Source organism: Strigops habroptila, chromosome 8 (genome assembly GCF_004027225.2).
Source record: "Strigops habroptila isolate Jane chromosome 8, bStrHab1.2.pri, whole genome shotgun sequence".
NCBI classification, from domain to species: domain Eukaryota; kingdom Metazoa; phylum Chordata; class Aves; order Psittaciformes; family Psittacidae; genus Strigops; species Strigops habroptila.
In genome coordinates, this window is record NC_044284.2 from 26,835,728 (window position 1) to 27,124,085 (window position 288,358).

Here is a 288,358-nt window from a genome sequence, read left to right on the forward strand (position 1 = left end):
AATTCTGAAATATAAAAATCAATAAATCGCTTTTTCCCAATTGTCCCTCTATCTCTAGGTGATATAATCAAGAATGACATTTGTTTTAGAAAACTTCTAGCTTTTCCATTATTGGTTATTTATTACTTTGACTGTTCTGAAGTGAATAACGCAACTGAAAACAATACAACTTTATCAAGCCAAATTGGCTTCCTTAGGACACCATGCTGTAATGCAGATGAAATTTGCCCCTTTTTAGAGCAGCAGCAAACAGCTAAGTCCTGCTTGGGCTCTCTTGTGCTCACCAAGCAGAATTTCGCATCTTCTTCTGCAGTGATTTTCATCATTTATATACCCTCAGCTTTCAGCTTTTTAAGCGAACTAGTGGAAACCTGGTTCCATGGGTGTGCTCGCAGGTCTTGGTGGGCTCTTTTGTAACCACATGCAGTCAGCTGCAGGGTTGGTACCTTATAGGAAATGCCAAAATCCAGCATGCCACAAGCTTCCAATGCAGGGGAAAAAAAGGAGCAAACCAGGAGAGAAAGGTTTAGTCTCCTGTACACAGGACTCCATGAGTCCAGCTGGATTATGCACAGTCCATGAAGGGCAGCACATGCACATGCCTTTGCCAGGACTTGGCCGCAGTCGTCAGGGATTTAACAGTCTGCAGTGCCTATTTTCTCCATTTTTTCCTTCCATGGTGGTTGTAACTCTTTCCAAAGTATTTTTGACCTTGCCTTTGTTTCTAGATATATCAACCCTATATATAATCAACCCTAGAATCTTCTTTTCAATTGATTGTATCAATATTAATTCACAAAGTAAAACAGAACTTATGCTCTCTGTGGTTATTAAATAGTTGGCCTTGGGTTTTTTATTGTAAATTCTTACTTCTATGGGTGAGCAAGATAGAAGCACAGCTGGCTGATCTAATCCCGATAGTTATCAATATAAATCAGCCAATAATTGAAATGGGGTAAAATCATGCCATGTATCTATTTTGCACTTACACAGAACTTTATATGTTCTATTTTCAACAGAAATGAATATGCAGATTGGTTAATTTATATGGAAAACCACTGATTAACATCTGGAATGAAAGCAGGATGAGTTATGAGAGCTTTGGAAAAAAAGATGAACAATGGAGTTCTTCACTGACCATTCATTGCAGATGTGTCAACCCCCAAAAAACATAATTCCTGGAAGAGTAATCATTTGCAATGGTTTATTTGTCGGAGGCTTGCATGCTCCAATCACTTAATGAAAGCTCAGAGAGAAGTAGTCTCCCAGTTTATTTTCATTTTTAAGCAGCAGTATCATCACTGTGTGAGTGCTTTTCTTCATGATCCATCACGAGGCAGACTACACCCATTTCCAAGTATTTTCCATTTTTCCACACCTCAACATTTTATTTAAGGTTTAAAGTGGGAAAGCTGCAGCAGATACGAGCTCCTTGCAAATGGGCATTAGCTCCTCAATACCTCTTTTTAGCCAGGAAGACAGCACAGATTATCATAGAATCCTAGAATGGTTTGGGTTGGAAGGGACCTTAAAAATCATCTAGTTCCAACCCCCCTGCCGCAGGCAGGGGCACCTTCCACTAGACCAGGTTGCTCCAAGCCCCGTCCAACCTGGCCTTGAACACTGCCAGGGATGGGGCAGCCGCAGCTTCTCTGGACAACCTGTGCCAGGGCCTCACCACCCTCACAGTAAAGAATTTCTTCCTGATGTCTAATGTAAATCTCCCCTCTGTCAGTTTAGAACCATTTCCCCTTGTCCTGTCAGTACATGCCCGTGTAAAAAGTACCTCTCCGGGTTTCTTGTCAGCCTCTTTAGGCACTGGGAGGCTGCTCTAAGGTCTCCCTGGAGCCTTCTCTTGTCCAGACTGAATAACCTCAGCTCTCTCAGCCTGTTTCTATAGGAGAGGTGCTCCAGCACTTCGATCATCTTCATAGCCTCCTCTGGACTCACTTCAATGGGGCCACATCCCTCTTGTGTTGGGGGCCCCAGAGTGGGATGCAGTACAACAGGGGAGGTCTCACGAGAGTGCAGTAGAGGGGCAGAATCACCTCCCTCGACCTGCTGGTCATGCAGCTTTTGATGCAGCCTAGAAGAATCTTCTTATGTGGGAGAATCTTTAATGGCATATCTGTGAGTCGCTTGTGTCATGGTTAAGCTGCTTGATTAATCCTGTAGCCTTCAAAAACTTGTAGCTGCAGGAAGGGCATGGTTCTGCCAAAACTTGAGATTAACATCTTGCCAAAATGATGCCTTCTGTTTTATAAATGATGAAAATCCCCCAGTTATTTTTTTCTTACAAGCTAAACTGTAAAGGAATTTATCATTTCGGTCAAGGGGCCCAAACCATACACAGTGGGCTTACATTACTTTCTGAGCAGATTTACCAGATATGCCTGAAAAATCACATCAAGGCTGGCAGTGGGCCAGCATAAGACAGCTCTCAAATTGCCTTACTACTTGAAAAGGAGTGTATTTCACAGCTTCAAGGCATTTTCCATTGCTAAGAATCACTTTGTCAGTGTAACACCAACTTTTTGGTTCCTATTTTGCTTCTTTTGGAAGCAGAAGTACTGATGCATCATAATCCAATGGATAGCACTTCTTTCTCTCCCCTCTCCCCCCCGCTTTTGCCGTCAGTATTTCCATTAATTACTCAACAGAATATAATATTTTCTGAAAAAATAGCAAAGACTAAGTCTCAGAGGATTGCAGGACATTCTTTGTTATCTACAGTAGTGAATTTTACCTTTTAATGGAATGCAGGCAGATGGGCTTGGATGAAATCCCAGTGCTGCTTGAGGCAGACCCCGTGAAGCTTCCTGCCTTTGCTGCACACACAGCTCCGTGTGAAACCTCCCTCAAATGGCATCTGTGTGCGCAATTTCTGTTAAATTCAATGAGAGCTGCACTGCTAAATCTTGTAGTCTGCTTTACAGGCTGATTCCTTAGCATTCAACTGCCTTCACCAACTACCCCAGTTTCTAGCAGGGTCTGCATCACCAGCAGTGTGACCAGCAGGTCCAGGGAGGTGACTCTGCCCCTCTACTCCACTCTCGTGACACCTGCCCTGGAGTACTATGTCCAGCTCTATGGCCCCCAACATAAGAAGGATGTGGCCCCATTGAAGCGAGTCCAGAGGAGGCCTGGCGCTGGAGCACCTCTCCTATGGAGACAGGCTGAGAGAGCTGGGGTTATTCAGTCTGGACAGGAGAAGGCTCCAGGGAGACCTTAGAGCAGCCTCCCAGAGCCTAAAGGGGCTGACAAGAAAGCTGGAGAGGGATTTTTCACATGGGCATGTAGGGACAGGACAAGGGGGAATGGTTTTAAATTGACAGAGGGGAGATTTACATTAGACATCAGGAAGAAATTCTTTACTGTGAGGGTGATGAGGCACTGGCACAGGTTGTCCAGAGAAGCTGCGGCTGCCCCATCCCTGGCAGTGTTCAAGGCCAGGTTGGACGGGGCTTGGAGCAACCTGGTCTAGTGGAAGGTGCCCCTGCCTGCGGCAGGGGGGTTGGAATTAGATGATCTTTAAGGTCCCTTCCAACCCAAACCATTCTATGATGATGATGATGAGGATGGTCTCCTTACAGCTGCCGGGCTCAGCTGAAGAGGTGGCTTGGTCCTGTTGCCAGCTTGCACAGGTGTGCAGGATGGCTATGGGATGCCTCATCTGTCAATAAGGGAATAACACCACTGGGCATCTTCATCAAGCGCCATGACATTTATTAATGCTTATTGGTTTGGGGTTTGAAAACCTTTAGAGTTATGATTCACCAGCCTTTCCCCTGTCTGACTGCATTACGTGCATTAACTTCTCAGAATCCAAAACCAAACTCTGCAACATTGCTAAATACATTACTCCCATCTGCAGATGGAAGAAGCGAGGCAGTGAGAGCCCACAGCAAAGCCAGTCAAAGCCTGGCACTTGTAACTCCCAGACCTCTTAACTGCTGTTACCTCTTGTCTACCTCAGACAAAGATGCTTCTATGACACCACTTCTGTCCTCTTGTACAAATAGGATATACCCAGAGTTATCTTACGCATAGAATCTTTTCAAGATGAACAATTATTTTCCTGCAGTAGAAAATGGTTCTACATATACTGCAAAATTAAGTTTTCATGTCAGGTAATTCAAAACTTCATAGTGTTCCAAAGGATAAAATCCCACAGACAAATAAAGACCTCAAAGTCTTATTGCCTTCAATACCAAAACACAAAAAATATTTTTCCTTCCTCCTCTGAACTATCAAAAAAATGCAAACCATAAAATAATTAAGCTAGAGGTAAAAATGAAGACTGTTTCTTTAACCAATTGCATTACCTGGAATAGTTGCAAACCACGGTTAAACCATGGTGTAAAGCAAGATTAAAACAGTAATTTCAATTTTTTGTAAAAATGGGTGTCCTCCAATGCAGGGAAGGGTACTGCCTTACCTTAATGGATTATTTTTGTCCGCCATTACATGTCTAGAACTGAGGGGTGGTGGAGGAATCTGCGTATTTTTACATCATTTCCAAGCCCATGTGCAAGGAAAGCTAAGTGCAATGTTTGCAAAGTTTAAGACAGAAATGCTACCTAATGCACACAACTTTTTTTTTCAGTATATTGCTTTCCTAATTAATTAATGGCTTTTAAACACTCAACTTTTACCTCACTTAAAGATACACCTTTCACATTCCCATGTAAATCTCCCTTCTTAAAACCAGAGAGGATCTACTGCGGTCAAGGTCAAACGAAACACATGAACTACAACACCCATCCTGTTATGGTAAATCTGAATATATTTGAAAAAATGATCCATCACAACAGCACCTAAACCAATTACATTTCAATCATACTAATCCCTTCTTAGATTGGTTTTGAATTAAACAGTCAATAAATAAATAAGGCATTATCTATTTTTAAAATAGGTACTCTTAAATCATTGAAGAATCCGTATTCTTCCACTGGACAATAATGCAAGCAGCATTGAGCAGCCATTTCATTTACGGCTCTGGAAGGTTTTAAATCAGGGTTTGGAAAAGGCGTCAATATGATACAGACATAGTAAGTAGGGTAAAAGTAGTTTTGTCTTACTTTGTGCTTACTAATATGCCGATCTTATCTGAAGACATCAAAAATGGCCCACTGAAGCAGATACACAGGCTTTTTGCAGCTTGTCATAAATGTATCCTTCAGGTATTTTTACATAATAGATGACATTGAACAAACTATTGAAAATGCCTGAAAACAGGTACAGACAAATGCAATGCAGAAATTTAAACCCCCCAGACAAACCAGCACAAAATTAGCTTGGACTGGACAGATGGCACTTTTCTTGGAATGGCAAGTGTGGTATGTAAAAATGCTGCAACAATCGCAAGTAAGCCACATAAGAACGTTATCTTCTGAGAATATTCTAAAATTTAGATTTCATGCCCAAGGTTGGAACTGTGCCAAGTCACCTGCATATTAGAATCTGGTGAAAGAAAGAATAACCAGTGCTTGTTTTGCTTTGTTTTCTATTTAACACAAAGATGCTCAACACAGCATGTAGCTCAGGACTGGATGTGCATGGAAAAAAGTAGATCTGCTCAGTGATAAATACTGTAAGGTCTTTGTTATGCTTTGGCCTAGGAACTAAACAACCTTTCCCACAACCTGCAAATACAGCACTTCTCATTATCACTGAGATATGGAGAGCCTACTGTATCACTTTCTGTGAATGACACTGACATCAGCCCTAAAAGCAGTCAGTGCGGCAAGCATGGCATCCATTCCTCTGTTTTATCTCAGTCTATGCAATGGTTAGTTGTTGCACCAGGCATTTTTAAGAAGCTGAGTGAATTTTCTGCCTCTGCTGTACTTCCAGCTGGTCCAAGAGTAAAAGAGCAAGACTGAGCTGAAACCCTGAACTTTATACCACCACAAGACTGGTCTTCAAAAATTGCTTATGTTGCATTATGTTGCATCTGAGCCAGGCTTCATAAATTTAACATTAAACACTTGTCATTAGTGATATTTGAGCTCAATTCTGGAACTAGTAAATGCTTTCTGCAAGTCAATGGAAGGTGAAGGTGTTCGCTTTGCCATGTGTCAGTACACCAGAATACTGCAGAGCTTCAGATGAGCTACATCAAAAATGTTGTTTTATTTAGCAGTCAGATAAATCAATGGAGATCACCTAATGCATCATGTATTAGATACATTTTTTAAAAACTCTTTGTTTTTATTAAGAATTTTATGAACTATGAAAAAAGTGTCATATAACAATTTACAAACCAGAAAAAAATTGACAGATATACAGATATTTAACATTTTGATGGCAACATTTGAAAAGATACAATGTCAGTTATGAAAAACCTGCTCACATATTTGTAATGTAAAGGGCTTCTGCAAAGAACATCTAATATATGCAGCCACTTTCATAGGTAAATTAAAAATATATCTTGATGAAATAACACAAATGTAAAAACAGTTTTTTCAAATGAAGTGCTTTGGGTAGAAAAAGTACATTGAAAGCTCTTCCTTATTTGAAATTAGTATGATATGTGAACCTTGAGGAAGCTCCCAATAACATTGCCAGTTACATGTGTTGGATACTACAAAACCAACCAATAATGCTGTTTGTTACTTCAGACAACATCCAAAGCACATTCCATAGTATTTTAAACAATTTATCTCAGAAAATACCATTTATTGGTAGTTTGCTAGTGACAAACCCTAGCTGCTGAAGTAATCAAAAATCCTCTATTAAAGAACTTGCTTGTACATACATACTAACAGAAATATGTATTACCCCAACTGTGAGTGAAATATTTTTTTGTACTTTACAGGTGCAAGCTCTTTCAATTTTCAACACTTACAGCTTGCTGAATTTGTTTTGGGGCAATTTAAACAAGTCTTTTCAGAGGTCCCTGAGGTTGCAGAAATAACCAAACTACTTAAGTATGTGCTTAGAAAGGAAAATAGGTATTTGAATCAGAGGCAACCAAGGTTAAATAATTTTAAAGACAATTAAATTCAAAAGCCACTAACGGAAAGACAATTTCCCTTTTTTCTCATACATGTATTGTGGACTACAGTGTAGCTATTCACTAGAGCTAGGGCATCAGAACATAAACCCAGCTCAAAATGAGACTGTAGTAAGTAAATAATTCTGCCTGCCTTCCAACAGTTAACAAGAACTGCATTGATTCTCCCTCCTGTTCCCCACAAAATGTTTGTTGTGGCTTTTTAATGTTTATGAAAATAATTGTACAAAATATTCAAGAAGCACTTATGAAGGTGACCAAAAGGACAGTTATTGCTGTACAGTTACACTAGCTCTCACCGCAGGACTGGCTGCTGCTCGTTCTCTTTCTTTAGCAATTTCCATCTCTATTTTGGCTTTGATTTTATTCCAATCAACTTCCAGCTGTAAGAACAGAAAAGCAAGTACGCAGAGGTCAACTAACATACATAGAGAGGTCAAACAGATACATTAACAGGACAATTTTAAGTTACAATGACAAAGTAACCGTACCAATCATATAGTTCTTCACATATAAGTGACAACTTATACTAATGGATGTTAACGTATGAAGGCACAGCTGAGTTCTAACAAACTGAGCTTTCCACCTTTAAAATAAAACAAGCTTGACATACTTTAACAAATACTAATACATCTCATTGTGTCTGGCAAAAAGTCCCTCCATTAAAATGCAAAAATAACTTGGATCAACTTGCATCTAATTTAAATATAATGACATCTGTGTCCTATTACTGAGGATATAGGCCTTTATCAATAATAGATGCAGCGGTATCTTTTGACTGTACCTAAAGTCCACCAAGTAAACTGATAGCATATTACACTAGTTATCTGATATAACAGAAATCAGATTTCTGCTTTAAATTTGTCTTCTACATCAATAAATGCTTTAGCTGTATCTTGGCATTTCTCCAGCTACAGCAAATTGTCATTTTCTGGCTGTATTGTATTTCAGTGAAACTTCAGACAATAGATACAGTACAATATCTCTGGTACAGTGGGGTACAACAGTTATCTTTCTTTCCAAAAATGCTTGACAAGAACGGATCATGGTGCATTTGATGACTATAAAAACATGGCAAAAACTAGGCAAAAATGTAATTGCAAAGTTCAGTTTCATTGCTGGAGACTTAAGACTGTCAAAGATGGGATGGGAAAAGAATCTCAACTGCTGCACAGGGCATTTTCAGAGTAGTTGTTACACTGTTAACTAAATCATGAAGTAACAGCGAAGATTCTCTATGAGGAAAGATGTAAGTGTAATCCCCACATTCTCATGTGAAAAGGTCAATTCAGGATGCATTTACTGGGTCCAGGTGCTTTGGATCTGATGACTGAAATCTTTATGGCACTCTAAAAATGAATGTGTTTGCTTTAACAGACGTCACACAGATGCTGAACATACCACATACAAGGCTAATTCTGCCATCTAGCCCCGAGAGCTACTTGCCAGTGAAGCCAACAACCCCTGCCAGTGATATCTAGCACCTGCCAAGATACGGATTCTCAGTATACAAATTACACTCATAAAACTTTATATATAAAGACATGAGATGTAACAATGAAGCACATTGTTTAGATTCTGTATCTGATTGCGGGTCAGTGCTTTCAGCTGCAGTACAGAAATGAGGTAAAAACTCCTTACTTAAGCCTCAAGGAGCTTTAGCTGCTGCGAGGAAAATGGAGACCTCTTTTTTTCCCTGAGAAGGAACAGCAGCATCAAGTCTTGCTTTTCTCTTCAATGCCCTTAACGTTTCCTTCTACCTTTTCTACATGAGTCTGACAGGCTGCATTAAGAATTGTTACCACTATAGCCAAGAGCTTTAAAATCCACTTCATTAAGCAGGTCATCTCCTGGTTTCAGATCCAGACGACAAGACCTCCAAGAACATGGATCCAGGAACCTTCTGCAGTTTGAGACCAAGTTTCAAGACTGAGTGTGAGATGAAACAAGCTCCACTGCTCACACTTTGTCGCTGACAAGGTGTTATTGCTTAGGAACCCTTTCAGAAACTACGGCTTTCTTGATGATTTCAAGATAAGACAGTATCATCTAAAAAGTCTCTTTCAGAAGCGTCAGGGAATTAACGTGATTTTTGGTCGATACTGGATTTGAAGTACGTAGAAGACGTACTTCCAGCATAGCAGTCAAAATTGCTGCATGTTAAGAGTGCTTGCAATCTGTTCTGTTATTTTCCTGTATTTTCTAGGTAAAGTACTGCAGAATGGTTCACTGCAGGGCTAGATATTGTGCAGACTTTTATTCTTGTTTAGGAAATGACTTACATTAGAAATTAAGCTTTACTGAAAGTGTAATAGGCATTGTCCAATTAAACGATCTCAGCTAACTGCTCGGATATATTTCCTCATTCATCAGCTGGATGAAAAGATCTGACACAGTCAAAGTACACATCTCTCTTCATTAGCTTCACCCTAACAACAGTTAGCAACAAAGCAAGGGGAAGAGCAGGAAGGATGTAAGGGCTGCTCAATGGAATTGCTGTCTAAGGTGCACATGCGGATGCCTCTCATAAAGGAAATGTGCAGAAGTACTCTAGTGGAATCTAAGCTACTTCTGTCTTATGAGCTATTATGATCTGTCCTCGGCCTTTAAGATCTGTGAAATGATAATAAATGAAAATGACCTACTGATGATGGAGATGGTTTCCAGAGGTTGGATGAAATTGTATATTTAGCTATTTATCATACTTGGCAGAACAATTCATAGTTCACTCTTAATATATATCTGGATACCTTCAAAGTTTGTTTTTGCTGCTATACATAAAATTACATTAAAATGTTGAAGACATTTTAGAGGTACACATTCAACCTCCCTGTCTACCTCCCTGTTCACAGGAAACAACTGTGCCTTCATTTGTATAATTCTTGCCAGATACTAAATATATACATTCCATATTTGTGCCTTCAAATAAAACACATGCACAACTAATACTAGCCAAATAGCCTCACATCAAGCTATGGACTTGTACTCAGATGTAAAATCTTAAGATCTGTGCCCACATTTGAACCAAGGAGAAAAAAAATGTCAGAGCAATTTCCCCCACTGTCCCAAACCAGCTACAAAGAACAGGCTGACCTAAAGCTGCAAGAATAATTCTGAGGAATACTTACACCTTCTGCATATTGCAAAAATCTTTTGTTTGTTTCTTTTCTACCAAAGTCCTCTAGGAACTTTTGTCGATAAGCCAGCACTGTGTCAACATGTGTCTTATGCTTTACTGCTAGTTCTAGGGCCCTGGAATAAAACAGAAATGGGCTTGTTGGGCTATATAAATGCTCTGGAACAACTACAATCACCATGGTTTTGCAAAACAATATGCTGAAAAGTGTTTGGGCTGCAGGCAAAGATTCCTAATCTATAGTGTCAAGCAGTTTTACATTAGTATCAGTCACACGAGGTTAAAAGTAACCAGTGAAGGAGACCATCTACTTTATGATGCATACTATGAAAAATGGCTAGCAACTATTTCTGTTGACAACCTCATCATATCGTTAGAGTTTGACAATAGGAGTCTTTTTAGTTCAAGAAAGTAAATCAGAATGGTTAGAGTTCAGCATTCTCAATATAAAGGGGCAAAAGTAGTAATTTTTAGTAACTTCATTACAGTCAGGAATCGCTTCTGAACAGTGTCATAGTACGCATCTATGGTGTATGCTACACAGCATTTATGAATATTCTATAAGCGGTAAAGATTAGTTATTGGATTAGTATAACTGATCACTCTCCCATCTGTTTTGTTCTCAATGGCATAAGGAATACTTAGTGTGAGGCACCCCTGCCTATGGCAGCGGGGTTGGAACTAGATGATCTTAAGGTTCTTTCCAACTCTAACCATTCTGTGATTCATTCTAAGATTCTATGATTGATATACACAGTTTTTAGATGATACATATTAGGCAGCATAATAAAAAAAAACAGTTATGTGGGAGAAAAAAAAAACTTTTTGCCCATGAAGATAAGAATATAATAGCAGAGAAATTAGTAGTAATTGGCCTCAGAAGATTCTGTTAGAAAATGTGGAGGTTTGTTTAAAGGAGAAATTCCTACGTTGTTTTCTCAGGCCTAATTCACATTTCATCCACCTACACAGTGCTGGGAGTCTGAATAGCCACATATCTATTTTTAGTAACAAGACATTTCAAAATAGCCTTAATTCTTTGAGGGTCACATACAGTTTGAGGTATCACTAAAGATTTTTCTGTGTTAACAATAACGAAAAAGCAAAATGTTATTTAAAAATGCTTCCAAGCATGTTTTGGACTTTAATCACGGAATACTTGTATCTTCTAAATATGACAGAAAGTTACTTCATTGGTTATTATCAGCATATGATTTAATTTATCTTTTTACAGCTCTGGGCAATTACAGATAAGAAATTAGTCAGTTAAGTATCTGCAAGAAAGCAAGCATCTTGAATAATTTACCGTTACCTCACTAAGACTGCTTATAAAAATACTGTGTTTGAAGAAATACTACCTATCCCAATTGTAAAGATTAATGTTGACTTGAATAGCTTGATAAATAAGGCCTGTCTGAAGAAGCAGGGTTTCAGCTTCTTGGGTGTTTCCACTGAAGAGCAGCATATGAGCCATCCTTGACTCTTTTGATGGAAGATCTTTAATGGAATTGATATACTGAACTTTGTCGATCTGTTAATGAGAGGTACAATACTTTAATATGGGAAATCAATTATTAAAATTAGGTTTGCAACAATTTAACTGGAAATAAATAAGTCCCTTTTCTTACCTTACCAATTGATGCATAGGCGATTTCTGCTGTAGCCATCTCTTTGTTGGCAACTGCCATAGCAGCTAAACATGTCCACATAGTTTGATCCTGGAATTTTAAAAGAAATGCAACTCCTAAAACTTAAAATATTTATTAATGTGCTAAAAATGACTTCTCACAGGAAGTATATGAGTCCTGAAAATAATGTATAACAATACAACATTTCTCTGTGTGATGTTTTTAGCATCATGGTCTAAGCCTCCTATTAGAAAGTCACTACTTAATTATTTCTCAGAACTCCTTCATTATAAAAGCATTGATGTTGTGAGCCGCTGAGACTGACAGTGTGGCTGAATGAATCCTTGGCTTTTAGCATCTCAGCCAGTAATGAACTCTTGCACAGTATCACTTTAACACCTCATCATCTGTTTCCCTGTCACTACTTGTGGAACTATGCTGGATCAAAGCACTGGTTGTAGTTGGAAAAATTATTTTAACCTGGCTAACCATGGATGCTGATAATAACTTATAATAAACATGCTACCAATGAAAGAGAAAAGAAAATAATTACTTAACTACTTAACTGTAGAACAATTAACCTGATGAGGTTGTAAGAGCTTCAAAAGTTCTGACTCCTTCGCTATTTTCAGTTTATGTTTAGAATTAAGAATTAGGCAAAATCAGTAGCAATAATAATATTACAACCTTGCTATCTATTTTCATGAATTTTGCCTTCCTCCTCCCCTCTCCCCCCTCTTTACAAAACCTCAAGGAAACCCCACTAACCCAGAAAAACATTTAGGAAGATCCTGACGTTGTGATACCTTCCCTTTTCAAGTCTGACAACATTTTGACAAAGATATACTATTACTAAAACATATTAGTTAACAGAGTTTAAGCTACCACATCTGAAAATTCTAGTTCAGACAGGAAAAATATAATTTTGATTGCACTTGTTACTCCACATGCCCTCAAGGAAGTAGTTAGTATTTTTGTTAAATATGTTCAATAACAAATTTGAAAATAAACACTTTGCAATGTGAATCGGCTTTTAGAGGCAGCATAGGATTACTATTGATTTAAATCAGAATAAACAGCTACATAGAGTATGCTCTAAAAACATACTCCCATGCCCTATCTCACAATCACTTTTGTGTGAAACACAAAACCGATAAGACCCACTGAAGCCAATGACATACAGTAATTTAGCCTAAGGCTGTGGTTTCACTATCACCACCTCTGCATGTGCTCCTACTCTGGCCATGTGTTCCTACTCTTTACCATGATTCAGGATAAGATAAACCTTCCTGCTGGTAGCCTGTAATTTGGAGGAATTAACGTTGTTCAGAGAATCAAATGCTCATAAAATCTTCGTCATGTTTCTCTTCCCACTTCCCTATTATTTAGAAAATCAGGCAGTAAAATGCTGAAAATTCAGCCTGACCAAGTTTCTAGAAGTTTTTCACTAACAAGTCTTGCTATTCCCTCTTTCCTCAGAAACAAGGTCTGTTTTCTTGTTACTTATTGGAAATACTTGAACTGTATACTGCCACCTGATACAGACATTTTATTCTTAAAGATGATGCATTTAGGGAACTCAAAAAAGTTAACATAATGCTGTAGCTGAAATTCGAGATGGCAGTACCCACTGCCCAATACTGGAATAAAAACCTATTTTGAGTAGCACTCAAAATAAAAATCATTATACAACCCAAGTTATTGGGATCTGTATTGATTTAATAATGCAAATACGAAAATATATGAAATACACATTTAAGGTCATGATAATCACATGAAAGTGCTAAACTCTTTTCTAGAAGGGGGAAAAGGAAGCAGGGTTGTGGGGGGATTTTTTTTTGTCTGTTTAAAAGACTGCCAGACTCACCTCATCTGTTGCTGTTGCCTACATACAAAAGCAAGCAAAGGAAAACAAAACAAAACCCAGTGAAATAAAAATACGAAAAAATACAAGGCAACTGTGGAGATGCAGATAATTTTCGGTTATATAAAAGCCTAGTCCTGAAAACTTAAGCTTATTACTAACTTCTTTGTGTACCTGTGTTCAATCAATCTGGACTCTGTTGTGAATAAAAGTAAGAATTTTTATTATGTATAGTGAAAGTTGCAAAATTATATTATGTAAATATGAAAAATATATGATTTTTCATCACCAGCCCCAAATAAACAGCAACAGAGCACAAGAACAGAAATGAGATGTAACATCTGATATGCAATTATCATTATTAAAGTAATACTTGAAAACATAAATATTACAGTGAAATTATATCTGAACATTCCAAATAATTAGGATTACCTTTGCAAAGCGACACAGTCTAACAGCATCTTCCCATTTAGAACTACTAACATATTCATGAAGAATCGCAGGATAAGGTGAAATATTAAGGTGAATAAGTGAACCATCTGCTCTTCTAATTGTTATTAGATTTCCTATAAAATGTACAATCTGGGGATTTTTGCTAAATTCACTGGGTAGAGAAAGAAAGGTAAGTTAACATTCACTTCTTTGTTTTGAAAATAACATTAAGAATTTAAAGAAATCTTTGTTTCAAAATTACAACATGATTATACTTCATTTTCAGAGTATATAAGAATCTAACCACCTAGTTATTCAACAGTTAAATCCAACAGGTAGTTGTAATGTTCTCTAAAAATAAAATTAGGGTTAACCACATTCAATGGCTGTAAGGCAAATGCAAACTGGGTATATGTGCAAAAATTTTCAAATACATTTTTCAGTAAAAAATATTTGGACTCTCATAACTCTTAGGAGAAGATAATTCAGGTATTCTTCATGAAGAATTTCACAATGCGTACAGGCTGAAGTAAACATGTAAAGTAAACATGCTGAGCTGGAAATAATATTATCTGTGACCCAGTACCTCAATGTTTTAATTTCCAACAGATATTTTAAACAGAACCTTTTTATTTTTTTTTTCACAAACAACTAAAGTAATATTTCATGAGACATGATTAATTTCGCTTTTGCATCAAGATGCTATTCTACTCTTAAACTGCGCATCATCATTTCAACTCCAAACTTTATTATATACCTTATAAAACACTTTTTCCTCATTTCCTAATCAAGAAGTAGTAATATAAAAAGAATTTTAAAAGTTGCAACCCTGGTTTCTACTTTAACTGCCAAAATTAACAATTTTTTAAAGAATGAGTAAACAAGTTAAAATACACACTACTACAGTTTTGATCAAAAAGGATGTATTACCTTGCCTCGTTTTCATACAGAGTTTTTGGCAAAAGATCTTTATCTACATAGACTGTGTTGGGGTAGTACCAGACTGTAAAACGGGTATCTTGAATCCCACAAAGAATGTTAGATGTGTCATTCCAAGCCAAAGTTTGAACCATCGTCCCTTAATTTAAAGATAACAGAATAATACGCATTTCCACAAGAAAATTCGAAACAATTCTCGCACTGTAGTAAAAGGACAATTATTGGTTGTTCTTAGTTGCTTTTATAAGGACTGTTTCTCACCACCTGGTTTGTAAGGTAACCTTTTACAAACCTTCAGCCAAATTCACTTCTCTCTTTCTGAAGAGTCTTTTCATAATAATGTTTTTTGCACTTAATTTTAAGACTGGAGATAAAAATTAACTCAATGGTCAGACTGCACCTTCCCACTTACTAGATCATGCATCTGTCTACGGCATTCCAATTAAAAATATTATGAACTTAAAGAGTTTTGCATTTGCAAGAAAAATGACTGAAAGATTCTGTATTGAATAATTCTGAGGAATACATCCTTCTCCCATATCCTCTTAGCTGCTTGCTCTGGAATGCAATAACCAGTACTTTACATTTAACTCACATAAAAATTATCAGAATTTAGACAAAATGTACTAACGTGGTTTCCATCAATACCTTATGAAAGCCACAGGACTATTTCTAATGTTTCTTTTAGTCCAATTTCACTATTAAAATCAAAATTTTGTCTCCTGTACTAGATAAAAGTCTATTTTCCTCACAGCATGTAGTTAAACATTATTTTGAACTTTTCTTACCTATTTTGACAATCTTCTGTTCTTTTCCAAACCGTTTAACTGAAGTAATGTAAAGATCTCTGTTCTTATCAATAAAAGCTATTTTTCTTTCACTTGTAAGTCCTTTCTGGTCTAAAGCTATCTCCACAATTTCCGTCTGAAAAGGAAAAAGAAAATACCTGATTTTTAGTTTGAAGATTCATATCACAGCAAGCATGTGATATTCAAACAAATGAACGCTTTACTAAAAACCAAGGCACAAAACTCTCGAAAAACTGGACCATGAAGACACTGTATGTGTCTTCTCTGTTGAATGAAGCATTCTATAAATTGAATTTCATGCAGATTAAACCAAAACTGCAACAGATTTAGCAGTTTAGGAATTTACTACAAAACTACAGAAATACAGGTGGCATCTCAAAGCAAAAGCTGCCTAAAAGATGCTTCCTCTCTCCAAAAAATGCTGACTAATTTTGCTTTTGTTGTATAGCAGGAGTGAAGAAAAGTAAAATGCAGTTAAGGCAATCATTTTTTTAAGTAAAACCAGTAAAAGCTCGGACTGAAGACAGACATCCTGATGTTCTTTTTCTTCTCTTCAGTGTTGACAACAGGTTGGCACTAATAAAAGTTGCTTTGGAGCACATGCAAAGGAAACTCAATTGATCAGTTTTAGTGCATAACAAAACAATTCACCTGTAGTTTCAAACTCTTATGTGCATGGGAAACACACGCCAGTAACTGAACACAACCTATAGTATGTCCCTTTGTACATCAACACTGCGTGAAGAATCTGATTTTTGTTACTATATAAGAGTCAGCTAGAGTTGTCATGCTCTTTTCTATTCAGACTGTAAACCTTTAACAGCTTATTAGGCCCATTATTGGGGAAATCCACTGTTGATTCTTAATTTCAAAGTATAATTAAAAAGACACATTATATCGTTCATCTTACCTTATGGGTTAGAGGCTTTCCATCACCCAGTGGCTTTCCAGATAAAGCTTCAAATATGTAGATAACTGAAGAAAAAAAAAATTATATGGTTTATTAGTTAAAGCCAACAGTTCTTAATAGACCTTTTCAAGCAGTTCCATTCCTTTACAGAGCATCATTTACCGCAAGAGTGTGCTAGATTCACCAGTGACTTTCATACTCTGGTGAAAAAAGAATCTTATTTTGGGGAAAATGTAACCATCATAGTCTGCTGAGCTTAGGAATAGTCTCACTTTGCAATCAGGGTGATCTGAGAAAATCCTCAAATATCATTATTTTCAGAGCATTGCTAGCCATTGAAATATGACATTATGGACTGAGAGAATTGAGAAAACTCAGGTTTTACTTCCTATCACAGCTCAAATGGTGATTTACAGCAATGACGCTAAGTTCTATCTGATGCAAGTCTTTACTCTGCATTCTGAATAAATCAAGGTTACCAAGGCTATCTGATAGACTTACTCAATCTCAACCCACAACTTTGGTGAGCGTGTAAGTTTAGGAAGCAACACCATTGACTGATACATTTTCTTAAAGGAATTAGAATCAAATATATAGAAAGATGTCCTTTGAACTACTGACTAAAACATTCTTCAGAAGCATTCTGTATTTTGTTATTAATCTGCCCTGTTTTTAATTTTTAATACAGTGATCCCTAGGCATATTTTCTTCAGGGCAATTTAGGGTTTCTGCTTGTCATTAATACATTTATAATTGGCTTCCTCAAAAAGTAACTACTTTACCCAGATATACTTGAATTTTATTATTTTGATTTTGCATCTGTTTCACCCTCTCCCTGTCCCACCCTCAGAAAAAAATCTTCTCAACGCCCCCAAAAACATCATCATCTGTATTTCTGGGATATCCAGTGAAGACTCAAACTTGCAACTTGTCTAAAAATAGTTTCTCTTTGTTTCTGTCTATATGTATACATACACACACGTGTGATGCACACACATCCATACATACTTTATATATAGTCTGTGAATAATATACACACAAATTCAGACAGATGTAGGTAGGTAGGTAGAGTATTCAAACCTAGAGAAAACAGTAACATTACAAGGAACATCAGCTGTAACTTAAAACACATGATTCCATGTTAGTTTCTGGAAAACACTGATGTGACAGAAACATTTCAGCTGTTCAGTAACACATCTCACCTGTGGTTTCAACACATCACCTGTAAGTATACAATATAGGATGAATATACACCATCATTCCAAAGGATGGCGATGTTAACATGTTAATGCTGCTGTGCATGTCTTTCACTAGGATGCAGGATATTGGTTTGAGGTCAATGGTTATACAGGCAGAATTAAAAAAAAAAAAGCCAAACCAATAAACCCCAACAAACCTGTAAGAGCAGGTGTTCAGAAAGCATTGGTTGAGTTTGAAGAGGAGAAAAAGAAAGGGTTTTGCACATGTGTTGGTCTTGGCCACAGGCTAAATATATGACAGAAAACTAGTTGTTCCTGAGAAGCGTTATTTTTCTCACTTTTATGCATGACTCCTGAATGAAATTTATTTTGATCTAGGTATACAAGCCAATTTTACTGCTACTATACTAGCTGGAGGAAGTGAGATTAAAAGAGTTTCAAAGAAAACCTAATTGACAAGTATAATTTTTCATTAATCTACAATGCTTATTAAGGTATTTCAGAAAATAAGTTTGGTGTTAGGTTTTGTTTTGGTTTTTGTTTTGGTTCGGTTCCCCCAACCCCCACCCCCCAAAATCTGGAAAAACTCCACATAATTTTACAATATTGTAGAACCTAAAATATATCTCTTTTTTTAAATGTATAAATTGAAAATATAAACAAAGGGCATTCTCTCACTTTGAACATCCAGAGAAAGAGAACAGCTACTGCGTGTCTTTAAACACATGTTCTATCATCACTGAATAACCACTTGTAGGCTCACCAGATCCCTTTTGAGAACAGGCTCACCTCCCTTTTCCAGCTTCATTAGAGACTGAAGGGCTGTAAGCGCAGAGATACCAATCTTTGTTTTTTTAATAAAAGAGGAAGAATATCCAAGTAACAACACTGAAGCACAGCAAGTCATACATCTCTCTGTTTCAAGAGTAAATTAGCTTGTAGAGAGGTCCACGCCACAAAGCGTAAACTGCTTCCTGTATCAGACTGAGCTATTATAGATACTTCTATAATGCAGCACATTATGCCCTCAAAATAGGGCAAAGTTAAAAAACGCTTCTGCTGGGATGAGTTGAGAAGAATAAACAGGCATAGGTAAGCCAGGGTTTCCTTTGCCAAGAATCTTTTTTCCCATGTGCTGGTGTATTATAAGGTATTTTACCACTATTCGTGGGGCTTGCATCTAAAAAAACCCAAAACCCCACCCCTACTCATTGCCCTGATGGAAGCTGCTGTCAACAGGATCATTTGGAGAGCTCATCTGGAAAACACAGCCAGAAACCCAGCCTCTGTAAACTATAGGTTTGGTGAAGATTAGCCTGTGTACAAAACTGGCTGACATGATTTTCAGGACACTCATAGGAATGGTTGGGAGATGGAGATGCTCTTCAGCCTGTTCAGGAAAATGGGCAGGAGAAAGGGGCAAGCGAGTGAGTTTACCATCACAATCTTAAATATGCATGCATATAGACAGCAGTTAATATTTATGGATTAATTTTTTATATAACCTTAATTTATTTAAAATACTTTATTTGTTTTTATTCTGACTGCCTCAAGGTGTCTATATGACAATAAAACAAAGTCTCTGTATTATGTGTATTAAGTAATATACATACATACACTTCTGTAATACAGACACACAGAGTATAAAAAGATCAGAAATAAAATGCAATTTATCACTTAACCTTTTTTCGGTAAACTATTGTGGTTTTTTCCTCAATAATTTACCATGAAATATGTTTTTGCTGATTAAAATCCATTCTAGTTATTACACAGCTTTTATGTCTTGGTGCTTGAGGATAATATTTTTCTGAAGTAATTTTCCTTAAAAATAAAATACACATTACAATTATATTACTACTTCTAAACAATTATTTAAAAAAAAATACTGCCTTTAAAAATAATTAAGAATAAAAGAAAGTATTCTCACACAAAAGACAAGGATGTACAAGAAAAAAAATTAAAGTTGTATGGAATAGCAAAAATGCTTTGTAACAAGGAAGTGCGAAAAACCCCACCTCATTTTTCTTTTGCTCAGGGAGGGATATTTTAACGGATTGTTCGAAAGCTTTTCTTCATTCACCATGTAGTTTACCTTGCAGGTTAAACGCTGAGAAAACAACTATGCAAATCAGTGCTAAAGGACTAACTCCCTGCCAGGGTTCTTTTCTACTTCACACTGAAAGGTTTCTTTCTATAGCAAAAAGAAGATAAATATGATGGTTCTTTGCTGCAAAACAATGTATTCTAAAATTCTGAATGTTTAAAATCTAATCATTAAGTCTAGGATAACAGTTATAGATAGGTAATAGATTCAGTTAGTGTCAGTTGGAACCACAGGCAGGAAGTTTTCACTGTTACACTCTGCAGTAACAGCACCTCCCGCACACAGTTGTTCCCACCGGTAATCCCCTTACTGGCCATATCGCAGGAGAAATACAGCTATAGATAGCACTGCAGCCTTCCACTGTCATATCTGTACAGCCTATAAATGGCACAGTTAGGGAGTCAAAAGTGATAGTGCCACGGGTTTTCCAGCAATGGAAGCATCTGTCTCCCCCAGACACTTTAAACTGTCGCACTGGCAAACCTACACATTTGCCTCAAGGCATAGAGAAAAGGAGAAAAGCTAACTGACAAAAAGATATTCCTGCACCACTCATTAATGCCAAAATTTACCTGAAGCTCATTTGGCCATGTTGTGTTTTAGAATTATAGTGCTTTTGATGCCAAAACACAAAATTTAAGAACATAAAAATATTAAAGAACACAACACTGAAACAGAACATTGCAGACTCCTAACTACTATGCATCTCAGCTGCATATAAGACTTACATGCTGCAAAAATACAGCCCCAAAAAAAGCTAAAGAATATCTTAAAACTAAAATTAATCACAGTTAACATATTGGAAGCTTCTAAGAGCAGGAGTCAAGCAGAAAAAGCTGCTGAAGTACTGCTGTAGAAAATCACATCAGAGAGTGAAAACCTACTGTTTAAGTATTTACTGCAAATATTCCACTGTTCTTTGATGCATTACACACAACTGGAAGTTCAGAGACATATATCAATCATTGTCTTTCAGTTTTTTAATCACTGTTAAGCAAGACCCAACATTTTAATTCATTTTTATAACTATTATCTTTAATTTATAACATAAATTGTTTATGCTTCATGCTTTCTTTTTCAGCATAACTATGCTAAATCAAGTTACATGCGAAGATGCTGAAAACCTCATAATGAATTATTAGCAAACATGAAACTATTAGAACAGAAAACTTACCCTTTTCATCAGCTTTGTCTTTTACTGCTAGAGTATCATTACTCAGAGATACTGTCTGGGCATTTAAAATGTCTGTTCTCATTCCTGGATATTTTGGAGAGGAAATTAATCTTCCTTCATATGAATATAAATAAAGCCCTCCACCATCTACAAGAAGAAAATGCCTACAAATAAAACCCCAACAAAAAAGTAAATCATTAAGTAATACAGAAGAGCATAATGACAGTTTCAACAATTTGAAGGCAATTGCCTAATATCCTGTGATTATTTTGAGTTAAACTACATCCTTTCTAAGCCTTACATTTCAAAGCTGACATACTGAAAGCTCTTTATGGAAGATTTCAGTTTTAATGTGAGCATCGTCTTTTTCCATGAGAAATACTTACTATCTGGAATCACTATGATTTTAACAGTTATAGATATTATGTAATTTAAATCTTCTAACTCATGATGACAAAGCATACAGCTGCAGACAGTACTCCCCAAACATCATTCCATGAGACAACTCTGTGTGTGTATATATGTGAGAAACAACTTTAATGTTTACAGCTAGCTTTGAGATAGTATTACCTGTATTATTTTCTTTAGTATGTCTAGATTATAACGTAAAGCAAATAGAAGACACTTTTAATGAACCACTGTTTGCACATGTATCTGTAAAGGTTGACTGGTTTTACCAAAACCATAGCTTCAATTCTGTGGATCACCTGCACTGAAGAATATGCGCCATGTTTTCACAATTGACTTTTAATTGGCAGTACAAAATTCCAAATCTAGAAACTGATCTTCAAAATCCTGTCCACTTATTTACCTGTTCCCCACTGCAATATATTTGCAGACTAGGACGTAAGTACTTGACTCAAAAGCACAGTGAGCATTGTGCTGCACTTTGCTGAAATAGTTGTCCAACAATATTTATCCATGAGAATTAATACTATAATAAAAACTCAAGATTTTTTTTATTTCTGCTCTTATTCTTAGTGCTTTGAAAGACTTTCTACAAAAGCACACCTAAAGATCTGTTTGACAAATGATTTTCAGGAATTACAGATTAAAGTTTTCTCAAACTGAGAAAAAATAGTAATTTATTGCAAATATAAATACAAATATGCAAGAAAAATTAATTTTTATTTTTATTTGGCATACCTGGCATGCTTTTAATAAAAATTGGAGACCAAAGATAATTTATATGAAATATATTCAAGCTAAAAAAAGTAATTTAGAACATAACTCCCCTCCAAGATGTTAGGTCAGAAGATCTACTTTCTTCTGTAAATAAGAATATAAACATACATAAAGTTTGAAAGATTCATTACCAACATCACAGACCTACAGCAAATATACCAGCTAAGTCTTTACACGCTACTTAAAAATACTGTATACTTTTCCTCTATTTCTAGTATTTCAATATGTGCTTATGTTTATAGAGCAAAGTTTTAGGAAATACACATGCACATCTAATAGTGAGCATTAGAAGAATTTAGCTACCTTTCCGCTTGTAGAATCAAACTAACTGTTCCTTCCTTCAGGTCAAAGATCAGTGGTGTATTCCAGTTCTTTACACTGGGAAAAAAAAAAAAAAAAAATATCATAATTCATTAAAACCATTCATCTTCACATTTTATTGAAAATACAAAGTTGAATTCACGAAGTAAAACATACGCATTTTAATCATCTAACATTCCTAAAAAGAGAGGTTTTCAAAAGGAAAGTAGCATTTGGGAAGCCAAGTAACACTGATAACTATGCAGAATGATCCAGCAACATTTCTACTTTCATGTTTGCATCCCTTCACACTAGCAGCGGCTGACCTAGGAGTCTTTAGTAAACAGCAAAATCATACTTACAAATGTGTTTTTTAACTATTTCTGAATTGTGGTTCAACTCTTTTACAGTGATCGGGAGGTAGGATAGAGCCCCTCTCTTGCATGCCCTATTATAGGCTGCGTTATTGTTTAGCATTAGTCATGTCACTAACAGGTAAGTGCTTTTAGGAGTAAACTTTAAATTTCAGCATATGAAACAGGGTATGGTGTTCTTAAAACATGATGCAGGATTGAATCGTTCCTATTCTGTTCCAAAATAATGGCATGCCAGAAACAATACCCAAAAAAAGGAGTCCCTAGACAGAGGCACAGATATACCCAGCCACCATTCTTGCTGCGTCTACGTGAAGAAAGGCTGCCAAATTTTTGTAGCCGAATGAACAGGCAGCCATAGCACCAGCAAGAAGCTGAAAGGATGACAGGGTGAGGGCAACTACACTCCAATATAGTTTGTTGTAGATGATGTTAGGTTCCATGGAGTATTTCAATCAGTTAAAAATAAAAAATTGCAAAATTAACTACTGTACTTTAAATGACGTTTCTGCTACTCCTTACAACTGTTAGATAAACCTGAGAAAGCTTCATGAATTTATTTTACTTACGAAAATACGTAACACTGAAGAGAAGTTGAAACAACCAAATGCCCATAGTTCAAAGAGGCCTTAATAACTCTGTCACGGAATTCCAACAGATCTACTGCATCATTAATGACATTGTGCACCTAATAAAAAGAAAATTGTGGCTGAATAAAATTACAATAACTGAAATGAAAACTAACTAGTGAGATACCATTTTCTTTCTTATTAGAAGTAGATGCTGGTACTACTATGCCATTAGCAGAACGTATCTATGTAGGAACAGCCACTTTCACAGCAGTGGTGAAAACTCAAAGGTTCTATAAACTCTGAATAAACAATGAAGAGCTGGATGGAGTTCCTTAAAAGAAAGCAGTTATTAATGTGTATTTGGAATACATAAGGTATAAGCAGAGTACTATATATGAGGTTGAGAAAACCACCTGAGACCAGGGAAGTGTGAAAGTTCCCATTTTAAGACTTAGTGTTCAGTTGCTGATTATCTAAACATTTGAAACATAATACTTCAGTGATCCCATCAAAACAATTCAGCAACATCCAAGACTTGGATAAAGATATGTTGTCTAGATGTTGAATAGCTCTAGCACATATTTTCATGCTACCACACTCTGAAGTAAGCGAAATTTAGGAGACGGCCTTGGTGAGCAGGCTGTGCTTTTGCCATTACTGTGAAGATTTGCTCAAACAATGTTTCAAGAAAATCACAGTCTGCCTGTAATTGATAAAGGTTTTTTTGAGCTCAAAGATTTCAGGCAGCTAAAATCTAAGGTGATGCTGTATGACTCAGAGGTTGGTTGGTTGTTTATTTGGAGGTTTATTTTGTTGGGTTTGTGGCTGGAGTTTTTTTAAGATGTCACCATTCATAGGGTGGTAGCTTCTTTTTCATTTTCTCCATTATGCAACCAATTGCAAAACAAGGACTGAACTCGGTTATTGTGAAAGCCTAGAAAGTATTTCCAAAGACATATTAATTGCTATGTCCACTGCAGCAATATGTCCATAATTAACTTAGCTATTGTAGTACTCAGAAAAAAGGAATGCATCTAGAACATTTTTGTAGGTAATATTTTCCTATATAAATATTTACAAATAAAACTAATTATAAAATAATAAAACAAAAAATTAGTCCTGAATAAGGGTCAGCTATACTTCCTCAGTTGTTTGCATATTCAAACACCCTGGAGATTATTCATAGAGCCCATCTCTTACGAGTCGATGTCTGGGAATGAAAGAAGAAATATGAATTTCTACCTGCTAATTTGTCTTCTGTGTTCCCAGACACTGACTCATGTTATCCCACCCACCGGACCAAATTGCAATACAGCATTTCTGTTGTTACAGCTTTTCCAATTACATGTTCAAGATTAAAAGAATCAAGACCAAAAAAATATTTAAGGGCCTAATTAGGAATTTAAGAACTTGACTTGGATATTTAAAATATTGGCCAAGTATCCAATACCAAATGTGTAATCTGGAAAACTTGTAAGAATGGAAATCTTATATTATTCCAGTGTTCAGAGGGTGAATGTTGTGAGTCAGTGTCTGGGAACACAGAGGACAAATTAGAAGGTAAAAATTCATATTTTTGTATTAATTCCCAGATATTTGGTAACCTAAATGTGGATTCAGGCCAAGATTTTTCAAAAGAAGGACCCTAAACTTAAGCTCCAGAAACCACATGTAGGGGCCTGTTTCATTTCTAGCAGTGCTGAGACTTGGCAGCTTCCACTGAGGTCAATGCCTATTGCTCAGTACTCAGCTGGAAGCACCACGCAGGTACCTGATGTATGTTATATGATATATGACAAATTTCTGTAGCTTTGAAGGATCTGATTCTAGGCTGTAATACACTATGTGGTGCACAAAAGCACATTACAACTCTTTACAGTTATACTTAGCAACCATATTTATCTGGAAATGCCCTAAGACAGCAGCATTCATCATAGCTTATTAGCAACAGGGATACTGAAAACCTTACTAAAGCATTAGGTACTACAAAATGCATCGGTGCCTCAAACAACTCATGAATGCAGATTAAGTAAAGCAAGCTCCTCTGTATTATCCACACCTAGTTATGCAGCTTCATCTTTGCTGACAGTTACTGTAATACTATTTAATATGACGCTTTGGGTTTGGTCAATGTGTTTGTATTGTTTTCAGCATAAACATCTTCATTACACTTGAAATGTTCTCTCTCTTGTAAGTGGCGTCTTACAGCTAATTTCACACGCTCTTCAAATGAGCTTTGTGTTTTTCTAGAGGATAAAGTACTTCTGAGTTATGTAATCCTGGCCCATCTGGTGGTACATGGATCTGATTTTCTGTACAACTGATAATGATTTACACCATTTGCTGAATCTGGCCATTTTATGATTTTAAATGCCTTCAGTCATACACTCATAGGGGAAAAAAAGCATAATGTTATGTCGAGCATTAAAAATTCCCATTTTGTATTAAAAAAAGCCTTAGAAAGCTAGTAATCAGAATGCACAGCTCTGAACTGTGAAGATTACCTCCATGGTTCTCCTCTTAATTAAAGCTATTTCAAAGTTCTTCCACTCCCAGCGCTGCTCCACAACATGGGCAAAAATGACATGTCCATTACCACATGCTCCGGCTAGTTGAGTGCCATCAATAGACCAAGCAATATTATATATGCTGCCGGTGTTTGGCTTCTCTAAAGTGTAAGACCACTTGCAGAAAAAGAGAAAAGAATTGTTAATTCTTTTTGTACTTTTGGAAATGATTCATTGTAATAAATAGATTTGCAGGTTTATATATTTTTAAGAAATGTCAATGAACTAACTTTTTATTACTGCTTGAGTAAGGAAACCAAAGAGATGTCTTAAGCCAGACTCTTGAAAAACAGGGATACAAAAAGGAAAGCCATCAGGTACGGCAGAAATGAAAAATGTCACAATGCCTAAAGTACATTAACTAAAAGTTATCTAGTCACAATACATTTAAAGTGTACTTATTATAAATCTAGACTATCACTACATAAAAATTAAGCGAATGTACTTAGAAACAATTACACTGGTTACACAAGCGCAAGGGGCTATGGTCTTAAGTGTGATGCATTCAGTTTATGCTGCAGTGACAGCAGTTCCTGAATACAGAAGGAGCACGGCCTGGGCAAAATCAGACTATGTAAACAAGGTACTCCTATCCCAGCATACAGAGAATTGCAAAGCTCTTGTGTAGCTTCTCTGTGCTTCCAACATAAGGGAATTGGTGGATTAGCAAAAGCTCTGAAAGCAAAGCCTGCATACTGTTCTCTTCCTAACACAAAAAAAGCAGCCTGATACCTTGCCTACCTTTTTCTCTAGTCTCTGTTGTTGTTGTACGGGAGAAGGATGTATTAAAAATTTTCAGTTGCTATGCTTTCAGTAACAGCAAGAAATTGAAGCAATACTGCAATCAAAGTAGTGACACTGGGTCTAGCTCTGAACAGAACTAGAAACAATAGTTCTCTGAGTTGCATTCATTTTAGACTAGTTAAGAGGGGCTCACAGAGGAGCATCACAGTTTAATGTTGTGGATGCACAGGTCAAATAACTGTATTTCAGAATCTTATTATCAACGTAAGCAGTGTACCTGCTTCCCTATGCAGCTAGAAAGTCAAAGAGCAGGCAAAATTTTCTGCATTGTGTATTTGCTAACTAGATTTTGCAAGGTGGAAAGGCTTGCTTGGACCTAAAGAATGCATTTCTGTGGTACTGTGGCCAATATCTTCCTTCATCTTCTACTACTGGTTTATATCATCTACAGTTATTAAAATATGGCTATCACTTTGGTTTGTTGCTTTTTAAATAGAGGCCCAAAACTGTTGGGCTAGGAGGAAGACGTGAAAGCAGCAGTTACAAAGCTTGCAGATGAGTAGGGATCAGGAACCAGGAGACAGGCAGCTAGCCAGCCTCTGGCAAAGGATACCAGAGATTACACAGCAGTTTGTGAACTGTGGGCTGGCTCATAAAAGATGCTTTTAATAAAAATAACTAAGGAGTTTTATACTCTCTAGCAACAGCGTGTAAGTTGCATTTAACATTTTAATTCCTTGTCTGCCTCTGCCCAGGACACGCTGCCCCCCATCCTGCCCACGCAGCTCTGCGGAATTGCCTGCTCCAGTGCAACGAGGATGCAAAGGCAGAGGAAGTCCATTAATGAAGCAGCATGTGATTTCTTACCCTTTGACATCCTCCCATATTTTCATGCTGTTAGCATTGCAAATAATAAAATTATAAATCCCCGTAGCACAAAGAACAAGGAAGAGGTATTAAACTGAGCATTTGCTTTTTTCCTTCTGATCCATGGCATGAATGTAGTTACGAGAGAAGCTTCCATTTAGTACTAAATCTAATTTTGTTCCTTTTTAATATTTAAATATCCTCCTCCAAAGAACTTTATTCTTAAATTCCCCCAGCATTATGAGACTCCTCCACATTTTATCTGGATACTTATTAATACACTCTTGTAAAAAACTGGAAGAATTTTCAGACCATAATATATGTCTACCAAAAACTAGAAGAATTTTCAGACCAAGACACTTGTTTTCTATTTCTTGTATCTCAGAAATACAGTTCATACAAATCATCCTGAATCGCCAAACAACTGCTTCCCTGACCATGAATAACAACAAATTCAATAACCTTTTTAAGGACTTTTAGGAAGGCATTAAACCAGGTTTTAAAACCACAAGCAAATCTCAACTACTGCCTCCTCATAGCTATGTAAAAGAATATTTAAAAAAACATTTAGCAGTTGAAGAACTACCTGTATATTCAAATATATGTGACATCTTCAAATCAAATCAGTGAGAAAAAACATGACTGAAGTTAAATGTAGACACTGGATTCTCATGACTTTTGGATACATGATATTATAGCAAAGGGGAGACAGTTGGAAGAAAATACTCACCTAATGTTTCTAACATATTTCATATTCTGATTTCTTTTGCAGTACACATAAAACCCAAGAAACAGTAAGTCTTTCACACAAAGTCTTCATGAAATCACAATTACAGTAAAATAAAGGTGTTGGATTTAAACATTCAACAGCAAGGAAACACAATGGGATGAAATTCAACCTCCCAGTTGTGCTAATGATTTGCAGAATACTATATAAGATGACCTACTGCACTAAGGCTCTTTTACTGCCTACTGTAAGGGAGGCTTTTACTGCCCGTGTAAGGGAGAGCGAAAGACAATGTCGGCACTGACTGAATTTCCAATTTCAAGCACCCAATTTTAAGGTTTCAGCTTCCATGCCTCTTGGCTGACAGACATGCCATTCCCTCTCTAAACGATCTGCACTTGGGAAGGCAATTGCAATTTTTGGAGAAAAGACCATAACCTAATTCTTCTGTCTTAATGGGCAATTCTGTATGAAACACTCTATAGTAATTAGAAGCGCAATATTTAACTATGTCTGACATCCTTGCATGGCAAACGAGTAAGCTCTTGAGGTTGTAGGAGAAATGACAGTAACAAGCACACTCAGAGAACACTCTATAAATGTCCTGCATTTGAGACATATTTTTCACAGCTGGCCAGATGTGATCTATCCGAGAACAGTTTCAAGCAGCACTATTTCAAAACTGAATATTGGGATCCTCCCAAAAAGACAAGGCTGTTTCTAAGGTCATTTCCCTTAGATCAAGAATCTACCCATCAGTTAGAATAAAGGGGCATCAAGCCACCAACTAAGAACCAGTTTGAGGAGCTTGAAGAATGTGGCTTTGGAGCTACTTCTTTGTGCACAGCAAATACACTACAGCTCTGAAAGAATACATTTCCAAAACTACATTTTAAAACCAGAAGTCTTTTTTCCAGGTACTTGAAATAGTAAAATATTTCCAGATTACAATTATTTTTTTTTTTTTAATATATAAAGCAATTAAAGTTTTATTTTCCAGTTATTTCTGAAAGCTCTCAGTATAATTCAGACCACTCCAATGATTTGTATTCCCTGCAGATGTCTGGTACATTTATCATGAACACAAAATGTTGTAATAAAAATCATTTAGCTCTTCATTTATAAGATAGAACAATTTAAAAAAACCAAAATACCTGTTATGCATTTCCTAGATACGAGTTTAAAAAGAAAATAAAGAAAAAAAAAAAGGAGTGTGAATATGACTATGTGAATGATTGTACAAATGTTGTTCTAACATTAGCTGCAATATTATACTGTGGTATTACTGTTTGGCTTATACTTTTCCTCCATCATAATGTATTTTTTATTTAATTCAACAAACTCTCTTAAGAACAAAACTAAAAGTTATAAATGTTTCATTATATTAAATAAATACATAAAAGCAATAACTTAAGCTTCCCTTTTCTGATTGCACAATGTAGTAAAAAAGATTTAGTACTATGGTCATTGAATACTGTCTGACTTCCAAAAATAGAAACTAAGTAGGCTCTTGAGATGTTGGTGACATTATTTCAATGAGCAGATTCAGAGAACTCTGTGTCCCAGGAACAAGGACGGTCTTTTTCACATCCACAATACTGATGCTGCAAGACTCAATACAAAAGATCTAGTTATTTCGGGACTGAATGAAGTAAATTAAAAATGGTTATCGCATAATCGTTTTGAAAAACACATAGTGAAGATGGAGTATTTTCTTATATTTTAAATTATAAGAGTAATACTGATGTCAGCTGTGCAAAGAACACTTGGCTTTTCCTGGCTTGTCTCTGTTTCGGCTCCGTATGTGGAGTTTTGAACAGGGAATACTGACACAAGCTGAGCTGAAGCTGATACTGCTGAACCTCCCCATGATGTCAGAATCTACACAGCATACCTAATCCACTGACTTTAATAACAATCTGTGCCCATTATTTTGATTTTGTTTATGAAAAGAAAATGTGCAATCTCCCCCACAATCCATTCCGCAATCAGAGTGCAGAATGGACTAACAGCAAAAACATGCTCCTGTTCTTTTACGTCCCAACTGGTATAAACCAAGATGAGCGTGCTAGAACCAGCCTCTGATCCAAGGCCAACACAGAAAGGTTCAAGTCCTCTGAAACTACTTCCTCTGCCCCACCCCCCACCCCCCCCCGTGAAGGGTCAGTTTTCCTTGTGCCCCACAGGGCATTTCACATCAGTGCAGAGGTAGCTGGCTTGTGAAAATATATTATAGTCAGAATGTCCATTAAAAGCTGGCAATCAACTCTCACTACATCTGAGTGATGAACTACACTTAAGTGCAAACTGCCCAGGAGCTTCTCCTCAGAAAATGACTATTAATTTTCTGATGCAATGGAAGGCAAATTGACTCTTACAAGACCCAAAAAAATAAATTATCCAAAGCAAATCCGTACTTACGTTCATTAGAAACATCAGAATATGCACACATATATGGAGTTAGCTCATGGGAAATATATATGTATGTGTGTCTATACACATAACTATCCTTCCCCCCCACTCCACCCAAAATCTTACTAAGTATAAAAAGTAATGATATTTTACAATATAAGACTTACTAGGCTTTCAGTTCCTACCCCACAGGAATCCACAGAATACTCTACAAACCAAAGACAATATGTGTAACAGGAGGTAAGGAAATCCAGTGCTACATGGGAATATAGGGCAGTTTACCTGAAGAGGAGAAACTACCCTTGACACAACTACTGAAATATAGAACCATGAAGGATTCCTGTTGCTGCTTTAAACTTTTGTTGGACTTGACCCCAGTAATTAATGTGAATTATCAAGAACTAAGCCACAACCTCCATGTGAGGTATGAAGCTGCGTATTCGAAGAACAAAGCAAAACAGAGAATATCTAAAATTCTCCAGAAATCCAAGCACATTTTTACAATTATTAGACCAAAGAACTAAAAACAGGATGACAAACTGTTCCATATAAATTTTTAACCTGAGAAAATGAAACATTGATGCATTTCTTTAAATATATTATTACTTCCATAGATGATCCATGTTTTCATTTTCTTCCAGAAGTTACATAAACCAATTCCAATAAATTAAAATATGCCAACTTGGAAAGAATTGGTCAACAACATAACTCCATGGGAAACCTATTTGTAATATTTTTTCTTTTATTCAGCTACAAAGAATTCAGGATCATGACTAACAAAGGTAGACGAAATAGAGACAGCACTGAAAAAAAACCCCCACTTATTTTTGTTACACTGCCAAATGCGTATTTCTGTGAAAAAGACTAAAACTAAATGTAATGGGATTAAAGCTCATTGTAACTCAATAGAAAACAGATTTCCTTGGGGTTTCATAGTACTCTAGAGCAATTCAGCACTATCAGGATAATACAAAAACATATGCACTGCATACATTCACTTTCAAAATCTTGCTCTTTCATATTGGTATAATATCAAATGTTATTTTAAAGGACAAATTATGTTAATTTTATACTAGTTACAGAATTTACTATCCTGAATGAAAACCACAGCTTTAATGCTTAAATTATTTTCAAAGCTTCACTGTACATACCTGCTACATTGTAGTTTTAAAATTCTTAGATGCCTTTTTTCCCTCATCTCTCAATAGTTTTAAAAAAATATGGAAAAAAGGAAAAACACTGCTAACTATTTAACATATAACATACTTACATTGAATATGTTAACTATAGTTAACTATGACCAACCCTGGACATCAAATTAATGTAATCAACTTTCATTAAGTTCAAGTCTGCATCTTCTTGAGAAAAAGCTGAATAGAAACATGTTACCACAGAATTCAATATTTTTCAGTCATAGCACCATACTCACACTTGTTTTAAATGGGGCGGAAGAATGTTTTATTTTATTTTCCAGAGATATTAAGCAATATTCTCTAAATTTTACTAAGTTTCCCAAATGTTTTTTATAGAATTTCTAGTAAAATTAAATATTTAAATATTAGGTATTAGACATTCCATGGCTTGCTATGGAACAGCCATGGAATATAAAAAGCCATGTATAACGGAATCTGTCAAATCTGCAAACTACCAGTCTAGTAAAATGCCCACCATTCATTCTGCAAAAAAAGAGAAAATTTGTAGAATGTACATAATAATTTAAAAACATAAATTTACAGATTTATGCAGAGAATTGCTTTCACTACAAAGCATTTGCTAAGCCTAGTGATGAAATCAAGATAGAAGTAAATCAAAGGACAAAATTTAGCAGTCAAACAAACATCAATTTATGAAAACAGACTGTAGAAAAAAATCACCAGACAAAAAAATGTTCAACAAGAAATGCACAATTTATTTGGAAAATAACAACTTCCAAAAATCAAATCAAACTGATCAATCCCCATTAAGGGTAAATAAATCATTAACAGAATAAAATCTAAAAGGCCTCCTCAATACATTTGGTGTTATTAAAAACTAAATTTGATCTTCATATTTGCTAACTTTTGCTGGCTATTCTAAAAGGATTAACTTCACTAGTGTTTCTCTTTAAAGGTTTTTATCAGTTATCCTTTTACAGTTTCCAAGGCACTGGGAAAGCAACCTGTCTTTGGAGCAAACAAGTATGGTCCATTTTCTAAGACACTTATGTGGGAGTGGAGTGGGCAAGGAGGAATCAGTGAATTTCAGTCATTCTTACCATCTCTTACTGTGTAAATATTTTGACCTGATCAGTAATGTCAAGGGAAGCATGCAGAGCCACAGGAAATAGCTTACATAAATGAACTTTTTAAGCACTGCACCCAATCCAAGTGATTAGATTCTGAAAAGCTGTGAACACCAGGAAGGCTTAAGTCTATTCATCAATCCATTCACCTTTACATTTCAATATAGGTATACTTTAATCTTAATTCTCTCTGCAGGATTAATGATCATGGGCACTAAAGCAGTTAATGAATGTCAACATTAAATATATTTTGTTTGCTATTCCGCAGAACAGGCATAATCATTTTATATACATAATGCTATGGGAGCAAAAGTGATTTTTAAACAACGAAATAAAACTTCTAAAAGTTACTATTAGATTTGTAGGAATTTTTTTAACATGAAGCTGCTAGGACCAAGTATCCAGGTAGAAAGAAAAGGAGAAAAGAACATACAGTAACAGAATTTAATTTAATTATGCTCCCAAACTGAACACATATGCTAGAGAAGAGTTAATGAGATATATATATATACATATTGCCTGATGGCTCCCTGAGGAGCAATTTGCCAATACAGCTCCATTACATCAGACATAATAAAAACGTCTGTGTTGACCAGTAAAAGCCAGGTCTGGTTCTCTTCAAACTCCATCACTCTGGCGGTATGTGAATCATTCTTCCTTTCCCCTCAATACTAGCAAAGCTACTTCTTTAGCAACTATTTACATTCAATGGCAGGAAAGAAACTTTCATGAAAAATCACGACTTTTAAAGATAACAAATTATCATTGCTAGCTGCTAAACAGACAAAAGCATCTGGCACTAGCTACTGTACGTGTCTGTCTGTCTTTAAAGTTGAATAATAAATGATGTAAAAGAACCCTTACTTTTATGACAAAATAAACCTATTTATCTGCATTAAAATTTTCAAAGTCCACAAGCCTGTTCAATAGTTAATGCTGATTAAAAGATTACTGATTTTCAGCTATCTGGAGTTGGAATCATATTTACAGAAAATTATATTACATAATAACTAGCAAGAAAAACAGTAAGGCCCTGGGGATCAGAAACACAAGCTATATGCTACAAAACAGCATACATAATAGCAAAAAAACCCAAGTCTGGTATTATTCTTCCTTTTCCACTGCATCAGTCTTTGCCACATTTAAGCAGAAATCTCTACTGAGTGCAAAACACAATTTAAATTTCTGGCCTTGCCCATATAAGGGTGTATTTCAGTTTACCAACTGCTGATAGAACGCACTGATCCCAGTACTCAGAAAGGAGATGGAAAGTGGTTGTAGAAGGAGGCATCATTTAAGAGGCTGTTTTAAGAAAATGCTAATGGCTAGTCTGATTGTGTAAACCAATGTATGTTACATAATGTCTTCCAACACAGATGTAATTACACTGATAGAAATTTATACAAATATACTTTGTCTTCATGAAGTGAAACACGGTATGTGTATATAAACACTTGTACAACAACATATTTACCCAGGGAGATGGAAAGGTGACAGTCAGGGTAGATTACTGCTTTAATTACATTGTAAGTGGAGTTAAGTGGCATATTGAAATGGAGAAAAATCTTCCAATCCACCTTGCCTAGGAACAAAAGCCTTGAGGAAATCCTAAAGGACCCTCCTAAAGAAAAGCAACAGGTGTATCAGCAGATACGTGCACCGAGCTGCTAAAGACAGATGAAAACTCTTGTGTGTTTGAAGGAAAAAAGCCAAAAAATGCACAGAAAACTTTAATGTCCTAAAAGGCAAATTATTATAAAAAAATTTTATTCAATCCAAAACATATTTAGAAGTGCAGCTAAGCATATCAAGGCAATACTTAGTCAGATGTACACAGCAGAAAGGTTCTGGAAGTCATGACTAGATTTTGCAAATAAAAATACCCACCTGTCCATGTAAGTCAGGAATATTCACTGTATTATCAATAAATTTGTACAATTCCGCATCTATTTCTCAGAGTTGTTACTTACCCCAGTTTTATCACATAGACGCAAAGTATGAAAAGACCCCACAGCAAATAATTCTCCATCCACAGCCCAGGCAACAGATGTTATAGGATATTCATGGGGCTGTGAGCTGTACAACAGGCGTCCATAACTGTCCCAAACCTTTAAAAAAATAAAAATATATATCTATATGAACACAGTTTAGGTGTATTTTTCATTATTCTAGAGATTTCCCCTCTTGATAATAGAAGTCACAGAAATACACTCTCTAAGTTATTTCAGTGCCTTTTAGTGGAACTGGAAAAAACTGTATTACAGTTTTAATATAGTTTTATACAAAAACTGTATTATAGTTCACTTTTCATTACAGGTTGTTTCTAATCAATATTGATTTGTTTAATGAAATAGACTTCACTTTCCTGCTATGGCAAATATTATGTTATTCTGTATAAAATATTTTGAACTAATGGGGTTTATTTCTTGCAAATTACTGTAAGTCTGTAAAATAACCACAATGTTTATTCCTTTTGCATTCATTTCCCAACATTTGCACCTCTGCAAATTTCCACACCAAGGTTTTCTCACTGATTGAAATCAACAGAATACCACGAAGCCAACTCACAGAGCAAAGTAATTTGATGTTAACACTTTGACAATTTTTTCTTTTTAATTTCTTCATTGTCTACATTTTTATCACAGCCATTATACACTTAGAGAATGATAGAACCAATATACAATAGAACTATTAAGTTCCTACTTAAGGCAAGAAACATGGTATGTGCTTTCTATTTTGGATACAGAACATCCTAACCAAAAAATTTCCTAAGGGATTCACTAATGCTCCTGTAATAAAAAACAGTAGCTTTATCTCCTCTAATTTTATATGCAATTACCTTTTTCAGTGTATGTCATAGCTCATACTATTTCAAGTAATCTCTTCTATATTTCTGCATATTTTCCTATAGAAGTTTGTTTCGCTTGCATTTTACCTATTTTCATTCTGCCGTATTAAAAAAAATATAAAAACCTGATTTTATGTTACTAGACAGAGTGAGATGTATTAACTTAGGGTAACAAGGTTTTTTTTGAAAACTGAAAGAATTCTTATGTAATTTTGAACTTCCAAGTAGTATTAAAACTAGAAAATGACAAAATGCCCAGTAACTTTTTTGATCATTTAGTTTCACTTAAAAAGTTAAACAGTACTCACCTTATATTTACAATCTTCACCTGCAGAAAGAATAAGATCATTAACAGAGTTCCAGTCAGTTTTTAAAATAAGTCCGTCATGGGCTTTCCACTGAAACGGAAAAAATTAAACATAGATACAGTAAGTCTGATAACTTCTATTTTTAATATATATCATTCATCATTTACTAGCATTCATACAGTCAGATATAGATCAGGGTTTCCAACAATACAAATGCACAGATGTCATCTCTTCTGCAGAAAAATACATTAAATACAGCCTAGACAAGGCAGAATGAAATCATAACAATCTGCACCAAAAGCACATTCCAAACAATTGCTTCTGTATCTTTCTGCCTTTTCTTAACAAATAAAAAGGGAAAGGCTTCTGTATCTTTTTACTTTTCCTTTATTTATGAAAAGGGAAATGCTTAATCACATGCCTGAAGAATATCCACAGCTGAAATTGGTTGGGTTTTTTTTTTTAGAGAAATGAGCAATCTTTTTATTCTGAAAAAAAAAAAAAAAAAAAAACCAACCCCAAAACCCCCAAACAAAAAACAAAACCCCAAGCCCAAAACTAAAAAGGGGGTGTGGGGAATGAGCAGTACTCATAGAAGATTTTAGTACAAACACTTCATGTTTGGCAAAACTCTAAATAACTGAGAAAAGTTTTAATATGGCTGCGCAAGACAACCTTAATCTATTAATGATACCTGCAAAACTTTAGCATTTGGCTGAAGAGGTTTAATAATCAACTGCTTCCCTGAAGTATAGAGAACTTTTTCAGAATCAGGTCCCCAGGCTACTGAATACACTGGTCTTCCTGTAGGAACACAGAAAGAAACATTTCTTATGACTTATCTGATCAAATTATGCCAAGACTGCTATCACCACTTCAAACGGGTTACTTAAAATCATACATCAAAAAATTCAGAAGTGGGAGAAAGCCAAACTAGGGGCAACTGTTTGCCTTCCCCACTTCCTCTGACTGCACTTACGGCCATGTTTGCTGGTTCACTTCATGTTTTAGACAGCCACAGGAATAGCAGTAAGAGACAGATGCAACCCAGAAAGACAAGTCTAAAGACTTATGTTGCACACCCTCCCAATGCTCCTCAAGGAAATAAAAATACATAGAGTGAAGTCCTGGTAAATTCAGCTGAGTGAACTATCAAACACTTGCCACTTTCAATGGGGCCACACTAAATTTAACTCTGAACAAATCAATTCTATGCAAAACAAATAATGAGTTGATGGCTTGTCCAATACATTTGGGTTACTGAAAACATGTATGACTTTACTACTGCTATAGGCATCTCCTTTTCTCATATTGCATTTTTTCTATGCATCACTGAAGACCCACCAATTTTATTGCAAGGTCTGTCCCAGCAGATTCTGACTACATTTACTACTTGCTTCTTCATTCCATGCTCTCTGTAAAATCACCTCTGGAAGAATTAAAATCACCTAATTCTTCTTCTATTGCAAGATTTCTTCTCCAGTCAAATAATCTTCATAACTAGGTAACTTTGTTTCTTCCGCTTCACTGAACCTCATGTATATACTTCCAATTGTTTTTGTTTCCCCACTCTTAAAAGACCCCAACTGATCAATTTATTCCAGGATACAGTTGGGCAAAACAAGAGGCCATTGTCCTTCTCACCTCTGGGTCAACTTTCATCTTTCAGGTGCTTCTCCCACACCTTGATGTGCTGATGCCCATCTCGTAGTTAACCAGCCCACTTCGAAGACTTGTGCTGCCCTTTCCATTTGTACAATTTTCTCTATTATGTCAAAGAAAGCCTTTCATGGACAGTTGCTTTTAGGGTCATTACTGCATTCAGTATTAAAATGTTAACCCTTCCCAACTGATCAGTCCACAAAGTCAACTTTCAATTCCCAGCTGTCAAATCTTCAGATCATCTCTCTTGCTATTTGTTTAGTTTATTAACACTTCCTACAAATACCTACAAAACCATTTCATGTTTACCTTGAAATCTGCAAACTTGTTTGCCAGAAAACCTACAGTATAATTAAATCCAATGCTGAGACCACTAACCTTGATGCCAACCAATACCTAATTTAAAACCAACAAGTGTTTGTACCAAAAGCCCAGCAAAGTAGATGCTTGCTGCATCTACCTATCATAGCATGCCACCACCTATCATATTAATGTTGTGGTTTTACTCCTGCATCTTTCCCAAATCTCATTATGTATTGCCATTTACCACAATAATTTATAAAACTTCTAAGTGAGCAGTTTTACACAACTCCAGAAAATGAACATTAATTTTATCTTATAAGATATATTTATGTAATATATATAATCTTTTATACCTATCTAATCTTTTATACTCTGATGCAATTTCATTCACAATTGCCATTTAAGAGATACAGAAAATCAGCATGACAACAGTTATCTTCATACTTGTCAACAGACATCAAAAAATAGCAATTTTTACTTACAATGGTGCGACTGAACACAAATGTGAGTAAATAAAGCTCTGTATTGCACCTAAATTATTCTTTCTAAGATGTTAAGGCTCCATAATTAAGCTTCTAACATAACACATTTTTGTTTTGCTGCACATATAAAAAACCCAAACATCCCATGCACAAGCAACTTATAAAACCAGTGACAACAAATAAAACTAGAAAGAGTGGCTTGCAGACTTCACCGATTTTCCCCCGGTTAATTGAAAATATTTTTCTGCAGATTGAAAATTCCAGAATGCTGTATCTAGAACAAAGCTGACAGTTCCATTTTAAAATCCTGTCATGTTGCAGTTTTCAAATTACCTTTTTTGAAAATAGAAGAAAGTGAAAAATTACATAGAAAAGGCATCCAGGAAAAAAAAAAAAAAAAAAAAAAAAAAACCACACACAACAGAAAACCAGACTTGCCAACTATGCAAATATTTTCCATAATACTTGTCAGGATTAGTCTCCCCTGAAGAAGAATCATCAAAGTATTACAGTAATTGATTCCTTGCAAATAAAACTAAGAAATTATGTAAGATCATGTACAAACATTTATTTCTATCACAGCAAAAGCCCTGCAGCAATGGACAGAAAGTTTCAGCATGGCCTCAACATTACAGTGCATATAAAACTGCAAGGAGGGGAACTGTGTGCAAGTCCCTATCAGACGATTCCCTTCACTGTTTGTAAAATGTGCTTCCATACCTTCTGAAATGGAAAGAGAAGACTTATTTCAGGCTTCTGGTCTTCTCTAACAGCCTTAATATTCTCACTTACAGAACTGACACCTTTAAAGACACGATTCAATTGTCTAAACACAAGTACCCAAGCGATGCAGTGCACCCGGGATACACTAAGATACCTTACAGATAGGACATGGGACCTGAAGGAGAGCCATCTCCTTACAGATTAGGTTTGGAGGTTAGGCAATGAACCTCAAATGGCACATCAACATTAATACAACTGAACTATACCCTGAAAGTTCTGTTTGAGAAATAAAAAACCTCAGAAAGAGCAATTGGTACAATCTAAATGTTTGTATTTGACAATTTCATAATTTTAGTAGAGGAAAATGGAAATACATTCTCTGAGATACGCACTTCCTAGGGACTCATGAGTATTTCATCTGCTAAGTAACAAACTGATCAAATGAACTAAAATTGATCAAATAAATTTTTAAGGTATCTTTAATCTATGGTAATAACCTCCCCTTCCCCACCAAAGGCTTAAGAAATGCTCTTACTGGGTAAAATTTTCAAAGACACCACTGGCATATTAAGTTCCCTTTCAAAAAATGACTCAGGAATATCTTTTTATGAGAATATTTTGATGAGATTTAGATACTTATGTGATTGAGCTGCTATATCAACCATCCTAAAACGATCTAATAACTTAACCACTTCAGCCTCTGAATTTTCTCTCTGAACAAAAACCTGATTTCCGTATGGCAAATCAATTCAGCACACTAAACTTCATCAGAGCTTCCAAGTATTCAAATTCTGAACTGAGACCTGGTCTCATTGCTCCTGGACATCTTTATACTTCATGTATTTTCTTTTAGGAAGGCATTTATTTTATGTTACTCAGAAATACAGAATGATGTAATTTTTTTTAACTCGTCAACCATTATAGGAGACAACTCACAGAAACATACAACATCTATTAAGTAAATCTGGCACTAGCTATTTTCCTACTGGCAGCAATTTATGTTGAAAATGACATAAATTCTGTCACCAGTTGTACAGAAATTCTAAATAAACTAATTTTTGTCCTGCTCTAATGCTGATTTAACAATCAGAAGACTTTTATATTTAAACCAAATGTTTAACTTTTTTATGATGGCTGACTACTTAACCACAATTTCCAGGGCTTAACAGCAGGAGCTAAGTTAACTCATTTCCTTCTGCACTTAACAAGAACTTGGTTGGGAAAAGACTGCCAATACATTGCATTGCTGTGGAAAGAAAAATTTAGCAGAACAGACAAACCGCAGTGAATTGCATTGATGACAAACAGCTTCAGGAAAAAATACTTTTTGAGAAAAGAAGCGAGAAGAGCAGAAAAGGTGAGATCTGAGGAAGGAACCTCAGCATGAAGCATAAAGGGTGAGCTGCTTCATGTCTCTGTGCTCTATCAGCAGATGTTAATCCCCAGTGATTCATTCCCACGGCCAATGCATACAGCAGAGAAAGAGCTATGGTTGAGGGCAGGAGTGATAGGGCAGTCACTCTGACACTTGCTGCCACAGCATATGCTTCAGTAATTACAACAGTAAGTCTATGTGAGACTTTTTACTTTCACAGGAGTCGAAACATTAAGTCAGACAACTTTAAGTCACTCTGTGGCAACACAAAAAAAAAAAAAGGCGCTGCATTTGGAATACAGTTGTCCCTTACAAAGTAAGTGCCACTTCACAATAAACATGTTGTAATTAAATTGTTTAAATTGCAACTCTTGTGATTTTGCTTCCATGAACCAAAAAGGCAACCTATACACCAATTATTCACATTAATCCTTGGTGCTTACTCAGCATACCAGTCACTGGAAGCCCATCAGAAAGTCAGCAGGGCAAAAAGAGAAGTATTCAAAAAAGGTATGGTTTCAAGAGGACTGGATGAAAAGTTCAGTTTTAAAGAAAGGTGACAGAAATCACCTGAAGAACTAGAAATCATTGGAGGTAAACTGGTAAAATGTGTGGCACGGAAACAATAGTTCTGTGGATGATACTTAGGGTGGACCCATGAGGACTACCTACTTACTCACCCTTAAGATTCTCAGATCTTGGAGTAAGAGTAGTTGCCAGCAAAACTGCCAGCTTCGCTAGTAGGATAGGCTAAAGAAATGGAGGGTTAGAGAGCCAGTTGTTTGCAAACTTCAGCAGTAACAATTTTAGACAGACCTCTCAAGAGAGGCTATGCAACTGTGGACTCAGCACTGGTCCTTCTAGAAAACCAGATGTTTGGTCAGAGAAGGACTCTGCAGGTGACAGCCCTGCCATGACAGACTTCACCACATTCTTAGTGTCAGGGTCTACAAAGCACCATCAAAATTCCTCCTGGTAGAGCCATCTTTTCTTTCAAATGTGGACCTTCAATACTTCATACATCCTACTCTTTGTAATTCTGTAGATTTCTCCAAAGGAACACATAGACACTGAGCGCAGCATCATGCTGCAGTGTATGCATCACAGAATACACAGAGAAATACTGCTTTAAGCATAATCGTATGGCTTCCCAACATATACCAAAAAGATCCATGAAAAAAAATTACCTCAGGAAAACATCAGTGCATTGTGTCTGCTGGAAGTCCAAAGGATTGCAAATACAGCATTTTTACAAAAAGGTTTCAGTTTAAGGGAAAGAAAGAACAAAAGGAAGAATATTAAGATAATCTAAGGACAAAGAAGAGATCAGGCTCAAAGAAGAACACAGAACAGCAGCAATATGGTACAGCTTGAGGCTGAAAGCAGTAGAAGCTATGGGATCACACTAACTATTCTGTTCCATTGGCATGATGGAAGGACATGCAGCCAGAGTGCTCCATATAATTACTGAAAAGGCTAAAAAAGGGAAAAATATATGTTCATGGTTTTGTAGTGAATAAAAATCCAAAGATAGAAAAGGCATGTGGACCATCATCTGAAGATAAGAGCCCTGACATTTATTTCTAATACAAAGACTGGAATGAGTAGAAAGAATGTTAGCAATGGTAATCCTTTCATTTCTTAAGGAGATGATGAAGGAAGTGAAAAATTAGCTCAAACATGATATACCTCACTTAAACAACGTAACAATGACTGCAGAATCCTATCCTGATCCCAGGTATGTCAGTAGACCCCACAGAGGGGTATGTGGGAATACAATCCTATAAATTTAAACTTTAAAGGGTTTCTGAGCCTCACAGGATCTTATGTTAAAAGACAAATACCAGAAAACAATTTTTCCATGAGGACCCAGCTGTACTTTTACACTGTATCAGAAACTCTAAGAAAGCAATGAAAATTCAGCTTGCATATTTCAAACTAGAACATTTCTCTTACTTTACAAGCATCATCAAACCTCGAATAAGCAATCAGGCATAAAAAACCCCTTTGAAACATATCAACTGAGAAAGAGTGAAGGAAGAGTGTGTGCTTCAACCTTTTTCTTTTTTTCAAAAATTATAGTTCAGTTGGCTTATCTTTTTACATTGTAAGCATTAAAAACCATCACATCTGAATATGAACTTCCTCAACAGAACTGAAATACATTTTACATTCACTCCTGTGGTTAAAATGCCTTCAACAGGTTGAAAGAATTTAGATAATTTGTTTTAGAAACAGATAAGGGTCTGACATTTAACCCAACCCCAGGTGCATGTGGTTTCTTAAAAAATGTCAAAAGGCCACATGATCTCAATGTATGAAGTATGAAAAACAAAATCTAGCTGAGTATCTTCACTGAAATAGCAGAAGAATTACAGTAATTATGATTATAAAAAATAGCATGTTAAAAATAACAAACGTCACTTGTACAAATATATATTTGCAGCTTATATTGCTGTACTTCACAATAAAGTGATTTTAAATTTTCTTAAATAACTGAAATACTTAAATAACTTAAATAACTGAAATAAAACTGTAGTTAAAAAGCCAAGATCGAGGTAAGGGCTCCATGGCCCCAGTTAATTCAACAAAGAACTTGAGCACAGGAATCTTCACTTCAGTAGGACTATCTACATATACTAAATTACAGTTACTGGGTTACCTAGGAAGATGAACCAAGGGCTGTTAAGAATTTTGAATTTCAGAGGAACTAACCCACATGCACTTTGCATCTTTCAAGCATTCTTGCAATGCTTTTAGAGATGATTTTTTTTTTCAGTTTCATCATAAGAGTTTGTGGCTTGGTATCAAGAACCGCATTTTTTTATTTTTAATTCTTTAGTCTCTCCAGAATCCTTAGGGTGGAACTGAAACTACTGTCTAAAAATGTTGCAATAATACTTTTAATTTGAAGATTTTTTTTTTTTGAGAGGCATCTCATCAAAAATCCTGTTCCTCCTTTATTCAACTATGATTTACATTTAATTTTAGTTAAGCATATCTAGGCCTTAAGATCCTTAAATAAACCATTACTGCCAGATTTAGGGTCTGTAATTTAATTATATTCCATAATACTCTAAATTAAAAACTTCTGATGGAACTTTAAAAAAATTAGCTTACCTTGCTGAGCTAACGTGGATCTCAGCATTCCACTTTTAGACCAGATTTTCACTTGGCCATCTTCACCAACTGTAAAGTTATCACAGAAACTATCAACTTAAATGCAATAGTAAGTCTAACAAACATAGTGCTTGCATTTACCTAAGAAACACTTGTTAAAAGAAGTCCAGGTCTTCTTACAAGTCAATACTGTTCATGTAGCCTTCCCTACATGCAACTAGGTAGTATATTAAGGAAAAAATATTTCAGACTGTTCTTGTGCTATTATCAACAAGTCTCTTCCTCTCCTGAAAATCCCTATAGTCTTCTTACCTGAAGCTGTTCTTGGGAAGAGAAAGTCCCTCACTCCAAGTATCTCAAGTTCTGTATTTTCTATTCAGCATTGCTAGTACTTTTCATCTATTTACAGTTCAATGGCCCTGAGGCTGATTAAATGAGTCTCTGAGGAGACGGAAGAGTGTAGGAACAGATTTTATGTATTACGCTGGAGGCTTCACAGTTGATGAATGGTGGAACTGAAGATAACTGAAGGCTCCGTTTGGAAAGCTTAAGTTTTATAACATAATTGCATGTTTCCAAGAAGCTCAGTTTACTTATTAAAGATTAAGTTCTTATACACTACGCAGCATAGTTATTTATGCATTGAGAACACAGATTTCCTAGTGTGCTATCATATTTGAAACATACGGCCCTGGGCCTTCATTTAGGCCTCTCAGATTCAAATAAGGAGACAGAAGGCAAACCTAGGCGCTTAATGTCATTCTCCCATTCAAAGGTAATATACTTACCAAATTTCAGGTTTTTATATCTGACTGATGTAGCTTTTAAATGTTTAAAAAGTGTTGAAAAATTAAAAAAAACCCTAAACAACAAAACACCAAAAAAATACAACAACAAAAAAAAAAATCCCACCCTTATTTGTGCATATTTGATACTGTTAAAACAGAGCCATAAAGAATATTTTAACTGATACGGTATCGTCAATGATTCACTCTTCTTCAAAGTATAGTTGCAGTATGAGAGTAGTTGATCTTCTCAGAGTAAACTGTTTGGATATGGTGATGAATTCTCATACTCCCCATAAGTCTCATGCAGTCTTACAAAAAAAAAAAAAGAAAGAAAAAGAGGCAATTTTGACTTTTTCATTGGCGAAGTTCCTGAGGCAAATCTATCTTTAAAAAGAACAATATTTCTATCCCTCTGGGATTTCAGAGAAACATGCCAGGCAGAGTTCCTTGAAGCAGCATTTTAGAGTCAGACTGAGTCTGGAAACAAGCAGATCCAAAATTATCTTCAGTACTTCTGGACTGACTTGGAATTTGCCCAAGGAAATCAGCTGTACTAGATCAACAGGAGGCTGCAGGGAATTCTGACACCAACAGAAATCCCATAAAGGAGACGTCTATCACAGGAAATTTAATTAGCTCCCCCTTAATGTCAAGACAGAAGTTTTTGACAAAAATGCAAAAGGCAACTAAATACCAAAAGATTTAGGACAGAAAGATGTGCAGAGATGCAGACACTGGGAGATCACTCTCCCAGTCTTGATAAGAGAAGAGAGTTAGACTGCAGCTGGATCTACGCCACTCCTAATGATTAAGAAACAGAAGCACAGGAACCTTCAAGATGCTCATGAGGCCTCGGGTAAACTTTACTAGCTAAAAAGCCCCAGATGTCATGTGCAGCGATATCAATGTAATTTTTGTAACAGACAGAAAAAAGTAATCAAATATTCTCCTTTATGAAGTACAGAACATCCATGAAACATCTAAGCACTCTGGTACATCAAACATTTACTTTCAAGTAAATAGGATAATATCTAATAAGATAAATGTTTTTACTAGATCTTTTAATGAAAATATTAATTCTACTAATTTAAAGCATTACTCTAAAGCAGCATAATCAAATAGAGCAAAATTAACTTCTATTAAACAAGGTGCTAATAACCCCAGTGGTCACGAAGACATAGTAACTTACTATAGCTAACTTCATTTATATTGTTGATTTTTTGTTTCCATTCCCCCCCTCCTCAGAAGAATTTCAAGCTAGACTGTTTTACTCATTCAAGATCAATGTAAATACAATATAAACCATGAAATTTAGGGTTGCATCTTCTAAACATGTCAAGGATTATTTTTCCAAAACATTATATTGTCTTTATCCCATAAAGTACTTGCATTCTACACATTTGATTGATAGCACTTTTCATAATTTTTGTTTAATACTGTACTTTTGTACCTTTATATTTCTTCACAGCATGTCAATTTTATATATATATATAAAACAAACAAAACAAAAGGCTTTCTTTCGAAAGAGGTCTTCTGTTATCTTAGTTTTCAAAACACTTCATCACTATAAGAATGCTTACCTGTAACCAGTGCTGTTCCTTCGTAATTCCACCTTCCTGCAAGTACAGCTCCACAATGTGCTTCTATGGTCTTCTCTATTCTTCCTAACTTGGAAATCAAGTGGAACTTCCCTAAACAAAAGTTCAAGATAGAAACAGTATGTCTAATTTTGTGATTCTATATTTATGACTATAATGGTGTTAATCTTCTGTTAAAATAACACACATAAAACAAGAAACTAACAACAACAACAAAAAAAAAAGAACAAAAGAAGCAATTATAGTGTTCACAGCTATGATTAGCCCAAACAAATGAGCTCTTGCAGAAGAACTACTTGTAAACTAGCTATAGTGTTGTATGGGATTTTTTTGGTGTTTTGGTTTTGGTTTGGTGGGTTTTGTTTGGTGGTTTTTTTTTAATGTATAATCTTTGTTTTGCCTATTCTTCTGTCTCTCTAAAGTTTGCATGCGTTTCTGGGGACATAACTGCCTGGTGTTACTTCATTGTCTGAAGGCTAACAAACAGAGGTGTATGCAGTGCAGCCCAGGAGAGTCCTTGTGTGGTTTTGGGTGGTGTAGGTTTTTTGGTTGGTTTGTTTGGTTTTTTTTCTGGGGGGTAGTGGTGGTTGTTTGGGTGGGATTTTTTCTTGTTTGTTTTTTGGTTCCCTCCCTTCCCCCCCCCCCTTTTTTTTTGTTGGTTTTTTGCTTGTGGGTTTTGAGGGTTTGTTTGTCTGTTTTGTTTTTTTTCGTTTTTTGTTTTTTGCTTTGGTTTTTTTTTTTTTTTTTTTTTTAAGATCTGAAAAATCACTCAACACCAAAAGGCTAATGGAAAGCTAGAACAATCTGACCATCGGTGAGTGCATTGCTCTGAGGAAGTATTACTGCTTGCATTATGGAGCTGTTATGGAAATTCACAGAAGCCAAAAACAAAGCTATTAATGATTTTAACAGAAGCATGAGGAAGTCTTTCTTTCCAAATGAGGGATGTTGCTTAAATCCAGGAAGATCAAATTTAAACTGGACCAAAGAGCAGACAACGGAGGACTTGGAAACATGTGGCAGAACAAAAGCATGGCTTAGAACAGTTTCAAATTAACTACTTTAAACCCAAAATTCATTTAGAATTATCTAATCTGCCAGACAGCGAGCTACTACAAGCAATTTCCAGAGTGACGAGAACTCTGAAATAAACAGTACACAGATATGTTACGCTATGTGTATGCAAATGCCCCATCACTTAAGATAGGATAATTTTTCAATTAATAACATCCTGCTTGGGAATATGAATTATAAAACAGGCCACACCTGATGAGCCAGAACTGGAAACCAAATACCTGGCTATTTCAGTAAAGGATGACATTATCAAGACCAATATGTGTATGCAGGTGGTAACAGAGTTAACTGCGTAGAAAGTAAAACCACGGCACCACTGCACTAAAGGCATATTCAAAGCACAGTAGCCAAGATGGCAAAATTTAGGTTGCCTGCACTGCCAGAAGCTTGAAACAACTTTTGTTGTGTTCTAGTTTCCCATGTTTTATTTTGCACTTCCATTTATAAACAAACCAAAACCAAATAACAACAGAACAACCAATAACAAAAAAAAACCAAAGGCAGACTAAAGCCAAAGAAAAATAATTCTTCAAACCAACCAGGAAACACCTATCAGGGCTCTCCATACTATTATTCAAATTAATACAATCACACTTTGTCTTCATTTTACTTTTAAGTATATAAACAAAAAGACACAATCATCCACAAATCTCGGCCAACGCAAGATTTCTAAGCAAAAGATTTTTAACACTGAAGAAGAAGAATGGTCTGTATAAATTTTTAACACTTGAATGTTAATTTAATTTGAACAGACTATTTAAATATCATACACAAGTACCGATTTTTGCTTTTCTTTATCAGCTATATTCATATGTACCAGAATACTCTTAACTGCTAGTTAATCCCATTTTTAATGAATTCACAGAACTAACATTATTACTAAGGCCAGTTCTTGCTCATTCAGTTAGATTTTATTTTCCTAAAATTTCCGGTACTAGTATTCTACATGTAATGCATTGTGTTACCATCATAAAATACATTTTATATAATTAATCCATTAGTTATTTTATAGAACATCTCTCAGATCTGAGATGCTCATTTTTTGTGCAAAAGCAGTAACTGGATTCACACTAAATGCTCTTTTCTCCAATTAAATTGTCAAAATGTCCTTTTCTGCTTTTAAAATAACACATTGAAAAATATGTTTTATTTTCTGATCACTTGATTTTTCGATACATAGTGTATGTATTCAATCTATAGCCAAGATCTTTTTCATTGTGGAATACTTACACCTAATCTGATCATAGGACTATGAATATTGTCATGCCACCACCTGCAGTATTCATCATTACGTGGCTGAGCTCTTCATAGCCATTATGAACATAGTCCACTAATTTCCCTTCAAAATAAAAAGAGCTTTGCAAATGGGGAGCTTACATACACAGAATCTAACTCAAAGGTGCGCATCACCTTTCAGTATCCAATCTGAAACATTCAGAATTACTATTTTAAGGATACAAAGAATTCTGTGGCATTTTATATACTGAAACAATAGCTTTCACTGACCTAGGTGGAATCCATGAGACCTCAATACTGCTGTAAGCAAACCCGTCAACACATAAGAGAAAAAATAAATTAAAATGAAAGAACAGAGATTGGCAAGCAACTGAATACTTCAGTTAGGTCACGTTATCAGGAAAACAACAGGCCACGTCACAGAGTACAGAATATCAAGTCCTGTTATACAGGGAAACATTCAACTCATTTACCAATCTTTTGCACCCTTTCCCACTCCACAACCTCTTACTTCTTTCACAAAGCATCTTTCAAATAGTGAACTGTAGCCTCACAGGAAAGAATACAGTTTCATATAAAAGCAGGTCCACCTCAGGCACTAACATAGAATTCATATGGAAAAAATGTGATCATGCATTTAAAAACTGTATCATAATACTTAGGCAGCACAGGGCCAAATCAAGTTTTCATGGATATTATCTTTGCTTTTCCAACGTATGAATTTACAACTGATGACAGCCAAATGATGTGACTCATTAGATACTGCTTTTTTCATTGCATTCACACATAGAGGTTGCTCCAAAAGCAACTTTTCAGCGGATTTCTCTGCCTTCTGTTCTTCAACTTAACATTGAGGTAGAATGAGAGCAGAGGCTTTCAAGTTAGAACTTACTGCCTAGTAAACAATTAAAGAAAGGGAAAATTTTAGCTGTATGCCTGGAATAGATAGAAGTGATTCAACTTAATCTTTCTTTACATCTCAGATTTGTAAAATATTTTTCCCTCTTTTTTATTTTTTACACTTATTAAATACTGAAGCCAGAAGCTGTCCTTAATCTTGAAGTGACTCTCCAGTTTTGGAGGAATTTCAAGTGGGAGATTAGCAGACTATTCAAATACAGAATATAAAACATGTATGTTTTTTTCATTACTTTTCATAGGCTCTTAAATGCTGACCTAATGTAAAATTATCAATAACAAAACGTTGAAAAAATAGGTCTATTCACTTAAAATTTGCGCTTAATAAGTAGTTTGAAGCTGAACATATTCTTTATTTTTGTAAAAAAGCAGCAACAAGATAATGTAAGTAGGAAGCAAAAGAACAATATCCCACAAGAGATGCAATTCAAAAGAAAACCCCAGAGGATTAAATTTACATTTGCTCTAATTTCACAAACATCTGGAGTTCAACCAGGAATTAATGCAACCCTGTAAAGACATTATACTCCTTTTCCATTGGATTCAGCAAGTTTCCAGAAATCTTTATCAGAGAGATGAATTAGCTGTTGCAGGAAAATTTAAGGCTTGACACATAAGGCATACTATGTAAGTAATAGTTATACATAAATTTAAAAGTAATGTTTTTAAAAAATAGCAATTAAGCAACAAAACTTCTTCATGCACTTTTACAATGCAATAATTCACTTGCATATGCAGAAAAAAAACCCAACCCAAAACCCAAAAACCAACCAAAAAAACTTTATGAGATAAATTCTCTTTACTGAAAGTGCTAAGTTACACTAGGAGATAAAAACTTGGGAATTTTCTACATTACATTTTTATCTCAATTATGCTTTGACAAATTAGGTCAGCACTGGTCTGTATTTTGATTTCACTGAAAAAAAAATGACAAAAAAAAAAAAAAAAAAACCCAGGGAAAAAAAAAACAAAACCAAAACACCCCAACAACTTTTTTTGGCAAATACATCTCAAAACAGTTTTCCAGAAACTGAATGTTCAGGATGAGTCTACCCATCAATGCGAAGAGCTTATCCTTTAGTTCTAACAACAGGTAACTAGGTAAAAAATCCCTACAAGAAGGAATGTACTAACTTGTGCAAGACATGACTCAGGTTTTGTGATCTCTGAACTAATTAAGGCAAAAAATAACTCATTCCATCAGTAAACGCAAACCAAATCAACTTTTGCTGCTGGACTCCCTATTGCCTAAGAAGGAACCGCACTGAATGTTTCCCTTCAGTGAGGGCAAGCGTAACAACCCCTCCCTCATGAAATGTCTGTCTGCACGCAGCCTCTGCTGCAGCTGCCCCTTCAGTGGGCATTTTTCCATCATATCACAGCCTCATTCCACAAAACCCACGAAGGAGCATCAAAGTTATTGATTACCTGCCAGCCAGTCCCCCTACAACACCTGTCATGGAAGTCTCATTTTCTTAGGGAACAGAACTTTAAGAAAAAATGTTTCTTCATCCAGCTTTGTTTACATTTACACTCTATAAACATATAAATAAATAGGGGATTTAGCCTGTTCACTTAACCAAAGATGACATCCCATCTTTCTTCTAAAATATCCCATGTTATCTGCGTACCACAGAGCACCTACCGCTCTGTAACAACCATAAAGCATTCGGGTTTAATAGCAATTCGTCCAGCAAAGCTCAGTTCTACTTCACTGTGGTACGCTAGAAAAATAGCAGTATTCAAATTAAAGACAGGAATAGCAATAAAGGCCCCAGATGTCCAAAAGGAATGCAAGGGCTGAATACAAATTCAACTCACTGAACTGATACAAAATTATCTAACCACTGATCATCGGACTGGCTTGAAGAACTAAAGGATGCATTACCTTGGGAAAGGGGAAGTTAGTGGATTGCAGACTTTGATGAGATAATACTTATCCCAGCTACACCACCATTCAGATGATAAGCCTTAGGGATGTGCTGAGAAGGTGACAACTTGAAGGGCCTGCCTACCTTTGTAAAAAGTAAAAGGAACCAAACAAAATCCCAACACAAACAAAAAAACCCCAACAAAACCAACCAAAACCAAACCAACCAAACAAAACACCCCACGACCACAAACAAAAAAAAATAAACCACCCCAAAACCCCCAAAACAACCACTGCAATAAATTTGGCAAAGTTCGCCAAAACAGTTTATGCTGCATGCAAACAAGAAACAGTTGCACTAAAATAAAACAAAATTAATCAAGCTGAATCAAGCTGATCTCCAAAAGCTGGACAATGATAGAATTGATTGACTCTCAAGTACAGATCAATTCTAATAGAGATGTAACTACATGATCACTCACATGTTTCACAGAACTTTTTTCCTTATTCTGTCATCTTTATTTTTTTCCTTTTACTGTTACAGAGGAGACAGCATTTTCCTGACCTTCCCCTCGCTATGTCTTGTAGCTAAAATCTTTATGAAGTACTTCAACATTAGCTAGAATCCTAGGATAAGTCTAGGTTAGACAAAAAAAGTTTGTTAGAAGTTATAAGCAAATGAACACAAAAGTCTTACCGAGGAAAACACAGATCAGCATTAAAGGACTGGTTTAGAATTTGTTGGTCATGTAAAACTAAAGTCATGAACAGCAAAAAAAACCAACAATCAAGCTAAGCTCCAAGAACTTTAAACCTCTGCCACAGACTTATGTCACTTAAAGTAATCTAACTTCTACTAGTTAATTGCAAGTTCCTAATACATCCTGGAAAAGATTCCAGGCCTACCTATACATGGTGCTATTCATGAATCTTTATTCCTAAACTGTAGCTCTCTGTTGCAGTTTCACTTAATCCGCTCACTGGAGAAGGGCAAGCATTCATACCTACCTGACATTACACTTAAGAACTGATCTTACCTAAATTTGCACCGGGTTCACATCTAGACTAAAGTACTTCAAAATACACAGCTCCTGCAATGTGCTAATTTTTGAACATGTCTGAAAAAAAAAATACCAACTTTCAACCTCTCTAAATACATTTCTGAATATGATTTATTTTTCCTTGCATATCTTAGTGATATTAAAAAAAAAAAAAAAGAAAAAGAGAAAGACCGCACAGCAGAGTTTTAAAAGTAATTTTTTTTCATGAAGGTAGTAGTAGCCCTTATATATTTTCTCAATCAACTGTCAAAGCATTATTCAAGCAGAATATTAAATGTTAGCATACTAGTTTGATAACACTGGAAAACTGACTGAATAAATTAACAGAAGATCTGACTCACTACAGTTGCTCTTTTGCTCGCTATTTACACAATTTAGAACTTTACAGCACCAGAATATTAGAAATACAAATGTGAAAAATGAAAAAGAGAAGAAAGGAGGAAAAAAGCAAGGAATTGAGACCACCAACTGACCTATTGAAATCCCTCTGTCTCATGTTTATCATTGAAGGGAAAAGTATACAAATCCCGTAGAAATCAGCTCAGTTAATACTGATCCTTGACTGAGTTTCTGAAGAACAGCTTTTTTGAGGTAAGCTCTGCCCCCCAGCATAATACTATAATGCATGCAAATATTAATTGATACAAATTAATCATCCTTTCAGCTTTCATGAAAGCTTCCACTTCCACCTTAAAAGCTCTAAACGCAATACTTCATTAGACCCAGGTGCCTAAAATTCATAGTAAAGTTCAGCACCAAGTATTGCAAAAATTACAACTTTACTTGCTTGCCTCCCCATGTGTACCTAAGAAACAACAGGGATCCAACCTTCAGACACCAACCAAAAGATGTCCTGCTTTTGTTCTGCAAGTTCAATACATTTATTCCTTGGAAAGTAATAAATACCTTGAGGAAGACTTGGACTCCGCTCTGTGAATTGAACTCCCCTAATCTTTAAGTGCAAGTATTGCCAAAAGTTAGAGAACTCTCAAAAATTTCCTGCAATGAATGAATTTCCTTTACCTTTTTCAATATATATATATTGAAATATATATACTCTCTCCATCCATATGGAAAACCATGCTGGACTCATCAGCTCGAGACTGTGACTGCTCAGTAACAAACCTGTTCCCCGTCAAGCTCACTGTGAAGCTAGCCAAGAGCTTCCATTTAGTTCCCCTCAACAAGGAAAACATACTAGACCCACAAACTCAAGATTCTGGCCAAAACATGGGCAGAAGTTAGCTGGAAATTCTCCACTAATCCCATTAAAACTATCAATAGGTCCCCGTGAAAGCTATCAACCAGTCACAGGCAGGTGGCCATTATTATCCTGATGGAAACTCCCTAGAACAATTGACCATGACCTGGTCAGCCTAAAAGAGCTGGCAGAGATTTAGAGCAGCATATTGCTTTAAGTTCACCGAAACTCCCATCACTACCATTTCTGTAGAAATATCACCCAAACACCAAGACCTTTGACTGCTGACAAAAGAGTATAAACTAAGTTTAGTATGTTTTGTGGCACATAATTAGCTCCAGAAAATTTAATTGACTTACTCTGAAACCTCCAACAGCATTATCAACCCAGTATAACAAAGGCATAAAAAATTAGGATCAGTGTAAAGACTATCCAACTTCTGCAAGCAAGTCACACAGCTCTTCCAAGTCCCCTGTACTCCAAGATCTCGGATGTAATGCATGAAAGTATCAGCAATCATTCACAAACTAACACACGAAGCCCATCAGCAAGTTCTTGCAAGTGGACTGTCAATCAGGCACTCCCAGACTACATGAGGGACTTGTTCCTTACCAGAGCTTTTAACCCAACATAATTTTTATAACAAGGTCAATGTAAACCAGCAGATTTCATAAACGATCAAATTGGTAGGTTCAGGAAGAAAGGTTCATATGAACTACAGTGTTTCCACATGGTAGGTTCTTTGTAACAGAAACAAAAAGGGTGGGAGGTGTTAAGAAAATTTATTTTTAACATTATTTTTCATATTTTGTTCAAACAAAGAATTAGATCAAGAAGAGGAGGCTCCAAATGTTTTTTTTCTTTAAAGAAGGGGGGGGGGGGGGGAACCACCAAAAAAACAAAAGGGAAAACTTGCACAGAAAATTCCTGATGGCATGGAACATAATCGCCATTACAGTACTAAGGAGATGAACTCTGACCTTAACAGTATGGACTTAGACTGCTTCATAATTAATGTAAAACAGTAATGAAACCATTTACTAAGATTTCTTCACTGAACTCAGGATAGGAATATATCTGCCTCCATGCAGGAATAAAAATTTGACAATGTGCAAGTTGGACAAAATCAATTCCTAGTCTCTTTGGGAGGAAGGAAAAAACCCAAGTAATCATCAAACCTTCTTGTCCCACCTCCCTTCCACAAAACCGAATCCATATACTGGAATACAGAAGCTACTATACTGGATCATATAGCCCAGTATTAGTACACTAGTATGTTGAACAAATAGCAGCATACTAAACCTACACATATATATTCATCTGCTAGTATAGTGGGCATATGTACTGGTCTTACTGTATCACTGACAACAGCCATAACTAGATGCTTCAGAGGGATATTAAAGATTCTTGCTCTTGAAACATGTCCAAGAAATTGACTACATTGTTATTAAACATCATGGTTAAGCAAGTTCAGTAACTTGGTCATAAGTTTTTGTAACTACAACTGTCCTGGTATCTATGTAGACATGCAGTACAGACAAATTTAAAGCTACTGGTTTGTGAAATTGAAAAAAAGATGACAGAAATTGATGTTACATTAAAAATTACTTATCTGCTGACAGAGGTATGTTTGATAAGGCTGTATCGGAGAAAATTACAGTAACACAATGCATTAAAACCAAAGCAGTTACTAGTTTTACACCAGTACCACTGGTGTATAGGTATTTGAAGTTGCTTTATTGCAAATTATTTAACTGCAAATAACTTCTCATGTACTTGAGTGACATAAGAACAAAGTGGTATGAAATTATAAATATTTTAAATTGACTTACCATCAGAGCTTGTTAGAACAAAGCTCTCAGCATGGGATTGCTTCTTCCCACCTATGCTTCTGGGAAACCAGTGAAGATCTATGGGATAAATATCATCTGGAAGTTTCACTAACCGAGTAGTCTCACTGGTTAAAAGGTTCCATTTCATAATTTGGTGATCATCACTGCAGGAATATAGTTCATCAGCTGTAGTCCATCCCACGCAGCTAACTAATTCTTTATGTTTAATTAAATTAAGGAAATCCGAATATTTTTATTATTAAAAATAAGTTTACAAAATATCTCATGTAGGCTATACAAAACTGAAGGAACGGTACTGGAAAGTTATTTTGATAAGATTACATGGAATGTTTGATATTTCAAATACGATTCTTCATTCTTTCTTTGTTCTTTGGTGTCAAGAAAAGAGCTGGTAGACACTCAGGAAAAATAAAGCAAACTATCATGTAAAATACAGTTCTTATGATGCATACTTATCAAAGCACAGCTGAAATGTTGGATTATAACTCTAGAACGGTCTTAGTGCACAATGAATGCGCAAAACACCCAACTATCATTCAAATGTGTCAGTTTATTAACACCACATCATATATAGTTGACATATCTAATTTATTAGTAGGAAAATTACAATTTTGTTTACATCTGCTACATGCACGCCTTATTACAAGGAAGCAGATACATCACTATTCATGTCTGGGAAATATTTTAACTTATCACTACAAAAAAGAAGGGAAAGAAAACCTCAAAACTTTCTAGCAAAACACTGATAGTTTCTAAAGGGAAGGTATTACTTTAAGAGTGTTCAACATCTCTTAAACGTTGCCCTTAAAGGCTGCACTGAATGGCAAGATGAAGAAAAGAACAAAATAAAAAGCCACCTGCACTTTACAAATACTGTACTATTACACCTATGATAAAGAAAATCTTTCTGGAAAAGAGTATATTCAGAATTAACATGCTGTTCTGTGGTTTGTTCTGAGACAAAGGATATGTTTTGGTTCCTTTAAAAGTGAAATCTTCAGTCGCATTTCAGTTGTTCAGATGGAGCGCTAAAAAAGAGAGATGTAAGTACAACTGCAGTAAAATGAAACAAACATATATATAAGTAGCCAAAAATAAAAAGGATGACACTAACACCAAAATAAAGTATTTAAGTATTATTACATTAGTACTGTGGAAAAATAAGCATCAAACCAAACCTGAGTTTAAAGGGAATTCTGTTTGTACAATGCCTAACTGTACATTTATGCAATTGCTTAGTATAAAAACATTAGACAATTAAAAGTTCAAGCGATGCTGGGAACTTATTGGTGAAACGTTACAGGTTGAAACACCGAAGTTCTCTTGTGCCGATATACAGCTGGGAAGGTAGGTAGCATGGAAAACCGATTAATTTCCTTTCCAAGACAAGACTAGAACTTTACTACAATTTCTGAAACCGGCTTCAACACTCTGTGAACCTGAAGGGCCGAACGCTCATCCTTTCGTCGCACAGCTCACCTGCTGTCATCACAGCTACCCCCATCATTACCCCTCCTAGAACATACACTACATACAACTCCGCAACAAGTCCATCAGCAGGTTAGCTGTACGCATTCACTGGGAGTTTTAAAGCAGATGGGGCCACGACGAGGACTTACTCTGACTCGGTGCGCTTGGCTCGGCTTCTCCCGGCCTCAGAGGCCGGCGGTGCCCCGGCCGCAGACCGCAGCCCCACGCCGCCTCCTCCTCTCAGCTGTTTACCCTCCAGAGCTGCCGAAGGAGGAGATGAGGATCAGGGACGGCGGCAGGAGATTGAGCAAGAGCGGGAGGGAGCGGAGGGAAAGACAGACGGCAGAATGCAGAGATGGCGGGCGGTTGGCGGGGCAGGAGCTCGCTGCCCACGGGGCGGCTGCGAGGGAACCGCAGGTCTTCCAGCCCCATCTGCGTCCCCACACCCAAGGGACAGCCCCTTGACACCACACAAACGGCAAAGCCTGCTCCCCGGCCGTGCCGGCACCCCCTTCTCCCTCAAACTTTCCATCTCCTCAAACGGCTCGTCTGCTAACCCTGCGCTTTCCTCAGGCGAGAACGAGAGTGCGCTCCCTCAGGGCCGTCCGGAGCCAGGGGCCGTGACTCCCGCCCTTACCTCGCCGCCCGGAGCAATCTCTCCCCTCCGCCCAGCCCTCTTCCCACGCCGAGCAGGGGGTCACGGCTCCGGACCCTCTCGCCCACTGCGGCACTGAGTCAGACCCGCCGCCCAGCAGCCTCCCCCGACGGCAAGGGGAGGGGGACCACCGCCGCCTCCCCAACCCGCCTTTACCTGCGCCGGCAGCGGGAAGGAGAGCGCAGAGCGGCGAGGGCCGCGGAGGTAGCGGCCGGCTCCCGAGCCCCAGCGGCTTTCGCACTAATCTCGCCTTCCTCCCCGTCCCGCAGCGCCACGGGAGCGGCCGGGCCAAGGCGGCGGCTGCCCGCTCCCCTCGCAGCCAAGCGGCTCCGTCTCTATGGCGACTTCCCGCGAGACTTCCTCTTCCTCCCACCGCGTCTCACCGCCACCTCACGGGCCCTCCCTGACCAGGTGACACGGCCCGCTGTCGTCAGCGCGCCGCACGTTAATTCATATGGCTTTAAACCTGCCGCGTACCCGCAGTTTTTAACTATTTTTTTTTCATTATTATTTAACTTTTTTAAACTTCTTTATTTCGGTAACAGCGCCCGCCGCGCCGCCGCCCGGCCCCACCACCTCACCGCCCGTTGCCGAGCAACCAGGCGCCGCCCACTGACCTACTTCTAAAATTAAACCCTTTTCCCGCGGGGCGCGTAGGGCCGCTGTCACCCTCGGCCGCGAGTCTCCCCGCTCCCTTCCCCGCAAAACAAAGAGCCGCTCCCCGCGGCGAAGGGGGTTTATTTTACTTTCTCATCCCGCCCAGCCCGTCCGCGCAGTAACGGAAAACAAGATGGCGCGGGAGCGGGGCTTTTTTCCCTGCTTTCAAACCCGCGGGAGGCCGGCCCCCTCCCTTCCCAGCATGCCCCGCGCTTTTCTAACGAATTTCGGTTCGAGTTCGCCGTTTGGGCGCCATTTTCGAGTGTGGAAGCCGCCGAGCCGCGGCAGGAGCCGGAGCCGCCCGCGCTGCCACAGCCTGCAGCCTCGCTGGGGCCGGGCGCCGCCGGTCCTCGAAGGTACCAGCTCCGCGGGATAGCTCGGCGGGGAGGGCTTGGGGCAGGGGCGCCGGCAGTTCGCCTGAGGGCAGGTGGAGTTGGGGGCTTCATCCGCTGTGAGCAGGGCGGCGGAGACGTCCCCAGGGCGCTCCCCTGGGCAGGGGGTGCTGTGGGGGAGGGCAGGGGGACGGCCGGGTCTGCCCAGCGCCTTATTTTTTCATCTTTTTTCTTCGCCCTGAGGCAGCGAAAGGTGGTGGCACCCCCTCTTTCGGGGCCCGGGCGGTCGGGCGGGGGTTGCACCGCCGAGGGCTCTTTCCCTCGAGGGGCTCGGGCTGCCCGGTGGCCGGTGGGTCCCCGCGTCGGCGGGGCACGGTGCCCGGCGTATCCGTTCTGGATGGTATCGGCAGATGGGTTTGAGGAGGGGTGATGAGAGGGTCTTCTGCAGCCCATGGGAGAGATCCCCGCGTTTCCCGCTGTGCCTTTATGGACCTCGGGGGACCGTGAATCAGAGACCCACTTCGGACGGGGAAGTACAGGAGTACGTTTCGGCAGCAGAGAGGCCCGATTTTAATCTGTTTACAAAGCAGGGACCCTTCTATAAATAGGTCTGCCTGCTCCTTTTATGCTTGAAGTATGAGAGAGAAATCCTAAGAAAGCCCGTGATAAGCCTGCAGTTGGACTCCTTTGATTAACGGATGGACTAAAAAACCCCGAAAACTTTTAGCTGACATGGGTTGTCGCTATCAAATTTAATCGGCTGTTAATAAGGAAGCCTTTCTGTCCATCTCTGACTCTCTTTCACCATCTCCGTAACAAAAACGGCACTTGGCAGGAGATCGTCGAGAGATGCTTTTAACAAACACCTTTGAGCTGACTCGTGGGAGGGGCTGGGCACGAATTTGTTAAATTTGTTAGAGTATATGGCAGCTAATTTGTCGCGATTTAAAAGCTGAGGTCGAGTAGTTATGCTTGTTAATTCTGTTGAAGTATCCTCGGGGGGAAGGGTTGGTAAGGTAAATAGGTCTATATTGCACAATTCTGTTGGAGTGGAGCAGTTTTGGGGAAAAAAAAAAAAAAAAAGAAAAAAGAATCTGGTACTTTGAGAGGCTGTAATTGTCCGAGACAGCCATTGCGGAACACTTCTTAACAGGGGCATAGACTCAAATTGCCTTAAAATGAGTTCTTTCTCTCATTTCCCCCCTCCCCCATTGTCCCAAATGAAGGACTCTCATGAGAGTGTGGGTTGGGGGTAGGTCTGAAAACGTCAAATGATTGGCACCAATTGTAAGATGACTTTCTAACCACGTCAGTTTTTTATCTTGTGAGAAGTAAACTTTCTCATGTCTGTTTTTCTGCGAACTAACTTCGCCACTTGCTGCAATTTAAACTCTTTGGAGAGAGTTTCGCTCCTACAGTCCTCTGTCTTCTCATCGGTTGCTTTCTATTTATACTTTCTGGGAGCTGTGCTTAAGTGCCAGCTGATGGACTTTTGTAATGTTTCGTTCTTGATCAGTTAACTTTAACATCACAACCAGATTAAGGTATTTTGGTTTGCTTTCTCTGTTAAATGTTAATTGCTAGCAGTAGTGATCGTGTTATATTTTGTGAAATGAGTGTGTGGATTTAAACGGTTTGAGTCAAGTCTTCGCTATAATTATACAGGTCTTTTTGTTTATCTGTCGATATGTATAGAAAATATATAGTCAGCATGGACTGTTGAAAGTAAAATGTGTGTCAGGTCTGAGATGCGTATGTAAAGAGTGCTTCTAGAAGAGTATGAGCATATGGCTACTCAGTTTGTTATTTTGCAAATGTGTCTTTAACTCTTTTGCCCCCAGCATCACGGTTGCTTTCTCTGAGCATGGAACATGGCTGTATGAGGTTTCAGTAGATTCAGATTGATGCTGTTCCTGTAGATTAGGGTTGGTCCGTTGTTTTGGGAGGGGTGATGTATCTTAAAGCATATTGTTATGAGGCAAATATTGAGGTTTTTGTTGCAAATTTGGATTTTTGTCTTCAAAATACATCTAGTCTTTAGTTTCTAAATTAGTCCAACATCTGGGCAAACATGTAGGTATATTCCTTAGGGGATTATCATTCAATGCTTAGATCACGGGGTTTTCTTGTTTACGTTAGCAAAGGAGATAGATCCCTTCAGTAGTCTGATTGCTTGGAATGGAACAGCCAACAGAGATCATGCCAAGCAAGAGCACCAAAGCCTCTACAGCAGCCCATGGGAAAGGCAGAGAGCCCTTAGAGGAGTCCACCAGTGATATGGAAGTGGAAAACGAAGGCAACAGAAAGCTTGGCGAAGTACCTCCACAAGGTAGGTTTGAATATTGTGGTTCTGATGATGGGTAAACTTGCTGATGGTGCCTGTTTAGCAACAACGTTCAGTTGAATCTGCCAACTGTTCCAGATAGGATTTGCTCTTTTCTTTTAGAAAGGAATGTTGAAAGCCTTGACTCCTGGCAAGTTTTAACTGCTTTTAAACTGCTATAGAGGGCTTGCAAAGAGTTAAAGTGTTTGGACCAGTAATTTAGTGCAAGTGCAAAAGCCATTTGGAGACTTTCTTCTAATAAAGCCTATCTTATATTCCTGATCTGTAACATTGTACTTAAGATTGTGGTACAACAGCAGGATTTTTCAAATTTATATGCAGCCAATGGTATGGGATTTCTTGGAATGGAATAAATGTCAAGTTTATTTACTTAACTCTTAAAATGATTTGACTTTCTTTTTCATGAAGCAGTGTATTTTCTTGGGTTTCTTGAATTGAGTTTTTGCTGAAAATGTCTGGAAAAAACAGCACTGTGTGTCTTTCTAGGTAGCCAGATGTGTAATTATTAAACCAAGATATTTGACAAATAGATTAATATGTTGAAACTGGTGGCAAAACCTACTGTCTGTTTGAAGAAAAAGTTGCTAGTGACTGTTGAAAAGCTGCTTTGCTTACAACTAGCTGATATCCAGGGGGCCAGTTTGTTTTCGTAACAAACTTCCTGTCTTTGCAGAGTAGTTGTGCTGTCATTACAGCTTTCAGAGCATTGTGCAGCGATCCCCAAATCTTGCAGAGTGACTTGTGAGCATGCTTGAAATGTGGCTTTGCACTTATTAATTAGAAAGACTTTGCCTGTTTCAGATTTGTAGGCTTATTGTGACGGTTGTAGCTATTGTAATTGCAGAGTGCCTATTAAAGTGTGTTAGAATAAGAATTACATAATGAAAGAACAAACCCACTAGTGCATCGATGGGACATCTTAAGTATCTCTTTTTAAAGACTGAGTTCATGGAAAGAAGAATTTTAATTCCATTTAGCTCACTTTAATAATTACAGGCAGAAGTATAGGTTTGGTTCATATAGAAATACTGTTTGCTTTTCCAGTTGAACATTTTAAAAGGTGTCTAGTCATTGAAAGCTTACAGTATTTTTTTTTTTTCTTCCTTTCTGTTTATTTTTAATGGTTTTTAGCAGTCTCAAGCGAGGTGGTTGATAATCAAACTTTAGAAGAGATTTTGGGTAGCATCTCTCCTCCCCCACCTCCAGTAGTGACCAATGAAGCTGGCGCTCCTCGTCTTATGATAACTCATATTGTAAACCAGAACTTCAAATCTTACGCAGGGGAGCAAACTTTGGGACCTTTTCATAAGGTATCTGTCTTTTACCTTAAGCATTTTTTTAAATGAAGGTAAGACTTCGCTCTGTGTTAGTATTCCTTTCTGTATTTTCATGTAAGCTTGCCTCAAAATACCTGAAAAATATTTAAGTTTTAGAGTTACTTATATAGTGATATTCTAAATTTTCATCATGGGACAGTAAAGAAGACAGTGAAGTGCAACTTTGTGATACTGTATAATTTTAATTTGTCAGTAAACCTTAAAAAAGCAGATTTTTCTCTTTATTTCGTTTACTGGAGAACTTTTAGGGGTGTGTTTTGAAGAATGAGAATATTTTTTAATGCCCACAAGAGACTTACATGGCTAATCATGAAACTTTTCTTGCAAAAATGCTTGCTAAATGCAGTATTGCTTTGAGTTAACAAGTTCAATTTCAGAAAGCTGAGTTGAGGTGTGGGTTTTTTATTAAAAAAGTTGTACTGCTTTACCTTTGGCAGTAAAAACTAAGTTATCAAATAGTCTGCTGTTTCATGTGCTAGGAATAATTGTGTTTTAAACTGTTCATAAATTAAATGGGTGATGTACAATGACCAGGATCTATTTTCCTTTGAATATCACTTTTTCCCTTTTATTATGCAGCGTTTTTCATGTATTATTGGGCCAAATGGTAGTGGAAAATCCAATATCATTGATTCGATGCTTTTTGTGTTTGGGTATCGAGCACAAAAAATCAGATCCAAAAAACTCTCTGTGCTGATCCATAATTCTGATGAACATACAGATATCCAGAGTTGTTCTGTGGAAATCCACTTCCAAAAGATCATTGACAAGGTATGTATGCTTCTATTCAGAACAGTGGAGACTTTTTTTCTTTAAGGATTTGAAAGCTTTTAGTATTTGGTTATTTTAGTTTGAGCTAGGGAAAACTTCACAGCATGATTAGCTTGCTTTTGGGATGTAAAACATCAAATCAAAGTTAATTAGCTTAAAAAATTCCTCTCTTGAGTAGTGCAACTCTTCAAATATTAGGGGGGTTCCCCCCCCCCTTTTTTTTTTTTTTTAATTTTCTGCAAGACTAATATCTGGTACATGTCTTTTATAACTATTTAGAAATATGTAACAATAATTTTAAGAATTAATTTTAGAGTTGTTCTCTCATTTACCTCAAGTAAATAAAACTGATTTCTGAAATTAGTAGGACCCCTACAAATTTATAAGTCTATGTTTGGAAATGTTATATATTCTTAAATTTATGATGTGAGGATATATATTAAGAAATAAAACCTATTTAAGCAACACTTTTCAAACCAATTAGAAACTATTTTAGGTTATCTAAATTTAGAAAAATATAATGAATCTGAAACTTCTGTTTACACTTCATATACTGTAAACATGCCTGCAATTTTTAAACAGATTTTTCATGGACCTCACATTCTACCACTAAATTTTTTTGAATCTGATATTTTGTTTGAATTAAATAAAGTGTTGGCAAATTAAAAAAAAACATTTTGCTTGCCACTTCATGTATTGATAAATACTTCTGGATATTTTTGTTGATTTATTGCAATTACAGTGCAAGGAATTTATTTATCTTTATTTAAATTTAATTTTTGTGCACACATTCTAGCTGAAGTGTCAATTGTTGAGTTTGGGGTCAGTCAAAATAGTGGGAAATGTACATTGAAATTTCAAAAATTATGTTAATAAATTGGCAATATATACAGCCTTTGAAGGAACTATTTTATAAGACAGATACATTTTACTTTGACCTGATACACATACATACATACCTTTTGCTTGTATTTATAATAACCAGATTCAAAAATTGTAATTTTTTTTTTCACTTGACTTTGTTAATATCTAGAAGCTAACTTTATGATCTAAAAAACTTCTTCATACACTAAATACCAACTTGATTATGCTCTTGGGGGTTAATCTGGGAAAGTGGTAGGCCAGTTAAAGTCTTTACAAGAAGCATGCTTTATAGTACCAGCTTTATTTTAGTTGCTGCTTTGTAGGTAAGTCTAAGTATCTTTTGAAGCTGATGATGTCATATTTGTCACATCTTTAATGTTTTGCTTTTTTATCTAATACAGTTTCTCTTTAGAACTACTCAGCTAAAAGTAACTCCTTTTCCTAGCACTATAAAAGAGGAGTTTAAAATGCAAACAGCAGTTAAGTCATTCAAGACATCCTAATCTAAAATTTAGAGAGTGGAATAGCACAGCCAGCTTAAATTTGTAGCAGGTCTTTTCCTTTGTGATTTGAAGCAGTGGTAAAGAGAATAAATTTAGTATTTTCAGAGCAATAGATTGTATTAGAGGCAAGAAAAGCATAATATGAAGGCCAATCGGTTTAAATTATTTGGGCAAATTTTTTTTTTTTGTCTGGTTCTCAAATTTTTTTCTCCCTTTTTTTTTTTTATTTTGAGATTTGCAGCTTTAAGACAGTTCCCACTTGTACTAGACCTGAGAGTGCAATTGACTTAAAACCCTAACATGATAAAATTTCTGTGCTGAATTGCGAAATGTGAGGTAAACCTGTGATACAGTAATTGTTTTTCTGACTTTTGTTTTTCCTCAAAACAGGAAGGAGATGATTATGAAGTCATTCCTAACAGCAAATTTTGTGTATCTAGAACTGCCTATAGAGATAATTCTTCAGTCTACCACATCAATGGAAAGAAAGCGACCTTCAAAGATGTTGGTATTCTTCTTCGAAGCCATGGAATTGATCTGGACCATAACAGATTCTTAATTTTACAGGTTGGTGTATGAATAAAACCAATTTTAAATAAAGCTGTATTTCCAGTTGTAAAAAATACCATCTAGGTTTTAAGTCTTGTATTTGAGGCCTTAAAGTACTCTAGCAGCACATCATGGTTTGCATGCTCTAATTAAGATGCGAATCATTATTTGCTGCTTTAGAAATTTAAGGAAGAGAAACAGTTGAAGATACTAATATAGATTTTTCTATTAACGAATTTGTGTTCCTGACATGTGGATGAATAGAAGAGCTGTCATACTTGTTCCGCCCTAGCAGCACGTAAATATTGGTGTAGTAAAATAAACCTTAAACCCCAATATTATTGTGCTGCTTAAGCGTGGCAGAGATTCAGCAACTTGTTTATACTTTAGATAAAAGTGCAGCAATATTAACTTAAATCTTAATGATTCTACTGTTATCTACGGCTCTCATATATATACATGGTTTTACTGGAGAAGTATGTATATAAAAATCAGCTGTGCATAAAACTTTGAGTGCAAGAAGAAACACATGAAGTGTACTTTTGTTTACACTTGTTTAACAACTGTAGAGGACTCTTATGAATGGCAGGTTTATAGGCAATTCAAGCTATGTTTTCAAAAGCTACAGTTTACAATCCATACTGTAAAAATAATCTTAGAATTTGTCAATACAATATCATTTATTTTCATGTTTGACCTTAAAGTTGTAAGGCTTGCTGGCATCTGTTTGCTGTTTAAAAAACTGGTTGAAGACAACCATGATAATTTTTTTTTTCCCTAATTTTTAAATAATAAAGGAGAATTTTGCTATGTGCCAAACAATTACTCAAAATGTAAATTGAGTTAAAGTACTTGATGGAAGTATTTAAATATTAATTCAACTGAGTAACTGTATCTGTGATTACCTGTAATTATTTCACTACCAACAGATCACAAATCTACTCTGAAGGATCATAGCCTAGAAAATTAGTGAGCAGTGGGAGCCTCCCAAGGTCTGAAATTTTTCAATAGAGTTTATTTTTGGCCTGTTTCTGTCAAAGGAGCTTCCAGTTCCCCTCTAAAAAAAAAAAAAAAAAGCATTCTAGCTAGGTCGCTGTGCTTGCTTCACTTCCTCAAGCCTTTTTGTGCAGTCCTTTTTTACAGTTACACCCACAAAAAGAGGATATCTGTTTTGAAGTCTCCATGCCAATTAATTATTACCTCCAACGCTTTATTCCTGTATTTTCTGTTTCAAGATGGAATGAGAAGTACCTCCAACAAAACAACTGTAGTAAATACACTTCTTTTTTTTTTTTTCTATACAGTTGTTCTGAAATACCATTTTGGCAAAATTTCTGAAAGGGAGAGAATGTAGAGTCAAAGGTGAAGCTGGGTAGAAATTATGGTATGTAAGAGATATGTACAGCTTAGTGTTAGAGAGCATCCCTTTTTAGCACTGGGAAGGGAACATTTGGGAAGGAGTATTGCTAAGCTTTATTTTCACCCCCAGGTGTGATTTGTTTTCTTCTCTCATTAATTATTTCCCAGGAAGTTATCAATGGGGAGAGTGTACCTTTTCCAAGAAACTTGAATTTCATGCTTTCCACTTGTACAATAAAAAGTAGGGAGGAGGCATAACCAATAAATACTAAGGCATAAAGCAATGGTCACCACTGCTATTTTTTGGTTTTGGTTTTTTGTTTTTTCTTCTTTAATTTCACTAGACTCTGTGCAGAGGAAAGTGTACTGAGATTTTCTGTCTGTCTTTCTGACCAAGGCAAGGTCCTTTCTCTTTGCACATAAGGTTTTGTGCTTTTTTTTTTTTTAAAGTGAAAGCTACTGATTTGGTGACTTGAAGTTGAGTTCTGTCCACTTGGGAAATGTGGCAATGTTTTCTGCATAATGACTGCAAAACTTAAAAACCCAAATACTAAAAATTGTAGTTAGAAGTGAATGAGACCATGTCAGAAGGCTTGCCCTATCACAAGGATGGCCCTTTCCCCCATAATGTTTTTCAGATTAAGTTATTTAAAATTGGAGGTAACAAGTTTATTTAGTTTTTACTATTGTTATAGCTACACTAAAATAGGCTCTGCTAAGTTTAACCTGATAGCAAGTGATTTCTCATTTAAAGTAAGTTATAAATATCTTTGATTTTGTCTATGCTGATAGGGTGTCATTAAGATATTTCACTTGCACTATACAGTTTTTTGGACAAAAATGAAGTATTATCAAATGCTGGTTCCAGTATGTGGCTATTCACTAGTTAGTACTAAAGAAAAAGTTGTAGAACATACCCTCTACATGTAGTAACAAAATGCTAGCGTATTTAGCATTATTCAATGGAAAATATTTGCTTTTTAGAATACTGCTTTCTTGTTGTTTGTTTGTTTGTTTTCCCCTCTTTATCCCCTGTTTTGCAGTCTTTTTCTGACATAGCAGATTTTGGTGCCTTTTTAGGATAAAATTTTAAAGCTTAGGCCCACCTGAATTTTCTAGAAGTTGGGTAGGACATGATACAGGTATTTCTTCTGATGCTATACTGAAAATATTAAAATCAAACTACAGATGACTTCTGTGTGTAACATCACAAAGAGCACCTGTGGAAGAACAGAATATGTAAGATTGAGTAGCTCTGGAAGTATTACAAATTTTGTGTCTGAACTAGGTATTTGAAAAAAGTCTTGTTTAAAAATGGTTGTGGTTATAATGGGATATTGCCAACATTTAACAGAAGGAGTTTGTCATTTTTGTGATCCTTAAGTTTTAACACTACATATTTCATGTTTTTAATAAATTGTTATATGCTTTTAGTAGTTTAGGAATAGACAACATTTTTAATCAGCTTGCCGCAGCCTGAAACTGCAACAGGAAGAAACGTATCTTGTCACTTAAAGTATACTAAGCACTGTGTTAAAATCTAGCATCTTGCTGCTATTTTTCCATCTTCCATACCTTCAGTAACTTGAATATATGTAAAGAACAACAAATAAAATTACATAGCTTTTTCTCAAAAGACTTGCTTGGAACATCAGTGTACGTATATGGAAAACTTGTGTGGGTTCTGTGCTCTGACCAGGCTGGGCAAAACTTGGAAAGTAAGTGTGTTTGCTCAATAGTGACTCTGTGAACAGGTTAATCTTGAGGCCGGCAAAAAAATCTCAGCCTCTTTATCCTGGCTGGTTTGCTTCTAAGGAATTGTTAAATAAATGGGAAGCACTCAAAGGAATGTCAGTTTTGAATATTGCAGTGTAGGCTTGTCTGGGGAGCAAAGCAAACTGGCTGTGGACAGCAACCATTAACACCTGCTGAAATTGGCTTCTGCAGTCTTTCAAGGTAAGAGAAGTACAGTCCATACAGTCTTTTTAAAAGGAAAGTGGAGTTTCATAGTGACTTTGTAAATCAATATTGTAGAAATGATAAATGGCACAAGATTTGAATTAATTTTGTACGAAAAGACAGTATTATGGTAGTGGACTTCTGTCAATTTCCATTTACTTTAAAGCTACTTTCTTTCAAACAAGTTGAAGCTGGTTTAAGTAACTTTTGTACTAATTACAGTAGTACTTCACTTACATGTATTTGATAGACTAAACTAAAATATTCTCATGTAATCTTAAGCAAGTGTAAACAACTACAGTGATTTTATATGCATGTATTTTTGTAACTGATAGGAAAGGCATTTTGCAATGTAGTAAGTCCTATCCTATGGCAAGGTAATGTTGCCAGAAAGGAAGTTTAGTCAAGTTTTTTACCTGCTGCTTCGTGGAAATAATGTAGGAGTCGCTCTTCCCAGTGTATTGGAGAGGAAATGAGGGAGAGCAGATTTTCTTCTCACTTTGAGATAAGCCAGAAGTTCCCAATTGTTGAGGTCTGCTTTCCTTATGAGGCACACCAACATTTGAGCTAATGTGCCGAGTGGAGCACACGATGAAAAGCTCTACTGGGATTATAATTGGAGATCTGTGCTGCCAACATCAGTGGTGAAGAGAGGTTTGTTCTGGAAAGGTCAAGGACAACTGAGCTGAAGTGGTGAGAAGACTTAAAGCAAGTGTGATAATATAATTAAGTGAAACCAGATTCTTTGAATAAAGTATTATGTAAAAATAGAAGCCTCACACTGATTCATAGAGTACAGTATTGATTTCACTGTTTAAATTTTACGCTTTATGCTGAAGTGAGTACTCTGCAGTGCAAGATATGCTAGCATGTCTATGTGCAGCTTCAACATGAAATCTCTTACATTATCAGAAAACTTCTGTTGGCAATTCAGATTATTTTTATTTTGTAAATTGCAACAAAATATATAACCACTGTTTATTAAGCTTTCTTCAGAAAAAAGGGAAATACGGAAAGTGAAGAAAAGCCCTTTTCTGGGGGCAGTGTGTAACTGAGAGTGGTACATTAAATAGCTTCATAAGAACATACCAATAGTGTTAAATCAAACATTGTAGGTTGAATTTGACAATAACTGACTTAGATTCCAAAGAGACTCTAGATTTGCACTCCAGTTGTATTCTCGTATTAAACACAAGAATGTCCTTAAGAAAGCTTCTAAAATTAGACAGATGTGCAAACAGCTTGACAAAGGCTACTTTTAAATTATTTCCAGAATACAGAATAGTAATTTTGTGCAAACAACTGAATGTTGTATAACAGGCTAATTCTAAGTTTTTCCTCATCTTTGGACAGTGGTGGCCTTGTAGATTTGTGTATGTGAATTTAATACTTATTTGACTTTCTTATTTCCCACCTAGCTTATAACACTTTTCTTGGAAGGCAGAGCATGAAGTTGAGTATTTGATACTTTCTCCCCTCCTGTATATTTGCCATCTGGTAAAATTGAAGGGTAGAAATGAGATATGGCTGCAAGCACTAAGTAATCGCAGCAATAACATGGAACTGGGAGGAGGGGAGAAGAAAGGAAAAAAGCCAAAAACAAAACCAAAAAACAACCCACCACAAAAAACACAAAACAAACCTGAACAGAACTGTATTACAGTTATATTTCCAGGAGAAGAATCAGGCGGCTACAGGAATATTGGTTATCTATGTACGAAGCTTCTATGGCCTATGTATGTGGAATTAGAATTCACAGTCAAAACTTTACATGAAGAAGGGAGTATAGGCACATTGTCAAAATGAACCAAGATTGAAATTTCCATACTGGAAAATAGAATGTACACAAATTTAGCACTGATTTTTACCATTCCTTACTACATTTGTGCTTAAGAAATGAGAGCTATTATTGTGTGCCCTGTATTTTCCACTCATGTAGTTGGCTGGTGAAATACTTGCAAAATGTATTGTCCACATTCCCCTTGCTCTGGGAGAAACACTTCACCATTTGAAAGAATTGAAATACAGCTGAGTTCCATAAAAGTTTAAAAATTCTAAACTTTACTATTATGTTATTAAGAGAACTGCCACGTCAGTTCTGTCTAGCCTTCTATATTAAAAAGTTAAAAATGGGTTATAATTTGGGTTGATCAAGATTAATTTTCTTCAGTAGGACAAACAATAAGAGATTTTGCCTAGGGTTACTATAATCCACCACAGAATTTTGTGTTAGAGGTGGCCATTACAGCTGCAAGTACTGTTTTTTCAGCATTCTGGATATGCTGGTTATAACTCAACTGTTTGCTTCAGTTTGGTGCTTAAAGAACAAGTTCTGTTGATCACCTGCTGCATATAAAGAAACCCCTATTCTTTCAAAGTTCAGTGTGATGTGAATTTTCCTAATCAGTCAAATAGCTTGGGGGGGGAGGGGGGGAGGACAAATGTTAATGCTTAAACAATTTTAATCAAAAATTTAGCATGCTTACGTTGAATCTTTCTTAATGCACGCATATATAATAATAGTCAACAGACATCACAAGACCGTTAATCTTTTGATGCTTGACAAAGTTAAATGATGTTCTGACTGCTGTCTACATTTGCATATTGCCTAAATGGAATTATGTAATATCATAAAGTTGCAAACTAATTTAATCAGTTAATTCAGTAAGCAAATTGAACGTAAATATTGATAGTATTAAGAAGTTACAAGATTATTGTAATGGTGCTGTAACAGGTGCTGTGCTTGGGATTACAGTAAACCCATCTGTCACCCAAAGATTTTTGGATTCGGTAACAAAACTTCCTCTGATAGTTGTTTAGAAAGCCTTAAAAGCAAGTATGTTACCAAAGGTATGCAGCTGTTACAGTGAAGCTACTAAAATACTGTTCTGAATTTAAAAAAAAAAAAAAAAAGCCGCATTTGCCTTAAAAATACCAAATATTGTAGCCACGGTCATCATATCTAAAATTTTGTGATAGTTTAGTATTGAAAAAAAAACCCCAAAAATCAACCACAATGCCAGCCAAAGATTTCTCTCAAAGTACTGCCACACTTCTGTTCCAAGGCAGGAATGAGAAGTTGGACAGGTTGTAGTAGCTAGGCTTGTTCTATGTTTTTCATTACTCCAAATGCTGGTAGCAAAAGAATTATGAAATGAAGCTATCATCTGGTATTGATGCAGAACCACAGCTAGGTAGATTTGACATCTAGGTGTGAGAGGGTAAATCCAAATGCTAAAACTTCTTATCAGAGGAAAATACCCAGGCTGTTACAGGAAATGCTCCCTATTTGCAGTAGGGAGGCTTCCTTTGTTCGACTTGAAGTAAGTTGGCTTTCTTCCTGCCGGCACCTCAAAGGTGGGGAAATGTAAACAAAAAGAAAAGCTTGTATAAAGAATTTGTCAAATTTACCAGTATTGACAAAATGTGTGATTTTTAAGCTTGGATTTGCTTGATGAAGCACGCTGAAGTTCTACAAAGGGTCTGAAAGATTTCTTCTGTTCTACTTGTAACAGTTGAAGTGGGGAAACTAAGATAAATAGGTTGTCCTGCTTTTCAAGGTAATGCCTCGCTAAGTTTCTCAGCTACATGTAAAAACGTGGAAGTTTTTTTCCTATGTATATAGTATTGCATCTCTTGGGCAGTATTTTCTCTAAAACTATTCCTCATGATTAAAACAATGTAAGTTTCACTTCAGTTAGACGCTATATTACTCCACTCTTGAATTTGGCTAGTGTTGAAGAGCTCCACTCACAAAACCCCCTCCAAAAACTAAAACAACAGCTGCAACAGAAAATTCTCTTCAAAAACCACTCAGAGTACCAGTATTCCTCCCTCCCTGTCTGGGGCATAGCACATTTCCATCTACTGGATTCCAAGCTATGAAATTCCATTGTTACTATCTTATATTTTAATGTGCCTGTGCTTTACTGTGCATCTGAAGTGATGTGTGGGTTTTAACACTCAAAAGTTAGTCTGGTTTGTTGGGTAGTACAGGATTTTGCTAATCCATCCCACAGTTTTCAGCAACTTTTTTGTTTTTGTTTTTTATTTTAAAGCTTCGGATTAAGTCACCAGAAATGAAGTGACAACCCAAAATCCTGGAAAATACATTTTTACCTACTTGCTGCCATAATAATTCTGTGGAATACTAATGAAGTAGATCTGCAAGTGTTGTATTAACAGTTTAGTTGACAAAACTCATTGTGTCTCAAGGCACTGTCTTCAATAGATTTATTTTTTTTTTTTCCCCTAATTTTCAGTGATGAGGAGACAGATACTGGTAAGCAAACATTTTTGTCTTTAGGTTCTTCAGAAATAACTAGTCATAATGCAGGCAAGTTTTTTGCAAACAAAAATACTGTTTGTTTCTTCATGAAGAGTTTTAAGGTTGCTGTCAGTGATCTTTCGACATCAAAAGTTTTCTGCTAGCTCTGTCTTGTTTCATACGAGGATTTTAAAATGGAATCTGATGGCTGTATTCTGAAACTCTAATTCCAGTTCCAGCACTGTCACAGACTGAACTACTATTGTGCACAGCACGAATTACCAATGGCTACAGTTTATCACTGGTTGAGGCTGGGTAATGTGGGTATTAGGATTAGTGTGTTATGCTATTCAGAATTCCTAGTTTTGGAAGTAGTGCTTCAGTCCACAGGCCCGCTCTTAGATGTAAAGGAACATTGCTGGAACGTAACGCTACTGTCTGCCAAGAGCAACAAACAGGAGTTATGTGCAGAAGTGTAAAGTAGCATCTGTTTCAAGATTAAAAGTTGCAGGAAGGCAGCTTAATGAGTAGGTCAAAATTTTCATTTATCCAGCAGTTTGATAACCTTGTTTAAAATTCAAATCTTTATATGCCAGAAAACACTGGATAAACTCAGATTAAAAGCTTTGTGTTGTGAGAGGATCAGCTGTTTAAAGAAACAAATGTGCAATTTTAGGGGAAATAGTAGTTTATAGAAATGAGGTAATAGTTTAGGGGCTTTATTGTTCCATCTTATGAGGGCTACATGAGAGGGGAGATTCTTGCCCATCACACATTTGCTCTGGAAGTTCCATATGGCAATGGAGTGAAGCTATTTAAGCTGACTGCACTGTTGGAGGTGTGCTAGTCCTAATGTGGATTTTGTTCCAACATGAATGGAGTATGCATGCAATAGAGATTGAAATTTGATTAATTCTGTCCATAATGTCTCGCATTAAATCTGCAGCATTCCTAAATACTCCAAGGATGCAAGTGTTACTGGAATGCACAGAACTTGGAGTACAGGGACCCTTGATTTGGCTGCCTCATAACATTAAGACAGTGGTAGAAGGTGCTGGTGATGTCACCACTTCTGTCAGTTCTTCAGGCATCTTTGGGCATCCCTCCGCAGCATCCTTGTGGGGTTGAGCGCAGCAGGCACGGCAAGTCCGGGTGCTCCTGGCCTGCATGTTGTGTGCTGCTGGTTTACCCAGTGCTTCACTGACCCTCTCAGTCTCCTCAACTGAGATGTTGATTTCACATAGTTAATTTTATGATGAGCAAGTCTTACACTGGTATTTGAAGGCTTTTACAATTTACTTGCTTTAACGTTTTTGCTCTTATGCAAAACAGAAATTTAAGTTTAGAAAGTATCTTGAACATTATGGCACTGAAATAATTCACCTTGAGAGTCCAGCTGTGAAAAGGAAGGCAGAATCTCTTGCTTCCAAGCTCCTTGAAGTTACTCTTTATACTTTTCACTTGAGGAAATGGCTTTCAAATGAGACTGGCACTTGCCCTTGTTATTATAACTTTGTAGCCTACTGTCAAGCAAGGTTTCTCATTATTTGAGCTAACTTCATTGCTTAGAAATTTCTCTACATATAAACTTGTGTTCTCTATTCAAATGTAGTAATTGTTTTCTGATAACTAAGCTGAGGCACTCTGTAGAAACTGTTATTTAGATGTGTGTTTATTATACAGTATTTGAGTTGACTGCCTCTGTTACCAGTGACATGCTGGCAGCCCCGTGATAATTTCAGTCTGATGTGGAAGACTTCACACACAATATAGAAAGTGAAATTAGGTTCGTAATTCCATTTAGAGTTCTTGCCATGAATGTAGAGCCTTCCCAAAATACTCCATGGATATTTGTTGCTTTCTCATACAGTGATTACTTGTGTGGATGTTTGGTCCTTTGTTAGCTGTCTGCCAGTGTCACCAATGCCTTAATGTCGACATCCATTTTGATTGTCCTCAACTGAACAGGGGATGTAATTTTTGTTCTCTCCTTTTTTTCCTTTTCCCCTTTTTTTTTTTTTTTTTTTTTTTTGCACATTACTCCCCCTCATGATTTCATGCCTGTGAAGTGCAGGAAGGTAACTGAGGGCAATAATTACAGAAATTTCCCAGTGGTCTATTCAGAGACTTTTTAAATTTAGGTGTGACAGCTATATTAAGCATGCCCAAGCATACTTTCTTTTCAACAAATGTCTGCCTGCTGCCGCCTTAGTTTCACTTTCAAAAATGCTGTCCGTATTTCAAAAGATCTTTGACTAGATAAAGGAGGAAGGTTGTATTGTTGGGGTTTGGGTTGGGTTGGTTGGGTTTTTTTGTTTTGTGTTTTTTTTCCTTGTATGATTCAAATAGTAGGTCAAATAATAAGCACTGCTAAAATGTTAAGGGAACAGTTATGTTGACTATCAACTTCTAACAGAACGCAGAGTTACAATGTGACTATTTCCCTCCCTTCCTTTCCCCCCTCCCCCCCATTAATCATTGTCATGATTACTTGAAAGAAGAGCAGGTATAGCTTTTTGGTCTCCTTTATCAATTAAAGTAGCTGGAAACTTTTGTTTCTTAATATATTAAATATAGGGGTGGGCTAAATGGATTTCTTAATATATTGACTTGGTAAATAATATAAATATTAAATCATATTTAATACTTCTATTAGTCAATTATTACTTGTAGTTGCTAAATATTTTCATTTTTACCCTTGATGAGAAAAGAATACAAGAATTTCAGTAGGTAGTCCATCTACATCTCTTCGCATAAGAAGAATATGAAATTCTAAAATTGCTTGCCTATGGTGAATTAGAGGAATATTAAACTGCCAATTGCCAGCCTGACAAGTTCAATTCATGTGAATTATCTTAACAGTACTTGATTCACTTCAACTTTTCAAAATGTTATTTAATGTGTGCCCTAAACTGCAGTTACCAGTAATTCCTGGGCAGATGGTGAGGTATTTATTTACCATATAAATGGACCACCAGACAACCAAACCCCTGATTTCTCAATTTACGAGGTTATAGAATTAGATATAATTGGATTAAATTTCAATAATTATTTACTATATCATTAAACATATTGTAGTTATATTCCATTACATTAGTGAGCTATGGAGAACCCTCACAACTACATAATCATCTTTCTTAGATGGTTGTGACTTAAAAGATGGTTAATTATACTTAGCTAGATCATAAAAAAATAAAAAAGTTGACTTGCATTCCTTGCTTGTCTATAATTCCTGCGGTCATGTTAAATCCAGGGCAGTTTTGTGGTTTACAGCAGCACCTAACTTGAGGGATAGATGTGTGTTGTAGGAAGTTGATGTTCACCACATGAATTAAATATTTTCTGTGATTGTTTTATTTCTTGGATGTAAACAGAGGAAAGGCTTTAATGCAGGAAGAAATAAAACAGACTTCTGGTAAATCCACAGAAATTTAGGAGGTTACATAGTTTCCTACCCAGAAGCAGTATCTTGCTGGCAGGTGGTTTTTGGTAGAGAAATCATACTTCCATGGCAAGGGAGCAAATGTGCGATGGGAATTGTACATAATATGACTGCAGTTGTTAGAAAACTAATTGTTTGGCTTTTTGAGATGTGTAAGAAACAGAGTTGGGTTGTTTAGGGTTTTTTGGTTTGGTTTTTGTGGGGTTGTTTTTTTTGTCTTGTCAGATCTGCTGAGACTTTTTATGAACAGTAATTACCAGAAAATAGCAGCTTAGATGCATTTAACTTCTAAAATTTTAATTTAAAAAAAAAGGGGGGGGGGGAAGCTCAAACCAAAACCAGCCTCCATGTTTTACTCTAACAAAGGAATTAGTGCAAGAAGACCTGTCTTAATGTATACTAGTTTTTACTTTGCAAAATTTGCAAAACTGAACTTTTTCCCTTACACTCAGCTGAATGGTATTTGCTAATTGGAAGAAAAGCATAGGGCCACTAGGTGTCATTGTGCACTGAGAACGTGGAACAAAATCCCTTTGGCAAAAATTTCAAACTGCCTTCACTAACGTTTAGGAGGACCTTACCCTCATGTTTCTTAGCTGGTTACAGGCCCCATTTGCAACAGTTGTGTAGAAATCCTGCCCTTTGACTTCCGTGACTTTCTGGTTCTCCAGCAGTCTCATTAATCACCTCTCCTTCTATATGTTCTTGAGGAGTTCTTCCTCATCCATACTTTTGTAGACACTTGGCTGTCAGCTCAACTTCAACAAGCAGCCAACAATGAAAAATAATAAATGAATAAAGCCAATGAACATTTTCACTCTGTGGTTGTAGACTTGGGCTTTTTCTACATATATAGGTCGGATACTGGAATACAGTTTTTATCTTGTCAGTTCTAAAACTAGATTAAAGACTTTAATCCATCTTATTTCATGTGTTTAATGGCCAATACTGGTACTCTGCACTACCATTTGTTTTATGAATAAGTTGTCTCTTGTCATGTACCTAAGTATCTAGGTTTTTGAAGGGTGAATTGTTTCTACTTTGTGTTCTCTTTAATTACCGCAGCATCTATTGCATCTATTCTTGCACCAGATATGATTTTAATAAGTGTATATTCAATTTCATGTCTTTTTTTTTATATATGACCATGTAATTTACAAAATCTGTATTTTGAAATATTTAGTGCTACTCTGTCTTAAGCATAAAATATTGATAATAGATTTTGTTGTTGTTGGTAATGATAGCATCAGTAACATAAACAGTCCTTGTCATTGTCTCGGTTTAATCTTGCATAATTCTTCTTAAAAAAAAAAAATAATTGCTACTATTTGCCTTAATAATTTAAAGTTAATGCTGTACATAAAGGAAAATTAAGGAAGCCTAATACTGAAAGAATGTCCTCCTTTTTCCAACAAGGAAGTCTTGGTTATATGAATTACGAGTCCAGTTCATCCATAAGACACGATTTTATGGACCTTCTTTTTCCTAAGGGAACCCTTCAGCGACATCAATCTTGATTAAGATGCCTTAAGACTGTTGGGTGCTACGTGACTTAGAGGGCATGCTTTATTCTCTTTTTTTAGGTTGGGGAAATGCATTCTGAATCTTTAGAGATATGAAGCAACGTTTATCTTCATAGAGACATGAGGCTTTTCAAAGCAGTGTTAGCTTTGAAAGAGATGCACATCACCACCATGCACTCCTTGGAGGAAATTTCTATTAATTTTGATCTTTGTTTTCCCAAATATATTGCTACTCTGAATAGTCAGTTTTGATTACTGCATTATTTATTTTGTTCTTTTTTTATAATGCTAGAATATGGTCACATACCTGCGTTCCAAAGGTGTTTGTGTTTTTTCAGAATACTAACTTTCCCCCCAGGAAAAAAAAAAGGGGGGGGGGTGTTGAGGGAGAAAAATGAAACTTCTCTTTTCCAAGGGGGAAGTTGAACAAATCGCTATGATGAAACCGAAAGGCCAGACTGAACATGATGAAGGCATGCTTGAATATTTAGAAGACTTAATAGGATCTGCACGACTAAAAGAACCTATCCAAGTTCTGTGTCGCAGAATAGAGATTTTAAATGAACGGAGAGGGGAAAAGGTGAGGCTCAAAGTTTTGTTCGGATTATAAATTTAAAAAGATAAGTTTGCAGTTGTTTCATTATTGTTTGTTTGTTTCGTGTTTGGGGGTTTTTTGGGGTGGGGTTTTTTTGTTCGGTGGTTTGGTTTTTGTTCTGGTTTTTTGTTTTGTTTTTTTGAAAAAGTTAGAGACTTGGTTGAAATTTGGTATTCTACAAGTGTGGAAGTATAGCAAAATTTTGAGTAATCTTTATTGCATATGTTTCTCTTGATTCTAACACATGGGCCGTCAGCATCATTTGCCTTTCTTGAATGCTTGGAATATAGGATTTTACCTGCTGAACACTCTTTGATCATAATCTGCATGCATTAAATGCTGCTCAGATTTAACAGAGAAAGAGGTTGTAATTATCTGAATATATCAAGATAGGGAGGTTTTTCCTGCCTGATTCCTATTGCTGAATTGCAAATAGGAGAAGTAGCAGGAAAACATGCTAAGAAAAGGAAAGAGGGAGGCAGAGCAGTGGTGTGGTGATGCACACACAGCTGTATGAGAAGGCACAGAACATTAGTTGTGTCTTGAGCTATGTAGATCTTTTGCAGAACTTGCTTCCATAACATTTTATTTATGCATTGAGTTCTAAAAGTGCTAAATAATATTAAAGTTCTTCTTACTTGGTGTGTCCTTGGTAAATCCTAGTATGTTGCAGACTTTTTTTTAAAGGCTGGGAAGGAAAAGGCATTTAAGTGCAGGAATTAACTTCAAAGGGGCTAGTCAAAAGATTGAAATATAGACAGTCCCTATACGTTGTTTTCTGTATGTAACTCCTCTCTCTCACCTATGTTTTCCTTGGCTTGCCTGATCTGTTTCTAGCATCTGTAGGATCCCTTTACTGGTTTTAAATTCCTGACTGAATTGCTCTAAAAGGGCAGTCTCTGCTGTGGAAGTTGTGATCTGTGATTTCAGAAAGCTTGTAGTGCTAAACTGTCTTGCAGAGTTAATTGTTGAACCGCGTCTCCAGAGGACACATGCTTCAAAGGGTCTGGGGTTTTTCTCCTCAGGGTTTGTTCTTCTGTAGTATTAGCAGTAAAGTCAGCTCTGACTCTGTTTTTTCTAGTTAAACAGAGTTAAAATGGTGGAAAAAGAAAAGGATGCCTTGGAAGCAGACAGGAATAAAGCCATTGAATTTCTTTGTTTGGAAAACAAAATGTTTAAAGAAAAGAATCGGATCTGTCAATACTATATGTAAGTAATTCTCTAAAGTTTTGATTTGGCTTTATTGTGGTAGCGATGGTCTTAAACTCTGCTTCCTTTAAGTAGAAATATTTTGTATTTCTTAACAGATGTATCAGTCCTTCAGAATTAGTTGAATAGCATGTGGCTAGTGATTCTTGTTTCAAATTTTGAAGTTAAAAAATTTTAAAGTAGACACCATTTTCACAATCTTTCTTAAAAAAAACCCAAAACACCACCACTAAAAAGAAAAAAAAAAAAAAAAAGCAGCGTTTGCCAGATTTTAGCAAAGTAAAGTAGTCTGGCAAATTAATCTCTTACAGCTTTTATACTTGAATTGAGAAGGTCGATCGTTTAAGGACTATTTTAATCTGGAGTGTCTGAATTGTTAGATTTCCTTGCTGGTTTGTATTAAATTGGCAAGGTTACTGAGTAACTACATTAAGGTTTAATTCTTTACATAATCACTTTGTTTACACTTAAGATTGGAAATATATATCCATTATTCATGTCAGCTTTATGGAAAAAAGTGGAGGTTTGGGTTTTATGGTTGGATTTTTTGTTTGCTTTTTTCCTAGTCATGACCTAAAGAAACGATTAAACGATATGGAAATGCAGAAAGAAAAAATTAATGAAGAAACAAAAGATGTTAATGAGAAGAGCAAGAAACTTGGAGACGAAATGAAAGCCAAGAGTAAAAGTTTGAAAGAACTTGAAAAGTATGTACTTGAGGTATAGATTTGTAAGCTGAGAGTACTGTGTTTTACACATTCTGCATGTGCAGTGTTAGAGTTTGCAGGATTTTCAGGAAAAGATGTGTCAGTTTTATTGCAGGGGTCAGAACACAGGAGAAAGCAGAAGTATATGGTAGTTGTACGGGAAGGTGATCAAACTCGGAGCACAGCTGGGTTTTCAGTAGTTCTTCCACCAAAAATTTCAATTATCAGATGAGCAGTCACTTATTGTATATCTAAACATTCCCTGGCATGGATTAAATGATCTCTTGCACAAAAATAAATAAATTAAAAATCTCATTGGTTTGCAGGTTTTGCAGGTTGCTTCTCTTGCAGAAATCTGGGTACAACAATAAGAAAATGTCTGATTTTTAAATGGATTTTTAAAGTACATTTATATATTGACTGTACAAAACCATGAAATGCTGTTTTAGCTTTTTAGATATACCACCATATGTTTAGGCCCATGGATGTTAGGTATTTTTATCTGGTTTCCTTATGAATCTTTTATGCCTCAGTTGTGTTTTCCTAAGATTTATTTGTCGGGGTCCTAATTTCCAGTCCAGCTGCAGTATTGATCTTGTCAGCTTCTAAGATCATGGTAAGTTATTTGTGAGAGGGGAATTATAAATTCTACCAAGGAAAAATTAAGATTTCTGAAAATGGATTTCATATTGCATTGTTAGTTAATCTTTTCTGATGAAACATCACTTCCCTGGGGAAAATAATGTGAATATAGTAAGTATATTGTTCTTTACAAAAATTGAGTAATATTGGTTTAAATTCTATATGCTTGCTTACTAAGCCAAGCTCAAGTGACATTTTTATAGGTTATGGAATAGATGATTCTTTCTTTTTATTTTTCCCCCTCAGGAAACGTGGTAAAATAACAAAGTTTATCGAGGAAAAAAAAGAAGAATTTACTAAGTTGGATTTGCAGGATGTTAAAGTAAGGGAAAATTTAAAACATGCCAAGAGCAAGACTAAAAAATTGGAGAAGCAAATTCAGAAGGACAAAGAAAAGGTAGTGTGAACTGCAGCTTGATTTACCTAAAGAAATGTAATTGGCTGCTCTGGATGAGAACATCTTTGCAGCTGGGAGAAAATAGCAGAGGACACCAGTTGCATTTTGTGCAACAAAGAAGATGGAAAAATATGTTTTCATTTACTTATTTTTTTCAGTCATATACTTTGTCATTTAAATCAGCTAGGGATTTTGTTTGCAACACTGAAGTAATGCATTATTCTCCCTTAAGCCATTGCTGATTGCACATCTATGGGAGAAGGGGTCCAGTGGTACCAGGCTGTTATCTGCCTGAAGTCAAAAGCTTTCTGTGGCTTCTCGGCTCAGTTGAGAGTTCTCATGGCTTCCAAAGTGTCTTTTTATTCTGTTTGCTCAGATTACAGAAATTTGCATATTCTCACAGTAACTGCCTTTCCAAACTTCCTTTTTTCGTGCTTCCCTAGTTAATTTAGTTAATTTAACAGATAGGTTTTAGCAAGTTGGTTGTTGCCAGCTGTTACAGATCTTAAATCGCTCTTTGGATCAAGACTGGCCTTCTGAAAGTAGATATTTAGGAATTAAGCCCGACTGTGATACCATGACTTCAGTTCTTATGCGTAAAGCTTCTTTTAAAATGTGTTCTTTCACTGCTATGGCTTGTGTCTCTGGATGTCTTTCCTTGCATAGGTATTAGAATTGAAAAAAGTGCCTGCCGATAGTGAAAAATCTATCACCGAAACAACGTCTAAGAAAGAGCTTCTTGAAAAGACAAAAGAGGAAGAAGAATTAAAACTCAAGCAGGTTATAGATAGCCTTAAGCAAGAAACACAAGGACTTCAGACAGAAAAAGAGGTTTGAACTGTTTTGACTTGGTGCACTTGCTGTCTTAACTGAAGTATAGCTTTTACACATGAGATGATCACAAGATAGTTGTAAAATGCTTTTTTATATGACAAATGTGCTGTTTCATGTCTTAGTTCAGCGGAGCCTTACTGGGAAATTAATTTTGAATTTGTAATCAGAGCTACATCATTCTTGTTAAGTTGTCTGCTTTCTGTAGGGATCATGTGTCATCAAGTATGTTATTTGTGTATGTACGTTAAATAATTCTACACTTCCATTATTTGAACACGCTTTAATTTTCTCCTATCAAAATGTTTAAACCAATGTGCTACTTAAATAAATGAACAGATTTTGAAATTTTGTGTTCTGAGCCTCTCACGCAGCTGGAATCTGTCTTTGAATTAATGGACAGCTACTATAACACTTGGTTATTATTGTTGATAGTAGCTGTTCAATCACTAAACAGCTGGAGGCTGGAAATTTATCCTGTAAATTTGGAGGATTGTTTTCTGTAGTTGGAAACATGGTTTCACAGAAGCATAGAATGGTTTGGGTTGGAAGGGACCTTAAATATCATCTAGCTCCAATGATATTTGGAGCTCTAGACCAGATTGCTCCAAGCCCCGTCCAACCTGGCCTTGAACACTTCCAGGGATGAGGCAGCCACAACTTCTCTGGGCAACCTGTGCCAGCACCTCACCACCCTCTGAAGAATTTTTCCCCGTTTGATCTGTAATTTAGCACAATGTGTAGGGCTCATTCCAACTTTAAATTGAGAAAATGATACGAAGTTTGTACGGAAATGTTCCGTGACAATTCTCTGGTGTTCTTTATGGGAAATGGCTTATTTAATTTCCATACAGAATATGTTAATAAGTTAAGAAATACTTGTTCTTCTAGGTGACATAACTGTTTTCTGCTGACAGAAGAGCTTGTAAAAGGACACACCCACTTCCTCTCTTTGTTTCGTACAGTTTAATTGATGTAATAAATCCCACAGTCGTGTGGTATTAGTTGTAACATTGTCCATTTTTGCAGAGCAAAGAGGAGGAGCTTATGGAGTTTATTAAAACAGTGAATGAAGCTCGTTCAAAGAGGGATGTTGCCCAGTCAGAGCTTGAGATCTATCTTGCCCGTCATAATACTGCTGTGTCTCAGTTAAATCAGGCAAAGGAGGCTCTGAAGACTGTTTCAGAAACTCTTAAGGAAAGGAAGGCTGCTATCAAAGAGATAAGTGTAAAATTACCCCAAGCTGAACAGGAGTTGAAGAAGGTGAGACTTGACTTGTTTGCAACACACAAACCAAAGCTCCACTCTTCTTTTTAGCAATAATCGCGGTGAAAATAAAAGAAAAACTGTGTGCCACAAAATAACATTTTAAAACTATATTCTAATACTTGGTTAACCTGTGAAGTATTTGATTTCAAACTTATTTTTGGTTAAGCAAATATTGACAATAAGCACTGAAATTTAATCCTACATACCCTGATGAGACAAGTTAAAATCAAGTAATGGCTCTGTTTCTGAGCCTTCTTCAAATTTCCCTTCTTGCTCCTCTCATTCCCCAAAGGAAAAAAACAAAAAAATCCCACTACCTTGTCCTAAGCCTGATTCATGAATTCGTAAGCTCTCATATTTGTATCCAAGTGTACTAAATACTAGCTGAAGTATATCCAAATACCAGCCATTCTTCTGATAAATGTTTGCTACTTCTGCTTTTCAGTGGCTGGTTTCATTGCCTACACAATCAAAGACTCCATGAATAGAGTAATTTTAGTGATTTTGAAGATAATGTCCTTTTTTTCTTCATTACTAGAAAGAAAATGAGCTTGAGAAACTAAGAAGAGAAGAAGAAAGTGCCAAGAATCTTGTTCGAAACCTGCGTCATAAAGTAGAAGAAGCCAAAAGTTCTTTAGCAATGAGTCGCAATCGAGGAAGAGTGCTTGAGGCTCTGCTTCAGCAGAAGAAAAGTGGAAATATTCCTGGACTATATGGAAGACTGGTAAATTTTAAAAGGCTACTATCCTTTGAAGTCTTAAACTGTATAGCCTTATATACCGTGCTGTATATATTACAGCACGGTAATAGAGTGAAAGGTAGAATTCCTCACTTTTCTGGTGCTATGAATGTGGAAAGCAGAGTATTGCAAATCCCATGGATTTGCTATAAAATAAAAAATTAAAAAAAAATTGAGGTTCCTCTACCCAGCACTAAATAAAGGCAATGGCTATGAGAAAGCTTTACGTTTTGGTAGGCTGATCTTTAAGCTAAATCCCTTTGGTGCAGTCTCTGTGGGAATATTTTGGCATGGTTCAGTGGTGGATGACATGGTTTAGCAGTGGACTTGGCAGTCCTGGAGTAAAGGTTGGACTTGGTGATCTTAAAGGTCTTTTCCAACCTAGTTGATTCTATGATTAATATGCTCAAGCCACAATACTAACAGTGTGTTGTAAACCTGCCCATGCTTTGGTCCTGCCTGCGCTTCTGTGTTGTGACTGTGACTGACAGCTGTTGCGATTCTGATCCCTTTGAGTATTAGGAACATAACTGCTGGAGAAGTATATTTTAAAAATGTGTGTATAGATTTATCAAAAGAGGATAAAGCTCAAGCAGCAGCAGACCGCTGTCTAGCGCGGCTGGCATGTATTTTGTCTTGTGCTCTGTTACTGCTTGCGAGAGGAGTGTGAGGTTGGTCAGTTCTTGGATAACTCGCTGTTGGCTGCGCATGCTGGTTTTATCTGCAGATACACAAGAATTTTGTCCAAGATGGTGGACATCCCTGTACCTGTCTTCTAGATCAGTACAGCACCCCATACAGAAGCATAGGACTTGCTGGGTCCTACCAGGCTGACCAATGGTAGAACCATCCACAGAACACAAGGTCAAATAATCTTGTTAGGCCAGACTAAAATGCGGGCATATAAAATGTAACATTTGTCTATGGAAAATAAATGAATGCTACTGCATTGCTCTACCAGAAGCACTGCTTTTAAAGCTGAGTATATGAATTTCTACTATGGGAACAAACCCATTGTTAGCAGTGTGCAGGAGGAGACAGGTGTGGTATAATTTTACAAATTCTAATCAAGGTTTAAGTTCTTTCCCAAAAAGAAGTATTCTATAATTTTTCTTCTTTTTTTTTCTGTGAAGTTTTGTCATTTGTTTCATAATACCAAGACAAAACATTGATGCCAAGCTTATCAGTGTACCTCTGCCTCTCCTTCCTGACCCCCAATTATTAGGGAGACTTGGGAGCTATCGATGAGAAATATGATATTGCTATTTCATCATCTTGTGGTGCCTTAGACAACATTGTTGTCGATACAATTGATACTGCACAGGCATGTGTGAATTTCTTGAAGACAGAAGGAATCGGAGTTGCCACGTTTATAGCCATGGACAAAGTAAGTACCAGCACTTCAGCAGAACAAATTGCTGATTTATCCTAATGTCACAATGTTAATCCTGTATATGTATAATGTATTAAGGTGTAAAAATATGTATTATATAGTAGTATCTTATGCTGTATATGTGTCGCTATGGGAAAGCTAAAATATAAAATGTTCTAATAGGCTGTTTGTTCTACAAATGTGTTGTAGAACATTCTATAGCAAATGGAAACATTTACTTAGAGAGAATCACAAGGCTTTTTAGATACCTGTATGTGTACAACAAATGTTTGGCATGTCTTTTTCTAATTAGACTGGAAGTAAGTAGAAGGAAGCTTTACTGTTAGTTGCAGTACAGTTGCATTTGCTTTAAAGCCTTAACGTACCTTAGAATAATGAAATTACCTCATATAATTTATCCCCAGGAATCTCTCACTCATTTATTTACTTTTTTGATGTAGATGGCTGTGTGGGAAAAAAATCTTCAGAAAATCCCCACTCCAGAGAATGTTCCTCGGTTGTTTGATCTGGTGAAAGCAAACGACGAGAAGTTTCGCCTGGCTTTTTACTTCGCATTACGTGATACTTTAGTAGCTAATAACTTGGAAGATGCTTCCAGAATAGCATTTCAAAAAGATAAAAGATGGAGGGTGGTAACGCTTCAAGGACAAGTCATTGAACAGTCAGGTATTTAAGTGCAAACTTGCAATTATATTTTGAGTTCCTCACAGATGCTATCTAAACACAATAAGCTCGCTAACTTCTTTTCATCTCTTTTACTTCAGGAACAATGACTGGTGGTGGGGGTAAAGTAATGAAGGGCAGAATGGGTTCTTTAGTCGTAATGGATGTTTCAGAAGAAGAGGTTAGTATGTAATCTTAATTCTGTCCAGCTACAGCAAATTTTCAAGTTTTTACTCCACTTTATTTCTGTGTTTTATGAGATCATAGACTGTTGAGCAGGTGAATGAGGTTTTGCTTTACCAGGCAGATGATCACACCTCATTTTTGTGTAGGTCAATAAAATGGAATGTCAACTGCAGAAGGATTCTAAAAGAGCAGTACAGTATGAAGAAGAGAAATCACTACTTGAAGAAGCTATAAGCAAACTGCAACGAGATGTTCGGGAAATGAAAAATAATTTAGAAAAGTATTCAGCAAGTATCAAGGTGAACAAATTTGTTATTGAGGCAATATCTGGCTTCTCCATCAATGTGCAGGGGGATGGCTTCTCAGCCTCTGCTTAACATAGTCCTTGTTAGTGTCAAGAGTCTCTGAAATACAGGATTCTGACACAGTTGTGTTTTTCTGTAGAATTTACCTGAACAAGAAATTCATCTGAAAACCCGCATTAAGGAACTTGAAGCCAATGTAATTGCTACTGCTCCAGACAAAACCAAACAGAACGAATTGGAAAAAGTCCTTAATGGTTATAAAAAAGGTACATTTTGTGGAGAAGGGATTAAAGATAAAAATTGTAGTCATATTATTTCACTAAAGCAGGAATGAATGGTTACAGCTTTGTTCTTTCAGATTTCCAGTTGCGGAACCATACCTTGGGTTGGAACTCCTTCTTCAAAGGGGGAGGCAAAAGGTGCCTCCAGAGATTAGAGAGTGAGGCCCTTTTTTTGCGATTGCTCAAGTTCACGTTTCAGTCAAGCTGAAGTAAACATCCATTTTGGTATTTTTTGTTTATTTGGTTAGATATTTATGGCTGTGTTACAGACAGGTTCATAGGGAAACTAAGTTTAATTGGGGGAAGAATTGTTAATGTGGAGCTAATGAGATTAAAGTCAGGTAAAAGCTTTTGCCATGCTCTAACTGGCCTGTTACGTGACTCTCTAAGATGAATACCCTGTAATCTGTTGTGGGCACAGTGTACCCCCATTCTTCTTGTGAAAGATGTTGACTTTGAGAACTGGAATAACAGTTACTCTGAAGAAACTGGTAGCTTGGTAAAGTAAACCTTGACTGTTTCTTTGAATTTCTTGCTCAGGGAGTAATATGAGCCCAGTAAAACACAGTTCCCTTCCCCCACAGTTCTGCTTTGATAGCATTTTAGGAAAGAGAATACATACTACTGTGGATTCCCTCTGCCTCTTGGGAACAGTATAGCATCAAGAGAGTATGAATGCTTTACTTCCTCAATAATGCTAAGGTTTGATATTATAAATATCTTCTCTAACATTTCTACTAAGTAATGGAGAAACACAGACCTGTGTTCTCCTCTGGAGAGATGACTGCCTTTCATCTTGCCTGTCTTTGCTTTACCCCTTCTGGCCCCAAAAGGAAATTGGAAATCTGTAGCAAACTCAGTAGGGGATTTTGTTTTGCCCTTACAATGGTAAGGTGCTGTGGTGTTCAGTTTTTGAAAGCTGTTTAACTTATTAAAATGGTTTTGTTCAGTTGTAAGTATAAGCTAAATAGGGGAACTTTGAAGGTAGATTAGGGTATTCAACATGTGCAGTAACTATACAGTAACACTAGCTGCTGAGCAACAGTTAGCAGCCAGTTCTTAGAGCTTAACCTTGGAGCATCTTCCCATTAAATAAATGCCGAGAATGAGCTTCTTATGTGTTATCTCGTCTATTTAAATCCTCTATATACAGTAAGTAATCCAACTAGTTTTGATTTACACCAGAAAAAGCTTTGGCAGTAGAACAGTGTCAGAAAGATGTGGGTGGTAATTTTTGGTTTAGCCACAGCAAAAAAGAAAAAAACGAAACCAAAACATTTTTCACAGTATAAAGAAACAGGTAAACTTCTCAATATATTCATACAGTATAGCTTTTTGTTGTGCTGCAGTAGTCTGGTGTTCACAGAGACAGCTCAATGACCTTTTTATTCATCAACAGATTATGACTGTGCTGCTGCAAAAGCTGGTGAAATAGAAAGTGAAGTTAAACGACTACATAACCTCATAATTGATACCAATAATCAGAAACTTAAACCACATCAAGACAAACTTAACAAGATCAACAAAGAAATAGACGAATGTTTTTCAACTATTACTAAAGCCCAGGTGGCAATCAAGACTGCGGATAGGTAAGGTGGATGTTGGTGGGCTCAGCTGCTTTAAGCTGTGACTGTGTGGCTGTGGTTCCTGCCTGATTATGTTTGGACATTTTTGGGGGGATTGGTCAGGCCGGGGGAGATGGTTTTCCCCTCTTTATGATGGGAGGAAGACAGGAGGTAGAAGGTAATATTTTTTTCTCTAAACTGATTTACCTCAGGGTTAGACTGGTTCTTAATTAAGAGCCATAATCTCTGTGAATTAGTGTGCGTTACAGACCTAGAAAGCTTAGTGAAACCTGACTGGGGAAGAGAGATGTCAGCCTTCAAATAACTGTATATGTTGGCATCGGTACCTACGAGACATTTCCTTCGTTTAAGGAGCCTTCATAGCTAAAAATCCTGTGACCTTAACATCTTAATTTTCAATCATGTGTCTTAATACTGAATATTGCTTATGTCAAGGAGGTAAAGAGAAATGCTGTAGTTTTTAATAGGGAGCTTAAAATTAATGTTTAATTTTTTTTTTTGCTAATATTTGTCTATCACTAAAAAGCAACATTTCAGGATAAAGATTCAAAATAACACTTACTTACCATGCAGCAGAGCACTTCAAATCTGAAAGGACTCATTCTATTATAAGGCATGTCAGGAAATAAAATGTGATACACTTTTTATGTTAGCTTAACATAATAATAATGAATACTTAACAAATGTCAAACTGCCTCAGAAAGAACAAATTAAGTGATTTAGTGAGGCTTCTCTGCTATATGCTTTAGGAAGGCAACTTTGTTTTACTTGAATATCTCAGGAGTATGAGAGTTCATGGATAAATGAGCACTTCCTATTTGGTTGGTAATAGTTATTGAACATAGGTAAGATTGTGTGTCTAGATTATCTTACGTCATATTTGCACTCACGTGAGGAATACAAACCTCTCTGCACATGCAGAAACGTGAAAAAATCTCAAGATGCTCTTCTTCACACGGAGAAGGAATTGGAAGACAATGAGAAAGAAATTAAAGACTTAATGAAAGAACTGACTGAACTGGAAGCCAAAGCTGCTGAGGTTATGAATGACTGCAGGCAAGCCGAAGTAAGTGTCATGTTAATTTGGTGTATTCCCTCACAGAGGATGCAGCATGTGAAGTCGATTTTAGATAGTAGTTGTTGTGCCAGAATTGTTCTAAGGCCTGATGTCTGCCAGCCTTTGCCCTCAGGCATTCCAGGCAGGCCCAGCTGAGGGGTTGTGTTACCTGGTACTACCTTCATGTATTTAAAAACAGCTCCCCTGCCATTTAAGCCTCAGACTTGACAATGCTGGTCTGAAGCAGCACTGAATAGTACACTACTACTCATCCTCCAAAAATTCCCACAGGGATAAAATGGCAAAGAATGTTATTTTCTGTATCCTGCAATATATCGTGTGCAGTCACACAGAATTAGTAGTTTTGTTTAATCAAAGTTGACTGTTAAATACAGATGATGCGGGGGCTGGGGAAGTAGGGTAAACCAGTCCTAGTAAGCAGTGTGGTCTTCAGGTAAAGTCAGGATGATGAGTTATATCCTTATTAGATCCTAGTTATATTCTTCTATTCTGTTCTTATGCAAATGTTGTATAGCAGCAGAGTGACATTCCATGATGGTCAGGGAATGGGAATGATGTTTGTTTGTTTCTTTCTTTCTTTTATACTTACCTGGAAATATATCTTGACTTGATTTTCTGAAGCTAAACAATAAATTAAACCAGGTTTCCCAAAGAAATTATTTGGTTTAAAACTTAAGAATAGATACTTTTTTCATTCCCCCAGCTATGTGGTACTTAAGTTTGCATCCACATTTATGTACAAGAAACAGTGAAAAAAACAGGATGGCTGAAATTCTTCCAAATAAAGCTGTTTCTTTGAGACTGCTTGTCTCTAAAACTGCCTTTTAGCTAAAAACATCCCAGTGTAGGACTTGTTTGATCCAGAGCTGGAAAGAAAATATAAACTGCAGCATATTTTCAGTCATTCGAGAATTCAGTGACCAGGTTAATCTAAATACAAGAATATATATTTGTTTACATCAATACTTTGGATTGTGGAGAGTAAGTTCTGTGAATAATATCATGAAAGCAAACCTATAACCTGAGAAAAGTTGTAACATTTTTGTAGGCAACTGATTAATGTGCTTTTTTGGTCATTTCTGTTTAGGAAGCGTTGCCAGGAATTCAACAGGAGCATCATGATTTACTCCAGGAGATAAAAATCATTCAGGATGAGGAACATGCACTTCAAAAGGAAGCTCTTAATATTAAGCTGAAAATGGAACAAATTGACAGTCATATTTCTGCACACCAGTCAAAGATGAAATACTGGCAAAAAGAGGTAAGGAAATAGTAAGTTCCAAAAACTAGAACTGTGAGATCTCAAAGGATTAATATGTTAACATGTAGATAGAAAACAGATAATTTGGGAGAAAATTAATATTAAGCTCACGGTTTGTGTTTATGCTATAAAAAAACAACTCTAAAAAAGATGACTTTTCAATCTTTCTCTGGTTTACATTCAAAGTTATAGATGAGTTGTGAATTAAATGGTTTAGCTTCTAGCTTTTCAAGTTTATTAATTAATGAAAGAACAGTTGAATAATTAGAACTGACACAACACTATCTATGAGTAATTAAGAGCAATGAGGGCAAAATATGTAGGCCATAAATGGCAACCAGGAGAACTTTTGTGTCCGCGTATCCTCTCTGTACACACTAAAAAGGTTTCAAAAGGGTAGGCATCCTCATAGGTGAGAGAAGCAAAGAGGAGTAAGGTATTGATAACTAAACTACAAGTTACGCATAAGTGTACTCAGTGCCGTGTCCACTAAGCTGTTCTTTACAAAATGGCAAGACCTTTTTCTTGAAAGCAATTTGCCTAAACTTGTAGTCCATTTGGTATATCAAATTGCCTTTCCCCCAGTTACACATAATCGGGACAGTAGGAATTCCCTGGGGCCAGGAAGAAATTCTGCTCCTCAGATTGCTGCTTGAACCAGCTCATTGAATAAATTAGAGCCAGTGGGAGCAAGGAATTCCTAACTCCAGTGCTAGAACACCTAGCTTCTCGGACTCAGGGTTGTATCCGAGCAGGACTGCTGGCAGCCTTCCTGCAGGCAAGCGCACAGCTTTGCACAGAGGTTCTTGCAGTCACATTTGTTCTCACAGCTCCTGTTCTGTTGAATAAGCTGGTTCTAAGCACTGCCCGATGCTTGGTGTGTTAATGTCACAAGTGTGATCAGCTGTTGGAAAGGGCTTTAAATTCTGGAAACAGTTCTGCACAGAATCCTGGCATTTTCTGGCCTGTAGGCTGGCGGAGTGCAAAGTCAACAAAAGGCAATGCTGGTTTGGTTTTCCTGGTTTACAGAAACAGCAAAAATCAGGTGTGTGCCCAGGGAGGTACGCTTGGAGACAAAGCTAGTTAGATGCCTGAAGCTCATAAAGTTACCTTTTTATTATATGTCCTTTCTACTTCATATTTAAACTTTTAATAGAGGTAGGGATCTAGGCCAGCAGATGGTCTTGCAAAGCACAGTGCCCTTTATACCCGCATTAACATGAGGGTAACAGGGGCAGCTACCTGGCAAGCAAAGCTGTTGTCAGAAACCTTTCAGTCTTGAACACATAAAGTATTGAGCGTGTCATTGTTAAAAGTTCTGTGGCATCCATAGAGGTGATTTCCTCTTTATCTGCTGCTGCTCATATTTCACAGAAATCTTCTCTGTAAGAATGATGTATATAATTCTCAGAATCAGAACTATCAGCATAAAAGGAAATCTGTTGTCTTTTTCACATCTCATTTTTAAAAGGGTTTATGTGAAGAATCTTTGAATGTTTTGAGATTGGAAGCTTCAGAATGTACTAACACAGAAAATGTTTATTTTAGAAATGTTCATGTGATAATGAATGTGATCTTTAAAGATTTCTAGTAACTGGTTTTGAATTTTAGATGTCAAAATTATCACTGCACCCCATAGAAGATAAACAACCTGAAGAACTTCCAGTACTAAGTCAAGAAGAGCTGGAGGCTCTCAAGGATCCCAATGTTATCACTAATCAAATAGCTCTCCTGGAAGCCCAGTGTAATGAAATGAAACCCAACCTTGGTGCTATTGCAGAATACAAGAAGAAGGTAAGGTTAATTACTGCTGGGCAGTCATGAGATTCATCTTTTCAGTATTGTATTGCCTGTTTGTGCAGTTGGTACACCCCTCATCAAAGGTAAGCGTTGCATCTGCAGCTTTTTTATTTTCCGGTACTTGAATCTGTAAAGAATCTGTATCTTTGCTTTTGAAGTATGGTGGTAGCTGTCCAGTTGTGTATTTTTTCTATCGGTGACTGCTCAGACAAGATCCTACAGTCATAAAAATGTACTTGTTATCGCTTACAGGCGTACCAGGAAATGGTGATCCCATTCTTCTTCAGTTCCTTTCTTTTGGAAACTGAAATGGAACCCTTGAATTTTCTCTGAGTATTTGTTAGCTTGCCCTTAGCCATGTCAAAGTTGTCTCTAGGAGCTTATATATGCCTTCTATATTTGGTGCCATCAATGTCAGGTGAAGACAACTTTCTCCTGTGAAAGTTCATAGACTCGTTGAATGGTTTGGGTTCGAAGAGACCTTAAAGCTTCCAACCCCCTGCCACGGGCAGGGCAGGGACACCCTCCCTAGACCAGATTGGCCAAAGCCCCATCCAGCCTGGCCTTGAACACTCAGCTTTTAGTTTATTTAGAAGTCGGGAAGAAAGTTGACTTAAAGTCAACCAGTTTTGACAGTCTAGACAGACCCACAACACCACACACTAGGAATTTTTTCTCCTTACAGTACTCGCTTCAGTAATATCGGACTATTCAACAAGAGTTTTCCATCAGCAATACAGAGATGAGGAAAAAAAAAGAGATAGTTTGGTTGGTTCTTTTGTTTTCAAGGCTGGTAACCATTCTGGGACAAATGAATTTTCAAATGGTTTAAACAGGTTTAAAATTGAAATTAAGGAGACAGCTTCTTTTACTGTACTTCTGGTTTGCTGTGGTTTTTTTCTACAGGAAGAGCTGTACTTGAAACATGTGGCTGAACTGGATGACGTTACCAATGAGAGAGACAACTTCAGGCAAGCTTTTGAAGATCTCCGGAAACAAAGGCTAAATGAGTTTATGGCAGGATTTAATGTAATAACAAATAAACTGAAGGAGAACTACCAGATGCTTACACTGGGAGGGGATGCCGAGTTAGAACTTGTGGACAGTCTGGATCCCTTCTCTGAGGGAATCATGTTTAGGTTTGTCAAAATATGTTGTCGTAATTCTCTAATTCTTAATCGTTGTATTCCTTTTTTTATCAACCTGCTTTTTAATTTTTCACTGATAGCAGCTAACCAAGAGAGGTGTTGGCAAGATGCTGACGAAAGCCACAGCTTTTTAGCACTGAGATCCATTTCTCCTGGAGAAATGAGTAACTAACAGCAGTTACAAAGTAATTTGAAGTAATTTCTCAGTTTCTTAATTCCCAAATTGTTTCATTCTGCCTAGGGACTTGTGTCAATCACAGTGGTAACTACAGATTATTCTGTCATAAATGCTCCTAGGAGTACATTAATCACCTACATTAATAAGAGCAGAATAGTACTTTTGAAAGATAATTAAATAGCAATTCTTCAGTTCTTGTAGCTCCTGCAGAGCACAGCCATGTGTTTGAGTTCCAGAAAAAACTGGCTGACCACATCACTTTGTGTGTACCCAGGGAGTTACTCCTCAGGGAACAGAAAAAATCCGCTTCACTTCCTCCCCGCTGCAGAGGACTGAGAGTACCAAGCAGCTCATCTGTGGTTTTAGTCAAGCTTCTTTATGCATCCATGTCTTCCAAGAATTCCCTCCCATCTCATGACTTGCTTTTCACCACAACATACTTATAACTTACAAAATCTTGATCTGTTTCAGCGTTCGGCCTCCCAAGAAAAGTTGGAAGAAGATATTTAACTTATCGGGAGGCGAGAAGACCCTTAGTTCACTGGCTTTAGTTTTTGCTCTCCATCATTACAAACCAACGCCACTTTATTTTATGGACGAAATTGATGCAGCACTTGACTTCAAAAATGTGTCTATTGTAGCGTTTTACATATATGTAAGTATTTAATGGTAACTACTGTAGTATAATTTTTCTCGGATATTTTCTTCTCTGCCAGAGAAGATGAAATGGTAGCACAATTAAGGCCAGATTTAAAAATCCAGAATAACAGAGCATTAAGTGGAAATGATGTGCTAAGCAGATTTCTAGAATGGTTCTTAGAATGCTGCTTTCTGCATGTTTTTTTCTAAGCTGCTAAGTCTGATGCTTTCCTGAAATGAGGCGACTTATAGAGGATTTACAAATTTTTTTCCTTCTAAATCCTGTTTCAAAGCTGCCTAAAGAATGCTGGAATTTACCAAAGGTGCCATGTTTCCATACACTTTTGCTGCTATTGCTTCCTCTTTAAAATGAACATGCTTTCCCCAAAGCCACCAGCTGTAATCAGCTGAGAACAGAGTAACTTACTTAGCTCTTAGTAACGTTTGTGCATCCAATCTCATTATTTCATTCTCGGGAGCAGCCAAGGTTCCTGGGTTCTGTACTTCCATTTCATTAACATCAGCTGTTTCCCACAAGCTTATTAGATCTGTGTCTTTATTAGTGTCTTGGGGTTTTTTCTTTCATGCTTATAAAAATTCTGTCATTATCATATTTGAGGCAAACATTTACATTACTACAGTTCCATCAGTTGCTAATTTAAACTTAGAATTTTCAGAATTCTCCAAAGTATAACCACCAGTTTTGGGAATGCCCTAGAAGTGCCAAAGATTATGATCCTTACTTAAAATGAGGGAAACACTTTGAAAATACCTGCCTGCAGCTGTAGTTTTAAACTTTCCTTCCACAATGCCTGTATTTTCACAGAGGAGGATGATTTGGTAGAGCAAAGTGATTTCAACTGCAGCGTTGACTAGCACTTGAATTTAATATTTAGTATAGTGTAGCTCCTAAATTAAAATCATGGCTTAGTATAAAGCTGTAGCTGGAATCTTGTATACAGTCAGAGCCAAGGGCATTGTACCTTGGCTTTGCTTCTCCTGCCTAATGCGCTCAAGATCTCCACAGGGCTTGGAGGACTGGTGAACTTCCAGTGATGGTGCTAGATTCTTAATGTTGGCTTTATTCCTAAAGTACCACAGATTTAGATATGTTATCTATTGTTCCACCTCAGGATCACAGCACTAGCATTTGTCAAGGCTTGTCCTTGTCAGCAGAGGGCTTGCTTGCCCCTGTCTCACAGGAAATGGAAATAGGTTTGGTTTCCTTTTCATCCCTAAAGCAAGCCTTCCTGTAACAATTCAGGTAACTTAGTAATACCCGCCTTCTTGTGGAACTCATGTTAAAACTGTGGTGAATTCCATCTCTGGAAAGAAATTATGCACGTGGCATCGAATTCACTCAAGTAGGTGATGTAAAAGGTAAAAGGAGGAAACAAACACTGAGGTACATGACAGAGCCTCACACTGGGCATGTGCTGCGCACAGGCAGATTACAGACAGCAGGAACTGTCACCATCACGACTTGTTGAGTGATGCACTTGTAGCAATGTATTCCTTAGTTCCTAAAATGTGAACGTAGGGATCATACAGGAATGGAGTTTTGAAAAACTATGGGCTGACACAAACAAATTCTATTTCAGGAGCAAACCAAAAATGCACAGTTCATTGTCATCTCCCTGCGGAACAACATGTTTGAGATTGCGGACAGGTTAATTGGAATTTATAAGACTCACAATACGACAAAAAGCGTGGCAACAAACCCCAAAGTTATTGCAGCTAAAGGACTGGATGAACTCAAGGCTATTGGGTGCGGTATAGCTCAACCATAGAGTAGAGTGCACTTACATTCTCATTGCTGCTGTTTCATGTATTATACACTTTTTGAGATTATTTTTCTTTTGTGTTTGAGCTTTTTAATCAAACCAGCCTCAATAAACTTAATTTTTTTTTAATTATACATAGACTTTATATCTTAATTTTATGAACTGAATAAAAGAGAAAATCTATTCCCTAAATTATGTATTTAGCTGTATCTTAATACTCCAGGTATAGGCTTTACGTCAATGCTTGGGTTCCACATTTGGTTTTAAATGCCTTTTTTTGCTGTGTTTATTAAAGTAAGGAAATTGCTTTCAAATGTCATCAATGTCCTGTAACATTGTATGGTACGAGTTCCAGCAAGTCAGGTCGGTATATGTATCATTTACATGTGTATAATGTCCTATGTCCTGCTGCACGGTTTAGGGAACAGCCAATTTGGTAGCCATTTTGTAGTGACTTGGTTCAGTTTAGGAAGCTGCTCTTCTGTTACTTTCCTCTCCCCTTCCGCAGGCCACAGCATGCACTTGGGGTTGTTCAGTACAGGAAGGGTGTGGGGTTTTGGTTTTTGTTTGTTTGTTTTTGTTTTGGTAGGGGGGTTTTTTTGTACTTTTAGAACTGAAATTGCGTGTTTTACTCCAAAACCCAGGCCAGCGTGGCACACTTGCACTGGAACTGCTCCCTGAAGTAGGAGTGTATCTGTCACATGTTGGCACGCTTCCTGAGGCAGGGAATTATGCAGAACTGACCCAACCCCAGGGATGGGACAGGCTCAGCCCAGCACCAGAGGCCCCGTCAACAGGGAGCAGATCTGGAACAGGTAAGGGAGGGAGTCCTACTGGAATAATTAGCTATAAAGTGTAGAGATATGCTCTCCATGTAATGTTCAACATTAAGATTTATCAAATTAACGTACATGGGTAAAGCCTGAATTATTGTCAGGAGGTGACCAGGGTCTTGCATTTGGGCAGTGTTCAGAAACTGCAGCAACAGTCACACACATGACATTGGATGAGAAAAATGGGACCACATCTCTTCTGCAGCCCCCCTCCAGCTGTGCAGTTTTGGCTTTCCTGTCTCAGGATGAAGCCAGAAAGTGTTGCAGTGCAGCTTCAGGATCAGCAGATGGGCAGGACCAGCCAAGAACAAAAATGTATGGATCAAGAAGCAGCCCTTTTAAAGTGCAGCAGCAGAGTAATGACCTAGCTCAAGAAGCAGAAAGAAACCCCACCCCAGGTTTGAAGGGCACAAACCCCTCAATTAAAATGCAGTTAAAAGGTTTGATTTTCTTGATAAAGTTTGTTTCTCTCTCTCAAACTCAGCATGGAGGACAGAACAGAGCAGGGCTTAGCTGTGCAATGCTTAGCAGACTGGGCTAAGAGGAAAAGGAGTCACTGCACCAGCACTTGCCACCTGCTGACAAAGCCAGGTGAAGTGGGCCTGTGGTGGGCAGGGTGCATGACTCTGCAATCCACAGTGGGACGCGTAGACTGGGGACTCGCTGCCAAAAATAAAAAGGGTCACTTGGAGACAGTGTTGCTGCACATTCCTGTGTAGGCAAGACTGGCTCCTCTGCCTTCGCTCACTGGGTCAGTGCTCTTCAGGATCAGAGGGAAGGAAATGGAGGTGTTAGCCAAGCCTACTGTAAGAATACGTTTTATTTGTATGCAAATTTATTAAAAGTACTAGAAGTACTAAATGTTTAAACCAGTGGTAAAGACATTTTATAAATTCCTGTAGTCTTGAAAAATAAAATTGCATTATAAACTCTTTAGTTTTTAAAAGTTAGGAAAATAAGAGACAGGAAGGCAAGATACCTCACAGGGCACAGGACCAACACTCAGCACCAAGGCTTTGCCAGCCACACGCACCCAGTGACAGCTTTCCAGCAGGGCTTAAGGCAGAAACAAACTCTCAAGTTTACTGGGAAGTTGATGCGGCAACTTTTACGTGGGCCCAGGATCCACTTACACACCCTTCTAAATCCTTACCTCTGGCATTAATGGGATTTGCCTCTCAGAATCTAAAACATGACAAAAGAAACAGCCAGAGGCCACTCCCCTGACCACTGCTAGCTCTGGACATGGTCATACACCATGCTGAGCTGTTGGGAAGGGACCTATGCCACCACTGCATTGCTGACTCAGTGTTTTATCAATACGGTGATATTAGGATCTCAATATCTTTACTAGGATATTTATTTAGGCTTAAGGAATGCATCGGAATCAACTGTGCACTCAAGTTCTCCAGGAAGCCTGGCAGCAATGGGTACTTCGCAGGAGCCCAGCAGCATCTGCTGGTCACAACAAGCAAGTTTTGGTTTGATATAGCAACCAGTTAGCAGCTAGCCTTAGAATTCAACCACTGCTTAAACAACTTCTATTATTTAAAACTACACAACAGCCAAGGAGGCCTGTTATAAAGTCAAATACAATTAGACATGGTAAATAATAATTTGGGGGGTTTTATAAAATCATTAGTGATCCATGTTCTGCTGCTGTGACTGCAGCACTTCGAGGCTGCCCCAGTGCTTGCTGTAGTCAGCCCATTAATAACAAAAGGCCAAAGCTGTCTTTCCCTGGGGCCTCTGCACTAGAGCACAAATTAGGCTGGAGCACCTCAGCAAAAGCAGCAAAGGGGGTTAGTGAGCATTGGACTGCGGAAGAAAATGCGCACACTTCCTCTGTGTCAAGGTAAAGGCCTCTTATTTGTGCTGAAAAGTAGAATATAAATTTACACTGTCAAGTTGTTTAAGAGCTCTGGACAACATTTGAAGTCCTTACGCCACTGAGTTCACTGGGAGTTTTGCTACTTACTACAGTATGTCTGTATTTTCACCACATCTGAAATGATTTAGCACAAAGCCGGGGCTCATTTTTGAGAGTGGTGAGAGGTTCCTGCCAGCCTGAGCAAACACATGATTTGCACGTAGCTGGTGCTAAAAAACTGCAGTATTTCACCAGAATTTCTATCAATACTGCTCTGTAAAGAGGCACAAACCATCTGAAAGACATGCAGTTATTGTGCACAGGTTAAAAAAAACCCCAAACAAAACAAAGATGAAACCATGTTCTTCACCAATAACCAGGAACAAAGAAAATGAAGCCCTGGGCCATGAATACGCGCTTTAATGACCATGGATGCGTCATGTAAAACAGTCAGAGAGTGCTCAGTAAAATACAAAATAGGAATTTTACACATACCAGAGCCAGTGGCTGAGGTCTCCTTCTAACCTTTAGCCTTGTAGTGCTTTTATTAAAAACAAAAAAACAAAAAACAGAAGGGAAAAAAAAAAGTTTCAAAAAAAAGCTGTTAGATTTTCAAGGAGCTCTTACAAACAGGACTCAGGGTTACCGTCTGAAGCCAACCACAGCTCTTTGCAGCCACTGAGTACCTTCCAGTTCAAACAAACACCTACCAACCTACTGTAACTGCATCAGCAGAAGCCTTTTCTGTTGCAAATCTTCAAAGTTAAGAGTTAGCAAAGAGGAAATCTATACGATACAGAAAAAAGGAAGGATATGGAAATATAAAGGAAAAGTGTAACGCTTTAACAAACCAGCTTCTAAGTAATCATTGAGATAGTCAAAAGAAACAGTTCTCCCTAAAATTTCCCATCAGTAAATTAAACATATGGTCCAGCATATCCACCGTATTCTGCAAACGAGTGACAAAATCTCGATAAATAAGCAGCAGGAATTCTGAAATATAAGTGCGAATATCTTCAATTACAACCGACAACACTGGCCTGTGAAATGAAAACAGAGTTAACGCTATCATCATCATCAAGAGAAGCAGGACTGCAAAAGGATTTACTGGCTGAAGGAGTTCTTCTGAGTCTCCTCCTTCCTTTCCGCTGCCTTTGCTGCAGAACTTCTCTTTTGGAATCAGTTTTATTTCTGGAGTGAGGATCTTGTTGATCTGACCAATTTTGGTTTTGGACCACACATCTTTTAACAGGTGCCCAATCCTGGGGTGAATCTCCACAGGTTTAACATCTGGGAGTTCCTTCTGTTTCAGAGCTTTTATACGCTGATGTAGACCATTCACCTTCTCAAGAAAAATAAGCGGGGACTCCTCTTTTTTAATAGAGGTATGCAGGGACATTAATTCAAGCTGTTCTTCCCTTATTTTCTTCAGCTTCTCAATGAGAGGCTCATACTCTTCCAAAATGTGTGCGTTCATTTCATCCAGTGCTGTCAGCAGAGCCTGTTTTTTGTGCTCCAAGATCTCGCCAAGTTTCTTAAAATACTGTACTACTGCTTTTCTATCATCCTGGACAATGCTTTCACATTGAGACTTCTGTTCTTTCAGCTTTTCAATAAGCAGGCAGACATCAGTCCAGTGTTTATCAGTCAGCTGCTCAAGAAGTTTTCCAAAAGTCTCCTTTTCTTTTGTGTAGGCACTCTGAAGGTCATCAATAGGATGACCATTGTGTTTTCCTATCGTAAGGCAGTGGCCACACACCAATTTTCTATCCAAAAGGCAGTAAACGTTTAGTGGTTGCCTGTAGTGTTCACTGCAGGTTGCAACATCAGAGTGATCCTCCTGTTGGCATTTTTCAATAATAGCCTTCAGTGCAAAGTTGATAGGCAACGATTCTGTACCATCAGCAGGAATTTCCACAACGCTCCTGCAGTTCGGGCACTTCAGAGAAATTCTCAGGGGTCTCCAGATAGAAAAGTTGCTCGACAGCTGAATGACGTTTTCCAGACAATTCCTACAGAACGTGTGGGAACAGGGCAGAACGCGTGGATCTTCAAATATGCTGTAGCAAATAGAACAAGTTAGTTCTTCCTCAAAGTGATGCATGTCCTACGAAAGAAAAACAAAAAAGAAAGAACAGTTTAATCTCTGTACAATCAACTCATTTTAATCATTTTATTAACCTAAGCACCTCAACATGACAGTTGATGACAAATAACCTGACCTATATTAGCATTTTATTGGGGGGGGGGGGGAGGTAGACAAGAACAAAAATGAGCAATTGTTCAAATATTTCAGCAAACTGTGATCAGCACTTGCAATGTGACTAGACTGTTCCCCCATATCCAACTTCTCCCTTGAAAAGTCAGGAAAAGCAGCAATCTGCTACTAGGTATTTTTAACAGTGAGAAACAGTAGAAGAGAGTGATAAAAGTTAGAACTAAAGCGTCTAAATAACATAAGAATTATGAAAGTTTTCTCCCACTGTGAGTAACATTTTCAGTGTCAGAAAAATAAGTACAGAAAGTTTTTTTTCCTCCCCTAACTTTCCTCAAATGTTACTTTTGTAATATAAACAGTCAGATTTACCAGAATCCACCTCTAGCACCTCCACTCTCTGGCACAAACCAGAGTCTAACTCAGTGGCCCTTAAACACAATACCCCTAACAGTAATTAGACTTGTGGTGTTATTCCTGGGTTACTTTAAGCACAAACCTAAAAAACTCACTCATTTTCCTCCCTTTGCAATGTTGCCCTGTTTTATTTTGCCAGCTTTGTGAAGTCACACTGTAAAGTCACAAATAATAACAACCCCAATGCCAGTTTTCATAACAAATTATAATTTTATTTTACATTGTTAGAAAAATAGGGAAATTAGTACGTACTTCCTTTGTGTCACACTTTCCTGTCGCCTTCGTCAGTTCTAGTCAACAAAGAAATTGTTCAAGCATTTAGTATCAAAGACTCAATTTAGGGCCTACCTCTAAATCTGAAAACAACAATATGCAGCTGGGACACTCCAGCTGCAAGAGATGCAGCCGAACCTCTGATTCAGTCAGGAAGATAACTACCCACGAGGTGTATTTCAGGAGGCTATTGTGTTCTGCTGTGACATCTTAATCTTTTTAATGCAGTAACATGTTTTTGCATCGATCTATCGGTGTTTCTCACTGATATCGAGACTAACAAAGTTTGATTTGAAGTGAATCTACTTAAAAGCAGCTGAATTCTTAGTTATACTCTTCTTTGAAAGTAAAAGCTTAAACTGCATCTAGAATTATGAAAACCACCAAGGATTAAATTTGCCACTAACTAATAAACAATTTACAGTAAAACGATTAAGCAGCATTGTGCCTGCCAAAGGCACGGAGCTAACCTGGCGGAAGTTGGAAGCCAAATACTCACACCTTGGTTCTTGGAGAGTTAAATCAGCTTCTGAACAGAGAAACCTACTGTGCTTGTACAGAAGTAAGCGTGCCTTATCTTACTTGATCGAGATAGGCTGGTACATCCAAAAGTGAAAGTGTTCAACTCTGCAAGTCTGATCAGACTCTTCTGCCTTGTAAAACCAGACTGAACAACAATAACAACAATAATAACAATATCAACATCAACATCTAATGGCCATCGTCACCCAAAACATCCAGTTCATTTGCAGGAGGTATTTGTATGTTGTTTAGTCAACTTTATATTGAAAACACATTTTGATTAATTCAGCTTTAAAAAAATTGAAAATAAAAATAATCTATCCAAAACACTTCACGTCATTTTTTTCAGCTACTCGGTACTAAATATTGGATCACTCATTTGAACTCCACTTTTTCAAAGAGACCTTGACAAAAGCTGGAAGAAAATCTGCTAGAGAGAGACATCATTCTTAAGAACTGCCCTTTAAAAGAAGAATGATCAAGTGTGTTAACATTTATAACTAGTGTATTCTCCTACTTAACGAGGATTAATATCAAGTACGACATATGTTTAACAAAAGACAATCACACCACTTTGACACTACATCATCTACCTCTGTACTGCACTGCTCTTACTATACACCATGTGGTATTTCTCTTCTTACTAGGAGGCACAGGCCTTTATTTTCCAGCCTTTCCACTCAGCCACTGTGGCAACACTAGGTTCTTTAGGTCTATGCATTAATAACTTCACATTTTTAAGTGATGTTCCAGGCACTGAAACTGAAGAAATGTGTCAATAATGAAAAGAAGCTGAACAACCAATCTACTTCACTGTCCAAGATGAATTATTTTTTGTGAATTAATTCTCAGAGGAAATACATTTAAAGGTTTTATTTTTATATATATATGCACACGTATTTATACACACACACATATATATATAAAGTTATGAATCTTGGGAATGTCACTTCTACTTAAAAAAAAAGGTTAAGTTTTTGCTCATGGTTAAAAAAGAGCTCAGTAGGTGCTCTCATTCATTACTTTTTTTTTTATATATGGAATTAATATAGTTAAAAAAAAAAAACAACCCAACAAAAACAACTCTAGGTTCAAAATCACTAATTTTTCCTAAATCTAGAGCCATAGTTCTCTTCAAAGAAACTGTCACAGGAGGGAAGTTTTCTTTGTAAAGAACACACGTCCAGCTTATCTGAGCTATGTAAAGGGTGAGATAAAATTAATCTTCAAAAAATTTATCTTAACTGCAAAGTAGTTGCTTGCTACCAAAAAAACAAAGGAGCAACTTTATAAATTTTTTCATAGCTCTGTTATGAATAGCCTCGAGCTCTTCAGGAGGGACGGGCGGCCTGCAGCGAAGCTGTTGGATTTTTTAAAGTTGTTCTAGACAACTACTATTCCAGATATGTACCAGGGAAGCAAGAGGTAGAAATCACAACATTCCATTTCATCCTGCACTGGTAGCAGCATGTAGGAAATGGTCAACATATAAACAACAGTGGGAATATATCAGAAGATGTCGAACAGAAACAGAGAGATTGGAACAGCAACAAAAAAAAAGAGCAGACTCAACATCAGAGAGTTAAGCAAAGATAAAGAAAAAAAGAAAAAAAAAAAGAGAAAAAAAAGGGGGAGCAGTAAACTGGTAAATGCTTTCCTGCACAGAGCAGCTACTTGTCCTTAAATGTTCCAGACAGCTGTGGTAGCAAATATGTGTGTGCATGTGTATATGCATATTTCTAATGAGAGTCACTCCGCACAAGCACATTACAAACTAGAAGGTATTTTAAAAATTCAAAAGCGTAATTGTGTTGGTAACACAGTGAGATTCAGAAGTCTTCCAGCAACAGAAGGCCGATTAAGTGGCCGTCATTTTATCTTCCTCTAATTAGCAATACTGTAGACAAGGTGGAAACATCTCATAAAGTATACCTGTGTTACAGCTTATCTGCCAAAGCCTCCAGTTAAGCAGATCAAAGTAACATAGCACATTCCTTAACAATACTGCATTCCTGACCTATCCATCAGGACACTGTTCCTCCAGCTAACTGTGCAAGATGGTGTTTGAAAACAATTCTAACTATGATACAGCATATGTCAGTGTTTAGGTAAATAACTAACTGCTTTATGGCAAAAGCCTGGAGGATTTTAAAAGGTGAATTTGATACTTGGTAACAGATGTGACAGCCTATACCCAGAGATAGAAGGGGCTGCCAGGCTTCTTACTCCTCCTTGATGCCACTGTCAGGAAAGAAAACATCTGCTCTCCCCTGAAGGAGACTGTAAGATTTGACCTGACTTTCAATACTGTACTGTACTTAAACTAAACCCATGTCAGAAATGCTGTCTCCCCATCCCACTGAGGTCCACGAAGCCATCCTGTAACACTGCCATAGAAGCTCAAGTTTATACTGTGCAAAACTAAGAGATTAAATAACATTGTGAACAGTGTTTTCCATTTATAAGTCACCTTCATGGTAAAGGGTGACAGAAGTCTTTTTAAAAAACAGAAGGCCAAGGCACAGCTCCAGTATTTGTCAGTGCACCAAAAGGAACAGAGCCTGTCACACAGCCACCAGGTTTGCGGGTTGTAACAAGAAGCCAGGCACCAGAAATCAGAAACGACAGCTAGACCTTAAACTTATCTATTCCAGTTCGTTTCAGCTGCACTGCTTTACTCCACACCACAAATAGCCCACATGATGAGCAGCATGTCTAGTTTCCCCACCAAGCTGAACTGACAGTTCCCTTCCATATATCCCTCCACTGGCTCCCTGGCTGCCACTATAACAAGCTTACACAAGTTACCACATTCAAAAAAACCTAAATGTAGTACTCTATCCTTTCCATATTCGTATTCCATTGCCAAGATTTGCTCTCCATCCCTTATCACTTGAACTCTGTTAAAGCTTCTGGCCTTAGGCACTGATCTGTCATCTGTCTCTTCACATTAGGCAGTGGAGCAAGAAGGAAGGTAACACCTTTCATAGAATCACAGAACGGTTTGGGCTGGAAGGGACCTTAAAGCTCACCCAGTTCCAATCCCCTGCCATGGGCAAGGACACCTTCCACTAGAGCAGGTTGCTCCAAGCCCAGTTCAACCTGGCCTTGAACACTGCCAGGGATGGGGCACGCCAGGGGCGGGCAGGGGGTCCCCATGCCCGCGGGGCGGGCACCCCAGCACTGCCCAGCCGAGCGGGCTGGAGAAGGCTGGCTGAAAGCGGCCGTACCGGACACCGCTCCGCTCGCGGGGCGGTTTCACCTCAGGAGGCCGCGCGAGCCCTCACGAAACACCCGCTGGCGGGGTGTACAACCGCAGCCCCGGGGCAGGCTGCCCCGCTCCCACAGCCGCGCTCCCCGCCACGCTCCCGCCCCGCAGCCTACCTGGCCGCTCCGTCCGCCGCCTCCTCGGCTGCGCCCCGCTCCGCACGGCCGCGCCAGGACCCCAGCATAGAGCCGCTACCCAGACGTGTGCACGGGGAGCCGGCGGGCTCTGCACGGCGAAGCCACAGACGTCTTCAAACCGCCGCGTCGCCCGGCGGGCCCGCGCCCGGCCGCTCTCCACAGCGCCGCCGAGCCGCGCGTGCGCGAGGGCAGCCAACGCCCGCGCCGTTCGAAAGTAAACGGCAGCGGGGCGGGGCGCCGCGTTCAAACCGGGCAGGTGACCGTTAACGGCCGCCCCGGAGGCACCTCCCCGCGGCGGGCGGGCCCCGAGCCGGCGGGGTCAGGCAGAGCGCGTCAGGCGGTGCTTTTGCGGGGAGTAAGCATGCAGCTGGAGCTGAAGGAAATTGGGCTTTGTGTATCCCGGACTCGGCTGAATGTTCGAGGCAGAGGGAAAGGCAGACACAGAGCAGGGAAGAGGTATATAGCTACTCAGGAATGATGCACTTGGCGCCGCCATCGTCATCAGTAACAAAAGGCGAGGCATTAAAGGGGAAACACGTTGGCACACAGCTGTGTTCTCTGCTCTTCTGTGCAATTACTGTAATCAATGTCTTACCAGACTGATGCTTCTGCCCAATTTGAGGGGAAATTCACCCTGACGCTGAAAACCAAGAGACAAAAAACTGACGGCTGCTCAGGGGGAGCAGGAACAGACTGTCTGCCAACTACTAAATAAAAATGCATGTAAGTGGTAATGTTCAGTTTCAATTTAAGCATATTCACCTACTTCATCTACTGAAAACAGTTAAAGTATTTTATGTGAAGCAAAATTACTAGTGCCATACATTAAAATAATGAATGTGGAGCATATGTCCGTCTGGCTGAGCTACAACCAAGACTGCAGTAAAAAGTAAGTGGATGAGCCCTGTGGTTACCGTGACACTGGTAAATCTCAGGATTTTATCAGTTAAAGTTCCTAGTGCTGTGTGGACTTTCCTCCTATTCCAGATTATTCTGTATTTATTTACAGTTCACCAAACTAAACTGTAAAGTTATTCTCAGGTGTTACATTCACAGTTAATTTAAAAGAGAAATTAATTTAACATTGTAACATACATCATAATACATCATCATTCAGAAGTTACCTAAACATCTGCCCGAAAATTGGTATTTAGAGGACCTTACACAGATATCTGGGGAACATCTGGAATTATGTTCCAGATAATAAAAAAACCTCATATGCTAACAAATCAACCATCACAGTTCAGCTGATAGGCACAAAGTTCTCAATACTATATCACGCTGTAATTGGTCTTTTCTGTGTGAAGCCATTACAATACTAGTCTTACCTTCATATCTTGTGATGCCAGTTACACCACTTTAGTTCTGCATGTCTAACAACTTTAATTGAAACTTTTGTATGCTATTATCAAGTTGAAGTTTTTCAACCTAACAAGTCAAAATAGTGCTTTCTATTACTGTAGTTCCATTTGTGGCAGTATGGATGCTGCCATCTAGGTCCAGCTTACTCAAAATGTGTTTTGAAACCATGCAACTATCCAGACACCACACAGCAACAGATTTATCCAGTAAAAAAATCTATAGATTAGAAAGTTTCAGTAAAATTTTTATTTTGCCATAAACGGGACTCAAGATGTTGAAAATCAAATCTTTCCTTAAAAAAACCCCCCATGGTTTGGAGAAACATTAGGTTCTTCCTGACTTGAGAACAGGACTTAGATGTCCTGAAAGTGTTCTTCAGAAGAAGGTAATGTCCTTTCCAGAAGAGATGCAATAGGGGAAAAAAAAACCCAAACCCTGTAAGTCCAAATACTTGCTTAGCTCTAGAATTAGAGATAATGTAATTCTAAAATTAATTCCAAAATAATAGATATGGTTTATTAAATAATCAGTTTCAGTTAAGGTTTGTCTTAGATTTTTGAAACCTAAAACAATTAACAAAGATTGAAAGAGCATGGACTTCTTACTCTGACTTCATTTCCATGCTGAGGCAACTCTGCATATTGGTAATGTTACAGTAGGACTGAGAGAGTATTTTACATATTTGTTTTGCAAATGCATAGTCCAAACATAGTTTATTTCTTTCTCAAGCTATGCTGCTTCATTATATATTCCATTTGACTATTCCCTGTGTCCCACAGTAGAAGTTTTGCTAACAACATTTATTTGATTTATTCACACACTAGTTATTATTTTCCTATTTTCCTATTTTGCTATGTAAATAATGAGTACATCTTACATTGTTCATTTTATAGCTTGGGGTAAACTAGAGAAATTCTCCCTTTACTTTTCACCATCACCTTACAGTTTCATCCTTTCAAGCCAGAAGCCTGCCTTAGCTGAAGTTACTAGGTTTTAAAAGTTGCTTGCTCTGTCAAAACCATTCTTCAAATCATGATGTTACCCTTAATCACAGGTGGACAGATCCCTGCCAGCCCTGCTCATCCTCCCTGCTGATGGCGAGACCAGAGTCCAACAGACCCTTGTTTATGCAAATTGGTTGGTTTGTGAATTGCTTACTTTACCCCCTGCCTCCACTTCTAACCCAGCCAGCAGGTTCACAACTTGAGCCAGTCTGCACTCATCACAGATGTGGCTTCTCACTTGTGCTCAAGCAGCCACAGGGGCTTATCGAAAACTAACCCAGAAAATAACTTGTTTTTCAGAGACTGGATCCATTGGCTGAAGGATCATGCCACATACTGGATCATTACTAAACCACCTGCTGTGGGTATGTCAAGATGATGCAAGCACATTTTATAAAAAGTCAAAGATGAACAGAATGTGTGCATGCACTGACATCAGTAACCCACTTTCTATTACAGTTAATAAAATGTTTGAGATGACATCTCTATTTGAACAAGGTAATACTAAGCCAGATATACAGATCTTCACATCCAGAAGTTTGTTCTGCCCAATTTGTAGAACAGGCTGCAACCACACAGATGTTCCATTGTAGCATCATGTTAACAGCATCACAGTAGCAAATCTTTGCAAATGAAATTTTGGGAATAAGTACCTTCTAACATAATTCTGTATCTGGCAATACAAGAAATGTATCTGCAATGACAAGAAAGGGGCCAGCATTCAACCTGCAGAGCTGAGAGATTGCAATGTCCTCATGCCAGAGTGAGCCTGAAAACAACAGCTTAATAGAGAGCTTCCTTCTAACTGCATTTGTAGGGTCTGTGCAGGAATAACCTGATAAAAGATGTTTCTGCAATTTAAGTGAAATATAAAAATCGTAAGAAGCAATATGTGTTGAGGATGCATAGCTACTGCAAAACAGGTATCCCACAAGTCTCCTAACATAGAAGATATTGCAACATAGCTATTATTTGTGTCTCACTACAAATCAGGTAACCTGAAACACACTTCAGAGGTTCACCCTGTTAAGAAAATCTGCATGTCTATATTCATACAATTCTAGAAAGCCATCATGAGGGAAAACACACAGAAGCTTGCAGCAGCTAAAAAATGAAAATGCCATAGAGCCAAGATAAATGCGTAAACAGGTCAAGGTTTGTAACTGAACATATTATTAGAATAAGTTAGTAAAAAGACAGTGTTTTAGGTGACGAAAGGCATCTTCAGGTCCACATTACAATCATCTGAAAACTAAAGCTTCAGTTCCACCACCAAAGTCTAATTGCTGGCTGGCTGCACATTTGTGGTTCATTAGAAATACCTTGTCATAGGTAGTAGAAAAATGAGTACAAACTGTGTGGTGTAAGTGAAGGAGTTCAAATCTACAACAGATTCCAAACAACTTAAATGAGAAAGAGGTAAATTTGCATGGAGTTAGGGGGCGGAGGGCGGCGGGAGATAGAAGGCGAAAAAAGCAACCAAGCCTTTAAAGGTTGTAAAAAGGGAAGTAACAGTAGGATAGAGCAAGATTTTGCAGTATTACTCAAGCAAGAGATTTACCCATAGTACCCATGCACAGAACATCACTGGTTGCACGGATAGCAACCTAACAAAAAACTCTGAGGCTGACAAAGCACTCTGATTTTTTTGCCTTAATTTTAATGCTGAAGCAATTACTATGGTTATTGGTTCCTCTCATCATTTTAATACATTTGAGATAACCATATTTTTCAGACTACCAGTCTATAGCTGTCTGTAGTATTGGACTACTCCCTTACCTCCCCACCCCAAGCTCACAAAGGTCTAAATCTGTTTCCTGTTTCTTGAAAGATGCTTCTCTGGCTCACCAGCACTTTAATTTTTGGGGTGGTGGATGGGAATGTATTGATAATTCTACTCCAGGAAATATACTAAGTACACTGCTACAACAGAGAAGACCACCTAGTAAACCACAGTGCCTGAAAGGGTCCAAATGCCACAGGCACTCAACCTGGGAGTAGTTTTGTTTCTGGGCTACATGCACTACATATGACAGAATGAAAAAAATTAGTTATAATCCTTTCCCCTCTACTAACCCCCTCAACACACCCGGAAAGGTAGTAAGGAAAAAGCTACAGAAACAAGGGAGCTTTTGACAAATAGATAACTGATGTTCAGAGTAAGAACCTATGTTGGTTTATACCCAGTTTATGTACTTAAAAGAATTAGGCAGCAACATTTAATCTGAAAACCTGCCATTCTAGGAAGGACATACTTGCTTCACACTGTAACCTGGTGTTGTAGATATGAAGTCTGACCACTGCCCATCTGCCCATCAAATTACAAAGCTTCCGTAATGCTTTTACCAATAGCTGGCATTTAAAGTTTCCCACATTTGTTGTTTTATAGTAAAAGTAGCTTTCAGTGTTGTTTTATAGAGATTTAAAAGTATACCAAAGGTATTTACAGATGACAGTTTTAATGTCAGCTTGCAGAAAACTTTTCCTCGGCCCTGGAGCACACCAAAGCAGCAGAGTAAACACAGGACCCCCATTTCAAGGTATTTCCAAGCAAGAATGGGTATTTCTTTATAGAAATTAGATTTCCAGACATTTTTATGTAGGTATTGAAGTAGTATTAACTTTTTCAACTAGTTTTGTGTGCCTTCTGAGTTTCACTCTGGCAGTAGCCAAAATTTACTATTAGGAAGAGTTTGTAAACTTTACACATTTTCTGCTACTAAGTTTCCTTTCATAAAGTCTATTTGATCCAGATGCAGGACTTCTGTAATTGTTTCCAGCCTTGTGACCAGCATTTCTGCCAGTAATTTGGTGACATGCAGAGTTGAGGAAACATTTATAGTTAAAAGTGGCAGAGTCTACAAGTATTAATACATTCTTACTTAGAAAGCAGCAATTTGGTAATTTATGCAACAAGATATGACAGTTGGTTTTAAGAAATACATGTATTTCTTCACTTTCAAGCAGAAAGTCAGTCACCTCCCCTTCCTCACCTGCACACCCACCATTTTCCTTCGGCTTTTGAAATTGTGTAAGAGCAGAGTCCTGGTTAGACAGAAGTCATCAGTTTCTCGTGTTCAGGGCTGGGTAAGTTGCCTTCGCCAGCATTTCATTTTACTTTGAACCCTTTTAAATTGCTTGCTATCTTAACACCCTACCCAGAAGTAATTATTGCCTGTTCCACTGCAAAACCAGTAGAAGTAGACAACTTACAGGGAATGCTTGTGATCCAGCAGAAGATACCATTCTGTGAAGAAAGATGAAAGGTACGTCTCTGTTCAAGGCTCTGCACATCCAGCAAATGGCTTTCCTGTGCTGAAAGGCCTCACATAATCACGGGCTATTCCACTACCAGTAGTGGGAGAGAAAGAAACAGTGTCAACTTCTCCCAAACCATTCAATTCTGCTCACTATTCTTCCCTCCACAATGTACTCCTCCTAGCTAAGTCAGCTAGTCCAACCCTAAGATCCCAAAGTTCCAGGGCAGCTACTTGGTCCAACAATGCTGCTTTTTGGAATAAAAATCCACCTGGAATACCTTGTATTATGGATTAATTTTTGTCCCTTTATGTTTTAAAGATCCTTTTCTACATATCTGCTACCCTAAGTTCAACTGAAAAGCTTATTTTCTACTTCAACATACTGAAAAAGTAGATTTGACAATCTATCGGAGCAGTGTTCCACTACCAAGCTGAGTACACTTCATGTCACAGCTGTCATGTTTAAAGGGAAACATCTGAGTTGCTTCTGATGATGACCTAATTCCACTGCTCAATAAAGTTAGAGGCTAAAATTTATTCATCTTCACATGTAGGCAGAAAAATTGGTCTGTGACTTCCACTGCAGAAGCACAAGGTTGTACCTGTAAGTAACTCTGCTTTCTTAATCATCTGATCAGTATTTCTAAAGTAAGTGTTTTAAGTTATTTGTTGGTATCTCAAGCCTCCCAAGCAACCCCCCTTTCCCCAACACTGTACATTACCTCAAAATGCCACTGTGGGGAAAAAAAGCCATTGCACAAACTAACTTCAGTTTTAGTGCTGAAGAACTCTGAATACTGCCACCCTGTGGATGCCAAAATGTTTAAGCTTTCCAAAGTAACAGAATGACGACAGGATCTGCTGTGGAGCAGGTGAAGAGAATCTTCCACACTAAAAAACCCCAGGCCAACAAAACCACCACCAACCATGTAAGAAAGTACAGGCTGCAGCTAGAACAACGCTGGCTTAAGGTAATTGTCTGTAATTATATCAAGGGAAGTGCCGAAACGCCTTGACATAGTGTTTTGGGTTTGTTTGTTTTTGAAATACAGCAGTTGCTACAAACATCTGTTCTCCTCTTACCCCTAACAAGGAAGGATTTTAACAGCGAAGCTGTTTTCCATAGTACCTCTTTTGCAAAGATACTTTAGTATGATGTTAGTCATAAGTTTACTTACAGCATTGCAACTTCCTTAAAAATACCAGTTTAAGCATTTTTGCATCCTCTAAGGGTTCCTACATGAAAGAAGCCCTAATGTAGTGAACACATAGTATATAATTAGGTGAATTAGTTACTTCTTAATACTTATACCAAACCAGTTATTTACCTCAAGCCTACATAACATACCGCAAAACACACTGACATTTAGCAGGTAAAAAAGCCCACAAAAACTCAAGACAAGAGATTCAGAAGTGTGTCTGTCTTCAAATGATCTTTCACACCTTTTGATGAGAACCAAAGTGTACAAACAAAGACACACCAAATACAACTGGGTTGCAAGTTTTAACGTTTATTTCCCCAAGACAGCCTAGCCTGCACTCTACTTGGATAAATTTCACAAGCTAGTTTCCGCTGCTTCTAGTTTTAAACTTTAACCATGTTTCTGATGACAAGGAATGCTGCAAAAATACTCTAGTCCAACAAAGAGTTATGATCACAAAATAATCTTTATCCATTCTACAGTGTTTCAGAATTACCAGTTGATTTTAAAACACAAGGTAGATATAGATGCTAATGGTGGCTAATCTGGTACATTTTATTATAGCAAACTGTTGTTCATGCAACACTTGTGCTCAAAGGGGAAGGCACAGCATTTCCTACAATGAGCCACCTTATAAAGAGTTCATTTTGTACAAATTTGTAACATCACCTTTAATTTAGTGTGCAGAACCTCAAAACTGAGGCAGTACTCCAATTATAAAAACACTTGCATCCTTTTTGTGCAAGTTTTAAAAATACAAAGTTTTCTCTCTAAAGTGGCTCAAAATAGATTGTTCATGGCTGCCTACATCTAAGATAAAAAGAGTCTAAAACAATTGGATTAGGCATAATAAAGGTGTTCAAACCATGACTTGATTTGTACATCTATTCACACCTCTTTTTCGGTCTTTATTCGGCAGTACATATGCACCAAATTTCATTTTTAGAAGTTTCCATATCATTTTCATAGAAAACAAAGTTTGAAAACAAGTAACATTGAAACACAGCACAGTATTATTCTACCACAACGGAAACATTTGGTTACAGGACTCAACAAAATCTAAAAATGAACTATGCTGTAGATTACCACATGCAAAGGTCTTCATGTTATCTTTGAAAATGAAAAGGATGAGATTTTATTACCACATTTTACCGCTTCCTACTATTATGGCAACTTGTGTATTGCAACACAGTCTATTTGAAGGGAAATGTATGATTTTTTTTTCATGCAAAAATCTACAAATTAGTTTTGATGATATGGAAAGCTTTTCATAACATCAAACATTTATCTGGTGCAAATGCACAGGGAAGCCTTCCTGAAATTCTGACTTTACAAACAACTAATAAGCCATACAGGAAAGAAAAGTAACTAAAAGAAAAATAAGAGGGAAAAAAAAACCCAAAACAAAACAAAAAAAGAAACACAGGCTGCAGGAGTAAACCAGAGTCTGCTGCTAAACCGGTCTTCGTTTGTGTGTCCAGTGTAAGTTAACACTTATGAACTCATTTTGATGATTTACTAGGTTTATTATCAGCCCCCTGAAGGCGAATCAAGCTTGCATGCGTTCACATACAGCATCACAACCATACTCTCGTACACACGCCACTCCGGACTAGGAGCCTGCTTCAGGACCGAAGAGCCCCGTGTTTGAAACGTGAGCCTGGCTCCACAGCATCGAGTCCAGACATTCATTCAACGTTGTCCATTCACACGGTGCTTCATAGCAAGGCCTGGGCTCATTCTCCTTGGACTTAAGTGGGCATCCTATTCTCTTATGCTTTACAAGGCTTGATGATGATAGTACTGCATTTCCCCCCAATTGCTCTAGTAAGTCATTGTTCCTTCTCAGGCACTGAAGATCTTTGACCTGTAGCCCTTTTTCTTTGAACAATCTAAATAAGCATTCAGTGTGAAGTTTTTCATTACATTTTGCCACTCATTCTCACTCGCACCCACTCGCCATCTTGACTTCATTTGGGCTTTTCTGTGATTCCAAATGAAATCTTCACATTTTCTTTCCCGATTTAATGCAGCAGCGGATCCCATGAGCCAAGATTGATGGATCAAACCTTTTTTTATTCAGTGCTGCATTGTACCTAACTTCCGAAATACCACTCTAAAACTGAAACCCTTCTGCTGGTACATTGGCAGATGAATTGAAACCAAATGTTCCGCCTTGTATTGCTTCTGGAACAAGGCTAGGATCTTCGTCAATCTGTAACAGAACGAGAATATCATGAGTAGGAAAAAACCAAAGCCTCACCAAAAAGGAGCTGCACAATCCTAAAAAGCATCTCCCTCTTCTCCTTATTCCTAGCATCGAGTCTTGCCATTGTTCTTCCCCAGTTTAGTAACTGCACTATAATGACAAAGTGCTTTAGGCTGAAATGCTTTAGCTCGTATTCAGTAGGTAGGCTACATGGCACCCAATAGTCTCTCTTGTTTATGTAGTTTTTGCTCCTGCAAAGCACTGTCAGTCATGCATTGTCCTTATTGCCAGCTTACAAACCATCACAGTTCTTAAGAGAACACCAATACCATTAAAATCAAGCAATGATTAAGATGAAACGCATTTTCAGTTAAACAGGTAGTATGCAGGTTACCAAACTGACAATAGACTAAAAGTCTTGCTGTGCACGTGAAGTTTGAGCTGCTAAACAAGATTTGCATCTTGTTCGTATAAAAGTCAAACTCCAGCACAAAATAAACTTCAATGCAAAGAGCAGGGTGTGAATGCAACTGAGCTCTACTGTTTTTGCAGTAATTTTTGCTCCCCAAAGTTCTTCAAGTAGAAAACCCTCACTTCGTGACACAGACATGACTGCACTTCCTTCATATGCAATTAACCTTTTTGATTTAAAAGTGTATACAAATCTAAAACCTTTTTGTTACATGTTCAAAATGAAAACATTCTTGATCAGCACATTCTACCTCTGAAATTACTGAAATATTTAAAATAGTTTGTTTCTTAAGAAGCAGAAACTCAGATTCAGTACTCAAGTCAGCAGGGAGCTTATCAGATGTGAAGTATCAAGCTTAGAAGCTGACAGTCAACAGAGTTATTCAAAGCCTAGTATTGTAATCCCTAGAGACGGGGTTTAAATTAGGCAAATCTTCAGATGCTTCATCATGAAGAACAGCAAGATATGCAACAGGCTCAAATAAGGGCTCATTTTTCACTGAAAAACCAAACAAATGTCCCAGAGCAGGCTTCAGAGGTGCTGCCTTGATCTTGAACCATATCTATAAATATAAGCAATTACAAAAACAGACTGCAGAGCTATTACACACTTACATCATCTGAAGAGAAGAACTGATCAATGATCTCATAAGCCAGTTTGTAGATGTCTTCATTTTCATGATTTTGTAGCTGTTCAATTTTCTCCAGGCCTACAAACATATACACAAGAAATGTAATTGAGTTAAAATACTAAGTTCAGTCAAAATAACTTCTCCTCCCTTAAGGCTTCATCATACAGAGTAATTAAAAACAAATCTAGGCATAGAGTGACTATGAATAAGATGCTGTTAAATTCATATGACATACTTAAATCATAAAAGCTTCTTAGGGATTTCAGGAAATATAAACTGAGGAATACATACCACAACAAAAAAAAAGTATGAAAGATCACAGAATCATTAGGGTTGGAAGATCATCTAGTTCAACCCCCTGCCAAGGCAAGGACACCTAGACCAGGTTACACAGGAATGTGTCCAGGCTGGTTTTGAATGTCCCCAGAGAGGGAGACTCCATGTCCCGTCCTGAGCAGCCTGTTTCAGTGCTCTGTCACCCTCAACATAAAGAACTTCTTCCTCATGTTGAGGTGAAACTTCTTGTGTTTCAGTTTATGGCCATTGCTCCTCGTCCTGTCACTGGGCACCACTGAAGAGAGTCTGGCACCATCCTCCTGCCACCTGCCTTTGAGGTATTTATATCCATTAATGAGATCCCTTCTCAGTCTTCGCTAGACTAAACAGGCCCAGCTCCTGCAACCTCTCCTCATAAGAAAGATGCTCCAAACCCCTGATCGTCCTTATGGACCTCCGCTGGACCCTCTCCGGTAGCTCCTTGTCTGTCTTGTACTGAGGAGCTCAGAACTGGACACAATAATCCAGATGTGGCCTCACTAGGGTCGAATAGAGGAGAAGGATCACCTCCCTGGACCTGCTGGCCACACTCCTCCCAGTGCACCCCAGGATACTCTCGTCCCTCCTGGCCGCAAGGGCACACTGCCAGCTCATACTCAACTTGGCATCCACCGATACTCCCAGGTCCTTCTCTGCTGAACTGCTCTCTTGTAGGTCAGCCCCCAACCCGTACTGGTCTTTGGGGTTCTTCCTCCCCATGTGCAGTACCCTATATTTGTCCTTGCTGAACCTCATTAGGTTTCTCTCCGCCCAATGCTCCAGCCTATCAAGGTCCCACTGAATGGCAGCACAGCCTTCAGGTGTATCAGCCACCCCCCGCAGCTTCGTATCATCAGCAAACTTGCTGAGGGTACACTCTAGCCCTTCAATCTAGGTCACTGACAAGTTGAATAAGATTGGAGCCAGTATTCATCCCTGGGGACCACCAGTGACTACAGGCCTCCAACTGGGTTCTACTGCACTCATCACAACCCTCTGAACTCTGCCATTCAGCCAGTTTTTGATCCACATCACTGTCCTTTCATTTAACCCGCAATTCCTAAGCTTACGTACAAGAAAGTTATGGGAGACAGCGTCAAAAGCCTTGCTGAAATCAAGGTAGGTAACATCCACTGCTCTCCCCTCAATTCCAGTAATTCCAGGTCAGTTTCAGTGATGACAGTACTTCCCTTCTCTTCTTGCTACTAGTTTAAGCTACTCTATGGAAATATGGTGAGGGCCAAGCACTAGGACATACTCCCTTTCCAGAAAAACATCTTTTCAGCACCTGGTGTGAAAGCCCCAAGCTGGGACATTTCAAATCCACACACTGTTGTTGGTAGCACACATGCCATCTATCACTGACCTGTAGCTTGATTCTAAAGCAAGTAGCTCCAGTACAGCAGAAGTTGTTGGCAGACAAGAGGAGAGCATACATACAAGTATTTTTGAAGTTCTGACAATCAGAGCTTTAGGCATTGTCCTGGGTGCTCAAACCACGACAGACATGAACATCTCTTTTTTCTCCCAATGATCAATTAAGCTTTCCCTGCCTCCCTCAAGATGTTGTATTTTAAAGACTATTCTGCCCCATGTTAACAAAATCTCACAGATTTTTACCTGTGCCCAAATTTAATATCACTGTTCTTTCATCCTTGAAGAGTTTCAAGAGTCAAGTTAAACAGCGACCAATACAGAGAAAGTCTGATAACCATTAGGAAATTAAAGCTATTCTATTTCTACAACTGTTGCACATGCAATTCCCCACCCCACCCTAAGTTCCCCTGGACATGACTTGTACATGATTAAGTGTATCATCCCCACACAAACAGGTACACCAGACTGTTACAAAACTGGCACTTAATAAACTTTATTGCCATTATCCAGCTTCTCCATCGTGAACTTAATCCATTTGTAAAAGCTGAGTATATTCACCTGACAGGCATGGAAAGGTTACTCTTAACACAGGGTTTGCTTAAAACATCTGTGCCAACACACAATAAAGCCAACCGCATATATATGTGGTGGGAAGCCAAACCATCAATTTCTGAATAAAAGCAGTCTCGAAAAAGTAAGCATCATACCTCCACACTCTTCTATAAGATTGGCTATGGTTTCTGCTTCATCTTCAGCCATTTTTAATATATTACTTAGTCCATCCAGAACCACTTGCACAACTTGCGCATCTTTTACTGTCAGCAAATTGCAAAAGGGAGGAATTACATTTTGTTGAATTAAGTATGCCACCTAAGGGGAAAAAAGCAAGTAGTTAAATCAGGAATGGGACAGAAGCAAACAGTGCACCACAAGCACATGTGCAAACAAGTTTAACAAAGCCAAATACTCAAAGTTACCCAAGAAAGTTATTCCATAGCAGCCACTTTCAGAAATTCTTGTTTTAGCACATTAAAATATAACATTCATGTATTAACTTACAAATATATTTCAAGTCTAGAACACCCAAGTAGTAGATACTGTGATTTTTTTCAGTATTAGACAAGGGGTTTCCAAACTTATCTTTGAAAAATGATGCCACCACCCCAACCCTGCCACAAATCTAATATTCTGAGCTTAGAAGAAACTGGTATGTTTCTACTCAATGGCTACTGTTTTTATAATGATCACATGCTTATCCATAGCAGAAAAGTAAAACAGATTACATATGCCAAATGAGCTTAGAGCAGCCTTCCAGTACCTAAAGGGGACAACAGGAAAGCCGGAGAGGGACTTTTTACAAGGGCATATAGGGGTAGGACAAGGGGTAATGGTTTTTAACTGTTTGAGGGGAGATTTACTTCAGATATTAGGAAGAAGTTCTTTCCGTTGAGGGTGGTGAGGCCCTGGCACAGGTTGCCCAGAGAAGCTGTGGCTGCCCCATCCCTGGCAGTGTTCAAGGCCAGGTTGGATGCGGCTTGAAGCAACCTGGTCTAGTGGAAGATGTCCCTGCCTGAGGCAGGGAGGTTGGAACTTGATGATCTTTAAGGTCCCTTCCAACCCAAACCATTCCATGATTCTATGAAGAATCTCATCAGAGCCTGAATGCAGTCATTCATAGCTCCTAGGCCATCCTAACAGAAGAGCTTCCATCCAAATCCCCATCGATACTCCTAATCTTGGGTCATTCCAGTAACAACAACTGAAGTTCACCCTCAAATCTCTTGTGGAAAAGGGAAGAGAGTTACTGAGCAGTGGAGGAATACAGAGAGCCACAATCCTGGCACAGAAGTAGTCTAAACCAATCATAGAATCATAGAATAGTTAGGATTGGAAAGGACCTTAAGATCATCTAGTTCCAACCCCCCTGCCACAGGCAGGAACACCTCACACTAAACCATGTCGCCCAAGGCTGTGTCCAACCTGGCCTTGAACACCGCCAGGGACGGAGCATTCACAACTTCCTTGGGCAACCCATTCCAGTGCTTCACCACCCTCACTGTAAAGAACTTCTTCCTTATATCCAATCTAAACTTACTCTGTTTAAGTTTGAACCCGTTACCCCTTGTCCTACCACTACAGTCCCTAAGGAAGAGTCCCTCCCCAGCATCCTTATAGACCCCCTTCAGATACTGGAAGGCTGCTATGAGGTCTCCACGCAGCTTCTCTTCTCCAGGCTGAACAGCCCCAACTCTCTCAGCCTGTCTTCATACAGGAGGCGCTCGAGCCCCCTTATCATCCTCGTGGCCTCCTCTGGACTTACTCCAACAGCTCCATGTCCTTTTTATGTTGAGGACACCAGAACTGCACACAGTACTCCAAGTGAGGTCTCATGAGAGCAGAGTAGAGGGGCAGGATCACCTCCTTTGACCTGCTGGTCACGCTTCTTTTGATGCAGCCCAGGATACGGTTGGCTTTCTGGGCTGCGAGTGCACGCTGCTGGCTCATGTTAAGTTTCTCATCAACCAACACCCCCAAGTCCTTCTCTGCAGGGCTGCTCTGAATCTCTTCTCCGCCCAACCTGTAGCTGTGTACTCAGCTCATGTGTCAGCTCATGTATCATGTGTATCAGCTCATGTACCCTCTCAAATGCACCCAGGAAAGATGATGGACGTTTTCTTAAGGTTTTACTTACTTGGTCTTTTCTTCCGCTGATTGTTAAATTGCTTATTGCCCACGCAGCTTCTTTCTGAGTACCAAAGTCACCCTAAAAATGCAACCATGAATAATCATTCAGTTTTTAATTATGCAGTATTCTACTAAAAGCTTCCATTTGTTACAGTTCATTCTGCATGGTATCACCATATCAGCTTTCAGTAAGCAGGGAAAGTAACTAACAAATCCTGTAGATATTTGAGTCCACTCACAGTGTTCATTCCCTTCCTGCAACCATGTTTTTAATTTAATCTTGCAGAGTAAGGAAAATATGTTTGCATCAAAACAAAAAAAAACCCTGTAGTGTTCCACTCCCTCGCATCCCTTATCAACAGCTGTCACATATTACAGTGAGAGATAAGCAGCTGGTGTCAATTTTGATAAACCACTGTACATACTGTATCAGCGTCTGCCTCTGAAGTTACTCGAGTCTGCTTACTAAATTTAAAGAGAAAGGTCTCCAACTGTTTTTCTCAGTGATCGATGAATTAGCAGTGAACAGAACTATCTGTGAACAGCTGTATGCTACTGAAAAGTATTTCTTCAGTCTCAACCCCAGCCTCTACACTGAAGCAAGGTATTTCATCTCTGCCATAGCAGAACATATCGTTCAGTTTTTTATTTCTGTCTTCCCTCCACACCACAGGAAAGAAAAATAAAGTAAGGAATAAAGCAAAAAGTAGGAAGTGTTTAAAGTATAAAAATGTTGTACTGTTCCCATTTGAAAACACACTTTTAGCTACCCTCATTTCTCACAAGGCAGATTACTGGGATAGTAAAGTGGCTTGGAAACTGCTGTTTTAAAAGACACTAATACCCAACAATTGTATAGGAATACAGGTATTTGAAGTCCCAAATGATGTGACCCCTTAGCACTCAATCTCTCATATTCAGCAAGCAATGAGAGGCTCGAAAACGCATGAGAAAAGCATTCAGAAGTGTTTGTGAGTGACTACTTAAGAGAAAAGGAAATGGAAGCAGCCATCTTAAGTTTTGTCTATTACACAAAAGCAGCATACATCCATACGTTTATACACAGCATGGCTTTTCTGTGGGAAAAACTGAGCACACAAAAGCTTACTTTCTGTGGCCACCTATTTTTCAGTGATGCAGTTCTACTTGTTAAAAAAAAAAAAAAAAAAAAAAAAAAAACAAACCAAAAAAGGATGGGGTAAGCCCAGTCCATAATCTTGTGTCACAGATCTTGACTTGGAATACTCAGACTAGATAAATGCAGTAACACTAAGTTACTAAATACTACTGTTGAGCACTTTCTTATGTTTCCAGATAATATGGGGAAAAAAAAGGAAGGAGTTCTCAAGCTTTGGCAAAATGCTGGGAACTAACTGAGTGCTGTTGCCATCCAGACCAATTCATGCCACATATAGGAGTAAAGATTTTATCCTCATTGTTTACAGAACAAAAAAAAGAATTTAAATGAGATTTAGAAGGACTCAAGATCCCCTGATCTGCTCCCTTTCCCCAATACATCTGGCACTCATCATCTCACAGCACTTCACAGAAGACTATCAGCAGTAATGTATTTTATCTTGCAACATATGAAAATTGCTCAAGAATATAGTCCACCCCTGCCCATCACATTTACAGTACAATGTAAAACATGAAGGAATTCAATGTCACTTTCCCCAATTAAGGAAACAAACTGTTAAAACCTTCATGTTATCTAACCTTATCTAGAAGATGTATTATCATTGGAACAAGGTTTGCATCTATCACTGCCTGAACTTGCTGCTGATTTCCTGCAGTGATGTTAGATAGGAACCACACTGCTTCCTGCAAAACAAAAATGTGAGAAATTATTAATTCAGATAGTCCTTTATACCTCCTTTTATTTCCACTCCAGCATGACTTTATATATGCATATTTTCAGTTCTGTAGTTCATACGCTAGCCAATCTTAAAACACAATCAAGTACTGCATTGGTTTGATTGTACATAGTCGAACTCCTAGTAAACAGACTAGGCATACAGGCAACAAACAAAGCGGATAGTCTCGCCTTAGGAGACTCCACAAGGTTCTTCAGTCTTTCATTGTTACCAAGTTACAACCAAATACTCCAAATCCACAGATTAACGGAAAAATTATATGGAGAAAAAAAAGTCACATGGCTACAAGTGAGCATAACTGATTTCATGACTGAGAACGAATGCTCTAGCAGTTCTCAGCTGACAGATAAGCTTTGAAATGCATCAGAGCATCACTTTCCAGACATGAGAGCAGCAGAAGACAATGTGTTCTTTACCTGCTGCATAACGTTTCTCTTCATAGCAACAAATCAAAACACAACACGTATTACTTAAATGCTTGCTTTTCAAGAATACTGTAAAGTTATATGATCCTTTATGACCCCCCTTCTCTGTCCGTAAGCCCAGGACTCTCCCCTTCCAGCAGTAACCAACAGCAGATGCTAGGAGAGTGTGTAAAGAAGATATCTTTTCCCCAGTGGGCCCTCCCAGTCCTCAACAGTTGAAATTTTGAACTAAGCCAAAGTCTGTACCTGGATTCTTACATTAAACAAGAATGGAGAGTCCCCCACTCCCCTTTTAAAGGGGAACTTATACTTTAGTCAACACAGTTTCACATACTATTTTAAGTATATTCAAAGTACTGACTTCTTTCAATCTTACAGTTGATAAATTTCTCCCTTCCCAGAAACCCTCCATCACTCCTACTCAATTCTTTTCTCCTCTCAACTTGCCTGGCGTGACAACTTTTTAGACAAATATTTCTCTCAACGAGATTCAGAAATTCTCACATTTCATTCAACTGCGTCTCTCAGATCAGATCACAGGATCACTTTCATTAATGAACCTGTTAGAGATTTAGGATGCCTAGGCTTGTCTTGGTGGGCTTGTTTTGGGCTTTAATCATCGGCAATGTTGTGAATTGGCACCCCAGATCTTAACAACATGCCTCAGATGCACTCCGGAATCAGCACAGCAATCAGTGCCCCCATTTAAAGCCTTTTCTACACATGCACACACACACGTATTCCCCACACCCCACCCCCAGCCTGACCTGGATTAAATTCCATTTATCACACACACTCTCCGTTCAAAGAGACATCCGATTATCTCTATTTCATCACTTCCAAGAGAGTCAGTTTAATTAGTGACATTCCGCATATCAAGAACTTTTATGACAACAGCTGGAACTATAAGATAAAGCTTTGATTTCAAAAAAAATTCAGTTAGAAGAATCAGGAAATGACATTCTTGTCAAGTACAAGTTTGCAGCTCCTTACAGATTTTCCTATGGGTGTTAACTTAGAGAAAAATTTCAGCACCCTGCCTGGTTTAAGTAGTCAATTACTCAAACGTCTATCACACTACATTATGTGGAATCCAAAACAGCAAGGCCAAATACAGTTAGCTGCAGGGTGAAATCTCTACAGTTACTTACCTTATTAATTTTTTCTTTGGGATGTGTCAGAAGTGCTGGAAAATGTGAAAGAGCTTCACAATTCAGAACTACCTGTGTCTGTTCATCGGTACCAGTGACAATGTTTCCTACAGCTCTCAGTGCAGCAGTCTGAAACATAACACTTTCTTTAAAGAGAGTACTTTTAATCAAAGATTTTTCTAGTTGAGCACATACTTTTAAACAGTAACACTGAAAAAAATGAAAAAGTTTTATGCAAATGCTATTTCACACAAGAAAAAGTACTTTTTAAACTTCAACATGAACTACAAAACGAAACCAGCTACTTTCTCTTATAGTACATTTTGAGCAACACTTGCTTCAAGTTATTCAAACTTACTTGCACTTTGACTTCTTGATGACTGAGAAGAGGAACCAAATGAAGGACTATTCCGGAGTCAATCACCATCTGGATCTGTTCATTGCCAGCATCCGTTAGATATGAGAGTGCCCAGACTGTATCTACCAATATCTAACAGTAAAAAATTATTTGTAAATAGTGCTGAAATATCACAAGTCTTACAAGAAAATAATGTGCATTAAAATGTAAAACTCTCATTGTGAAGCCAGAATTGATGCTATACAGCAAAACCTCACCTTTACAAACTTCATACACTCCATTCTACAGAAATCCAAAATGCAACTGCTGTTCAACCTATTCTAGCCCCAAAGAATACAGAGATTAAAAAAAACCAACAGCTAACCAACAGCTAAACTGCTAACTGCAGCTTAAATTCTGAAGGATATAATGAAAGCAATTCAATTATATCTGCTCTTTTCATGACATACTGGTAGACAATGTGAGATATGAAAGACACCCCTGCAAGGAAGACAAAGCCCTAGCGAGTATTAAATTATGAGCATTTGGCACTCTCAAGCCAACAAACTGTACATCATATGGCATCGAGTTCATGTCTTCTTCCACCACAAAATTTAAAAGCTTTGAATATGTTTTAACATGTGGTGCAGCAGCAATTACAATGAATTTCCTGTGTGCGCACACAGGTGTATTCACACACAGAAAAGCCAATTTCCCTAGCACTAAATCTGAACATTTCAAGTGACAACTTACACAAAAATTGAGCAAGCATTGTTTCAGCTGGCAACTCAACTGATTCACAAATACAGCCCTTTCAAGAAATTCAAATAAGATTAACCTCATCTACTTGTATACAAGAGATTAAATAGCATAATTACTAGTCAAACTTTAATCAATGTATTTAAACTTACTTTGGTAAAGCATCGTTGCCATTGCCAACTGAGCTACAACTTCACTAGGAAGCAAACAATCTTCAACAATTCTGACTTATGTTTAGGCAGAACACTGACCTATTTCATAATTTCAGTAAAGTTTCACTCATTTACTTCACTATTAAAATAACCTAATGTTCATATTTAACAACTCTGAAGTTACATCTAAAGCTAACGTTTTATATATGCAGCAGACACTAATTTTTCTTTAGTTTACACTGATTTTCATTACAACCTCAAACTTAATTGCTAGGCAAAATAAATCCTGTATTTATATGTAAATGAATGTTCACAGAAATACAACCAAAACTGCATTTTATTTTTAAGTGCAGGAAAAGTACGTGCAAATAAGCACTTGCAAAGACACAGAGAAATACCAGGCAAAAATCATAATGATACTTAAGCAGTTAAAAGATACCAAAATAAGTTTGCTATAATGGAAGGGAACATCACTGATTATTTTTTTTTCTTTTTAGGAAAAAGGTTAATTATGGCGAGTTTTATACTTCAGTTAAAGAAATTTATATGAGAGTGCAAAACTTGCTCTAAGTGACATTACTTACATTTACATCTGTGTGGTGAATTAAAACACAGAGCGCTGGAAGGATCTAAGGAGGGAAAGAAGCATCTGACAGTTATTTTTACGGCAGACAAATACTCAACTTCAGTTTAGTTACACTGAACAGTGAGTAATTCAGTCACCTCCTGAATAGTTTCCATTGGCGGAGGAGGATCTTTGTGGCGGCACAAGTTGACCATGACCCATGTAACATTTCTTAAGAAAGTTATGGGAATAGATGGGCTGATGAAGGACAGCAGTGGTTTCACTACTCCAAGACTAATAACGTAATCTCTACACTGGGGTCCATCACCTGTTTGAGACATCAAAGAATTATGAATACAAATCATCCCATGCCATTCTCAAAAAGTCTGATTTCTGCACTCTTCAATTATTTAAAATGCATACAAAGAATAAAGAATATGGGCCCTGGAAAGATGTAAATAAATACAGACATACACACGTCTATATAGATACCTCTAGGATAAAGATACTTGGATAAAGCTTTAGTAGGATCTGTGGCTGCCTGCCCAATTGCTTCATTTTGAACTACTCATTAAAACCAGGTAAATTTACAATTTATACCAGATGTACAGGCTGGGATGGCGGTAGGCAAGGGCAAAGGGGTGGTAGTCCTGATAGTGACTAGTTTGATAGTCCTGATTATAAATCCTGTGATCTTTCCACACTAAAACATCCTAAGCCTGAAAATGGATACTGGCTTCCTCATATCTGAATATGCTTTTGTCACTACCCAGGTATCACTACAGTTGCCTTGAAAGCAGCATCTGACTTGTACTGAATGTGTTATCACTAACAGCTTCAGGCAGTTACACTACTGTGGATTTTGCTGGTTTGCTTCTTAAGAAGAACTAGGCACTTCTAAAATTACCAGACTGTAGAAATCTCAGGATGTCAGAACCAGTGTTAGTCCACCAGCACTGCAAGCACAGTCAGGGCTGTAAACCACAAAGCTAATACTTGCACGAGAGGAGGAAAAATCAAGTGAAAAAACCAAATGATCACAGCTTATCTAGAATTTAACACAATGTCTGTACACTCAAGCAAAATTTCAGAACTCTAGGTTAAAACAAAAAGTGCTTTGCAATCTGCATGTCTGTTTGCCAGGAGTTCTCTCTTTTGTACCTGGAAAGAGAGTGTACAAGCATATGGTTATGGCCACAGACCACCAATACAAAATAGAGGAAACAGGAATAAGTGAAGAACAGGGTAATTGCCACTCTTAACAGCTGCCTTTTGTCTTATAGTTGAGCATCTGTAAGTTCTAACACACAAAATCCTACCTAGTTTAGTCTTAGTTCACCAAAAAGAAATTAGAAGTTTTTATGGGAGGAGTCACACAAACCTATGATATTTCCTAAAGCCCACACAGCTTGTTCACAAACATTTTGATGCGGTGAATGGAGCAGTCTCAGAAAAAGTGGCACAGCATCTGAAAGACACAAAAAAAATGCCATGCAATTGTTAACAAATACAGCTCTCTTTTAAAAGACAAAATAGTTCACATAATTAGCTCTTAAAAGACACGAGAAATTTTCCTCCCTGTTAAGTACCAAAGATTTCCCAGATGATACTGAAATAAAACACACCGTAACAGTTCCTCCTTTACTGCACTCTTAAGAGTCCACACATCAGAACATTATGAAAGCATCTCCTAAAATAACCTGACATTTGTTTACAAGTCTCAAGTTTACTGAAGCTTGTCAGGACTCAAAATTTAGTTATATTTATTATTTATTGAACTTAGAAATTCCATGCTAAGTTATTGATCAGAACCAACTGCAAAGTAGTAACCATTTAAGACCAACCTCACTCATTCAAATTAGCTGAGTCAGTAGGTCTACATCTACATTACTGACTGGTAAGGTACAAGAGGACAGGACAGGGGTTTAAATTTGTTTCAGTATCTCCAGTTTACAGTACCTGATATCCCCACATCACATGTTTACTAAGAGTGAAGTATGTGCCAGTTGCTAGTGTGAGCACATGCAGAAAGTTAACCACCAAGGGATCTGCTGTCTACATTGCCAGCACAGAGCTCCAGGGATCAACATCACCTGTAGTTCTACCAAAAGGAAGCTTGGTTGATGGAGCACACACAAGCAGACACATGGTAAACTGTGCCAGAAGCAGCCCTGCTGCCCATACGGACGCACTACAAAGTGCCAAGTCAGTGTGTACTTCTCCCTAATATTTCCAGCTCTGCATTCGGTATCTTTTGATAACCATTATGAAGGTATGTGTACAGCGACAGCAGCTGTTCCCACCAATCTAGTCATCTTGGCCTCCTGAAAGCTAATACAGATACATTCCTCGGTGTGAAGTCTACTTTTATATCACTGAGTTCTGACTCTACTTAATCTCAGATTTATTATCTAAGAGATTGTTTCAAATACTACTACTATGTGGAAAAAAAAACCAAAACAAAAAACCAAACAAAAACAAAACGGGAAAAAAACCCCAACCAACCAAACAAAAAAATCCCAGACAACAGGACAACTGACTGAGCAGTAAGAAAAGGATTCAAAATACAACACGCAATTCTGCAACTGTTAACCAAGGCAGCTACTTTTCTACCCTATGTTGGTGTTAGACAGAATGCTCCCAGTATTGAGAACTAAAGCTAAACCAACGTTTCAAACACATTCTACACGCAACACGTTTAGATAACTGATCCTTAATTTTTTTTATCCCCAGCACTCAGGTGCTTGCTGACGTGATTTGTTAACAACAGCTTAGGCCGTACGAAGCATTCTTTCACTTTGTATCACATAGTCAAGAGAGGCTGGTATTTTTAGTTAGTCTTTTGTAATCTCTTGTTATTTCTCTAGCAAAAATATTGTACATTGAGGAAGAGTCTATCTCTTCTACTGAAACACATCGTTAAAAGAAATAAACCATACTTTCATATGTTATAGCTATTAAATTAGCTAATATAGTGCATAAATGCAGACCTAGCTAAGTTGGAGATCATCACCAAAATAAACCATTACTACATTTGGCACTCATCTTCAATCCATTTATAAGATAGGTTTAAATAAAGTGTTCTAGATCAGAGGCGTGGGACAGATTATATATTTATTAGATTTCCAAAAGAAAACTTGGGATGCAACAGGGAAAAGAGGAGGAGGATGGGAAAAGGGAACATTAGAGTTATTAGCAAAGATACATACTAAAAACAAAGCTGTATCAAAGTTTACAGGTTCTTAATACTGAGAGTTTGCAAAAGCAAAGAACAACTGATCTTGCAACTAATGCAGTAATAAAACATACATTCCATCAAAACAAAACCAAAAAAACAAACAAAAAAATCCTTTAACCTCAAGTCACCTGCCTTAAATTCCTTCACATCCACTGCAGAGAATTAAGCAATTTTTCCAGTTAAAGATTTTGAAAAACACCCTGTCATTTAACAGAGAAAATGGTGCTAAGAACCTATCTTTTTCTAAATATAAAGTTTGTGAGAAGCTTGTAACTGCTCAGCACTAACCACCAAAAAAGCCCATTATCTTTAATCAGTGAAGTGGAAGGGAAAAAAAAAAAAAAAGAAAAAAGAAATCAGGCTTGGAATATATGTACCAAACACTGACATTCCAACACAAACACCAGCACAAATCTTAGAAATTGTACTTACTACATGGAATAAAAGTTCCAAGCAGTTCTAAAAAGAAGTTAATATACGAATGTTGAGGGGAGGGCGAAACACACGAAAAAGACTAAGCATAATTCTGTGTCTTTTCATTGTTGGAAGCACAACATGTTTAATGGTACTGGCAGCATGCACTGCAATACAACAGTGATTCTAACCATTAAAACTATTGGTATCTCACGTAATGTACATTTTGTGGATTTTTTTTTCCCTTAAATTTTAGACAACTTGCTTTACTGTATTCTTGATTCTTCCATGGGCCTCAGGAAGCTCTGCTGTTTTACTAATTCAATTCAGAAAGCCTGCAGACATTTCTATTTAGTTCTGCTTTACCAACAGAAGTACTACTTCGACTTAGGTCATGTTTAGATACAGAAGAAAATTTGCTTTGCTTGACAAGTCAGATTTCAAGTCCAACAACAATTCCTTTCCATGCTTCATATTCCTCAACCTATGAAGGACAGCGTGTTTTCTTCAACTTGATCTTGGAACGGAGTTCGGTGTCAGGCACCCTCCGGCCTTGGTCCACATCTTTTCCTCCCTCTTCACAATAAGATAGGAAATCCCTCCATAGGAGGGTTTTTTGTTTGGTTTTGTTTCAAGCTTTCTGTTGGGTTTGTTTTAAGTTTGAAAACTGGAAACCAGCAGGTATCAACTCTGCTAAAATAGTGTGAGTTTCCAGAATACATTACTCACCATTAGGAAACCCAACTGAATTTAAAATCTGAGAAAATGAAGAACAAAAGCAGGTGTGCGCTTCAACTGATGCTGCTTGCCAGAGAAGAGGTAGAACATCTGGCAGGAGACTTCATGGGCAGGTCCTTCAGCGATGTGCCTGTGATTGACAACTCAGTTTCAACCATCCTGGCTATCGCATGAAAGGACCAACCCTAACACATGGATTGGTAAACATGCTTGAGATAGAGAGGAACAGGCATGTGGATGCTCTTCACAGTATCATTCAGATGATCTTTCTTATTTCTGTGGAAACTACAGTGTGTGCTTTATCAATGATCAAATACTGTTGGACTTACTAGATTGAACTACAGCCTGTGTTTGTTCAGAGGTTCCAGAGGCAATGTTTGTCAAAGCCCAGGCAGCTTCAAACTGTAAAGAAGGACTGCAAAGCAAGGAAAAAAAGAAAAAGAAAAAAAAAAAAAAAAAAAAAAAGATTTTAACATGAGTTTTCAAACCAGATGTCATAGGCACATTGCTAAATACCAACAATTCTTGCGGTAATTAAAGCATTTTAAGTTTTAGAAATACTCACTTGTCATCTCTTTCAAGACAATGCACTAAAATAGGTAATATTCCTGATTTTATTAGATCGTCAATTGGTGGATTGCGATCACTGGAAAGCAGCTTTCTGTTCAGGAAAAGGAGAAAACACAAAACTTAAACCACACAATGAGAAATCGTGAAAGGATCTCTAGAGGTTTAGTCCTAACTTCCACTCCAAGTGGAACTACTGCTGACATGAGATCAGGTCAGTAATGGCTTCCTGTAGTTGAGTTTTAGAAATCTCTAAGCACAAAGATCCAACAACCTCTCTGGACAAACTGTTCCAGTGCTGCACTATATTCTGCTCTGAGAAGATTCCCCCCCGGTGTGTGTCTCACACTCTCAAAGATAAAGCAGGATTTGTTTCTCCACTTTAAGTGAAAACAGCTAATTCCCAAAATTTGAATTACTGAACTATCAGAAAACTGAAGCCATTACACTTATTGCCCATTTCGGTCGCCATGTTTTCTGACTACTTTTGAAGATGTATTACCAGTCAGTAAAATAAAAATCACCACAGTTATTATTCAGTTACACCCTCTTACAGCTTTTTCCTCCTCCACCCAACAAGGAAGATAAACAGATCCTGGCTGCTTTGATGGGAAAGGCAGAAACCTGTTTCTTCTTTACTAAGGATATAATTTCAGAGAGCAAAGACTCACAAAGTACTACTGCAAAGAACAGAAGTGTACACATTTGTTTCAATTTTTAAACCCTCTAGCTTCACCTTTCTGCAGCAAAGGAATTAAGGAGAAAGAAGGAAGCTTCTTCGAGAAGACAACTTGGGCTGTTGCGCCAAATTTTTACCAGCAGTAGGAATAGAGATTGTACATAGTCATCTCTTCATGTATCAGCCTATTCACAAACACATGAAAGGCATGACACAATAACTAGAAATCAGCTTTCCACTGCTGCTTTATCCTGAAAGATCAATGGTGTGTGTTAAAGGGGGCAACATTGGGAAAAAGAATTGGACATAAGAAAAGCCAGAGCAGCAAAACAAAATACCTTGGAAAACTAAGCAATCACAAGAGGGAAGATCTTAACACAGATTATGCAAAGACTCTTGTAATAATCAGATGTGCATTTTCAACTTTTAAATAGGTAAAGGAGATTCCTTTTATAAGTGAAGACAATTTACATCTACAAGCTTATAAAAATTAAGGAATAAAAGTGTACGTCAAGAGTCTTAATACTGATTTTTGTCCAGTGACAAAACAATCTTAGTGAAGTCTATTCACAAACCACCTGCTCAAACAGCTAGAGAACTCTACTACCAGAATCAAATAAAACTTCAGATGTGGGGACGTGGGTCAGGCAGTGCTGTTTGTTTAGTCTGGGTTTTGATTTTTAAGCACGTCTAATCAGTTTTCTGTTGCTCATATTCTAACTGTGTTTTAGGGGTTAGACTCAGCAAGGTTTTCTTCTCCTGTTCCAGCTTCAGACCAAAGGATGGTGCAGATTCAATCAAGACAGAGAAGCATTCGTTTTCATCCCTAAAATATACTTTAATGCCTTTCCAATAATATAAACCGCACTGTTTTAAATTAGTTTTCAATTAAAAAAACCCAACCAACCAACTAGTTACAATAGTAAGAAATCCACAAAAACATTTCCATTTCATTTTAAGTCAGGCTTAATTCAGTGTTCTTTACTACAGCCGCTCTAAACTAGATTAGACTAAATAGGGTGTTCTACATGATGAAACCCTGAGTTGATCAGACTCTTTAGTGAAGGCAAGCTGCCCAATGGAAACAGGCACAGAAACTGGTCCTGCCCCTATCAGTTTTAAACACATTAAATCTCAAAAGTCAACGTAACTCCAAATTCACCCAACTTCTCCACAATCTGGAAATCTTCCCTTGCACTTGAATGAACCCCCTTGACAACAGAGGGTAAACAAATGCAGAGTTGTAGCTTTCTGCTACAAAACAGAAACAGATTTCTGCTACATCCACTAGTTCATGAAACAGCAATTAAATACTGGATTTACACAAGCAAAACTCCTAAGAGTATTTTAGGATCACTTCTGGAATACATACAACTACACAGACTTCCTCTTAAATCAAAAAGTTTAATCTATGACAAAACTAGAAAAAGGATTATGCCAATTCTTGTGTTTAAAGCTAAAGACTTTATAGTCCTCCTAATTGTATATTTTACTCTACTTGACAGAACCACCAAATACTGCACTAAAATAAATCTTCGATTTATATATAATGAAAATCCTGACTACTTCAAAGACTTAAGTATTTTGGTTTTTTTTAAGTTCTATTTATCAAGTTTTCTAAAAAAAACCAAAAACCAACCCCCCCAAAAAAACCCAAAACCCCCAAAACAAACAAACAAAAAAAACCAAAAAAAAAAACCTGAACACAAAACAAACAACAAAAAAAAAAAAAACCCGAACACATCAACAAACAGTAAACGCCACACTTGTTCTAGTTAAGCTAGAACACATTTTTGAATTTAAGAGCATGAGAAAATAAGAATAAAACCAATGTATTTGGGAAAAGTGTTCTTACCTTGCAGCCTGCACAGCACTCAACTGTATACCCTGGTTGTCACTCGAAGCATTCTAAAATAAGAGAATTTAGACTTTTCATATATTTGTCACCATGACACTAAGAATATTCAAACAATTAATTTTTTTTACCTGTACTATTGCCTCCAAAGAAGTGTTTTGCTAGAAAAGAGAGACAAAAGCAGTTAGAAATTCAAAATGCTTTTTAAGTATGTAAAAAGAGGACATGCTTGAGAGTTAGATAAATTCTTACCACTCTAAAGTCACCATCAATATCAGAATCTTCACAAATATCTTCATGAGGAACATTTCTCTTCTTCAGAAGATGCTCATCTCTTTTGTTCTTAAAGAGAAAAATGATTTAATACCTTTAAAACTTTGATTTAGGGGGTGTGGGGCACGTTAAGAAGGAAACAGAAGCTTCTGTCTTAAACAATCATCAAACATGCTTTCACTGGTACTGGCAAAATTTCCAAAGGGGTTTCCAAAGGGATTTCCAAAATTTCAAGAGGTAGGAAAGGACTGCACAGAGCAGCACATTTTGGAAATCCTCCACTCAACTTCATGTACAACAGTAACTACTTTCTCTGGAAGTTTCATGTGCACACATCCGTCCACACTGACAAGGCAATTCCCAGGGGCCAGTTTTCTGTTCATCCCAGAAGTAGAACAAAACAAGTTATGATTACTTTTCTAGTTTTCCAACAATTCTAAGCAGTGTTACCTTCACACATTCACTCTTCCACTCCTACTTGTGTATTGAACTGTTTTGGCAAAGTAAACAGCTTTCTGTCTATAGATTAGTAGGAACATCCGATTTTCAAAGGAAAAGACATAACCCTTTTGTAAGTTTCTACAATTAAAACCTAGCTGGAGAAGGAAGCATTATTCCCTTCAATAGATTACAAATAAAATCCTGGAGTTTTAGAAGAAAAACTATGGAATTTCTAGTAAAAGGTATGGTAACATCAGAACTTCCTTCTAAACCAAGGTACCTTCACAGAATTACTAAAGACAAATAGACAGTTTAACAATGGTATTAGTGGTGGACTACTGAAAGAACACACAACAGTTGGGTTGGTTTTCTTTTAAGCCTGTATCAAAACCTTTCAAATTCTACTGAAATGTGAACATAGCCAAATGCCTTTTGGTAAGACTAATGCTAAGTCATCTCACCTTTCTCAACTCCACAACAACTTCATTTCTTTGTCTTCTCATAGTCTGAAAAGAATAAAAATCAAAATGCATTATGTTCTGAATCCAGACCAAGTAATTAAAAAAGTTCTTGCACTTTAAACTGTACTCATACACACAGGATTTGTCATTATGTAAGTAGAAATCCATTAGGAAATGGAAATAAGTATGGGGTTTTGGGGTTTTTTTACTATGAAATAACATCTTCTAGATCTTCATGTTGAAGAAAAAAGGGTACGCAGGATCGGGAATAAACAACCTGACAAGAAAACCCCTTGCACTGTAAGAGCAATTTTTGTTTTCTCTACAGATCCCATTGAGAGTATTCATTAAAAAAAGTCAACTGTAAAGATACTTAAATTGGTTTACTACTGCTTGTGTTACTGCTATGCAAAGTGAAAATAGGAGGAAAAAAAAAAAAATCAGTCTAAAGTGATTTTATACTTTGAACTTCAGAGTGAGTAAGAATAACAAAGTTAAAAACAATTGCATTTTTATTGCGACTTAACCATCCACAAGCCTAGAGAAAGCTTGAAATACCAGAGCATAAGGGACCGCATTAACACAGAATACAAGGAAAAGGAACAGCCAAGAGACCTTCTGAGCAGCAATAAGAAGCAGCTCTGAAAATAAGGATTAAAAACTTGACTTTCAGGAATGTAACTGTTTTGATGGAAAAGAATGTTTATTTCACCAGAAAAATTCCCAGTTCTGAGGAAGACAGTTTACCTTCTCAAAGGAAGGAATTACAAGAAAAGAAAAGAGCAGGAAAGGATGCAGGTGGAAAGGAAGTGACAGTTCCCCACCGCTTTGGGGTAGAATTTTCATCGCTTGAGGACCAAAATGCAGTTTGTCATGAGGAAAACAGGCACAGGAGGGAAAAAACTCAACAGCCCCACACCACAATAGCTTCCCATATTTAAAAGGCAAAGTATACAAGCATACCAATGCAGCTGCGGCACCTGCGATGACTAGATAAGAGCCGTAATAAGCAAGTGAAAACCATCCCACACTAAAAAGCACCCAATCAAGTTTCCAGGAAATACATGCATCTTTAAAGAATGTTGACTCGACTGGCCAATCAAAATCAGAAGTAATAGCTGAGTCTAAAGCAGTTTATATTTATGGCTTTTTCAGTTGTCAACCTAAAAAAAAGAGTCATGTCTGCTACATGGAGGTCAACAGTTGACACTGAACACTACTCGTATGCAGGTAAGTTTTATTCCAGTGCTACGGAGTTACTCTCCATAGCTGGGTAAACTTTTGAAGTATTTCTTGAATTCTTCAAATGACAGCGAGAATCTCAAAGGTGTAACCTCTGAAGAGGAAAAACTATACTTCACTAATAATCAATCTTAATTAACACTTTTCTAGTCCAATATGTATTCTCCTAATTAATATAATACTAGTTGTATAAATACATAATTAACATTTTAATGGTTTTTAACATCTCCAATTCAAGTTTCTGTATCAGCACAAAACGGAGAAAAGTTTCTCCTGCAGCTATCTTCCTGCACATACATACATATGGTTATAGACTACAGGCATCATCACCTGGGAGCCCATGCTTCAGCTTTCCGTAGTGCACATCACTTCAATGAGTCACAGGATGCCAACAATGCAAGTTAGCATCATGCAATGTGAGCCCAGGAAAACACAGCCTAGGATTCAGCAGCAAAGACACATATCCCACCTGAGTGATGAATGGCAACTGAAGAAGAGAGCTAAAGGCAAGCAGCACTCAGTAGTCATTCATCAGTGCTCAAAGCGCTGCTGCCTTCCTGGAGAAGCTGATACACTAATGGATATCACTCACCACTTAAAGGCTTTGGAAAGATGCTGCAACTTTACAACTAACTTATCTACTACAGGCTCTTGCTCTCAGCCTGTAATGTAGTGCTCAAAGTAGTTTCTCCAAAGTCTGCTACTCTGGCATATTCAAGAAGAAAATAAAACAAGGAAAATCTCTGATAATAAGAGTGCAGAATTGTGCCAAGCCCTTGCTCATCTCACTAGACTGTTAATTAATGCCTTCCCAATCTACAAGTGCTACTGCGACCTAACAAAATAAGCATACCTACTGAAAAGCTGTACTGCAAGAAGGATTCTTCTGGCCAGACTTCAATCATGACATTACTAGTCACAGAAAACCTGTTGCTGACCAACACCCAATGTACATTTCAAAGGAGTAGAAGACTGAATTACTAGAACACCAACTATAAGACATTAAGCTGTAAGGACATTACAAAGTAATAGTTGCAATTACTAGTGAGCCCAAAAGGAAATATATCCCAACTCAGGTGGTAACATACCTTCAGGACAAGTACACACACATATGTATGTGATAGAGATACAGGGACAAGTGAGTGGGCTCAAAATAAATACTCCAAGAAAAAAATCCTGGGACAGGTCATTTAGAAGTTTCTTTACTTGAAAAATCATATATGCAGTTGATCAGACTTTAAAAAAAATCCTGGAACTATCAATACTTTGCTGGAACAAGAAGAATGTTCTCCCTCCAGACATAAGCTGACAGGCCTTTGGTTTTAATTCCTGCCTGCCTCTGAAGAGGACCTGCATAACTTGGACTCACAAAAGCCTTCACATGAAAGACAAGCACCTAGTGAAGTCATTCAAGAATAATTTACCAAAATAAGGCTCCAATAAATTAATTTTCTGTGTAAACAGTAGTTGCTTGACAAACTAGTTATTACTGGTCAACTTGTCACTTCTCTTCCTCCTAGGAAAGAAAAACACACAACAAGTAAGAACTGAAGTAAGCTCTGCCAAGGAGTTTCACAGCATCACCACCTCAGCCTAGAAATGGAATAGACAGATTGGTCAGCAGACTCATGATCAACTTGTGTGGCCTTCTGGAAAACAGCTCATAGGGCAGAAAACCAGGTATAATGGTTCCTTGGCAAGTAGCACTGTCAAGCTAGATTCTCTTGTCTGTTCTGGATAAGATTTGACTCGATTGTTGGACTTCCCCGATTCAGTTCTCAGTCTGTACTAACACAACTGTGAGTAGGAAAGCAGTTTCAACTTAAAAATTTTAGAAACGGGATTCAGAATGGTCCTTGTAAAGTGTTCCAGTTTAAACATACTCATCACTTCAGTATGAGTTCATGTGGCTCTTTCAATCACTGGATCCTGTTCTTTGTTTGCTCCACCAAAAATCAAATCATCAAATCTATTTCTGTCAGCCTATGATTGGTACTCCTCCATCCTCCTTTTTCCAATTATATTTAGCTGAAGTTTTATCATAAGGGCTATTTTCTGACCATTAGTCATTACTGAGCCCTTCAGCTTATCATTAAAATCTTGTGTTAGCTGATGCCTGCAGAATCCTGATACATTCTAGTGTTTTTCGCAACAATTCCAGAAAACAGACCAAATGTTCTACACTCCACACTCAGGAACAACTCAGATCTATTAGCCCTTTCTAACTACAAAAGCCTGGAGCTCATCTAATGCATCTCGACCCCTCTTCCACTTCTTCATCTGAACCACTGCTTCTCAGAAACTTGGACCCTTTTCCTATTATAAAATATTTCACTCAAGTAGCTCTATTTATGCACCTACAACAGGCAGGTCTGACAGCATTCCAATAATGGTAGAACTTTACCTATTCTTCTCATTCAATGGTTTCCAAAGGCACATTGTTTCTTTTGTGGAACTCCAAAGGCAACAGTTACTTTAAATCCTGAACCATCTTTCCTTCCTAGAAAGTCACTACAACACCCCAGCACTAGTCTGCTCTACTACTCAAAATACAAACAAAAAAAAGGCAACAAAGGGAGAGCAGGATGCATGTGTGGGAAATATACTACTATTTAATCTCCAAAACCTTTTGTGAACTGGATGGCATTTTCAATTATTTTCTTTTTAAAACACCACTTACTATGGCCCTGTGCACAAAGTGCTTACTCACTAGAGTACTCAGAAAGCACCCAGTCTGTAAACGGCAGCTGGAGAAGGCTAGTCTACACTCCATACCATCCAGTGCAGCAACCGCAGCAATGACTAGGAAACTTTGTCTTGTCCTTCACAAGTGTAAAAGGCACCAAACTACAAAACAAGGAAAGAACCCTTCAGATAGATTCAAGTTCATATTTGCATTTGCTAAAAATCCATACTCTTCACATTTAATCAAGTCATTTATGCCCTCCTCTACCAACTGTTTCCCTCCTATACTAATCCTAGCTCATTTGTAACCTGGAGCAATGAAGGTCTGATAAAGATCACTGATAAAAATGGTACGGCATTTTAAAAGCCAACACAATCTCTACAAGATACCACCAGAAAACACATCTCAGCAACTCTTCCCCCTTCAGAATTATAATGGGACTCTCCATTACAAATAAATAAAAATCAATATGACATTGCACATGCTGTCATTCTGGTTTTTCCTGGAGAAGTTGTGCATGCCAAATAAAATGCCTTACACAAACAAATAAGTACGATTTTTAGATTATAAAATGAATGAGATTCACCACAGAACTACAAGTCAGCTTAAAGGAACCTATTTTTAACTCAGTGAGTGAAATTCCTGCTTCCCTTCAGTTCCTCCATATTTGAATCTTAACTAAACTATTTTGTGTGGAATACAGAGAAGACTGAAAAGCTTTAACTACCTGCAATATCCAGTATATCTTGTAACATTATCTTTCCTTCAATCCCCTGAAGCTTCCTTGGTGTTCTCAAATGCAGTTAATATTACAAGTCCAGTGAACCCTACTTGGCAACTCTTTAAAATCTTCACATTGCTGATCGTAAAACATCCAGATTCAATGGCTGCTCCAAAATTAGTTTTCAAGTACTCTGCATTACAATATTATCATTATTTCACATCATGTGTCTCTCAATTACAGAGCAGAAATATCCATTTGACGATTCTCCTGTGCTGGCACTATTAAAGCAATTCTTCATCTCTCACCCAGCAACACAGTCAAGCCAGGGAAGAAGAGGCCAGCAGAAAAGCATCAGATTGTTCCAGCAGTTCCACAGAAATAATATACATAAAATATTTTGTTTTGTTTGTTTTTAAATGAAACCGAAGAGCCTAAACGTCAGTCAAATCTGAATGCTGCAGCAGGCGAGATGTTGATCACCTGGTAACACAAAAAGAAGCAAACAAAAAACCCAACCCAAACCCTCTCTTCAGAACTCCCCAGAAGCTCAAAACCCCTAACATGCAGTAGCAAACAGCAATTACTCAAAACCAAACTGTTCATAAAATTATGTCTGTTGCAGACACAATGAACAGTTTGCACTTCTCCTGGCCTCTGTATACTAAAGATTGAGTATTTGATTCTGAGGTCTGTGGTACAATTAAAAGTAAAGGTCGGAAAAAAACCTGGGTATCATCACAACTATACCCACAGTTAACAGAAAACACAGCTTCTCCTTTCTTATTCAAGCAAGAAAAAAAGAAAGAGAAAAAAAAAGAGAAAAAAAGAAGCCTAAGTAAAACCTGTTCTTTATTGAAAACACAAGAGGAGAACAGTTACCTTAACTAGCTTTGCTAGTAGATAGGCATTTGCATAATTCTGTGTAAGAGTCCAGATAAGCACTTCAGTAAGATTCTGGATGTTAAAAAAAACAAAAACAAAAACCACACCACAAAAAAATCCCCTCCCCCCCCCAAGCCCCCACCAACCAAAACCACCCAAGTGACCTCTTCCGCAAGGCTAGCTCCTGTTTGTGCTGTTGCAACACTATTTTTTTTCCTCCACAGCTCTAACAACCCTTAGATCTAAGACCTTACAGAACGCTGTTAAGACGTTCTTAACACTACACAGAGATACAGCCTTACAAATTATTGCTCTCTCAGCACAAACTCTTCCAATATTAAAAAGTCTATTACACTATTTCTTCTAGCAGTGCTATAAAGAAGAAAAAAAGAAGGAAGTACTTTATCTTTCTGGTCACAGTGAATCCCTCTATTCCCAGAGTCACCACCAATCTGTCATCTTAAAACACCTAACAGCAATTGTCTACAACATAACATGTCCACATATGCATGTTTACCCAATACTCAAGCATTTGAAGGAATTTTGCTAAACATCTTATGTAAAACAGGTGTGTGTGGTTTGGTTCCACCACCACCACCCCTTTTTCAAGGCCAGAATTTCTATTTTCAGGAGCACATTGATATGGTCTGGAAAATGGAAGTTCAACTTTAATTCATTAAGTATCCAAAAAGCTAAACATACACTTCGCACTTTAGGAGACAAAATGCAAGGAATTCCCTGTCTTCTGTAACATATACAATAACACACTGTGAAGACGTGAGACCTGGGAGACAAGTGCATGTGACAGCAACTCGTAGCAACATAACTGCCAATGACTGATCTAAACAATATGGAATTGTACATGTACCATTTAAAAAAAATTCTTAACTTGTGACACGACAACCCTTCACAGCCTCTGGAATATCTGTATTTGGGATTCACCACAACTAGAGTGATTAGCTACATTCATCTGCTCCTGGCAAATGGAGGTAAACTGTCATGGAAAAGAAAAAACGATCACAGGTTTGTAAAAGAAACCAATGGCTAAATGTGTAATTTCAGCAGAGATAAAAAGGAGGAGGAGTGAAGAAGGAAGGAGGAGGGAAAGAGATAGAGATCAAATGTTGGCTTCCTATGTGAAGTAATAGACATCTTTCCGGGCACAGAAACACAGGTGTTGTGAACTAACTGAATACTCATTAGCAACTGTTGCTACCACAGGATACTTGACTATAAGTGGACATTACCAACATCCCTCACACTAACAAAAAATGTGATGTGTAAGCAGTTAATAAGCAAGAATGAGAGCTGTAAGCCTGAGCTATTGTATGAAAAACAGCCATCCACGGTGGTTATTTTAGGTACCAAGCATATGTTCCAGGACTTGTTGGACAGATGTCAATATCTAAAATTTAACATGGCCCAGCAGTGGGGTTTTTTCACTCTGTAGAAGGCCATTTAAGCACATCAGCAAACTAAAAAAAAATACTGCAGAGATAACCTGCTTCCTGACACACACACGTGTTCTTTTTACTTGCACATGTCCACCATGCACCTTCTTACCTTAAAACTCAGTAGAGAGGTACCAAAGGAGAGAACTCAGATGAATTCCAACCTGTATTTTCCCATTTTTTTAATTTTTTACTACAATAGTATATGCTTTACTGCACCTTCTAAAAATGTCTTTCTTGTACAGTTGTCTATTCAATGATAATGCAACAATTTAGATAAAATCAAATTAACATCTAAGACAAGTAGTTACAACAAAGCTAACCACCCTACTAATAAACAGAGCAATCACTGCACTAATTATTCCCACTTTCAACATTTTTGGCATCACCAAACTTTGGACATAACTGAATAATAAACTGTTTTATCAATATACTTGGACAAGTGAAAAATCCAGGTGTTACTGGCTTCTGAATTACCCAAATGGGAAGCATGGCAGATGTTCTAATAAATGACAGCGATGTAAATGCACCTTCTACTTTTGAGAAGGAAATACTGTAAAAAATTTGACTTCATATGAAAGATTAGAATATTACGCTAATTATAGGGACACATATTAAGAGTAGTGAAAAATAGCATGACAATGCCAAAGACCATTTCTTGATCAGAACCCTATACTGACAATATTTAGATGCACACATTTCCTAAATCAGCACTCCCAGCCAAGCATTTACGGGTGAGGATTGACATCTAATTTTTAAAAGTGCATATTTACTAAGGAAACCCAAAGTTAATTATCTCTTCTTCCGCATTGAGGAAGCATCTTCACATCTCAAATAACATGTGTAGCTATCCAGCCACCAGAAAGTTTAAGAGGCTCCAATGCTACAAGCCACAACTGTTTCCATGCTCAACTGAGCAGTAAAATAGTAACACTAGCTCTGTAAAAAAAAAAAAAAAGTGCTTTATTTTATACATACAAAAATCTTCAGTGGCCTTTTACTAATAAAAATCCTCACTATAAAGAGTAGGCAATAATTAATTCATTTATTCACTGGAGTACCTTACAGAGACACACAGCAAAACACTCAACTGGGCCCTAATCCCTGACTCAGGCTTTTAGGGGCCACGCAGAGCAAAGAGTGATTATTAAGCGCTAGCAAGAAATTAAGGTAGAGCCATGCGAAACCACGAATGCTGCGCTGGACGGCAGAACACCGAGGCAGAACACTCTCTACCAAGAGAGTGCCTGGGCCGAGCTACACTAAACGAGCGCCCCGCCTGCGAGGCCGGTACCTGCCCGCGCCGCGGGGACCGGCCGCTCATGTCAGCCGCCCCCCGCCCATCCCTGGGCGGCGGGGCCCGCGGACGCCCCGGGCGGCGCTGCGGGGCTGGGCGGCGCGGACCGAGCAGGCAGCGGCAGCCGTTGCCCCCTCAGCCGCGGCCCTCCCGCCTCCGCGCGGCGCCCAACAGCCCGGCCGCGCCCGGCCCCACAGCGCGGCCTCCTCTCCTTCTCCTTCTGCCTCCTCTCCCTTCTCTTCCCTCCCCGGGCACAGGGGAGCGGCGCTCCCGCCTCGGCGGGCAGCGCAGGCCGCGGCCCCGCCGCGGGCCCCTCGCCGACGGATTAGGAAAGACGCCACACGGCGGCGGCCCCCTGCCGCCGCCATGGCCGGCCGGCCCCTCCCGCGAGGCGCCGCGGCGGTTACCTCCAGGTCGCGGCCTTTGTTCTTGAAGTTCTTCAGCCGCTGGTTGTCCAGTTTCTCGTTGTCGGCCATGGCGGGGGGGGTGGGGTGGGTGGGAAGGAGCGCGGCTCTTCCGCCTCCTCCCGGGCCCGTGCCCCTACCCGAGCCCGCCGGAGCCCCACTTCCCGGCGCCGCTGCGGCCGCCGAGCCCGCTTACGCCTCAGCGCCCGTTCGGCGGCGTCACCGATCCGAGAAGACGCCGCGGGGAGGTGCCGCTGCCGGCCTGCTCGGGGGGGCGCTGCCCGCTGCGCCCGGCGGCCGAACGTGCCGGTAGCGAGGAACGGCGGGAGCGGGGGAAGGGAGGGGAAAGAGGGGCAGCCTCGCTCTGGGCCGGCCGGCCGCGCCCGCCGATTGGTTGCGGAACCCGAGCCCGGCGGCCAATAGGAGAAGGGAGGCAGAGGGAGGGAGCTGCGCGGGGATGTGACGCGCGCGCGCTGGTGGTGCGCGGGGCGGGGGGAGGGGAGCGGGGCTGTTCGAGGTGTTTCGGCCGGTCCTCTCAGCTGCCGTCGCCATCTTGCGTGCCGGGTGTGCCGGGGCGGGAGGAGGAGCGGCTGTGCCCTCACCGCCCCGCAGCGCCCGCTGCTGCTGCTGACCAAAGTCGAGAGCAGTTCATCCTTCGCCCCGCTCCGCTTTGCATTCACCCCCCTCAGGGGGCCGGAGACATCGCCTCGCCAGTTAAAAAACAAATAAGGGTCTTTTAAAATAAAACTTCCCCTTGGCAGCCGCAGGACGGAAGGAACGGGGTGTCCCGGCTGAGGGGGAAGGACGTACCCGGCTCCCTGAGCCACCTGAGGGGGGGTGAGGCTCAGTGGTGTCACGCCTGTGAAGTTTCAGAAAAGTGCTTGGTAAAGGCTGAGCCCAGGCAGCCGCTGCAGCCAGCACGTTTGGCACGGTCCAGGTTTTAATCCAAACCACTTCACTAGATTTTGGCCCTAAACACAACTCGGTGTGGAAAGTAAATGAAGCTGGGCACAGGATACAGCAGCAAGTATTTTGGCAGCCTCGTTGGAGACACGAGCAAGCTCTCCTCAAGAATTAACATTCTCTGATACGCAGGTGTGTTTTCAGGGTTCTTGCTTTATCGAGCAATATTCTCATCTATTCTGCACAGCAAATGTGGACCCACAACATGTGGGAATATTTCTGATAGGGATGATCAGCATTAGAAGCAAAATTACTTTTTGGTAAGATCAGATTCTGTGGATATTTCTAGGTTCTTAAAGTGATGAAAAGAGGTCATTTTGGCTTATTTGGGTCCAAAATAGGTTGCTGTCATCTTTTGGACTCTACTATCTCAGAATTTTTTACAGGCCAACGTCTCACCAGTTTGTTGATGACAGGTTTAGTGGCAGTGGATTTTGGTCAGCAGTAAATGCTGTAACTCATTGTCAGGTGAGGGCGGTGGACACTGTTTCCAAACTAATGATGAGCTTTCACCAGCTAGGCTTGTCACCTTTGAGTATAGTCATCAGGGTTACGTACGTTTGTAAACTCCCTTCTAGGACTTAAAACTTCCTTCAGGTGCTTTATAGCAGGCAACATCACCTCTGTGTTACACAAACTGTAGTGAGCTGCAGAAAGGCATTCCTGAATTTGCATTGAACATACCAGCAAAGGGATCGATGCCGTGAAAATTCCACGTTTGTGCTTTGTTTGAACATAAACCAAGACATTTTGTTTACACCAAATACGGAGTCTATCAGAGTATGTCCCTGTCTTTATTCAGATAAATCCTAGCTATAAGAAATTACTTATTTATTGGTAACTCACATCTGATAAACTATTGCTTCTTGACAGTGACTGTTCAGAAATACCAGAGCTATCTCCCGCTTCTATAGCTTTTCTGTGCTGCGGGTGATTAGACTACAGAAAGTTTCTGGAAAGGCAGAGAGATCAACAATTGCCAGGGAAACAAAATGATTGATTTACAAAATATCCAGTGTTTTTTCTTCTCAAAGCTGACTTGGTAATGCCTGTAGCATTTGAGACTCAACATTTTAACTTGTGAGCAAAAGATGCTCAGAGTAATACCTCTTCCTTCCAGTCTTCCACAATATTAGAAATATTAGAATATAAAAAAAAAATAGCTGTAATTAGAATACTAGGGAAAAAAAAAAATCTGCTATCCAAACTGTTTAAGCTAACTTGGTTAATTTTTATGGACATGAGTATTGAAAAAAATAGATAGAGAGCAGAAGGGATGGTAAATTTCCTACTGTTATGACTTGATCCAGAAAATAGTACCTATGCGCTTAAGTAGAAGCACTCACTGGAATGTATACTGCCCTCATCCATCACATAGCTTGTACTCACTCTTAACGATTACAAAATTAAGGCAGGGGTTGTGGGGATTCTTGTTTTAAGTCCTGTGTTGATAGAACTCTTGTTTCACCAGCTGCCTTACAATTTTCCATGATACTTGTGCAAAGTCAATACAGAGGGCAACACAGAGTCAAAGCTGTGATGAGAGATGCAGTCTCCCAAGTGCGTAAACTAAGTGACTTATGAATATCAGAAGAGAGAACTTGATTTAGTTCTTTGTGAAAACATGAAGATTGTGATCGTTGGGACTACAAGCGACTGGGTGTTTTACCTCCAGGACTTTTATGAGAGGAGAAGGCTCCATTCTAGATAGCAAGAGTTCTCGTCAAGACTGAAAGTGTCAGAAGTTTTGAGTCACTGCAGCCACATCTGTTGCATAAATGTAGTAGTGATATCACAGCAATATGAGGAGGGTAAATTAGTCAGGGTTAATTAGTCCTGATGGTATTCCATATAGGCATAGCTACTTGGCTACCAATCAGTAAACGATTTTGTTCAAAGCTGTTGTAGGTACAGCAACCCTTTCACTTTGCACTCTGGATATACAAAAAAGACATTCTCTTGACATGTCTATTTACATTTTAAAAAACAATGCAGTTTGCCCATTTGGCAATGTTTTAGAAGACTACGCAGAGGAAAAGAAAAAAGAGCATCTCTTTAGCCAGCGCTATTGCTCGTTTTGGTTGGTATCATAGCACAGCTGCCTTAAGAAAACAAGAAATTATACTGGAACAGCTATCCCAATATCAAAACCTCACTGTTTCAACATAAGGGTATGTTGTCATTTCAGAAGGAAGCCTTTAGTAAAGAAATAAGAAAAATATTAAAATACTTAAAAAGCGGAAATGTGTGAAGTCTGGGAAAGAAGAAATTCTATTGTCATGTTCAATTTTAAATCAGTCAAATAGAACTGACAGGTAGTTTCTCATTGCTCTTAGCTTCTGCACTTACCATTGAAGAAAATGATCTGCACGTAAAATATTTTGCGTTACCAAATCAGCAACGTTTTATATTTGCTGTGGCTTTTGTGGTGTTGAGTTTATTTTATAACCCTGTATTTACACCTGAATGGTTTGAATTAACCGAAGTAAAACAAACTACTTTCGATTTTATTTTCAGGAGTATTTTGATGGTGCTTCCTTTTGTGATTATAGATTGTGTTGTATGTTTCACAGGGACATGCAAAACCCGGCATATGTTTTATTCTCTGTCATCTTTGGAATTGCCCTAGCCGAACATACCTACTGTAATCACACACTTGATATGATGTATAGTATCACACTGGCAAGCATGATCTGATACTTTCTGCTGAATCACAGCTTTTTACAGAATAAGGGTATGAAATCCAGAAAGAGATACCTAAAAATAACAAAAGTTAACTAATAACTATTACAAAAGATGTGAAAATTCAGGATGCAGCACTATGATTCTGTTATTCTGACTGGCTCATCTAGTTGTACATCTGAAGTTCAGCTCCTCCTGAGGAAATTATGCACCCATTGGAGGAAATACAAGAATTTTAACAAGTAAAATTGCTCTACAATTTTATCCAAAAATATAAAGAAGAATAGTGAGAATTTACATAATGGCATAAGTCATCAGTCTCAAAATTAAAAGGTATTTTACAGATCTATCAGTAATTTCCTGGTTAGTTGTAGCGTCACTTCCTTTAAGGAATAATTTTAGTGGCCCTGAGAAACATTTTTGCAGAATGAGTTTTAAAATTCTGTAGCCCCAAAAAAGTTTCTTTGTGAATCAGTCCCATAAAGCACAACTGAGGCTCTGTCTCAGCAGGACATGGTTATTAACAATGAAATCAGACTAGTGCACTGGTTCTAGTGCGTTACATTCCTGATCACGTCTTGGAGTTGTCAGGCTATGAAGGTAAAAAATATTTGGTGTCTAAGATCCAACCCAGATGTTCATGAAAAGAAAAAAAACCCCTTTTCCTCCACCACTGCTCCTTTCATAGTTACCTTTTCCATGTCTTTGCTAACCCACACATACACATGCTCATCCAGCAGTCGCACTGACTGATTACCTAGCATGTGGTTTGGGGAAGATGGAATCAGAAAGCCAGCACATTCTCTAGAGACCAGAACTGACTCAATGCCCTAACTAGTGACAATGACCTTTTAATTAAGTCATCTCTCTGTTGACCTTCCCCCTGTGTGCTTGGAAAAAGACCGACAGAGAGAAGGGACTGAGCAATAATCATGTTATTTTATGAGTAACCATTTGAAAATAACTGAGAATCACTTTGGAGAATCACATTGCCACACCTAATATACCACTCGGTGGCATAATTTTCTTACTGTGCACCTTCATATGAAATGTAAGAACATGCTTTGCGCATACTAAATTACACGTGTTCAGAGGCAGACTATCCTTCAGTGGTCTTTGATCTGTATTTATGATCTGGTATTGTCTGAGGAATAATTTATAGCGCGACTTCAGTGAAGACATAATCAGAGATTAATCAAGTGCAGTTTGTTTAACTGTGGTCTAATTAATCTGTTTAGCTCTCAGAGGAACAATTACCATGTTATTTTTATATTGGTTTGATTTTACCTCAGATCTGCAGTGCAAATCTACCAACACTCGGAAGACCGATTTTGAAGAATAGGCCAGTTCCCTCTTGAATTCTTGATCTTGTGGCATAGGGCTGTCTCTAAAAAAAAAAAAAAAAGGCACAAACCAACTGGTTATTTTGATTCTAAATTAGTTTCTCCTGGAAGGGTATGTTTTGGCTAAATGTAGGTGCCTACAACATAATAAATTGTGCATATAATACAAATTATCGTGGTATGATAATGGTCAAACTTCATGTGATATTACAGTACAAAGCTCTCTATCTTTATATATTTTTGCATATTTCTCAGGTTGGAAACTAATGGTAATGCAAACATATAGATGTGAATTAGGTTCTGCTCACCTTCCAATCCTTCAGGCAGTAAAAGGAAGGATACTGAGAGCTGTCTTAGCCTCTCATTAATGGAATGATTGTAAAGTGTTTGCTCCTGGCATCTGAACATGAAGCTAGAGTAGCTTGTGGTGGTTGTAATTTGGTGGGATTTGAGCTGTCTGACAATGTACTGGTTTTAGAAAGGAAATACCATTTGGCAAGGAGGAATTTTTCTCCACAATGCAAGTTTCCAGTTGATGTAAGGAGCAAATTTTGTCCCTTTTCAAAGTTTCCAACACAGACGATATGCTGCATGGGCATTGTGCTCAGTCATATGAAAATTTTGGCTTGCCAAGCAGCTACGTCATTAAGAGGCCATTGCGATTTAAGAGATCATTTGGATCTCTTATTAAAAAAAAAAAGGGGGGGGGGGGGAAGGGGAAAAAAATAGAGACAAGAAAAAGAAAAGAAAAAAAGAAAAAGAGAAACAAAGAAAACAAAGAAAAAAAGGCAGAATATGTATGTTTGCATGGCTTTTAGCCACTGTTGTCCCTTCCACGTATGTACACGCAGCTTAATAGATTGGTGTTACAAATAGTTTACATTTAAAAACAGGTAAGATGTTTATAATTTATGAACTTTGCACTTAATTGTGCAATTAGAAAATCTGTCATTATCAAATGATCTTGAAAAATCTCTTTCCAGTAATAATGTAAATTGATGTGAAATCTTTTACTAACATATTTTGCCCTAAACATACATTTAGGTACAATGAGTTATCCCAAATGGCTTTTCATAGCAAGTAGACCTATGTCCCTAGTATAAGAAACAGAGTATTATGTAAAGCTGCAAAGATTTGTGTTGCGCATAGAAAAATTCTCATTAATCCTGGGGTTTATGAAAATGGAATAGCTAGTATTAACCAAAAAAAAAAAAAAAGTAGACCACTGTACTGCTGGTAGGATATTTATTATAATTTTTTATTATAATTTTTTTATTATAATGCGTCTGCTATGCAAACACAGCTGTTTGTCTTCATTTTACACAGAGTGTCTCCAAGCCTGGAATCCAACTTGCTGGACATTGAAACCGCTATATCAAACTGGGGTCAGCTGTGATTATTGCACCAGGTAAAAAAGACATAAAAACCTGACATACACAAATAGTAAATACACAAAATTGAGCTTCACAGCACAGGGAGTTTAATTTAAAGGGACATTATTACAAAAAGTAACCGAGGTAAGATGAACAGGACCAATCCAAGTAAAGCACCATGGTTTTCTTGGACTCCATTAAACAACTTGAGGGGTTTTGCGCTCTTTTGCACTTTTCCCCAAAAGAGCTCTCCCGTAGCTCCTGATCATGAAAACCCTTTTCTAGAAAGATCTAGAGGTGCTGACAGAGCTTTTATGCTGAAGGAGCAGGCAGGTGGAGGCCTAATGATCCCAGAGGTAAGTCAGCACAGAACCCTCTGCATGAGCTAGTGCAGTCCCCACACGGAATGACCACAGGTCGTGGGCAGCAGATGGCACACTTCCGTTTCAGACTTCCCCCACTGAAGTAACAACAACTGCAGCTTGCTTTTGGGGAGATAACTCAAAGACATACTTTTGCAAAAGACGCAAAAGACAGCACATTTTGTAAGGTTAAATCTAGGAGAACATTTGATTTCTATTCCTTAAGTACTATTTTTTGCATTTAGTCTTTTCTTATATCAGTGTGCTAGAATATTTTTTCCAGATGTGCCATTAAGCAGCTACTATCTTTAGGATGTCATCTTTTAGCACAGTGCTTGATTTTGCCTGACCCTCCATATTCTCTCCTGCTGTTTTCTTCTTTTACCCATTTGAACTGCTTGAGCCAGACTGTAATTTTTTTTCTCTCTCAGAAAATGTTCACACAAAGTCAGAATTCCTTCCTGAGCAATTGTTTTGTTAGCCAATTCTTAATTAGTTGTTCAATATGCTTTGCCCTAGTTGTATGCCATTTTGTAATAACAAGCTGTACACTCATCTGGGTATCTGCAGCACCCACAACAAATCTTCCCCTCATTACTGACATTTCCTTTACTCTTTCTGTTGTCTAGAGGCATGTGAGAACAGCAGCATGATGGACCATGCATTGACAATACATCCAGCATGGATGCACGCCATCCCTTTTGAGCTAGAAAGACATGCGAATGCTGCTACCTTGGATAAATTATTAGCTCTTAACTTACACCAGCCTTCTGCCCTGCTTCCCTCCTCACATGGAAAGAAAAAAAAGCAATCATTTCAGCTATTTTTTCAACTTGTTTTTCAATTATTACCCTAGCCTACTGGTTTAAAGTTGCTTTTTGATGGAAGTTGGCTGAAGTCCTTTGGATGGCAGTAGGAAAAAAAGATTTGAAGCATAAATACTTGAACAGTCCTCCTATCTTTTGGCTATATTCACTCTCATTCGGGGGCATTCTTTTGTGCAGTGGGACTCTTCTGTTGTATTCAAAAGCTGTAGAGTTCCTGTGCATGTGTCCCCTTTATTTTGCTGTGTCCATTTAGAACCACTAGTTACACTGTATTTCAGCTTTTTCATATTTAGGATAAAAACCATGTATTTATACTTAGGAAAAAATACACTTTAGTTGGAGTGGTACTTAAAAACTCACAGTTTCTCAGAGTAATGAACTACAGAGAATTGAAAATCAACCTAAAGTATCCTAAAATGTCTAAAATGTAGTAGCATTTAATGCCTTTCCATTTATATCACTTTAATCATGTTGTACAAGACACTAAAATCACTGGGAGACGTTCTTGATCCCAGTGTAGGTGCCGGCCCGTATCAGATGTTAATGAAGCCACAGGCCTGTTGATGTCACTGGGCCAATTTAGTTTTAGTGCTCTCACTCATTTAGCACTGTCCCTTGCCAGGCTTGCGTTCCTGTGCTTACTTACAGCCTGAGTATTATAGATGCCTTGAGGATGTCTTCTCACAGGGCCCGTTTCAATTTGAAACATCACATAATGAGTACTTTTTTCTAGTTAAAGAGCTCTAGATTTATTTTTTTTTTGTATGCTACCATGTGATTAGTTGTAAGAAAATGCACAATATTCTGTTTCTTCAGAGAGGCTGCAAAACACATCCCCAGACAGTGCAAATTAAAGGTAGTTCCTCTGGCGTCAGTGGCCGTTTGCTGATCCACATCAGTTGAACATCTGCTGCTGTGATTAGAAAATAAACCAAGGGCTCCCACATGACTGCAAACACTAAGCAGGAGGCAGACCCGTTAAAATTTATGGTCGGAGTTTCAAAGCCATCTCTGAAATAGTTCACTGAGCCTACTTCTGATCTCAGTTATTCTAATGTAACTTTTTATGATAAGCTTTGATTTTGGGATTGCTTTTAATTTACATTGGTGATGTTTTCTAGAGTTCAGCCTATATACGCTCAGTTTTTAATGCACCAGATCAGACATTTTGCAGACAAATTTAGAGATCACTAAATGCCCATTGCCAAAAATGTTTCTTGATCACAAAATCTATTAGCTGCAAATGGCCCAAGAAGAACAGGAATCAATCAGGAATCAGCAAACTGTGGAGCTGCACTTTCCTGCCCTACCTTTCAAACAGAACAATTTCCTTATAAAGGCAAGGGAAGAAATTTCATTTGATAAAAAGTGAGGAAATGGTGAGTGAAATGAGCCATTCCAGCATTCCCTGAAAGATTCAGGGATATATTGTTTCCATGTTAAAAAAAAAAAAAAAAAAAAATTCCTTCTTCAGAAGCCCCTAGAACAAAGTCATCCTCTGGGAGCACTGCTGGTGGTAACAAAGTGACAGAAAACTTTGCTGTTGCAGCTGCTTGTTTTGGGTGAATTCCATAATGTTTCTAGAAGGAAAGGGAAAGGAAAGGCCTCCTGACAGGCCTGGGAACTCTGGTATTCTGGATTCTGTTCCACTTGACTGTCTTCAGAAGGCAAAGTCACTTGCCCTCATACCCTTAGTTACTCAGGTTTCCAAATGAAAGGATGATCCACAGAGCTGTATTTATAAAATATATACAATATGCTTAGATAATGCAATGCTAGGATGAAGTGTTAGGTAATACGTGTTTCACATCGTACACAGAAACACTAATAGGATCGCAAAGCTAGAGACATTTATGGGAGCATCTAAAATGTAAGGTATCTTATTTCTGGCTGTTAACATTGCCAGTGAGCAGAATTTAGCATATAAACCAGCATTGAATCCAAGATGCCTCTTTTATGCAACAAAAATGTAAATGTCCAGATGCAGATTGCTATTGTCAATGCTGTGTTTCAGGCTGATTTTGCAAGGAAACGAGAATACATATCTGAATAAGGAATTTCAAAAGCCTGAAGGATTGGTATTGAGTAGAGATGTGAAAATGCCCTCAGTATGCATATCTCTGTTACACTGTAATGAAGAAAATGAGTACTTCTGAGCAGCACCACTAACGAGGCCCATTCTCATAAGGATTTCTGACTGAGCTCTCCTTGATTTTCTGATGTCTGATAAAGAGCAATATTTCTATTTCGGCTTTTCTTTTGAGGGGGGATAATGGACACATAATTTTCCTGAAATATATAGTGTTCTAGGAACTCCAAGCCTCTGTCACGTTGCCTAGATCAACCCTTTCTTTTAATGTTCATTACTATTTTTTATATTAAAGTCTCCTTTCAGTTATGAACTGGTATTCAAGGCTCTTATAAATCACTAGCAACTTAATGTGAAGAAAAAAAATACAATAACATTAATGGCAATTCCAGTTTAGGAACACATAATTATAAACTATGGAGTAAGTGTTGTCCTTTCTCCATCTTGATTGTCTGAGTTTGTGAGACAGACGTGATGGCATTTTGTAGTGTTCCTGCAGGAGGATAGCGCTGAGGGCATGGAGAAGGAGTGTTGAAACCATTGAGGGGTGAAGCCAGACTTGGAGGACAGCAGTCTGGTTATTCTGGATGCTGTAACAACCAACAGTTTATTTTGCTGTATAATACATTTGTGTAGACTATGAATAACACTCGTCCGCAATCTAGGAAGTGGAAAACTGACGTAAAGCTGGCTTGCATGCCCATCTGTCGCACAGAAGATGTTGAGACAGACTTACCCACCTAATGATTTATTCTTGAGACATAGCTGATAGTGTACATTTAACTCTAATGGCAAAAATAGCTTTTTGGTAAAAATGAAAAAGCAAAGTACAGAAAGAAAGAGGGAGAAGGGAAGGGGAAGAGGCAAGTGGGTCCCCAGCTAAGTTGCCTCCCCAGGCTCCTCTCCACAGTAACAAGCTAGTTTTCCTTTGGATCCAGTTGACCCACTGTTGATCGCTCCTGCTCACAATGCTGTTAGTGCTGACTGGAGCACACTTTGCTCAGGAGCATGTGTTGCATGCTAACGGGTTGTTAAGCTTTGGACATCTATATCGGCAGGTTATGCTCATTAAATGTGGAAATGACTGTTGTCTTCTTGTTTGGACAGTTTGAACATCCCTCACTGTTAGGAAATTTGTGTTCCACAAAATGATGTACTTTTGAAACATCTTAATGTGGAATGAAAACAAATGCCGATTTTACTTAAAGAGCAGAAATTTTAATTTGACGAATTGCTACAATCAGGTTTGTAAATATTTAGTATCTGAAAAATAAGTCCCATCAATGTTGTAATTACAACAACCAGTTTTGTTTAAAAAAGCGAGGTACAAAATTTTTACCTGTCTGGTTTAAACCTCTGGAACAGAGAGTTCTCAAGCTCATGTTGTCACTATTTGGATTTACAACAAAGTGGTTTCGATTTTATTAACTGCAGTATGTCTCATACGCCACAAGATGTCTCAGTGCGGAAACGCTGAACTTTATACAAGTGCTTTTGTCATATTACTCAGCTGAGGTAAAGGTTTTCTAGTATTTGGCTTGGGTTTTCCTTAATACTTAGCAGGGGCTTTTTAGCAGCACAGGAGAAATAAAAGTATCTAGAAATTTACCGTTAGTGTAGGCAAAAAATTGTTATTTTAAAGGGTCAATGAGCCAAATGACTCATTGGAAAATCTTAACCTTCAAAAAGGAAAGGCTCAGTGTATATAGACCTTAGTAAGCAGGTGATCACCAAAAACCAGGAATGTCTTCCAATCTAGGTTAAATGGAAGAGCTATTTGAAACTACCCTATCTAATTTCCACAACATTTGATTTTAATAAGATGTTATATATTTTAAATTACTCATATTCAGGATTAGTATTGTTTAGAGTTACTATAAGGTGCCAGTTATTTGCATAGTATTTTCTCTGAGGTTACATTATATTGGGGCCTAATGTAACCAAAATTGATGAAATATTTGCCTTCAGTATGTGATATATGTTCAGAGAGAGTACACATGAAGTTACATATGTGAGCATAAACAGGAATGCCAGCCTACATTAAATATTAATTTTAAAATAAAAGAAGGCTTCTTAATACACTGTTATCACGAGAGGGAAATGCAAAAGCCACTCAAGATTTGATGGCTGAAACATGATTTTTTTTTTTTTTTTTTTGCTTTCTCTTGCTTCATGTATCTGCCCACAATTAGAACTAGGTTTGCCTTGAGAGTTTTTCTCACCTATTTATCTTTTCTCTGTCCTTTTCCATGGTATTTCTTTAGTTTATCATCTCTCACTTCCCATCCTGCTTAACTCAGTATATACTTTTTCTGTAGCATACAATTTCTTATTTTGTTTTACCTTTTTAGATAAAAAGAGTCATTCAAGCTGGATTTGTATGCACTCATGTTGATCTGCAACACGCATGAATAACTGATGAATACATAAGCATTCATACTGTGAACAGCTGTATGCATTTGTAGGTATATTGAACCTTACAATCCTCAGCAAAGGGAAAACATGAGTTTAGTCAAAAGCCATTGCACTGGGTAGTGAACACATGGAATGATAGCGGCCAGCAGGGCGGCCTGGGTGTGAGACCCAGCAGATGAGGAGACTGGCATACATGTATCATTACAGGGGTCAAACCGTTTGCAGAATGCCTTTACGTTTTGGTTTGCATCCAAATGGTATGAGGGATTGTCACCTGAATCTGTAACAGTCCTAAACCAAAACAGAACTTTTCAGAATTACGGATCAGTTAAGAGAAGGCTGAACGACTAGCATTCTTTAATGATTAATGGGCATGCTTAGATAAAGTAACTGAGAACTACTGATTAAGGCACAGTTATACTTTAACAGCCAAGCACAATTGTGCTTGGGAGATTAGCCTTTGTTTGGATCAATGGCATTGTTGTTGCAGTTTCCAACTATGTTTGCTAAAAAGGAAGAATACACATGGCTCAGATTGCAGAGTTAGATGGTTTATTTAAACTCACAAAATTACTTATTTTATCAGATAATCCATGAGAGTTGGGCTCCTTATATCAGTAATATAAGGTCTAGAAACTCCTCTCATCAGTCAGGCAGTATATGAAACACAGAACAAAATTATGATCTTTGCACCAAAGCAAGCACATTCTCAGGCTAAATGGGAACAGATGAATAAATGTGGTGAGAAGAAGGAAATAATAAAAGAATACTCATCAAAAGAGACAGGCCAGGGCCTTGTCATAAAACCCTAACAGCTATTGTCAGGATTTTTGCATACATCATGGGACGGGAATGTTTTAAGGAACAAACTGAAAGAAACAAATGAAATGGTTTTGTAAATGTGTTTAGGTAATTCCAAGTGTAAAGAGGAGCATGAGAGTAAGCACAAAACCACTCAATGACAAGCTAATAAAAAGACCAGGAAAACTGGTATCACCATTTTGGTAACTGGGGAAGGACAAGAGAAGTGAGAAATCACTGCTGTGCAGAGACCTGCAAGAGTAAATGCATAGCTAGGGAGTGGGACGGAGAGGAGACAGAGGGTGAGGGGAGGTGTCTCTTGACAGCAGCCCAACTTAGCGATAGATGACTGCAAACACATTGTGGACGAGCAGCACAAAAACGTCTATCCCAGCTAAAGAACAGAATTTTGTAGAAACTGAAATACAGGCTAACACACACTTTGTTAAAATTAGATGTGTTAAAAATTAGATGTGTTAAAATAAGATGCGTTTGGACTTGTTACTGTTTTATGCAAATTGTACCTGCAGTAATGTGTGTGCTTTGGAAATAGGGCCTCCACCCTCAAGAGTTTACATCCTAAATTACAGAGACTTGTATAATCTAGCCTGCATGATCCGGTGAGATATATATTCAGAATCCTTGTGCTGAATAGGAATACTTGAACTAATTACAAATGGAAGAAGTCTAATTGTAGCAGTACAGAACTCAGCATGGGTCATTTACTTTGGGAAGAAAGCCTGCTTTAAGCAGCTTAATATGCATACAGCGCTTCAAAGTATTGTCTTCCCCTGCAGTTGGCTTAGAACTTGTTTGATATATGAAAGTCTTTCCTTTGTTTCAGTTAACTTGTCAGAAATGAGGAGGAGATGGCAACAGAGACCTTTTGAGTTACTCACCCACCTCTACATTATCTGGTATTGAAAAAGCCTTGTCCTGCGTTCCTTATACACTGCAGATTCTTATACTCTGATTCTGCAGAGCATTCAGTTACTGGGAGAATTTTCTCCCAGGCAAAGAAGGAGGGAGTGTTCCTATCCAAATTTGCAATGGTTTCTTATGCTGCTCCACACCTTCCCTTAAAGTGGCTTTTCATCCCACTGGAATGGGATGAGCTCAGAAAGCTCATGATGATGTTGTACCATAGTAATCTTATCAATGAGTGGTCAAAAGGACAGTGCCCCATCCTCTGGATTTGTCAGGTTTTAAATGGTCGCATTCAAACATATCCCAGGGGATCATCTCCTTCAGAGGGCGGGGGATACAGCATGCCTCAGGTTTCACACACCCTACCCTTTGTGTTTCACAATCTCGGATATGTACCATTTATTTCTTCATGAATGACTGTGCTTTCAGCAGAAACCAACAGGTACAGCAAACTCGGTGTAAGAAATATTAGCAGAACTGGAGGACTTGCACACTTCAGCCACAATATAGTTGTAGTGCTTCCACACTTCATCACAGTTGCACAAGACTGCCAGTATGCATCCGTAAAAAAAAAGCCAGAAACACCAGGGTGATCTGGGTGTAATTTACTTGGAAAGCTAATGAAAAAATTTCCAAAAAATGAAGCAGTACGAATAGCTGGGGCAGGGGGAGGTGGGGGGCGGGCAATCATAAACTCTTTACTGCCCTGCATTCATCCCATGCAAACTTTTGAACTCACAGACTTTGGTTCCACTGCCAAGGGGAGCAGCACTCTCCATAGTTGGATTTTCTTACACCTCAAAGCATCCTGAAACCTTCAAACATTCTAAAATCGTTTTTAGTGAGCAACCTATATAAGTTCTAAATAACAAAAAAACCCTCAACTTCTCCAGGAATAAATTATGCTTACGGTACTGTGGCTTGTGTTTTTAGCACAAGTAGAATTCCCCCTTGTTGTGCTCTGAAACACAGAGACATTCTGCTTATTACATTGTTCAGCCAAGTATTCAAAAGATCTAAAACTCTCCATAGCAGGATGAAGCTGTCGAATGCCTTTGTAACTTCTTTGCTATGGATCTCACCGTGCAACCTGCGATGGGATCCTTCCCAAAACACGCTGAGTAGTCAGGGTGATTCTTTACTCCAGGTGTAGAAAGATAATTTTAAGCAGTGGATTCTCTAGCCTCTATCTGCTCTTCCTAAAGGAGCCCCCAGGTACGCTACTTATGCAGTATAGAAAAAGACCAACTAGCTCCAGGAGCAGAAGATCTAATTAAGCCTGGGCTGTGTGGATTTATGTCCTCTTGTAGGCTCTCTTGCAACTAAAACAGAACATTTATCTCCTCGGGGATTAATCTTTTGTTCCTTAATCAGCCTTGCCTTCATGGGGGCACCAGTATGGTCACTTTTCTCTATATTGCTGGTTTTTTTAATTAAACTTTCAGGCATATAATTCCTTTGAGAACCTGTGCCTCTGTCCATCTTGATTGATATTTATTTAAAGCTCAAAAATTATTTAGAAAGATAGAGGTCTCCATGGGCAGATAAAACGGGCACGGCTTCACTTCTTCAGGAAACCAAGCTCTTAGAAAAATCCATTTTTAAATACTTGATATTCTGTAAAGTGAATAGAATAGAGTTTATTTATTTATTTTGAATCATAATGTGAAATATTCTCTTCAAGTCAATGTGAGTATCATTTAATCTAATTTGATAACCTGGAAAAGGGACTGTGTGCCTGAAAGCTTATTATCCTTTTTAGCTAGATCAGCTGATCTATTATACTACTTTATTTCCCCTTCAGAACTTGCTGGTTGTCTAATTAGAGACCCTGGTGCACTCTCATTAAATCTCTCATGGAGTGTTTCTCCCTGAGGAAATCCTGAGGCCAGTGAACTAGATTCAGATTTATGATAGACACATGATCAGATTAAACTAGTGGGAGAATTCAATATGTAACATACAGGTGCAAATGTTAATAAGTGTATTGATCTGAAATGCTACATTTTTTAACACTGAATCATTTTATTTGGAAAACTATTGTTCCCATTGTTGCAGACTTCTAAAAATCTTTTTGGGGACAGAAGACGATATTTTATATTGCACCTAAATCATCAGAGTGGGCAATAACAAGTCTAAATACTTGCTCTCCTTTTAGAAATGAAGTCTCAACATGACTCAGGTTTTTGCCCGTGGTAATTACTGCCAGTATTAATAACAGCTTCTATTGAGAAACTTCTTGTTTACTATTTCATCAAATACACCTGATGATTTTTTTGTCTTTGAATAATATATGCATGAGACAACAGGATACGTCTGGGTGCTGTTCTTGCAGCTTCACCCTTCTGTAACTTGAAATTCCTGCCTGTTTATTAGTAAGAACTAAATGTAAATTTCTTATGTGAATTATTTGGCATAATAATTTTGTCGCAAGAGAAAGACTCACAGCTGACCCTTACCACAGCTTTTTCAGAGTGCACAACTGGGAAGTTCACTTTGCCAAGGGACTATTGAGGCACAGAGTGATTAAATGACTTGCCCATGGTCAAAGACTGTGGTAGACATAGGGAAAAAAAATATTCTAGCTATCTAAGAGAGCATCCTAACCACTGGAGCATCCTATCTCTGCTGACATTGTTCACAAGGCAGAAATAATGGGGTTGGATTTTCTGGGGCTGTATAACCAATAATTAGACGGTCTCTTTGCTCTTGCTTTTAAAAGAGCCTTAGTGCTTAAACTGTTTTAGTGGCTGATACAGTTCAATTAGTCTTCTAGTTATCAATCCTTCATTGCTTTAACGTCATTCAGAATACCAATTCACTCCTTTATCCATCAGGAAAGCTGCACAGAAATGACATTTGGATTGTTTTTTCTACAAACCGTAGTAATAGTATTAGCAATTTTGTGCCACTTCTGTCAAATTTAATCAAACCTAAATTTATCAGTAACAAAATTTCAGGTGGCTTTAGTACAGGCAAGACAGGATCCATCAAGATACTGCCTGCTCCAACCAAGGAGCCAATCCCCCCCATTCTTCCCCTTTATATCCCTCACCCCAAACCAACGGGTAGAGCACTACCTTCCAATGCTCTCACTGGACAGCAATGCAATGGTGCAGCAACAAAGAAATCGGTACATGGAAATCTGCAACAGAGGGACATCAACCTCCACTTTACAGACAGTACTGCACCTCACTGTGGTCTGTGACGTGATGAGGAGCGGATCTTGTTAAAACCTGTTTGGAGCAATTGGTTCTAGAATGCAATAATATCCCACAAGTATTTCAGATTCATTCTTTAATTTTCTAGGCAAAGCATGGTCTAGCGTAGATGTCCCAGCACCCTGTCCAGCCAAATCTTAGAAGTGTCCAGTGTCGGGGAATCCACCACTTCCCTGCAGACATTATTCCAATGGCTGTTCTCATTGTGAAAAATTTTCCTCATGTCCAACTGGAATCTTCCCGGGATTAACTTGTGCCCATTACCCCTCATCTTTTCCATGTGACTCCTTGTAAAAAGGGAGTCTCTGTCTTCCTTGTAGCCACCCTTTCAATAATGGAACATGGTGATAAGGTCTCCCCTGAGACATCTTTTCTCAAGGCTGAACAAACCCAGTTCTCTCAGGCTTTCCTCATTCAGTTCACTTGTAGAAAACTAAAAGTTTAAGATATAAACCGACTACATTTTTACATGAGAAATACATACACAGAGCATTTATTACAAAACTATGTTTTATCATAGCTGAACGAATGACTTGGCTATTTTACATCTTGAGAAAATTACTTGATTTAAGCATTCAAAGCACTGCTCACCCATTTTGTTTCCACATGCTAAAATTCAGAAGCTCAGCTCCACCTTTTTCATCATTCAACAGCCACACTTCTGAGCTGAATAACCTGAGTATGTTATCACTGATAAAATGTGGCGAGTAGTATCTCAGAAGCATCTGTGGGTATAACAGTAAAATTAAATATTGTTGTAGTTCTTTCTAAATATTTACTTATAAGAGTTCTCCAGAATCCAATATTTTCAGATTTAGTCTGTCCAACAAAATACGTCCATTAATGTTCACTAGACCAGAATTCGATTATAGAAATTCTTAAAGTGTTTTGCTTTCCTTGAAGATGGTAGAAGTTTCCTTTAATCTGCTGTAGTGTTTTACAAACATGGTTAGCTTTTGGAGTGCTTCGGGCAAACCTTCTCCTGTGACGGCACAACAGGGCTGCACATACCAATTCCTGTCACTGCAGTACTTCTTCATGTTGAATCTCCTGGTTATTTCCTCAGCATTCAAAGCCCCAGGCAAATCCTGCTTGTTAGCTAGCATGATGACTGGTACCCGTTTTAGAAATTCATTCTTTAAAATGTGTACAAATTCTTTCTTTGATTCTTCCAGACGTTGCTTATCAGAGCTGTCCACAACATACAGCAGTCCATCTGCATTTTCCAGGAAATTGCACCAAACCTCTCTCATTTTCTTTTGTCCTCCAACATCCCAAAATGTCAGTGTAAAATCCTTCCCAGTTTCAATCATGTCAACATTAAAGCCAATTGTTGGAATTGTTAGAAAAACATCGTTAGACTTGAGCTTGTACAGCAGCTTAGATTTCCCAGCAGAATCAAGTCCTAACATCAGTATATTGGCTTGTTTGACTGTGGAGTGTTTGGTGTGGTGGAGGCCCATTTGTCCTGCGGTGGTCTCTAGGCAGCCTTTAAAACTGGGATTCAGTCTCTTTCATGAAGCCAGTTTTTCTCAGTAAGATGTCTTTCTTCCCCTGTCAGATGAAGCACAAAGAATGTGGAAGAGGAAGGCGATGAAGCAGGTTTGCGCTAGGAGAAGTCAATGAAGACACTGTACAAATACATGCTGGCTTTTATCAACTTGATAATATGCAAAGAGTATTTATGAAGGTGTACTGTTCAGTGCCAAGCCTGTGTGGGTGGAACAGCTATGAGTAACGTGCCAACTGGTCACAAGCACAAAGGTTATACAGTCTTCGAACATGTTTGAACAGTGAACAGCACCTCCATGAGCAGTTAAGAACTCTTTACATTGTATTTTGTGTACAGAACCTGCAGCAGCCTGGTTGTGATCCCTAACCTCATGGGCCAGGGAACCGCTACCTGTCTGCCCTATTCCAGAGATCACAGTGTCATAGAATCGTAGAATCCCAGGTTGGAAGGGACCTCAAGGATCATCTGGTCCAACCTTTCTAGAAAAAGCATGGTCTAGATTAGATGTCCCAGCACCCTGTCCAGCGAAATCTTAGAAGTGTCCAGTGTTGGGGAATCCACCACTTCCCTGCAGACATTATTCCAATGGCTGTTCTCATTGTGAAAAATTTTCCTCATGTCCAACTGGAATCTTCCCAGGATTAACTTGTGCCCATTACCCCTCATCTTTTCCATGTGACTCCTTGTAAAAAGGGAGTCTCCGTCTTCCTTGTAGCCACCCTTTCAATACTGGAACATGGTATTAAGGTCTCCCCGAGACACCTTTTTTCAAGACTAAACAAACCCAGTTCTCTCAGGCTTTCCTCATACGGCTTTCCAGTCCTTGGATCATCTTTGTGGCCCTTCTCTAGACTCTGTCCAGCTTGTCCTCATCTTTTCTGTATACTGGGGACCAAAACTGAACACAGTATTCCAGGTGCAGCCTGGCATAAAGATAAAAGATAAATCCCTTTATGTCTGCATCTGCATCTGTTCTCAAAAAGAAATGAAATATAAACACAGCCAGTGAGGAAGGAAAATCTTATGTTTTTTGATACTTATTAACCCACAGAATGACAAGGAACCTGATTTATTGGTGCATCTCACCTTCCAGCAGCAAATTAATCTCCAGTGGTCTCCAATGTGAGTCTACATGGGCACATGGACTCGAGCAAACCGTAAGACAATTCCACTGAAAACTGTGCTCAGCTCTACCTGGCTGCCTCAACTCCGCCAGCTGCTCCTCCTGCCCACCCCTGAAGATGTCCGCTTAGATTCCACTGGCAGAGTTGTAAACTGGGCGAGTTATGTTTGTATGGACAAGTTTAGATGCACTCGGTGTGGTGGAGCCTAAATAGAGACCTTACAATCTGATCATTACTGTGATTCAGCTACCTGAAATCAACAGTTGCTGTTCACTTCATTATGCTCTATTCCATTGTTGCCCGCTGATCTAAGATGATTTCCCTCAGGAAAGGAACCAAAGGGGTGAAGCAATGAAGTCCTGATCAAAAGATTTTTTTTTTTGGCTGCTTCTAAATAGTAATCATAGAATCATAGAATGGTTTGGGTTGGAAGGGACCTCAAAGCTCATCTAGTTCCAACCCCCTGCCATGGGCAGGGCACCTTCCACTGTACCAGGTTGCTCCAAGCCCCATCCAACCTGGCTTTGAACACTGCCAGGGATAGGTCAGCTGCAGCTTCTCTGGGCAATCTCAGAGTTGCTGTGCCAGTGCCTCAGCACCCTCATAGTAAATAAAATAAGAATAAAAAAAGAGGAGATATAAAATTTAGTCTAATATCATTGAATCCATATTGAGCCTCCATGTTATTGACAGCAGACCTACATTGGGCTGGCTTCATGCATCCTGAGTACCACAGTACTGGTTTGCCCTCATACACAGCTGCATTAGTATTAGTTACTACTATTCATCTTTGCTCTAGAAAGTACATAAGCAGCAAAAAGATGTAAAGGTCTCCTGGTCACATGGGCTGCTGACGGGTAGGGTGATCATTTTGCTAATTACAACACTGGTTGCTCAACTATCACACATGTTGCATGAAATAAACCTCAGTCTTGACAGACAAGTTGTAATCTGGTTTCTCTTGAAGCTGAAGGGGTTGTACCAGAACTAACCAGGGGCAACAAAAGATTACTGTGACGTACTCACTGTTGTAAGTTCTTCATATGTAATAACATGGTTAGATTATGTGTAGAGGTTTTTTCAGGAGCAGGTGAGGATGTATTAAACCAGGGAAGAAAGTATATGTGTTTCTTTATATGTATGTGGATGAACCAAAAAATGGGGAGGCAGGAAACTCTGTCAAACACACTGTTAACACAGCCAAAGGAACCAGAACTCCCTGCAAGACAGCGTGCCATTTCCTTGAAATAGAGTTATCTTGATCAAGGGCAAAACCTCCCTCCTGTGCTAGCGAGAGGACAGATGGCCTGCTTCCGACGGACTGTGCTTCAGTTCTCTGCACTGTACGTTTGCTCCCGCTGTATTTTGGTATTTATCTGATATTTATGGTTGCATAAATATATTTATTATTTTATTATTTTATATTTATGGTTGTAACCGTTAATTTATTACATCAGATTATTGCCTTAAAGAAGTGATTAAGCAGTGTCTGACTTTTTTACAAGCTAATTACATTTACTTCTAGGACGTAACAGCTTCTGGAGACTCTGGCTTCACAGTTTTTAACTGTATCGAAGTCAAACCCGAGTTTGGCTCAGAGCAAGATTTTGTGATGCAGAGCCACTCCCAGAACCTATTTCCTGCATTGCTTTGGAGTTTGTACACCAGAAGGAGATCAGAGCCAAGCTGTAATCAGCTGCACAAGATGCAGCATGATGCAGCCTCCTGCTTGCAGGTTCTGTATCTATTTGCACCAAAAGGTGAGTGTTTGAAAGAGCAAGAAATCTACCTTTGATTTGTCCAAAGGTGTATTTGCTTTGCTGGGGTGAGGCTATCTTGCTTGTGTAGGGTTTGAATAATCCCCAGAGTTTAAGGTTTTAAATCCCCAGAGCAATAAAACTGGGACAGCTGCTTTAGCATCAATTATTCCAAACTCAAACTTTGCACAATAAACCTTTTGTAAACTCTGCAGCTTTAACGTAAGCTGTGTAGGTTCCTGGGCTGTCCAGGCAGGATATTCCACCACAGCTGCATGCTTTTGTAATGTTACAAAATGTAGTACAGTTATTTAGGGAAGCTGAGGGTGAGCCCTCACCATGATGAATTCCAGTAGCTAAGGCAAGAGAACAAGTTCCATTTGAAAATGCTCGTCTCTCCTTCCCTGGAACCTGTAAACTTCAATTCCACAGCCGAAATGTGCCGTGGGCACAGCCCGTAAGAGCAGAAACCGGCCGGAGCCCCCTCTCCGAGGCTGCGAGTGCAGGCCCGCCCCTGGCCGCGCTGTGGGGGAAGGCTAGGCGCCCCGGACGGAACGCCCCGGTGCGGCCTGCTGCAGGCCCTGGGAGCGGTCTCCCGCCCGGCGCTCGGCTCCCGGTTCCCGGCTCCCCGCTACACTGCGCCGCCGAGGAGGCGGACTAGGAGGAGGGCGTTCTGCGGCGCCCGCCGCGGCCAGACGCCCCCCAGTCCCTCAGAGCGGGGCCGGCCATCCCGAGCCAGACCCGACGCCGTGGCTGCGAGGAGACGCGGCCGCTGTCGGCGGGAGGAGTGATGCCCTGCCCCGCATGGCTGGCGGGCGCGCGGCGGCAGCGGCCCCAGCCGCCACGGTAACGGCTACAACGGCTACGGCGGGCGGGGGGACGGGGAGGGACACCGCGTTCCCCCGGCGGCGCGTGGTGAGGCTAAGGGGCCGCGCGCGGCCTCCGCGGCAGCCCCACCACTGACAGGCAGCCCGGACGGCGGGCCGGGAGGCGGTGGCCCCGCGGGCCGGGCAGGGCCGGGCCGGCTGGGGCGGGCTGAGGCGGCGGGACCCGCCCGGGCCATGGTGCGGGAGAGCGAGCGGCGGGAACGGCTCCCGTGTGGTTACAGCGAACTGATGTGTCGAGTGTTCTCCCTTTTTAACATCTAACCATTAAATGGCTTCCCATTTTTGCATGGCTTCACCAGGGGGCAGCGGATTTCCTCTTATGAACTCTGCCTTTTGGGGTGTCGCCTCTTAATTACTATGTGCTTGTGGAAAGTTGCCTTGAACGGAAAATTAAGATTTCTTGGGCATTCTGAAGTGAGAACAGGTGTTGTTAAAAGTTACTTACAATAAGGTTCAAAGTATTGTTGTATTAGATCATCATAGCCCAAGATCCTGCAAAAATCCCTCTCGTTTCTATTGGTAGTAAGCCATACGGAGAAAACAAGAAGCCAGGAACAGTCATTTATTTCCAAGTTATTTCTGCTGGTAGCTTTTTAAAAAAAAAAAAAAAAAAAAATTCTATACATCCAACATTATAAATGGGGTATTAAAAAAAAAAATCTTTAAATCGGACTATCCATTGGTTATTGTAATTATTAGACTTTAGTGAATACAAGAATTTGCCATCTTTCTCCTGTTGAGCATGCCTGTACTCGGTGACTGCCTAGCTATAGCAGAGTGTGAGAAATGTATCTGAAATTACTAACGCATGTGCTCAGCGTGCATTTTCTTACATTTGTTTTCAAGTTGGTCAGTTTTCTCTGTCAGCATAATCTGAGAGTCTTGCCATGTAGGGCCAGCAAGCGGCGAGCTTGGAAGCAAATGAAAGTATTTCCCTGAAAGGAGCAGTTCTTGCCCTTGCGTTGCTCCTGCTGAGTATCCCTTGAAGGCAAAAACTGCTAGCAGGGAACGCCTGGAAGTGCTGGAGGACCTTCCACGTTCTCCAGCAGCTGGAAGGGCTGCAACTGCACCACCTCCAGGCAAAAGCTCGGCTTTCAGACCTCGCTACTTCAGACTCATTGCTTTGGTTTAAGCGTTTGAAATAAGGAGTGAAGAGGGTTTTCTTGTCGAGGGCCGTGCTAGGGTTTCTCCTTTGCTTTGACCTTTAGTTCTTTTCTGCCCGTATTTGCAGAGTTCTCACTTAATGATGCTGGAGGATGGCTGCCTGTATGTTGAATTCTCAGCGTTGCAAAAACACCTGTCTTGTGTTTTGGGGAGTGTAGTTTCTACCCCATGACCATTATAAAAGCTGTGTTTTGGTGAACCTATGCTAGCTTGCAAACCGTTTAGCCTGTCACTGGAGAAATGCGACCTTAAGAAAGAGAGCAGCAGGGTTTGTGGAGACAGGACTTTGGCCTCCTCAGGAGTCACATAGCAAAACAGCGCTTTACAGTGCTTGCCCTGGATGCCCTGTGGCTGTTTGTAAGGATACAGAAGCTTTAAGATTCCATCTTGCATAGTGTGGGCAAAGGACCTGAATTGATGATTTATTTTCCCAGATTTTTTATTACGTAGTAGCTCAGGCATTCTGTTAAGAATGTCATGTAATCAGGCTTTTCTGTCTGCAAAAAATCAAAATCCTTAGGTTTGTTTTTTTTATTAGGTAGTCAAGACCTGATCAAATTTTTATCTGATTTCCTTTAAATTGATCATCAAACCCCAAGAAATGTTATTTATATAAAATCAGATACTTAAGCACTGATACGTAACTAAGGTTATTTTCTTCCAGTATGTGTTTTTCATGTTGCTCGCTGAGAGTCAGGTTGGTATATATAAAGAGAGAAGAACTGAGCATTTTTTTTTTTTTTCTCTTTCCTTCCATAAAACCAAAGAGTAAATACCAGATTGGCAACTCTGAAGGGGGTTTTTTTCAGTTACAATCAACTTCCCTAAATGCAGTTTGAACAGCCTCGATGATGCTTTCCTTTGCACTTGCAAACTTCTGTTCTGTTTTACTTGCATATGTTTAATCCATGTGGAGGAAAAGGAAGTGAATGAGCATGAAACCTCTGAGGTTTTGTGTTTTTATAAGGCAGGACATCAGTCACGTTAGGAAGTTCTTAGTAACATGCTAATCTGTGGTTATATTAGGTACCGTTAATGCAGGGTTGACTCCTGATCGTCACTTGGTATTTTTTGAGTAACTCAGCCTTGAGAGGGATCAGCCTGAAATTATTTTCTTTAAATAGCTATTTGCATAAAATTGCTTTAATGCATTTTAAGTGATGCGCTATGTGTCGTCAGTGAAATGTGCTCCAGATGCTTCCTTTAAAGGATCATTAATTTAAAGTCAGATCATACCCAGAAGTACAAGGCAGGTGGGCTCTGGCAAATCAAATTCATCTAAATTCTAGCACGCTATGTTGGGGTTTGGATTTATTTTTTTTTTTTTAATATAAAACATTTACAAGCCCTGTGGTGATCTTTGTGAAGATAAGTTAAATAGTAATTAATTGTGCTGTGAAATTGAACCTTTCATCACCCTTACTGTGTCTGTGGATACTTTACAGCACAGGGTAAATATTATTACTGCAAACATTAGAAATCATTTGGAACTCCCATGTTAAAACATTGTAATTATTTTGGCTTAAAGATATCTACACAGCATATATAGTTTTCAAGAATACAGTAAAGGTAAGCACTGCTAAATGCTTAAGTGCAGGCCTGAAATTCTATTTTTACGTTTAGTTTTGGCAAGACGAATTGATACAAGTATCTAGTCCTGACGCTGTAGTAGTGTCTTCAGGGGGTTTGTACCTGCCTGTGCAGGTCGGACTCAAAGACATATGTCTGTAATCAAAAAATGGTTTTGGTTTGTCTTCGTCTCCAGTGCCGACTGTGGTTTTTGGTGTGTGTGATGTGCCTGTTGGAGCTGAGAGAATCCATCGCAGACGGGTAGGGTTTTGCATAAAAATAATGCAGATGGAATTCCTTCTTCTTTAAAACTTAAGTAGATTGAAATAGTAGGTGGATTTTGTAGTGTCTTGTTTGTTTAAATGGAAATTATTAGAATAATTTACAAAACTTTCTTAAGATTTGAAGTTCGTGGGCTGCAGTGGATTCCCTGCTGCTCCCATTATGCCAGCTGTAAAGCTGCCATGACAAAGTTGGTTGCGATGCCCCTTTATTAAATCTCTTAGAATCATAGAATGGTTTGTGTTGGAAAGGACCTTAAGATCATCTAGTTCCAAACCCCCTGCCATGGGCAGGGATGCCTCACACTAGACCATGTTGCCCAAGGCTCTGTCCAATCTGGCCTTGAACACTGCCAGGGATGGAGCATTTATCACTTCTTCGGGCAACCTTTCCAGTGTCTCACCACCTTCATAGTAAAGAACTTCTTCCTTATATCTAACCTGAACCTCCCCTGTTTTAGTTTAAACCCATTACCCCTTGTTTTATCGCCCAAATTTTCTCAGCCTGTCTTCATACGGGAGGTGCTCGAGCCCCCTTATCATCCTCGTGGCCTCCTCTGGACTTGCTCCAACAGCTCCATGTCCTTTTTATGTTGAGGACACCAGAACTGTACACAGTGCTCCAAGTGGGGTCTCACAAGAGCAGAGTAGAGGGGCAGGATCACCTCCTTCGACCTGCTGGTCATGCTTCTTTTGATGCAGCCCAGGATGCAGTTGGCTTTCTGGGTTGCGAGTGCATACTGCCGGCTCATGTTCAGTTTCTTGCAACCAAATAATAAGCACCTATTAGAAAATAAATGATTGCTGTTCAGTGTTGTGTGTTGTGAAAGTAGCCATTTCTTTGGGTGGTATAAGAGCTCTGTCTGCCAAGATACATTTGTGTTGGCATGTCTGTGGGTGTGACGTTCATAAGGAAGTTGATTTTCTCCTTCTTCCCCATCACCTCTTCAGTCAATTTGGAACAAGCAGATGTTCAACCGTTAAACAAGAGATGAAATAAGTGCTTGTACTTCTCTTTTTATCTGCTTTCTTGTCCAATTTGCTCCAGCTTATCAAAACCAGTAGGAATTCCTTTCTTTAAAATAAATCACAATTTTTTGAAGCCTCTGAACATCAATTTGCTGAGCACTTTGTAGCTGTTAGGTTTCATTCAGGCTATTCCTCCCTTGAGATTTAATTGAGTCAAAGAGATTGTGCTGAGATCTCTGGGGTCACAGTGCTTGCTGTGTGATCAGGTTTATGCAGGGGGAATTTCCAAGGTGAAAGCCATGAGGTCTCAGCCCACACTGTGCTCAGGAGTTGCTCAGTGCTCTGCTCATACTCATTTCTGGAATACAGCAGCAATTCCTGGTGTGCAGGGAGCCGTATGTAACAGCTGGACCAATGGGTCTGGTATTTGTCTCATTATATTACAGCATATGCTCAACTGACACTTTTGACAAGGTAAGAAAAAGATAATATTTGAATAATAGCATTCTGAATACTACTTTTTAATTTCTTTTTCAGCAAGAAACATGCTTCAGAAATTGTGGTACAGATTTCGAAGGTCACTGACGCACTTCTGCAAACCAGTTATTGCTCAATTCCAGTTAGTGTTGTGTACACGAGACCATTAAAATGGGTTTTTTTGTTTCTCCTTGTATTTTCTGTCACAGCAGTGTGGTATGTAGCTTTTTCTTCCAACACTGTGATTGAGCATACAAACCTCATGCATTTCTATGAATATGAACCAATTTACAAGCAACATTACCTCTTCACGCTGCGGGAGCGCTTGAAATGCAAAGACATAAATCCATTTCTGGTCATCTTGGTGTCTTCACGTCCCGAGGATGTGACATCGAGGCAGGCCATCAGGATAACGTGGGGGTCTCAAAGCTTCTGGTGGGGACATCGAATTCTAACCCTGTTCTTGCTAGGTCAGGATTCTCAAAGAGGAAACAATGCTACAGGCCTGTCAGTAGAAGATGAAAGCATCCTCTATGGTGACATAATTTGCCAGGACTTTATGGACACTTATGACAATCTGACCTTGAAAACAATCATGGCGTTTCGGTGGGTTACTGAGTTCTGTTCAAACACTAGGTTCCTCATGAAGACTGATACCGATGTCTTCATCAACACTGCTAACTTGGTAAAATTTCTTCTGAAGCTAAATTCCTCAGAAAATATTTTTACTGGTTATCCTCTCATCGATAACTTTGCCTACAGAGGCTTTTACCAAAAAACATACATCTCGTACGATGAATATCCATTCAGGTTGTACCCTCCGTATTGCAGTGGGATGGGCTATATCCTAGATGGAAAACTGGCCCTGAGAGTTTATGAACTGATGAGTCATATCAAACCTATTAAATTTGAGGATGTTTATGTTGGAATTTGCTTAAATCTGCTTAATGTGAACATCAGTATTCCGGAAGATAACCAACAATTCTTTCTTTATAAAATTAATTTTGATATCTGTAAGTATAGGCATTTGATTGCAGTACATGGCATTACATCAAGTGAAATAATCAGGTTTTGGCAGGATTTGTCATCAGACACTTCAGTTATTTGCCTTTGATTCTGTATTAACACATAAAGTGAAACCTGTTCGGTGTGAAAACGTCCAGGGCAACACCAAACCAAACCACAGCTGCAGAGATGGCTTCAACTGAAGGAGGGCTGTGCTGCTGGGGCAGAGTGCAGTGACAGCATTTCTCTGGGACTTTCTGCTACTCTGAAATAACGTTAGGAATTCACAAAGCACTTTTCCATGTACGCACCCTGTGCATGCAGGATAGTTTGGAATACACCATCCTGACTTCCTCTGATGCTTCTCAATGTGATCAGCTATAGCTACAGGATTTCTACTTGAATCTTCTGGACTATATGAAATGTCACCAAGGAATAATGCTTATGCTAAGAAACTGGCTTTGGAGGTGCTTCCCAAATTCCTGCCTGTATTTATTGGTTTTGCAAGTGCATCACCCTTTGCCACTCTCATTTGTTCTCTGCCCAGCACGAAGCTTCTGCCACCCTTTTTCTTTCACTATATCACCACTGTAATTGTCCCAAGAGTGTTACTGTCTTATTTAAATGTATTACCTCTGAAATTGCTTTGGGAGTGTTACAAGTCTGTGGACCTTGTGGGGTCTGCAGAAGCTGATGGGAAATTCTGGGAATGGGATGCACTCTCTGTGTGTGTATCTATGGACAGATAAAACAGAATTACCTTGGTGCCTTTGGTAATATTCATAGCCTACTAGAGGGGCAGATGCAGTGGAGTTCACATGCAGTTTATTTACTAGACATCTCTAATACATGGGGGTAATCAAACCCCATGTATGTACACACCTACATGCGTGTACTGCAGCACGTGGGGAAGATCCAAATAGATGCATCTATATTGTGACATATTTTTTAGAAACATTTGTCTCTAAAAGAGCTTTCTTCAGATTTTAAAATGAAAAAGGTAAGAAATGCTATCATTTGTATTGCATAAAGAAGACAAACTCTACTGTATCTGTAAAGACAGGTATTTTAATCACTTTATTCATATCAGCAAGGCCGAGTTTTCAGTAGTTTACACTTCTAATAGACAACAATACAGAATTTGCAACTGCATTAACATAATTATTCTTGACACATCCACTACACAGTGAAGATACTATAGTTACATCCTGTACACCTAGAATGACAGAGCACTGCCACCTTGTTTGTACTACAGCTAGGATGGTACCGTGTATTTACATTTGGCTGTCTTTCAGCTAGTCTCTTAGAGACAAATTAGAAGAGGTGCAGAAACCTCTAGTACCAAGTTGGAGGTTTTACCAGGTTTTTTGTTACATTGTGATTATGGTCAGTATTGAATTTTGCTACCTTTTCATCTACTACACATGGGGTTTTGATGGAATTATAGGAAGTGTTATTTTTTTTTAGATATAAAAATGAGGTCGTGGGTACCATACTCTCCAGACAAGTATTTCAGATGTCACTGTTTTAAGAATGTATGTTAAGAAGGTCAACGCTTTTCAAAAATAGATACTTTTTTGTTAAACTAAATAGCTAAAGATACAGTATTGCATAATGGAGGAAAGAATGCTCTTCTATTTCTCAAAACGGAGGTAAAACTACAGCTGTTCCTGTGGGTTTAGGATCTGTTATTTGATTGTTGTACTGTGATCAGATCCCGAGAGCACTGTGAGAAATGTTTCACTTGTTCTTTGATTGTTTACACATCTTAAAGAAAACCAACCTCCTTTTTTCTGTTACAAGCCTGCCATGTTAAATGTTGAGAAATCACTTATTTGTCACAAGAACACTGATGCTACCACAGTTTGTATTGCTTTTTCAAAAAAGAAAAAAAAAAGTAATTATGAGAGACGCTGCAGCCTTCAGAAGGCGGCTGGCTAAAGCAGCCGGTGCTCCCGCTGAGAGACCCAGAACCCACAGTCACAGAGAGGCGGCTGCGGGGAAAACACAGCCGTCACCAAGCCACCAAGCAAGGTAGTTTTTAGTATTTGTGCCCCAGAATGATAATGCCAATCATAGATTACAAGGGTTTTGCTCATACACAGTGGTCTGTTTATGCCACCTGAAATTGTCATGTAAAGTGACATCAACTCTGCAAGAAATGTATGGTGTAAAATATTCCTGTTCCCGTTCTATTTTTAAAAATTTTATTTTCATTTCCAGATCTGGCTTGTATTTGAGTCTGACCTTATTATTGCTTAAAAGACTAAAAATTCACAACTAAGCTAATGTTTCTGCTTAAAGCAAATATCAGGGAAATTTCTAGTGTGAGCAGCCATGCAAAAGGTAAAAAAAGCTTAAGAATGTGAACTAATACAAGCACTGAAGTCAGTGGTGGGCCCAAATTTTATTGCATCTGCCTACGATACTGTACTAAAACTGAAGCCTAAACCACAGGCTAAGACTTTTCCAAATACCCAGATTCTTTTTCTCATGCAGGCAAATGGTTCAGAAAGCTGTAATAAATCAGAATTCCAAGCAGTTGTGACTTTGATAAGAAAAAGCGTGAGGCTTTCCAACTTGAAAAGCCTAATGACAACTTATTGGTCAAAGATGTTTGGAACTGCTGCTGGGTGGATCAGAGAAGGGGTTTAAAATGTAAAATTTCAAGCCTGTGCTTCCTGTATGGTATTCCAGAAGAGTTAGAAAGTCAAATGCTTAAATGTTTTGTGTGCATTCTGGAAAAAACAAGTTCAAAATCAACTGTGAGACAGCGCATGCTGCAAACTTTGGGGCATTATTCGCTATGATCAGTATCAGCAGAACCTAAGACAGTTCGGAATATTTTTCTAAGTTTTGTCTCACCTTTTCTAGTTACAGTCACAGTTCATTGCAAAGACCTCACAAATGCCTGGATGCACAATCAATAACGTAAATTTATTGTATTTCTTTCAAATTTAAACTTAAAACTGATAAAGGTTAACTGAATGACATGACTCTAATTCCTGATCTGTGTCCATCAGTTATGTTAGGTATATTGGAGCAGTTTGGGACGCAGAGCTTTGCTCCGCAGTAGTGAGTAGTATGTACATTTAATATGTACTTTACAGTTTGCCTAAGATAGAGGTGGTAGGGCAAAGCTTTCTGTAGTCTCTGTTAAATTAAGCTCATCAGGTTTTAATGCAGATACTGTGTATTAAGCTGCAAACCACAACCAAGTGCCAGTGCTCCGTGCAGGAAGGAAAGAAAACGTTGAAGCTAAGCAGGTGGTTGGGTTTGGTTTTCATTTGTAGTTGAGTCTGTATCTGGAAGAAACCTGAAACTGTAAAACAAAACCAGACCTACCCCACTCCATTTATATATCGGGTTTCTAAAATTCCTAAAGCCCTGTCATTTCACAGAACCAAAGAATATGTAGTCTCTCTCTGAAATGATGCTGTGTGTGATTCTTAGCTAAAGGCAGTATTGACCTGCAACTCGCAGGAGGAAATACTACCTGTAGTACAGTTTGCCTTATCTGCCCTTACGGGACATTGGGACTTAGTTTTCCTCCTATAAAATAAGGTCTTAAAAATAGAACATTTACCCCAGCACCCTCTCTTGAAATGGTTCATATATCTGAGCTCTGCCCGCTGCCAGTCTTCTGACAGCATGTTAATTTTCCAGACCACATTTGATACGAGTGGTCTGCATGAGGTTTAGAGAGGCCGGCATGTGGGCATCGCATCCATCCGGGCTGCGCTGGGGCTCAGCCCAGTACCCTGCCACTCCCCTCAGCCACGCCTGGCCTGCAGCCGTCCTCCACCTAGGAGTAAAGTGCACTCTGCCCTGAGCTGGCAATACAGATAAAATCTTAAACACACTTCTGGCTTGGAGTGAAAAAATGTTACAAACCAGCCTGAAAAGGCTGTTACCTGTGATAACACAGCCCTGTTGCACTAAATGGAAGCTGTCCTTAACCAAGACGGATGTTTAAATGTCATGGTTTTGTTATCTTGGGTGTTGTGCAGGATTTTTGTTAATAAAGCTCTGACCTGCCCTTGTAGAGTTCTAAATGTGTCGTTCTTTCCTAATGTGGCCACTTCAGTCGTTTCTGAGGGAGCATTTCCAGATATGCTGGATAGAAGTGGTTTTACAGTCGCTTGGTGTAATATCCACACAGCCCAGGTTTTAAAGTTGTTTTTGCAGACCCTGCTGCTGTTCACCTTGTACTTAACAGTTACACCATTGTTACAGTTTGCCATGTTAAAAGTAAATGGGTTTGAACTTTATAAAAATTGATTGTGCTTGTAAATCCAGCACAGCTAAGCACTGCTTATGGTTCGTACTGAGCTTACGCACCTAGGAGTGATGCACCAGAGAGCAGCAGAGAGATTCAGTATGGAATGGAACTACCTTCAAAGAACTCTTCCCAAACTCTTCCCATGACTCTTGGTGCTACCAAGATGAAAGCAAGTGCAGATAAAGCACAGTTTCAGCTATATTGTTCTCGCACCCCTGCATATGGTGTAGGAATTGCTGGGGAGCAATGCTTGACAGCTCTGCATTTAGATTTCTGAAACATTATAACCAATTATTCATTTAATTAATGTGGTGGAATATGGGCTGGAGTAGATTTCTGAGCATCCGTGTCCCTAGAAGTACGGATGCGTCTCCACAGGAGACTTAAGGGAACAGAGGGTTGGCCACTTACATGCAGAAAAAGCGCTTTATTTCTCTATTGCTCAACTAATTCAGTGTTTTCCTTGAGCCTGAGCAGATGAGACCAAACCCACGAGCTCACCTGCTTCTGAACATGGGTTTCCAAACTTTACTCAAGAATTGCTCTTGATATGAGCCACTATTTACGGGTTTGGATGGGCTTCAGCTGCTTTGACTGCACACATCCTGCATAACAGAGCATCTAACTCATCAGCTGTAACTAGACACAGCCGATACTGAGAACTTCAGGTTACCTAAGGGAAACCTTAGGTAAAACAGCTGCTACCCAAGCCTTATATAGTCAGCACTATATAAATAAAAGTGATTCAAACTCCAACTCAGTATTAACTTAATTGCATCTATCTTTTCAGATACAGTCCACGGGTTTAGAATGGTGATTTATAAATATACTGACAACACTGAGGGGCATCAGCTCTGGTCTTTGCAGTTGCCAGGCTTCAGCCAAACATTCTACATTTTAACCTCGCAATTTCATACAGCCAGATTTCAGGCTGGAGGCCTAAAAACCTGCTTTAGGAAATGAAAGGCTGGTGAGGGGGTTTTATTCTTTTGTATAATCACTTGCTACATGTTTCTCTGTGTAAAGTATCCAATACTATCAATATAATAATGTTATTTAAGGCAAGCATGTTACATATTCTGAGGGCAGCTGAACATAACTTCCTTATTTTCAAGGTGCAGCATTAGTGCTTACGTAGGAAACCCTATTAGTTCAAGCTGATGCAGTGCTTTAGTACTAACTTCTGTACTCCAAACACAACTATTTATTTTTATTTCACCTTATGTAAATGGTATAATACTGTAATGACCTTAGCAGCAGTCTGGTACCGCCCTTATGTTCACAAGTTAGTAGCCAATACCTGGTGCTGGATGTAATTTACTTTATAATCTAAACATTCTGCTCAGTAGAACAGGCTCATTCATTTCAAATTCTGTATTTTTAGAAACTGTAGGACCACAGCAGTCTTCACAGCGTCCTCTGTCACCATCCCTTCCCTGTGAGACAGGATCAATGTGCCCAGACCACTAGTACTGGATGTCGTGACAAAAGATGTGGCATTACTTTTTATATGAAATGGTGTTTCCTGCCAGCCCGGGACTAGTGATGGATTCTGGCCTCCCCTAAACTGGATTGCTATGGTCTAGTAAGCTGCACTGCTGCCAAAGGTTTAGATCCCACAAAAAATGCATTCATGGATGTGAAGACACCCGTGCTGGGGGTGAGCTGGCTGAGGACATGGGGCAGGATTGAGGCGTGTCCCAACTTCTTAGTAGCTGAGTTATCTGTGTTTCTTGGCTGATACTTAGCCTGTGGATGCACATGCACAGCCGGCACCGCTTCAGCACTGCTGTAGAATTCAGCTTGAGAGAGCGGCTCTGCATCAACCTCACAGCAAACTTCTGCGCAAAGGCCAGCGGGGTCTTCAAATCACGTTTTTCACAGCGGCTAAGAGAGCAACTCGTAACTTTTAAGGCCCGCTGCTTGGTTACCGTGCTCAGGCCAGCCACTAGACGGAGCTACGGTCTCACATAACGAGGCTGGTTCCAAGACCTGGGATCCCTGCGATGGTACCAGGAGCTGTGCAGGGTGAAAGATATTTGTAGCCCTTACGTCCTATGGATGAGCAGCCTTTCAGAAAACCCACCGGTATATGGTAAGAACAATACACTCAATGGTAGTCTATAATCAGGATGAGAAGCTAAAAGGTAGTAGCTTTAAAATGTACTATGTGAGTTAATTACCTGATGAGCTTAATTTAACTACTGCTAGCTTGCAGTATCACCAGGCAAAGCCCAACTTCTTTTAAGTACTGGATCAGATGACTAATTACAAGGTGCACTTTTTCATATTGAACCATATGAAAGGTGCTCTTTGGCAGCAACTTAATCTGTCAGTTTTCTGCCATGTGATGCTCTTACTTGCTGAACAGATGTCACCAGCGGAGCTACTCGGGCTTAAGCAACAAAACCCAGGCATGAGCACGTACAGCAGGAGGGAGCTCTCAGATGGGCACAAGCTGCTTTAACCAAAATGTATCTCCCTTCTTCTGGAGAGGTGCCCAGGCAGAAGAGCAGCCTGGAGAATGGTGTGCTGGAAGTGCTCCCTCTCTGCTGCTGTAAGACATTCTGCCACACTGCTTGAGTGTACTCGGGGTATTTCTGGCAACAATGTCTGGCTACCGTTCCAGATGTAGGGTATAGATTAAGGCAGTGAAGGATCAGCCCCCAAATTGTTTAGGCTGCATAAGCAATACATACATTAATTAATCTTGTCATCCAACAGCTGCATGTATCACGACAGGATTTGGCACAAATCACCATGAGTGGAAAGTTACCAATGTCTAGATCTGGAGTAAAAACTTCTAGCAGGGAGCATAGGTAGGCACTGCGCATATATGTGGAAGACTGCACAAGCCTCTCATCTCCGTTAAACCTTCATCCTTAAACCTAAAGTAGCTGTAGCTAGTTTTTTTAAATAATAAAACCAAAAGTCAGCAACTTTACCAGAAATCATTGGCATGAATGTCTTTGGCCAGGAAAGAGCTACTAGAAAGGTGGGAGTGTTGCAGAGAAAACTGAAGGTGCTAAAACAGCTGTTGCTGCTACTGCAGACGCTGGAAGGTTGAAATAGGGCTGATGGGGTAACTGACTGAATGGGCCTGTGAATGACAGGGTGAATGAATCCTGGAATAAATATTCAGATGAGTCTGCAAAACAGTTCTGTAGTGCACTGTGCTGTTTTCCTAAATCCCGTGAGCATGGCTTACTTCCAGAGCAAGCCACCCTCCCACTGCTTCCCCATGGTTCTTCAGGAGCCTGTGAACGCGTAGGATTCCTGACACCTCATTCTGTGTATCTTGAGTGCTGAAGCAGTAAGCTGTGCTCCGGAGCAGGTCAGCATCCCTCAGCAGCACTCACTAACCTCAAGAACATGAGCTGCAGGAGGTCGAGTGGCAGCTGTAAACTTTTTGTTCAATGGTTAGTCTACCATGGGGTATTTTTTGGAGCTGACCGTTGCCCCAGTTCCAACTTCTCAAATGCCTGCGATGGATTAGCGGTGATGTCTCTCCTACACAAGCATCCCTCTGCTTTAGCGTTCTGTAGGCTGCTGGGTCTAATTCTTCTGTTCCCTGGACAGCTGTTTTGACAAGCATCCAGGCTGTGTCCTCCAAAGAAAAGCCAGTACAACAGAAACATCGTCTATGAAGGAGAAAGGAAAGGCAAACGCGACACGCGCTGTGAGCTCTGCCCGGAGCAGTTTCGATACTGCTGCTGTAGCATCACTGAGTACATGATTAAGCACTCCCATGAAAATATCACACAAGGATTTAATTTCACAGCATTCTGACCTCATATACCTTTTCAAAATAAAATAACTGAAGCGCTCTGTCACTATTAACATTTCCCGTTAGCTGCTCAATTTAACCTCAAAGTTGCATTTAAAATTCCCCGAATGCACTGTTCAAGAGATTTAAGAAGTCCGCAGCCTTCGTCCTCCGGGGAAGGAGCGGTGCAGGCTGGGGCCTGCTGGTTTCAGAGGATGCTGGACACTTTCACACTTCTGCTTTTCAGTTGTCTGTTACGTGGAGTCGAGGGGCAGAGTCTGGGGTGAGAAGAGGCACCTAGAGCGTACGATACAATTTGAACAGCACTGGTAGTAGCAACAGATCTGACTAAGAGTTGTGATACTCTCCAAACAAATTAAAGGAGGGAAGTTTACTGGGGAAGAGATAGCCTAGGAACAAAAATGAAAAGACTAAGATGGGAATTCCTGCTCATGCAGAAATTTGTCCTCTTTCATTTCTGTCTTAAGACACACACCTGCTCAGCATAACCACAACACATCACGGTATTTTGGGGACCAGCAAGCCACTTGCCCCAAAATCCTATGGGTGGGTGATGAGCAACAGGTGGCTGATTAACTAAGTGATGTTGTATCTTTACCCAAGGAACAGATGATGTTAGTTAACGCATTACATCTGTGATTCCCCTCAGGATGCAAATACCAACAGTCTCCATCACCTTGAAGACAAGAGACCTCAGCAGATTGTCCAGGACAACATTTTGAAGGGAGGGAATCCCCAGGATTATTATAGAACACAACACCGGTACAGCAGGCGTCTGAAACACTCACCTCCACCTCGGGCCCTGGCTCTGTTCCTCAGCACACACTGCCCTGCCACTCCGCCACCACTGCCTCTCGGTCACGAAGCAGGCAACTAAGTTACCAGATGTAGAGCAAACTCTGGCTATCATTGTTTAAACTTACAGTAGTCACAAATTCCAAAATACAATTAAATACTGAAAGTTAGATCTAAACTTATTTTTATCTAGACCTAACACAAGCTTTCATCTCTGCAGTGCAAGGCCACTGCCTGGCATTTATATGTTATACCAAAGAACGGTTCTACAGTGGTTTCCTCCTGGATTAACACCACCAATTAATCTGCAGTGGTACACGGAAGTCTTTAATAGCCCTGACTTCCATCTAAGTCACTCTCAGGAATGCCCTGTTTTCATTAGTTTTCCAAACAGTCACTAACAAAGTAAATTTTACCTTGCATTACTTTCTTCCCATGCCTATGAAAAGTCCATGCCAAACAAATAACATGAGTCTTGGGGAATGACCAACATTCTTCTATCACAACAGAGCTATTTTTTGCTATAGAAGGTGTCAGACCTCAAGATATTTTGCTGAAGTTTAACATCAGTTGGTTTGAATACAATATGGCATAGAAGGAATGTTATCAGAGTAATGTACAGACTGAATAAACATGTGGCTTCAGGTAATTCAGTAGCTACACCTAATCACATGCTTGGTGAGGATTTATTGAAGAGAAGGGCGAGGTTAAACAAAGTAAGAGAGCCAGTTCTGTGGTAGCAGGCTAATATTTGGCTCCTTTTCCTCCTTCATATCAATACCAGGCCAATAATCACAAACCTTTTCCTATACAACCTTATGACTGCAGATTAAAAAAGAAAAGAGATGAGAAACATGAGAGCATCATTCTGAGGCATCCCACCTGAGTGAAGAGCAGCATCACTCCTATCACTTGCTGCTAAGTGACAGCACAGCCCTGACCCGACTGTGTGTCTAAATGAACCTCTGACCACTAGAAATGAGAGGAAAGGGATCAAAGGAAAAGCCTACACAGGATTTGTGAGGAAAATTCTGAAATGGAAGATTACAGTTAGCTTCTAAGGAGCAGCAAGGTCACAGAAGACAGGTACATGTGAACAAACTTAATTCTTCTAATCACTCAGAACGTATTTGTTGTATTGCTCCTTTTGTTAAGCAAAGAACAAAGACCAGAGGGATCTGTTCCTTTTGTGTAGAATCTTAATGGTATTTACTAGAGCTTTCTACTATGTTTAAAACTTAAGAGTTTGGTTTAAGTTCAGAGCGAGGCAGAGAACCACTGGTAATTACTGTTCCTCTGTTTTGCTGCTATTCCTGAACTTCACCACCATCACTGTTATATTATCGGGACATCCTCTGTAAAAGGACTGTAGCACTATACTCTTTGCACCGAAGTGTGGTTCATCCAAGCGTTCCTTGATGAATCGGACGGCTTCCTCATTGCTGAAAGCATCCCACAGACCATCCGATGCCAAGATCATGAACTCTGGCTGCAGTTTGTCCAGGTCAAAGGTAAGGATATCGGGGTCGGGAATGACAACATTCAGGTTCTTCAGAGGGTAATCTCCCAATGAGCGGGACATGGCCAGGATCCCCTGAACGCGCCAGGAGCCGTTGAAGCTGATAAAACCACCTGGAGAGAAACACCAACACTTAATGCAGGTCTTCTCAAAGCTAAAGCATTCCTCTGGCTTCCTGCCAGACCCACCCAAAAATTCACCCTGCTGTATCCTGAGGCGTACAGATGTTACACATCTCAAGAAGCAGGAGATGCCTTCAAGTAGATCTTGGAGTGCTGTAGGGAGGAGCTGGGTTGTGGGTGCTAGTGCTGCTGCCACAGCTGCAGCAGAGAGGTCAGGAAAGGTTGTGCTTCCAAAGAAAGCAGCTGCATGCTCTCTGCTCCCCCAGAGAGACCAACTACTTACTGAGCACAGGTATTCCTGTACAATACAACTCCCTCTTCTGAAAGCCTTACGGCAGTGTTAAAACAAAAATAGTGAAAGCAAATCTTTACATTCATGTGTCAGTAAACACGTCCTTTTTCTGTGTAGTTCATGTTTTTCCCATTTCAGAAGATCTATGAAGGAAACAACACTGAAAACACCCTGCAGCAGGACTCACACCTCACTTTAAGGCAGAAAGCAAAGAAGCAAGTGCAAAAATATCATAGGCTCTTCTGTTCAACTGCCTTGAATGAGCTGTGTCAAAAAGGACCAAAAACTTGTGAACAAACCAACCACAAAATTTTACTTCAAGTCAGAAGGAGGCCATGTGGGATTTGATGGACTGATTTTACCAGCACAGTGATTAAGACAACTTCTAGTTGAAAATACATGGTTTTATTTAGGGGTTAATTATAGTGAGATGTGTTTTACACTGAAATCGGTGACTCTGACACAGCCAGCACCTGGCGGCTACACAGCTGGCTTGCGCCAGGGAGGGAACTACACAGTATTCAAGGCCCAAGAGTAAAATTGAGACACCTTCAATTCCCGTGCATACCTTAGCGTGCCACTGTCTGCACTGTTCATGGCAATACTGCTATTTGTGACATCCAGTGACATGGAACATTAAAATGTGTGACAAAATTAGGTGAACTGTTGTGTTTTATATCCGCAAGCTATCTGCTTTGGTGTTCATATAAATGTTCTTTGTGGTTATCAGCATATTTTCAGTTCTGCTTTTCAGCCTGTGTGCTATTTGTCAGTCCCCTAAATCTTACAGAGCATTTTCATTCCTGGTTGGCTGATCTAATCTGTAAATTCCTTCTGCTTTCAGGTGAAACTTAATTTAATGTCATGATTTACTGTTTTTAAAGCTTGGAGCTTGATTTGTGTTAAAAACAGCAGAAACAAAACTTTTTAGCTGTGCATTTTCATGAATATGGAGTCTCTAGTATGAAGGTATTTCATTCCACACTCAAGAAAAGGAAGTGCACGTGAGCTGACTGCAACCCCTCTTAGATACGGAGTCAAGCAAACCTCGTACAGCTGCTGCTGTAGGTTTTGAGGGCACCTTGCTTGAATGTTACACAGCCACCTACTCACCAGCCCGGGGTTTATTTCTGGTCCTAAGTGATTAGGACTATAGTAACTGGTATGTAATTACGTATACGTATCAGAATAACAGGGAAAGTAAAATCCAACTAAGAAGAGGCAGACATTTTAGACACAATTAGAGGACAAGTGTGCAAGTGTGCACTTGCAGCCCAGAAGCCATCCAGCTCTGGGGCTGCAGCATAAGAAGGATGCTGTTGGAGCAAGTCCAGAGAAGGCCACAAAAATGCTGAGAGAGCTGGAGCACCTCTCCTATGGAGAAGGCTCCAGGGAGACCTTAGAGCAGCTTCTTAGTGCATAAAAGGGCCAGCAAGAAACCTGGAGAGGGACTTTCTACAAGGGCATGTAGGGATAGGACAAGGGGGAATGGTTTTAAATTGACAAAAAAGAGATTTAGATGAGATATTAGGAAGAAATTCTTTCCTTTGAGGGTTGTGAGACTGAAACAGGTTGCCCAGAGAAGCTGTGGCTGCCTCATCCCTGGCAGTGTTCAAGGCCAGGTTGGACAGGGATTTGAGCAACCTGGTCTAGTGGAAGATCTCCCTTCCTGTGGCAGGGGTGTTTAAGGTCCCTTCCAACCCAAGCCATTCTGTGATTCTATGATTCCACATGACAGCAAGGCCTGTACCCCTCACAGTACTTGCAAAGGAGGTAGCTGATGCTGTGCACTCGCTGCATGTACTTACTGGAGCCTCTGCAGGTTGTGCTTACATGTACAGAGTGACTTTTTGGTGCCACTCTCATGTGGCACCCGGAACTGCCTACAGGACAAGTTGAGTTCCTGTGGTTTGCTGAAGTGTCTATTGGCACTTCTAATATTTTCTTTTATAAAGCCACCCATACCGAATATCTAAAAATGCTCTGGAAAAGCAAACATTCTGCAGTGCTGGCTGCCACTGGAGAAGGAAAGGCATTAAAGAATAGAAGCTTTTTGGCAACCACTCAAACATTTTACATGTTAGTGAGAACTGAGCTCAGAGGATTATGTTCAAGGTGAATGACTTTAATTTCTATCAGTGACTGTCACCTTGTGGCTCTACAACTGAGTGTTTCTCCACAAGCCAAAACCATGGCTGTTTCAAGGCTGCTGTCTTACACCAGTACTATATACATTGATCAAGCTCCTGATCAGGAGGAGATTCCTTGTGTTTTCCAGGGAAACCAACATCTTTTTATCACAGGACATGCATTTCCCCTTGCCACAGGAACAGGTCAGAGTGGCAGGACCCCAGTCTCCTTCAGCTGCAAGGTCACCAGCACCACAGCACCCGTGAGCATGCATCAGCCAGCCTCTTGTGAAAACAACAGCCAGACCATGACCGGTGGGTGCTGTAAACTGCGCTGCCACACAGCGGAACCAGTAACTCCACACAGGATGTGGCACCTCAGCCCAAAATGGAGGGCCCTGCCCTGTGCTCTTAGCTGCTGACTTTCCTTTTGGCATCTGGCTGTGAGCTCTCTGTGAGCACATCTGTGAGTGGCCTCTCACTGCATTGCGGAACTCCCATGAGAAACCTGAGTGGTGGCTTCTGGGGCTGCTCGAGTCCCACCGGACTGATAAAAGGACATTTCTTTTTCTAGTTGTGGGTTGACTAAGACTTTGTGCACAGTTGCTGGGAAAGGAGAGGGAATGAATTCATTCCCCATCCACTGCCCGCTGACAACAGCAAGCAGAGAGGCTCCTCAACATCCACCACGGCAGCCAAAAATGACAGATTAGGTTAGACTTGTCATTCCCACGTCAACACCCTGCTGCAGTGCAGAGGGCAAGTCAAGCTTTTCTTTGAGCTGCTGTTTCAGGCTGCCTCAAGCTGATTTATATCAGAATGTGGTTAAGAAGGATATTTTCTCAGCCGTGGCTATATGGTTTCACTTTTACATGAAATCTAATCCTACTAACACAAACATGAAGTCATTTTGTAACTACCTACAGGGCACTGGGCAGTACAGCTTGATGGCGCAATGTAAAGTTGGAAAACCAAAATGTAACAGTATGTTGTGGTTATTGTCACTTTCTTTAGTTCTACATGACGAGAAAGTATCCAGATGGTGGAAAAGTCAGGTACTTGTCACAGTAGCAATGTAGGCTTGATAATGCAGTTTGGGCACTTTGCTTAAATTTTACACTTACTGTATGTAAAGAAGAGATGTTCCCAAATGTAAAGTATCCAGGAGCAGTTTAAACTGGATTGTGTGTTTTTAAGCACTATGAGGCTGTATCAATAATGATAATAAATGGGGCAATAGGAAACAGAGAAGCAAATTCATTAAGTCACGAGCCTAGATAGAATTTTTCTTGTTTTTCTTGCTTAGCTGCAGGTAGTTATAAGATTTAGCTGTCTACTAAAATACTTTTTTTCCCAAGTTTGGAAATTCCTGCAAAAATCCAGGTTAATTTTACATGTTGTTGTGTTATAAAGCCTCCCTCCTAGACAAATGAAATAATACAATTATTTTTTTCTCCTAAGTGAAGTCTTCTCTGAATGAACAGTTGCACAGAGGCCCTGGGCTTGGCTAAGAGGGAAGCAGATTTACAGGCAAATTTCCAGATTTCATTAATACATCCCCCAAGTGCTGAGTTGAAGCAAAGTGAGATCAAGATTTTCCTATTCGTTCTTCTTAGGATCTGTAGAGTTTTCTCTGGGGAACATACATGACCTCGTCTCTCTGTCTAGCAGCAGGAAGGATCCCCACTGCTTTTACACCTACAAAAGCAAAGAGAGGAAAGTGCATATTGCTGGTGTGAGCATGTGGATAACCTGCAGGTTTTGGAATTGGTTTATTCTTAGGGAAATACTTCCTATTTTGACTTTAAAGATGATGACCTGGCCGGCAGCGAGGCAATGCCTCTCTGGAGGCAATGCTCATTGGCAGGTTTAACGCAAACGAGAGGAACTTTTTTTCTTCACCAAACAATTTGCTGCTGCAGGCTGCTGCGGGAGCCAAACCAGAAAAGGATTCAAAAGAAACTTCGACAAATTCATGGAGAACTGGCTATTAAACCTGATGATCCAAATGTAACTTTTCACCCAGGAGGTCGCTAAACTGACAGGTGATGAAAGCAAGAAAGATTTATGGCAGAAAGGTTTCTGTTTGTTGTGTTCTTTTCCTACACTTTGCTACAATTTACATGTTTGTGCTCATTAGCAGCCACTATACGGGAACAAAAAATAGCTTTGATGAATTAGATTCATGCTCTGCTTATTTGAGGAACTAAATCCGACACAGCCTCTCACATAAAGGCTGCTGATATGGTTTGGTGTCAAGAAGCCTGTGATGCTGCTGCTCCTGTTTATTAATTTGCTCCCTGCAGAGATCACAAGGGAAGTGGCTAGGATGATCACCTGGCTGTTGAAGATGAAGGCTGCTCTTCTTACTCTGGCACTGGGTCATTGAGGGACAGGTCAATCTGCTTCCGCCTCTCTGCCTGCACCATGACATACCACTGAAAAGTGCTGCATTAATAATCGTGGAATGGTTTGGGCTGGAAGGGACCTGAAAGATCATCTAGTTCGGATTTCATCTGCTGATGCCTCGGTCAGGTACTTTTCAGTCTCTCTCAGGGGAAAAGTCTGTATTATTGACAGAGTAGCAAACCTTCAATCCAAAGCAAAACTGTTACAACTCACCAGCTCTTTTAATCCTCTTCCTCTCTTTCAGCTGGTAGGGCTTGTGATCGTGTGACAAGGGAATAGCGTTCCCGTCCTTGTCACACAGGACTCCTCGCGAATCTCCAACATTGGCCACTGTGAGTTCTTTATCTGACAACAGTGCAATCAAACAGGTTGTACCTGGAAAAAAATAGAAGGGAATGGGAAGCAAAACAAATATATGGGGTGTGTATGTGTGTGTGGATATATATATCTCTCTAAATGATTACCAGGAAAATGTTCTTTCTATTAATAATGGCAGAGAGGGGCTGAAGTGGGAAGTGCTTCCCAGTCTCCATCTAAGTGTTGGCTTTTCCTAATGGCCAAGGAAAATAATAAGAGAAAAGCACAAATAAGCCCCAAAGCCCACTCACTGCTTCTCCAAACTGCTAGTGCTACAGTGGACCATGCAGGGGTAAACCAGAGCTCTCTCCCCTTATCCCCTCGAGAACTGAGGCCAGTTTTAATTTTTTTATGTTGAAAAAAATGAAAATATTTGACATTTTTAATTACTTTAGCCTTTAAATACATACATAAAAATGTAATTAGTCATTGACCACTACATCCTATAGGCATAGTACTTGCTGGCTAAAGTGGCAGGACAGTATTAGAAAAATTGGCTGTTTTTCAAGTGTAAATGCTATAGTTTTATTTTCCTCATTTAATTGATGTGGAGTGGAATGAACGTTGAGCAAAGCAGATCCTACTAAGACCATCCTTTTTCTGTATTTTCTCCTTCCAGTGAGTGTGAGCTGTATTCATAAAACCTCAGCTTTATAGGAGGAATATATAGGAGAAATCCAGGAATATTACAAATACTCTTTGTACGGGCTTTGGACCAGACGTCACAATTTCATTCATGCTTTAGAATTGAAAGATGGCAAATTAAGTTTTTAGATACAGACTAACAAACATTGAAAGGGAACATGCCTGGCACTCAATTCAGATTGCATAGGGCTGCTAAAATTGGTACAAGAGGTACTCTTGTATCCTCCAACAGTAAGTAAAATTAACTTATTGGCAGCTTTCTTTTCCTTTTAGGCAGAGCAGAGAAGCACATGGCTGAGTTTTCATCATGTTGTTAATTTACATCTGATTATTCATTTAGAAAAGGTGCATCCACAGCCGAGGCACTGTGGAAGCAGCACGTGGGGCCGGCCTGCCTGACTGAGGGTCCCAGTGACGAAACGCAACCAACAGCAGCATCACAAAGAAACACGTCTCTGCTTGTACCTTTAAATCAGACAAAGATGGAGTTGTAATGAAAATGCTAGCAACAGGGCGCTTTCACCGCCTGCCATCAGTGGCATCCTGACCACTGGTTTTGGTCCTGGGGAGCTATAGTAGGGTTTAAGTCTACGCTTTGTGGTCTTCAAGCTAAATTCTCATCGCTATCCAAACCAGAGTTAGAAACTGTGTTTTGCTGTTCCCATGTCAGTAGGTGAATGTCCCATGACTGGTATAAATAAAAGAGCCAGTAATAAACCATTTGCGTTTAGATGCACTATGTTCTGAAGATTTATTTTTAACTTAATGGTCTGTCTTGCACAGCAATAAACTAGAGCTATTTTTTCACAAGACAGTAATATATATAAATATATATATAATTTTTTGCAGTTGACTGGCACATTGCAGACCTAAATGGATATAGTTTCACATTTGTTGCCATAGCCCCCTGCTAACTGCACAGCTTGATGGCTCACCTAACAGTGGGACATGCAGAGGAACCTGTCCACCAGGATCACCAGAGGAACCCAGCAAAATGAGCTGCCTGCTCAAGGAATATCTCCTCCAAAGACTGAGATTGCACCAGCGGGTGTGAGGGAGGCTGTGCTGGAAGGGACATCCACTGGGCAGATGCCTGCCCTGCTTGGGTGCAGGGTGCCCGGCCTTATCACCTGGGAGAACAGACCCACTCCAACCTCAGAAGACTTGGTGGTGAAAATACCAGTATCCAAACCACAAAGACAACAGAACAATCACGAGGGTACAGACTACTGGAGTGTGGGGCAGCTGGTCATTTAAGCAGAACAAAATGGGATTTAGCATTGGAGGGCATCTCATGTTCCACCTGAACAAAAGCCAGTAACTCTGCAAATGCATAAAGCCCTGCTTCAGTAAGAAAATCACAGCACTAAACGGGAGCCTCCTTTGCTTTTATTTATGAAACTTTTCTCAACAAACATTCAAGCAGCATCATGCTGACAATCTGCACAAGACTGGAGGGCTGGTACCAGCTGAAGCTGGCCTGAATTTCAGAAACAGAGCAATTTGGGTTGAAAACAAAACCTGTGAGACACAAAACGGTGCAAAAGTGAAAGCCCTGCTGGATGGGAACACAGAGTCAAACACAACTCCAGAAGGATCCTGGAGTGCTGCGGGCTGCAAGGCTCCATGATCCACCACCCGGCTGAGGCTGCTTTCGGGATATCATTGCTGCGGCTGTACCTGTAGCTGTCGTCCTGGCCTGACATCTGCATTTGTAAATTCATCAACTCTCCTGTATGCAAGACCACCCTCCTGCTCTGCAGATTGCCCCCACCTCCCCCTGACATCGGCTCAGCATGTATTTTTCCTAACAGTAATGTTAAAAATTATGTTTCCTAGTGTAAAAAAAAGTGCAAATAACATCCTACAGCCCTGGCATTCAGAAAGTAAAATGCTTCACATACACAGTAATTATTACCACAATTTACATAAACATTGACTGAATACAGTCTTCTTGGTCATATGATCTGTGTGAACGAAAGAGAATGAGCATTTGAAACAGAAGATCATTTCCAAAGTGATTCAGGAAGCATCAGTTGTTTCACGGTCCCTGACTGATGGCTGGGCTATCATTAAGTCCCTGACCTCATGCTACTGCCTGCCGTTACATGAGAAAGCAAACTTATTTTATGTTGTTTTCTTTTCCATCTATTTTTATTTCAGTCATTTAACCTTGTGTAGAGTTAGAAAACATCGTGCTCTTGTCAGCTGCCTCAGATTTAATGCAATTGCACAATGGAAAATTCCCAACATAACGGGTCCAAAATTGAGAACACATGTTATATTAGTCCCTTGATGCAGCTGCCTGAATAATACCCTGCTGAGCAGTTTACAAAGAAAATCACCAGAAAATTTAAAACCTGTACGGTACTGGCTGCAGAGATAGGGAGGTTTTAAGTCAGGTAAGATCATTGGTGTTGTATTTTAGTATCAGACAAGGCACCTTGTAAAAGTCAAGGCTGCACCGGCTCTACCAGTTTTTAGATAACTGTTTTATTGAAAGGAAGAAATGTCACCCGAGTGCAAACAAGACCTGGTTAATACATTAAAAGGCATTTGAGAGCCCAGGCATGATCCAGCTCACCCTGCAGCCGCTCACCATATCATGCTTTGCGCACGGCATCAGAAATTCCTGCTGACGCCTGGCTCCAGATTTCCTGGCTGGTGCGGCAGCTCAGGATGAGGACCAAAGCTCTGGGGCTCTGTAGGGCCCATGGTGGTTGAAAAGTCCCCCAGTGTCCTCATTTCATCCTACCCATTCGCAAAATCTCAGTTAATCTCACCAGGCGCTCACCACATCACTTCTCCCTCTTTGCTGAGTTTTCCTTCTATACTCCAAGTCTCTGATGCCCCACAGCTTTGAGGCCACCAGCACATGTAACCTCTTCCCTTCCTCTTCCCCTTCATCCCTCTCTTCGACCCTGAATTTTTGCCTGTCTCTTGGTGAGCAAACACACCTCCACCCTGCCCCTACCTCACACCCTTAAATGGCCGAAGTCCCTGGCCAGGGCTTTTCCTTCTGAACAACTGTCCCCACACATGCCTTCTCGCTGCTTTTCCCAGTCCTCCCCCACCTTTTCCATAGCCCTTTGCACAGAACTGACAATGGAATAACAGCTCAGACCAGTCCTGCTGTAGTGGTGACTCCAAGTCGGATGGGAACTATGTTAAATCAACCTAGGCAGCTGCTTTGTAGGGAGTGTGGATCCCCTTTCGCAAACTGTCAGTGTACAACAGCACTCCTGCGATGCCTGATACAGCAGAGCAGAGGCCTACTGTAGCCTTTGAGCAGAAATGCATTCACAGCGACTGCAGGTCAAGAATTTGGTACTTACTTGGTTGGGCTGACCAAAAAACAAACAAAACAACAACTCAAAAAAACCTTCCCCATCTTTTTTTAACAGTGCTCAAGCTTGAATTTGCACAATAATTAAGCAAGAATTAGTATTTTCGAGCTTCAGTAATCTCCGGAAGGAAACAGAATGACTCAGAACAGTGCAAAAAGCAGGATAAACAGAAATCCAGATTTATATTTACTCTCCACTAGCAACTTGCACTGCATGCAGCTTCTTTCTCATTTATAGATCTGCATTTCTACTTGCCTTGCAGGGACTTCAAATCCTAAACAATAAGACTCCAGTAGTTTTTAGAGCAGGTATGTGCTGTTTTTACCGATATTTTAATATCTGTCCTCTTTGCCCATCTGCCTCAGGTCCTCCCGTTGAGAGCCGACATGTGTCTCCTGAATTTCTAGTTTACATGCTCTGCACATACCTCCCAGGCAATGCAAAAAACCCCTTCGATTATAGCCCAGGGAAAAGGCAAGACTGAGAAAAACACCGCAGGTAAGTATATGAGGAAGGTTAAGGGAGCTTCTTGCTTCCCAGTGGCCAGGAATGTGGATGAAAAGTTAACATTGTGAAACGCCACCTCTGCGTGCCCTCCAAGTGATCCGCCAACTCTAATCCAAAGCCATAAAAATAAATGTAATTATCCACTGCTTATCTGTAAGATAAGCAAGGATAAAATCAAGTAGCAGACATTCATGTTTCATTCCTGATGCAACAGCGCAAGAACTACAGCGGCTGGAGTCCCTTCTTTGCTCTGGTGCTCCCCAAACCATCACGTCTGCGTGGAAAAGGAGGGACAAATCAGGTACTGAAAGCATCAGTTCTCCAAGCAAAACCGATCCCAACAGCCTGTAATTGGGGTTGGATCACTTGTGAAACCTTTTGCTGGATCCCAACAATCTGCGCACTGCCTCCTCCTTGGCTGGTTTCTAATCCAAGGTGCCATTTCTCACGTGCATTTTCGGCTTCCCTAATGACATCCAACCTCATTAAGCATTTTGTGAAAGGCCAAGCTAATTGTGCTCATTAGCTCTTCTTCATCCCTTACTCCTTTAAATAGCTACACAATTTCTTTTAGCTGAAGCTCTGCAGATGAGAGAAAATGCTATTATAATCTACAAAACACACAATTTTGGTGAATTACTGAGCTAACTGCCTGCGAATGAAGTAAAGAGCTGATCACCCACAACACCTTTCAAAACTACAGGTGCATTTTTAAAGTATCCACCTCCTTTTCCTCAAATGTCTTGCAAGGTGTACAGGACTGAAGAGCCTACACATGATACTGGCATTCATCCCTGCATCCCCTCTGTGCTGGTGTTTCCTACAAACGAGCTATGCCTGCCTTTTCTTTCAGCTAACAGAATTCTTTTGTAAAGCACAAACCTAAAAATAACCATTCTGAAAATTCAAGGTCTCATAATTTCTTAATAATCTCAACAGAACACTTTTCTCCCCTCCAAAAAATTAAAATAACTCCTTCTTTTAAAATAGATTAAAGGAAACATTGGATTCTTAGAAATACACAGAAATCACTTCAAATCTTTATAAGATGGTAGCTTAATTTCCACCACAAAACAATTCCTACCTGGGTGTATGCAGCAATATTTTAAGACCTTATATTTGAAACAGAGAATCATATTGTATTTCTATTTAGATTCTACTTTCCGGTCTAATCCATGAGTATGTATCTATTCCTCGATCCTGTTTACCATTAATCATATTATCTTCATCACACTTGGGATACACAGATTCATGCAAATGTTCCAACTCAGCTATGTAAAAGATACCTGAAAGTGTTTTCCAGGTAGAAGAACATGAGCATCAGGTAACAGAAGTTAATTACTGAAACACGGAACCTGTTTTGGGCAGCCCCTCCATCTTCCAGACCGCTCTGACATGGCCCCATCAATATCGGAGCGGAACGGGGAGCGCTCCGACCTTCGTGCCAGCCTAGTGCTGTGTGATTAATTTCTTGTCCTTATGAAAAATAACCTTAATACAATGGGAATCTCCATTTCTGTCCGAAAGTCGATTTCTTGGCACTGCTCTCATATTTAGTTTCACCTGAACATCCCACTCACCCGTTTAACACACTAGAAGTAGAAATATGTTGAAAACTGTTTATGTTTTTCTGGTTAGAAATCTCTTTATGTCACTAGGCTAATTAAAGCGCAGAAAACCACACTTGCAATCTCGTTCATGGACGGGCTTGGGCATTCTGCAGAACTAAACCTCCCGTACCGCCCTGCAGTTATATGACAAATAAAAATGCCTACGCTAAGGTCTGTACATGAGAGGAAAAGAAACCTCTTGCTGACACTTCCCTGTGAGCCTTCGATATCCATGGGCTGAAACACAGTCTGTGTGGTGACTGCAACGCCAGCGTTTGCACACAAGCTATAAAGTCTGAATTCTTCTGATTATAGGAGCTCCTGAAGCACTGGAAACTAAAATGACTGTAGACAATCATGCGATGTAAGATATATACAAAGGGATCCTGCTGCTGCTCTTTCAAACCATATTCCTATGGTAGCTCTAACCAGCTGCTACCTAAGCCAAGCAGCAAGAGCGAAGGGTCCAGCTTAGCATGAGGTTTCAAGATGTTGGGCAGAGCAGATGAGGCGCAGCCCCTGGCTCAAATGCAGCATTCCCTTGCTTAAAAACACAGGTTATATAAAATGAAAACAACAGTTATTGCTTTCAAGTAGGAATTACACCTAATTTCTCCCTCCCTCTCCCCCCACCCTACCTGTTGTTAAATGTGTTTCCCCAATTCCTAGATCTTTACAGCAGAACTAAAATTTAGGGGCCATGTAAGCTCAACATGACCCGGCAGTGTGCGCTTGCACCCCAGAAAGCCAACTGTGTTCTGGGCTACATCACCAGCAGTGCGACCACCAGGTTGAAGGAGGTGATTCTGCTCCTCTACTCTGCTCTCGTGAGACCCCCCCTGCTGTACTGCATCCAGCTCTGGGGCCCCCAACACGAGGGATGTGAATCTGTTGGAGAGAGTCCAGAGGAGGCCACGAAGATGCTCATTTGCTATGGAGACAGGCTGAGAGAGCTGGGATTGTTCAGCCTGGAGAAGAGAAGACTCTGGGGAGACCTTCGAGCAGCCTCCCAGTGCCTAAAGGGGCCAATAGGAAAGGTGGAGAGGGGCTTTTTACAAGGGCATGTAGGGACAGGACAAAAGGAATGGCTTTAAACTGACAGAGGGGAGATTTACATTCCATGTTAGGAAGAAATTATTTCCTGTGAGGATGGTGAGGCCCTGGCACAGGTTACACAGAGAAGCTGTGGCTGCCCCATCCCTGTCAGTGTTCAAGGCCAGGTTGAACTGGGCTTGGAGCAACCTGGTCTAGCGGAAGGTGTCCCTGCCTGTGGCAGGGGGGTTGGAACTAGATGATGTTTAAGGTCCTTTCCATCCCAAACCATCCTACGATTCTATGTAATCACATGGAAAAAGTAGGAGCAAAATGAAGATTCCACTTGGACACCGTCCCCCCCGTCCCCCCCCAGTAATTAAAAGCGTCCAATTTCTGCCAAGTCCTGGGACATCTCTGGCTTCACCCCAGCCCTGCCTAAAGGATAAAGGATGCAAAATTTCATTTGAGCCCCAGGAATTGACCTGCACTTTCCTGAGGTGCCTGAGCCACAGACACCAGACTTACAGCAGCAGCTATAAATAAGGTGTCAGCAGGTAGGCACTAAACTGAAGGCATATAATTAGCAAATCCTTCACAAACAGTGTAAGTAGCGGCTGGTTTACAGATGCTGAGCACATCTCTGCATCCCGCAGCCTTAACGGGGCTGTTCAAAAATCCCCATTGTGGCTGGCAGTTGTATCCGACAAATGGCTTTTACTATGACTACATTATTCCTCAGCCTCTGGGGTGAGATTTTACGAAGGACTAACACCCATCAGTGACAGGGCCGTCTATCAGGCTGCAGCTAATTTCATGGAGGACCACTGTAAATACCTGCCGTGCTCTCCAGCTGGCCCTGAGGCACTTGGATGATGGATCACTCACCTTAACTCCTGAACAATACGGAACTTATTACTATACAGGCAAAGCTGTACAGCAAGGCAGTGTTTAAGAGTTATTTATTTAGTACTTAAGGTGTACCTCCAAATTACAAATACAAACATGTACTCCATGGAAAGGGACTGTGGTCTTTGTATTTCCCAAGCTGGCAGAAGAGTGGGAGCAAGATGAGGAGGGAAAAAAGGGTGGGGAGTGATAATGCACCAGAATTACACACAATTAGGGAGGTTTGTGGTTTAATTCAAGATCCTCACTCTGTCCCCCTCCCCTCCAATATCTAACACACAAAATTTGCTGATGCAGATTTTACTGAGCTGTAAATTGAGACTGGCTGGCCTGAGCAAGGGTGTCAGCTTAAATCAAGCTGGTGACCTTTCCCCTTTTCAGATTAACCTAACTCAGGGGCTAATAATCTTCCAATACCTGGCCAAAAGTCACTTTGGACAGTACTTTTTTCCTTCTGTATTTCCCAACTATATCTTCCTGTTCCCTGTACCAAACCTTATCTACCCATTTGCAAATTCAAAACTTCCCCATCCACCAAACGTCCACTTTCTGAGGGCAGAGCTGTCATCTCCCAGCACGTGGCTGAGTGAGAACAGAATAGTTTGAGGGGAACTTTTGTATGAGATCAGTAAATCCAGCTGGCAGCTGAAGCCCAGGTAAAAACCTTTCCAACGACAGGCTCAAGCCATTGGCAGACAGTGACTGCAGCCCCTAATCCCAGAGCTGATGGACAAGATGCACATGGAGGGAGCAAAAAGCACAGATATTGCTGAAACTCAGCAACTGCCACTGTTACAAAGGTATTATGGCACGAAGAAGAGCCAGTTTTTGCTTGTTTATGACCAAATTCTTTACCTTAATGGGTTGTTACAGACTATGGATAGGGTTTTAAATAAAGCTTCACTTGAGAAGAGAAAGCCTCCTTTTGTTCTTGCTCCTTTTTCCTCCTACATCTCCCCATGTATAATTCAAACACTGAGAAATAATGGAAAAGGCTAACAGTGATTGATTGTGGCATGCAATGCAGTTGTGCATGCAAAGCAGGGCTTAGCACGAGCTGAACGCTGCTGCAAACAGGGAGAGCAGAAAGGTAGAGCACACAAAGATGTGAGCAGGAGTGCAAGTGAGCTGCAGAAACACAGCAGCACCCTTAGATCATAAATCCTTGTGCATGTGCCTGTGCTTGACATTATTACAGTACCACAGAATCATGGAATGGTTTGGGTTGGAAGAGACCTTAAAGATCCATCTAGTTCCAACCCCTCTGCCACGGGCAGGGACATCTTCCCCTAGACCAGGTTGCTCAAAGCCCTGTCCAACCTGGCCTTGAACACTGCCGGAGTAGAGGGGAGAGTAGAGGGGGAGAATCCCCTCCCTTGACCTGCTGGCCACGCTCCTTTTGATGCAGCCCAGGATACGGTTGGCTTTCTGGGCTGCGAGCACACACTGCCAGCTCATGTTGAGCTTCTGCCCAACCTGTAGCTGTGTCTGGGATTGCCCCGACCCAGGTGTAGGACCTTGCACTTGGTCTTGTTGAACTTCATGAGGTTTGCATGGGCCTAGCTTTCAAGCGTGTCAAGGTCCCTCTTACAATGTTTTCTTTTATGATTTTCCTATTAAAATGTTTTCAAAAGAATGCAAATATTAGCTTTTCATACATGATATGGCAAAACTATGGGTATGGATGATATGGAGCAGCAATACTGAAGATACTCATTTAAATACAAAAATCTAGCAATTGTTGGTGCAATGAAGGGTTTTGCAAAGGTATAGTCTGTGATGGGTTTGGGCCACTGCACCTTGCTACACCAATGCTGTTTGCTTGTCTGGGTAATGATGCAGGAAAATTTAATAAGGATCTCCCAACGATCTGTCAGGTTTGTAAGAAGAACAAACTTTGCTGTCTTCACAAGACCCTTCGCTGTCTTCTTTGCTGCTTACGAGACCCTTCAGGCTCACAAGACCCTTCAGGCATTTATCTCTGCATCCATCACCAGATGACAAACCTCCGCCGAGATGGATAGCTTTCTTCCAGAGGCCTGAACAGATATTCTCTCTGCGTAAATGGAATTTGCAGCAAGCTGTGTGTTCAAATGCATCTCTGTCTGATATGTTTTTAATAAATTCTAATTAAAAAAAGATACAACCATGCTGACATCTGTATTCATGCAACACATGCATCTGGAATTGAGGAAGAACACTATGGTATCGACAGCAACTATCTCAAGTGAGATTCAACAGAATCGACAGGTTTTCAAATGACATCCAACAAAAATGTAAGCAAAATAAACCTCAAAAAGTGGTTTTAACTCTGCAGAGCTTACATACTTTTAGTCTTTCATTAGGCCAAAGATACAAACAGGGAAGACGTCAGTCGGGTGGTCATAATGCAGCATGCCTGAAAAATCCTTTCAGATCGGAAAGGATTGGAAAGGTTGGAGGAACACCCTTTCCTGAATGCAGGAGACCTCAAACCACCCCTCCACAGGGCACCAGCCAGGACCAGCTCTACCACAAATTATGGCTGAATTAATTAACCACCTAAAAACTAAGTTTATGCATCTAAGATGCTTTCCAGACTTAATCGATAAGTACATTGAAAGGAAATGGCCAGTTAATATTAAATCCTAATTAAGTTAGTATTATAATTAGATTAAAATCATTAAATGATTTATAGAACATTTTCTATTACACTACTGATTCTCAGCACTCTGCAGAAACCAAATATGTTGGTTTCTTCTCTTTCTTCAAGACTTTGGTAACAGTAGAATTTTTAAGTTATAATTTAATTGCTACAAATATATAAATACCAAAGTGAGGAGTACAAGGCATTCATACAGTAAGACTGAAAACAGTTATACCTGCTTGAGCAAAAATAGAATGCTTTATGTGATTAATACAAAATTCCCTGACACAGCCCTACAGAGTCACCATTGCACTGACACTGCACAGAGGTCTCACCAAATATATAGAAATATTTTTTGTTGCTTTATCAAATATATAAATGTATTTACCACATACTCTGAACCAAATATTGTTGGAGTTTGTGTCGGTTCTGAAAGAAGGGCTGCTGGCTGATAAATTTAAATAGCTAAATACCTACTTCAAACATGCATGAGGAAGTGAAGAATGTTTCCCAGGCACCTGTCAAAGTGCTATTTCTGCTCTGAGCTTCTGCTGAAAGGTTATAATTATATGAATAATAAAAAAATATTTTAATGGAGCAGAAGAATACAACACACTTGGGCTGGCTTAAATAACACGCCTGTTGTTTACAAACACTGCCAATAGTCTAAAAAGCTGGAAGACCACAACGTAGGAAATCAGAGACGCACAGTTTATGTTGAAGCTACACCCTGAAATGTAATTTACATGGTTTTATGTGTACACCTACAGGAACACTTAGGCTGACGTTCAGCCCTAGCCAGAGCTGCTACCTGTATTTTACCTGTGAGCAAAAGCTAATTCACAGACAACGGAAAAGAGCAGCCATGTTTAGGAAATGACTCTTCACATACTAAAGCAGATGCTTAAAACAAACCCATGAATTGCTCCAGAAATGCTGTTCTCTTTCCAGTGACTACTGAAGAGCTCTAGAGAAGTCGGCCAGAATCCGATGTCTATAATGCACGTACAAAATGCAGAAGGGACCAGCTCTACCCTCAGTGACTACCTTCTGATTTCTGCTGTACGTACTGGTCCTCTGCACTAAAACAGAGCCCTGGTTCACGGTGACCAGGTTTAAGCTGTATGTTTAACGTGTAAAAGAAATTAAATAAGCCAAAGAAAGCATGGAGCGTAAGGCAGAGATTAAATAAATTCAGCAGTAATCATCTGGCTATAAAGAGTAAAACTTCTACTGTGTTATTTGGAAAAGGCACCATGTTGAGTTCTCACTGCAGCAACCAAAGACCCAGAGAAGGGAGCTGGTTTAGATCATGTTCTTGAGATCAAATACCTAAAAATCATTTAAAAATGGAACCTGAGCTGGAGAGAAAGCAGCTACCCGCAGTGGCCTGCAGGCCACACTGGTTTTCTCCTTATCAGAAGGAAGCCTCTGGCGCAGCAATGAACATTGCCCAATGCAATGTTCCAGTGCTGGTAGTTACACATCTGCTGTGTCGACATGTTTGCAACGTATCAGAAAATAAATGTACTGGATTGCTGTGCCCCTGTCAAGGGGTGCTCGCCACAGCACACAGAGATCCCACCCAGTAACATCTCTTAATATGTAACAGAAACACATAATCCACTATAACCATCCTTTGCCTGTACATGCTTTTGCTTCAGAAAAATACATTGCTTCTGGCTTCATCACAGCTCCTTTAGAGCTCTCCCATTGTTGTTCTTCCATATTCTGTGCAACCCACTGTCTTTGCAACTGCTGTTTTTATCATGTTCAGCGTATAACTTTCCTTCCTGCTAAATCCTTTAAATCCCTCCTAAAAACTTATCTAAAGCTTTTTAAACATTTTTCAGGCTCAGGCTATTTCATTTTTGGCAGTATTACATGTTCTTGCAGGACCATTATCACTGTATAACTGTGAGATTATAGCTGCCTGCTCTTCCCAGTGCTGTCAGCAGAGCAAGCCCATTCTCTGCCTTACTGGTAATGGCTGTAGCTGAGCCTGGAAGAGAAATATTCCTGAGACTCCTTGTTGGGACAAGGATTTAAACACCTGACAAACCACCACTATTGAAAGTGTGTTCCCACATTTCCCCCAAAGACCAAGCCCTCCATGAAAAGGACCAGTCAAACACACACCAAAAGCATGGTCAAAGTGAGAGTGTGCATTATAAGACAATATTTTTTTAATTTATTCTAAAGAAGGACCTAACAAACCCAACAGATTTCTTTCTGTATTTTTAATGGCTCACTGCTGAGCATGAGCCACCTTGGGATAAACATCACAGCAAAGATAATTTACTTCATCTTCACTGCGATGTAGCATAATGATGACTTTACCTGGTAAAGCTCTTCGCAGCAGGAAAAAAGGTTTTTTCCCAGCAGAGGATTTATTATCCCAAATTATAGGATATATTTCTGGTACAATTTTACTGCTTTAATTCTCTCATTTTCTCCTTGTAATCGCTTTTTCTGGGGGAAAACACCTGCCTGCACTGCCAGACAGGGAGCATTGTAATTGAAAAAGGGGCATCACTGGCCCCTCGATGATTAAAGTTAACTTTCTCCCAGTGCGACCACAGTAGCACAGACTTTGTGTGAAGCAGATGGATTTGCCAATCTCTTGGGCTGAAGTTTAATCTTGGATATTTTTGCTTTACTGTATTTTTGCCAGGAACGGCAAACGCTAACGGGACTGGATCTATGCCAGGTTGCAGTCCTGGAGTCAGAAAGAAGGTCTGAGCCTTGGATTTGTGCTCAATGACGGTTTTCACAGCTGCAGCTACTAGAGAAGCCAGACACAGCTTTCTGCGAAGCACAGAAATACAGGCTGATTACGAGGAGCTGATTTAATTGTTTATCATTTCATTATATACTAAATTGTACCAAGAGTAAAGAGTGGAGGATGTTGCATGTTCCTGTTTTGAAGGACCGTGAGATTCCCAGGGAGAGCACAGCAGCTGGGCATGGCTGGGGAAGGCAGAGTACAAACCCCCATCTCATCCAGAGATAAAGTCCTATGTATTGTAGTGCCAATGGCCACATTTTACCATATTTTAACCAGAAAAATCAACTGTGTTGCTAAAATTGGAGTTTTCAGGCAATTTGGGACACAGACTACTAGCATAAAAATTCGCTTTAAGCAAGACTATGGTACTGACACTGAGTGTCTCAAGCAACAGTGCACATGAACTGTATCTAAAAGTTTCCAGATGAACTCTAACACCAGCCGTGCCCGCAGAGTCCAGCCAGGCATGAGCTCTGGGTCCCCCATAGAGCATGTGTGAAGGAGCAGCCACCCACTTTCCTTGCGGTGGGCTCCAGGAAACACAGGGCACTCCAGCAAGTATTAGCTAAGAAAACATGTTCTGGGCTGACATCTGGATGCAGTGCCTAAATGTCAACATCTTTCCTGACTGCTTCAGGGCATGGAAAAATGAAATTAACCTTTTTTGTCACACAATAATGAAACTCAGTTTCTACAGGACTTTGAGGGAGAGGGGCCACCCATTAAAGAAAAACTTATTGACTACAGTACAAACCCACCTGCAGAATCTCCCAGCAGCCTTTAGCTACCTGGCACACCAGAGTTAAATGTGCCAAAGTACCTTTAAATACCTAAACTTGTATTTTGACAGAGTAGTCAATGACTACTCCAGATGGATTTGTGCAAAGCATTTGACACTGTCCTGCACGACATCCTTGTCTCTAAATTGGAGAGACACCAATTTGATAGGTGGACCACTCAGTGGATAAAGAACTGGCTCGATGGCCGCACGCAAAGAGTTGTGGTAAACAGCTCAATGTCCAGGTGGAGACCAGTAACGAGTGGTGTCCCTCAGGGATCGGTGTTGGGACCTGTCTTCTTCAACATCTTTGTAGGTGACACGGACATTGGGATTGAGCGCACCCTCAGCAAGTTTGCCGACGACACCAAGCTGTGTGGTTCGCTTGATACAGGAAGGGATGCCATCCAGAGGGACCTTGACACGCTTGAGAGGTGGGCCGATGCCAACCTCAGGAAGTTTAACCAAGCCAAGTTCCTACCTAGGTTCCTACCTAACCTACCAAGGTCCTACACCTGGGTCAGGGCAATCCCAGGCACAGCTACAGGCTGGGTGGAGAAGAGATTCAGAGCAGCCCTGCAGAGAAGGACTTGGGGGTGTTGGTTGATGAGAAACCGAACATGAGCCAGCTTCAGTGTGCGCTTGCAGCCCAGAAAGCCAACCGTATCCTGGGCTGCATCAAAAGAAGTGTGACCAGCAGGTCAAAGGAGGTGATCCTGCCCCTCTGCTCTCGTGAGACCTCACTTGGAGTACTGTGTACAGTTCTGGTGTCCTCAACATAAAAAGGACATGGAGCTGTTGGAGCAAGTCCAGAGGAAGGCCACGAGGATGATAAGAGGGCTGGAGCACCTCCCGTATGAAGACAGGCTGAGAAAGTTGGGGCTGTTCAGCCTGGAGAAGAGAAGGCTGCGTGGAGACCTCATAGCAGCCTTCCAGTGTCTGACAGGGGCCTATAAGGATGCTGGGGAGGGACTCTTCCTTAGGGACTGTAGTGGTAGGACAAGGGGTAACGGGTTCAAACTTAAACAGGGGAAGTTTAGATTGGATATAAGGAAGAAGTTCTTTACAGTGAGGGTGGTGAAGCACTGGAATGGGTTGCCCAAGGAAGTTGTGAATGCTCCATCCCTGGCGGTGTTCAAGGCCAGGTTGGACAGAGCCTTGGGTGACATGGTTTAGTGTGAGGTGTCCCTGCCTGTGGCAGGGGGGTTGGAACTAGATGATCTTTAGGTCCTTTCCAACCCTAACTATTCTATGATTCTATGTTTAAAGACACTATAAATCAAAGAACTAGGACTAACATCCAACAAGGCTTCAGCGGGAAAAAACAGTCTCGCACAACTTAACCCAGCCCTAGCGAGTCAAGAATGCCACTTTTTAAACCAATGAATTTCTAAAGATTATGAGGGTATTTGTACCCATCTGTCACTTCTGGCCTGCTTTCATTTTATAAAGCTTCCTTAGTCAAACTTCACTAAATATCTTGTCAACATTTGACTATTTTTAGATAAGCTCATTTAATTTGGTAGCTCCAATATATTGATTTCCTAAAGGGAATGATTTACAAAAAGAGGCATTAGGATGTTGAGTCTGTCAAAGCTGCACGTAATTAATATTGTATGCTGCTGGAAAGGCCAAATTAACACCCAAAATTATACCAAAAGCCCAAGCCATTTTAGAGTAGTTCTGTTTTATTCTGGCAGCTGAATTCTACCCACTTTGCTAGACATCCCTGGGGCAAAGAGAGTCAGCTGGGGGTGAGCACTCTGTGAACCATTGGAAAATGGCCCTTCCAAGAGGGATGGGAAAGGTTTCCTGGATGGGAAAGGCCTGCTCCCTTAGTGGAAGTGCTCCCCTACATGCAACACCCTGCTACAGTCAGCTTCCGAGCTCCTGATATCACGTACCTTAAACATCTAATTTCTAGTTTCCCTGGATGACACACAATAGAACTCCAACTGCTCATGATTACAGAAATTAAACCCTTGACAGTGCTCTTTGGAATGGGTTTTGTTGATGTCTCACGTAGTCCCCTGCAGACAAAGTTGTACTTTCCCTTTACATCACAATCACTTCTATTTTCACAATTGTGACTTTTAAAGATTGCTTTCTTCATTTCGTATGTACCACCAGCAGCTTGATCTTCTCATTACATTGATTTTGGTACAGAAAAATGCTAATAAAAATGTCACCAACACAACTGCTTGAGCACTGCTGAATAGCTGGAGTGCTCAGGATCACGAACAGCTGCTGCAATTATATTTAACTACCCATTTTCTGTGCTTTGCTCACAATTGGATCTTACTTCAAGAGCAGGTAGCAGCATTTCTGCTTTTGTAGTAAACAAGTGACATGATTAGAATGATGAGCGGGCTCCATCTCCATGTTTTAATCTTTTTAGAGGTGTCTCTACCTGATTGGGAAGCTGAAATTCTGGTTTTCTCTTTACAATGAGCTGTGTTGTCACTCCATTCTGAACACGTGTATATGATGGGACTTTTCTAAACTAGTTATTTATGTAGCTTCTCATTTCCACGATTGTTTTATTGCATGATATAAATCCCCAAATGTGTGTTTCAAGCAATTTAAATCTTTATTTTCTCTGTACAAACACAGAGTTTTCAATAAAGGAAAACGATTTCTTTTTCCCTGACAGGAGTCAGCGATTTCCTCCACTTCATTTTCTCCTTCCTAATAAACTTCTATTGATCAAAATGACTGGAGAAATGAAGTGACCAAACCAGGGTAAAAGATTTACACGATTCATTAGAATGGTAAATACTGCGTTAAAAAAGATAAACAGGAGCAACAGAAAGCAACAACTTTCAAATCTTATTTTTTACACATCATTAAAAACAGGCCATATGTGATTAAACAAGTATCTTGTGCCCTCATTTTAACTCTGCTGTCCTTCTAGAACTCATATGACTCCAAGCTCCTTAAGTACGTGACATGTATAGTCTGCAAACAGCTCCGCGTGAGGCTTGAGAACATTTGGGATCAAAACAGTTTAAGAGAATCAGGCTTATTTATTAGATGAGCGTGTGAATATAATTGATAAAGTAATAGAGCATTGTAATTACTTGAAGTTACTAAAGCTCACAGTCCTGTAAGTACCCAGAACGCAGAGTCTACAAATGGCTTTTTAAGTTGCTCGAGTGCCTTTGAGATCAAAGTAGCTTAAGAGAATCATATTGCTACTGGGTGGGAGTCTGAGTAGGAGGCTGAACTAAGTTGATAAGTAGTTAGAGCATTTTAAGTACTGCGGGGCGCTGCAGCATGAGTATAAAGTAATAGGACAAAATAACACCAGCTTGTTGGTGCTTGGTTTTCCAGAGCCAGACTACTGATGAGAAACACAGCTGACGGTAATTTTAGCAGGATGCCACCTAACCAAACAAATGAGTGATCCACTTGGGCTGGTGTCTGGCAAGTGTGATCTAAACAGGATGAAAAACCCTGTTATGAACTTGAGGCTTCTGCCTGAAGCAAGTGGAAGGAAAACTTGGAGCTGAGCTCAGCACAGTTCTGCAAAGGCACTATGGTGTCAGGTATGGTCAGGGGAATAAGAGAACAAGAAAGTGTCACTGGGGATTAAGAAAAACTCCAAAATGAGGACATACTAAATATAAACTGTCGTCTTGTACTACAAGGCTGCCTGAGGCTGGTTGGTAGGGCTGCAGATGAAAGGAGATGGTGTGTTGCAGCTCTCAGCCACAAGTGGTTAAAGTGGAGAAAGAGAAAACAGTGTCTTTCAATAGAGCTAAGAAACAAAGGATGCTGAGAGATGTGATATTGGGGGGAACATAGTGAGAAGGCATGACACACCTGGAGTGGAAACATGTGGCTTGTCCATACAGACCTCCATACAGACTGCCAGTCCACTTGTTGCAGTGAATACTAACTCAGCAGTTAAATAATGAACTGTTCCTTTTGTTTGATCCTTTCTTTACAAGGCTGCATAGTTAATTTCAATTTATTTAAACACCAAGAAACTGGATATGATTCAAGGGAGCAGACATATAGCATATATAGGTGGCTATGTTGGAAGATCACTGAAAAACATTGAAAGCATCTCTTTTTTTTCTCTGTAAGTATAAAGACCACCATGCATGAGGACAACTCTGTGAAAGATCTAAAAGCTGAAAGACATTTCAAACTACCTTAAAACAAAATGCTAGTGAAAAGTATTTCCTGTAACTAAGAAAACCTCCAAATTATTAAGGGACAAATATTGAAACTGAAACCCCTGTAACTGCACTGTCAAAATGCCTCTAACACTCTACAAATTACCCGGGTCTGCCTCTCCACATGCATCATGTCCCATTTAAAAATCAGCTTCTGTGACTATCCAGTACACTCTTAGCTAAGTAAGCCCCAAAAGAAGTTAGCAGTGAAGGAGAAAACAACGGAAACCAGGTCACACCATTTTCAGAGACACTGAAGAGGCATAGCTAGATCAATCAACATCAGTGCATTACAAAGGACAAAGCATCGCTAGAAAAATAACTGTCCTTTCAGCTAGTTAGCATTCAATCACTGAAGTGGAAAATTTTCTATCTCAACTTGATTTGAGGAGAAAGAAATGCTTCATTGAGTCACCTCATAACTTTGAGGACAAAGTTCAATATGCCAGCACAAACACTAGTATGCAGAAGAAAGACAAAGTGAGCTTTTTTCTTTTCCCAGTAAAATGTAACTTAGAAAGAAACACAGATATACCTGCTTCATCATAGGATACAGTCAATTTTTCCAGCATTTCTCGATCAATGGATAAAATCTGCTGTTCCAGGATAGTTTGGTAAGACAACACGCTGTTCTCCTTGTCCTTCTCATAGTCTTGAAGGTGTTGTTTCAGGACTTCAGGCAGGCGGGACTTCACATATTCTGCTGCCGACTAGGTAGAAAAGAGGCAAAGGTTTAATTAATACGTTTGCTTTTAAAAATCTCTATGCATATCCATAGCTTTTTTTTTTTTTTTTTTTAATTTAAAGCATTCTCAAATAGAACTCCTCACAGTGAGACACTCTTACTGCTGCTAACTCCATGGTGCAAAATCCACAGATCATTTCTTTGTGAAAATGACCCCTGCCCACCCAAAACTTCCCAGGAGTCAGGGATATAATGGATCAATTCCCCTTGAGGCATAACCCACTTTTCAGCAGGGAGTTTACAGCAGCCCAGAAAGGGTTACTCATGCTGTATAGGACGCACATATACCACAATAGCTCAACTTCTTCATTGTTAACACAGTTTGAAAATACAACTATGAAATATAATGTCTTTATTCTACATTTTAAAGTACGAAGTGGAATCACTTCACCTGCCATGATACAAACCAGGCTCAGAGAGGGAGATAGAGGTGAACATTTAACAGCATTAAAAAATGACATCTATATATACACACACACACATCCACACACAGAAAAACCTTGTAAATATTTTTCTGTGACTGCTGAAGTCCATAAGGAAACAGAAATTAACACAAGGTGGCACGGTTGTACTGATGTTATAGAGCCTTGTGCAAAAACGTAAACGGTAGTAACTAATAAGAATGTGTGTCTCTGGAGAGGTGCCTGTCCCCCAGAGCCTGGCCACCACTGGAACAGCTCCCTGCCTCGGGGCTTGGGCTCAGACACCGTGGTGAAATGCAAACACAAACTAGCTTTCTGGTTTTTAAGCAACAGCATCCCTCTCCTGCAAGTATTACACTCCCACTACAAGAGGGATGAGAAAGTTCCTCTTTCTGCCATGGTGTTGATTTTTTCCAGGTTTTTTTTTGGTGGGGGGAGGGTTTAATTTTTTTAATTTTTTGCTTTCCATCTCTGGAAAAAACTGGAAGAGGAAAACATATCAAAGGCTGCTGCCCACTGCTCCAGCTTTCCTGCCAACCCCTCAAGATAAAAAAGAAAAGCAAATGATCACAAGATTGTATTAATTCAGGTCTGGACCTGACCAGAAGTTACCTCCACTCAGCAATTCTGGCTCTTCCTAGGTTTATATTTAGTTTTCCAAAGTCAATTGCTGATTAAATTGCAACCTTACATTGTGTTCTATTTTTCTGCAAGCTAAGCCGTGCGAGGCAAATGAAACTATTCTAGGAAAACTAAAGGAACTCTGCATGACTACTGGGTATTTAATGTTACATTTTCATAGTCGTTTTCTTCCAAGGGAAGGCCAAAAGATACACTGTATACTAATTATTTTAGTCCAAGTTCAGGCATTTGTGTTTAATGTTTCCTTTGAGAAGAGGTTTTACTCTGTGGCAGAGTACTTGTGTGGCAGAGTACTTCAGGCAGCAATTCTGAGAGTAGAAAACAAAACATTTCATTTTCTGAAATACATCTTGTGCCAGCTGAGTGAATATTTGTATACTACTCTGTAAACATGTAAGGAAAAACACCCATCCTGTACCAAAGATCTTGCAGCCTAAGTGAAAATCAAGAGACAGATGGGTACAAGCAGATGGAAAACCATTGGGACCATCAGCCATGGCTGGTGTGGCAGACAGCTGTCGCCAGCCACATGCAACCCAATTGGCAAGTTTTTCTCCAGGCATCAAGGCTGAGGATTACACCCATTTCATGTGTGATCTCACAGGTGGGTTTTTCCCCCCCCCTCATGAGAAGCAAACCCCAACACTCTTGCTTAATCCACTGCCTTTCACATTACATCTAGAAGTTATTAAAGATTTAAACTGTAGAGCAGTGGTGAAACCGATATAAACTCTTCTCCTTTTCTAGCAAGAAAGGTGATCGGCCACATCTGAGTAATTACATCCCTAGCTGCACTGCAGCAATGAGACAGATAGTACTATATTCTATTCAGCACAAGCCATTTTATCTCAGGTTTAAAAAGTCACTTCCAGTACTTGCAATACTAAAAAAGAAAAAGCATGAAGGTGTGAGTGCATGTGTGTATGCATGTGTTTGGTATTAAGGAAACCAAGAAACTAGCTGTACTGGGTGAATAAAAATTAAACAATGTTTAAAAAAGAAAGACTTCCACCATTTCCATGCTCTTCCATCCTACCACAATTCTCACCACACAGACCACAATATTCAACTTTTGAGTAGACCAGAAACTCCTTCCATGCGCTTCCCTTATGGATTCCGGTGCAGACTGCAGCCCAGAGACCCATTTGCCAGGATGCAAACGGGTTGGGGCTGTTCAGCCTGGAGAAGAGAAGGCTCTGGGAAGACCTTAAAGCAGCTTCCAGTACCTAAATGGACAGACAAGAAAACTGGAGAGGGACTTTTGACTAGAGCATGTAGCGATAGGACAAGAATGAATGGCTTTAAACTGAAAGAGGATGGAGTTAGATGAGATATGAGGAAGTTGTTCTTCCCTATGAGGGTGGTGGGGCACTGGAAGGGGTTTTCCAGAGAAGTTGTGGCTGTCCCATCCCTGGCAGTGTTCACGGCCAGGCTGAATGGGGCTTAGAGCAATCTGGTCTAATGGAAGATGTCTCTGCCTGTGGCAGTGGGGTTGGAACTTGATGATCTCTAAGGTCCCTTCCAACACAAACCACTGCATGATTCTATGCCGCTCACTGCAGCTTGCTGGCAGAACATCCCACCACTCCAGCCAGTGCTGGAAACCCCTCACTCTCCTGAAACCTGTTTTCATTAATATATGTATTTGTGTCACAGGCTGAAGTTAGGGGAATTTAGGGGAAGTTAGGGCCATTTCACTACTTTAAGGCTTCAAAACAACTTTACCTCTTTTCCTCTGTGCGGTCCCTCTTACTCCTGCAGGAAGGAATTATAGACATAGCTGCTCCTGGAGAACATCTGACCTCAGCTATTATAGGTACAACTAATTGTACAACATTTGCTAGTCAGTCTTCCTTATCACCACCCCTATGAAAAAGCAACTTGGAGCTGTAGGTACTGCAGCAATGAGAAATGTGAAGAAACAGTGGTCTCGCTCAGGAGGCACCTTCCCACAGACCATGGCCACAAACCAGCAATGTGACACAAACACCCACTGCTGAGCTATTAGCTCTCTCCATCACAATAACCTCCTATTTTCTGGCAGGAGTTTACCCATTTCTCTTTTAAAATCGAAACTGCAGCATCCCCCATGAATCTGTTTTCAGTCTGAAGCACCCTTCTCCAAACTGAATAAAGGATTGACTTTAAAACCTTAATTGACTTTAGGTTATTTCATCCTACCACGGAAAACTAATATTTCCAATATATAGAATAAATTTTAAAGTATCTACATACAATGAAATATACTTGCAGAACTTATTCACAAAGTAATCACATTTCTCTCTATTCACTAAAACAACCCCTACATAAAAATCACATCAGGAAATGCTGAAAAAATCCCTCATTGTGTAGTAACCTGAACCTCAACTGCAGCTACTATCCTTCTGCAACTACCAAACTTGCCCTCATTTTTTAATTGATGAGAAATACATATTCAAAGTAAATTTTACTTTTATATGTTATGCTACCTGCCTGCTAAAATTTGATCTGCTTTCCTGAAGTGTATCCTATGTATGTAGGGAAGTGAAGGTTTAAAGTGGTTAATTAAAGGCTTCTTTATGAAGCTACTTCAAAAGTCAAGCGGTGGCTTGACAAAGCAGTCTCTTTACACAGTTATATTGGGTAATTTCAGAAAGGTTTTCAACACAGAAAGTAGAGTATTTGGCGTGTGGAAGACCACAACACCCATAAGGGACAGTTGCATCTTTGCTCATCCTCAGCCAGTTCTGCTGGCTCTGCAGCTCAATATACCCCATAGCCTGGCTTCACCAAACCACCTGACCTTCAAAATTCAGGTTTTCACCAAAGCAAACACAGGGAACTTGCATATTTCTGGCACTTGAAACACTCAAGCAGGTCTCATTAAATCATGTTATCGGCTAAGGAACACTGGTCAGCAGAAAACCCTCTCCAGGTGGCAACGGATTCTGCTCACCATTCGCCCCGCTGTTGGGTTGGATAGGAGGAGCAGGATGGCTGAGCAGCAGGGCCGGCTCTCAAATTATGTGGCTCTCCATGCAAATGCTTGCACACGGAGAAGGTACACCTGCACGGGCACACGTATAAACATGCAAGAAGTGACCCAAGTACCCTACAACAAAATGCATTAAATAAGACAGCAAGTGTTAAGCGGCTCCACAACCCCATGAAAAATGAGCACTGCAAACAAGAGCTATAGGAAGATCAGAACACTGGCACATAAAGCAACTGAACGATCTAATTAGTTTGAATGGCCATTATTTACAAACACAGGTTTCCAATTTAGAAAATGGGAGATGGAGGCTTTATTGCCTCAGACCCACACTCCGCATTGAATCCTGTGATTTACAGGGAGAGGAGGGAAATCACAAATTTACGATCTTAATATTCTTGAGATAATTCATTCTGCCTGTGTGCCCACTCAAACATTCAGAGACCACAGGAAAATACAGGATCCATTTTAGAGCATGATATTGCTAGTGTAACACGTACACGTACAGGATTCAAAAAAACATTAAGATCCCTCTATCTCACCTTGCTGCCTCTCCTTTTCACACACTTCCCTCCCCTCCAAAGACACATGGCACACTACAAGTTTCCTTCCTCAAAAAAAGAGGAACTTCAACTTTGTTCACCTTCAGGTTTACCTCAGGGAAATAATTTTTAAAGTAGGATCAAGTGGGTTTGGCAAATAAAAACCTGAGTTGGGTACTACAAATGAACATGGTGTATGAACGTTATGTGTGGAAGATAAGGTTGGCCACGATAATCTCATGGGAAGGAAACATAATGAAAAGTTGGATTGATCTGTGGACTCCACTAGATATCTCTACGAGAATTGTAGAGGACACACAAAAGGAGCTGAAAGGAAATTAGATCAGTATCAAAACTATAATATAATTGACCTTCAATAAGAGAGGTTCAGTAAATAATTCACAAGACTAGATTGTTGCTACAGACTATAGAATTTACCGAGAAAGAAGGCTATGGAAATACAGATCATGTAAGAAAGAGAAGCAGAGGGCACTACTACAGCACAGGTCAACCAGACACTGACGAAAAATAGAGAGGTTGGATGTTTTAACCAGGAACTGGAATAATCACCCAAAGCATAGGACGTAATGAAGTACTGCAACTACCCAGATACATTATAGGAAATGTATTTCAGAGCACAGGTTGTCCAGAAGCCTCAGAGTGTGTTGGTGATAGTAGAGAAGACCATGGTTTGGGTGCAGGATGTCCCAGCACCGAGAAGCCCCAAGATAAGGAAGGCAAAAGACAACTTGCATGAAGGTGACGATTAATTCTTCAGGGAGAAGACAACATAATAAAGACAAAGGACTTTAAAGGAAAGGCACTTAAAAATTTCTGAGGCTTAACAGTACAAAAGGACCAACAGCTGCAAGACAAAGGAGAAAATAAGGTATGGGGAACACGGGTTTCCTTAAGAGAAATGATGCAAGTGAAAACTATCCCAATGCAGAAAAAACCCTAGGAATTAACCTGGCTAAGTCCTAAGCTGCTCAATGATCTCCAACTCAAGGAGGACACATATATACACAGTCAGAATACCATGTGAGTGTAAATGAATGATAAATACTGAGAAACAAGTGAGACTAAAGAAAAAAAAATTAGCTTAAGCTAGCAAAAGCAGCAAGAAAAGGTTCTACAAGTCCATTTATAATAAGAAAAAAAACAGGCAAAATGTTGCTGTACTGCTCAGTGGAGTAGAAAAGCTATTAAGAAATGATGCCATAAAAGCTGAAGTATTTAATGTCTTTTTTTGCTACAGTACGCACTATCTTTACCTTGCTGCATTCAACTGGCAGCTAATATCAGAGGCAAATAGCCAAAATCTCAAGACAGAATAGGGAAAGAACATGTTGGAAAGCGCTTATAAAGATTAGATATTTTCCAGCTGGCTGGGCCAGATGAAATTCATTCAGGTATACGTAGGTAATGGGCTGAAACAGTCTCTTTAACAAACTCGGCCTTTGAAAATTCACAGAGGGTGCTGAGACACTATTTGGAAAGAGCAAATGTTAGGGCTACTTTTAAAATAGTATAAAGGGAGAGAAACAATTACAGACTAGTCAGTTTAGCTTTGATGCCCAAAAAAAAAAAAAAGGGGATAAAGATCAAATGACTTCTATGCACAAAAAAGCATCAAGATTTAGAAGATGCAGAGAGCAAAGAGGTTCTCTCAGGCTGTAAGGAGACCTGCTAATTCTGTTCCTATCAAGTGCAGTCTAGGGAGCAAACACTCCCTTGCTCACTCCAGCAAACATGTCCAGGCTTGAAAGTCTTAGTACCACTGATCACATCATCACCACAGACAAATCTTTCATGCTGTTCTCTTAAGCCTCAGGGGATCCCAGAGAAACAGCCTTCCATGTAAATTAGGATGCTGAATCCCATGCAAATTAAGCATTTCAGAGGATCTTCTAGGATTAAGATGCATCTCCAGAGTTCCCTTGGACGCACCACATGTGTTTGGTGCTCCTGCGGAGGGGACACAGAGTGTGGAAGCCTGTCACTGCCACCATCCGACCTTTGTGCACAGCTCAATCACTTTAAGGCTCACGGACAAGATTTCAACTAGAGGTCCTACTGGAAATACATAATGATCCCATTTAGAATTTCACATTCCACATTTCAGGCTAACACTCCTTAGCAGAAATACTTTTATATACATGTTTCTGGACTCACATCTTTAAAACAAACCAAAAACCACCCACACAATTCATTATTGCAGGAACAGTGCACTTCACTTACTAGATATCTCCCAATAGGATGGTAAAAACCATGTCATTATAAGGTTGCAGACAAGAAATGTATTCCAGAGTCTTTTAGTGACCTTTTCGTAGCAATGCTATAAGGCTCTCCTGTTTATTTAAAAAAATGTATAGTACAAAATTACATATATTTGCATATATATAAAAAATCAGATTGCTAGGTTAAAGAAATCACATCCCGGATTAAATAAAAGACCTGGAAGTCAATCTCCCCCTGACCCACTTCACTCTGGTAGGGATCCCCCTGCTTCCAGGGGCAAACCAGGACAACTTTACAACCACATTCCCGCTGCCCAGCCATGTCATTTTCAAACCTGGTGCAGCATAGGGAGTGAGTATCTGTTCTCATTTTACTGTCATTTCAAGAGTTGTTTCTTGGCATCCTGCTGATTTGTCAGATGCTTACTATAGGAAGGAAACGGCTGAAGAATATTCTTTGGGTTCCTGCCTTCCTAAGAGCTAAACTTACTGCAGACAAACCACCTTCTCAACCTATTCACACTGCAGTGCAGGAAAGGCTGGTGTTGATTGAAGGAGGTAAAAAACTTCTGCTTCCAGGCCCACATGTGCCACTTCAACTGATTTCAGAGAAAGAGACGTACATCGGCCCCGACTCTCACATCTCATGATCGGTATTTAGGATCAGATGCCTCTCCTTCATCAGCATGAACCACGAATAACTCCACTGAAGCCCAAAAGTGGGATTTTGCTGAGGCAAACCTCTTGGAATAAGGACATGAAGCTATGAATAGTTCTTCAACAGGAAAACATATGATAGCAAAATATAATCTGCTCCCAAAAGGATAATACAAGATCTACAAATGGCACCAAGACATTTGCCCTCTAAAGCAAGGAACTATTTAAAGGACAAACATGCCAACAGAAACGCATTAGCAGAGTTTTCCTGTAACACAAACTTTTGGTACAATTAGCCTATTATTTCCATTAAATTGCCTTTTTTTCTAAGAAATAAATATTCAAGTAAATAATTTAACATTGATCAATATGTATCCTAGGAAAGCCAAACTCACAATTTAAACCAAGGTTCTTAGCAAAAGCATGGTATCTGAAAACATTTGGAAACTCAGAAATTCTCTCCTAGGACTTTCAACAAGACTGAACACCAGATACACCACTATTATTTTGCAATCCATGCACAATTTATTTCCGTAGCAGGAAAAATATAAGCCTCACAAACATCTTTAGTTAATGAAAGCTATATAATCATGAGAAAATTAACCTGATTCCAAGGAGATGTATAAAGTTCAAATTAGTATTCACACTGGATTGTCAGAGATATATTAAATCCGTAATTACAGTACTCCACAGCTGCTTCCACTGTAAAGAATAATGAATTGCCCAGTGAGAACTTGTGTCCATGAAATGGAAAGAAAAGACCATTTGTTGTGGAGCTTTGCTATGACTTTATGCTTTGAGCACAGACAGCTTGATCTTTTTTGACACAGTCTATATGTAGATTTATGGCTACAAGCAATCCAAATAATTGTATCACTAAATAGAAAGGATTAAAAAAAAAAGACATTGATTTATGGCTTTCTATGACGCATTTTAGTTTTTCCCTTAAGACAGTACTTGTCACTCATTTCTTAAATAGACTGATTTAAACGTCCTAGAATGAGAAGCAAGTCAACAAAATTTGTAATGGAAAAATTACATGTTCTGTTCTCCCTCCCACTCCCCCCAACATTAGTCATATAGAAATGTGTGACACTGCAGTGATCCTACACGCGAATGTTGGCATGGTACTCGTTAATCTAGGAGATGGATCAGAATAGGTGAGAATAAATGCAAAACAATTATTTTCTATCTTGTCATGAGGGAGTGGTTAGTGAAATACTTGTACAAGTCTTTTTAATGACTAATTTTAATTCATTAAAATTAACAAAAACATGCGCCATGTAATACAGCCAAACAGTCACTTATTCTACAGATGAGGAAAGAAACAAAGCACAGAGAATGATTTGTCAGAGATTTCACTGCAATTGGCAGAGCTACAAGGAGTGCTCTGGAATCTGGATGTCTAATTAGAAGATTAATGTTATCAAGGCAAGAGCGAGCATTGTGATTATCTTGTCTGACATCTTGAATCAGGACCACAGGACTTTCCCGTCTCATAGTCTGAATTAATAAGTCATTTTGAAAAATATGTATGCAACTGTTTCAGAGACAGAGAATCTTCCATAGCCCTTGGAAGTTAATTATCTTTACTGTCAGAGGATAAATTCACATACCACAGAAAATGTTCACATTATTTCCAATCTGCATCTGCTATTATCTATGACTTTCAGCCACTGAATCAAGTAAAAGATCTGCTCACCTATATTCCACGTTCTCACGTAAATACATGCAAATTGATCAAATCACCCCATTATCTTCTCATTGATAGACTCAATAGATGGAGCTCACTGAATGGTAACATTATTATGTGTCACATTATTGCACACACTTTCTAATCTTTTCAAGCATTCATATGGTTCTCCTTTGAACGCTCTTATTTTCCAACTTTGTTCTTTAGGGGTAATCATCACAGCAAGGCACCACACCACTGAGGAAGCCTTACTAATACCAAACCCACTCCTTACTTTTATTAACCATTTGCATTATGCTATTGGCTCACTATTGCCTTGAGAGCTCATGTACAGGTCATGTAGCCCCTGAATCTTCTTTTATGACCTACGCTGTACACTATTAGGTATATAGACTTACAGTTGATTATAGTGAAATGTATGCTGCTTGCATGTGTTCACCCAACAAATGACTCAAATTTCTCTGGTTCATTAATTGAACATCATTATTTACCACTTCTCCAACCTTTGATGAAATTATTAAGTCACATCTCTGCAAGAGCCAGGATGGCTCTCCTTATGAATATACCCACTCAACAATTTCTATTTATAATTATCCTGAAGTCTATCACACAACCCAAGTTTAAACCCTTTAACACATACCTTATTGATTTGAAAGTATTCAAAACAGCACATACATCAAGTCAAAACACGTTTCTCTATGTTTTGCTTAATCGCTATGAGAACTATTATTATTGATGAAAACAATCACATGCTTTGATTCATACAGCTACGAAGTGGAATCCTACTCGCAAGGAAATCAAGTATATTCTCCTTAATTAACCTGGATGACTGGACAGGGTGCACCCTCAGCAATATAGCAGATGATACAAAACTAAGAGGAGCACTTGGTCGTGCTGCCACTTAGAAGGACCTGGATATGCTGGAGAAATGAGCCAACAGCAACCTTGTGAAGTTCAACAAAGGGAACTGCAAAGTCCTGCCCTTGGGGAGGAACAACCCCATGCACCAGGATACCCTTGGGGCTAACCAAACTGGTTGAAGAAGGCCCTGAGGGTCCTTGTGGACAACAAGCTGACCATGAGCCAGCAATGTGCCCTAACAACAAGGAGGGCCAACAGCACAATGTTGCATGAGGCAGAGCATTGCCAGCAGGTCAAGGGGTGATCATTCCCCTCTGCTCAGCACTGGTGAGGCACATCTGGAGTGCTGGATCTAGTGCTGGGTTCCCCAGTACAACAGAGACAAGGGACATACTGAAATGAGCCCAGCGAAGATGATTAGAACTAGATGATCTTTAAGGTCCCTTCCAACCCAAACCACTCTATGATTCTACGATCTTTTGTACAAGGAGAGGCTAAGAGAGCTGGGACTGTTCAGCCCAATGAAGAGAAGGCTCACTGGGATCTTATCCACGTGGACAAGCACAAATGATGGAGATAGGTTCCTCTCAGTGGTGCCCAGTGAATGGCCAAGAGGCAAAATACAGGAAATTCCATTTACACCTAAGAAAAATCTTTTTATTTATGGGAGGGTGGTCAAACACTGAGGTGGATTCCCCAGAAAAGCTGTGGAGTTTCTATCCTTGGAGATAGTCAAAGCCCAACTGACGTGTTCTTGAGTGACCTACTCTGGCTGCCCCATCTCCTGCAGAGGTTGGATTGGACAGTCTCCAGAGGCACCTCTAACCTCAGTCCTCCTGTGACTGCAATCATACTCCCAGAGAATTCTCAACTCAGAATATTTCCTCTGGTTGTTTAGACAACTGCATGTATGCACCCAAAAATACTTAGTAAATATATTAAGAATAATGAGATAAAGAAAAGTTATTACCCTAGTAAAAGGAAATGCATTAGCACTTACATTACACATGCACAGAAACAAACTGAATCTTAATTGTACTAGGAAGCCAATTATTATTCATGCCCTTTTTAGGAGAAGAATTAAGATTACTGGGTAAATTAAACTGAAAATTAGCTACAGACAAAGTACTTATTTTATAACACTCGTGCTAATTTTAACAAATAGGAAGCTCAAGCTTATTGTAAAGGTGATGTGTTTCATAAATCCTGGAAAATGCACAAGCACAGACACAAAAGACAAGCAATAATTATGACTACCATATCCACATAGCCATGTGTAGAGGACATTAATATTCAGTATATAAGACTAATATCTCTATTTGCCAAGAGGCATGATTTAGCTAATGGAACAAAGCAAAATATGTGTGAATGAAGTACAAAAAAAAAAGGTATGTCAAGATTTAAGCCAACTTTTATGCTAATTGGTTAACTATTAACATAGATGAGTTGAATATTAAACTAGGAAACATTAAAAATACTTTAAAAATGCACAAAAATACTTGTCCATTACCACTCAACAGCACAGAAAAATCTAGGTGCCAAATTGCAATTGAAGGTTGCAGGTGATTACTAAATATAAATGCCTATACTGCCATGCCAGCAGGGACTGCAATTGCTGAAGACCTGTCAGAAAAATTTCCTCCAACCAGGATGAACTGAAGCACTTTCTTATACTACTGTAATCAAACCTAAGCAAAGGGGGATCATTTTTTTTTTTTTTTAATATTAGCATAAAAAAGCAGAAGTGAAAGAGAAATAACATGCGCAATGTTGGTTGAAATGTCATAAACCCAACTATCTTTACATGAGTGTTGAACTACTCATTTTGTAAGCTAGGCATCAAACTTTTCTTATACAGAAAAATACTGCATTTTGTACTTTACTGAGCTCATAAAGTTCAACATAGCAGGTAAAAAAAAAATAAATCAGTTTTTCAAAATGACTGCCACTTTGTGCAACCCCCGAGAAAATGATGTTTAAAACTTTGTGACTGTAACCTTGCATCAGTGCAGATCCTGAAATGAAAGCCTTCATCAGCAATTAAAGTGCCTTAAAACTACTCCAGGGGATTTCTACAAGTGTATCTGTGCAGATGCTTTTCCAAATAGCACTGGGATACAAGATGGTTTATGAAGAATCAGTTATACAAGAAGCCTTTCATTCTGCTACTTTAGATGAGGGAAAAATGTATTTATACCTTATCAGACCCAATTAAACAGCAAGAAGCATTCTCCTTTCTTTGCCATTGTTCTCTCCTTCCAAGCAAAGAAAAAGTAAGTATAGTGGAATATTTTAGTCTATATGGTCTCTCCTGGTTTAGAGACATCACTTTTTGCCAAGCAGAAATCATCACAAGAACTGGAAAGATTTGGCCTGGGATGAAACACTAAGAATTGGTTTGTTATGCCAGATTCTATTTCCTTTTTGGAAAAAGATTCTATTTTCACCTGCTTAGAACTTTACCAAAATTCAACCATTTGGTTAGAAACCTGCATTCTATTTTAGATTGTTAATCTGGGAAAAAAAAGAAAAAAAAAAATCAAATAATTCATTTAGAGAAGGAAGTTAAGGAACAAGACATTGTTTTTCTGATTGTAAAAGACACAGTTTTGGCAAACACTTCCTTAAATAGCTTCAGCTTGATACCATCTTTGTCACACAGCGCAGGGGACTGCACACGCAGGGTGCTCATACTTCCTGCGATGTCTCCATCATGAAGACATCAGATAATGAAGAGACGAGCACATAAGACACCTTATAGACAGCTGGGAATGTGCATTTCCTACAATGCCCAGCACAGAAACATACCAGTATTGCTGTGTTCTTTGTTACCCACCATCTGTTTGACAGCATGGTGTGAAGTGCGCTTAGAGGAATGCTGGTCAGGACTGGCAGGCTCACTGAAGTCCTGACCATTACTTTTAGCTGAAGTCATTTGTCTAGGTGGTTCACACAGAGCTGTTCTGTACTTACAGGCTCTCATGCAGAAAGGCAGGTGCACAGACACTGATCTGTAAGTCACTCCCCTCAGGGTTTAGGTCATGGCACAAGGCAAATAAGTCTGCCCTTCTGCATTATGCTTTTATAACTGTGCATGGAAGACAGGTATGGTTCATTCTGAAAAGCAAATCTGCAAGTTTTGGGTTTTTTTAATGGACTTAATAGGGGCAGCACAGTATCTCCAGTTCCTTCGCTGCCGCTCTTGGTGCATTCTCCCCCAAGAACTAGGGTACCTGCAAGGCTCCCATTGCTCCTTTTCCCAACACCAAGTCCAGTGCTCCTTAGTGAAATACTTCTGTAAATTATTCCAGTACCATTTCAAAACTCCAAAGCTTAGCAAGCAGAAAATGGACAGGAATTTCAAATAACTGTGGAGTGTCAATATATGAAGTACTATTATTTTGCTTTCCACAGTCATAAATCCCCTGCACGTCACCACTTTAAGAGACCAGCACCCCCCAAACACTGCAGCAGCAGGCAGCACATCACATACTCTTGTTCTGGAGCAGGAGCTTTGACCAGATGTTGTCCCCTGCCGCCTAACAGCCAACGCCTGTCCAGATAAGGCTTTTACTAAATGGGGTAGGTCTAACGCTGGAACCAAATCTTAAGCTTTCATTTAGGTCCCTGTTTCTCTTACGAGTGACCTTTATAAAAATTCTGTATCATGTTAATAATTAACCCGTATCACATCCAATGCTGTGATGAGAAGGAGATGAGAATCAAGATAAATCATGTCAGTGTGAGAAAGTAAGGCTGGGAAGCTGGAGAGCCTCAGGGTTAATCCAAGCAGTTCTCCTGTGCTGTTTGCTCCAAGGAGCTGGAGGGATTAATGAATAGATGACACAACTGCGATTTGTTCTAGCCATATTTACCAGAGTCCCCTGCTGTCTCCTCAAAAGCTGGAACAAACCCTGCACACAAACAGTTAACGAAGAAAATGTGGTTGTGTAGTCCTTTAAACAATTTACTGCAGGGCCTGATGACATTTTCCTTTAGCAATGTATAAGGAAATTAAAATCTGTGAAGATAATGACTTTGAGATTCAATGAGCTCTGTTTAAATGCAATTATGGTTCTTTTGCTTAGGTCCTCTCCTCACTTCAGATTTTAAAAGGCCACTGTATTGACCGACATTGCAAATAATGAGCTGGGAGCTAGTGAGGAAAGCACCGCATTCACAGTTTATGTAAAACTAATCCAATTCTGTTCAAGAAGAAAGCAAACTTTTGTCTCCTCTCTGTGTGTGCTACTGTAACACCAGTCTGCCAGGAAAAAAGATTTTTCATGCCTGTCAGACTTTGTGATCATGTGGGTGATAAGCAGCTGATACACAAGATTATGGTACAACACTGTTTAAAAAGGCTACTGAAATCCTAAGATGTATAAACAAGGGAATAATAATGATTGATGGTAAAGTTATTATGGAATTGTTCATGGAAAACTATGCCTAGTTCTTAAACCTGGAATTCAAGAATCAAGAGAACATCTGACGGTTTAAGAAAACAACAACAAAAAAGGAAAACAGTTTAAAAGAACCCCAAACATAACAGCAGGAGAAGCAAGCATCTGTCTCAATTTACCAAAGCTAAGGTCAAGTGGAAAAACTGGAGATGTATCTTCTACACAGGGCTCTCCGTTTAGTCAGAAGGAAGATGTCACCCATAAACTCTTGTGGAGCAAACCAAGCTACTCCAAAATCTCTGTCACCAAAAAACAGCTGCTGAGAAGCAAACTCTCCCTCCAATGAGCAGCACACAGTAACAAGTCAAATGGGTCAGGATGCAGAGAAAGCTCTGAAGCAAGAGCTAGTGACTCCACTGCTATGAATGATGTCATGGAGTTACAGAAAGCAGCCACTGAGGGCATGAAGAGGTACTACCTGTATGTAAAGAACGCCAGACCTTTGATGAGCCTGAAATGTCTCCAGAATTATAGCAGAGGAAGAGCCAGGCTGTTCAAGGCCAGGCTGGATGGGACTTTGAGCAACCTGGTCTAGTGGGAGGTGTTCCTGCCCATGGCAGGAGTTTGGAACTAGATGGTCTTTAAGATCCTTTCCAAATGAAACCATTCTGTGATTCTGTTCTGCCCAGAGCACACAGATGTTGTCTGTATCGACACAGAGATTGGATCACAGCTCCTCTTCCTAAAAAGAGGAGGAATAAGAGAAAGTTTTGGTACATCAGGAGAAAGGAATGGCCGTAGAAGCATCTCACCTGACTCCACTCAGTCCACCCTGCTACAGAAAGCATCTTTACCTTGGCATTCTGTATTTTTCCGTGCTGTTTTGTTTCCCAAGTTGAAGGACTTACAAACCAGTATTAAATAAACCACCTTCAGTAAGAAAACACAAACCTTCCAGAGTGGACAGAATTGGTGACAGAGAGTAATTATATAAACCACTTAATTAAATGGCACAGACTCAAAGACAGAGACTTCATTAAATAGAAAGCAGCCAATTCCAATCCATAAATAGTTTCCAAAGCATGTTCATTTTCTAGGGCCATTTCACTACATAAACACTGAGAGCAGTACCCTTGAGAGAAGGAGAGGCATAAATCAGGCCTCCAGTTACAATAAACACCAATGCCTGGATATTATTATTTCTTCCCTCTAAAAATGTACACTGACTTAAAGCACAAATGCATGCTCTCCGTCTTAGGAGAATATTAAAGAATATGTTGCAGTCATCACTTTAGTAGTCCTTATATCTCTATACATCATCACACTGTACTACACCTAAACTGGGACATTTCAGCAGCATCAGACTTAAAGTAACAGCCGTGACCAGGTTTACTCCATACTGGGACAGAACCAGCAGACTATCAAGTGAGACTGATTAAACGTTCAAACAGCTTCTTTCCTTTACTGCTTCACTTTGCAATTTCTTACTATTTTTAAGAGCAGTCACAGCACGGATTAAATGTCCATGATATCACACTAAAAAAACTTCAAAGACGCAACTGGAAGTTATTCTGCTTCTGCATTAGAACCTTCTTGAAAAAGCTCCTGGCCTGAAGAGATAACAGCACAGCTTTGATTTTAAGCCTTTTGTATTGCTTAGTGTGTTTGTATATTATTAAAGTGACACAGCCTGAAGTTTTCGGATTTCATGGTGAGCCCTGAGACAACAAAAAGCACATACCTTTTTATCAGGAGTATGTAGCGAAGCAACTTATGCAACAGAGCTTAATATTTTGGAACGTTCCCAAAAATATTCAACCTTTAACTTCCAGGAGTTTAAACAGAAATTTAAGCAAACCTGAGCCAACATTTCTAAAGAACAACAGATTTGAAATTCAGAGGAACCCAATATATCATAAAGGCTGCTTGTGCTTTCATTTCATGGGGAGATTGCTGTTCTGCAGAAGTGAGTGCTGGCAGTGCCTCAGGACTTGGACCACTGCTTTAACTCATTGCCCTCTGGCACACGAACCCAAACCCTTCCCCTTGGGTACATCCGGAAGACTGCTTTCTACATGTCCAGTATATTAAGTCTGTTGAAATCTGACATGCATATACCTCGCATTAAGACAAATGAACTATCACCACTCTTGTGAGTCCTATCCACAGAAAGAAAATCTCAGATGCAGAGAAAGTTAAGCATTCTGACCAAGGCTGCACCTTGGTAGAGAAGAAGTCAGACTCCTGACTCATAACCATCCCCACCATGGCTCCTGGATGGGGGGGGGGTGGGGGCGGGGGATGAGTGCGGGGTAACAGCTGACGGAAAAGTTCCTTCCAGGCTTATTTGCAATGGAGTTATTCTTAAAAAGTGTTTCATAGATACCCTGCAGTCATCAGCTCAGGAACAGTTATGCATCCTTTACTCCAGGGAACACACATCATCTTTTGGTTCATCATTTCTCAGCACTCCAGCATACAATGCATCTTGCGAGAAGAGTAATATTGCTCAGATTTTCATCAAAAGCAACAGCAAAGTAAATATGGCTGTTTTCTATGAAAAAGATTAACATAGCTAACAAGCAGCTTATCTTACAGCCTTGGCTTTCAAAAACTCATTGAAATACCTGCCTCATGAATAAATTACTCACATTTTTCTGATTCAGTTAGCAGACAGCCTCTGAGGTATACAGTTGAAAGCTGTTGAGATCAAGATTATCTTCTCAGCCGAAAGGGCTGGTAGCAAATCTTGCTTTTGCTGTCACTCAGGTTTTGAATTATTATTTTCTGTATTCATTATTTTTTTCCTCCAAACTCTCAGGAACTTCGTCTCTGGTAAGATGCTATGCTCTGTCTTTTGGCCTGGTGCTGTGCCCTCTCTTCAGTATTTCCTCCTGAAGATGGAAAAACTCCGAGTTTTCCCTCTCCCTCTCTTCATTACCAGTACTCTACCTGCACAAGCACTATTTTCTCCCTTGCTTTTTTTTTCCATGCATAACAACTGATGAAGACGTAACGGCTTAAAGCACACTGAGCTGGACCTATGTACCACAAATAGGCTTCACTGATAGAGTCTGGACTGCTACCAGAGGCATAGACAGCACTGTGCTCTGAACATGCACTCAATATTGCCTGCTGCCCCAAGGCTTTACAAATCCCACCTCTCCCGCAGTGCATTTCCTTTCTGCTATGTACTTCAAAGTCCTTGTAAAATAAACAGCTTTCTTTCCCCTTGCAGAATGCTTGTTTTAAACCAACATATTCCTTGTACTTAGAACCTCCATCCCAGCTTGTACCATGTCCAGAAGTTTGTGGCAGAGAAACTGTGCAGATTGCACAGCAGAAACAGAGTTGCTGAGAGGCGTGAATGAGCCAATGTATTGTGAGGTAAGACTTCAAAACATGTAGGTGCCATCAAAGAAAACAGGGCCCAGAACAAAAAGGCAGATGAGCAGCATAACAGGATGACTCTCAGATAAGGTCGCATGGGCTGAGGTCTCTACCTACACGTTTCTAGACACTTCTGTCAACATCACTGTCAGAAACTTTACCATACAGTATCACTTTCTTGAAATTTGCCTGCTTTCATGCCACTCTCCCTTTATTTTTGCTTTTTTGTTTTAATTCCATCTGGATCTTTTTCACAGAATTATTCCCATCCCACCTGTTATTTTCCATAAGAGTTTCATAATGGTTGTCCAAAGCAAGGGTCATGGCCGAGTCCCACTCATAGGAACCAAATCAGCTGTAATCTTTAAGCTGATGATTTGCCAATCTACCTTGGCTCTCCAGAGCTTTCTAAACTAAAATCCAAGCCACACAGCTTTAACATTTACTTGGGGATATTCACACAGTGGTGCAAGATAACGCAGTGGAAGCATAGGTCTTAATCTTCTGCTGCAAGTCATCCTCTCATCCTCTTATCCCAGAGACCAGGAGAACCCCAGTATTACTCTTAGAAAAACATATCCAAGGTGTTATCTCCAACTTGGCTCTGTTTACTATACTTACTTAAATAAACCATGTCTAAACCTTCTCCATTCTTCCTGCACATCATCTGAAGATGCGGTTGCTTTTAAACCCCCTAAGCAACATGCTCGTTCATGGCATTGAATGATCTCAATTACTGACCACTCCTCATGCTGACATCTAGCTTTACTTCCAGCTTTTCAAAATGCCACTGCAATACTCTTTCTCTGCCAAAGCCACTGTAAACTCTCTATTTTGAGCAGAAGAACACACTAAAGGGATGAACCACAGTGAAACCAGAAGAGAAGAGCAGAATGGAAAAATATGCTTCTCAAGGTGTCTTGACAGATCAGGACAAAAATGTGAGAAAATAATTTAAAGCAGGAAACTGCTGGAGTCAAGGCTTTCTGTACCAAAAAGTGGGCTGTTTCTTGGCGACTGAAGTTGTGACACAAACAGAGAATGAGCAAACAACATCTGAAAAAATCCCAGTATCGTGAGCATGGTTGAAAGAAATAGTGCCAACACTGAGCAAAAAAAGGATAAAACAGGATTTGGGAATGTTGTGGGTGTGACAGAAACTAATCTAAATAGAGACAAATAAAATACCAACAGGAAATGTTGGGGGAAAAAAACCCCTGGCAGACACATAGCATGTAGAAGACTCAGAAACCAGTTTTGGAACCAACATACTGGTATATCGTTGCAGCCAAAAAATGATGAATTGCTTCAGAAGAATGTATATACAGGGAGGAAAAAGGTAGACAAAAAGGAAGCCCAACCACCAAAAAGCTTGTTACAGAAAAGATAAATTTTAAGAGACATCTTTTAATGACAGCTTTGATGAAGAACTTAAAAGAAGTTAGAGATGCTTGAGGCACTTTGTAAATCAGAGAACATCATTAATTGTCGAAACATGGACACACCTGACTTCTCGACACTCATTCATTACAATGCCTTTCTGTGAGATGGGTACCCCAAGATTGATGCACCATGCTACAGTTACATACAGAATGTCACTCCACTTCCCCAAAGAGAAAGAAAATCACAGATTAGAAGTTAATGCTGCTGCTAAGAGCATGACCAACTTCTGGGAGGCTTTCTGCAGGCAAATCCCCAGGTTCTGGTATTATTCAGTGCCCTGACAGGTTTTAAGTCACTAAACTTAGAGTCTATCAATTCCCTGTTTTCTGAGAAAAGCTTATTTGGTTGGGATGAGTACTGATAAGAGCATAAAGCTGGACTTCACTCGAAAAGACACTTGCAGTTAAAGGTAGCTTTGCCAGCGACATAAAAAGTCCAGTGCCAATCCCTCTCTTGGTGTGCATGCCAGCTCAGTAGTTCAAAATCACATTAGTTTGCCTTGCTTGTCCTTTTGATTGAATTTTGGCTATTTTTAATCCATCCCACTATAGAAAGGAAAAAAATCCCCTGCAAAACAAATATTGAGAATGAGTTTTACCTTAAAGAGCCACAGATATGTATATATAAACCCAAAAATATCCTAGAATGAAAATGCAAGAATCTGACAGCAAATTAATCTGATGAGCTAAACTGAATGCACATGTTTCGTAGGCAAAAGTGCTGCTTTAAAGAAACATTTCATTTTGTTTCCTATATAAGAGGCTCCACGAAAGGTCAGAATAAAACATGTAGGCAAGAAGTCCACAAAAAGTTAACCAGGGCTACTTCTGAACTTCTTATCTCAATTTCGGAGTCCACAAACTCCCTTTCCCTTACATTTAGAAGCAATATTTTCAAACCCAGCATTTTAGTGCACTGGTAAATTGAATTTGCAAGAGCAACAACTGTAGGAAATCAAGATATAATGCTTGACATTTCTTAACACTTAAAAAATATTCTGTTTAACATTTTTCCAAATTTTTGTAATAAACTCTACTGCTTAGAAATAAGGTAAAAATCAAAGGGGGTAAATTAATTCAAATACAAAATCATGTAGTCAACATTTTCCTTACATACAATCATGAGAGATTATATTTTTAAAGAACTGCAGATTAAACTACCTGAAAGTGAAATCTTTAATCCCAGCAATTAAAGGAATAAAGAGACAAAACTGAGTTTGGCTTGATTTTATTCCACTGGATAAAAAGCTATTTCACAAGGAGATACTTCAACACCTACATCCATACATAGGTGTTCTGGAGAGCTTCTAAGTAAATATCTCATATTTCTCTTCCATGAAGGTTATTTTGGTCACTATTCAGGTTTCACATACACACGAGGAATTACAGGCTATTTTTTGGTAGCAGTATGATCTGGAGAGCTTCTAAGTAAATATCTCATATTTCTCTTCCATGAAGGTTATTTTGGTCACTATTCAGGTTTCACATACACACGAGGAATTACAGGCTATTTTTTGGTAGCAGTATGATCCTTATCCCGCTATTTTTACTTCTTGTTGCCATGCTTTTGCCCTTGGCCTCTTTGCACAGCTTTCCCACTTCTATTCCTCCCTCTACTCTCAGTTATTTGGCATCCTTTCTTTAAGCATCTGGTTTTATTCTTAAACTCCTTAAATTATTTGACAAATTAGAATTTATGGGCTCAACTTTTCAACATAGCCTAAAGACTGTGTTACTTAACCTCGTGTTCCCACAGTATTTTTTTTGTATAATGAGACATTTTGAATATTAAAATCTAGTTTATAAATTTTCCTTGGCAAGGCCTATATGATATGCTAGATATTATATTAAGCACACACAGAATAAATAGAACAGTAAACCACAGCTGTGTCTGAAAATCAAACTATGTGCATTCTTCAAGCATCACATTTAAGTAATCTGACTGGGATGATATTAAAACTTCTTAAAATCATTTCAGATGGCACTTTCTAGGCATCTGCAAGAAGTGCTTGATAGAAAAGGCTGTTACTGGTAGAGGATAAGGGTGGGTCTCAGAAACAGCCCTATGACTGAACTCCAGGTTCTGACTCAACTGAAAAAACAGGTTTATAAGCAGGAATACTTCAGCCAGTCCCCTAAAAAGCTTCAGTTCCACAAGGACAAAAGAAAAGGTACCACGGCTCATAGCTAAACTGACATTACTGTTACATGGACCACGGTTAAGCTGAACACAGACTCCTCCAGCTTAGGGAGGCCATAGGGGATAACTAGAAAGGACAGGTTGGTACATGCTTGCAGATGCCTTCAACAAGAGGAGACATTGCATCCTCTCCTGTAACAGATGCTCCATTACTGTCAACAGGACATTCCCACCTCTGCTAGCAAATATATGTATGCTATGCGGGCCTGAGCTCTAACATGTGGATATAATACCATGTCTCCCCCCAAGGCCTGAGCTGTCTGAGAGGGTCTGCCAAGCAAGAGCAGAGCAGACTTAAGAGGCCAGCTGGTGTGGTGAGGTGGTTTAGAAAGGTTTCCCTCTGTCGTTGCTGATGGCGCCTTCCTGCCTGCAATCCTGTGCACTGAGGATTGTCACCTACAAGTGACAATAAGCTATCATCAGTTGAAATCAAGCCTCACACATCCTGAAAACAAGCCCAGGCCCCCAGAAGACCTCTGTGCATTTGCGGGCATAGGTGACAGCTCTTAACGTAGATGGAAACTCCAGTAACATTCTTAATAGAGTTGTTTGTCCAGCTCAGTCTCATTAACAGCTGGTACAACTCTACAGAGAGAGTGGAGCAGCACAGATATATTCCCTGCCCTCTCCTGGGCACCGTGACCCATGCTGAAATTGCACTCATCAGCCTTCATTCTCTTTCCTTGACCCTGTCAAGACTCCAACAGAAAGCAGGACGCCAATGGGAGCTGAGCGTCAGTTCAGAGTGGCGCCTCCACAAGGAGGGCCTGGCGGACCTGCTAGGTATTCTCTGGCTTTTCACTGCTGATTCTTGCGCTTTTTCACTGGTGGCACCTAATAGTCTTTCTCAGTGCTACGATCATAGGCATTATGTAGAATAAGATATGTAACTACAGAGTCAAGCAAAAAAGCTGTTAAAATATTTTTATAGTTAGGTGTCCAAGAAATAATCTGACTTTTGCTCAAAAAACAAGTTGGAAATTCATTCAAATAATGTCTCTTAGTGGTTTAGCATCATGTACTTTTTGTAATGATATCAATTACAAGACAAATCTGAGCTCTGTTATTCTCTTACCAAATATTGCCAAAATAACATGCAGATTGTTTCTTTCTAAAAGGACTAACACCTACTCTAACTCTGAAAGAGACCTAACAAAGTAATTTCCATGCAACTTTATCTAAGTATTGATCTAGAAAATGACCTGAGGTGTAAATATGAAAGGGAATTCAGGGCAAATTACATCATCAACATTTGGCTCTCCAGCAGTCCTGTGACTGTTTTCCTTTTCATTAAAGGTGTCTAGCATAAAAACATATGTCAGAATTGGCATTTTGAATTTTTAATAACATACCAAATGTTATAACCATAAAGAAGAGAAGCAAAAGCTTTTCCTTAATTATTTCCATAAATCTGTTGAACCTTCTTATATTTTTTGGTACTTGTTCATCAATTCTAGCAATCACAGGTTACATAGGAGAAACCCAGCACAGGCAAACCCTGCTGAAGGCTTTGCATCTGAAGATTCTGCATCATGTGAAACAGATGGAACAAGAGAGGTTTCTCCTGGTGGAACGAGACCACCAGCTTGGCTGGAGAGCCCACCAGTGGAATCTAAACAAATGTGAACACAGCTAGAAATCTGTACAATTGCATTCTGTATTACTATGCAAAAATAATTTCATATCCTTAGCCAGTGGCTGCTTTGCAGCACTGACCTGTTCCTTTGCAGTAAACAAACAACCCAACAAAGAAACTAAACAGTGATTTTTCCAAGGAATGCATAACTGGAAAAAAACCCCAAAGAATTCTCACTTTCTGGCCTAAATCTCTGCAAAAGTCACAGTAGCTGTTATCTCTAAATGAAAACCTCAACTTTGTACCTCTGGCATAAATAAAACATATTTTGTGCTGATCCCACTGCCTTTTCTGACTGGGATAAATACTTCAAAGATTTATCTTGGATTTAAAAATAGAGTATTTTGGCCTGCCTGAAGGCTGTGTGGCATCATTATATGTTGCAGCCTAAAACCCTGCTTTGAGCTTTATTGCTGGCTTGCCTCATTCTGAGGAATTAAAGAGCTCAATCAGGTCACAGAAAGACAAAACCAAGGACGTGTACTTCAATAATAGTCCCTGTTTGCACAAAAGCTTCCTGGTAAAAAGTGTAATGGCCATAATTAAAAACTCTTGTAATTGAAGGAAAATTGGTTATTTCCAGCTACAGAGCAATGGTCTGAACAAAGTATCTGATGTATTTCTAAACCTCAATAAATCGAGGAAACAATCTCATTGTCCTGCACAGAACACTATAAACAAATAAAAACCCAATTCTGGAAGTAAAATAAAGGGTTTGGAGCAACCCATTCCTAGAGGTATCACATTCCAGAGGATACAGTAATAATCATGGGCAGCGTAATTAAATTAGTTCTTTCACAATTGCATGTATGAAGGCTGCAGCAGGTAGATGTAGATCTGAAGGAAGAGAAAGCTGCTAATCAGTCTATCTTCATTATCATTCATGAATCAGAATGAAACTGACTGTATTTAAACTGCTGTAACAGAAAAAGCTTTATAAATAGATAAACCCTCCCTAGCTTTACGGAACCAATGCAAAATATTATTAACACCAACATCCTATCCAGGGCTTTGTTTGCAGGTTTATTTTAGATGGGGGAGGGAATTTATTTACAAGGTTCCTCTTTGATGTATTCCTTTTAGTATTATCTTAAGAGACATTTTTTGAAAGCATTCATCACAGAAGTGGACAGGATGTTTGTATATTTTCTATTTGAAAACAGAATTATTGTACCCTGGAACAAATAGCAGTGTCTAATGTTTTTCACATGCTTTTCATGGTAGCTGTCAGAATAAAAGTTGGAATAGGATTCAACCCATAACTGGGAGAAAAAACATTCCTGGTCTGCAATCCACCCTCTGCTAGGTTTTAACAGTCACACTGACATCAATGGTCTGCAAGCACACAGAGATACATCCAGGACCTGGGGAAGAATGCGCTGCATATACTAAAAAAAGCAATGTTGATAAAAGATTGTAAAAGAAAAAAGCTACAGATGATTGCAAACCCAAGAACCTCTTCAAATGCAGGTGGCTCGGGAGAAGAAGGAATGTGAGAAGACAGGAGTGTGACCACCACTGCACTTGCAACTAATAAAACACCACCTCCACGAAAAACCCTACGGCCATATTTTGCTGCGGCAGCAAAACCGCTTCTTCATTGTGCTTTTTTTCCCCACAGATGCAAGACAAGCCTGATTTAACAGTAAGTTATCATCAAAAGGGACAGTCCTGCTCTCTCCCTCCATCAAGCTCATGTCCCCGTGTCACTTACATTACATCCAGCAAAAAGCAGCCAAGGACCGTGTGTGGATCAGTTTACTAATCTGACTGAAAGCTAACTGTGCAAAAATGAAGGACTGGAGCCAGATCTTCAGTCACAGGCATGACCTGGTAACAGGCTAATCCTGAGGCAACATACTACTGGAGGAGTTGTGTACCCGCTGCTGCCTCCCAGGTCATTACTCCACTGGTAGTGTCAGTCACACTGCCATCCAGGAGGCTCAGCGCAGGCTCATGCCTCTCATCTTAAATATCTCAATATAGTTATAAATTGACTGCCAAAAAACGCAGAAAAAATATATGTGCAAATAGTGCGTTCTAAATCTGCATAACTGAAGGAAAATAACTTCACATGCTACACATTAATTAGTTTCACAAACTTCATCTCCCTCCCTCCCTCCTTCTTGCCCTTCTCCTACTCAGCCTGGCCTTTCCTGATAATTTAAGATACTTTCTGACGAAGAGCATCTCAGGCTGCCAATCAGGGTAATGAAGGAAGTTTGGTTGGTTGTTGGTTCTAAATCTCCCACTTCATTTATTTTTCTCTGAAAGAATTCTGAAAGTGCTTCCCATTTTCTTCCTCTAAGACAGCACTGGCAAATATCGACCTGTGTTAATTTCATTCTGTATTAATAAGGTCTTCATTGCCTCTTGTTACCCTGCAACTGCTGAAAGTTCTGTGTTGTTAAACCCCACTACAATATCTCTGTGAGTACGAAGAAGTATTCTTTCCAGCTTTGTTTCCCCTTGCCACTGAATCCAAATACCTCATAATGAACAGTTGTTCCTAATAACCATAATTACTAGGAAGCGACTTGCCAGCTTTTAGTTCTCTTATTTCTGTATCTAGCCACCAGCAAATTTTAAACACTTAAACCTTTTCATCACCATTACTAGTGTTAGTTGTGCCCAAGAAAGCCTCCAAATGAGTGTTAGCTGGACTGAAACCCTCCATTGCTCTTTGGTACTTTCTCAAGACGCTAATTTACAGAGTGTATGCAGAATACAGAGCTTTGTTGTGTTTTAATAAACTGTATTATTTCTTAACTGCATTGTATGTTACACACAGTGTCCAATATATAGCATGACATGAAAACAATATAAAAGAAAACAACTTAAGTATCAGTATAGCCAAGTTATCTTTATTTTCCTTTCAGTGCAACATCAAAAGATTAGAAGGGAACGTGAAGAAACACACAAACACAGAAACACGAGTTTGCCCAAAGGGCCTGAAAGGCAGCAGGAGTGCAGCTTACACCTGCGCAGAAAATACATATGGATACGCTCTCTTCTACTAGTACAGCACATTCACAAAGCTGGTCTCTACTAACCACTGTCTCTCCTTCATGAAGGACAAGAACAGCAAAGTCCAAATATAAAACAAATGTTTGCTAGGCCCATGCCAATGCAAAAATTGTTGCATTTCTCCTAAGTAAAGAACCAGAGACTGGAGATCTTAAACAGGGGAGATATATCTATATAGAGAGATATGTATGTACGAAGAGATGGTGTTAAGAAATAGTTATCTCTCTAATTGGAAGGATTTCAGGGGTAGTGACACTGGTATACTTCAGATAACTGCTGACAGCTGTAAAATAAAGCACTGTGCTAGGGAAAAAAAAGCAGAAGAGAGAAAATCTGATAAAAGAACAGGAAATGATTTATGAGTAAGTGAAGAAAAAGTCATCTGGTTCAGTTATGAAGGTCACTACATAGAAAAACAGATAAAGACACAGCCAGTTAACTCACTGCACTTGAACAACCAACAAAGAAAAATGAAAGGAGATGTAAGAACAACCCAGCTCAGGAGCACGGCTGGGAGATCTTAAGGAACAGCTGGATGACACACTGGCATAAGAAGAGCACCGAGCTGGACTGCAGTCCTCCAGACAGAATGCTGCACAGCAGGGCTTTCAAAACTAGCAGAAGAAAAAGGAGGTTGAAACGAGAGAGGAAAGGTATCACTGGCTTGCACAAAACATTGGGCTGCTGCAGCAGCTGCTAGGGACCTGCAGGTCTGGAGGCTGAGTGGAGGACAATGAGGCATCAGCTGCGACTCTGAAGACAGATACGGAGCTGTCAGCCTCCTTCAAACAAGGGGACTTGTGACCCCTCTTAGATCAGAGGGTTATGAAGATACTCAAAGGGCTGGAGCACCTCTCCTATGGAGACAGGCTAAGAGAGCTGGGGTTGTTCAGCCTGGAGAAGAGGAGGCTCTGGGGAGACTTTACAGCAGCCTTCCAGTACCTAAACAGGCCGACAAGAAAACTGCAGAGGGACTTCTGACTAGGACATGTAGGGATAGGACAAGAATGAATGGCTTTAAACTGAAAGAGGATGGATTTAGATGAGATATGAAGAAGTTCTTCCCTGTGAGGGTGTTGAGGCACTGGCACAGGTTGCCCAGAGAAGCTGCAGCTGCCCCATCCCTGGCAGTGTTCAAGGCCAGCTTGGATGGGGCTTTGAGCAACCTGGTCTAGTGGAAGGTGCCCTGCCCATGGCAGGGGGGTTGGAACTAGATGGTCTTCAAGGTCCCTTCCAACCCAAACTGTTCTGTGTTTTGTAGAAGGCTCATGCTGGAGCAAGATACCTGATGTAAACACTGTACTTACTAACTTTATTGTTGTGTAAAAGCCATCAAGTCTGCAAACAAAGTGATAGAAAATTCAAAGCAGTTACAAAAAAATCCCACACATAGACTGCTTCTCAAGTTTTACAGCAAAAAGGTTCAGGGAATTCAAATGTATAAAACTGTAACCTGTGCTGTAACACAAGCTGTGTAGGAAATTATCAAATAACACATCATAAAACTACCAGTATGGCTCAATACTTAAGTCCTACTGGCACTTTATTACCAAGCAGGCTCTTAATTTTCTTACAGTTCCCTGCACTGGAAAAAAGGGTTTGTCTTTCATTTCAGTTATAATGCACGTGATGAGGGGCAAGCTGGCTTTCAGCTGAGGTTAGCAGCTTAAATTACTTCCTTGTTATTTTAAAACCAATTTAGCTAATTCAGGCTAATTGAAAGAAATTGCCCTCCAAGTAATAGCTGTCTGCAGCACTCGCACACACCACAGCAGTGTTTTGGGAAAAGCCACAACATTATTAATAATAAAGGATGAAAATAGGAAGGATAAAGAAAATTCTATTTAAAAATAAATTAATGCAAGTAACTACCTCCACATGTCTAAATTGTTATTCCTCTCATGAACAGCTTTTCACAGCTTATTGAAATTCACATATTGTCTCTGCAGTAGATGTACCGTTGGAAAAATAATTACAGAAGATGACAAATGAAGTAAATTATACCCAAACTGTGGCTATAAAACAAAAACCCCTGTCTGCTTCATGTCTTGATGTTTTGAGGTATTTTTAAGACTAGAAATTTCAGAGGTTAATCCAATAAATATAATGGTATTCACCAGTTTTAGAATCCATGGAACATCATTCTTAAATATACCACAACCCACAACATCTACACAGAAATGCAATTTATCTCAGCAAAGGGAAAATCCTGCTCAAATCCCTTGTAAAAAAAGGCTGCACAAGTTAAAATTTAATGAACGGACTGCAGAAAAAGGATTTTGAATTTATTAGAAGACCAGACTTGCACAGCTGTTTCGTTCTGAGTTCTTGGATATCAGGTTCCAAGTTAGAATTTAGAAGATAAAAATCCTGAGAAAGAGGCGAAGTCAAGTTTGGACCCAAGGAGGCTCCTCACAGCAGCGCAGATGCATGTTTGGTGATGATGATGCAGGTATTGATGCTGGTCACGTTATAAACATCTCAGCCCAGCTCCTGGCTAATCACAGGAATGATGGCACTAACGTACTAAAAAGCAATTATACCTGCTTCTGCTTCCAGCAGGCAGGTCTACAAACAGTTCGTTATTTATTACTTATTCTCCACTTCATTAAATATGGGTTATTATAGAAGGGAAACAACGGTGGTGTAACTATTGTTTACATCTAACCCAGAATTCGTTTTGCGTACCACAGGGAACAGAAGTTAAATCACTAGAATTACAGAAATTAAATACAAACTGCTTGTAACAAGGTATTACTTCCTACAGGCGAAAGTTAGTGTTACTGTTTAGAATACCGGCATACCTAAAAGCTGATGCCCAGGAAAAACAGGGAAATCAATTGTGACTTGCAAGGATAGAGCATCTCTACTTGGAGATCTCCTCTTGGGGGGACAAGGGCAAAGGCACAGCACTGTCCCATCATGGTCGTCGGACATCCTCCCTCCTGCCTTCAACAGATCAGCAACTTTAAAAATCTCCTTCAGGAGCATAGAGCTGAAGATGAAATCACAACCATGCAGTACTGCATCTAGCTCCGGGGCCAACATAAGTAGGACCTGTTGGAGCAAGTCCAAAGGAGGCCACAAAGATGCTCAGAGCCTGGAGCACCTCTCCTATGGAGACAGGCTGAGAGAGCTGGGCTTGTTCAGCCTGGAGAAGAAAAGGCTTCAGGGAGACCTTAGAGAAGCCTTCCAGTATAGGACATGTAGGGATAGGACAAGTGGGAATGGCTTTAAACTGGAAGATGGTAGATTAACATGAGATATAAGGAATTCTTTCCTGTGAGGGTGCTGAGGCACTCAAACAGGTTTCCCAGAGAAGCTGTGGCTGCCCCATCCCTGGCAGTGTTCAAGGTGAGGTAGGATGGGGCTTTGAGCAACCTGGTCTCATGGCAGATGTTCTCGTGGAAGCCTGTGGCTGAGGGGTTGGAACTAGGTGTTCTTCAAGGACCCTCCCAAGCCAAACCATTCTAAGATTCTATGATTTTAATTTAATTGAAGAAATTACTTTTTTTCTGCAATTAATGTGACATTAGCATCACATTATACCTTAAACTGCCACCAAGAAAGAAAAAAAACAAAAGAAGACAGAAATTAAATTTAAAGCTACACCTAATAGCGCGAATAGCACAGAACCTGAGTGTATGGGGGGAGAGTGGTACACACTATGAGGATCAAAAACTGAACTCCAGCATTTTGAATTTAGGGGATTACAACCTTTAGAATGTTCTTTTAATGCTGCCTGAGTGCATATAAACATTCTTAAAACATTTAAAGCAAAATAGTAGATTAAACGGCATTCTCCTACACTTGCCATATTTGTGAATGCATACACTTCTCTGCAGTTGCACAGTTTATTGAGCATAATAAAAACTGTTAACTGTGGAGAGGTTTATTCTTGACAAAACCTAAAGTGGCCAAATTGCTGCTAACATGTGGCTCACATCAGGTTTTTCTCCCTAAAATTACAACAGCATAAACATTTAATACATAAACTTCAGAAACATAATGAAAACCTTAGTATAGAAATGAAGGACACTTTAATAGAGTTAAGATTTGAATTTCAGATGTAATTTTTGCTTCAGATGTGAATGCAAAAACATATATAAATACAGAATTTAGTATTTTGAATATATAAGCAATATTTCTAAATGTGAATAAACAATAAGCAGACAGCAAAGGCTGTGGCTATTTCTGTAAAGTGGTGCCCAGGCAGAGCAAAGAATCTACCATATAACTATTATTTCAGCTGCTGCCAACATAATTATTTTAAAAAATCTGCAAGATTTGCTTCCATTTCAGAAATCCTTCATGCTTAAGAAACTCCAGTTGCCTCCCAGTCATGCTGTCACCCTTTGTTAGTTACGACGAAATCAATTTACACATCAGAGTAACAGGTAAAATTGTGTACTGGCCTTCTGAAGCCCATTGTGGATTCCACCCCCCCCCTAACTGTGAGACCAGTTGAAAAGGAATGTCTGTGAGGGAAAGCCTGGACTATTCCCTAAAGGCGAGATCAAGGCAGTGGGGCAAGGTGGTAGTAGAGGCCCCCTTCTACATTTACTGCCGTCCAGTTGCCAGCCCATGAACAAGTGAGCAGGACAGCCAGTGGATGGAGAGATAAAGTCTATTCCAAAAGCTATACAAGTTCTGCTAAAGGACAACAAGCAGAACACACTGAAATCAAACAATAATTCTACACTACTATTACCTGGGAAATTCCAAAATGACACCTGATAATGACATTGCAGTAGGATTGATGCAGGCTGTGAAATCAGTCTACTGAAAATGGTCCTACTATACTATGGGTTTGCTGTGTCTGGGCTATTACTCAGGTCTAACCTCTCATGTTTTTGTAGATGCCAACTTAATATCTCCATTTAATACAAAGTAATTACAGTGAAAAGATTTTTTTTTTGTTGTTGTTGTATCTTTTTGTTTGTTTTCATTTAGAGTTCCCTGCAGTAAGGCTGCTGCATTAACAGCAGTCACAGATTTCCTACGTTTATGAAGACCTAACATTAAGGCATTTCAGTAAGACAAGAACAACTGCATCTTGTGCCATGCTTACAATTACTATTGCAGCCTGCTATTTCTCTAGTGCTACTTTTGCAATGAAATGCATAAAAACCAGAGATGAATTTTTTCCCCTCTACAAAATCACTGGGAAGACGGAGCAAGCGAAAAGTGGAAGAAAAAGTGTGGACTGTAGTTCCAAGAATGAACGATCCTCTAGCTCATGGACTTTCCTACTGCATTCAGAAAGCACTGGTCGCTGCTCCAGAAACGCCAAAAAGAGAGACTAAAATGATGCACATGCAGCAAAGCTAAAGCACAGGTGAAGCCATTGTTTCAGAACTTTCCCATCCTGCATGTGGGATTTCTCCATCTATCCACGCACAAGCACTGACAATGGCATTTGGTAACACAGGAACAAGGCTCAGAAGTGACCTGTTAAAAGATTCATCTGATAGTAAGGTGCCACCCCTCAGTGCCAGCAAAGTGATGATGCTCTCAGGATCCCTCACATACATTAATTCTATCAAAAATTTCATATAAGTTGCTTGTACCATTTACACTACATTTACAGGACTGGCAATCTGAGGTAATAATATCAATATTGTAGACAACATCACATCAGTATAAAACCCGTATGCTATAACATCTACATACACTATATATTATAACATACATATAAACAATATATTCAGCATATATACTGCTAGGTGAGTACTACACGGGCTCTTGCTTTACATACAGTGCAACAAAAGTTATCAAAAGCTGGCACCTCTTTAAACTGGTAAGTCCCATCAGAGAAAAGTAAAACTGTTCAAAGATAAATGATGACCAGCCATTTCCAGAAAAGTAAGAAGAGGAGATACAGGAGGATGCTGCTCTTTCTTTTCTATTATGAGAAACCCAAACAGCTTGTTTTTGACACAACAGTAGTAGCAAAAAAGGAGATGATTTGTTTGGGTAAGTTGGGGATGAGGGTTACTGTGCTTTTGTCGAGACTTGATGTTCTGTCGCTGCTGCAGACTAATGCAAATCTGGAAATGGCACAGAGAAGACATGATTTGTTACCCAAGAACATCATTCATTCTTAACTGGTGCCAGAATCACTTGGAGGAGGACAATTTTCTTTGCCGCGTTTGTCCATTTTTTTGCAATGACGTATGTACTATCAATATTTATATCGGCACTGTACACGCCTTTGATGGGTCTGAAACATTATACACTGATAGGCTTTAACCTACAGGAGAACATTTACAGAGATCACGCAACATTATTTAAGCTCATTGTTTTGTTTTTGCAGCAGTACAGTTGCTGAAGTTGGCACACAATATAAAAATGACAAACCTTGTGTATACAAAATCATATCCACAATAAATCCACAATCATACAATATGTTTTAATAAATTCTTTATCAGTGCAAGTCTGGCACTGGGCTTTATAATCCCACTGTTCAAGACAGGCATACAAATTAAATCAGCTTCATTATCTTGGTCCTTAGCTTCACACTAATTATAGATATGGGTCCACCATCTCAAGCCTCAGGATAGAAAACATTACCAACTGCTTAGGCAAAATGCGGCACTACCCAAATGGATAAAGGTAAACTCTGCAGAGACATGCTATCTATCATCCCTGCTCAGCTTTTACAACCAAAATCCCCCACCAAAATTGAAGGGTAGCACAAAACTCACCCCCCACGGTGTGCTCCTTTCATCTACATCCTCTTACATGAGACAAAGCAACACTTCGAAGCACCATTTAACAAGGAAAGCAAACATTTCACTGCACAAACAAGTTCCCACCTGGAAAAACGATACAAAGCAAAATGAGTGATGTTATGTACCTTAGCACAATCCAGCTATCCTTCAACCAGAACAAGCAGTACAGGAACCTGTAAGGCATGAAATATGTGTGCACACAAGCTGAACAACTTAAAAAAAATGCTCTGAATAGTCTGAACACTAAGAATCAGTGTCAAGAAGACTCCAAGTTTCGGAGAAATACTGATGAAATGACACTTGCTCCAGAATAGGAGATGCACGTTCCTGCAGAACAAAAGGCTCCGTGCTTCTCCCTTCCTCCTTCTACGTGTAGGCTTACAGATGCTTTTCTGTTATGAAAAGCATTTCAGCAGCAGAGACCTGTTTCAAACTGATATCGCTTAGTCACTATAGTGTAGACAAGCAAGACGTGTTTTTAGTGACAACTACCACCGTAATTGCTGACAGCAGAGAGCTGATGATTTGCCAAGAGAAAAAAAGTGCCACTACTTCAGGCCACATTTTACAAACTTTAAAACCTAAATAATTTACTCCTACCTATCTGAAGCATGTTGATCAGCAGCTCCCATTCCAGTGGGAAAATGTCCTTCCAGGAGGAAGCTGTCAGACTGACTAATATGAATATAAAATTACACTATTAATTTTACCCCAGGACAGATTTTTGTTGAATATAAGCTGTCATAGCTGCTCCACTGAATTTTAGACTGCAAACTGCCATAAACCGTATCAATAAAAGGATGCTCCCTTCCATTCTCAGGAGCCAGAAGAAATGCTGAGGCAGGCAAGGGATGCAGGGAAGGGTTTGCATGAGAAGGAAGAGGGAAGGAGAGCACCAGAAGAGAGAACAGTTCAGAGCAGATCTATCCCTTCCCTTTCTGGGAAAACAGGGGGAATAAGCACTGCCCTACCTTGCTATGACACTGCAGCCAAGAAGGGGTGTTAAGAAGGAATGAAGCCTAGGAGAGGTTGGTTCAATGGACAGGTGATCTTACGCTAACATAAAACTGATGCATTACATTCAAGTTCTATACATCCAGGCAGCCCATGATACAAACCTCGGTATTTCTAACACAGAAGGTTAAACCCTAACTTTTATGTATATGCACATATATAGCATAGCAGTCTCTCAGCAGCCATCCACACAGAATGAACAGGGAAACTAAAATCATAATTAAAAGGCCAAAATAAGAAGATAGAATAATTAGTGAAGTCAGAAAATTTTAAGACACTCTTGTGAATTTTAAATTTGGGTAACGCTCTGCTACCTGTGGTTTCCCAGCCACCCCCCTTAGGAAAACAACTGTATGGATTCTTATATATTAGTATATTCAGCATAGTACAATAAATCTCTTCCATCACAGCCAACTTGACAAGGCATATATTCCTGCTAAACATGCATGAACAATACAGGAGTTTGTCATAACTCTGTTTTATGGGTACACGTCCTGAAAGCACCTTTAATAATGTACCATATTTTGGTCTTCACCAGTTACTACTCAGTTGTGAATGCAAGGCGTATTTTATATTTATGACCTGCAAGAAACTTTATAACGAACCTTCATTGAACATAGGAACTGGAAATACTTCTCCTACCAAAAAAACCCATAAAACAAGGCACCCACTCCATTTCAAGATAGCACCCTATTTGATATTGTTGCCAGGATGCTGGAGCTAACGAAGAGAAGAGGAATTTCTGCTTTAATCTAGCAGTCAGTTCTGGTCAGTGCATATGTGAAAAGTTTGATCTATATATATCCTCCTAAATGGTGTTCAAGGAAACAGCTTTAGCTGCAAATTAACTGTGACGTTTGACCAGAACAGATAGTCTAGCAATCAACTATAAGCTATTTCAAGAGCCAAATTCTTCTACAAACTCAATACAAGGTTGAATTTGTAACCCTACAGCAAGCTTAGATATCAGACATAAATTTGGCCATGCATTTGGTACTGGAAAGAAGGATGCCAGCCATTTTCTTCCCCTGCTCCTGTCCTCCCAAGACCTGGATATGTACGGTCATTAGGCTGAGCAGAATCCATGTCATTGCTCTTGCTGCAGTGAAAGCCATTAACACTAACACTTCCCTCAAGAGCACAAAAATAGAAATATATTTCTATTATTGACAGAGATACATCTTGCATGGTCAGCAAAAGATTGCACATATTCTTCTGCCTCACCTCCAGACTAATGGACCGGTACCAAAGCACTTTCCCTTTCTGCCTTCTCAGATCCTCCAGGATAAATGTTAATGGCAAAGTATGAAATAAGCAGTCATGTGATTTCTCTGCAGCTACTTCAAACTAAGCACTTTAAAGTATTTTTTCCACCAAATCTTTTCCTCTGAATATTTTCTGGGCTTTACTTGGGTTTCTCCTCAGTGGTATTTAAAGGCTTATATGAAAATGGGCTTGATGTTTGTGCAAAGCTGCCAAGTGTGGGGACAGCAGCTCTGTGGCAAGTGCATTCTGGGAAACTAAACTGTAATTTGCCTGAAATCTCTCTCTTGGAAAAAAAAAAAATGCCCTCTGAGAGGTGGTTTTGCAAGGTGGGACTCCATCTCTAAGCATCCAAACTCTGGGCACTGATGTCTGCAGCACAGCCTATTCACCACAGCCTATTCACCACCTATTCACCACCAGCACAGCCTATTCACCACCAGCACAGCCTTACTCCATGAGTAAAAGATATTCCTCATGCCCCCAAAAAGCATTTACAGCAGTCATGTGTTCCATGTGCTTTTACAGGGGAAATACAGGTAGTATGGTCAAGGCACAGTTCTGTTAAGTATCTATTTGCAAGCATTATGTTTATGCTTTTAACATGGGATGAAGTCAATATGGGTACCTGTATATCTCACTTGAACATCTATTGGCAACCACTTCCACTGCAGCGATATCACATACTCAGTCTCCCACACCCCTGTGGAGCTTGTATTCTTTCATTAACACTATTAAAGTTATGCCTTTCTTTCCTACAATAAGCAGAAAACTAAGCAGACTAAGGCAGTACCTCTGAACTTCCATAACATACAAAATACCCATATGATTTGAAATCAGCAGCAAGGCACAGTATTTTCTACCTCCCTCCTCCTCCAAGTAGACAGGACATTTTAAGAGAGAACTCACTCCATGCTACTGTATAAAATAGAGTCTAAATCCCCAAGTAAATGTAAAATGAATAGTCTCTAGTCTGCACATTCTAAAAATAGTTCACGTGTACATTACGCTATGAATAATTCCTCAGTTTAGGAATACTGAAGCGCCTTTTAAAATTTAGACTGCATAGTCTGCAATTTGGACAAACGGTATTGCTAGGGGCACTTCTATTCAGAAAGGGTAAGCCTGTATAATTTCCTCTTAATAGCATTGTTGCCAGTGCTCCATTTTTCAGGATAATTTGCTTTCGTTGATACAATACTTTACACATCCATATTCATGGAGAATACCAAGGGGGTGTTTTCCATTCATAACTCAGATATCTTTATACCTGCCAATTACTATACTGTAAGTCAACAGAGAACAGGATAACCTTGTATCATCAGTCTGTTCATAAGGGATGGGAGGATTGAGCTGCCAAAGCCAGCTGAGACCAGTGTAACAGAGAAGGAGGAGCTTCGAGAGAAAGAGAAAGCAGTAGCAGCTGCTTCCATCCGCCTGGGTCACCCCATGCTGTCCCTGCAACCCCTCTACCCTGCCAACAAGCAGCCACCTCCCCAGCAAATCCAGCCTCCAGCCACCATTCACTGCACAGGGGTCACACAGACCCCTGCGGCACCCAGAGCCGGGCCTCATGGAGCTGCCCTCTGCCCTGAGCTTCAGGGTCCAATGCTGGCCACCAAAGCCCCTGCCATACCTGGCCATCAGAATCATCCTGCAGCTCCCCACCCGCAGTTGGGACTCTCTCTGACTCCCGACCTGCATCCCCAGCCCCCCAACCAGTCTTTCCTAATGCCTGCAACCAGAAGGCACAATCCTCCCTTCACTTCCAGACTTCATCAGTCCCTTGCGACATGCCTGGTGTGTGACATGAGCCTCAATTTTTGGAAGTGGACTTTAATGATTTCTTGGTATCTGTTTTGCATATCATCAGCTTGAGATAGTACAACTTAAACTGTGAAGATACAAAGCATTCACAACTTCATTTGGAATAAAAATAAAATAAATCTTTAAATTTGTGGCCACTGTGTTCTTGGGCTTTAGATGTGTCAAATGGGACATCCAAACTGTTTTTGTATTTCAATCTGCCTATAAAACAGCATAGTCAAATAAATTTTTTTAAGAGACTTTAATAAAAAAGAGCTAGGCAAATACATATTCCAGATGTAGACCATATAATTTTCTAGACATATAAACACAAAATAGTTTTAGTACAAGATAAGACAAAAAGTCCTTGAAAAACTGATCTAACCAGGACAGAAATAAACCTGGACACCTGTTTGATTCACCAAGTTAATTAGGAACTTGTTTTACTTGCAATAATTGAATATTGATCTTGGCAATTACTGCTGATGAAGCTGGAGAGATGGTTTAAACACGTGCCAGTGCTAATAAGACTGATTTCATCTTACAGAGGCTGACCACTATGGAAAAAAAAGTCTTTTTAAGATGAAACTCTGTTGTTACTTGCTGAAATTCTCATCTTGATGAACTTAACCCACAGTTACTTAGAAGCAATTTAAGAAGAGTTATGCTTTAATTCACAGCTAATTGCCTAAAGGCTTAATTGCTTCCTTACATGTGAAGTCAGATGGGGGTGGGGGGGGAGAAGCAGGGAACCATTAGACTGTGTCATTTAAAACAGAACTTTGTGGCTCTAAGGATATCATTCTATAAATAGTGTCATGCAACAAAGCTCAAGGCAAACACACCCAACCTGGTGCAAGCAACAGGACAGATACTTGACATCATACTGAAGCAGCTAAAAAGTATACCATAGGAGTCCTCAGGGAATCTGTCCTCAGGAATGGCAAACAAAAATCCAAACTCAGTGAGCATTTGTATTTCAGAAAGCAATATCCAAGTCACAAGCAGTGACATCTCTTCAGGCTGATGTACTACTGAGCAGTCAAGCTGTCGGTGAGCATTAACCAGTCAGATTATTCAACTTGCAACAAATTAAAGAAGAGCGAGCATGTATATAGTAGATGCACCAAAAAGGACTACAAAAGTAATGTTACTTCCTTTAGTCTTTACATAAGAAGTCTTAAAAAGCCATTCTCTTTTCATTTATTCTTTTCTTCTGAAAACCACAGTTATTCCGCCAACTCAACATGCTATGCTCTAGCAACTTGTAAATGAAAAACTGAAATGATGTTCATTAAGACAGGCAAATTAAAACAGAATATATTTATCATGCCGCTTGTACAAAGTAAAACTGCATGTTTACCTCCCTTAATGTAACTAAAGCGGGCCCAAAGCTGTAAGTTCAGCTGCTTCTGGAAGTTATTCATAGCAGTTCCTGTCAAACAACTTTCTGAAGCCTTTATCCCTTTTTAAAAATTTTAAAATCCTCAACAGAAAAAAAGCCCATGAACTTAAAATTGCCATTCTTCCTACAAGATGTTGCACTTAAATTGCTGAACGTTCACTAAGATGTTGCAAGCATGACCCCCCCCCACAAATAAATAAATAAATGTTTCAGGCCACAGAATAATAAAATCAACTGTATGCAACTAATTGGGATATGGGTCAGATAAATCGCAGAAGTGAGAAGCAGCACATGATGCTGAGGAGAACGACACCTGGGATTTGGGGCTCTTCAGGGAAACAGCTCTAAAACAAGACCTGTATCTCCTTGAAGGAATAGCTCTGATAATTAATTTCTGGTGGTGATGGTAGAGGAGAAATAACTTTAATCCATTCTGCCATTGATTTTTTCTCTTGCCCTATAATCAAACACTTCAATATCAATTTTGAGTACCTAATAAAAACACACAAATTCAGAGACGGATTACAGACAGATCAAACACTCTTAATCCATAATCACATTCCCACTGCATATCCGAGATCAGAAGAATTTATCTTGCACTTGTCTGTGGTTTTGTTATAAAAGTGCGTAAAGAGAAAGGTTGAAGTTTGTTCTGAAACACTGTAAGTAGGACTTACAGGGTATTCAGTTATTCGTGGCAGAGAATTCTGTAGTAAATAATTAGCCATTTACTGGCTAAAGTAAACCAGTGAAAACCTAACACAATATGAGCAATTACTATAACTGAACAAAAGCACCAAGGAATTTGGGAGTGCCAGGAGTGGTTGGGCTGTGGAGGAGTGACTGGGATGTTAGGGAAGCAGCGAGCATTGGGAGTGAGACTCACTCCATGGCACAGATCACAACATGCCGAATGCATTTAAAATTGCTTAGCATGAGCTGAGCAGAAAGGTGCTGCTAAAAGAGGGTTGAGTGCATGCTTGATATATGCCAAAAAAACATTTAATTGCAAAGAACATCAAGGTGCACAATCAAAGATGATATCAAAGAGCTAATGCACAGTATAACATATAAAAAGTTTACTGAATTAGTAAAAAGAAGAAATGTAAATTCAAAGAGCTGAACACTGAACTGCAGCAGGTTTTCCTGCTGAGGTTTGGACATGTTGTGAGATGTCTTCTACCATTTCCAGCAGGTACAGTCAGCCTTGCTCCAGCATTTATTTTCTACCTTGGCAGGTAACTACCAGGATATGACCAGGATGGTCATATCCGGTCATCATTCCGGATGAAGGAATAGGGTCATAGTTCTGAAACAGACAGCTGCCCATGGGACATTTGGGAGTCTTGTAAACTGTCTACTTAATGACCTTCATGTTCACATATATGTGTCCATAGCTTATAGCATGCCACAGTTCGAGATGTTACCCAGCTACCATGACTAACTCATTCTGCTCAGTTGGCTGCCTCTGTTCCACAGAGGAGACAGTAATTTTTCTAATAAAATTTAAATACTTACCTCGCCCATCCAGGATATTTTGTCTTAGCTTTCAAAAAATGGCTTTGTAACATTGATTAGTTTCTAATGTTTCTGCTGACCTAGATCTATGCAGGACTCAAGAAAACCATAATCAAAACTTGAAGCAATAACAAGGCTTGCCCCCTCCTATACAAATCTACATAAGAAGTTTAAATGGCCATACTTTAAATCCTTTAGGTGTATTGCAGGTTTAAAATTAAAGTACCTCTTTGAAATCTGAAACTGTATTTTTTAGTTTGGTCAAATTCTCTGGCAGTAGCAATTATCAACTACCACTCCCTACAAACCTTGGAAAGGCCTATTCTGTTCCTCTGAATTTGAAAGATGAGAAGGCTAAACACACCTCTTGCATGCAAATCTGCGCAATAAACCTCAAATCCTAGAACAGAACAGAGGTAACATTTCTTAGACATGAGAATGTTTCTCCAATTTTTCTTCTTGCTATTGTACACAAACACCACTTAGGAGCATACTGTAAAGCATTGTTAAGCATACTATATCCCAAAACGTGCTGTCTGAGCAAATCCTACTGGCCTCTTGGCTCTACTGCCCATAATCTAAATGGTGTTGGACAAGTTCCTGATCCTGCAGGATACCGATTCAGAGCCTGCAGAGGTTATGCTGACACCTTCTCAGTACCCACATCCCAGGGATTTGCAGCACAGCCTACTTTCCTCTTTTAAAATGACAGACAACTTGGCTGGGCCACCCCCCAAGTGCACAGTGACATAGATGGCTCTTCCCAGAATAGATATGAAAGGGGCTGCAGAGCAGGGTGCTGGCAGCCCAGAGATGCATGACTGATGTGGGCTTTGCAACATGAATGCAGGGCACGCAGGGAGAAAGCTAGCAAGTGCCTAGCCTGAAACTAGGCCTTCACTTGCAAATAAATTGTGCATAAAGCCATTGTAAAACCAGCCACTTTGCAACACGAATTATCTGTTCCTGGATTCAAGCCAAAAGTCACACGCAATGCAAACTAACACCAATTTTTTATTTATATGTATTCCGTAACAAGAAAAATTATACCCACCCAAATTTTAAGTAACGAAAACTACTGGGTTGTATGATAATTTTATTTTTTTAAATTCACTAGGCTTATTCTTAAGCTACTTGGGAGAAAGTGCAGCTGCAACAGTGATGGTATAGGACAGTCAACCTTCCTCCTTGTGGTGGGGAACCCTGCACAAGGCTGTTGGCCCTCCCTGGGGAGAGGGTGCATCATCCCTGCTCCCATCTCACCTCTATTCCACACTTCTCCAGGTTTCAAAAATATTTTTAAAGGGTGATACTTCATTACAGTCAAGTGCAGAAAGTCAATATTTAGTTTGGGGTAGGAATTCGCTCACGTGACACTTCTGTGTCAGTATCAATTTGCTGGTAGGACAGTGATGATGAAATGCAATCCTACATGAAGACTTTCACATAACTTTAATATTGTGACTCAAATCTTCATTAATCACAAGTTGTTACATGTGATTAAAGATAGCTCTCATGGCTCATAGTGAAAGAAAGCTTGATTCTGGATTGACTAGCAGTAGGCTGTATAAATGCCTAAAATATTTCATCACTAATTTATCTGTTCCACAGTGTAGCTTTATGTTCACCATACCTGCAGTGGAACACAATTCCTTTGCACTAATTAACAAACATGACTTTCAGTTAAAAAAAAAAAAAAAGAAAAAAAGCTACAGAAAATTTATTAGATTCTCATTTGTCAGTTGATTTGGCTGTAGCTAACACCACCAATTCATCTTCTTAAACCACTTCCCAGTTATTTGCAGAAACACATGTAACCCACACTACAAACCACGTGGCAACTCAGGTATTAACATCAAACTAAGCAGAGAAGCCAGATTCAAAGTTGCAGTTCCCTCCAGCCACTGAACACTTGACACACGTGAAGAAAATATTTCCAATTGCTCTCACAGAAAAATCAATACAGATCCAGTTCAGCACCTTAAAACCAAGTGTCCCCATAGGTAAACAAACTTCCAAGTTGATACTGAAATGAACTTCACTAGGTCTAATGAGACCAACTGTACAGTAATCTACATAAAAACAATCTTTATTTTGGATTATTCATTGAAAAAAATTGCTTAAAAGGCACATATTTTTGTGATCAATAGTACCCTTGTTTTAACCTAGACTACGGTATCTACCGGCCTCATGATGTTTGGTGTATTTGTATTCAGACATTTGTAACACTAGGAAGAGTTTTTCTCCCTCGTTTCACAGATGGGGAATGAAGCACACAAAAGTTAAATAATTACCCTAGGTCACACAGGTCACATCTGTGATCTTAGGTCACAGGTCTGTAACAGAGAAAAGGCTGGCTAGTGATGTAATTACTGTGCCAGTCTGCCTCTCTGGCATACAGAATAAAGGCACTAGTAACAGGCTTGTAAAGTTAATGTAAGAGTGGATTTAATGGGGGAGTATACCCAATGTAGCATGATCTTAGTGTATTTTTTAAACATAATCCAATTCTTCATTCTGAAAAATTATTTTGTGTGCTTCTCTTCAATGTAACACAGTCCTGAACAAACACAACCTTTGCTGTTTAATTACCACAGTAAATGTTTTAAGATCATGGCAAACAAAAGCAAGAATAGTGAGGTAGCTGTAAAAGCCACTGAGAACGGAAGCCAAGAGATGTTGTTGTTGTGCACCCCAGGCTTCCAGGCTCAGCTCACTGACCTGCATGAGGTCAGCCTTACACTCCACTCCACCACCGCATGTCAGCTCTGAAGGAACACATTAAAAGCTTTCTCGCCTTCACACAGCAGGTTAGAAAACACTTGAGATAAGTTCAGACTCCCCCTAAGAGGAGCTAGCAGTAACATTTTGGAACTTTAAACATATTGAAGAGGTTGAACTACAAAACTTTTCAAAATCAGTAGCAAGAAACATAATTACATAAGGAATCTATTTAGGAAAGGCAGTGTGCAGCCTTACATTAGATTCACTATATATACACAAACTTTTATCCTAGTACTACGTTTTATGTGTTTCTATGATGTGATTTATTTTTGAGCTTGTTATCAACCGAAAGTTATGGTCCCGAGTCCACAGAGCCTTTAAGAGAAAGACTTTGCCAGATTGCCCGTTTTTTTGCAAAGTATCGCCATATTCTCAACAGCCAGAGAGACAGTTCAACTGAAAAGCAAAGACATGCAGAAGACAGCAGTGTTTGGTATGAATTTGTAAGATTACAAGAAAAAACTTTCAATAATACATACTATTTAATTATATTTATTTAATATTAATGTTATCAGGAAATATTTATTTCCAGGCAGTTAATTCCTTCAGTTTGATAGCAGGAGAAGAAACTAGTCGATACGTAAATACAAAACCAACATAACATTTCAGCAGGAACAAGCATGTCAGGAGGAAATGTAGATTTTCATTAATCAACACGAAACAGCAATGAAAGATACTGATGCCCTTCAGAAGCTATCCAACTATGACTACATGGTTTTCAGCTTTGAGAGACAAGAATTCAACACTAAGTGTTTTGTACTCACAAGGTAGACCTTGTGAAGGAAGGAAAGCTGAAATTGACACAATTGTGAAGGACGACATGGTCCTGTGATCATTTATTTCAAATTCCTAGTAGTTCCTAGGGAACTGCCTACACCACAGGCAGATGATTTTATATTCTCTAAATAAAAAGGACCCACATCCAAGTGGAAAGCCATGAAAGGATTCATTCCCAGACCGGGAATAAAGTCTTGTACTTATTATGGAGCTTTATTTCACCACATAAGCCCCAAAGTGTTTGCTCTTCACATCCCGAAGCCACTCACAATTAAATGTCATTCAGCAGTTTTCTGTTCCTCATATTTTACTGCCTACAGGAGAGCTAGCTTTAAATATTTTCTATCATTAACCATTTAGCCAGATAAATCCTCAACTCTGTGATATCTAATTTGTGCTCATCTGTCTTGAAATGATTAGGGTCTAATTTAGTGAATTCATTGGACTTGTATTAGACTGTTTCTGAATTATAATGATCAAAGATGAGCAAAAGTACTGGTAGATGCTAGATGTGATGGTGAGAGATGCTGATTCCCATAAAGGAGATCTGCAAAAGGGAGACATACAGATCTGATGGAGTAGCAGGGTTTGGCTGAGGTGTTGAAAATTCACTACAGCTGCCTAGTACTGGCTGAATAGTTAAATATTTATTTTTCTCCCAGTTCTAAACCACTGCAAATGTGTCACTATATTACCTTTCCCCTCCTCAAACATCACCAGATGGCATTAGACTATATGCGGATGTAATTAAAATATACCACTGGACCGAGTTACTCTGCAAACAAATAGTTGACGCTAAGATGAATATACTCCTATGCTCTCTAAATACCTAGGTAAAAACCAGTTTTTACACAAGGTATCTAACAACCAAAGCCCATTTTTGAATACTAATAATTAATTAAAACGCTCTTTTGTCAAAATAGCCAAGCCTGCCTCGAGTGGGCTGACATTCCAGCAACAGAATAAGGAGGTGAAGAGAGCAAAAACTTTGCAAAAACAATTGCCTTCTATGAAGACACCATGCAAGGCAGGCAAATTTGGGGTTTTTCACATTTTTCTGTTTCGCACATATAACGCATTGTCGTTCTTTGCTTTTCTTTTACTCACTGCACCCAAGCACAGCTGCTGTTTACTGGGCCAGTACCTGTGCTTTCTACAAAGAGAGAGGTTTGTTCACCTAACTGGGCCCAGAACTCCATCAAATTAGCAGAGCACTACTGTACAGCCAATGGCTCTATCCAGGTGGTCGAATTAGATCCACAAGGCAGTTCAAGGGAGGGGATTCTCCCCCTCTACTCTGCTCTTGCGAGACCCTACCTGGCCACCAACATAATAAGGATGTGGACCCATTGGAGCGAGTCCAGAGGAGGCCACAAAGATGCTCAAGGGGCTGGAGCACCTCCACGGAGACCTTAGAGCAGCCTTCCAGTACAGGGCATGTAGGGATAGGACATGTGGGAATGGCTTTAAACTAAGGGAGGGTAGATTTGGATGAGATATAAGGAAGTTCTTTCCTGTGAGGGTGGTGAGGCACTGGCACAGGTTGCCCAGAGAAGTTGTGGAACTATTCTATAATTCTATAAGGTGTCAAAGCACTGTAAGAAAATTCCTAACTCTCTTGCTATGTGAGAACTGTTGAATATGAAACAACTGGATGCACAGTACAACTAGATTGTCTATAGGCAGAAAACTTCACAAGGAGCTAGAAAACAAGGAATTTATTCATTTGGCATTGCATAAACCAAATTCAACTATACTTTTTACCCCTGTCCCCAGATTGTGTTTTACATTTGTAGTACTAAGTGATAAACTAGTATATTAAATCTAGCCAGGCAATGAATAATGACTTTTGCAGCAAAGGAATAAATCAGGACTCAATAAGCATAGTCAGACGCTGCTACAACGGTGAGCAGATAATGTGCAAAGCTGATAAAAAAAGCAAAATATTATGTTTTGCAGTGACTTTTAATAAAATATTATATTACTGTTAGTACCTATTTCTATACCAGTCCCTGTTCTGTAAATGGCATTGAGCTCCTCTGTAAGACTGCACACTCATCCTATAAATTACATACCACAATTCACTTGAATAAAACCTGAAAATCTCCTCCCAAACCCACACAATTTGTGGAGAAATACTACACAGAGGTAAGAACAAAGGCAATGGGACTTCAGAACTCTCTTGCAGCAAGAAAAGAAAAGCAGGAGAGTATCACAGACAAGACATGAGCTGGATCTGACCATAGATCCAAGACTGACAGTCCTAGGAGCTCAACTAGAGAGCAGGAAAACTCAGTATTAACAACATGCCTGGAAAAAACAATGGAGCCAAGACCGTATTAATGAGCAAGAATGGACTGGAGAAAGAGCCTTGCCATTTACTTTGAAGCAGTCATACCTATTAACCGGCTGGGAAACACCACAACAGGAAAAAAAAACCAGTAAGACAAAACACACCTAGTGCGAGGAAATTGACGAGCATGTGTCAAGGTGTTGCAAAATTTAGCCCTCATATATACAGACCATCAGTCAGGGAAATCTAATAGTAACAGTGATAGACGATCAGGACTTGACCACGAACACTGACATCTTAGCTCAAAGAGAACAAAGGGTGAAATTTGCACATTTTACCTTTAGCTGTAGAAGCAGAAAAAGAAGGGCTGAGAGGACAGCTTCCACGGACTCTTCCAGGATGTGGGTAGAGAAAAACTAAGCAAAAAAAAACCCAAACCAAAAAAGAAAACCAGAAAACAGAAAAACAAAAACCAAAAACAACCCAGGGCCCAGGAAAAGATGAGACATAAAAGCACCAGGAGGTCTAAACACTACATCAATTTGTCATGAGATCAGAGACAGCTACTAAGAAGATCAGAGAGCTGAAGTTTTAGGAAGAAGGATGCTGGCAAGAATGTGATAATTTGCAAAACTTAGATAAAAACATAAATGAGAATTGATAGGTTTTTGCTATAAAGCCTATTGTACTGAAACCAGGCTACAGGAAGGACAGGAATGATGAAGAAAAGCTAAATGACAATTTTTCCTCTCATGTTAAGGATAGAAACTATTCCATTTACCTACCTGGCACACATGGACCTGCTGTAGCAAGGCAGGCGTGTCACAGAACTATTTTAGGCGGTGTTAGGATGGGGCAAGCTAAGCTTGCAAGGGCAACACTCAAGTTTGACTGTCCTAGTTCCACCAGAATAATGAACTCCCACCTATTAGGTAAGGGCTTTGTTTTAAGCTGTTCCCCAGCACGGCAGCACTATAGCTTCAAGGCAACCAAGAAAACCCACCAACCTGTCATGGCAAATGAGTATTTAAATTCTGAAGACAGGCTGAGAAAGTTGGGGCTGTTCAGCCTGGAGAAGAGAAGGCTGCGTGGAGACCTCATAGCAGCCTTCCAGTATCTGAAGGGGGCCTACAAGGATGCTGGAGAGGGACTCTTCGTCAGGGACTGTAGTGACAGAACAAGGGGTAACGGGTATAAACTTCAACAGGGGAAGTTCAGGTTAGATATAAGGAAGACAAGAAAACTGGAGAGGGACTTTTGACTAGGGCATGTAGGGATAGAACAAGAATGAATGGCTTTAAACTGAAAGAGGATGGATTTAGATGAGATATGAGGAAGAAGTTCTTTACTGTGAGGGTGGTGAGGCACTGGAACAGGTTGCCCAAAGAAGTGGTAAATGCTCCATCCCTGGCAAGTGTTCAAGGCCAGGCTGGACAGAGCCTTGGGCGACACGTTCTAGTGTGAGGCATCTCTGCCCATGGCAGAGGGTTGGAACTAGATGATCTTAAGGTCCTTTCCAACCCTAACTGTTCTATGATTTTTAGCGTTAGGACTTTTACCTCTTCCAGAGGACAGCATGCTCCACCCATTCTACAGCAGCAAATGGATGGAAAATACGTACATTTGATACAGTACTAGAAAGTTTCTTCTCTACTGAAATTTTTGTATACATTTACAGCACTCAGGATCTTTTGAAAACTATTAAAACAGTTTTCATAAGTGTAATTTAGTTCCTATACCTACAGTCTCTATTTCACTACCAGTGTTCTAGCAATGTGGTTTAATCCCCCACTCTCCAGATTCTTTAGAAAACAATATGCTTACAATTTATTATAATCCTTATTGACAAGCAACCTGTTAAAAGCAAGATTATAATCGCAGAAGGTTTGGGGAGCGAGGGGGGGAGAGGGGAATTAGCTTCTTTATGCTCTAGAAAGAAAACTTATAAAACTATGATAATAAAACCATTCTATTCTTTCTAGAATGGTGTAATTTGAAGTGTAATTGATTTTCCAGGGAATTGATTGTAAAATCAGAGGTTCATTATTTGTTATCTTAAGCCTTCCAAAATGTTGGCTTCGTATCAGGTTGAATGAATTCTAATAGCAACTCTAATTAAAAATCTCTCTTTGAGCCCTTATAACTGTAAAGTACTTATAATTTTCAGCCCTGAAATTTGTAATCTGAAGCCATTTTCAGGGCGTACAGATTCTTATCAAGTTGTTTATCTATTTCTCTGTCACTAACAGCTTGACTGCCTAACGTCATACAACACAGGTTTAACACAAAGACACCTCTTTTGTGTCTGGTACTCAACAGATTGAAGTATAAAATAATTTTCATTGCCTTCACTGCTATTTCTACAAGCTCTTCTACAAATTAAGTGGTAATAAGGTGATACTGCTATGTATGCTTTGTCACAGGCAGGTCTGTCTGCAAGTTTTTTTAAACAAAGTTGGAAGAGAAATTCATCTTTAGTTTTACAAATAAAAGAACCAACTTTTTTCCCTTTCAAAGTTACATTAACACCTATTATTTGTGGACTGGAAGTGATCTGCGCTGGACCTAGCATGATCCCTGAGCTAAATATTTACAATGTAGATAGCACAAAGCATTCTGGAGAAAAATCTTTAGCCTCCAAAACTTGATGCATCAATATCATCCCTGGTTTAAAATTAAATGACAGTACCATCCTAACAAGACTTTTTGGACTGCAGGTGAGGCAGATAAACCCAGCAAATACTGAGCTCTGAAGTGGGAATAAAGTAGCATGTTAAGAAATCCATGTGCTTAACTGTTACAAGCTTTTCACCATGCACTTCTGCTGCATCCGGCAAGATTAACAATCACACTTCAAGATACGTGGAGGAAACATTTAAAACAATATAATTTACGTAACCCGTGATAATTTTCAAGTGAACTTGCTAGATGTGAAGCATTTCTTTTCCTGGTTGGATTTTTGATCTAACACTGCCAAGCAAGCAAGCACTTTTACAGGTACACAAATCCTAATCTCGAACCAAACGCTGTTGCTCTGGGATGCCTCAACCGTCACTAACAACAATCCAAGGCCACCAACAACGGAGAGAAATTTCTCCTATCGTAACAACCTCTGCAATTTGAACCCTCATCTGGCAGTCAGGAAGATGAACACTCATCTTACGCTACAGCAAATAGTATTTTAAAAGCAATTTGGCTCCTCTTCAGCCAGTTTGTGAACTTTTATTAACTTCTATTTAAACACATTATTAAAGCACAAAGTAAGAACATCCTGTATGTTCTTCATGGAGGTATCATATAATTTTCAAATAGAATGATCTTAACTGCATTGCCTGTCTTTTTATTATTATTTTAAAAATCCGCGTTATTTCCTTTTTATTTTGCTCTGCCTGATTTTAGTCACAGTTCTGAAGCAATAAGGAATCTTCAGTATCAGTTACTAAATTATCCTCAGCTGATCCATATAACTCAGACTGATTCCACTGAAGAGACAGACCAAATCACCACACTTACATAGACAAAAATACACCCTACAAAGACCCAGCCTAGACAATTACTCACTTTAGAAATAAACAAACCTCGACACAGTCATTGAATAGCTTTATTCCCTCAGGTCTCATCAGATCAGAGCTGACTGCCACCTACCACTCAATTCCTTTTGCCATAGAGGAGTAAAACTAATTAACCCACCTTTATTACGACAAGAAAATGCAGCGATTAACACTTTATTTATAAAATTTACAGCTATTAGATAATCTCTGACTTTTCTAATTTTTACTGTTGTGAAGAGACAACACAAAACATCAAATGGAATGCCTGCTTTTACATTAAAGGAATTAAAAATAATAAATATGGATGAGATGATGCCAAACAGGTCAAGATGCACGAAAGGCCATTTGGAACCACATACATTTTCAATTGCAAAATGAAAATATACCATAATACTGAGAATCTGTGAAACCTGATCAATGAGGCCAAGAGAACAAAATGTAATAATACATCATTTCAGTAAGACTGAAATTTATTGCTGTGTTAGGTATTGGCTCAAATGAAGGCAGAACCTCAGCTCTAGCTTCAACTCTGAACTAAATTTATAGCAATATCACATCCAGATAAGCAAATACAGGAGTAATGCCTACAGACCTAAGGGATAGTATGTATTTTACAAGTAGATCATGTAAAAATGAAGGAATAATACGACACATTTTATTTATTGATTATTCGGGAATTCATCACCATCATCTTGCTTTAGAGCTGAACCAGATACGTAATAATGGCCTGGAAGCAGAAACACCATCTAAGGTCCCTCATCCTCTGTTGCATGGATCTCATTTATCCCCAGGAACCCCAATTCCAAACACTGCTAGGGAGTTAGACTCTTTTCTCTTTCAGTGACACAGTTTTTCTAGGAACATGTTACTCCATTTTAGCCACCTTCTGCCTGTAAAAGCCTACTGCTTACTGCATAAGACCATTTCCAAGAGTAAAACATTTGCTACCATTAAGAATTCTGTGCAAATTCAAAGATGCACAAACAGCGAACAGCTTTCTTTCAATCGTTTCAACATAGAAGATTTAATACAGGAGACACGCACACATCGAGGGAGGTATTTCATTGAGAAGACATTCTGCAAGCCAGTTTTAAAAGACCCCAGAACTGCCAGGTTATGGTGCATCACTTGAGTTTATACAGGCTTCATGACAGGTTGCTTTGAGTCAGTGCCAGGAGATCCCTGTATCTTTTCCAATTGAATTCATGGAGCTCAAAATATAAAGGCTTTGCAATGCTGTATTTTACTTGCCTCTTAATGGCTGGAAGGAGAGAAGTGCTGTTACTCCTGCTGCCAAGATTCTTCAGCTCTAAAAGTGCAGCAGCTACTTTTAGATCAGAGAGTCCTCAGATTCAACCCCCACAAAGTTTCTTCTCTATATATTATGCCTGTTTTGGAGCGTTGTAATGCTGTTAACTCTGTAATGAATATTAATATAGCCTTTGGGGAGATTTGTTCTGTCTCTACTATGCCTTGCATATTATGAAGCACTGTTAAATCTGCAGTAACAGTTTATCATATCAGAGACAAGTAATTCATTGTACCCCAGCACAATGGATACACACACAAACCCATGCACTCAAACACCACCTTAATCACCTCTCCTGCCTTCTTCCTACGAAATACATTCTTTCGCAAGGCATGAACTATGGTTGGCTTCTACTGCTGTAATTTAAAAAACAAACTACACAGAACAGCAGCACTGCTTGTCTCCCACAGTTCTGTAACATTTCTGAAGAATCAATTACTTCTCCCAAGGCTTCCCAGACTGACTTAAACCCACAAGCAGTTTAATGTCCAAAACCGGACATACAAAGGAAAAAAGAAAAAGAATACAGCAAGGGGTCAGCAGTGAATATTTGTGACACCAAGGCTGGAGGAGTGAAAGTAACCTTCAGAGGAAGTGAAAGGTTTGAGAAAGAATAGAAAACGTATTTCTGACACAGGTGTAAAAAACACATAGAAAGATGGGTGGGGTGGAGTGTAGGAAACAGCAGAGAATGAGTCACAGAAATACTTGAAGATTGACCCAAGAAGCCTAACCTGAGGCACTACCCTTGCAAGAAAAAACAAGTTCTTTACATCACATTCACACACACAAAAAAAGTGCCTGAAACGACAATGTTTGCACATTGAAACCCAGCTCTGCAGTGGTCCCTGCCCCACATCCCCTCTCCTCTACTCCCACCAGCTCCAGGGTTAGCTCACACCTGTAGATACCAGCTGATAAAAAACAGCTTCTGCCATTTTAGCTTCCTGAAGCAGCTCTTGACTGTCAGTGAAGTGTCAGGGCAGGAAGAAGGCAAGGTCAGGGCAACGATGAGGGGAAACAGCCTCTTTTAAATCAGTTGGACACCTTGAACCCACATCCTGGTTACTTCCCCTAAGCAACTTACTATTCAGCAGATGAGCTATGATCCATGCACCTTGGCAATAAGTAAAAACCACTTTTGTAGTCTCAGTCATCCTGCTGGAATAAATTACTGCATTTTTTACCTCAGAGCAAAGCAGAGCCATGTGCTGCAGCCATGGAGAGAAGCTGCAACTGCCACCACCCCAGTAGCACGCTCCCTTGCACTGCTGGTGCTCACCTGGTGTCAGATCTCAATGAGCACCAGCTGGTAGCTATGAACTAATTGGCTGGCTTTAGCTAATTTCACTGCATAGAACACACAGCTGGTTAGAAAAAGTGCTCTCATCTAGGTGAAGAAGTTCTGCAGGCTCTTATATTGCTTTCTTGTTCATTTGCTGTGATAAACCAGGCTATAAACAACAAAAGCAAACCCCACAAAATCATGTATTTTTTGGCTTAGTGAGGTATTACCAACCTAGCTGCATAAACCAACCTCATTTCAATTCAGTCCACTGACAAGGTGGTGGGGGTTTTATTAGGACAGTGCCCGGGGGGGGACTGTGGAATTAGGAATGCCCCCGCTTTTTTCTTTTAGCACAGTAAAGCTGTGAAGGAAGCAAAGTCCATGGAGAGTTAATCTAGCAGTGAGACAGAAAACTTTTAACTGCAGTGTTTCAAGTGTCCAGAAAAAGGAGAAACAAGTAGGGTAGGCAGAAGGCAGCTACACCAGTTAACAGGCTAGATACAGGGTGAAACAGGACACCCTACGCTAGAGGATTTTTAAGACCTGAATGTGGATGCAAAGTAATTTAGAGCAAACAAATTAAATGTCAATCTACCAGAACCTCTGCATATAGATGAGCCTTAAGAAAACACAGGCTATGGTCTGTGCAAGACTGGTTAGAGCTATTTTTGATGAACTTGGAAATAAACCTACTCTGTGACTGTAAATCCAAAGCAGGAAACTATACATATGGCAAATTTCCTGATGATACCTGGTCTAACTTTAAACGATACTACTCACTGCAGATTAGTGCTTTTTACATTGTGTCCAGTAACTGCAGTGTTCTACCGTACTTGTTTTTTCTTCTTTTTATAGAAGGTACAACATAGTCCACTAAAAGAGCCACCCAAAATACATGTATTTACCATATTCAAGATTTTCTAAAGACTTTCGACAAATGTTTTGACACAAAAATTCAGAAGTATTAAGACATTTTTCTTTCTACTGGTATAAAAGTATTACTGCTGCAGGTGTTTCTCTAAGGCAGAGAACACTAGGACTACTTGGGAGGCAAATGGCTCTTGAGATCTCTCTTCATGATGCTGGCACTGCTCTCTCATGCTGGTTCCTACCACATCTGCCCATTTTCCACATCTGCATCCCTAAAAGGCTAATGATTCAGTGTGGATTTTTTGATCAGCTGGAAATACATAACCCTTGAACTGTTTCCTCAGATTTTCTTAAAAAAATCCCCCGATCCATAGGACTAATCCAAATCTGTTTAACATTTGAAGAGCATCTGTTAAAATCTAATTTTCATTGTTTTCATCCACAGAGTTTGATTCTGTTTACTAGTAACTTGTCAAGGGGGCCAAAACCTGCTAAATTAAAGCAAATAACCCATTGTGCCTTGTGAAAATTTTTGCTGCCCTCCAGCCTCCAGTGGAATAGCAGTTTGCATTTCAGACTTTCCTGTATTTCATTCTTGCCACAATGGCATCTGGATTTAGCATGAAATCTAAATGAACTATTCCAAATTTTTGCTGTGTTAAGTCTTATGCAAACATCTTATGTCCAATAGCTCACTGAGGATTTATATTTCTGCATGTAAAGGCTTGAACTTCACTTGTGAGCAAGCGTGTATGCACGTGTGTTTGTGTGTAAATACCTGTATGTAACATATATTCCTCATCTTACTGACTAGCAGACTAAAGCAAAATACATACAACCTAAGAAACCTGACTAATAAATAAATCATTGTAACACTTTGATACTTGACAAGCATCTCCAGTTAAGGATGTTCCCTCTCTCCAACTGCATCTCTAACTGAACAGCAGAATTATTGTAGACACATAGGTTTGTCACAGAGAAAGAATTAGGTTGCATTTACTTGTACCATTTGTCATAAAATAATTGTGGCCTTTCTGACAAGACAAACCAAGGACCATTTCTTGGAAAAGATTTATTTACATATATATAAAATCCTGCCTTGGAAGAAATACATATTTAATTTCATGCATATTTAAGCATACTAACTGGATGTTAATGCATCACAAAGAAAGAAAATTTTCTTCCTTGCAATGTAGTCCAAAGGAGTGGTTACACGTGACCATTGCCTGAACATGCTGTCACATATTCACATACGGAGTTAGGTGTTCCAGAATACGGTAGTATATTTTCTCCCAGTTACAAGCAGATGATGAGGGCTGTACACTTCAGTGCGAAGTTTTTTATGTAGGAGAAAGCAAAAAGCGGATGGGGAATAAGATCACGGTAACTCCAACAAGAGGGGCTAGCAGCAGACCACATCCCAGTGACATCCTGTTACAGACATCCTACGGAGCTAGAGAAAATCTCAAACTGGAAAATATTCAAACAAAAAAGCATGCATGGACAAATTAACACATGCCAGTGTGAGGCATGGGAACTGGTTGCCCAGCTAAGTTGTGGCTGCCCCACCCCTGGCAGTGTTCAAGGCCAGCTTGGATGGGGCTTGGAGCAACCTGGTCTAGTGGAAGGTCTCTCTGCCCATGGCAGGGGGATTGGAACTAGATGATCTTTAAGGTCCCTTCCAACCCAAACCATTCTATGATTCTATGATGATGGTGATTTCTAGGTGTTTGGAAGTTAGTGCTATACTGGGAGGCCAGTGCTTCACAGCTGTGGAATTCATAGCAGTGACCACTCCCGCAGAGATTTATGAATTCTCCCAGCTCTGCCCACTGACTGGAGGTTTTCCATGTGCAGAAGTCTTTCTATAACATCTTGAACTTCAGCATTTGACCTCTATTTTGAAATGCCTTTTTTCTACTCAGGCACCCATTGCAAATAAATAGATGTTTGTGTCACAGGACAAATTAGATTATTTTAAGTAATTATACTACACTTAGCAGTTCCTTTTTCTCTGTTGTAGCTATAGATATTTTAAGGCCTATTGAAATAGCAAGACTATTATTTTTTCTCCTCTATTGAACTACTGAGCACTGAGAAAATTGCTTGTGTCCAGTCAAAAAGCTGTCAAACTACAGATGAGCTCTGTTTCAACCTCTGGTTTTGTTTTTTTTTGGGGGGGAGGGAGGAGATGATAAAATTTATTTTTGCAGACAGACCTTCTGTTTGCATCACAGCTGTAATGGTCATTCCCAAAAAAGTGTATTTCCATGTCTCTCAACCTTAGAATAAGATGTTTTCTTGCAACACAGCTGCTCAGGTGATAAATTAAATAAACAGTCTCATCTCCAGCGTAGAAGAGTCTTCCAACCAGATGTACAGTGCTGCATGATTTCTGCAAAGTGGTTAAGAAATTAGAAATAAATGAATAAATAAATAAAAATTCTATGGTTTTGGTGCAGTAAGAACCACATTCAGACTGAAAAGCTGTAATTATTGGACATTAACAGCCTTTATAATACGGTAAAACTTTCTCAATTTTTCTACCTTCCCTCAATATGTAAAGAACTGTAAGTCAGTTTCTCAAACTTAACTTCTCAAAAAGAAAATGTGCACTGAACTCTGGGGACACCATCGCAATCAATATTTAAATGCGAAATTACCCAAAACCAGACTAAAGCATTATAGGGGAAAAAAACAATTTGTTGGGATTGAGGAAGATCAAATAATCAAAGAGCATGAGTATGACTATATCCAGATTTTAAAACGGCATTATTTCTCTAAAGATGGGATTAATTTAAGATGGGACTAATAAATCCAAGAATAAACACAGAAATTATTTTTAAGGATGATGTTTACAATGGATACTCAAAATATTTTGAAAGTCAAATGTGGTTTCCACAATGAAAGAATTAGGGAAGCGATTTTTTGTAGATCACCACTTTGTTTCAATGGCAGATACAATACACACAGCAAATCATAGAATCGTAGAATCATAGATTCATGAATGCTAACATGTCAGAGGTTGAGGTACTAAAAAGTTTCCTATTTTTTCACTTGGAACAATTTAAAATAACAAATCTTCCAGACCCTCTTGTCTAATGGAGACCTAACCACAAAAAATGCCCACAGATTCTTCATCTTCTGGATGGTCTATATGGACTTCTTCATTCTCAACATTTGGCTCTGTTAAATTTTGCCAGTGAGCGACTGCTAAAGAAATACCTACCTTGTCTTTAACATGGAATAAAATTTTGTTAATTGGGTTCTCTCTCATACTCTACACATGTTTCATGGCCTCTGTTTTCCTATATTCACACACATCACTTCAACCGTCTTTGAACAAGTTCCCACAGAGAGTCCACCCAAGGCGTTGCCCTGATGTAATAAATAGTTGTCATTCCTGTCATCTTCTGTCAGCCAAACAAGGGCTGAAAACACTATCTGGGAGAATCATGAGAGGACAGACTCCTAGCCCTGGACATCCTAACAAAAAGCAGAAATGAATTTGATACAGCTGCACAATGCTGCAGTTCTTATCTGCTTTTTGCTCTTTCTCATCTCTTTCCTTATGTACTTGCACACACTAAATCTTTTCTTTTTTGGTCTCAAAGTTCTGTTTCCATTTCATCTAGATGAATGTCTTGTCACTAAACAAGTCTGGAGAACTTTAATCTGCAGTGGGAAAGTCACATCAGGATTACAACCAGGGAACGATGAATTATTCAGCCAACATAAATCTACAATTTTTACTGTATGGGCAATTTAAAAAAATGTATGAATTTCACTGCTAGGGCAGTTTTAAGCAACCTTTATGAAGTAGGAGACAAAAGTCACTCCAACAAACTCTCCCACCTCCTCCTCTGTTAAATCCAGTCTGCGCTGGCATGGCAATGATTAAAGGCTAATCATCTCCTACAGTTAAATCATAAGCATGTTGTATAGCTATAAGCAATGAAAGAAAACAACACTGATCTTACACATATATGCATTGGAGAGCAGGTTTTATTTTAAAGATGACCTCTCTTAGCTGTTAATAAACTTCTATTAAATATACTTGCAGGTTATGGAACCTTTATGATTATTACTTGCTTTCAATTTGAAACAAACAGTAACATTTTGGAGTCTGACTTCCTACTGTTTATGTATGCACCATGACCAAGCATGCCAAATGTTCCTCCCATGCTTGATTCATTAAGTTTGCATGCAAATTTCTTGTCCAGAAAAAAAAGGAGCATGACCAACTCTGACGAAATCCAGTTGCAATGCTGGGTAGTGCTTTGCAAGCTTCCCTATTCATGTTCCAAAGTCATCTAAATCTAGATTGTCAAGTTCACACTGGAATTCAGTTTTCAAGACAGGATATGAGGATCTGAAGTTTGTACTTAAAAAGCTGTCTCTACAATACATATACCTAATATTCATAAAATACGTATAACTAATATCCATAGAATGAGTAATTAGTACTAAATTCTCATACAGCAGAATCTGAAACAGGACTTTTATCTTCTCTTACTAGCTAGAAATCCCAATTCCATCCTAATGAACAACAATCTGGTTTCATTCAGAAATACCAGGTATTAACTCCCGCAATAGCTAACAGGCAGTTAAATATTTCAACTTTGTTGCTGGGAAAAATGAAGAGGAATTAAGTAGGTCTGATGGAGACAGCAGGAGATACGTTTATACCAAAGATAATCTATACTACTGTGCTGAAGTGCTAATTTTAAATAGCCTCTTTGAATATTGCTAGCATGTGGCTGTTGTAAGATGGAAACCCACACAGGCTAACTTTATGCCTCTTTACTCAGTCTTGAAGAGTGCTGCAACAGCTACTCAAATCACGGTACTTGAGCTAGTTCACATAGGCTTGCATACACCACAGTGACAGTGGTGACAGAGGTACAGGCATGCCTTAGCCTCCAAACTATCATAACCTGATACAATTGTGCATTCTATTGAAGTATTTCTCCTCTTCTTAAGAAAAATTTAAAATTAGTGTTAAATCCATTATAGCCTCAGGCTTCTGCACAAGCTTCTCTTTTTCCCATTAAGAACTCACAAGGCAAAGCAGGAGTTGGCTCTCTGCAAACCTTGAAGTACATTATTAAGGTGCACTGCAATTACAAGAGAGATACTGATACCCAAGACTTTGCAACTGTACTTTTACATCACCTCTCACTTCTCAGCAAGGGAACACCCAATATTATGAGATGCACAGGAATACATTAAGAGCCTGGGCATCTTGCTCACAGAGTAGCCATCTTTCCTTTTTCAGTATTGTCCCAAAGAACCAACAGCCTTTCTGTTAAGAGCTTTGGAAACAACACAACTGGAAACAAAAGAGGCTGTTGGATACCTAAGACAACTCATTACTGCTGCTGTGACACCCGGAAATATGTTCATGTTGTCTCTGCTTCTGTTTGGGCTGGTGGTGGCTTTCACTAGGAGGTCCTCAAGAAAGGAGCAGAGGTGTTCCTGGTTATTACACACACATGTACACAACCAAGCCAACTTCCCTCAGTCACTCAGTATATGGATCCCTCTTGTTCCTTGCTTCAACCTTTGCTTTCAAGCTGAAACAGATAATCCTTATCCTTACCAGAATAAATCAAGGAAGAAATGACTTGGTATTTGTTTTTCTCCATAAAGGAATGGAAAAGACTTGGCTTGTTTCACTTTTATTTTTAAACTTTCCCTCAAATATCACTTTGTACTGATGAGATCTTTAGCTTCTAGTCTTTGATAAATTAAGAAGTCTCTTTATGGTGTAAGTAGTGTCCCGTAATGCTATAAATTCTGCTGATGAAAGAGGAAGACAGGGATAAGAAAGTCTGCAATTATGCTCTCCTTTCAGGTACCTGCCCCAGGTACCTGACAGGTATGCAAGGTACGCACCAGGCAGTTAAGCCCATCCTTACTTTGGTCCCTCTGGAATTCAACTGTAATTTAAAATAGCTCTGCTCTTTTCAAGCTCATGCAAATAAGAGATCATTAACACATTTACTAGACACCAAGTGGTTCATATGGTCTCAAATATTGAAAGTTACCACATTTGAAATAGTAAGGTCACGTAACAGGGGCAGGTCAAGGCAACACTGTCCTCACATCTCCTACTGAAGCACAAGGAACACTGATAACTCCTAAAGCAGCCCAGATCCTTCTCTAATTTATCAGCCTAGAGCACCATAGCTAAAGAGTTACAGGAAAAACTGCAGCAGGGCACTTACGGAGCTACACTGCAGCACTGCCAGTGCTACACCACTGCTGGAGCTCCCCTCCCGGCACCTGTGCACCCACGTATGCCCACACGAATCCAGGGCCAGAGCTTTCAAAACCCAGATGTGAAAACGTGCTTGCACAACTCCTGAAGTACACGGATGGGAATTGTGGTCCCCAGGACACAGGCATCTGCAGAGATAGATTAGACAAAAAATCTTTCCTGGAGTGTTTTGACTCATTTTCTTGCTATAAAGACAGTTCCATGACAGGCTTTTGACTCATTTTCTTCCTGTAAAGACAGTTTCGTGACAGGCTCTTGAACTCTGACATTTGAGTAAGTTCTCGCGTATTATGGCTTAATGGATGAAGTAGGGAAGGCACTGGTGATGCATTCTGAAACTGTTTACTGGGCAATCTAGATTCTCTAGCAGCTCAGGGCCTAGGCATTATTCCTACCACTAATTACTTCTCCCTACAAAATATTTACATATTTTCCCCTTTAGAGCACTCAGAACCTCTCTCTTTTCTTGAAGTATCTCACAAATTCTTCCTGTGCAAAAACAATGCCTATAGCTTGTTTCCAGTAGTGTGAAGTTGTTTAAGCTATGAGCTTTAAGCAACAGCAAAATCCCCCTTCAGCCAAGGTACACATGCACTTTCTTCATTTGGTTCATCTGTGGCTCCTCATGTGGCTATGAAGAGGCATGGTAAAACAGACACCCCACTCCCATTTTAATTCATTTAATTTCCTTTTACTGTTCCCAACTCATCCCTCTTCACCTTGAGACACCCCTCACTGTTAAAGGCAATTTTCTTGCATTACAGCACTTTAATTCAAGAAAGATCACGCGGTCTTAATTGTTTTATTAACATAACTTTGAAAGTCAAAACCAAAACCACTTAACTAGATCTTCTGGGGCATTGTTATGAAAAGAATAACCCTACCCACCACCATGTTCCCTAATTTAACTTTTCTTTCCTTATTTAAATCAGAAAACATTACCCATATTCCCTTCCCAGCCTCTTAGAAGTTGGTTTCCTAGATCAAAAGCTTCCAGAAGATTTTAGTCTTCCAGGGCATTTATTTAACTCTCAACATCACAAAATTAGACAGAAGAAAGCGTACTGCCTTAGAAACCCACACTGCAACACCTGCAGCAGTTAAATTGCAAGCAGTAGATTATTTTCAGTGACTCTTCATGTTGCTCAAGGGAGGGCAAATTATGCCAAGTTTTTAAGTCTTGCCATTAGCTCCCTACACTGAAAGACTCCTGTTGGCAAAGAAAGGGAACACCAAGTCCCCCTTCCAGAGAAGAGGGTGAACACTGAGATTATGTTCAGCTTCTCCCCCTGCACAATACCACTAAGAAGGGCTGGAAGCTCGGGGGGTTAATTCAGTTAATCGGTTACGTGCTTGGGTCTCCTGGAACTGCCAGGCAGAACCCCTCCAGCTCCAGAAATGACTGATGAAGTGTCAGACGTGCAGGTCGGATGCATGATGAGTTCATGACCTCTGCAGCAGGTTTCATCTACCAAATAAGTCACCAGGACTGGGACACCACTTAATGAAAAAACAGCTGTGTTCCTCATGCTTGTCATGGCCAACAGAGCTGGTCAGTGACCAGCTATTCTTAACAGCTGGCCATCTTCTCACACTCACTATTGCTATTCAGATCAATTCTTAAACCAAAAATTCTGTTTCACAACAAAATGCTGAAAGAATTCCTTTAAAATATGACAAATAGTAGCACAGGGTTTCTCACAGTGACAGGGTCTCATCAATAACATCATTTTGGCATGAAAGATGACCACTAAGATCCACAGTAGCAATGTGAAGTAAGCATTGATGCTGCTGGGTCTCAGGCATCGTCCCTTTCTTGATAACCATGTTAAGAAATGAAACTGAACACTGCAAAACCCAACAGGTAGGTGATGGTGTTACATTAAATAACAGAAGGCACAAGGTTAAAAGATGTTGGCGTCTGACGGAGAGAAAAAATGAGGAGTTGCACCTGGGAGAGAAGGAGAGGAGGACTATAAAGTTCTATTTTCAGTTGTGTTACTGACTTGTATTGGATCAGCCAAGGAACATAACCAGAAATTTAAGCCTGTAAAATGATCTGAAAACACCTGTTCACAGAGGTATAATATGTTTTCGTGACACACTTGAAATACTTTGAATCAGAAGCACAGTGAGGTCAACTTAAAGCCACTGTGACAGGCAAAAAGCTGTTTTCTATTTGTATACAAAAAAAGCTCAATTAAACGATATTTGTCATAAATTGCATTGAGCTCTCCTATCAATTGTGAGTGCTGGGAAACTCAGTAAAAAAACATTCCAGTAAAAATATCATTCTTCACTATAACAGGTTTGAGGTTACAGCCTTTCATACTGTTCATCAACATGGATTTTCATCTTCCTTTAGTGTCAGGTTTTTCCTTAATAAGAGATGAACAACCCACATGCCAAAAAAGCTTTTAAAACCTAAATTTGAAACAACTAATTCCAATATGCTGCTGGATACACTTTCAGTTGGCTCTTCAACCATGGCATCGTACTGTTGTTTACAGTTTATTATAGGAATCACAGAATCATTAGGGTTGGAAGGGACCTCTGGAGATTATCCAGTTCAACCCCTTGCCAAGGCAGGGCCAGCTAGAACAGGTTACACAGGAACATGTCCAGGTGGATTCTGAATGTCCCCAGAGAGGGAGGCTCCATGACCCGTCCTGGGCAGCCTGTTTCAGTGCTCTGTCACCCTCAACATAAAGAACTTCTTCCTCATGTTGAGGTGAAACTTCTTGTGTTTCAGTTTATGGCCATTGCTCCTCGTCCTGTCACTGGGCACCACTGAAGAGAGTCTGGCACCATCCTCCTGCCACCTGCCTTTGAGGTATTTATATGCATTAATGAGATCTCCTCTCAGTCTTCTCTAGACTAAACAGGCCCAGCTCCTGCAACCTCTCCTCATAAGAAAGATGCTCCAAACCCCTGATCATCCTTATGGACCTCCGCTAAACCCTCTCCGGTAGCTCCTTGTCTGTCTTGTACTGAGGAGCTCAGAACTGGACACAATAATCCAGATGTGGCCTCACTAGGGTCGAATAGAGGAGAAGGATCACCTCCCTGGACCTGCTGGCCACACTCCTCCCAGTGCACCCCAGGATACTCTCGTCCCTCCTGGCCACAAGGGCACACTGCCAGCTCATACTCAACTTGGCATCCACCGATACTCCCAGGTCCTTCTCTGCTGAACTGCTCTCTTGTAGGTCAGCCCCCAACCCGTACTGGTCTTTGGGGTTCTTCCTCCCCATGTGCAGTACCCTATATTTGTCCTTGCTGAACCTCATTAGGTTTCTCTCCGCCCAATGCTCCAGCCTATCAAGGTCCCACTGAATAGCAGCACAGCCTTCAGGTGTATCAGCCACCCCCCGCAGCTTCGTATCATCAGAAAATCTTGCTGAGGGTACACTCTAGCCCTTCATCCAGGTTGTTGATAAGACCAGACCCAGTACTGAGCCCTGTGGAACACCACTGACTACAGGCCTCCAACTGGATTCTACTCTGCTGATCACACCACTTTGAACTCTGCCGTTCAGTTTTTGATCCACCTCACTGTCCATTCATCTAATCCACAATTCCTAAGCTTACCTACAAGAAAGTTATGGGAGACACTGTCAAAAGCCTTGCTAAAATCAAGGTAGGTAACATCCACTGCTTTCCCCTTGTTGACCCACCCTGCCATGTCATCATAGGAGGCTATCAGATTGGTCAAACATGATTTACCGTTGGTGAATCCATGCTGACTACTTTTGATGACCACCTTCTCTTCTACATGCTTGGTGAAGACCTCCAGAATGACCTGTTCAATCACCTTTCCAGGGATGGAGGTGAGGCTCACCAGCCAGTAGTTTCCCAGGTCCTCCTTCTTGCCCTTTTTGAAGATGGGAGTAACACTGGCCAGCTGTCTCAACTGCCAGTCTTCAAAGTTTACACGAACACTTTAGAATACACAAACTCCAACACACGCAACTTAAATGTGTGGCGTGCAAAACCAACACATCCCAAGAGATACTCCAATTTACTCAAAGTATTTTTCTAGTCATCACATGCAGACCTGCAATATGAACCAGTATGCAGCTACCCTTTTGAGCTGCTATATGACACTACCAGGCACACTAGCACTGTGCTTTACAAGGAGGTAGATAAGTTAGATAAATTTGCTTATTTAAAGTTAGATAAGGCAGATAAATTTGCTTATTTAAAGAACACGTTATTTAAAAATAAAACTATTAACAATATGTATATCTCAAAGCCTGAGAGCATAATCTATCACCTTAATTAGATAACTAATAAAAATAACAGATTAGAAACAGCACATATTTATCTCTGAAGGTTGAAGAGAAACAGTTACCGAACTAGTAATATCAAAGTACCACCTCCTAGCAGAGCCACGACAGAGCCTTTGAGCAATCTAGATGAGGACAACCAATATTCTTGCAAAGAACACCTTACAGAATAGCAGGTTTTCCTAAGCAGGAAAAAATGTGGGTTTTTTGAAATTATTGACTGTCTTACCATCATTCTTATTGACAAGGTGGTAGGCTAGCTTGATCAGATAGAATTATCTCCAATTCTTGTCTGTCCTGCCCTAAATCAAGTTACAGCTGGAGTCTGAGGAGACAGTACTTGACCTTATCACAGACAATCTGGCCACTGAGTCCAGGTCTCAGGAAGAGATGCTTGCTAAGAGGACCTCCACCACAAAACAGACCTTAAGAATCCCAGAAGCATGTCTCAAATCAATTCAACCTCCAGGGGCTTAGAATGTTTGAGATGCAAATCATTCAATAACTTCTAACAAATAATACATTATTTAGCCTCTTATTTAGTTTGTTGTTCTACTTTTATTTACAGTTACAATATCTCCACAAGAGCAGGGGAAAAAAAAATCTTACCACAGAAAACATTGATAGTAAATACCATTCTCCTTTTCAGAAACAATACAAAATAAAAATAATGTGAATTGGTGTATCAGGATACACAATTGCTAAAATAAATACTCAAGCAAAAAAATAATTCAGGTTGATGACTTAAGTGTTTGTCAATTTAAACCATCACAGAAAGTACTTATTTAAAGCACTGATTGAAATAATTCCATCCCGGAGGCAGGAAATTGCTCCTGCCCTCAAAGTTAAAAATAATATCACCATTAACCTCAGCAACAATTTTCTAATTGCCAAAGATTACAAATCTTTTATGCAACATTAATCCACAGAGAATTCAATCACTCTACTTTGCCTTCCAAAACCACTACTGTAATAGTAGTTGTAAGGCAAGTCTTTAAAAAAAAAAAGTCAAACTTATGTGATGTATTTTATATGAAGGCATAAAACATTTTGCAAAATGAAAAAGTCTGTCATACCAATATCTTTGTAAATTAATATAGCACCTCACGTTACTATTTATGCTTGAAACAGAAGCAAGAAGACGGGCTGCTTGGAGCTCTTCTCTAACACGCCAATGCCAATTGGCACCATGAAACAGGCAGCTGGTCCTACATTTTGTTCTCTAAGTCCTGAGCAATAAGGACTGGTGATAAGTGCCAGCAAACCAGTGACCACAGCAGAAACAAAGAGGGCAAAGTTTAGTTTTCAGAGCATCCAGAGTTACAAAACTGTTAGTGCCCTTTCAGGAGCCATAAAGAAATGCTGCCAAAATGTACACTCATGCTCTCTGTTTCTCTCAAACATGCAGAGAGAGAGATAAATTGGTATTCATCCTAAACCACAAAAATAACCCTTAGACATACATCTCTCAGGGTTTGGATCTCGGGCAATATATAAACAGTGGCACGTTGAAACTGAGAGTAGTTTTCCTATGGCTGCCTGGTGACCTTGCTAGAACAGTTTTTTATCAAATACATTCAGTCTTACAGCAATCTAAAATTAAGGCAAGCTACGATGCAAACCACATGCTATTCTCGCTCTTCTCCTCTACCCACATTCTTGTCTTTGAATCCCAAACTCCACACCTCAACTCCCTCACCCCCTTCCTGCATTGGAATCCCTGTGCCTTGTTATTCCACAAAGAATTCTGGATGTTTTCAACTGCACAGCCAGAAAAGTTAGCAACAGCTTTTTTCCCAAGTAATTACTAAAATAATAACTTTCCTTGTCATGGTTCAGAGTTAACTGCATATCCACGCACATAATGCAAGGCCACTCACCTTCACCTCTCTCCAATGGGAATCCCAGCAGCATTCTGCCCACAGACAAGCAGGCCTAGTCCTCACAGCAGCTGTGATCAGGTGTGCTATGCATCACAATACCAGCATGAGGTGATCATTATCAAAGGCCTTTCACAACAAAATCTTGTTTAATCTCAATTATAGGAGAACATGAGTTATACGCTGGAAGGAAAGGATGCCATCCAGAGGGACCCTGACATGCTTGAGAGGTGGGCCAATGCCAACCTCATGAAGTTCAACTAAGCCAAGTGCAAGGTCCTACACGTGGGTCGGGGCAATCCCAGACACTGTTACAGGTTGGGCGGAGAAGAGATTCAGAGCAGCCCTGCAGAGAAGGACTTGGAGGTGTTGGTTGATGAGAAACTGAACATGAGCCGGCAGTGTGCGCTTGCAGCCCAGAAAGCCAACCGTATTCTGGGCTGCATCAAAAGAAGCGTGACCAGCAGGTCAAAGGAGGTGATCCTGCCCCTCTACTCTGCTCTCGTGAGACCCCACTTCGAGTACTGCGTACAGTTCTGGTGTCCTCAACACAAAAAGGACATGGAGCTGTTGGAGCGAGTCCAGAGGAGGGCCACGAGGATGATAAGGGGGCTGGAGCACTTCCCGTATGAAGACAGGCTGAGAAAGTTGGGGCTGTTCAGCCTGGAGAAGAGAAGGCTGCGTGGAGACCTCATAGCAGCCTTCCAGTATCTGAAGGGGGTCTATAAGAATGCTGGGGAGGGACTCTTTATTAGGGACTGTAGCGATAGGACAAGGGGTAATGGCTTCAAACTTTAACAGGGGAAGTTTAGGTTAGATATAAGGAAGAAGTTCTTTACTGTGAGAGTGGTGAGGCACTGGAATGGGTTGCCCAAGGAAGTTGTGAATGCTCCATCCCTGGCAGCATTCAAGGCCAAGTTGGAAGGAGTCTTGGGTGATGTGGTTTAGTGTGTGGTGTCCCTGCCCATGGCAGGGGTGTTGGAACATAAGGTCCTTTCCAACCCCAACTATTCTATGATTCTGTAACAAGCATCTACACATATTGTAATCCTATGTATGACTTTGGTCAGTTTGGCATCTCCCAGTTAATGCCATTTCAGGGAAATGAGATTGTCTCCTTCCCAGTGTTGCTGCTTCTCTCCTCTTTGTGAACTAGAGAATGATTTTATCTATTCTGTAGTTATTTTTCTACTTCTCCCTGTCTGATTTCCCTTTCCTTCCATACCAGTAAGGGGCCAAACTGAGGATGATTGGGAGTAAATATCTAATGAATATACTGAGTTTTTTTAGTGGGATCATATAGACTCTTATTCAACTTCTCTGCTTCTCAGCAGAAATAAACCCACTGTAACCACATTGCACATATGTCAGATTAAAACAATAAAAGAAACCCCCAACATTAAAAGCATCTTCTACATCCTAGAGTGTCCAATAAAATTCTAAAAAGACCTAAGTAAAGTAATACATAAAATTTTAAAAGCCAGAAAAAGTAGAAAAAAGAACACATTCACACTCAAATGCAGGAAAGTAAATGAAAGCTCAAGGGGATAAACATTAAGAAAACTAATGAGACAAACATGTTTCCTCCTCCCCTTCTTCCTACTCCCACACAACGCCTCCATTTCTGAAGCACACCACCTTGGATAGATATTTATTTCATGCTGATCACAATCAGGTATTTCAATACCTCAGCTTCAGTGTGTGTTTGGAGGAAACATACATTTCAGGGAAAGTTTAGACAATTCTACGGTGCAGTCCATGCCTAGACTACGTGCAAATAAATCATCTTCCCATTAAAATGCAAGTTTAAAGGAGTGCAAGCGAGCTGTGGCTCACCAGAGAACTGTATTATGGGCCACACACTTTCACTTATCAGAAGAAATGTTTCATGCCCTCTGGCAATTTTCTATCTGGTAGAAAATGAAAAAGTAAAGAGATTTATTACATTAAAAATTGTATTGATTGAAAGCAGTACTGTATGACAGTTTCAGCTATTACAACAGAACTTAATAAAATCAAATGTTTACCCCTGAAGGGGATTTTGAGGGGGGGAAAAAAAAAAAAGCAAAAAAGCAAAAAAGCCTTTTCAACATTTATGACAATGAGAACATTTGAAAGGGATAACATTTTAGCACTGAAAGTAAATGCAAATAAATGTTCCTTTCTCCGAGGGAGCTTTGAGGTTTGCTGTCATGACGTGCTATGGATAATTGCATTGTGGTTTAGCAGTTAAGTCACATACTTTGATTGTGTGGCTGGAGATGTCAGCTGCTCACACAGCTGTGAATCAGACAAGGTCAGAGATGAAGAGATCCGGCAATGTTTCAGCATCATAATCAATTTGTATCAGGAGCAGTAGGATTAGTACTCCATGCTGCCATGCAGCTCTCAGAAGCGTGCTATGACGCCAACCAAAAGGAGGATGCTTCTTCCACGTCCCTCATCTTTGTTTATCACAAGACAACTCAGGCACTGCCCTTCCTGGAGCCTGAACTGCTGGCCCAGCTCTGTGCCATGTGTAACCAACTACTTTTCTGGAATGACTTTTCTACAAGAGTAGAAAGAAAAGAAGACTCTTCCACTCAGACTATTTTATGGCCTGCAGATTACTCTAGACCTGAAAGCCTAGTCTTAACAAGTACTTTTGGTTCTTTTTATTTCTTGAAGGTGATCAAGATAGTTCACATAGATCAGGAACAGCTTTGCCATCTAAATATCAGGCCTTTTGGCATAAATGGGCAGTTATTTAAACTGCAATTTGCACTCTCACCAGTCTCACCTACTTACCTTGACTTGAGTATTTACTAGTATTAAGTGTTCAAGGCCAGGTTGGATGGGGCTTTGAGCAACCTGGTCTAGTGGAAGGTGTCCCTGTCCACGGCAGGGAGGTTCTGTCCCTGCCCATGTAACCCAGCCCATTCTACAATTCTGTTCTAGCATGCGCAAAACTTTTTTCTTGCAAAGTGCAATGAAATGTATATTTTTTTAAAGCTATGCTGTTTTCAAATGAAATCTCTACATTTGACAGTACATTTTAAACCGCCTTCAAAAAAATGCTAGCTGAAGCGTTTAACACTAGCTAAAAAGTACAGGCACACAAACAGCCCAAAAGAAAGAAATTCTCCACCTTGTTGCAACTACTGATTTTGCATACAACTTACAACGGCCCAGAGATCACAAGCTGTCTGTATGGACATCTGTGTCCGGACAGAAACTTCCTTTTGAACTTGCCTTAACTGTAGCCTTATACTTGTTGTCTTATCACGTTTGGGGTGAACTGAAACTCTATGGGGCTAACAAAGACAAACGGTCATTAACTCTGCATGACCTTCTTTTACAGTGAAGATCTCTTGGGCTGGCCATGAGCCAGAGAAACTGGTCTATCCAGCTGGAGTGGCATCTGGTAACAGAGTCACTGATGGTGAACATTGATGATAACATGAACCTGACTAGGAAGTCAGCAACCAAAGGGAACTTGTAGTTATAAAAGCTGTTTTAAAGTAAAAAGAGCCTCAATCATACCTACTCCCTGTTTCAGAAGGTGGTGGCACAGGGTATACATTCCCAAACTTGTTACAGAGGTTTTCAAAGTGCAGCATGCATGCACTCTGCTAGGAACACACAGATCATTTTAATCAGCATGGACGTGCCACATGGTATGAGCAGCAACAGCTCGTATTACTGCTTGCCTTTGGCATCCTGCCTGAGATACAGGCTGAGCACCCCAGCACCCCTGTACAGCTCCTCATGGGTCTGCTCAAGTCGTAGCACATGCAAGGACTTACCCAGTGCAAAGACCCAAAGGCTGGCATGGGCATGGGCAAACAGAGCACAGCTTGTTGAGGTAGAGTGTCCCCTGAATGGATGAAGCATGAGGATCATGCAATGCTCAGGTGCAAAAGCATGGTCACAAAATTGCCTGGACAGCAGGGGAACAGGTGTGTCGGTGAGGAGGCCTGCTTTGTGAGACACAGAGTAGGGAGGATGGCGATACGGTCCAAAGGGCAGCTGAGTTCACTTACATTTTAAGGTTTTAACACATATTACAGTGAAGAAATGGAGCTAGAGGCATATGACTTTCTGTGTATAATTATAGAAGCTGCTGCCCTTAAATTAGTTTTGAGAACTCTCCTTTCAAGGGCATAGATTCAAACCAAAGGGCACTACATAAGAAGTATATAAGCATTTTGTTCCTTTTTCCAGATCTATCAGTATTTATACTGTGCTTAAAGTGAAGAGCAAGCCCTGAACCTCAAGACCCAAGAAACATTAGTGCTAGACACCTTTGGATTGCCTCTCATAAAATCATAGACTGGTCTTGGTTGGAAGGGATCTTAAAGATCATCTAGTTCCTGGCATGGACAGGGACACCTTCCACTAGACCAGGTTGTTCATAGTTCCATCCAACCTGGCCTTCAACACTTCCAGGTACGGGTCATAAAAGCTGACCAATCTCATGCATGACCATTTCCAAAGACATCAGCATGTCCAAAAGCTCCTGGGGATGGGGGAAAGGTGAAGCACTGTCTGTAGTTTCAGTTTGGTGAAGACAATAACTGTGTGCTGAGGAAGTGTGTTAGACGGGACAGGGCTGAAGAGTCCTAAGAGCAAGGAGAAATTTAGAAGTGCCAGATCCAGGGCAAGGGAACCCAGCAACTAGTATGCAGCCACCGCAAAACAAGTATCCAGATGCCAGGAGATGGTTTTAAAAGTGAAACTGCCAGAAGCCAGAACTCAACTTTAAGGAACAATTTACACTATAAATATTTGGATCTCTAACAACTGGGAGGAAGGAGAAACACTACTCTGGTCCGAAAGAGCTACTGAAAGCATGACACTCTAGACAGAGCTAGAGCAATCTGCTGTTTTAAATGACCCCACGACAGAAGAATCCAAATGTTCTTTTTCTCACACTGTTACACAAAAAAAAAGTCCAAGTTCCTGACCTGCAGAGCAGAATTGATTAAAATCCTACTGCCCAAAAACGTATTAAATGTGCATATTATTGTCCAGGCTGGACACTAGGTTAAGCAGGACTGGCTAACAAGTTTTCACCACTGCTTATTTTGTGTGGTAAGCAGTATCAGTAACATAAATCAGCACATTTTTAAGGAGTTTAATATGCTGCTCATTTCTAAGCCTTGATCCATCTGATCTCTCTTAGCTACGTAAGTGATTGCTTATGTATCTAAGGACGTGGCCCCAGCAGTGCTACCGCAGGGTATCAAGTTAAAAAGTGTCGGGCACTCCAAGAACTGCGGTCTGAACATTCCTATTTGGTAGCTGTGAAATATCCTCTCCATCTACAGCAATGGATAAGTCGCTGAGCATCGACCACGAAGCAAGAGCATGCACACAAACGCTTCCTATGTACTCTGAGTTACTCAAGTTCTTAACGGAAACTTAAATGACTTTCATAATCTGAAAGTACCTAAGAATCAAAACTGATGTAATTAAACCAGTGGCAATCCGTTGGCTGCCTGTGTGCCCAAACATGGAAGCACTGATCCAAGCTAAGCTGGCAAACTGCATTTAAAATTAATTGACTTTTTGATTTTTATAAAAATTGAAAAAGACTCAATCCTACACCAAATGATACAGCTGTTAATGGCAGCGATGAGTTCCTACTCCCGATTACATATTTTTACACCATTTTAATCAATTTTAAGTCACAGTTTTGTGCAGCAAATGAGCATGTAGTGTAGACCTAAAAATCAGATAAATGTAGTTTTGTAGGATGAAGATCATAACCCTGTAAAATGATACCCAGGAATCAAAACTTGGATAAACAAAACAAAATGACAGAAATGTTCCTATATATCATTTTGGCTTATATTTTAGGCCACTTGTGGAATTTATAAACAGATTTGAGACTTGCATATCAACATGACCTCACCTACGTAAATATTTATTCAAACATTTAGGCACTTTACAGAGGATTCTGGATTAGAAACTGAAGGAACTTACTATAAAAGGAAAACCATCCTAGCAGTTTCTTTTTAAAAACTGCAAAGCCTGAAAGATTTCACCTTACAACTAGACTATGACATCCATAAAAACTCAAAGCTGTTGTTTGATTTATTCTTATGTTTTATGAAACCTCAAGCCATTAATCCCTAATGGCCTTTATTCAAAAGTATGATAGATACATTTTCATCACTAAGTTTGCCTAAGTAGTTCAGCGTCAGAGGAACAGGTTTAGAATTAGAATTAGCAGATCCAAAGGAATTTAGAAAAAAAACCTAACAAAACTGTTAGCTTTCTCTTCTTTTATCACAGCATGAACACCTTCTGCTATTAGGATCAGAAACTAAGGAAAAAGAAAAAAATCAAAGATCACCAAAATAAAAGTATTAGCTCATTAGTACATATTTGGTAGAAGGCAAACATTATCTTCCAACTGTCAGTTAGCATTTCCAATTAAATGGAACAAATTTCCCCTTATCAGTGCCTGAAAAGATGTCCATCATCATAGCACAGCCTACATGCAGGGGAGCTCATGGTTGTGAAGGGTTAAAAATCATGTTAACTGGTATAAGCACAAGTGTACAGACACTATGTCCTACTCTGACAGTGCGATTTACAGCTGCTCTGCCCAAATTCTCACACTTCCGTAAATTTATGTTTCGCCTTCACTGAGGACTAGAGTCATCCCATATTCATGAAGGAGGAGAATATGCACAAGAGCATATTTCAGCATTTCAGAAGTTCTCTTCTCAACCTAACCTCCCAGCAGCTTGTTTGTTGCGATGGGGCCGGAAGATGACAGCAAGTTCACCCCAATGAATCAGGGAGGAATTAATCACGCTTTCAGGTACCTGTATTTTAAATGCACAGCAGGCTCATTTAAACACAGCTGGCACTCTGCCCTCTTCTCCAAGCCTTACCTCAGCATTCACATTTCCATAGTCTCAGACAAGGACTCTCACCATTATCTTCTGACCTTTTCCTTTTATTTTTGTCTTTGTAAGTTAATCAGTAACCAGAGACTTCTGCCAACAGTTTCTGCTACTGATTTCAAGGTCCTGTGGCATGCAATGCATTATGTGATTCTGTATGTGGTTACAAATATTAGTCATATATACAGCAAATTCCCTCCTTTCACATTTAAGCTACTCAATCTTTCCTTACACTATAAAGAAAAATAAAAAGGTGCATTTCACATACTGCACCACTATATCAGCAACTCTAAAAACCAATTATATCATGCAAAATGCTCTTATCCATACCTGCAGATCATAAGGGACAAGCCTTGCCATGTTCCTATTTAAGGAGGCTAAAAGAAATAAAAAGAGCAAGACATTTTTTATGAGACAGTTACTGAGCTTTAATTTCCCCCCATCATTATCCATATCAGTTTATGACTGCAAACAAGCGCAGGCAGCATTTAAGGTACTATTACTATAATTATTTTTAAAGTCTTTACCTCATAGGGTTACGAAAAAACAAGGATATGCAACATAGCCATAACCATAAAACTGCAGATGGTAGCTGAGCTACTTTGTTCTTGTCTAATAATGAAATCTCATTAAACCGAGTGTTTCAACCTTAAATATTTGAGAAAAGAACCCGTTAGTAAATGTTAGTTAAAATAGTCAAATCATTCTGATTAAGCAACCATCCTTTTCTTTGCTCAGCTTTCAAGTTCTTTTTGTTATTTTATCATTTACACAGTTTGCCACTTCTCCAGCTTCCAGTCTAGACAGCCTCGAAGTTTCTAAATAAAGCAAAAAGAAGAAAAAAAAAAGGGGGGGGGGGGAGGGTAAGAAAGAAAAAAGAGGTATTAAGCTATCTTTAAGCCTTGTAAAGAAAGCGATGGGAGAAAAGTCTAATACTTTCTTCTCGTCTTTTTTGATCCTAAGTTAGATTACCTTGAAGACTCCTTTGGCCAAACTCATTCAGAGAGACAGCAGGCAGAAACTTTTCTTCACTCTTTCCAAGTCTACTACTTTGCCTTGTACCTGTTCTGCATTATTACTATTATTCAGTCTTCAAGCAACAAACTTTTTACAAAAGGAAGGCTGCACTAACCACCATGTATCGAGTTTTGTCTCTGAAATATTATTGCCTTTCACAAGGTATTGCAGCAGCACACCAGATTCTTAGCTGTAACACAGAGGATTAATACTTATTTTTGCATATTGCTTTCTCATCAAGCCAGCCACAAAATAAAAGCAAATAGCTGCCAGCCTATTCAAGCTAAAATTGCAAAATAGAAGGGGAAATGACACAACAGAAAAGAAGAATTCATGTAAAATGTTGGCAATATTTAAGCAAAACTCAGAAATCTTCATAAATTAGCACTACACAGTAAGTGGTATTTCTTGTATAATGCTTCTCTATTTTTCCACTTCAACGTGATATGGGAGGAAGTAGTTAATGGAGACACACTCCCTTGTATTTAGCTGGAAAGAATTAATCTAGCATCTCATTTGTGGTATTGTCTGTTTGGAAAAACAATTCTTCCCCATATAGAACAGTCTGCTTCACATGTAACTCCAGAGGTTAGCAGTTCTTTGTTCTTTAAATACACATGAAGAAATTTAATGGGACTGCACGTGGAAAATTTAATCTTCACAAAGGCTTTGCTACATATGTAGGTAAAGTGCTCTACAGAGTCATTTATCTTAAAAAAACCCAAAACACCAAAAAAACAAAAAAACCCCAAAACCAACACCACCCCCCCTCCAAAAAAAAAACCAAACCCCAGACATCCAGCAAACCAATTCAAATAGAGACCTGAAATTTAGTATTATGTACTACGGATTAAATAAGAGCATTAATTTTTCCTGTTTCTTCTCCCTCCCCTCTTTTCTACTCAAAACTACAAAACCTGTCCAGATTAAACCCCATTTTTCTTTTTTTTTTCCTGTATTCACAGCACATAGTCCATGCTCTTCTGCTCAGTTTTACATAAAATCTAAAGCTGGAAACTAGTTATGTCCCCAATGATTAGGCACTTATTTCTGTAGGAGTAAAGGCTACTAAGAACACCTGAGAATTGCATTTGAAAGATAAATAAGAGGTACTAGATACATATAATTTTTTTAATATTAACTTTAGTAAGGTTTATGGAAAGAGATCTGCTAAACCTTTCAAAACAACAGGCCTTTTAAAGAAAGGCCTCATACTTTGCCACTGAAACAATTAGAGCAGGTTCTAAGGAATCAGAATACAAAAGACAAATGAGCTTTCCACAGATTCAGTAATATCATTAATATATCCTATTGGTGTAATGCTAAGATCCACAACAAAACAAACAAACAAACAAGCAAACTATATATATATAGGGCACATTCTTGTTTTAGCTATTCTCTGTCAGTTTTGGATTATTTAATATAATGGGTTTGCAATCAAGCGTGAGGCAAGATACATATATGATACCAAATTAATGAAAGAAATAAGATCGCTGTTTCACAATGCCAGAGTCTAAGCATGTGTATCATACTCATATCTGTAACAATCTCAGAATACTGTTTAATAACATGACACAGATATTCCTGCAAACTTGTTTCGGCTAATCAGTTCAGACAAGGAAAACTGTCAGTTTAAACAAAGGGGAAGAAGGCAGTAGACAGAGCACAAGCACCTCCTGTCCAGCTCCTCCGAAAACAAGAGAGCCAGATGCACCAAACACGCTGATCAGAGCTAATATTCTTTCAGGAGAAGATGTGAAACCAGTTTGCAATACACAGACATTTCTACCTGCATTCCTCGAAGGCCAAGGATAGTGGCTGGCACAAGTACGCCAGTACAAGTTGGCACGGCTGCGCCCCAACTGAAATCAGATGTAAACAGGAAAACAGGGTTCAATGACAACCAGAAATTTTTATGAAGCCAACAATTTTCACTGTCCGAAGTTTTTGCATTATTTTAAAGGGGTCAAAATGCTGGACACTGCAAGACAGCAGTAGGACACATGACTGGCTCCATTTGCAACCATGTAGGCAGCAGAAAAGCAGCTTTTTGATTACGTGCCTCAGGCCTGGATTTTTTAGGCAGCACTTACAGGTTCAGAGCAGCACCCTGTGCTCCACTAGTGTCTGGTCACTGCCAAGGCTTTTCAAGGAAAGACTGTGACTCCTTGATCTGTGAAAGCAGCTGGAGGAACACCCAAGCTTTCTCGCTGCCTCACTCGTCATTGGCAGGAGCAGTTTTGTGAAAAACTTCACCATTTCTCCCCAGCTTCCATCACCCCAGCAAAACCTGGAAGGTTCTCTCATACCCAGCAGAATGGCTGCTTGAGCTAATTTGTCACACAAGGACAAATTCTTTGTCCTTTCCCACAGTTATGAAACATGTGCTTTGTGCTATACAAAAAGCTACGTGGCAGCACCATGATCCCAAATAAAGGAGAAGCTATAGTTGCAGCATTTGTAATCTGTAATAAACGAAGCATCCCATCAAGCTGTAACACTAATTACACAGCACAACCTGAAGGAATCACCCTTCCTGAAAAAGTTAAGAGGTTAAACACCAGAAAGTTTCAAAATGACAGTTTTCCTGGCTTTCCACTAGGGAGGGAATAAGTACAGCACAGCTGTAATGACTTAAAATCTACATGCAGTTCCCAAACACTTGAGGGTGAATTCCTGTGAAGACACGTTTTACGCACACTGGCTTTAAGAGGACTGCTCTCTAACTGCTGATGATGAGTCCAGCTCCTGACAGGAGGGGGAGACCAGCTCCGTGCCAAAATCAGATCACACCACACTTCGCTGTAACAAAAGATGACTCCAGGGAGTCTGTGCTCATCATCGTTATTCCACACACGTAAGAGCCACCTCCAACGGCTTTTACTTCAATTAAACCTTTACTACTGTAAAGGGCAGACAGGGTATAAACACATTTATATTGCACTGACCGTGGAATGAGAGATAAAGGGAACAGAGTATCCTCAACCCCTATTTAGAGACTCGTACCCTCCTCCCCACCCCCAAGAAACAAGGAAAGCCCCCCCCAAATGTCTCAAGATAACCACACAAACCTGTCAGGTGAGAACAGATCCATCCCTTGCCCTGTAATCATCCACCCCTATCCCCCCTTTTTGCTTTTTGTGCCCTTTTACATTTTTCCAGCTGAGCACTTGCCTCTCCTCCATGCCCATCAAATATCCCGAAGATAGAAGGGTGAGTCTTGTTCACCAGGTCAGTGATTACTTCGAACCTGTCCTCCATGTGATCCCTCCGGCCTTGGATGGAGTAGACAGCCACGTTGTGGCTCTTGAACTCCCAGGTCTTGGAGAACTCTGCGTCCAGCACGTCTAGCCCCCCGAGCCTGTCATTCTGCATGATCTCGGCCACCTTGCCCTTCACCATCTTCACCGCATCCCTGCTGGACTTAACAATGGTTTTCACCTCATCCGTGTGGAAGAAATAACTCCACAGGGCCAGGCTGATGCACAGCAAGAACAGGGTCTCCGGTCTAAGCAAGAAGTAACGCATGATCCGACCCAGCAGAGACAGCAAAGTCATTGTATCCTCTATCATTTATTATCGAGACCGTGTATCCCCACACCATGCAACGCGCACCCGGCGGCCGGGGTGGCTCTGAGCCAAGGCAGCGAGTCAGTGCATGCTCCTCCGCTGGAGTCCCGCGCCCGCCGCTCTCTCCTCCCGGCGGCGGCCTCTGGGGGCCGGCTCCGCGCACCGCCGCTGCCGGGCGGCGGCCACCGGCGCGTCCCGGCCCCGCGGCGCCCCGTGCCTCCTGCGGAGGGGCCGCACCGCCAGGAGCGGGGCGAGGAGCGTGGCCCGGCTCAGCGCAGCGCGGCGCGGCTCGGCTCCGCAGGCTCCGCCAGTGCCGCACCCCCGCGGCCGCGTCTCCCCGCAGAGCCTGAGCCCGCCGCGGGCACCCCTAGGCCGCTGCTCCGCCTCAGGGCCCCGCGGGAGGCCGCCGCGCTTCGCCGCTCTCGCAGCCCGGCCGCCCGCAGCGAGGAGGTGCCTGGTAGGGCCGCCCGCGGGTACCTGTCTCCCGTGTCCCCCACGCCTTGCGCCGTCCCTCCCCCGGGGCGGAGCGCCGCTGCTGCTGCCACCGCCTCGCCCGGTCCCCGCCGCCCGACTACAAGCCCCGGCGGCCGTCGCGGGAAGCGGGGGGCGCTGCGTGGGCCGGCGCGAAGGGTTCTGGGGCTGGTAGTCCGGCGGCGGGGCTGGGCCCGGGGCTGTGTGCGCGGGGTGGGAGGTGGGCCGGGGGCGCTGCGCAGCCCCTCGGCTGCAGAGAGCCCGGGCTCCCCTCCGGAGGAGCACCGGGCGGCAGGCGCTGAAGTGCAGCTGGCCCTATCTCCAATGGCGGGATGACCCTACCCTGCCACCCTGCTTCTGCCGATAACCCGAGGCAACCGAGACACGAAGTAAGGCTGAGGTTTTGCTGGAGGGTAACCTTACAAGACTATCAGGTAGCGTCCAGGTACATCCATGGGCATGCAAGCGAATGGGAACCAAAGCAGGAGTTTCTCAATTATTAAACTGATGGTAGAATTTGCCTGGACAGCATTTGAATGGAAACCCCCTAATATTCGAAAGCATTCTTTTTTTTCTCCAAGCCATTTCTGTAAACCATCGGTTTTCTGCTAACTGATAAGGAATGAAAATTGCAAGCTGTGAGGGTGTGAGCACAAGTTGGCTGGAATATAAACAACAATTCGGCATAGCGCCCAAGCTGTGAATGAGCCGAAGTGATTTTCAGCTGAGTGGCAGGCCAGGTGTTCAAAAACTGACAAAATTATTCAACCAACCTCAAAGAGTATGACAGCTGATACAATATTCAGCACGAGTGGTGTTGAAAATGAATTAGCAAACCACAAAACCAGTCTGAAATTGTGAGTGGAAAATACGATAAACTGCCTTTAGCCAAGGCTGAGCGTTTGGGTCTACACCTTCCAGTCTTCCAGCAGCTTCCACTCCCTTGGGACTTCGTTAACATTGAAGTTACACATAAATGCGCATAAACTAATGTTTTGCTAGTTTTCTTAAAGAGCATCTTAAGTAAATTACATAAACCCGGCCCTGGTTAACACAAAGTTAATGATTTCAGCTTTTTTGTGTCTTTGATTCTTACATCCTACTCTGAGAAGCAGGAACATTAATTACAGATGTTGTCTACAACTGATACTGCTTTAAATCTCGGAGGTACATCACACTTTCTCAGTACTTCAAAGGACTGTCCAAAGTAGTACATTTCAGGGCTGAAGAAACACTTACCTTTATTATCTTCCCACCTATCACTGTCCGCTCGAGTTGAGCTTCAAGCTCTTTACCTGAAAGGCCAAAACATGCGCCCACAAGTTCAGTGGTCCGGCAACAACACAGTCGTTGCAGCATCTGTGGCTTATGATGCTGCTGGAATAGCCAACTGAACGAGTACTCCCAAGAAACAAGACTAAATGCGACAAAGGGGCTAAAACAAGTTACACCAATGAAATAATATTTTTGTTACTACAAACTTTGTAGCTGCATCTAGCCTGAAGTGTTTCAGTCAGACTAAGTCACCATTTTGTGAATAGAGCTTTTCTAGCAAAACTTTTTGGTTTAAACAAAGCCTGTTCTGTCTAAACTGTGTCTTTGCATGCCTGGGACACTTGTATTGCAACACAGATCCCTCAGCTCAGTCAGTTTGTCTTTGTGTCTGTGCCCTTAGCTAATTTCTTCTCCCTGGCTCTGTGCTGCTGCAGCAATCCCCTTTGACTTGTTCATTGTACTGGCTGAAAGCTGTATGTGGCTGCTAAGCAAAGTTGGCTCTGTAATGATTGTGTTTGCTTTTAATAACTGTATTATGGCTTCTTTCAATTCTATTGAATTTTGTGTTTAATGGCAGATAAATGTAAAAATGCAGAGAACATGGCTCACTACTGTCAACTAATTCATTGTTGATTTAACTATCATTTTAATGGCATATAAATGTGTATATACTGTGAGGGAACAGCGACATTTATGAAAGTTGTGTTTTCCTCATGGCAATTTGAATTCAGATTATGGAATTGCGAAGTGAAATAAAGCAGTTTCAAGCCAGAGATTGCACAAATCACTCCTCCAGCCACCAGTGTGCATCTCCTCATTGTTATTTCAGTTGATGAGGTCTAGTACCCATACACTGTCCAACAGTTTTCTCCAAAGGCATGCAAGATCCTCTCTGTGGTAAATGCCCACAGAAACAGAAGCGGCTCCACACTTCTTTGGAGGAGTCCATTAGCAAAGTGATTATTGTTGCCTATCTTCCATTGCATTATGCATATTTTATACTGCAAGAGAATTGGAGTGGGTTCTAAAAGCATCTCAGCTGTGAAAATATGATCTGAAAGGCTCTGCAGCTGCAGAGTGTCCAAAGCTTTCCTTTCTGAGCGGGAGCCAGATGAAACAGTAGGGTACAGGCAAAGTCTTGTTCCAATGAACAGATGCAGTGGGGCAGCAGCTGTTGTCGCAGTGGGACCACCTCAAAGTGATCCATGTAAGTACTCAGACCTTGAAATGGAACTGTCCACTAATTAAACACTAAAAATGCAGGTATTAAGTACATGTTCTACACCAATTTACCGTTAAGTGCAACATTCAAAGCAACATTGAGACAGCACAGTAGGCTAATGAAGAGTGAGACAACAAACCCACCTACAGGTTTCATTCTGCATCTTGTGATGGAATCATGCACCGTTTACTCTAGCAAATCTCCCCAGTGACGACACAGAGCTTTGAGACCTAAACGTTCTTTGAAACACTGCAAATCGCTAATAAAAAATCATAAATATTTGGGATATCAGTTGTTATCAAAAGATTTCATTTCGGCTTTATTGGGGATAGAACTCTGACTTTTGTTCGTTTGTGAAAGGAATGAAAAGCAATCACTGAGTCAGCTTCTCAAATAAACTTATTGATTACATACGATGTAATGACTCGCACATGTGGAAAACATTTCTTGCTCAACAGCTCCTCCTACTGCTTACACGTAGCATGAACGGATCAAGGCGTAATTTGTTTTCATGCATTGGCTACAGAAGCAAATAATCTGCTAATATAAACATGTATTCATTGTCTATTTAGTGCTATAACACACAAGAATTACGTCTATGTTGCCTCATATGGAATAAAATGAGAAATTATTTTGCGTCCAAGAGAAGAAAAGCAACATATAGCTTTCATTCATAGGCAATATTTATGGTACCCAGAACTAAAATACAGAATAAGATATTGGAGAAAGCACTCACTTTTTGCTAGTCTGCACAATACTATCACTGTTAGCATTACAATTTATTCCTTAGAATAGAAAAACAATGCTTTTGATTGTAAGAAGTCTCACTTTGTAAAGATATTTACAAGGATAACTTAAAAATAACGATTTCATTTACTGTAGTTGCAAACTGAATTTACTCTTATTTTACCCCGGGGAAAAGCAGTGAAGATGCAATACTGAATAGGTCATCAGCTTTGCTGCACAATTTCACTAACACAAAGCATTTAGTTTGATGGGAATTTCCTTGTAAAAACACTACCAGAATCTGTAAAATTTCTATTCTGCAGTATTCTCTGGGGTGCTAAAATTTTGAGTATGCTTCTGTTATTATTTATTGTATTCTTCTGTCTATTTGAAAAGTCTTCTGAGGATTTTCAGATTCAGTCAGTGCTATCAGCATAAATCAGAAGTGCACACTAATGTAGTTTACTGCAGGCTAGTCCTTTCACTGCAGGTCAGAACGCTGAACCTTATATCAGAATATCCACAGAAGCTTACAGAGGCACCTCCCTTTCTTTCTGTTGATGTATAAAATCATAATAGAAAAAATAGTACCAATGATAACTATAAAACTGGCTTTTTGCATGTCAGGAATAAAACTGCAATGCAGCAAAATATTTTGTGCTTTCCTTTTCAAATGTTTTAAATAAATAAATTTTAGAATTTAAGATTCTGTCTGTCATCATTCAGGATGACACACAGCTCTCCAGAGGAATAACAGTATAGCAATATCATGAACTGTCTTCTGCAGTAGTTTTGGTAACAGGTAAATAAAGTTCAGCTTTTCTGCCAATGATTTTTATCCTTTCTTTTGATCTCAGTTGATATAAACAATACTTTCTAACAGTGTTTCCAGAATTTTATGTTGCAGAAAATGCCAAGCATTACAGGTAAATTCTGCCTTCTCCCAGGTAAACCCATGAGAAATCTTATAGGAATTTTGCTCATCTTGCATCTGCATTGAAGAGGAACATTTGCAGATGGGGAATGAAAATAAGAATTTTCCACACAAGTTGCTCTTTTCTATTTTCCTTGATTCTCAATTCCCATTCCTCATTACAGTGCATTTTCATGTGTAAAGTCTGATTTTTGTCTATTTCCTGGCAACACAAAGTGACCTTAGTGTCAGTGAGAATGAGAGTCACAGGATGCAGGGAGATTTCTGGGAAATTGAGAGTCATGTTTTAACAACATCCTCTATTTTAACATAAGATTCTGCTATGGAACAGTGTGCACCAAACCATGAAGTGAAGCAGTGTATCACTGTGCAGCCGAAGCACATCCTGGATACATTGGGAAGGTTATACGTAGACAGGTACCTGCATACAGGCAGATGACATGAGAATGGAAAGCCCAGACCTGGCTTGCCAGTGGCAGAGTATATAATTTCTGATTGTAAGTAGATGATTTGGTGTAAGTTATTCCTGAAACTAACATTATTTCAAGAAAACAAAAATCAGTGTAATTTCCCAAGTAAACTAAGGGGTGTTTCTTATTAGTGTTTACAAGTTCTTATTTACTTTTAATATCAGAGCCAAACTCTCCTGTGATACACACAAGCAAGAAAAATCTAACCAGGGATTACTTCAGCAGGAAATTATGGGGTCTGTCAATTTACAGAACCTTGCACTAATACAATTCTGGTATTACAATTAAAAATTGGCTAGCATAGGTGAAAAGTAAAACATTTTTCTAACAGTGACCTCACAATGCTGACGTAAAGACAATCTGCAACTGGCATAAGGAAGTGGGATGGAAAGAAGCTGACAGGAATATGATGTGGTTCTGGTCTCAGTAGCTGTACAATTATCAGGTGATCCAAATAAAAGGTCCACAAAGAAACTATAACACTGCCAGTGACAATGAAATGCAAATGAGAAGCTGAAGCTCTGTTCCCACTGAAGTCAGTGTGAGTCTTTGCCTTGGACCTTGGTGGGAGTACAGTCCCAAGATTCTGATTCGAACTCCAGCTCTCAAGGGCATGACATACTCTTGGAAATTCTCATTGATTTATTCTGAGGTTTCCCCAGTTTCCCCTCTGTATCATAATGATTCAAAACACATTTTTCCCTGTCAGTTTCTAGAGATGAACTCACTGAGAATTGGAGCATGACTGAAATATTGCCAAAAAAGCCTGGCAGATGAAGCCGAAGATGACCCTCACTGCCAAAGCTGCTACATAAAGTATTCTTTTATTGAAATAGCAGCATAACTTTGCATTGCTACTGAGTGAAGATATATTTGGAAATGTTTGTAAAGTATTTGCTGGTGAATTAATGCATTGCAAA

The 288,358-nt window shown here is 39.5% G+C and overlaps 7 protein-coding genes, 1 long non-coding RNA gene and 1 other non-coding gene across 22 annotated transcripts; 2 read left to right on the plus strand and 7 right to left on the minus strand.

The window, feature by feature from the left end:
* Positions 1-5,110: 5,110 nt before the first annotated feature.
* Positions 5,111-58,205, minus strand: IFT80 (intraflagellar transport 80). Of its 6 annotated transcripts, XM_030494900.1 has the most exons (21): positions 57,944-58,202; positions 57,282-57,393; positions 56,633-56,690; positions 55,642-55,863; positions 46,432-46,542; positions 44,064-44,132; positions 37,093-37,202; positions 36,399-36,488; positions 35,213-35,350; positions 26,149-26,328; positions 23,642-23,760; positions 22,702-22,776; positions 21,214-21,377; positions 16,737-16,801; positions 15,806-15,941; positions 15,009-15,156; positions 14,079-14,250; positions 11,783-11,872; positions 11,513-11,685; positions 10,147-10,270; positions 5,111-7,401 (listed from the first exon to the last, which is right to left on the minus strand). In XM_030494900.1, the coding sequence occupies exons 3-21, from the start codon at positions 56,667-56,669 to the stop codon at positions 7,288-7,290; spliced, it is 2,337 nt and encodes a 778-aa protein (XP_030350760.1). In that variant the 5' UTR covers positions 56,670-56,690; positions 57,282-57,393; positions 57,944-58,202; the 3' UTR covers positions 5,111-7,287. The 6 variants fall into 6 exon arrangements, with proteins under 6 accessions (XP_030350760.1, XP_030350764.1, XP_030350762.1 ...); XM_030494904.1 differs by lacking the exon at positions 37,093-37,202 and having other exon boundaries at positions 6,499-7,401; positions 36,399-36,418; positions 57,944-58,205; XM_030494902.1 differs by lacking the exon at positions 57,282-57,393 and having other exon boundaries at positions 6,499-7,401.
* Positions 58,206-58,690: 485 nt separating this feature from the next.
* SMC4 (structural maintenance of chromosomes 4) lies at positions 58,691-98,193 on the plus strand. Of its 6 annotated transcripts, XR_003992655.1 has the most exons (25): positions 58,691-58,800; positions 60,916-61,105; positions 62,252-62,430; positions 63,037-63,228; positions 64,986-65,162; positions 78,110-78,274; positions 79,371-79,498; positions 80,065-80,205; positions 81,094-81,244; positions 81,911-82,075; positions 83,105-83,338; positions 83,883-84,068; positions 85,309-85,470; positions 85,917-86,142; positions 86,241-86,320; positions 86,472-86,624; positions 86,770-86,896; positions 88,311-88,500; positions 89,419-89,563; positions 90,663-90,836; positions 92,448-92,630; positions 93,543-93,775; positions 94,434-94,617; positions 96,203-97,200; positions 97,352-98,193. XR_003992655.1 is itself a non-coding variant. In XM_030494896.1 (24 exons), the coding sequence occupies exons 2-24, from the start codon at positions 60,955-60,957 to the stop codon at positions 96,389-96,391; spliced, it is 3,912 nt and encodes a 1,303-aa protein (XP_030350756.1). In that variant the 5' UTR covers positions 58,702-58,800; positions 60,916-60,954; the 3' UTR covers positions 96,392-96,704. The 6 variants fall into 6 exon arrangements, 5 of the variants coding, with proteins under 5 accessions (XP_030350756.1, XP_030350758.1, XP_030350755.1 ...); XM_030494896.1 differs by lacking the exon at positions 97,352-98,193 and having other exon boundaries at positions 58,702-58,800; positions 62,255-62,430; positions 96,203-96,704; XM_030494898.1 differs by lacking the exons at positions 58,691-58,800; positions 97,352-98,193 and adding an exon at positions 59,147-60,320 and having other exon boundaries at positions 62,255-62,430; positions 96,203-96,704.
* Positions 98,194-99,216: 1,023 nt separating this feature from the next.
* Positions 99,217-106,105, minus strand: TRIM59 (tripartite motif containing 59). Its single transcript, XM_030494908.1, has 2 exons — positions 105,900-106,105; positions 99,217-101,195 (listed from the first exon to the last, which is right to left on the minus strand). The coding sequence occupies exon 2, from the start codon at positions 101,190-101,192 to the stop codon at positions 99,966-99,968; it is 1,227 nt and encodes a 408-aa protein (XP_030350768.1). The 5' UTR covers positions 101,193-101,195; positions 105,900-106,105; the 3' UTR covers positions 99,217-99,965.
* Positions 106,106-113,037: 6,932 nt separating this feature from the next.
* KPNA4 (karyopherin subunit alpha 4) lies at positions 113,038-143,439 on the minus strand. Its single transcript, XM_030494906.1, has 17 exons — positions 143,056-143,439; positions 134,367-134,411; positions 133,444-133,533; positions 133,323-133,352; positions 133,192-133,244; positions 130,656-130,751; positions 130,420-130,505; positions 127,082-127,168; positions 125,859-126,028; positions 125,720-125,764; positions 124,246-124,377; positions 123,888-124,016; positions 122,154-122,258; positions 120,445-120,516; positions 118,460-118,622; positions 116,044-116,138; positions 113,038-114,963 (listed from the first exon to the last, which is right to left on the minus strand). The coding sequence occupies exons 1-17, from the start codon at positions 143,122-143,124 to the stop codon at positions 114,865-114,867; spliced, it is 1,566 nt and encodes a 521-aa protein (XP_030350766.1). The 5' UTR covers positions 143,125-143,439; the 3' UTR covers positions 113,038-114,864.
* On the minus strand, positions 123,261-123,578 carry LOC115612367. The gene has a single exon (XR_003992968.1).
* LOC115611654 lies at positions 126,457-127,075 on the minus strand. Its single transcript, XR_003992656.1, has 2 exons — positions 126,906-127,075; positions 126,457-126,795 (listed from the first exon to the last, which is right to left on the minus strand). It is a non-coding gene; the product is annotated as an uncharacterized LOC115611654 (long non-coding RNA).
* Positions 143,440-160,926: 17,487 nt separating the features above from the next.
* ARL14 (ADP ribosylation factor like GTPase 14) lies at positions 160,927-161,518 on the minus strand. The gene has a single exon (XM_030494914.1). It carries the CDS (start codon positions 161,516-161,518, stop codon positions 160,934-160,936), a length of 585 nt encoding a protein of 194 aa, XP_030350774.1. The 3' UTR covers positions 160,927-160,933.
* Positions 161,519-164,662: 3,144 nt separating this feature from the next.
* On the plus strand, positions 164,663-174,840 carry B3GALNT1 (beta-1,3-N-acetylgalactosaminyltransferase 1 (globoside blood group)). Its single transcript, XM_030494909.1, has 2 exons — positions 164,663-165,295; positions 169,857-174,840. The coding sequence occupies exons 1-2, from the start codon at positions 165,240-165,242 to the stop codon at positions 170,908-170,910; spliced, it is 1,110 nt and encodes a 369-aa protein (XP_030350769.1). The 5' UTR covers positions 164,663-165,239; the 3' UTR covers positions 170,911-174,840.
* Positions 172,390-282,889, minus strand: PPM1L (protein phosphatase, Mg2+/Mn2+ dependent 1L). Of its 4 annotated transcripts, XM_030494912.1 has the most exons (5): positions 280,560-281,750; positions 278,084-278,130; positions 205,455-205,629; positions 186,350-186,511; positions 172,390-181,297 (listed from the first exon to the last, which is right to left on the minus strand). In XM_030494912.1, the coding sequence occupies exons 2-5, from the start codon at positions 278,111-278,113 to the stop codon at positions 180,951-180,953; spliced, it is 714 nt and encodes a 237-aa protein (XP_030350772.1). In that variant the 5' UTR covers positions 278,114-278,130; positions 280,560-281,750; the 3' UTR covers positions 172,390-180,950. The 4 variants fall into 4 exon arrangements, with proteins under 4 accessions (XP_030350772.1, XP_030350770.1, XP_030350773.1 ...); XM_030494910.1 differs by lacking the exons at positions 278,084-278,130; positions 280,560-281,750 and adding an exon at positions 281,945-282,889; XM_030494913.1 differs by lacking the exon at positions 278,084-278,130.
* Between the last annotated feature and the right edge of the window lie 5,469 nt (positions 282,890-288,358).

What these genes read in the sequence shown, in the direction of transcription:
- IFT80 (XM_030494900.1), bottom strand. Translation starts at nt 56,669, where the DNA reads ATGCGACTGAAGATTTCACTTTTAAAGGAACCAAAAC. An exon ending in ACTTTTAAAGGAACCAAAAC is followed by an intron (nt 55,864 to 56,632) that starts ATATCCTTTGTC and finishes ATTTAATTAAAC; the next exon opens with ATAAAGAATTAGTTAGCTGC. An exon ending in GTGAAGATTGTAAATATAAG is followed by an intron (nt 35,351 to 36,398) that starts GTGAGTACTGTT and finishes ATTTTTTTAAAG; the next exon opens with GTTTGGGACAGTTATGGACG.
- KPNA4 (XM_030494906.1), bottom strand. Translation starts at nt 143,124, where the DNA reads ATGGCCGACAACGAGAAACTGGACAACCAGCGGCTGAAGAACTTCAAG. An exon ending in TTCACCACACAGATGTAAAT is followed by an intron (nt 124,378 to 125,719) that starts GTAAGTAATGTC and finishes TTTTACTGTTAG; the next exon opens with ATATTGGTAGATACAGTCTG. An exon ending in TCAGCGGAAGAAAAGACCAA is followed by an intron (nt 118,623 to 120,444) that starts GTAAGTAAAACC and finishes TTTTCCCCTTAG; the next exon opens with GTGGCATACTTAATTCAACA.
- SMC4 (XM_030494895.1), top strand. Translation starts at nt 60,955, where the DNA reads ATGGAACAGCCAACAGAGATCATGCCAAGCAAGAGCACCAAAGCCTCT. An exon ending in CTTTGGGACCTTTTCATAAG is followed by an intron (nt 62,431 to 63,036) that starts GTATCTGTCTTT and finishes TTTATTATGCAG; the next exon opens with CGTTTTTCATGTATTATTGG. An exon ending in CGTTTATAGCCATGGACAAA is followed by an intron (nt 85,471 to 85,916) that starts GTAAGTACCAGC and finishes TTTTTGATGTAG; the next exon opens with ATGGCTGTGTGGGAAAAAAA.
- PPM1L (XM_030494910.1), bottom strand. Translation starts at nt 282,343, where the DNA reads ATGATAGAGGATACAATGACTTTGCTGTCTCTGCTGGGTCGGATCATG. An exon ending in TTGATGGGCATGGAGGAGAG is followed by an intron (nt 205,630 to 281,944) that starts GCAAGTGCTCAG and finishes TTTTCTACCTAG; the next exon opens with TCGGCAGCAGAATATGTGAA. An exon ending in GAAGAGGATTAAAAGAGCTG is followed by an intron (nt 181,298 to 186,349) that starts GTGAGTTGTAAC and finishes GTTTCTCTCCAG; the next exon opens with GTGGTTTTATCAGCTTCAAC.
- TRIM59 (XM_030494908.1), bottom strand. Translation starts at nt 101,192, where the DNA reads ATGCATCACTTTGAGGAAGAACTAACTTGTTCTATTTGCTACAGCATA.
- ARL14 (XM_030494914.1), bottom strand. Translation starts at nt 161,518, where the DNA reads ATGGGCCTCCACCACACCAAACACTCCACAGTCAAACAAGCCAATATA.
- B3GALNT1 (XM_030494909.1), top strand. Translation starts at nt 165,240, where the DNA reads ATGCCCTGCCCCGCATGGCTGGCGGGCGCGCGGCGGCAGCGGCCCCAG. An exon ending in CAGCGGCCCCAGCCGCCACG is followed by an intron (nt 165,296 to 169,856) that starts GTAACGGCTACA and finishes TTTCTTTTTCAG; the next exon opens with CAAGAAACATGCTTCAGAAA.